The 288358-nt window shown below is 38.7% G+C and overlaps 1 protein-coding gene and 1 pseudogene across 1 annotated transcript; both read left to right on the plus strand.

Moving 5' to 3' along the window:
• The first annotated feature begins 3227 nt into the window (after window positions 1-3227).
• LOC138843166 (coiled-coil domain-containing protein 66-like) lies at window positions 3228-18370 on the plus strand (annotated as a pseudogene).
• A 203-nt stretch (window positions 18371-18573) lies between these two features.
• Window positions 18574-208217, plus strand: LOC127491530 (coiled-coil domain-containing protein 66-like). The gene is given in 7 exon segments (XM_070069881.1): window positions 18574-18932; window positions 18935-19150; window positions 19153-19238; window positions 19240-20178; window positions 111568-111665; window positions 136037-136218; window positions 208078-208217. Coding segments are annotated over 7 exon segments (1962 nt in total). The 5' UTR covers window positions 18574-18631.
• The last annotated feature ends 80141 nt before the right edge of the window (window positions 208218-288358 follow it).

Consider the following 288358-nt stretch of genomic DNA (forward strand, 5'->3'; position numbering starts at 1 on the left):
ATGTCAGTTTTATGTTTCTATCTTTAACTTAAAATGCATCAGGATATTAATTTATAGATTTTTCAAATGATTAGATGTATTTCCACTATGCTGTCTACCATTCCACTAGATCCTTTAAAAGTGTTGAGGAGATGTATGGAGGGTTCCCAGCTGGATTTATTCCAAGATTTTTTTCTCAGTGTAACAGATGAATTCAAAGTAGTGACATAGATGAAATACAAGAATGGGAACAGGATTTATTTAAACAGATTAAAGAGATAGTACACACTCAGAAGTGAATGTGGGCAACTCATTAGAATGGCCCCACCCTGGCTTAGCCACAACCTTTGTCATGTACACAGTGCTGCCCTAATTGAATATACAAACGAGGCAGAATTTGGGCAGGGTTCAGCGTGTGTCATAATCTCTGGGAACCTTTCACGGCATCTCCACGTGGAGCCCAGTACACATATGTTCTTCATGGCATCTTCTGCATGAAAGAGCAGGCTCAGGAAGATGTGTTGAGTTGTCATGGAACCCTTTCCATGGCTTTTGTGTGTGTGTGTGTGTGTGTAGTAAAGGGCTATGGCACAGAGACTGCTAGAAGGCTCTTAGCTTTTCCCTCACTAGTTTCCACCTAGCCCACACTAATAGTACCTAGTTGTAGCAAGCTGCTGAAATTTTCTTTGATCCTAGGATATGAAAAAATTTCCTTCACTGCCATAAGATTATTAGCAAATCATGTGAGAGCTTTGCCGATGGGTTAAATCTTACACAGAGGGTATGTGGATGAATGTATTTTCTACTATGTCTGTTAATATTGATGACCATTTCTAGAAGTATGAAGTTAAGCCTTCCTGGTATTTTGCTGTTATTCCAGTTTCTCCTTGTATCTCTGTTTTACTGTGTTCATATTGATTCTGTTATTCAGTGCATATGAGTTTATAAATGTAAAGGTACTTGATGGATTATCTCAATCAATATAAGCTGGACTTTTTTATTTACAAATAAAATGCTTTCCTTAGGTTCCATTCCACATGAATTTCACAATTCTATCTTCAATTGAATTGCTGAAATTTCTCTGTTATTTTCCTTTCAACACATTTTTATGTTCCACCACACTATTTTTTTTAACTTCTCGAAGTCCCCCACATGAAATCACAAAGGGAGAGCAATGGTGATCAGCTGAAGTTGTTGTTCTCACATTTTATTCCATGAATTTCCTAATGGGTTTCATGAAATCTCACATTAGTATTTATTTAGTACAAAATATAAACTGGAAATATTTTGTGGTATAGCTTCAGGTATTGGAGAGGGGCAGTGGAGTGGTGAGAAGGCAAAACTATACTGTGTAACTGTGAATGTTAAGTGGTACATCTAGGAACAGAGAAAGAGAAAATTAACACTAAGAATGTGGAACTTAACAATTTGATATTTGAAAAAGGAAGGTTATGCTCACTGAATGGATGGACCAAACTTCATGGACATTTTCTCTTTAAAAAATTATTTCTCTGAAAGACAAATGTGGAGACAGATAGGGAAATCGCCCATCCACTTCCCAAATCCCCACAGCCAGGGTTGGGCCACACAAAAGCCAGGAGCCAAAAAGTCAATCCAGGTCTCCCACATGGGTAGCAGGAACCCAGTTACTAGAGCCGTCATCTGCTTCCTCCCAGGGTGCACAGCAGCAGAAAGCTGGAATAGGCAGTAGGGTTAGTACTTGAACCCAGGGCACTGAACATGGGATGTGGATATTCCAATGCTAAACGTTTGTGCCCACGGACCTTTTTAAATAGTGAATGAAAGGAAAACCATTCTAGATTCTCCTTGGGGAGAATTATAAACAGAAACATTGATTCAATCATCGGTTACAACAATAAACTGAGCAAGGATTGAGAGGTGTTATAAATATGATAATGTACAAAAGTGGTTCCATCCAGTGCCACCTAGAGTCTATCAGCAGATGATACCAGCAAAGTAGATGTAAAATTAAGTTTTGTACCCAAGAAGTGAACTATAATATCATAAATTGTGGACAGGCTGAGAAAGATTTTCCTGGAGCATGAATGTTAAAATAAGGGCATAAGAAAGTATGAGTAATGACCATGAAAGTGTGGTGGGAGTTTACTATTCAGAAGGGACAGTGTGTGTAAAGGCCTGGTGGCAGAGGACACCTGACTTGTTATATCTCACTGTAAGGCTAGAATGAAAAAAGAGGTCTCACGGCATGAGAAGCTGAGTGAAGTAAACATGAATAACCTGAGGTAGGTGGTTTAGGGTCAGTTAAAGAGTTTAACCCTCATCTTTAAGGTGATGGGGAAACCATTACTGAAATATTTGAGTAAGGCAAAGATTGAAGGGTAGAAAGAGGGTGGTTGATCTGACCAATATTTGCAGAGAAAGGATTGCCTTGGCTGTTCCTTTGTGGAGAATGATATTGAGGCATGAAGCTTGTTCTGAACATGATCGGAGTTACTGAGAACAGAGTGTACATGCAGGCAATAGCAATGACACCAACTTGGCAGCAGCTGAAATGTCTAGTAAAGCGTTGTGTAATGAAAGTGAAAATTAAATGAATTAGGAGGAGGCAGAAAAAAATGGGGAAATTGAAATCCAGGAAGTATTGTTTGGAGCCACAGACAAGTAGGTTGGAATCCCACTGTTTCCATTTGCTCAGTGATTTTTTTGAAATATATGTATAACTATCTATTATAATCTAGATTGTTTTTCATTTTAACAGTATGAAGTTTTATCTACTCGGGGTTCTTATGAGGGTTAAATGTAATAAGATGTGTGAACTGTCTACTTCAATAAGCGCTTAATAACTTTTTTTACTTTTTAGGAGTCAGGGGAGAGAGAGAAGTAAGGTCCTGTTTTCAGTCTGAGCTGCAACCTCATATATTGTTCATCAAAGTTTCTATTTCAGATGTTTGGGTAAGGGAAGCAGGAGATTAGGTGATTTGTCTCCAGTCAAAGACTTTTATTTGCTAAGTCTGTTGTGAGTACTGGCCCTGCAGGCAGGCAGGCAGGCATTTTCCCAGCACTCTCAAAACTAATTTATACATTTTGAGACTGAGATTTAAAAATTATTGACCTGCTTTATCTGTTGTCCAAATCATCTCCACACAAAATGCAAGGGGATTGCCCATTCATTGTGACAATAAATTCAATTATGTGGAACTCAGGAGGCAGGAAAATTTCCAGGTTGTGAACAATGGAACTGCCAGCTAGTTGGCTAACATGTCAAAATGCTCCAGAAAATCAGCACTGACTCAAACTATGACAGTAAGTGCTTAATACAGAAGTAGTCATTCTGGACACACAGAAGTGGCCATTCTGGATTCTGGATTTTCCTAGGAAATCAAGAGACTTGACAACACCAGATCGGCTTCCAGCTCTCTGGCTTATGTAGTTCCAACCACTTCCTGCTTGATCTCTTAAACCTGTCCTTTGGGTCCCCTTATATTATTTTCATGGACCCTTCATCACCCACCTGTGTAATCTCCTTTCACTATAACTAGTGGATAAGAACTTGGTTCTGTGCTGAGACACTAGGGATCAAATCCTGGCTCTGATGTTTACTCTGTAAGCATTAGCAAATTATCTAACTACTCTAAAATTTAGATTTTTCTAATTTATAAAACAGGAGATTCATAATATTTAATTTAAAAGTTTTTGTGAGGATTAAAAACATAACTTATGGCCGGCGCCGCGGCTCACTAGGCTAATCCTCCACCTTGCGGCACCGGAACACCGGGTTCTAGTCCCGGTTGCCCCTCTTCCAGGCCAGCTCTCTGCTGTGGCCCAAGTGCTTGGGCCCTGCACCCCATGGGAGACCAGGAGAAGCACCTGGCTCCTAGCTTTGGATCAGCGCGATGCGCCGGCCACAGCGCTCTGGCGGCAGCGGCCATTGGAGGGTGAACCAACGGCAAAGGAAGACCTTTCTCTCTGTCTCTCTCTCTCACTGTCCACTCTGCCTGTCCAAAAAATAAATAAATAAAAAAACATAGCATATGTGAGAGTCCGTAGTACAGCACATAACAACAACAGATAAGTGCCCAGGGCTAGGCACTGAGACAAGAGGTAAAGACTTTTCTTAGGTGGTCTGAATCTTTCAGTTCATAAGAATGGATACTCTTTTTTTTTTAACTTTTATTTAATGAATATAAATTTCCAAAGTACGACTTACGGATTACAATGGCTTCCCCCCCGATACCGTCTCTCCCACCCACAACCCTCCCCTTTCCCACTCCCTCTCCCCTTCCATTCACATCAAGATTCATTTTCAATTATCTTAATATACAGAAGATCAGCTTAGTATACATTAAGTAAGGATTTCAACAGTTTGCTCCCACACAGAAACATAAAGTGAAAAATAATAGATGATTTTTTTAAATGATGATGAAATCAGATCAGACCTATTGTCATGTTTAATCCCAGTGAAAGTCAAGTTGGGAATTGATAATTTCTTTTCTTTTTTTTTTTTTTTACAGAGGATCAGTTTAGTATGCATTAAGTAAAGATTTCAACAGTTTGCACCCCCATAGAACACAAAGTGAAATATATTGTTTGAGTACTCGTTTTAGCATTAAATCTCAATGCACAGCACATTAAGGACAGAGATCCTACATGAGGAGTAAGTGCACAGTGACTCCTGTTGTTGACTTTACCAATTGACACTCCTGTCTATGGCATCAGTAATCTCCCTATGCTCCAGTCATGAGTTTGCAAGGCTATGGAAGTCCTCTGAGTTCTCCGATTCTTATCTTGTTTAGGCAAGGTCATAGTCAAAGTGGAGGTTCTCTCCTCCCTTCAGAGAAAGGTACCTCCTTCTTTGAAGACCTGTTCTTTCCACTGGGATCTCACTCACAGAGATCTTTTGCCAGAGTGTCTTGGCTTTCCATGCCTGAAATACTCTCATGTGCTTTCACCTCACCCCAGTTAGAATGGCTCACATGCAGAAATCTACCAACAACAGATGCTGGCGAGGATGTGGGGAAAAAGGGACACTAACCCACTGTTGGTGGGAATGCAAACTGGTCAAGCCACTATGGAAGTCAGTCTGGAGATTCCTCAGAAACCTGAAGATAACCCTACCGTTCGACCCAGCCATCCCACTCCTTGGAATTTACCCAAAGGAATTTAAATTGGCAAACAAAAAAGCGGTCTGCACCCTAATGTTTATTGCAGCACAATTCACAATAGCCAAGACCTGGAACCAACCTAAAATGCCCATCAACGGTAGACTGGATAAAGAAATTATGGGATATGTACTCTTTAGAATACTATACCGCAGTAAGAAACAACGAAATCCAGTCATTTGCAACAAAATGGAGGAATCTGGAACACATCATGCTGAGTGAAATAAGCCAGTCCCAAAGGGACAAATACCATATGTTCTCCCTGATCGGTGACAACTGACTGAACACCAAAAAGGAAACCTGTTGAAGTGAAATGGACACTATGAGAAACGGTGACTTGATCAGAATAGCCCTGATTGTTAATGAACAACTTAATACATTATCCCTCTTAGTAGTTTTTTTTGTCTGTTCTACTTAATATGACTGGTTTAATTCTGTAATTAATACACAGTTATTCTTAAGTGTTGAAATGTAACTGAAATGCGATCCCTGTTAAACATAAGAGTGGGAATAAGAGAGGGAAGAGATGTATAATTTGGGACATGCTCAAGCTGACTTGCCCCAAATGGTAGAGTTAGAAACATACCAGGGGATTCCAATTCAATCCCATCAAGGTGGCATGTACCAATGCCATCTCACTAGTCCAAGTGATCAATTTCAGTTCACAATTGATCATAATGAAAGGACTAAGAGTCAAAGGGAGCACATAAACAAGTCTAGTACCTGCTAACACTAACCGATAGAATAAATACAGGGGAGAGTGATCCAACATGGGAAGTGAGATACTCAGCAGACTCATAGAATGGCAGATGTCCTAAATAGAACTCTGGCCTCAGAATCAGCCCTAAAGGCATTCCGATCTGGCTGAAAAGAATGGATACTCTTAAGAGGCCCAGCTATTCTCAAAGAGCCACTCCTAGTAAACATCACTCATTCTCTTGAGCTTTCCTTAACCAGGGCTTATCAATGCTCAGCTGCACATTATCAGCACTCCCAACATATCTCTTCTGTTTTTCTTCTAGAGCATGGTTCAAACCTAGGCTTTGTAAAAGCTAGAAAAGGCTCACGTTGGAGAAATGCAGAAAAGAGAAGAGTGCTTTGATGCAATATTATATCTCTGGGAACTTAGCAATACCTCCCAGCCACTTTCTATTTCATTCATTCTATTTAAACAGATTGCATTCAAACTATTTAAATAGTTTTATTCTGTAACTAAGTTCAAACGTAGTCCCTTGTTTTGTCAGCCTTAGAAGTTATTATAATATGAATAAATTCAATAGTGGGCATTGTGGGACAGTGGTTAGGCCACCAATTAGGACACCAGCATCCCATATTGGATTGGCTGGTTTGAGTCTTACCTCCACTTCTGATACACCTTTGTGCTATTGCATACTCTGGGAGGCAGTAGGTGAGGGCCCAGGAACTTGGGTCCATTCCACCTACCTTGGAGACCTGGATGAAGTTCGGGGCTCCAGGTATAGGCCTGGCCTAGCCTCAGCTGATGCAAGCATTTTGGGAGTATACTGGCAGATGGAAGATTGATCTGAGTATGTGTGTGTGTGTGTGTGGTTATCTACTTTTCAAATAAATAATAACTAAAACTGTAAAATGTTCAAAAATATGAGAGATGGGCATTGTGGTGCAGTAATTTAAGCTGCTTGGCACTTCCACATCCCATATCAGAGTGGCTGATATGGCTACTCAGCTTCAGACCCAGTTTTCTGCTAATGTGCCTGGGAGGCAGCAGATGATGGGACACGTATTTGAGTTCCTGTCACCCACGTGGGAGATTTAGATTAAGTTCCTGTCATCTGGTTTCAACCTGGTTCAGCCTCAGCTCTTACAGACATTTGGGAAGTGAACCAGCAGGTGGAAGATTGATCTCTTTCTCTCTCCTTCTCTGTCAGGCTGCTTTCAAATAAATAAATATTTCTTTTTTTAAAAAAGTTTGTTTTAATCTACTTGAAAAGTCGTGGGTGAGGGCAGGAGGGAATCTTCCATCTTCTGGTTTACTCCCCCCAAAGCCCACAACAGCGGGACTGCTCAGGATGAACCCCGAAGCCAAGAACTCCATCTGGGTCTCCCATGTAGGCAGCAGGTGCTTCAGCACCAGGGCCATCATCTGCTGTCTCCCAGGATGCATTAGCTGGAAGATGGATTGGAAGCGAAGGATCTGGGACTTGAACCAGCACTTTGATATGGGATGCAGGTGTTCCAAATTTGAATTTTCTACAAACCTTTTGAAGACCCTTTACGTATACATATCAATATTTTAATATCCGTACAGTGTTCTATTATACTGGACATTGTGCGTGCATGATTTACATTACTAGTCTTCTAGTGCTGGCCATTACAAATAGTGTTTGTATACACTAATGCACATCTATGCATGTACACATGCATAAGTGTGCATGTGTATGCATGTGTGTATACATATTCATGCATTTTGGCATATTTTTCATTTAAAACATGCTGAAGACCTGAACTAAATCAGTAACAGTGGAGAGGAAGAGATGGATAGCAGCTAAATTGAACATATGGGAGAACAATACAGTCTAGGACAGCTCCCCGATTTCCTTCTTCCTTGAACACATGGGTAGGGTAGAATGACAATCACTGACTAGGAATGCCAAAGTAGAAGCTGGTTTTCATAGATGATGGCTTCAGTTTTTTTAACAAGTTATGTTTCAGTTGTACATGGAACATCCAAGTAGAGCTTTCCAGGAAGTAATTAGATATAACTGCCTGAAATTCAAGAATCAGGTCTCAGCTGCCAAGTTTATTTTGTATCTGACTGGGAAGATTCTTAGAGATTAGTATCCTGGGCTACGAATTACTTAATGTAAGATTCTGGGTTAGTTAGGAAGGAAGATGAAATTAAGAATATAGTTCTATTTTAATTTGATGATAGTACAAGATAGAAGGAAGTGACAATGGTATTTGTCCCTTTGGGATTGGCTTATTTCACTCAGCATAATGTTTTCCAAATTCCTAACAGGGATCACTTTTCAGTTAAAATTTAAACACCTAAGAATAATTGTGTGTTAATTACAGAGTTCAACCAACGGTACTAGAACAAAAAAATACTAAAATGGATAAAGTATTACATTGTACATCAACCGTCAGGACAAGAGCTGATCAAGTCACTGTTTCTCATAGTGTCCATTTCACTTCAACAGGTTTCCCCTTTGGTGCTCAGTTAGTTGTCACCGATCAGGGAGAACATATGATATTTGTCCCTTTGGGACTGGCTTAATTCACTCAGCATGATGTTTTCCAGATTCCTCCATCTTGTTGCAAATGACCGGGTTTTGTTGTTTTTGACTGCTGTATAGTATTCTATAGAGTACATGTCCCATAATTTCTTTATCCAGTCTACTGTTGATGGGCATTTGGGTTGGTTCCAGGTCTTAGCTATTGTGAATTGAGCTGCAATAAACTATAATGCGCAGACAGCTTGTTTGTTTGCCAATTTCATTTCCTTTGGGTAAATTCCAAGGAGTGGGATGGCTGGGTTGAATGGTAGGATTATATTCAGGTTTCTGAGGAATCTCCAAACTGACTTCCATAGTGGCTTAACAATTATTTACTGCTGTATAACAAAAATTTCTATCACTTATTAAAGCAATACACACCTGTTGGTACTTATGTTCTTTTTAAAATATTATAGAAATACAATATTTTAATTTGGTCAGAAAACCACATATCAATTTCAGGAAAAATGAGCATATTCTTGGGCCATATGTTTTGTTGTTTAGTCCACAGCACCATTTGGAGGGAAACTCTCTGAACAGGCAAAAAAAAGAGCATCAAGTGCTAAAACTGCAACCCAAAGCAATAACCTTCTCATGAAAACATGGCAAGTAAAGACTGAGCCCAAGTTTGTTCCAGATGCTGTACAGAGCTGCTGGCTGTTGGGGAGCTCACCCCTGGAATGCTTTCCAACTCTACATTTGATTCTGACATGTGTGAAGGAGAATGTAGGTTTTGTTTACTTGGGAAACCCAAGGTCTATTTGAAAACCAGTCCTGAAGACAAAGGAATCCTCCACTTGATCCCATGAATCCCCTACCCAGCTGGTTTCACAAGTCCGTCAATCAAGATGGAATGGCCCATGTCGGTACCTACCCAGTCACCTGGAGCTAGAACTCTAATTGCAGTGTGCAAGGAAAGCAGCAGTCATTCTGACACCGCCTGGGGACATTATTTCCCATTTCTCACACTGCAAATTTACTGTAGGAAATGAAATTTTCTCCCAAGTTCAGTTTTAGCTTAGAACAAAAACATAGAGTACACTAGAATTATTGTAAAATGCTGGTTGTGGTAGAGCACATCAGAACACATTACTGGGATCTGATATTTAACTCTCACTTTCTCTTTCTGTACTGCATAATATTCGAGCAAATTTCTCTTACTTAAAAAGGACAGAGACAGTGGAATTCAATTGAGTTGTCTGCAGCCCAGCATCACGTACTTGGGGTAGTGTAGTAAGTATTATTTGATGATGATAAAGGGATACAGGTGATGAAAGCACTTGTTGTTTAGTACGGTTTTTTAAAAAATATTTAATTATTTGAAAAGCAGAGTGACAGAGGAGAGTAAGAGAGAGGAAGGGGGAGAAAGAGAGAATCTTATATCCACTAATTGACTCCTCTAATATCTGCAACAACCAGGGCTGGGCCAGGCCAAAGCCAGGAATTCCATCTGGGTCTCCCACATGGGTGGCAGGGAATGAAATGCTCGAGCCATCACCCACTACTTTCCCAGGTGCAAAAGGACTCACAATGGCTCTTCAATATGGATTCTGGCATAATAAGCAGTGGCTTAACTTGCTTTGCCACAATAACCACCCCTGTCCTTCAAATTTGGCACTCTTTTCCCAAGATTAGAAAGTGATTCTGCACATTTACAAATTCTAATAGATACTTAAGCTATGTAGGTCTTTGTGACAATAGATGGTGTTAATTACCATCTATTAGACCAGCACTGTGGCATAGCGGGTAAAGCCACCACCTGTAATGCTAGTATCCCATATGGGTGCCAGTTTGAGTCCCGGCTGCTCCTCTTCTGATCCAGCTCTCTGTTATGAAGAAGTATAAGATGGCCCAAGAATTTGGGCCCTGCACCTGCGTGGGAGACTAGGAAAAAGCTTCTGGCTCCTGGCTTCAGATCAGCTCAGCTCCAGCCATTGCAGCTAATTGGGGAGTGAACCAGTGGATGGAAGGCTTCTCTCTCTCTCTATCTCTATCTCTATCTCTATCTCTATCTCTATCTCTATCTCTGCCTCTCCTTCTCTCTCTGTGTAACTCTGACTTTCAAATAAATAAATATCTTTAAAAAATAAATAAATACCATCTATTACTGAGACCTACCTATTGCTAATTTCAATATTAAATGAGAAAGGAATCCTATTTAGGTAAACTAAAATGTATAAAGGAACACAGCATTTACTAATGAATTCTGATAATTTTAGATCAAAATCTATTTTCTGAGATTACAAATTAGATTTTTTTTACAATTTCAATTAATTTATTGGTATACTAACTTATATTAATTACATTGTTCTAGTTTAATGAGGCTAAAACTATATGACAATTGAGAAGAAAAGGCATCATGGCCCCATGGTACTTGATAAAGTATGATAATGAATTGTTTATAGAATGTACACTTTGTATTTATAGTTGAAATACATCAAAAATTCTATTGATGAGATATTGGATAGGTCTTAACTAAAATGTTGCATCATGTCCTTTTTAGCCCTTACTTAAATATGCTACGAGAAGCTCAAGATCCTAGGGGAAGAAATCAAAATGAAAAACATTTTCTTATGGGATATGTACTCTATGGAATACTACACAGCAGTAAAAAAAATGAAATCCAGTCATTTGCAACAAAATGGATGAATCTGGAAAACATCATACTTAGTGAAATAAGCCAGTCCCAAAAGGACAAATATCATATGTTCTCCATGATCTGTGACAACTAACTGTGCACCTAAAAGGATACCTGTAGAAGTGAGATTAACACTATGAGACCTTTTCCTGACTGTTGAGGAACAGCTTATTATTTTATTTTCTTTTTACTATTTTCTTTTTCTACTTAATACTATTGATTGAACTCTTTACTAATACAGAATTGTTCAGAAGTGTTTAAATCCAACTGAAAATTTATCCCAGAAAAAGTAATAGTGGATATAATAGAGGGAGGAGATGTACAGTTCAGCACATGTTCCCACAGACTTATCCCTAAAGGTAAAGCTATAAACTTGCCATGGGACTTCAAATCCTACGAAGCTGAGTGGTACTAATGCCACCTTACTAGTTAAAGTGATTATCTTAAGTGCAAAACTGATCATTTAGATAGGAATAAGCGTCAAACGTATCATATAAATAAGACCAAGTGTCTGCTAATAACAGTAGATAGAATTATAGCAGACTTATAGAATGACAAATGCCCTAAACAGCACTCTGGCCTCAGAATCAGCTCTTAAGACATTCGGATCTGGCTAAAAAGCCCATAAGAGCATTTCAGGCATGGAAAGCCAAGACACTGTGACAAAAAATGACCTACATGAAGGATCTCTGTGAGTGAGATACTGGTGGAAAGAAGGTGCCATCAAAGAAGGAGGAACCTTTCTCTGAAGGGAAGAGAGAACTTCCACTTTGATTATGGTCCTGTCTACCTACTGATGGAATTTGTGGACTCAAAAGGCTTCCATTGCCTTGGCAGCTCGAGACAAAAGCCTCGGGTGATCACTGACGTCATAAATAAGAGTGTCAATTGTTAAATCAACAACAGGAGTCACTGAGCACTTGCTCCCCATGTAGGACCTCTGTCCTTAATGAGTTGTGCTATGAGAATTAACAGTAAAACTTGTCTTCAAACAGTACTTTATACTTTGTGTGTCTGTGTGGGAGCAAACTATTGAAATCTTTACTTAGAGTTGATCTTCTGTATATAAAGATAATTAACAATGAATTTTAATGAAGAATGGGATGGAAGAGGGAGTAGGAGGTGGGACCTTAGTCGGGGTGGGAGGGCCAAGTATGGGGGAGAAGAATCACTATATTCCAAAAGCTGTTCCTATGAAATTTATATTTACTAAATAAAAGCTTTCTAAAAAAAAAGAACATATTTGCACAAGTTTCCAAGCAGAAACCCTTCATAGTTTCTCCCAGTCAATTGCAGCTGGCTACTATGACATAGAGAGGCATTTCAATGGCCTGGTAAGTGTGCTACTGAGTTACAAGGTCAGCTTCACTCTGTTATAAAATGCTGTGGAAGACTGAACTGATAGGCGTTCATCAGACTATAATAGACATCTGCAATCAAATTCCATCCAGAGGATTTTCCAGGCACAGTTTAAAGTGTGGATCAAAGGGGAAAAAAGTAAAACCCAGGGATTCAGGACTCAATTATGTGTGGGAATCAGAAACTCATCATCAAATACACTCTCTAAAGAACCATCAAGGCCCTTACAGAAGCAATCACAATGACAAAATCAGTGTCTGAGTCCATGATTCCTCTGAATCTCCAAGTATTAAATTTGATCATGGATCATTTTGTTTCAATCTATTTTTTTTCATTCAAACAGACAGATATTTTTAACAGAAAAGTGTTTGAATAAGGGGGAGGCAAAGGAAAGTCAGGAATATGAGTTTAAAAAAATGAGCGCAGCAATTTTAAGATGCTGAAAGAAACTTTTAACAGGCATCTTTCTGTATATTGCAACTTACAAGAAAAAGAGGAAGACTTTGGTGGAAAATGATAGTAAAAGAGATTTCACATTACTGTCTTGTCAGAATGGAATATATGGGCCCTCTAATAATTATCACCTGACGGACATATTACCTAAAACTCATCCAAAGCTCTAAAAAATTAAACCTTGTTAACTAAACTCCATCAAAGAAGCTGAGGCCTCACCCTCAACTTTCAGCCCAAAAGATTTAATACAGAAGCTTGTTTCACAGATGATACGATTGTTAAGGAACAGAGAAGAGGATAACAGGAGCTTGGAAACAGCAGGAAGCCATAACCTCCTCTAGGCATGGGGAGGATCAGTGCTGTCCATCTGGTGGGAGTCAGGGGCTTGGTGGAAATGTCTTGGTCATGACACAGACTTCAGAGTGAAGGGCTGCTTGGAGGGAAACTAGAGTTACAGAGAACTCACAGATACTGACAATGCAGAAAACAGAAGGAAAGAGATAAGGAAGAAAAAAACCCCACACTCCAATCCTCTGCCTTCTAATTTGGGGCCAGCACCTATCAGTACTAGTCTGCTCAGGCTGCCACAACAAGATACCAGGGACAAGATGTCTTAAAAAATGGATTTGGGGGAGAGCGAGAGTGAGAGTGAGAGAGAGAGAGAGAGAGAGCCATTTTCTAATCACTTGTTCATCACCAAATGGCTGCAATGGCCAGGGCTAAGTGAGGCTGAAGCCAGGAGCCCTGCTTTCCATAGGGGTTGCCCACATGGTGGCAGGTCCCCAAGTACTTGGGTCATCTGCTGCTGTCACAGGTGCATTAGCAGGAAGCTGCAGAAGAAGTAGACTTCACTAGGCAACCTGATATGGGACAGCAATGCTGCAAGCAGCAACTCAACCTGCTATGCCACAAGGCTGGCCCTCAAAAGTCTAAGTTGATGTTTACATATAATTCAGTTTCTCACTGGGGTTCTTTTTCTGACTGGTAGACAGTTGCCTCCTCCATATATCCTCACATGACCTCTGCTACTTGCATGAAAGTTATATGAAGCTTTCTTGCAAGGATACAAAACCTATGGGATCAGATCAGGGACCCACTACTATGACCTCATTAAACCTGCATTTTTTCCTCAGATGTTTGATTTCCAAAAATGGCTACATTGGAGTTAGGGTTTCAACACAGGAAATTTCAGGACACAGTCAGTCTATAACAATGTCTTTGGCTGAATCTACAGAGAAACTTATGGGAAAAGGATCCTGGAAAATGAAATGCCCTGAGATGTAGAAAGGTGCAGGGAGAAGTAGAAAAAGGTTATCCTGCACAGTCTTTCTTGGTATTCTTTCAACCTGGTTTTTAACAGAACCTGTTGAAAACAGTACAATAGAATTGATTGGATTTAATATAATTTGACATATGTGTATCCTAACTATCATAAGGACAGATCAATATATGTTGGCAGAGTTGATAATTGTGATAAACTTCTTGGCTACAAAAATGGCTACTTTATTACCAAATAAACATCCCCTTGTACCTGAAGGTTTATCACGTCTAGGGTATTATAGAAATTTGTTTCTAGACCGAAGATTTGCCTGCCTGATGGAAAAAAAAAAGGTTGTAAGCATAGGATGAAAATAAGATTCTATTCTAATAAATAGAAAACACACAAAAATAGGTTGGCTTCAAGCTTTCTTTACTAATCCTGTATTCTACCCACTCATATGGTGGGCACTGTTGACTGTTGACAAATACAGAAAAGCAATAACCCTCACTAAAAAAAAAACAAAAAGATAAAGACAGCAATATCATTATTACTTGCACATAGGGTAAGTATTTTACTCTAATCAGATTCTAAATCTAGGTAGCAACTGTCAATTGTCAGGCTGCATAAGCTTATAAATGTTAATAATGGTTGTCTCTAAGCTTTAGATATATGGATATCCATCCTCCACCCCCCTACACGTGCATATACCCACCACCACTGGCTCCTCCCTGCTTTTCTCTTAGTGCATATTTTCCATATTGACCATCTAATGCTTCTGGGGAAAAAACAAGTCATGTTAAAATAACGAGTGCTAGTATCTGATACCTTTCATGTTGTCATTTGGTGTCTAGTCTTCTTGCCTTGGCAGAGCAGTTTTGCAAACCAGAGCTATGAGAGCACAGCTCTTTCAATGGAAAGAATGTTTTAAACTATAATTCATATGTGAATGTGTGTATGTATCTGGAAGTAAAGTCATACAGAATAATATATGATTTACTATGTTAAAGAAACTCTAATATTTTCTATTTATTCCTATTCAATACTATTAAAATTGAAAATACACTGGCCACAATTCACCTAATTAATTCCACAATCTACCCCTGAATCCTGATCTATAGTTTGAAAAAACACACCAATAGACAATAAGTTCTGAGAAATGTTTTGATGGAAAAAGGTCAGTGTAGTTTCTGTAAATTACTGAGGAAGTCTGAGTTTAAAAGAAGCATTTAAAATGAGGATTAATGGTCTCCACATGGGAAAGAAGAGCAGACAAGTTAATCTGGTAGATTCTCATATTTCAGAGCTATTTTTCATTTGAAAAACATCTTAATGGTCAGCACTCCACCTTACTAGTTAAAAGTACTATTCTTGAGGGTCAGACAGACCTGGTTTCCACTTCCAGCCTTGCCTATCCTTAGCTGTCTGATTTCAGGTATGTTACTTAATTTTTCAATATCTTATTTCTCTTATATGCAACATAAAGGTGATAATTCTTTTAGAAATTTAAGGAGTTAATGAATTAAATCAAAGTAAATTGTGCCTGCTTTGTGATTTATTATGCATTTCCTTTGTTCAGCTTTTGGTGGACCATTTTAAATTTTGAATGTTAATAATTTATTTCAACTGATTGCGAATTCAAAATTGTATTGAACAAAACTCATGTCTGCTTCTCATCCTAAAATCTGCAGCCTGGCTTTGTTTTTCTTCTGCCTGGCTTCTGGCCCCAAATCTATAATCTCCTGCTCTCAATAGTCTACAGAGTAACAGAATTTTGGCCGGTTAACTGAGAAATGGGTCAGACTCTAATTCTTCTTTAAATATAAGCTTAAGCCAGGTAAGTGTAGGTTTCACTTAAAGGGATTTTACTTTTAAAATACAATAATAAATTTGTGACAAAAATGTAAATATTATATTAAAAAAAGCACAGAACTTAAAAACAAAATCCCTTTTTATCTACCACGCAATATTTCCAGTCTCTTTTTAACAGCAATTCCAAAACAATGTCAAAAGATAGTGGTGAGACCAGACCTTCTTCTATTTTGCCTGGCTATATATTTTGTAAAATTTAAAAATATACAATTTAAAATTTTTTAAAAATATTTTATTTATTTATTTCAAAGGCAGAAATACAGAGTGAGGAAGGAAGAGAGAGGAGAGAGAGAGAGAGAGAGAGAGAGAAAAGAAATCTTCCATCCACTGGTTCACTCCTCAAATGACCTCCCTCCATGCCCAGGCTGATCCATGTCAAAGCTAGGAGCCAAGAGATCTATCTGGCCTCCCACATGGATGACAGGGTTAGAAGTACTGGACCATCTTCTGCTGCTTTCTCAGGTGCATTAGCAAGGAGCTGGACTGAAGTGGAACAGCCAGAACTTGAACTAGCACTCATATGGAATGCCAGTGTTGCAAGGGGCAACTTCACAAGCTGTACAACAATACCACCCCCTCCTGACTACATTTTTTGCAGACATTATTTACTATTAAGAATAATCCTGGGCAAAGGCCAGACCATGAACTTGGGAGATGTTTTAAAGCTTGAAACTGAGCTACTAGATGGAAAAGCCAAGCTAATATTGTCTCCATTGAAACATAAATCAAAAACTTCTGTGAAGGTCAGTGTAGTCTGAATTTAAGCAATATTCCTAATCAGCCAAAGGATGAGAACATTATAGGATTACTTCAAAAAGCTAAGGCTGTGTCACTGTCCCAGATGAAAATAAATTTGTCTTAAATAAAAAGAAGGAGGCATGTATGCAGTCTGAGCAGAAAATTGGCTTAGAGAATGAATGGAAGCCAGCTGACATATTCAGTACTCTGGAGGACAGGGAACTCGATAAAAGTTTGCTGGAGGCAAAAAAGGCCCCATGGAGGAAAGAGCTGGTTTTTGTGCATTTATTTAAAAAAAGGACATTATTTACAGATGAACAGGTTGCTTTAAAGAACAAAAGAAATGAAGTTTCTGAAAAATGGAATAATCCTTGGAAAATAATCTGAAAGAGATAAAATACTGTGGGGAAAAACTTGAAGATTTTGACAGATCCAGGGTCTCTGCTAGCTCTTCAATCATTATGTCACCATCTCCTAATCAGGATACAGTGGTTGAAGCTGATGGGAACTCAGTACTCAGAGCTGGTCAAATGTTAGAGGTAGCAGCCATGCCGGAACACCCTTTCAGTGCTGGTAAACGAGAACAGCAGAGAAAGTGGATTGAAGAGTTGAGTAAGCAAATAGAAGGTGGTCAGCAAAGAAAAACAGAGGAAAAGATTTTCTATTTGAAGGATGAGAAGCATGCCAGATGGGCAGTGCATTTCGATTCATAAAAGGGTTGTCCTGGGTCTGACGCTGTGGTGTAGCAGGTAGAGCTGCTGCCTGCATTGCCGGCATCTCACATGGGTATCGGTTCGAGTTCCAGCTGCTCACTTCCAATCCAGCTCTCTGCTGTGGCCTGGGAAAACAGTAGGAGATGGCCCAAGTCCTTGGGCTTCTGTACCCACATGGAAGACTCGGAAGAAGCTCCTGGCTCCTGGCTTTGGATTGGTGCAGCTCCAGCCATTGCGGCCATAGGGGGAGTGACAGCAGATGGAAGACCTCTCTCTCTCTCTCTCCCTGCCTCTACTTCTCTGTGTAATTCTTTCAAATAAATAAATAAATCTTTAAAAAAAAGAGTTGTCTTGGTTCTCAGTCTCAACTGTCCTCTCGGTCAACACACAAACAACCAGAGTGTTTCTGTGTCTCACCTGACATTCAGGAGCTGGCTGATAGCAGCAGTGTTTGTACACCTATGACCGGAAGTCAGGTTGAACCTTCAGAGGAGGCACAAATAGCAAAGCCTGTCAGGGATGTGACTGTGGTTAAACATTCAGAAGACAAACTTTCTCCATTCTATGACTGCTTTCTTGGACCCAGCTCAGATTGAGCAACGAGACAGGAGGCAAGAAAAACAGTTTGAACAAAGACCACGAGAGTATTTTAGGCATGGAAAGCCAAGACACTCTGGCAAAAAAAAAAAAAAGAAAACCTAAATGAAAGATCTCTGTGAGTGAGATCCCAGTGGAAAGAACAGGCCATCAAAGAAGGAGGTACCTTTCTCTGAATGGAGGAGAGAACTTCCACTTTGACTATGACCTTGTCTAAATAAGATCAGAGTTGGCGAACTCAAGAGGCTTCCATAGCCTTGGCAACTCATGACAAGAGCCTAGGGAGACTACTGATGCCATAAGCAAGGGTGTCAATTGTTAAATCAACAACAGGAGTCACTGTCCTTAATGGTGTTGTACAATGTGAATTAATGCTATAACTAGCACTCAAACAGTACTTTACACTTTGTGTTTCTGTGTGGGTGCAAACTGTTGAAATCTTTACTTAATGTATACTAAATTGATCTTCTGTATATAAAGATAATTGAAAATGAATCTTGATGTGAATAGAATAGGAGAGGGAGCAGGAGATGGGAGGGTGGAAGGGAAGTTATGAGTGGGGGAAGCCACTGTAATCCAAAAGCTGTACTTTGGAAATTTTATATTTATTAAATAAAAGTTAAAAAAAAATGACTCTCGAGACAAAAGAATTATTCCAGACAACGCAGAGAGCACAAGAGCTGGCACAGAGACTGAAACAAGAACAGAAAATCCGGGAATTGGCTCAGAAGGGACATGGCACTTCTATATTGATTAAAAATCTTGGTGTTCATACAATACAGTTGGAATATAATGTGTCCACTAGCAACATTTCCAGTGTAAGACATGAATTTCATGAAGTCAGTGGTACAGTGAATACTTGTATCAGTCCTACAACTTCTTCCAAGAAGAATACTAGTGTGCAAACAGATGACTTAAAAAGAATATTCACAAAGCAGAATCATACTGTGAATCAACAATAGAGAGGGAAATTTTCAGTTGTCCATCTCCAGAGATTTCTGTAGAATTTAATGGGCTGTTTAAGAAAAACAAGCAAGGACTGGGTCAGGATAAAGCAGCTAACTTAGAAAAAGAGAACAGTTGGCAAAACCACAAGTGTAAGAGGTTCACAAGGACAGAGAAACCAACAAAACACATGAAGAAATGTCCTAGAGGCCTGATTGGAATATTAATAAGCCATTCAGATGGTATATTCCAGCATCAGAAAAGTACCCCAAACAGCTTCAAAAGCAGAGAAGTAAAAAAAAAAAAAAAAAAAAAAAAGCTAAGAAGGCAGATGGAACTGCTTTATTTGGTAGAAAGAAACAATCCTGGACAACTATCTCAAAACAGAGGCAGTTCTCCAATTCTGCATCCATTTCATCAAGAAGTTGAGTCAAAGATCAAGAGGCATCTAAGCAAAAAGGAAGCAGAGTCTCTGAACATTCATTCATTCAGCAAAGAAAGGTCTCAGTCAACACCAGTTCCAGCAGCGAAACACAAAACCCAACAAACTCAGACTAGAACATTGCACTTACCAGTAAGAAACAATAGCTATGAAAAAGAACATGTGATCTCAGGAAGTAGTCAAACAGAATTATCACCTGGCATTTCTGAACCATCCCATTTTATTCCCTATGTTCGAACAAATGAAATCTATTACCTTGATCCAGATGCAGCATTGTCTAGGCATTCAACACAAAATTCACATGGCTCTGACCAAGAACAGCAACTGCTACTTGATTATGACCATGTTAAAGATCCCCTTTTTAATCCCAACTTGGTGAAAACCAGGGATCCACAGCAAGCAAGTCTTAAAGGACTTTCAGAACTAAGACAGGGCCTTCTCCAGAAGCAAAATGAGTTGGAAACTAATCTCATGCCTTTAGCTGCAAATCAAGAAGAAAATTTTAGGTGTTTTTTTTTTCTTTCTTTTTTTTTTTTTTTTTTTGGACAGGCAGAGTGGACAGTGAGAGAGACAGACAGAGAGAAAGGTCTTCCTTTGCTGTCGGTTCACCCTCCAATGGCCACTGTGGCCGGCGCGCTGCGGCCGGTGCACCACGCTGATCCGATTGCAGGAGCCAGGTACTTATCCTGGTCTCCCATGGGGTGCAGGGCCCAAAGACTTGGGCCATCCTCCACTGCACTCCCTGGCCACAGCAGAGAGCTGGCCTGGAAGAGGGGCAACCGGGACAGAATCCAGCACCCCGACCGGGACTAGAACCTGGTGAGCTGGCGCCGCAAGGTGGAGGATTAGCCTAGTGAGCCGCGGCGCCGGCCTAGTTCTTCATTTTAAACACAGAAAAATCATTTGTATCTTCGACCTAGAAAATATCTCATTGCTCAACTATATTTCTCAAATAAGCTAGATTTTTAAAATGCTTGTTAAAAAATAAAAAAAAGAATAATACTGATTTGGGGATAAGAAATGTACAACAATGGACTCCCCTTTATCCTCATGATGTGTATGTGAAACTAGAGGTTCTTTTAATATTAGTATACAAATTTAATATTAATAATATCATTAAATTATGGATAATTATTAAATCAAGAATATATTAAATAATAAAAATTAAATATTGTGAACATGTTATAAAATTTCAGCATCTTTTCCTGTTTTATTTTAAATAAGAACTTTAAAAAACAAATTTTATCATGTGTCTTTTCTTTGTCTTATGGGATAGCCTAGGATTTTTTCTTATTAGTCTTCCAATATGCAGAAACATAATTATGGATATTCAAATATTCTATTCTAAGGATTTATTTGTTCTTGTCCATCCATATACATATCCATATACATAATCAGAAACAGACAGCATCCTCTGGTTTGAAAATTATCAGTCATTACCTGCATTTAACAGAATGATTTCTATACTTCCTACAACTTGGCTATACCATCAAATGTATGGCAGAAAAAAATGCTTTTCTACTTACTCATTTTAAAAATCTTTGAATTAGCACACTCTGCACAGATCCTGAGGTGGGCAATTGGAACATCCTTTATTAATACGCTGCCTGTGACAACCATATTGCACCCCATATCAGAGGTCCTGGGTTGAGTCCAAGCTCCACTGCTCCATATCCAGCCTTGTGCTGAAGTGCAGCCTGAGAAGGAGCAAGTAATGGCTCAAGTATTTTGATTCCTGCCCCTCATACAGAGACTGGGATTGGGTTCCAGGCTCCTGGCTTCCACTGTCACAGCCCTGGCTGTTGTAGGCCTTTGGGGAAAGGACCAGCAAATGGAAGATCTTTCTCAGTTTATCTCTCTTTACTTCACAAAATGAAAATAAGTATTTTTAATTGCACAGATTAATCTTCCTACTTATATCTAACTATATTAATTCAAACATTCATTCACTCCTTCAATACGTACTTATTGAATAGGAAATTATACTACTACATATCTTCAAGTCTAGAAAAAAAGACGATCATGACTATCTAGCACAGACTTAAGCATAGTGAAAGGACTTCCCAGGGAGAAACTTAAAAAAGCTCACGCTCTGATGAAATCACAGTAGGAAGACATGATGTGGAATACTTAATATGTATGTATTCCAAAAAATAAGAATTTACAGAGAAATAGAAAACAAAACAAAGAGAAAAATGTACATAATTCTACCAGAACAATTATACCAGAATAAAAGAAGGGTTATCAAAGCCTAATTTGGTATGGAAAATGAATTATCAAAGTTATTGCATATAATTTTCCATGAAATTATACTTGACATCAAACCAAGAGAAAAACAGAAACATCTTAAGTCATCCCATTGCCACTTCATGCAAACTCTGAAAGAATGTAGTATGAGAACTCTGTAAGACAACAACTGATTGGTTTTTAAATGAGGATATAAAGATTGAACAACATCTCAAAATCTTTTTTAAGTAAATTGAGTTTTTTTTAAGGTTTTATTTATTTGAGAGGTAGAAATACAGACAGAGAGAGGGAAAGACAGAGAGAAAGGTCTTCTACCCTCTAGTTCACTCCCTAAATGGGGACAATGGCTGTAGCTGGGCTAATTACAAGCCAGAAGCCAGGAGCTTCTTCCAGGTCTCCCACATGAGTTCAGGAGCCCAAGCACTTGGGTCATCTTCCACTGTTTCCTAGGCAGTTAGCAGAGAGCTGAATCAGAAAAGGAGCACCTGGGACACAAACAGGTGCCCATATGGGATGCTGGCACCATAGGTGGAGGCTTAGCATACTATGCCACAACCCTGGCACCAAGGTATTTCTTCTACCATTTATGCTTTCTCACAGTAAACATAAGTTTTTTCATTTGTTCCTTTAAATAAAATATCTTTAAGCATTTCAATATTGTGTCATGGTAATACCTGATCCCTTGTATGGAGTAACCAATAAGTTCATGTGAAGTACGTATTGTGAAACATTTATACATGGATTTAAAAAGTTTTTGCACTCAAACAAATTTAACTTTTCACGATTTCCCACAAACATTTTGAAATACCTTTGTGTTACTAAATAAATTCTTTATAGAGAAACTTTATAGAATATAGATATCTATATAGATATATAGAATCTTTATAGAGAAGAGAAACTCTTCTTAACATTATTTAGTAATACAAAGGTAAGATTCTCTTCTCTATAAAGATTCTATATATCTATATAGATATCTATATTCTATAAAGTTTCTCTATAAAGAATTTATTTAGTAATACAAAGGTATTTCAAAATGTTTGTGGGAAATCGTGAAAAGTTAAATTTGTTTGAGTGCAAATGTGAATGGAAGGGGAGAGGGAGTGGGAAAGGGGAGGGTTGCGGGTGGGAGGGACGTTATGAGGGGGAAGCCATTGTAATCCATAAGCTGTACTTTGGAAATTTATATTCATTAAATAAAAGTTTAAAAAAAAAGAATAATGTCAGAGGGGCTACTGCTGTGGCATAGTGGGCGAAGCCCCTGCCTGCAGTGCCGGCATCCCATATGGGCACTGGCTGGAGTCTGGGCTGCTCCACTTCCAATCCTATCTCCCTGCGGAAGATGACCCAACTACTTAGGTACCTGGCCTAGCCCCAGCTGTAGTGGCCATTTGGGAAGCATTTAATGGATAGAAGACCTCTTTGTTTCTCCTTCTCTCTCTTTGTAACTCTGCCTTTCAAGTAAATAAAGAAATCTTTAAAGAAAAAAAAAAAGAAGAGTTTCTGAGTGCTTATGGTGTGTGTAGGTGTGTTTAGGTGGTGTCTGTTTAGTCTCAAAGGGAAAAAATAAGACTGCAGAAAACAAAGCAACTCATTAACTCAAGGGGGATTTCATTAAACTAGACATGCATTCTTTTTGATGGTCACTTAATATTTTTAGGAGATAAAAATAATCGAGGTAAAGATATTTCCTGTTTTGCTTTTTAACTCATGTTCTGATTCAGTCTTCAATTAAACAAAATGCAACACTACACGGATTACAATTCTCACCCCCAACCCATCTCCCACTAAAAACAAACAAACAAACAAACAAAAACAACCCAAAATGTTACAAATGGTTTCTGTAAGAAAATAATAGCCCAGGGAAAAGATGACAGCCATGTCAGGAAGATGATCCAGGGCATTGAATGGTGGGGGGAGGAGCTTCTGCCAAGCAATGACTGAAACTTGACACTTGAGTACGTATTAATCTATAAAGCATCCATCAATTTGTAGGGTCATTGACTTTGAAGAAATGAACCTATTTCCTGGTCAAATACTTCAAATACTTCCTGAATAAGTAGTCACAGTTTAATCAATTTCTAGGCCCTCATTCAGGTCCAGATTAATTTGTGTATCTCGAAAGTTAATTAAACCCCTTCTTCCAACAAAACACATTCACTCCAAACTGTTTGATGTTAGATTATGACCATTTCTCAAAAATGCTTGTGAAAAAATCCACTGGTAAAAAGAGAAATAGAATCTTGGGGAGCCCTGGGGTTTTTGTTCACACAGTCTTTGGAATACTGTCCTGTGGCATTTAGAGAGGAGTGCTAACAATTTTCAACTACACACAAGTGTACAGTTGACCTCTGGAAGCCTGCACACTGGCAGTCTCAAATGCAAGGTTGTTGATTTTATGGAAATTGCAAAATCACAAGTAGATTCCTGTGTGCTTTCCCCCCTCTATTTCCAGTTACCTTGATATTCCCCAAGCCAGAACACCAAAAAAGAAACGGAAGAAATAATTAATCATTTAAAGATGTTGTACAAGAAGAAGAAGTAGTTTGAAGTCTGAGTGTTCCTGGAGATTTAAAATGTTCTTGCATATTTTTAAAGCTTCCTACCAGCTATTACAGTTGCAGTGCTTAAGGGGGAAATAAATGAACTCTGAAAGTGTCATTCAATATGATTGTCTTCTGGCTGTAAATCAGCTGTCTTCAGCAGTCGTTCAGAAAGCAATAGCATTTTACAAGTTTTCATAGTACTCACAATTTTTCAGAGCTATCGCATAAAGAATATATTGGATATTTAAAAGAATTGGATGACCCTTTTAAGGTATTTCTTTAAGAAAGAACTGAGGGGACAGCATTGTGGCATAGCAGATTAAGCTATCACCCGAGAAGCTGGCGTCCAATATGGACATCCATTCACGTCCTGGATGCTCTGTTTCCAATCCAGCTCCTTGCTATTGTGCCTAGGGAAGAAGCTGAAGATGGCTCAAGTCCTTGGGCCCCTGCACCCACGTGGGAAACCCAGAAGAAAGAGCTCCTGTCTCCTGGTTTCACCCTAGCCTACCCCTGGCCATTGTGGCCATTTCAGGAAGTGAACAGGAACCTGGAAGATCTCTCTCTCTCTCCTCTCCCTCTCTCTCTGTAACTCTGGCTTTCAAATAAATAAATCCTTAAAAAAAAAAAAAAAAAGAAAAGAAAACTGAAAAAGCATATCTTCTTCTCTACCAACTTGCCAGAAGCAAGAAGTTTCAGAACTTCCAATTCTAGGCTAATTGTCTGGTTCAGTAGGGTTCTTGCTAAAAACAAGAATGGGGGACATAAGCCTCAGAAGGGGAGTGGAGGATAACTCACACATACTGTGTCTTTTCAAATCAGATGCCACAGGGTCTCATGAACCAAGGGACAAAACTACTGACGGTGTCTTTACCTTTCGTGCAATTATACTGTTATATTTTTAAGATTTGTTATTTATTTATTTGAAAGGCATACCAAAAGAGAGACAGGGAGAGAGGGAGATCTATCCACTGATTTACTTTCCAAATGGCTGCAACAGTCTGAATAGGGCCAAGCTGAAGCCAGGAGCCAGAAACTCCATCCAGGTCTTGCACATGGGTGGCAGGGGCCCAAAGTACTTGAGCCATTTGCTGCCTTCCCTGCTGCATTAGCAGGAGGATGGATTGGAAGCAGAGAAGTCAGCTCTCAAACTGGAGATCTGGTGTGGGATTCAGTCATTGCAAGGAGCAGCTTAACCACTGGCCTGGCAATCGAACTGCAGCACACAGAGGGCATAAACAGGTAAGGTTCTGCTCCTGCCTTCATCCAAAAGCCATCATTTACAAGCTCTGGCTGGGAATAATGATTTCTAATTGCATCACTTTGACACATGACATATCTCATGCACACCTCTGACACATTAAGTCCCAAAGCCAAAGTAACACCGAACTCAGCAGAGAACACTTGAAACAATGCTAGAGGCTTAAGACAAGAAATGAAGGGTAAAACTAGTCATAGTTCAAGTTACTAACATCAATAAAAGCTGTCCTAGCAAAGTAGGATGTACCTAATGATGTCAAGGCTTCAATATCATTCCCCTTTATAATTGTAAACAGTTTAATAACTTCTGTGTAAAAATTTAACAGTGAGTTGAGATTTACCTAAGTATTAAGGGTCTTCAAAAAGTTAATGGAAAATGTGTACCATGAAAAAGCTATGTGTGAATTTCAGTTTTTTTGCATCAAAATGAACATTTTATTTTCATTTTTTCACAAATTTTTGAATTTCCTTTGCATATTTTATTTATAAAATTTAAATTATTGAGTACATCAATCAGGAGACTCATGTTAATATAACTATATTTAGGTGAACTGGGTATACCCAGAGTATCTTTAAATATATTCAAATATATGAATATATGTATGATAGGAGATCATATGAAACAATGTATTCTTAGAGTCTCAAGGGGTCTGGGTCCCCCATAAAAATTGTAAGGATAATTTAGTATCAGTCAATAAAGTAGTCAATCTATCCAAGTGCCTACATACTTACCTTTTTACCTATTAATCTATCTGTATTTTAGAAAACAAAGTCCCTACTACACATGACAATCTCAAAATAATGCAATTACATAAAACTTTTTTTTAAAGATTGATTTATTGGGGCCGGCGCCCTGACTCACTTGGTTAATCCTCCACCTGTGGTGCCGGCATCCCATATGGGCACCGAGTTCTAGTCCAAGTTTCTCCTCTTCCAGTCCAGCTCTCTGCTGTGGCCCGGGAGTGCAGTGGAGAATGGCCCAAGTGCTTGGGCCCTGCACCCGCATGGGAGACCAGGAGAAGCACCTGGCTCCTGGCTTTGGATTAGTGTAGCTCCGGCCATAGTGACCATTTAGGGGGTGAGTCAACAGAAGAAAGACCTTTCTCTCTGTCTCTCTCTCTCACTGTCTAACTTTATCTGCCAAATAATAATAATTTAAAAAGATTTATTTATTTATTTGAAAGGCAGAGTTACAGAAAGGCAGAAGCAGAGTGAGAGGGAGCAAGAGGCAGATGTAGAAAGAGAGAAATAAATTTTCCATCCAGGAGCCAGGAGCTTCTTCCAGGTCTCCCACGCAGGTTCAGGGGCCCAAAGACTTGGACCATTTTCCACTGCTTTCCCAGGCCATAGCAGAAGTCTGGATCATAAGTGGAGCAGCCAGGACTTGAAAGGCACCCATATGGGATGCCGGCACTGGAGGCCACAGCTTTACCTGCTAAGCCATAGCACCGGCCCCATACATAAAACTTTAAAAGTCATATATACAAAGGGGGCAGTTGTTGGCCAGCGCATGGCTCACTAGGCTAATCCTCCACCTGCGGCGCCGGCACACCGGGTTCTGGTCCCGGTCGGGGCGCCGGATTCTGTCCTGGTTGCTCCTCTTCCAGGCCAGCTCTCTGCTGTGGCCAGGGAGTACAGTGGAGGATGGCCCAAGTCCTTGGGCCCTGCACCCGCATGGGAGACCAGGAGAAGTACCTGGCTCCTGCCTTCGGATCAGCGCGGTGCGCCGACCGCAGCGGCCATTGGGGGGTGAACCAACAGCAAAAGGAAGACCTTTCTCTCTGTCTCTACCTCTCTCACTGTCCACTCTGCCTGTCAAAAATAAATCAATTAAAAAAGGGGCATTTGTTATAGTACTGCTAATCATACAATATATAATTTCATAGTAGCAGGTAGTATCATAAAGATTCACTGAGAGACTAATTCCTTAAAGAACTGTAACTCAAAAGGCTTCCATAGCCTTGGCAACTCATGACAAGAGCCTAGGGTGATTACTGATGCCATAAACAAGAGTGTCGATTTGTTAAGTCAACAACAGGAGTCACTGTGCACTTACTCCTCATGTAGGATCTCTGTCCTTAGTGTGCTGTACATTGAGATTTAATGCTATAACTAGTACTCAAACAGTATTGTTCACTTTGTGTCTCTATGTGGGAGCAAACTGTTGAAACCTTTACTTAATGTATGCTAAACTGATCTTCTGTATATAAAAAGAATCGAAAATGAATCTTGATGTGAATAGAAGGGGAGAGGGAGCGGGAAAGGGGAGGGTTGCAAGTGGGAGGGAAGTTATGGGGGGGGGGGAAGCCATTGTAATCCATAAGCTGTACTTTGGAAATTTATATTCATTAAATAAAAGTTAAAAATAAAAGAAAATAAAAAAAAGAACTGTAATTTTTCAGTAAGCTTTCACTATATAGTTCAATATCATTTTCCCCATAGAAAAACAGATTAAAATTGGTTATTCATTTTGAAAGTTATACTTCCATGTGTTTTTTAGATGTCATATTTTCTATAGTTCAAAGTATGTACTAATACACTCAAACCTCAGTAACCCATATTGTTGACTCTGTAAATAATTACACAGGGGTCGTTGCTGTGGCATAATGGCTAAGCCTCTGCCTGTGGCAACAACATCCCATATGGGCACCGGTTTGGGTCTTGGCTGCTCCTCTTCCAATCCAGCTTGCTGCTATGGCCTGGGAACGTGGAATGCAATGGAAGATGGCCCAAGTGCTTGGGCCCTATTCCCACATGGGTGACGCAGAAGAAGCTCCTGGCTCCTGGCTTCAGATTGTCTCAGCTCTGGCCATTGAGGCCATTTGGGGACTGAACCAGCAGATGGAAGATCTTTCTCTGTCTGTCTATAACTCTACCTCTCAAATAAATAAATAAAATCTTTTAAAACAATTACACACTTAGTGGCTCCAATCCAAAATTCTTTTCACTTAAGGTTGAGGCAAAGCATGGCGTACTGTATATCCTAATGATTCACAGAATTCCAGTGACTGTAGTTCCCCTTTCACTATACATGAACAAAAAGCAATTTCTTGTGAAATACCTTGTAAACAGAGCATCGTATATCTAGTAGAGTCTCGATCTCCTGGTGAGGATAAAATATATGCCTGTTATGATTTAGGAAGTGATATCAATATTAAATGTTTTACAAACTTTATTTGTGTTTAAAATCTGAGGTCAAACATTTTAACAAAAACAGTTATGATGTCAAAATGCAGTAATACTTGTTGATGTTGAGGCAGTTGGGTGAAGAAGGCAAATGTATTTGATGAATGCAAGTTGTCATTATATTAACAACAAAATAGTTGCTAGAGAAAGTTTAAAGTTCAAAGTTACTTAATATTTTATTAAATATTTTACAATATTTAAAGAATGATGTTTAGGCAACACATAAAATTAAATCATTCCATGAAAACCAAGAAATAAGTTCTAGTTTTCTTTATATAAGTAACAACAGCAGATAAAAAAGATATTTTCCCTTCTGTTTTGAAGTCTGTTATTAATTTTGCTCTGGGACTTTTAAATAATGCTGCTCCTTGCTTTTTGAAAAATAGATTGTGGAATAGCATTGCCAAGGTATCATAATGATATCTGCTAAATTACAATAAAATTCGCCATGTTCTTTTAAAAAATATTCTATATTTTTTTTACTTACATATTTGAGAGGTAGAGATACAGAGCAAGAGTGAGAGAGCACATGCTCCCATTCACTGGTCACTCTGAATGGCTGCAATGGCCTGGGCTGGAACAGAGTCTGAACTGGGCACTTGGAACAGAATCCTGAAAGTGAATTACTTGAGCCATCACTGCCACCTCCCAGGGTGATGAATTAACAGGAAGCTGGAACTGAGAACGGGAATCAGGTGTCCAGCCCAGGTACTTCCACGTAGTACGCCTAACCAGCCTCTTAACCACTGGGCTAAACACCTGCCCCAACCATCTTTTTTTTTTAACTTTTATTTAATGAATATAAATTTCCAAAGTACGACTTATGGATTACAATGGCTTCCCCCACATACCGTCCCTCCCACCCACTACCCTCCCTTTTCCCACTCCCTCTCCCCTTCCATTCACATCAAGATTCATTTTCGATTATCTTAATATACAGAAGATCAGCTTAGTATACATTAAGTAAGGATTTCAACAGTTTGCTCCCACACAGAAACATAAAGTGAAAAATAATAGATGATTTTTTTTTAATGATGATGAAATCAGATCAGACCTATTGTCATGTTTAATCCCAGTGAGAGTCAAGTTGGGAGTTGATAATTTCTTTTTTTTTTTTTTTTTTTTTTACAGAGGATCAGTTTAGTATACATTAAGTAAAGATTTCAACAGTTTGCACCCCCATAGAAACACAAAGTGAAATATATTGTTTGGGTACTCGTTATAGCATTAAATCTCAATACACAACACATTAAGGACAGAGATCCTACATGAGGAGTAAGTGCACAGTGACTCCTGTTGTTGACTTTACCAATTGACACTCCTGTCTATGGCATCAGTAATCTCCCTATGCTCCAGTCATGAGTTTCCAAGGCTATGGAAGCCCTCTGAGTTCTCTGATTCTTATCTTGTTTAGATAAGGTCATAGTCAAAGTGGAGGTTCTCTCCTCCCTTCAGAGAAAGGTACCTCCTTCTTTGAAGACCTGTTCTTTCCACTGGGATCTCATTTTTTTAAAGTTACTTTATGATTAGTCAGCACAACATTTTACAATGCCAACCATTTGTCAAATTGATTCCAACAAGATGTTTAAAACTCTAGTTAATTATAATTTTCTTTTTAACAGACAAAAACCACATTAAAAGTTATCCAGTTCACACAGAGTTCATCATAAGTTGCAGAATTTGTTTGTATGATATATCAGCAATAAAGCAGGGATTCAGGACATTCAAACAGATAGTATGATCCAATTTCCTAAGATGAACATTCTGCCAAGAAATTTTCAATGTATAGGCTTTGATATGCTTCCAAAAAGAAAACATGTAATTATTTAAACCTTTTGTCAGGCTGGACTCCTTCCAATATAAAAACAAAAGGCACTTTTATTCTTCTAATTGGTGATAAGTAGACTCCATGAGCTATTTGATATAGGTTGTATGTGTGTCTGTGTCTTCATTTTAAATATCATTGTTCTATGGATAAGATGAGATAATGTACGTGGGACACTCTCTATGGAAAGTAGAAGAAGGATTATTAAAATCTAAAGAAAAAAAAAACACACAAACCAGGGGAGCTACACTCATCAGAAAGAAAGGAATATTTTTTTTTTTTTTTTTTTTTTTTTTTTTTTTTTTTTTTTTTGACAGGCAGAGTGGACAGTGAGAGAGAGAGACAGAGAGAAAGGTCTTCCTTTGCCGTTGGTTCACCCTCCAATGGCCGCCGCTGCAGCCGGCGCACCGCGCTGATCCTGGCAGGAGCCAGGAGCCAGGTGCTTTTCCTGGTCTCCCATGGGGTGCAGGGCCCAAGCACCTGGGCCATCCTCCACTGCACTCCCTGGCCATAGCAGAGAGCTGGCCTGGAAGAGGGGCAACCGGGACAGAATCCAGCGCCCCAACCGGGACTAGAACCCGGTGTGCCGGCGCCGCAAGGTGGAGGATTAGCCTATTGAGCCACGGCGCCGGCTCAGAAAGGAATATTTGATTACTAGAAAGAATAGAGATTCCTAGGCCAGCGCTGCGGCTCATTAGGCTAATCCTCCCCCTTGCGGCGCCGGCACAACGGGTTCTAGTCCTGGTCAGGGCGCCGGATTCTGTCCAGGTTGCCCCTCTTCCAGGCCAGCTCTCTGCTGTGGCCAGGGAAGTGCAGTGGAGGATGGCCCAAGTGCTTGGGCCCTGCACCCCATGGGAGACCAGGAGAAGTACCTGGCTCCTGCCATAAGATCAGCGCGGTGCGCTGGCCGTAGCGCGCCAGCCGCGGCAGCCATTGGAGGGTGAACCAACGGCAAAGGAAGACCTTTCTCTCTGTCTCTCTCTCTCTCACTGTCCACTCTGCCTGTCAAAAAATAAAAAAAAAAATTAAAAAAAAAAGAAAGAAAGAATAGAGACTCCTTCAATAGGACTTAGCTTCTTCTTAAAATCCAAGTAATGTTCTCTCATAGCAAAAAAACAAAAAAGTGCATGTTATCTCTTTAGTTATAAAATAGACTCAACCCACAAATTCTACTTGATCACCATTCTTACTTCATCAAACTTCCCTTTTCCAACCATAAGTTTTCAGTTCTCTCCTGGGTTCAGTTGTCAACTGATAGCTACCATCTTCATTAGCCTCTTGGTAAGCTGGAAAATGTCACCTGGGTTGTGCCCATTTCCTACACTAATCAATTCATTTCCTTGTTAATCATTTTCAGTTCAATTTGTTGTTCACCACTGGAATTTTACTAAGACTATCTCTTCAGGTTGTGTTAGTGTTTTGCAGGTCTTGCTCAGTGCCCATGTTACTGCTTGGTTTCAATGGGGCCTTTTTAGAAGATGCGATCCTTTTGTTCATCTCAATTCTGCAATGAATGTACATCTTATTTTTGATTGTTCCAAATCCATCCTTAATTATAAAGTAAGGGGAAAAAGAGGAAAAAAATATTTCTTGAGTGCCCTCTAAACACTAAGCTTTGTTTCAGATATAATAGTTTTATAAAATAATTTAAAAATCCCTGTTTTCCTAAAATAATTTTCTAGGAAGAGAGGCAATAAGCAAGTATATAATATGCACAGTGATGATGCAGACTATGGGGAAAAAAGGAGGTATGAAGCCTGGAGAGTAAGAAGTGCTAATACAGTATGTTGAACCATATGGTTTTTAGGCCAGAAATAGTCCAATATCTTCAAAGTTATATGATGAAATCAATATATGATGCATGCGGAGTGTAAATTTCAAATATTCCCAAGTTTTCCTATTTTCTCCTTCCCATCTTTCCCAGTGAATAAATGCCCACCTCCCTTGCCCCCAAGGCTAACAACTAATTCTAGCTCTTAATTTTTTTTTCTCCACTTTTCTTTGACCTTGGCTTCTTAGCTAAATTTGTATTAACTGTCCCTCTTTCCTCTAGTCTTATTTTCCTAACCTTTTCAACACTGCATTTTTCTAGAAACTTTATCTTAAATCCATTCTTTTTAAAAAATATATATTTAATTTAAAAAAAATGGTAGAATGACAAAGAGGGAGAGAGAGAGAGAGAAGTCATATGCTGGTTGAGAGACAGAGATTGGTATTTTCCATCTGCTGGTTTACTCCCCAATTACCCACAACAGCAACTGGGTCAGGCCGAAGCTAGAAGCCAGGAATCCAAGCAACTGGGCCATAAACTGCTGCCTCCCAGGAGACACATTAGCAGGAAGTTGGATCAGAAGCAGAGGTGGAACTCAAACCAGGCACTCTGATATGGGATGTGGGCATCCTAAGCAGAGGCTTAACCCACTGTGCCACAACACCCACCCCTTAAAATCTTTCTTAAACTGTAAATTTCTACAACTCAAAATCCTATTGACTTCCTTATCATTCCAACCTATTGTGACCTCTTATATTCTGCTTTTCATATACTTAGCAGAGGTAGTCTTTATTGCTCTAGTGGTCATTTAATCTACCTTGGACTTTTATTGTTTAGCTTTTCCTGTACATGATCCTAGTCATCCTCATTATGCTATAACTTCTATGACAGCAGTACAACTCTTATTTTCTGTTTAATAATGTCGTGAGATCTAATTAACCATTCCTAGGGTATGGCCCAAAAGTCTTTAAAGGCAAAGATACTTCCAAATGAATAATAACTTAAAACTCAAAATTTTTTCTTGGTGCTTCAGGAACATACATTTAAATTTTTAACAATCCCACTAATTTGTTGCTTCAGATACCTTTAAAAAGGGTGAGCAATACCCTAATGAATGGTTATCTAAAGGAAAGGAAAAATACATGTGAAAACAAGAATTTTCAATAAAAATTTATTTGGAATTATTTATTCAGAGTGTTTGCTTCTTTGAAACACAAAAATAACTTCACAATGCATGATACTATAAATATTTCTGTATGATCTCAGATAATAAGAAAACTGATTGCTCTGAACAGTCGAATTCTACACATATATTCAAATAGAGTTTTATTCGAATCTCATAATATGGCACAGGTTCACCTCAAGTTATGCAAGCTAAAAAAACAGGTAAAATGCCCGGCAATGGAAACAAAATGCACACCAAATTTGGGTTTGTTCAAAGAATGTTAATAACAAACATAACTTTAAAGACTGTAGGACAGAGTAGACCTGCATCAACACGATGTGGATAAAATGACTATCACTTCAGTTGCTTTTGCTAATAGTTCTCTTCTTGGGATTGTAAAGAAGAACAAGGATTTATGGTGTTGGCTGCATTTTGCAGCACAAGATTTCCTACACATGACCTGGCAGGATCCAGGCAGCAGTTTGTGAAGTCTCCCCACATTAAGTTAGCTCAAAGCCTGAATCTATATTTAGTAGTAATCATTGTTAGCAAACATAAAAGTTGGAAATCAGTGCTCAGCTTGATGGAAATTCTGTGCCCTATGGCCCTGTGCTTTAAATATCTCAGCTTTATGTGTTTTCAAGACACAGAGGCTTTGAAACTGAGCAAGTATCAATTTTAAAAAACAATGATCTAAAATCTCTCAATCTCCAATGCTGATTAATGGCAGCAGAGACTAGATGGAGCTAATGTGTGCTGTCTGTGATGACGGAGCTTTCCACTTTAATGGAAGATTGTAATGGTCAAGTCATTATTCATATTTTATCTTCACTCTTACTGTTAATATTAAATCATAAGCTCAACTAATTTAGAATTAGACCATTTGTGACCTAATAAACAAAATTGATGAAATCCAAGGAAATTTAGGGCATCAAGGAAAACTAAGACTTTTTTTTCCTTTTCTGTAACACCACGGCAGATTGGAATAATCACTACTGAAAAAAGATGAAATAGTACGACATAATGACTCAGAAGAGGAAATAGCTATCTCATATAATTAAACTCAAATAGAATGTAATATGACAAGTATTGACTATAATTGCTCATCATGCTTTTGTAACATTTAAAATAATATAAATTTTTGGATACTATTTGTCAGGCTTATTAAATTGTCTTTTTTATCAGGTATAGCTATGTCACTTTTCACATGTGTAGCTTTACTGAAAGCTCACATATCACTGACATGTGTGTGCTCAGTATCGATTTCTCATGGATTTACCATGTCATTTCAGATATGTGTGTGTGCGTGTGCGTTTCTCCTTGGAAATAACAAGGAAGTGAATGAAGAACAGGCTTCATTTATAACAATTCATTTTTATCACTTTTCTATGGTGGGAACTTTAAAATCTATTGTCATAGCAATTTTGAAATATGTGACAGATCACTATTAACAGTGTTCACTATGCAGTGTAATAGATCATAAGAATTCATTCCTCCAGTCTAACTGAAACATGTACCCTCTGATCAACATCTTTCCCCCACCCTCCCCCAACTGCAGCCTCTGCTAACCCCCTTTCTACTCAATTTCTATGAGAATGACATTTTTAAATTCCACATATCAGTGAAATCATTCAACATTTGTCTTTCTGTGTCTGGCTTCTTTCACATGAGTAAGAATTTTAACATTTAGTTCTATGAGGATAATATCTATACCAATTTCCTATTTATTATGTTAACTTCCTCTGGCATGCAGTGTTATCAAAGACACCAAATCCAAAGGCATTTTCCACTCTCACTGAAGCCAAATAGTTTGATTTCTGTGTGTGGTGCTTGGTGATTCTACAGAACCAAAATGTTTAGGCAGTCACAGTGTTTCACGTACCCTTGCCTTCATTCCTTCATTATAAAATATTCAAACAGAAAGCTGCAACTCTCACTAACAGTAAAGAGATATTAGTATTTTTCTGTACTTGGTGCAATTTTCAATAGTTGAAACAAACAAAAAGCACTGCAAATAAAATAATAGCATTAGCTGCCCCAACACCTCTTCTTAGCTGCTTGCTGCTCATAAACACCATGCTACAGTTTATACTTCCTTTCACCTGTGCTGTATTTGTACTTTAATGTGCATTTATATACCCATTACAACATGCAACAGTAGTTCTGTATATAACATTTTACAGCAATGGTTTTGTGTTTTAAATATTTCTAGTGTAATTTGCTTTTTCAGTCAACCATGTAGGGTTTTTTTGTGTGAGAGAGAATTATACTCAAACATGTTGTGTAGGTAGACATAGTTCATTCATTTCAACTTTTGTATAAAATTTACTTTCATAAATAATCCACAAGATGTTTATCCAGTTCCCTAATTGAGTTGTTAACCACTTAGGCTTTTCCACCTGTCTGCTTTTACAAACAGGGCTGAAATTAGCATGCTTTTCTAGGTCTTGTACACATGCAGGAGTTTCTTTAAGGACTTCTAGAAATGCAGCTTTAAGTTTCACCACATACACTGTGCCAAATTCTCCAAACTACCAAATTTCTGTTCAAATTTCTCCACCACTGCATAGTACCAGCAGACAATGTATAGGAGATCTGGACTTCCCAACACTGAATTCATCAGACATTATTTATAGCCAATCTGGGGAGTAGAAAATGCTATTTGACTGAAGTTTTACTTTCTATATCGTCAATGGAACATAATTTTAAAGGTCTATTACTTATTTATTTCTCTTCTATGAATTGTCTTATCTTTTGCCTGACTTTTTATTTTAGCTAGCTTGTCTTATTCATTGGTATGTTTGTATTTACCTCAAATGTCATTTTCCATTTCTTCACTTTTTTGTTCTTTATGTTTTAAGTAGCTCTCTTAAAAACTACATACAAATGGACTGCTTTTTAGTTCATTCTAAGAATTCTTGCCACTACATGTTAGCGATTTTGAATACGGGGCGTGGTCTCAGATCTGTTGTAGGTTTTGTGTGATCTATGGCACAAGCACCATATTCCCTTTCTCAAATGCAAAACATTCTGAATTTGGAAGCACATCTGGCTACGGGGGTTCCAGTAAGACAGCCTGAGCTGTGCTGACTGACATGTAGCCTTTACTGTGTGCCAGGCTCCACTCTAGCTGCTTTGTACATGAGGTTTTCTGCAGCAAATGCTTTGCCGTCAGAGAAAGACAACTAAGCTTTACGAAGAGAGGAAGTTGCATTGAAATCAGACTGCTTGGGTCCGGCGCTGTGGTGTAGTAGGTAAAGCCGCTGCCTGCAGTGCTGGTATCCCATATGGGCGCTGGTTCGAGTCCCCAGTGCTCCACTTCCGATCCAGCTCTCTGCTATGGCCTGGGAAAGCAGTGGAAGATGGGCCCCGGCACCCACAAGGGAGACCTGGAAGAAGCTCCTGGCTTCTGGCTTCAGACTGGCACAGCTCGAACCTTTATGGCCATCTGGGGAGTGAACCCGTGGATGGAGGACCTCTCTTTCTTTCTCTCTGCCTCTGCCTATCTGTAACTCTGCCTTTCAAATAAATAAATAAATCTTTAAAAAAGAAAGAAAGAAAAAAAAAGAATTCTTGCTACTTTTGAATTTAGTCAGTTTCTTTTAGATTTATTTTTCCATTATATCATTTTAACTTTTATTTTGAGGTAACTGCATATTCACGTTTGAATTTTGATTATGAATACATCACATGAGTTCAAGTGTGAAATCTGCCGCTTGTGGAACTATGTCAGTGTTCAGAATGCTCTAGATTTGAGTGCTCCTCTTGCTTTCTGATTAGGCATGCTCGACTTGGTTCTCTCCCCACCACCCATGTGGGACACCAAACGAAGTTCCTGGTTTCAGCCTGGCCCAGACCTGGCTGCTGTACTCTTGTCATTTCTCTGTGTCTCTTCTTGCCCTTGCCCTATTTCCTATGCTTTGCCTTTGAAATAAACAAACAAATAAATAAATTTTAAAAAGACAGAAGGTTGGCTTTGTAGTACAGAGGGTTAAGGTGTTGCCTGTGATGCTGACATCCCATGTCAAAGTGCCAGTTCAAGCCTGGCTGCTCCACTTCCCATCCAGCTCCCTGCTAATACACTGGGAAAGCAGCAGGAGATGACCCAAGTACATGAGCCCCTGCTACCCACATGGGAAACCTAGATGGAGTTCCAGGCTCCTGGCTTTTCCTGGACCAGCCATGGCCATTGCAACCACGAGGACAGTGAACCAGCAGATGGAAGATTTCTTCGTGTCACTCTGCCCTTCATATAAATAAAATAAATCTTGAGAGAAAGAGATAGCGAGAATTTATAGAGGCTGCAGGCTGCATAGCCCTATTTAATTTGTTCTCATCCCCCACAACATTCTCTCTCTCTCTCTCTCTCTCTCTCTCGCTCTTGCTCTCGCTCTCGCTCTCTCTCTTTCCCTGAGTACCTTTATGAATCTCCTTTTATCACTTTCTCTTTGGCTCCCCTGTTCCTGTCCCACCTACTCCCTGTCCATTTCTTGAACACAACAGGTGTGCTCTCCCTGTAGGAATTCTGGACTTTCTCTTTTCTTTTTCTGGAATGCTCTTATCTCAGATAAGCCCTGGTGTGGTCCCTTCCCTCCTCTCTCTCTTGGTTTATATGGCATATTCTCAATGACGCTCCTCTGAAGAAGCTGTGATCTTCTCTTCTTCCCTAGCATCTCCTACCCTGTACCTCCATTTGGTACCCGTGTGAAATACTCAGAAGCCCCTTACTTCTACAGGCCCCTTCGGAAGCCTGGATCTTGTTTTGTATTTTCATTCTTAAATATAGTCCCTAATTTTTTTAGCCTTCACATGCTGCGAAACTTGAGTCTGCTTTAATCTTTATGGTTAATCTACCTTTATAAGACTCCAAGCCCCAAATGGCAAGGTGTTTGTCATTTAAGGTCACTGCTGTATCCACAGTGCATACAGTAGTGTCTGCCACATTGTATGTGAAAAATATTTGCAGAGTCAACTAATAAAATCCGTAGAATTCACAAAGAAAAGAGGCAATGGATAAGGCATACATAGAAATACAGATAGAAAACAAAAATTTCTGTATTAAAAATTATTAAAACTAAATGGTAGTCTGAGGCCAGAGTGCTGTTTAGGACATCTGCCATTCTATGAGTCTGCTGTGTACCCCGCTTCCCATGTTGGATCCTTCTCTCCCTTTTTCATTCTATCAGTTAGTATTTGCAGACACTAGTCTTGTTTATGTGTTCCCTTTGACTCTTAGTCCTATCATTATGATCAATTGTGAACGGAAATTGATCACTGGGACTAGTGAGATGGCATTGGTACATGCCACCTTGATGGGATTGAATTGGAATCCCCTGGTATGTTTCTAACTCTAGCATTTGGGACAAGTCAATTGAGTATGTCCCAAATTGTACATCTCCTCCATCTCTTATTCCCACTCTTATATTTAAAAGGCATCACTTTTCAGTTAAATTTCAACACTTAAGAATAATTGTGTATTAATTACAGAGTTCAACCAATAGTATTAAGTAGAATAAAAAATACTAAAAGGGATAAAGTATTAAGTTGTTCATCAACAGTCAGCCCTTAAGGCATTCAGATCTGGCTGAAGAGCCCATGAGAGTATTTTAGGCATGGAAACCCAAGACACTCTGGCAAAAACAACAACAACAACAACACCTATATGAAAGATCTCTGCAAGTGAGATGCCAGTGGAAAGAACAGGTCATCAAAGAAGGAGGTACCTTTCTCTGAAGGGAGGAGAGAACTTCCACTTTGACTATGACCTTGTCTAAATAAGATAAGAGTTGGTGAACTCAAAAGGCCTCCATAGCCTTGGCAGCTCATGACAAGAGCCTCAGGTGATTAGTGACACCATAAACAAGAATGTCAATATGTTAAGTCAACAACAGGAGTCACTGTGCACTTACTCCTCATGTAGGATCTCTGTCCTAAATATGTTGTACATTGTGATTTAATGCTATAACTAGTACTCAAACAGTATTTTACACTTTGTGTTTCTGTGTAGGTGCAAACTGTGAAAGCTTTACTTAATATATGCTAAATTGTTCTTCTGTATATAAAGATAATTGAAAATGAATCTTGATGTGAATAGAAGGGGAGAGGGAGTGGGAGAGGGGAGGGTTGCAGGTGGGAGGGAAGTTATGGGGGGGAAGCCATTGTAATCTATAAGCTGTACTTTGGAAATTTATATTCATTAAATAAAAGTTAAAAAAAAAACTAAATGGTAATCAATAGTCTACCATCATGGTAGACAAAAATTGAATGCCTTTAATACCAAAAGCAACAATAACAACAACTAAAACCATGCAGATGGACAAGGCAAATCTATTTTATTAAGAAAACATATAAGCCATTACTCATCAACTTCAGTGAAATGATGCCTTTGTGCCCTTGGAACAAAGATTAATGTAGGCTAGAGGGAAGAAGACAACAAGTGATAATTAAATTATTTTGCTCAGTACTTACTCTTTATTAATAATATTTTATGTTTGCTCTATTCCACTATGTCTGGAGCAGAACAATGAGACACAATGGACTTCTCTTATAAAACAAAAGCAGTCGTTCAAGTATACTTTCTTTTTCTTAATACAATAGTAACTTTTTTGTGTTGAATAAGAAATGACTGGTTATGAATCACAAAACAAAAAACCAGGGAATTGCTTTAAGGCTACCATCCTTAATTATAGGCAACATTCATATATTTATTCTAATATAGGCTTCAATTCCAGCAGAAATGGTGGTAGACTTGGTTATTTATAGCAAATGTTTTTTGAACAGTTAGCTAGAATATTTAAACTTCCAGAAATGGGGTGTGTCTGCTGCTAAAGCAGAATGCCCATCTTTTTCTCTTTTTCTTTTTGTAAATCACATTTATTTATTTTCTGATTATAAAAATATCTGTTAATTTAAAAATACATCACAATAGAAACAGAAATATAAAGAAGAAAAGAAAAATTTTCCCATCTTACCCTGTAAACAGTTTCTATTTTTGTATATTTAGACTACAATAAATTTTAATTACATTTTTTGCAAGGCTGAGATCTTACTGGTTGTTACTTTCCTTTGTGCTTTTGTGATTCAATTTCATGTTGTGAACATTTTCTCATATCATTATATGTTTTTCAAAAGTTTGAAAATGTGTAATTTTAATTTTATAAATGCATTGTATTTTATTTACATGGTAAAACTGACCATGTAGCCATATATTTATGTAAACCTAAATGCAATCAACTACTGTTTAGTACAATGGTTCGTAAGTAACCAGAATTGGAGATTTTGTTCAAATGAACCCAGGGATAAGTACTATATCTGCTTAATTGCTTTGCTGGAAATACAAGGAGTCAGGCTGCTTAAAGTACATGAGTCTATCACTCTTCTTAGGGATCCTGGTTCAGGGAAGTCTAGTTAGCTATAAACTAGCTAGCCTCACAAATACAGTGGGATACTGTGGTTCAATCCATTGGCATTCTTTTCATGCTAGGGTCACCTACTTCTGTCTCTTAGCCTTGGAGGGGACACTTAAATGAACAAGACTACATGTGATTTTTCTAACACCTGGTAGATATTATAAAGCTAGCAGCCTTTGCAATGTATTTTTTTAAATAAGCATCTAATCTTATAGAAAGGTCAAATTGGCATGTTAAGATACCAAGCCTTTAAATAATATTATATCAGTGATTTCCATAAAAGTCAGAATTCCTACTACTTGGGACATCAATGAGATACTAACAGACAATGTCCTTAAAACTCCTTCCTTGTTCCCAAAGAACATTGCCCTCCCCTAACAGGGATTTTGCTCCCTGGCAGGCCTTAAACATTTTAAAAATACATATTTTCATTTGTAAGCAAAAATAGTTGGTCTGAAGAAAACGCTATATTATAATCTTCCAATGGTAACGGAACAGATTGAGAGTTTGAAAGTGCAAGTGTATTTTGAGAATTTAAAGGATTTCCAGGATGGAGTGGGAAAAAAAGAAGAGAATATTTTTAAACCATAAATACTAGCAACTAGATCTTAAAAAAATTTTGAAACCCTGTTTTCCTTCATCTTAAAGTCTCATTCTAGTACCTATGCATGCATTCCTGCCTCCATTCCTTGGTGTACAAATCAAATCTCAGGACTGTTAATCTTCATTAAACAAAGATTTTTCTTTTTGAATTACTTTGTGTATTTCATTTGGTGGTTCTTGTCATGACTTTGCTTTTCAGTTTTGTGGCAGTTGGACAAATCAGTTAACAAAAGAAAAGTAAATCTTTCTGCCCTGTCAATATTCCTAACTTAGATGCCCACTCTATTATCAAATTTTACTTAAGAAAACACTGTATTTTTAAAATAAAAAGGAAATATCATTGGCAAGCTTGTTCCCAAAAGAAAATCACTTTAAAGCTTTCCTTTTTTCCTTCCATCTTCCTTTATGAACCCATTATTTTTAGAATAGTTACAGAATGCATAGAGTTGTCCCATATATAATGAAGTTTATATTTTTAAACATTCCAAACAAGTTAGAATTAAAAAAATTGCATACAAATTATCAGCCAAGATACCACAAAATTACTCTGAAAATAGCATTTTCCTACAAACATCTGTCAAAATGCGCTTGTCTTTAAAGACATGCTATTCATTTCACTTTCCAACTAAAGTCTAGACATTGATATTTCAAGTTTCAGGCACCTGAAACAATAGTCATACTTCAAATGAACTCAATGAAGGGCAACTATGGTAGTTATAGAACTGAAATTTATATCACTTATCTCTAGAAAGATGTAACTGATTGTTTAGCAGTCAACAGATGAAACTAGTTGATGTCTAAATAAGAAGATTCTATATATCCACACAGATATCTAATCTAATGTGGATCCTCCTAAGGAAAACTGGAATTAAAATTTAGTTAGTGCATTCTGTGTAGCAAAGTATTTGACACTGCTTACTGTCTGCCAACAATCTACTGAGGCGGACGCCTTGGGTTCCTTTTCCAGTGTGCTGTCTAGCTTTTGTGTTCTACACTCTGCCCAGGGTATGAACCATATGAACAGCACCCATAGACTCCTGTGCCACTGAGCTTCCATGAAGTTTTGGCCAATAGAGAGCACAGAGCTGATATGGGATGCAAGGTATGGGGTCAGGGTTTGTATTTTCCAGAACTTTCCTTAGGAAGTGTCCTTGGCTTGGCAGTATCCCCAAAGAGATATTCCCCTTTCTCCTCAAGGCAGGCTGAGCTATGTACCTCCTTCTGGGTTCTGGAAAACTCTCCTTTCATCTTCAACAGTATCAGATGAGTCTTGCCCCAGTTTTGTGTATGATCCCTGATGTCTCTCCAGCAACTTGCCCGAATTCCTGTGATTGGTCACTTTACACAAAAACCTTTTTTGAATTATCCTGATTTGTTTGAGCCAGGCTGCTTCTGTTGAGACCCTGACCTTTTTTTGTCCCCTTTTTGAAGAATCATTTTTCTTCTGGGAAACATCACTGCCCCATGCTGGTGCACAAAATCACCTACTGTCCTATCAGTGCATGACTCACCGACTGCCACAGAAATTTGGGTGCAGAAGAGCACAGAAGAGGCCCTCCATGAATTTAGAAATGAAGCTAAGAAATTACAACCCAGTTGGCCTGTTCTTTGAGAAGTCCCAAGCTTTTGCAGGCTCAAAGGAAAGCTCGGCCATTAGCAAAGGAGAAAAAAGTCAGTGTGTGGAGGAGAGGTGTTGGATCTTCACAGTTTCAAATTCCTAATTCCAGTTTTTCCTGAGGCCAATCATCAGTCTTACCCTTGGCCTCTAGGAGATGTGTGTTCTCACGTTATCTAATTTGAGATGGGCTCTTGTTTTTTTTTTTTTTTTTTTTTTTTGAACAAAAGTTGCACACAGCCAGCACTGCTTAATGACTTCACATTAAATTCTCATTTGTAGCCCTTGATTCCACGAAAGCCTTGCAGGGAAGATGGCAGAATTTTCTTTCTATTATTTTACAAGACAGAAACAAGCTTCGAGAGGTTAAATGAGATATTTGAAGTCACATAGCTAGTAAGTGACAGGGCTGATATTTGAATCCATAATGACAAATCTCAAGCTTTGCCTCAAATCCAAGATATAATTTCTTCATAGCAAAATTTTATTTATGTTGAACAAATAAAAGAATGCATTTCTACCATGTTTTCCCTGAAGTTGAGTTACCTTTCTAACATACAGATCTATCATGCTATTCTTTCCTGCATGAGAATGTTTCAATGGTTATTACTATTGCTCCAAAATCCATTAGAGGGACTGGCATGATCCAACACCTGCTTGCCTCTCCCGCTTAATTTCATGATACCATTTTTTGGCTCTGGCCAACCTTACATTTCAGTTCCTTGGAAGCTCTCTGAGTTCACTCATGGTGACCTCCTGCATACACTTCTTTCTTTCTCGGGAAAACTTTTACTGATCTCGTCTTAATGATCATTTCTTGAAGGAATGTGTTCCCACTCCAATCTCTCACCAAGTCTGAGTCAGGCACCAGTCTTGTGTACTCCCTCAATATCTAGAGCTTTCCATGTCACTGGGATGTATCCTGAGCTTCTTACAGGCAGGATCACACCTCCCTGTTGCATGCCTATACTGAATCCACAGCCTGGCATGGAACAGGTATTGAATAAATACTTGTTGAAAGAATGAGTAAATTTGTGGACATGTATTTTGAATATATTATGATACAACTTTAAAATACATATTTTCCAACTTCTAGACTGGAAAATATATCTAGTATTAACACCATATAATCAATACATACTTAACATATTTTTCTCTCCATTCCCTTAATTCAAACTATCTAGAAATTAAATTGAAATTAAAACTTTTAGATATCTATTTTTAGAAACTAGCTTTTAAATTATCTTCACATCAGAAATGATTTAATACAGTTATTAAACTTTACTACACATTTTACAGATTTTGTCTCCTATGCCTTCCTCTTTCTCTGATTAGTTTGATCAAATAATTGATTGATTTTGGTCCACAAAACATTTTCAAGACTCGCTGCATGTTGTAGGAGATCTTTCTCATAGCCTTACTGTCAAATACTATGAGAGTATTTCAAAAAGTTTACAGAAAGTTGAAGTAAAACATAACTTTATTTTGGTGCAAAATGTTGAAATCCATGCATAGTTTTTTCATAATACACATTTTCCATGAAGTCTTTGAAGACTCCCATATTAGTTCCACTAGTTTACATCACCTACCTTATGAAATTTGGGCTCTTTGGACAATCTCAAAGAATTCTAGGTTCAGAAGCATTTCCACTTAGACCTGTAACAATGTGCCAATTTCCTCCCCTATTATGCCATCTAGATACAGGACTAACACTGACACTGTTCCATTTCTCATTTTGTAAATAATCTGTATTTCCCTTCTGGAAACTTTGGCTTTTTTTCCTTTCTCCTTGAAGTACAAGCTTTACCCAGACATCTGTTTTTCCTTTATATTTGTATCTCACCTTGCCAGCTCTTCTGCACAGGTGTTGTCCAACACACAACCCACCCAACTCCATCTCTTCTATTGGCAACCAGAAACCAGCTCGCTGATTCCAAACTCCTGAGCTGAAACAAATTCTTCTCCTAATCCCACAGTACATGACCTACCCCTCTGCCTCTGTAATATTGCTGCTTTTCCTGGTGATCCTTGTTCTAAGGATACGTTCTCCCAGGGGCTCACTAGGAGCCCAGGGGAAGTCTCTTGCCTACATTATTTTTACTATAAATAATAACTCTGTTCATTTATAAATAATGATACCACCATGATGCCAGCCAAAATTCTTTTGGTTTGGTTTACTTCTGCCAGGCTCCGCTTTACAAATTTTAGACAAAAGTTGCACACAAGCCTACCTCCCTCCTTAATCTTGAATGCTTGAGCAAGTGATAACTACCAATTTAGGAATAATCAAAATGAATATCATGCAAGAATTAAATAGTTACATAGCTATGGGCTGGAGTTGTAGTGAAGCTCATTAAGCTTTCCTGCAACACTGGCATCCCACATCGGAGTGCCAGTTTAAATCCCAGCTGCTCTGCTTCCAATCCAGCTCCCTGCTAATGTGCCTGAGAAGCAGCTGATGATGGCTCAAATATTTGAGTTCCCACTCACGTGGGAGACTCAGTTGGAATTCCTGGCTTCTGGCTTCAGCCTGCCCCAGCCCTGGCTGTTTTGGCCATTTGGTGAGTAAACCAGCAGATGAAAGTATGTATTTCTTCTTTCCTCTCTCTCTCTCCCTCTTTCTCTCTCTCACTCTATCTCTCTCTTTCTCCCCCTCCCTCCCTCCCTCAAATATAAATAAGTAAATCTTTAAAAATAGCTATCACTCAAAAACCTGTAAGGACTGTAGCCCTATCAAAAAGAAAACATACCAAAAATAATCCAGATTAGGAAAAAATAAGAAAAAAATTATTTGAACCCAATCAATAGTGAAGCTGCTTAGATGGTAGCTGCTAACTTAAACCAGACTTGGCAAATAAGATGTGTGATTTGAGTCCAGCGAATATGGACTATGCCATCACTATGCTTGGAGATTATGAACTATTGTCCATGAGGCTCTCTATATAACCCATTTTCAGAAGAAAGATAACCCAAGATATCTAATGCCCCACATTTCCTGTTTGGCCAAAACTCTCTCATGAATATGCAACTTCAGCCAGCTGAGAATGTAACCCCCAAGTCATTTGAGAAAATAATCTCAAATACTTAGGACAGTTTAATTATGTTTATATCACGATTGCCTCACCCTCGAAGCACTTTAGAATTCAATATGCAGCAGTTGTTAGACTTCGGCGTGCGTTAGAAGCACTTGCAGGTCTTGCTGAGACAGAAACTGCTGGGCGCCATCACTGAGTTTCTGACTCAGAGGTTTGAACACTTGCATTTCTAGTGATTTCCCAGCTGATGCTGACGCTGTTGGCTTCGAGAACACATCCTGAAACTAAAAAGTAGAAATGGAAATGAAAACAGGATGGAAAAATAGTAATACTTTCTACTAGATGTAGGAATAATCTCTATATATTTATTATTTTAATTGTTTTTTATCTAGGAGAATTTGGAATATGAAAATGAGTACCCAAAAGATCAGTCTGATGTTTCAATTTGAATAAGTAATTCAATTATTGGTGTAAACTTACAGTTTCAGGACAAGAAGTATAAGAGTGTTCAATCCCAGGTGAAAGTAGTATTGGGATATTTAAGAGATTAAAAAAATAGTCATAATTAATGACTAAGCCAAGTGTAAATTCAATTCATTAGATACACAAGATTTATTTTGGTACTTGGGAAGGTTCGCTTATTAGACAAACCACTTAGAGAGAAAATTGTTGTATATGCAGTTTAAAGTGCTTACAAGAATTTAATTAACCAAGTTCTTTTTTTTTTTTTTTTTTTGACAGGCAGAGTGGACAGTGAGAGAGAGAGACAGACAGAGAGAAAGGTCTTCCTTTGCCGTTGGTTCACCCTCCAATGGCCGCCGCGGCCAGCACACCGCGTTGATCCGAAGGCAGGAGCCAGGTACTTATCCTGGTCTCCCATGGGGTGCAGGGCCCAAGCACTTGGGCCATCCTCCACTGCACTCCCTGGCCACAGCAGAGAGCTGGCCTGGAAGAGGGGCAACTGGGACAGAATCCGGCGCCCCGACCGGGACTAGAACCTGGTGTGCCGGCGCTATAAGATGAGGATTAGCCTAGTGAGCCGCGGTGCCGGCCTAATTAACCAAGTTTTAAAACCTCTTTTAAAGGTGTTGTTAAAAGTCATGACATTGGCCGCCGCTGAGGCTCACTTGGCTAATCCTCCACCTGCGGCGCCGGCACACCAGGTTCTAGTATCAGTCAGGGTGCCGGATTCTGTCCCGGTTGCTCCTCTTCCAGTCCAGCTCTCTGCTGTGGCCCAGGAGTGCAGTGGATGATGACCCAAGTGCTTGGGCCCCTGCACCCGCAAGGGAGACCAGGAGGAAGTACCTGGCTCCTGGCTTCAGATCAGCGCAGTGCACCGGCCACAGCATGACGGCCGTAGCAGTCACTTGGGGGGTGAACCAATGGAAAAAGGAAGACCTTTCTCTCTGTCTCTCTCTCTCTCTCTCACTTTCTAACTCTGCCTGTCCAAAAAAAAGAAGTCATGATATTAATAAACATGTGAATAAATAATATCATAAGATTTATAATTTGGAATTACTTTGAAGTTCAAGGAAGAACTACGATTTGATTTAAAATATCTATGAAACAAATAATTTTTTTTAAAAAAAAGCTCCCTCTGGGCAATAATTTTGGTACACAAAAGCCACCCTCAAGGCTATTAAATTTATACTGTAAGCCTTCAATTGCATGAGAAACTCTTTTTTGTTCATCTATTCCAGCACTATTTATAGTGCTGGGGAAGAAGTTATACTAGGATGCATGGATAATATGCCACATGTTACTTCTTTTTTTTTTTTTTTTTTTTTTTTGACAGGCAGAGTGGACAGTGAGAGAGAGAGAGACAGAGAGAAAGGTCTTCCTTTGCCGTTGGTTCACCCTCCAATGGCCGCCACGGCCGGCACGCTGCAGCCGGCGCACCACGCTGATCCGATGGCAGGAGCCAGGTACTTCTCCTGGTCTCCCATGGGGTGCAGGGCCCAAGCACTTGGGCCATCCTCCACTGCATTCCCTGGCCACAGCAGAGAGCTGGCCTGGAAGAGGGGCAACTGGGACAAAATCCGGTGCCCCGACCGGGACTAGAACCCGGTGTGCTGGCGCCGCAAGGTGGAGGATTAGCCTAGTGAGCCGCGGCGCGGGCCTACATTTTCTTTTTAATAACGTCCTCTTTTCCCTAGTTTAGGAATCAGAGGAAGTACAAGGGTATTTCAAAAAGTTTGTGGAAAATGGAGATAAAAATAAATTTGTTTGTGGAGCAGGCATTGAGTCTGTCGGTTAGAATATGTACATCGCATACAGGAGTGCCTGGGTTCAATGCCTATCCCTGGCTTTTGATTCCATCTTCCTGCTAATACAGACAGGAGTGATAGGTCAAGTAATTGAGTTTCTGCCACCTACGTGGAAGACCTGGATTGTGATTCTAGCTCTTGGCTTTGACCTTGCTCAACTGTGGCCATTGGGAACATTTGAGGATTCAACCAGTGGATGGGAGCTCTGTTTGTCTTTCTTTTACATTTTAAAAATTAAATTACAAATAAATTTATTTTGGTGCAAAACATTTTTAAATCAATGCATGGTTTTTCATAATACACATTTCCCATGAACTTGAAGAATGCATTTTATTCTGCTGGTTTACAACTTCTGCTGTATAAAACATTTTTGAGGCACTCTGCAATACTGATGAGTGGATCCTTGCTTGGTGGTCTACATCTACCATTCCATTAGCTCCCAGGGAGTAACTCCAAGTTTTAAGGTGTGAGTTTAGGGAAAGTGTCAAAGGTTTAAGAAAGGTAATTAATTTCATGACTATGTTGTCTTGTAAGCATACTTAGCATGCTGTGGGTCATAAGATCATAACTATATTAGTCCTTCAAAATCTTATTTTTCTTCCATCCTTTGCTTGACCAGCAGAAATTGCAATATTTCTTTAAACTCTCCATTTTCAACTATTTCTTTAAATCTTTGCACTCTCAGTCAGTGATCATTGGGAGAGTAGCAATTCAGTTATCTTCCATGAAACTGGGCTCCAAAACAACAGCTTCAATAATAATCGCATGGAAAGTAACTCAACAGCAGCTACTTTCGGTGGACAGACTGGCGGGCCTTTTCAGAATGAGGGAAAATTCTCTCTCCTTTGGGGATATGCTCAGTCAAGGCTGTCCTTAACTACACTGCACAGGCTACAATGTGTGATAGGTCACTTCTGGATGCAAAAGCATATGAGAATACACATATGTATATACATACATGTTCACTCATACACACACACACACACACACACACACACGCTGTTTCTCCTAGGCTACACTATTATCATCAGATTAACTAAAGTAATCTTGGAGACGCCTTCACAGGAAGTAGGTAACAACAATCCCTTTTCGTGCCTTCAGCTTTGCCTCCCAATCTTCGCAGGGGCTCAGGCTCTCCAGCATTATGTAGGAAGTTGCTCTCTCCTCTCGTAATGTGCATGTGGTCAGCAGTCTCTTCGTGTACATGCATCCTTCATGTACAAAATGTATGGGAAGGGGACAGTTTCCAGTGCCTTTTACCTTTAGAGAGATTTACCAGGCTCTCGTCTTAACATAGTGCATATAAAATGGCATTTTTGAAGTGATGGACAAACTCTGCCCACTAGCCGTAAGTAAACCCCAAATTTCAACTGGGTGTCCCACAGGAAATGTGACCTTCATCTCACTCATAACCAACAGAGGCTTAACCTAGAAGCTTGCCTATCCCACAGATAAAATGAGCACTGCACACATGTGCAAATATTTGTATGAAAATATCTCATTTTTCCATGGCAAAAAGAATTTTCATCTTTAAACCTATAGACTGGAAGGGCTTATTACTTTAGCATTTAACCAGGTTTATTTCCTGAATGTAAATTTTCAAATATACAACTTCCATATATTTATTAGTCAGCAAGTTACTTTTCCAAAGTGACTAATCACAACAATGTAAGAGTTCTCAATATTGATTCTGTAATGGTAATTACAGAATTAATGTGTAATTAAGCACATAACTGCACAAAACACTTTTCCTTGGATTCAAAACTTATTATGAGGAAAATGATGTGGACTAGTAGTTTACTACAATTTTACTTAGTAATAGTAGCAAACTGCAGAATAGTTTTCTAATTTTTTCCCTAATGGCAAAAACATGACTCTTGAAAAAAAATCACAAGTAGGTGAATTAAAAAAGCTTCTACTTGCAAGGAACAGGAAATATAACTTGCTTAACAAATAAGGGCACTGATTGTCACATAACAAATAGTCCAGGGCAGAACAGGCTTTGGGGTTTGTTGATTGATGGCTCATTTTGTTAAGATCCCTGATTCATTTTCTTTTTCTGCTCTCACAAATACACATTAGCTTCATCCTAAAGCTAATTACCCTTATTTCAGTAGAGAGAAAATACTCTCTCAAAAACCACGAAATCAAAGAACTTCCCATCAGTGAACTTGGATCAATGTAAGTCACCAGCCCATCTCTGCTCTGATACAAACCAGCAGGGTTTTGCCATGCATCAACAAGCCTCAACCAGTTTTATTACACCTTTCCTCGTGACAGGAAAGGTCCACAGTGTTTGGTAGAAACATGGATCTATGAGACCCCAGACTTAGACCAAGCGAATCAAAATTCCAGAAGAGTCTGATAATGTACATATTTAAGAAACTTCTCAAGTGAATCTTAGAAGTAGTGGACATTTGAGAAACCAGTAAATGGATCAGATTTTCAAGCTGGAGTTGAGATGAGGTCTGCCTAGTCATTTAGGGGAAATGTAGACACCTGAATAAATAGGGGTTCAGCTTGGATGGAGGAAAGCAGAATAGATTCTGGGTTCCAATCAGCAGTAATAAGCAGATCAAGAGCTTTTATCTTGGTCCCTTACTTTGAGCTCTTCTCCATGTATGATGCCTCTCCAGCTCTGTCTTCATGGTTTCCCTTCTCTTCCCATAACAAAGTTTGAACTTATTAAAATGTATTCCAATTAAAGGGCAAGACTGATAGCAACTATTTAAAATACTGAAACCTAAGGATCACTATTAGGAAAAATAATTTTTTTCTCTGACCTTCCCCCACATTCTAAAATACCAGCTCATGGGTTATAGCCTACTTGGCCTTCATGGAAAGCCAGTTCACCTAATGGCATACAATCCTGCCAGGAAGAACTCTTACAGATTTATAGAATTTCTTCCCATGTTCCACATTAAGTCAAACAGCCCAGCACATTGTCACTAATAAAATAATGATAAAATATGTTAACTCTTCTATGGTTGAACATATCAAGGAGCTTCAAAACGTACATGGGAAATAGAATTAAAAGATGTTTATTTTCAGTACAAATTTTTAAAAATACATGAATAGGAGGGATGTTTAAAAATTTCAGGGAGATGTACATATTAAAAAGCTATGCATGGATTTCAAAACTTTTTACATCAAAATAAGCAAATTTTTTTTATTTTATATATACTTTTTTTTAAACTTTTATTTAATGAATATAAATTTCCAAAGTACGACTTATGGATTACAATGGCTTCCCCCCCATACAAATTTTAATTCCATTTTCCATGAACTTTTTGAAGTTCCATCACATATCCTTTTTAAAACAGATATGCATATACTCCCAGAAGACACAACCAGAAATGAGAAATATCCTTTTTACTCCCAGACACTAGCAATTTTTCATTAGGGCAAATGCTGGGTATAGTGTCATTGACTGGATGTTTTATATGCTGTTAACCATTAAGCTTATAGAAGAAATACTCATTAAATCTATGATTAGTTTCTAAATGTGGGTCAGGAGATGAAAAAAGGGACAAAACCAACCCCCAAATCACTCTTCTGTCATCCATGTCATGGCCTGTCATCATTTCACATCATTATCTCTCGTCATGCTCCTCACGCCCAACCCAGACCTTAACTGGAAACAAACATCTCTTGCGTTATTCTCTAGAAGACCGGCTCCTGAATGTGCAGCCAGACAAACACAGAAGACTGTCAGAGGTCAAAAAAGAAGAGGCAAGCAAATGTCCCCAATACATTGAAATCCTTTTCACATTTCCCAGAGAAGGATGAGAAATCGTACATCCTTTCTGTGAAAACAGCCACTTGACCTAGGGGAACAGCTTCATCTTTAATATCTATAGACAAGAGTATTCATCTTATTCTTTGTTATGTGGCTCTGTGCAATTCACTCTATGGTCGCATTACTTATCTTGTACCAAATGAACTCTGGTTGAGGCTCCGGATCATTCACATGGAAACATTTTCTTATTTAAGTTGATTATTTTATAGCTATAACATGGAGAAAAAACACATTGAACATACATTTATAGGCTTTAAAAATAAATTCATGTGTAATTGAGGAACTTTGCTCAAATTAATCCCATATTTTCCAATATTCCAATGGTCCTTTTCCACCATAAATGCTTATAAATGAAAGTGTGTATTTTCTATCCAGTTCCTCACTCAACTTGTTTATCTTTCCCTGTTAGTAGGTGAACTACAGGGCGCTTCAAAAACTATAATGGAAAAATAAAATTAAAAGCTTACTTTGGTACAAAATTTTTGAAATCTATGCATAATTGTTCATAATATACATTTGCCATGAATTTTTTGAAGTATCTTCAGTTACAGTATGATTTTGTATTGTACATTTTCCTATACCATTAGAGCAAAGATTTTGTTCAGTTCATATTGCTTTGTGCCTCTGAGTGCACCATGCATACAATAGATGCCAAAATATTTAATGAAGTCAACCATATCTAAGTTCTACCCAAGAGCACTGCCAAGTACTTGTGTCCCTACCATCAACGCTGGTGACCAGCTTGGAGTTTCTGGCTCCTAAATGAACATGAACCAGCCCTGGCTATTGTCATTTGGGAAGTAAACCAGCAGATAGAAGATTCTCTCCCTTCTTTCCTCCCCAACTCTCTCCCTTCTTATCACTCTGTATTTCATATTAATAAATATATCTTAAAAACAAAAACATGTGAGCCGGCGCCGCAGCTCACTAGGCTAATCCTCCACCTAGCGGCACTGGCACACTGGGTTCTAGTCCCGGTCGGAGCGCCGGATTCTGTCCCGGTTGCCCCTCTTCCAGGCCAGCTCTCTGCTGTGGCCAGGGAGTGCAGTGGAGGATGGCCCAAGTGCTTGGGCCCTGCACCCCATGGGAGACCAGGAGAAGCACCTGGCTTCTGCCTTTGGATCAGCGCAGTGTGCCGGTCGCAGCGCGCCTGCTGCGGTGGCCATTGGAGGGTGAACCAACAGCAAAGGAAGACCTTTCTCTCTGTCTGTCTGTCTCTCTCACTGTCCACTCTGCCTGTCAAAAAAAAAAAAAACAACAAACAAACAAACAAACAAACAAAATGTGTATCACAAAGTCTAAAAGATTACTCTCAGATCCCTTATACAAAATTTTTGCTGACCTCTGGTCATTTGCAATATCTCTCTTTATATGGAACACTACATCCTTCCTATACATACATGCATTTTGTTAGTGAACTGGTAGATGGAGAAATTTCTCTTCCTTTGTCTTTCTGTCTCCCAAATATATTTTTAAGAAGAAAACCAATCTAAAATATAAATATGATCTTGTCAATTCTCTGACTTCTTCCCTGAAATATTCATCAGCTGACCATCTTTTGTAGTGCATATATGAGATTTCCAAAACATCAAGCAAAAAGGCATTTCCCAGAGTGTGGTGGGAGAAGGCCATGCCAGGAGGGCCACTGGCAATGCGAGCGTCAGTTACTCAGGAATGGCTTTGGAACCCACCTGGCAAAGGAGCCTGCCTGGCAACAGGCAGAGATTGGTTAGGGCATAAACAACTTTCCTTAGGTATTCTTCACAAGTTTGCCCTTATGCCATAGCCAGAATCCCAAGATGGATTCTCAAAATACTCATAACCTTGTGTCCACAGCACATATAATCCTCTGCCTCTAGTGTGGATGGAACTGGTGAACATGAAGAAATACTTTCTCTCTTAATTATGTTGTGTTGTATGGCAAAACATGATGGTATCTTCACTTTGTAACTGTCTTACAATTATGTAAGATTCCTTTGTTATAGACTGGGGAGAGAGTGGAGGCAAAAAGTCACCTAAGAAGTGATTCCCATGGCAAGAACCAGAGAATGCCTTCTTTATTTTTTAACTTTTATTTAATGAATATAGATTTCCAAAGTACAGCTTATGGATTACAATGGCTTCCCCCCCATAACGTCCCTCGCACCCGCAACCCTCCCCTTATCCACTCCCTCTCCCCTTCCATTCACATCAAGATTCATTTTTGATTCTCTTTATATACAGAAGATCAGTTTAGCATATATTAAGTAAAGATTTCAACAGTTTGCTCCCACACAGAAACATAAAGTGAAAAATACTGTTTGAGTACTAGTTATAGCATTAAATCTCAATGTACAGCACACTAAGGACAAAGATCCTACATGAGGAGTAAGTGCACAGTGACTCCTGTACCAGAGAATGCCTTCTAAGATCTGAGAGTGGTCCCAGGCTGACAGCCAGCAAGATGATAGGAACCTCACTAAACCAATTACAAAGAAATCACTTGTGCTAACAAACTGAGTGATCTTGGAAGTAGACTTCTCTCTCCTTCAGGCTGCAGATGAGGACACAGATGGCCAACTTTCATTTTAGCCTTGAGTTCCTGAGTTAAGGATACAACTAAAACATACTAGAATCCTGACCCATGGAAATTGTGGTAGAAATCCGTGTTGCTCTATGCAACCTAGTTTGTGTTGATGTTACTGTTCAGCATTAGAAAATAGATCATATTACTTGAAACAAAATAAGTATTTAAACTTTTCTTTAAGGTTGAAAAGACACTGTTTTGAAATGGCAGTGCCATCGTTCTGATCACTGCAGTAGGAATACCTCCTGTGTTGTCTTTGGGTTGACAAGTATCAGATCCTTTGTTTTTTAAAGATTTATTTTATTTATTTGAAAGGTAGAGTTACACACACACAGAGAGACACAGAGAGAGAGAGAGAGAGAGAGAGAGAGAGAGAAAGAATCTTCCATTCTCTGCTTCACTCCCCAAATGACCGAAATAGCAAGGGCTGAGCCAAGCCAAAGCCAGGAGATGAGAGTTTCTTCCAGGTCTACCACGTGGGTGCATCTTCTGTTCATTACCCAGGCACATTAGCAAGGAGCTAGACCAGCAGTGGAGCAGCCAAGACTCAAACTGGCATCCATGTTGGATGCCGGCACTGCAGATGGCAGTTTAACCTGCTACGCCATAGCACCAGCTCTCAGATCCTTTATGATGTGGATATCCCATGAGAGAAGTTCATGATCAGGATCTGTAACTGTGCAGTCATCTCCTGGTTTTTTGCGCCAGAGAAATGAGGATGCTAATGCATTTGTGTAGATTGGATTATTGATTCTACATCCCTGAGTTCAAAATGTCTTCAGGGCCAACTAGATAATGAAGCAAATGGTTCAGTTGTTTGTGTGAGCCCAGTTTAAATTCTTGTGTGCCAAGGTTTAAAATGATATTAAGTGGAATTGTAAAGCCTGCTATGGAAAGAAAATCTTCATCTTAAGGAATAAATTTAGTAGTTAGTGTACCAGTCAGGAAAACATAGGTTATTTGGTAATATAATCTCTAAATATTAGAGGCTTATAAAAATGAAAGTTCAATTCTTGCTCAAAACCCATGTCCATCCTAGTGTGCCTGAATTCCTGCTGTAGTTCTGTCCTCTGCTTTCCTGTTTCCTGGGGCAGGAAAAAACTAAACATGGCAAATCATGCAGTGACTCCTGAAGCTCTGCTTGGAACTGCCACATATCTCCAGCGCTCACACTTCATTGGCTAAAACAAGTCATATGGCCTGTATACATCAAGCTTCTCCAAAGAAACAGAACAAATCAGATATATGTGTGTGAGTATATGTGAGTGTGTCAGTGTATATGTGTGTGTGAGTGTGTGTGTGTGTGGATGAAAGAGAGAGACAGAGAAACAGAGAGAGACATGGGGGCAGTCATGTTACTGTGGAAGTTGGCAAATCCAAATCAGCAAGAGAGGCTGGCAGGCTGGCTACCCTGGAAGGAGACGAGGTTGCATCTCAAGTTCAAAGGCAATCTGCTGGAAGAATTCCCTTTTCCTCTGAGAAGTTAGTTTTTTTTTTTTTTTCCTTCTAAGTCCTTCAAGTGATTGGACAAGGATATACACCTTGTTCAAAATCTATTGATTTAAATACTATCTTCATTTGAACAGTATCTTTATAGATATGTCTACAATAGCATCTGACCAAATATCTGGGTACCATAGCCTAGCCAAATTGCCACATTAAACTAAATATCACAGAGCCAAATGTAACTACTAAGGAAACAAGGAAATGGAGGGCAGCCATAGGTTTGGTAGAGAACTGTAATTATTTGGTAAATGATAAATTGAAAGAAGATAAAGAAACCAGAAATGTCTGTTTTACCATCATATCTAGTTCCCTGAACTAGACAAAGAATAAAATCAGACACTGCTGAGTATGTTGTCAAGACTAAAAAAATAAATTAAGATAAAGGTCTAGGGGGATGCTAGGGAGGGTTTTGGCATCTTGTGTGTACAGCAAGCCTCCAAGATTGATGCAGCTCTGAACATCATGAGCGCCCAGGCTACTACTCCAGTTGTGCTGCTATAAAAATGCCTTCATGCCGAATTTTATTTCTTACATTTTGGCAACTGGGAAGCCATAATCAGGGTGCTGGCAGGTTCACTGTCCAATGAGGGTTCACTACCTGCTTCACAGACAGCATTTTCGCACTGCTTCTTCAAATGGTGAAAGGATGAAACCAGCTCTCTTGGGCATCTTTTGTGAGGGCACTTATCCCATTCCAGAGGGCTCTGCTGTCAGGACCTCAGGCCTTCCTGGGGGCACCTCCTCTGCCTGTTGCCTTGGGGATTAGCTTTCTCTATGAATTTGGGGAAGACACAACATTCAGACCACAGTACCAGCACAAGGTTTGTTTGAAGAACTCAAGGAGGTGACTAAAAGACTGAAAAAACAAAGGGGGCTTCAGAGGAGCATGTTTTACTTAATAAATGTAAGGTGCTATTAAATATTACAATTATATATACATATCGTATTTAAGAAAGGTAAGGGTAAAAACAATCATGGTGTTTACATTTAGTTGAAAGATAAATAGTTTTGAAATTATGATTTTCTATTACAAATTACATTTAAGCTTATATTTTATACATTTATACTACTATGAACGTATTTAAGATAAGCATCCTTTTGAACAAAATCTGCTACAGAAAATGCACAGAAACAAGCTTTTGCTCTAAAAAAAGCAACCTCTCAAATCTCTGGTGGGAGTCATATTGCCCTGAGTGAGTTCCTAATATACCATAAATTTTAAAAAAATCCATTCTATTCTCGGAGGAGATTATGGGGTTTGGAAAAAAGTATTTTCTGCTAAGATATTTATCAAAAAGCTATTTTTTCCATGCTTAACATCTAAAATGACAAATTAGAGAAACAATCCACCACTTTTTAAAAATGACCTATAAACCATATTGCCAGTAGAAATACCTTAGTGTTTTATCTGAGGATATACATTAAGATGTTTTTCCAGTTAACTATAGCTGTAAGTGAACCTAAATGAAGACACAATTGTTGTTAAAGTAACAGCATGTCCCCTGAGCAGCTCCATCACTCTGCCCTGACTGTACTCACCTCTATCTACAGCATGACATGAAGCATCATCATCTCACTCCTAGATTCTTGTAATTACACCTTAACTCCTGTCCCTGCTGCCTCTCTTGTGTCCCCTATGTCAGTTCTCAAGAGAACAGTGAGACTGACATTTAAGATATAAGGGACATTGTCGCTCCCCCATTCGCGGAGGAACCACAGGACCCTGCGCTGTTCTTTTGTCTGCTCGGCCCTTCCTGGGTTTGCTGCTGGTCCTTTCCGGGTTGGCTGGCAACCCCTCCACCTCCGTGGAGGGGCGACTCCCCCTGCCACTTTCCCCACTTCCGCGGGGAGTGGCACACCGCCGGCCGGCTCTCTTGGGGGCTGCTCAGATGTTATCCAGATGTTCCTGGTGCATGTTGTCTCTCTCCTCCTTTATAGTCCTCTTCCACCAATCCCAACTCTGCTACCCACACGCCGAGCACGCTGCTCTCCTCCAATCAGGAGCAAGATCAGCTCCTGCAGCTCATCAGTCAAATTGGCGAGAGGCAGCTGTGTAGAAGTTGTTTACTCCTCTCCCAGTGCCATATTGTGGGAGAGCAGATGCATAGAATAAGTCTTAATTCCAGTAACTTAGTCTAGTCCAAGTTGCTCCCCACAGGACATCATGCCACTTCTGTGCCCACAGACCCCTAACAGCATCCCATTCCTATCAAATTCAAGGGCCATATCCTTAAAACCACCAAAAAGACCATCTGTAGCTCTCTAATCTGTCTGCTTGAAATGCTCTTCCCCAGACATAGGAATGGCAAATATCCCCCTCAACTGGAGTACTTTGCCCAAATGCCCCCTCCTTAATAAGGCCAAACCTAATCACCTTACATATAATTGGCCCCAGTTCTGGCTCTCCAGAATCCCCTTACCCTATTCAACCCTTCCTTTTTCTCTGCAACACTTCTCATCATCCAACATGCCATATAATTTTCTCATTATGTTTATCATCTTTTTCCTGCCTCCAACCCTCTTCTTTTATTTTTAGTTTTTTTTTAAATTTTTTATTTAGTAAATATAAATTTTCAAAGTACAGTTTATGGATTACAATGGCTTCCCCCCCCATAATTTACCTCCCACTCACACCCCTCCCATCTCCTGCTCTCTCTCCCATTCCATTCACATCAAGATTCATTTTCAATTCTCTTTATGTACAGAAGATCAATTCAGTATATATTAAGTAAAGATTTCATCAGTTTGCACCCACACGGAAACACAAAGTGTAAAATACTGTTTCAGTACTAGTTATAGCATTACTTCACATTGGACAACACACTAAGGACAGATCCCACATGAGAAGTAAGTACACAGTGACTCCTGTTGTTGACTTAACAATTTGACACTTTTGATTATGGCGTCAGTAATCTCCCGAGGCTCTAGTCATGAGTTGCCAAGGCTATGGAAGCCTTTTGAGTTCGCTGACTTCGATCTTATTCCAACAGGGTCATAGTCAAAGTGGAAGTTCTCTCCTCCTTTCAGAGAAAGGTACCTCCTTCTTTGATGGCCCCATTCTTTCCACTGGGATCTCACTCACAGAGATCTCTCATTTAGGTCTTCTTTTTTTTTTCCAGGGTGTCTTGGCTTTCCATGCTTAAAATGCTCTCATGGGCTCTTCAGCCATATCCGAATGTCATAAGGGCTGATTCTGAGGCCAGAGTGCTATTTAGGAATCTGGCATTCTATGAGTTTACTGTGTATCCCACTTCCCATGATGGATTGTTCTCTCCCTTTTTGATTCTATCAGCTAGTATTACCAGACACTAACTAGACTTGTTTGTGTGATCCCTTTGACTCTTAGACCTATCAGTGTGATCAATTGGGAATGGAAATTGATCACTTGGACTTGTGAGATGGCATTGGTACATGCCACCTTGATGGGATTGTATTGGGATCCCCTGGCATGATTCTAACTCCACCATTTGGGGCAAGTCCGATTGAGCATGTCCCAAATTGTACATCTCCTCCCTCTCGTATTCCCACTCTTATATTTAACAGGGATTATTTTTCAGTTAAAATTTAAACACCTAAGAATAATTGTGTGTTAATCACAGAGTTCAACCAATAGTACTACAACGAAACAAAGAGACAATACTAAAATGGATAAAGTATTACATTGTACATCAACAGTCAGGACAAGAGCTGATCAAGACACTGTTTCTCATAGTGTCCATTTCACTTCAACAGGTTTCCCCTTTGGTGCTCATAAGTTGTCACCGATCAGGGAGAACATATGATATTTGTCCCTTTAGGACTGGCTTAATTCACTCAGCATGATGTTTTCCAGATTCCTCCATCTTGTTGCAAATGACCGGATTGCATTGTTTTTGACTGCTGTATAGTATTCTATAGAGTACATGTCCCATAATTTCTTTATCCAGTCTACTGTTGATGGGCATTTGGGTTGGTTCCAGGTCTTAGCTATTGTGAATTGAGCTGCAATAAACATTAATGTGCAGACAGCTTGTTTGTTTACCAATTTAATTTCCTTTGGGTAAATTCCAAGGAGTGGGATGGCTGGGTTGAATGGTAGGGTTATCTTCAGGTTTCTGAGGAATCTCCAAACTGACTTCCATAGTGGCTTAACCAGTTTGCATTCCCACCAACAGTGGGTTAGTGTCCCTTTTTCCCCACATCCTTGCCAGCATCTATTGTTGGTAGATTTCTGAATGTGAGCCATTCTACCTGGGGTGAGATGAAACCTCATTGTGGTTTTGATTTGCATTTCCCTAATTGCTAGTGATCTTGAACATCTTTTCATGTGTCTGTTGGCCATTTGAATTTCCTCTTTTGAAAAATGTCTATTGAGGTCCTTGGCCCATCTCTTAAGTGGGTTGTTTGTTTTGTTTTTGTGGAGTTTCTTGATTTCTTTGTAGATTCTGGTTATCAACCTTTTATCTGTTGCATAGTTTGCAAATATTTTTTCCCATTCTGTTGGTTGCCTCTTCACGTTCCTGACTGTTTCTTTTGCAGTACAGAAACTACTCAATTTGATGCAATCCCAAATGTTAATTTTGGCTTTGACTGCCTGTGCTTCTGGGGAATTAAGGAGATGCTGGCTTCATAGAAAGAATTTGGGAGGATTCCCTCTTTTTCAATTGTTCTGAGTAGTTTGAGAAGAATTGGAGTTAGTTCTTCTTTAAATGTCTGGTAGAATTCAGCAGTGAATCCTTCTGGTCCTGGGCTTTTCTTCGTTGGGAGGGCCTTTATTACTGTTTAATTTCTGTCTCAGTTATGGGTCTGTTTAGGTTTTCGATGTCTTCCTGGTTCAATTTAGGTAGGTTGCATGTGTCCAGGAATCTATCCATTTCTGATAGGTTTCCCTGTTTGCTGGAATACAAGTCCTTGTAGTAATTTTTGATGATTCTTTTTATTTCTGTGGTGTCTGTTGTTACATTTCCTTTTTCATCTCTGATTTTATTGATTTGGGTCTTTTCTCTTCTTTTTTCAGTTAGTTGGGCCAATGGGGTGTCAATTTTGTTTATTTTTTCAAAAACCAGCTCCTCGTTTGGCTGATTTTTTGTAATTTTTTTTTTATTCAATCCTGTTGATTTCTTCTCTGATTTTAATTATTTCTCTTCTCCTACTAGATTTGGGTCTGGTTTGCTGCAGATTTTCTAGATCCTTGAGATGCATTGAAAGCTCATCTATTTGGTGCCAATCCAATTTCTTGATGTAGGCACCTATTGATATAAACTTTCCTCTTAACACTGGTTTTGCTGCATCCCATAAGTTTTGGTATGTTGTGCTGTTATCCTCATTTACTTCCAGAAAATTTTTGATTTCTCTTTTAATTTCTTCTATGACCCATTGTTCATTCAGGAGCATGTTGTTCAATCTCCATGTGTTTGCGTATGCTCTAGGGATTCCTGAGTTGCTAATTTCCAACTTCATTCTTTTATGGTCTGAGAAGCTGCATGGTATGATTCTAATTCTTTTGAATTTGCTGAAACTTGATTTATGGCCTAGTATGTGGTCAATCCTAGAGAAGGTTCCATGAACTGCTGAGAAGAATGTAAATGCTTTATGTGTAGGATGAAAAGTTCTGTAGATATCTGTTAGATCCATTTGGGCTATAGTGTTATTTCAATCTACTGTCTCCTTGTTGATCTTCTGTCCTGTTGATCTGTCTATTTCTGAGAGTGGAGTATTGAAGTCCCCCAGTACTATTGTATTGGGGTCTAAGTCTCCCTTTAAGTCCCTTAACAAATCTTTTAAATAAACCGGTGCCCTGTAATTAGGTGCATACACATTGATAATTGTTATATTTTCCTGTTGAATTGATCCCTTAATCATTATATAGTGCCCCTCTTTGTCTCTCCTAACAGTTTTTGTGTTAAAGTTTATGTTGTCCGATATTAAGATGGCTACGCCCGCTCTTTTTTCATTTCTGTTGGCATGGTATATCTTATTCCAGCTTCACTTTCAGTCTGTATGCATCTTTGCTGGAAAGATGTGTTTATTGTAAGCAGCAAATAGATGGGTTTTGTTCCTTAAGCCAATCAGCCAATCGGTGTCTTTTAACTGGACAGTTCAGGCCATTAACATTCAATGTGACTATTGATAAGTGGTAACTTTGCCCTGGCATTTGCCAAAGATATTTTCTGATATATGTTTTGAACTTCCTGTGATCTTTTGGTGTGAGATTTCCTTCTTTTACTTCTTTCATATTGATGACCGTGTTTCTGTGTTTCTGTGTGCAACACATCTTTAAGCATCTTTTGCATGGCTGGACGAGTGGCAACAAATTCAATTTCTGTTTGCTATGCTATGAATGGTCTTTATTTCAGCTTCGTTCACAAATGAGAGCTTTTCAGGATATAATATCCTGGGCTGGCAGTTTTTCTCTCTTAGTACCTGGGCTATATTTCGCCATTCCCTCCTAGCTTGTTGGGTTTCTGATGAGAAGTCAGCTGTGAATCTAATTGGAGATCCTCTGAAAGTAATATGACGTTTCTCTCTTGCACATTTTAGGATCTTTCTGTTTCACTGTGGTGAGTTTAATTACAACGTGTAGTGGTGAGGATCTCTTTTCGTCATGTTTACTAGGGGTTCTATGGGCTTTCTGTACTAGGATGTCTCTGTCCTTCTCCAAACCTGGGAAATTTTCTGCTAGTATCTCACTAAAAAGGCCTTCTAATCCTTTCTCCCTCTCTATGCCTTCAGGAACTCCTAGAACCTGAATGTTGGGTTTTATAATAGTATCCTGTAGAGTCCCTACAACATTTTTTAGATTTCTAATTTCCTCTTCTTTTCTTTGGCTTGACTGTATCCTTTCCTGTTCTCTGTCTTCTAAGTCCGATATTCTCTCTTCTGCTTCACACATTCTGTTTTTTTTTTTTTTTTTTTTTGGACAGGCAGACTGGACAGTGAGAGAGAGAGACAGAGAGAAAGGTCTTCCTTTGCCGTTGGTTCACCCTCCAATGGCCGCTGTGGCCGGCGCACTGCTGCTGGCGCACCACGCTGATCTGAAGGCAGGAGCCAGGTGCTTCTCCTGGTCTCCCATGGGGTGCAGGGCCCAAGCACTTGGGCCATCCTCCACCACACTCCCGGGCCACAGCAGAGAGCTGGCCAGGGATCCGGTGCCCCGACTGGGACTAGAACCCGGTGTGCCAGCATCGCAAGGCAGAGAATTAGCCTAGTGAGCCGCGGCGCCGGCCCACCCATTCTGTTTTTAAGACTCTCTAATGTGTTTCTAATTTGATCTATTGAATTCTTCATTTCTTTATGATTTCTCGTCACTATCACAGTTTCGTGTTCTACTAGTTGTTTCATTTCATTTTGATTCCTCCTTAATATTTCATTTTCACGAGAAAGATTTTCTATCTCGTCCATTAAGGATTTCTGTATTTCAAGAATTTGTTTTTGAGAACTTCTTAATGTTCTTATCAATTTTTTGAGATCCACTTCTTGCATTTCTTCTATCTCATCATCTTCATAATCTTGAATTGGGGTGTCTTTTTCATTTGGGGGCGTCATAGTGTCTTCCTTGTTCTTATTACCTCGGTTTTTGCGTTTGTTGTTTGGCATATTGGAGATATTTGATTTTTCCACTGTGGTGTTTTTTCTTGTTATACTATGACTCTAGATTAAGTGGACTGTCTGTTTTTGATGGAACCTTAGAGGCATGAGATGGGTGTGGCCTGAGAGCTCTGTCTGGTTCCTCAGTGTTAAGGGTGTGCCAAAGGTAACACTCCCAGGTTAGGCGTGGTAAATATCTCTCTCTTTCTTTCTTTTTTTGATTCGAAAGGGAAGTAATTCCGCACAGCTGAACAAAATTGGAGGTAGTTAGCAGGCAAATGATATACCCACAGGAGCCAGAGATCAGAAGCTCTTTCCCAAGGACCACACAGGGAATCTGTCCTGCCCTCAGTGTGGGCTCTAATTCTCCTGCAGTCTCCCACTGGGTTGCTGCCAAGGTTACTGAATTGTAGCGTCTCTGAAGAGTATTCACGTGAATTCCGTGAGTTCTCTCCCCCACCGTCTCTTTTTTCATAGTCTCAGTTCAGTAGCACCACACATTCACTAGGTCCTAATCTCCTGTTAATTCACACACACACACCCAGAGTTAGGTTTTTCTGCTAGGCTCAGGGCCGGTGCAGACCTGAGGTTGCCCTGCTTATGACGTATGTCCAAGATGGCACCTGCTCTTTGTCTTGCTCGCCTATGAGAGGTGAGCAGAGAGAGAGAAACTCGTGTCTGTATCAGTCACTTTTTTTTTTCTCTCTCTCTCTTCTAGTTAGCCTGGTGAACTTTTACCCATGGGGTCATTCCCTCTAGTCTCCTCTTTCTGCTTGCCTGCCAGTGTCTCGGGCTATTGAGGTTCAGCTCACCTCGCGTTCCAGCGCTGGTGTGTTGAGTCTGCAGCTGGTGTCCCAAACTGTGGGCTCCCATGCTCTCCACGCAGGTCCACCAAAGTCTTAACTCCAGAGATTGATGTTTGCTCAAGTTTTACTGAGGCAGTTTGAGCTTTTTCAATTTTCCTCCTCCCCTTCCAGCGCTGGCACGCAGACTCTGTGCCTCTGGTGGCTCCAGTGGCTCCTGCGGCTCCCGCGGCTCGGCTTCCACGTGGTGGGTGACCTTGCTCTCCCCATAGTTCCTCAGAGTCACAGCCACTAGATCTGGAAGAGTTTCCTCTGCAATTTTTTTCCTGATCCTTTTCCTGAGGCTACCATGACTCCACTTTTATTAAACTATCTTTTCCCAGACTATCGGTGCGCGCCCTCACTATTCCACCATCTTGGCTCCGCTATCTCCAACCCTCTTCTAGAATGCAGACCCAATGAGGGCAGGGATCGGCCAATGCTCTCTGATGATGACAACTTTTTGGGACAATTCCTGGCTCCTCACAGGCACTTATAGATTTGTACTGGTTGAATAAGTGACCATAGCAACTGGCAAGTGGACAGAGATTCAGAAAGTCATTGGAAAGGAGAAACATTAATACAAATGTATTTTAATTAATATTAATAAGGATAATATTAATTGCCTTATAATTTGAACTCTAATCATTGCCTATAGATAAATGTAAAAACTCCTCTATAACTGGATAATGAATTTGGATAAATAATTTGACATTTGTTTGGATCTTTATCATTTCTAAAGTGTCTTTTAAGCAGTTATTTTTGTACAAAGAACCTACAAAGTAAGAATCATTTTCCCATTTCATGGATTCAGAAATTGAGCCTCACGAAAATCGGGAAACTCATCTATGGCTTCTGTGTGGATGTCCTCCCAAGTAAACCCTCCACCAAGTGCTGCTGTGGAAAAGGTAATTTCTATATGAGTTGGTTCATAAACCTCCCACCATCATTAGGGTAAAATGTGTAGGACTCTTTTTCTCATAGCCACATTTCACGAATTGCAAATGGACCTTTAGGGCCACCTTTCATCCCTCAAGACTTCCCAACCTTTCTGTTGCTCATCCTGATGGCATCACAGCATAAAGCATGTGTAATAAAGGTACAATGTCACTGAGGAATGATGGGACTGATGCTAGACCCTAGGCCTCTTCAGAACTGAAGCTCCACTTCCAGTCAGTGGCTCTGAGTGTAGGCTTAGGGCTTGCCCACATGAGCCTTTCCCTCCTACACATTTCCCATTCCCAGCCCCATCTCCCTGCTGATACCCTTGGTAGCTGCATTAAATTTCCTCTAAGACACAGGAAGACAAATAGTAACAAACCATCACTGCTGAGGGTATTCAAATTCAAACTTATACCATATATAATTCAAGTTATCAGCAGGGACAAAAAAAAAACCAGTCTGAGTTAGTTTTACATGGAAACTTTTGCAGGTATTAGCAAATCAACAACTCATTATACATTGTGGGCAAGTAGAGCCAGTGTCCCCCAGAGTCTATGTGAATTGTACTGATGTGAGTCATGTTAGCAAGGACCTAATTCTGCTGCAAACCTAACTCACTTTCTTACAGTCCAATTTTTTGTTGTGAACCCTAAGAAAATTCTCATAAGCCCTATATGAGGAGCCACTTCTAACTTTCTCCAAATAAACCTCAGGTACCACCTCAATATTTTTTAAAGCAATAAATTCCAGGATATGATAAGGTTGGAGAAAAGCGTCATGATATTGAAACACAGAAATTTATAGTCAGTTATTCTGAGTTTCTGGGCTTGAGCTTAATCAAGAAAGATAGCCTGGACTGAGACTTAGGAAGCCAGAATTCTTCTCCTGGCTTTGCAACTAATCTACTAAATGACCTTAGCAAATCACCAAAACTCCGAGTTCCTGTTCTTTCATTTGTAACAGAGAAGGTTGGACTGAAAGATCACAAAGGTTCCTTCAAACTCTGAAATCCAATTAATCTGCTCTCTGGTTAATGAATGCATGCTTAATCCTTCTTTGGGAGGCTGCTGGAAGTTCTAATTGAAGAGTTCCTATGCAAAAGAAGATGCCATGTGTCTGCAGTCCTGACAGTGAGCTAAATGACCAATACCAAACTAAACACTGTACAGCCAGGGCTCAGCATGACCCTGGAGGAATGTTATTTTTCTGCTTTACAGCTAAGTAAAAGTCATCGCAGGAGAAACTAGCATAAGGAAGGTTTGACTCTAAGGGACATTTTACATGCTCTAAATATTCATTTCCTCCCATGGGCTGATGGATGACTCTTCAATACTACCCTAGCCTGCCTTATTACTCCTTTCTACTTTGTACACTGCTATCCACTCATAATATCCAGACAAGCACATGATGGAGCTTTCTTATAGGTGCTTTCAATTATACCATTTTAGCTCCAAATACCCACAAATGTAGGAAATAATTGAAATGTAAAGGTTTCAAGGCATAAAAATTACAGTTTTAGCTACTATTTAAAAGTCATGTTCAGGAGCCAGCATTGTGGCATAGCAAAGCTGTAATCTCTTTTTTTAAACTTTTGTTTAATAAATATAAATTTCCAAAGTACAACTTTTGGATTATAGCAGCTTTTCCCCCCATAACCTCCCTCCCACATGCAACCATCCCATCTCCCACTGCCTCTCCCATCCCATTCTTCATCGATTCATTTTAATTATCATTATATACAGAAGATCAACTTAGTATATACTAAGTAAAGATTTCAACCGTAATCTTTGATGCCAGCACACCCAATATGTGTGTTGCTCCAAGCCAATCAGCTTCTCCACTTCCTATCCAGCTCCCTGATAATAGCCTGGGAAAAGCAGCAGAGGATGGCCCAAGTGTTTGGGCCCCTACTACTCACACAGAGACCAGGGTGAAGCTCCTGACTCCTGGCTTTGGCCTGGCCCAATCTTGACCATGAGGCCATCTGGGGAGTAAACCAGCAGATGGAAGATCTCTCTCTCTCTCTCTCTCTCTCTCTCTCTGTAAATCTCACTTTCAAATAAATAAATAAATCTTGTTTTCAAAAAAAATATAAAAACAAGAGCTATGTTCAGAGGTCTGTGTTGTGGCACAACAGGTTAAGCTGCCACCTGCAATGCTGGCATCCTCCATTAGAGTGAGGGTTCATGTCTTGGATACCCTGCTTCCTATCCAGCTCCCAGCTAATGTAGCTAGGAAGGCAGTGTAAGATGGCTCAAGTGCTTGGACTCCTGCTACCCACATGGGAGACCAGGATAGAATTCCTGGCTTCTGGCTTGGGACTAGCCCAGATGTGGCTGCTGTGGCCATCTGGGAAGTAAGCCAATGTATGAAAGATCTCTGTCTCTCTCTTTTTATCTCTATCACTTTACCTTTCAAATAAAGAAATCTTTAAAAAGGTATGTCAATAACTGTTCATATAATAAGTAAAAATAAACACTTTATGCATCTTAAACAGCTCTGAGTAGCTCAGAAGCAGCAAATAAATTCAGTGTTCATTAACGCATAAATTTATTCACAAAATGTGATGCCTACCCTTCTAGAGAATAAAAATACATTGATACCTTAAGCAATGAAAATGAAACTACCTCAGCGGCCAGCACTGTGGAGTAGCAGGTAAAGCTGCCGTTTGCCATGCCAGCATCCCACATGGCTGCCAGTTCAAGTCCTGGCTGCTCCACTTCCAATCCAGCTCTGTGCTATGGCCTGGGAAAGCAGTGGAAGATGGCCCAAGTCCTTGGGCCGCTGCACCTGTGTGGGAGACCTGGAAGAAGCTCCTGGCTCCTGCCTTCAGATCTGCTCAGCTCTGGCCGTTATGGCCAGTTGGGGAATGAACCAACAGATGAAAGAACTCTCTCTCTCTCTCTCTCTCTCTCTGCATCTCCTTCCTTCTCTGTGTAACTCTGACTTTCAAATAAATAAATAATAAAAAAACTTCCACAAAGTTAGAAAAATAAAATCCAAACAAAGCAGCTGACACCTGTGCAATAACAAGAAGCCCAGCTGCCAGGGCAGTAGGTGGGCTATAGGAGTATATTTTAAATGAAAGTACCCATTGATGGAAAATATAAAGAACATATGTATACAACCCAGGTTTGTGTGTGTTCAGGGCTGTGGTTTTGCACCTGCTGCAAACTTCTACTATCTTATTTTTTAAGTTGATCATGATAGTATAAACATTATATATTATTTAAATACACTGAAAGCCAGAAACTAGAAGAAGGTCTTAAACAGAGTCTCATTATTTTATCATTATCTTAGAAAAGCACTGGATTATTTTCAGGACCTATTTTTCATTTCTCCTTTTTACCCCCTAGAAAAAGTACTACAATCAAATGCTGTGAGGTAATGATTAACAGAATCATTTTTCTTTTTCCTTCTCCAAATCAGAATTTCTGTGACTGGATTGTCAACAATGACATGTTTGGTAAAGATGGACTAGAATTTATATTTTAAGGTTTACCCACTTGGAAATCTGAGTTGCTTACTTGTCATTTTTATTATCATTTTAACTAAAGCATTCAAACTTGGGTGGGAATGCAAGGCATATGCTCAAGTATTCAGGTGTATAGGCAATGGTAGCAGTTGTTTGGGGGCCTGGATCTAAACATGTCTCCCAAGAGCCTGGCCATTGATAATTCTGAGGATAAAGTGCTATATTCAATTTGAAGTGAAACCACAGTAAGTGCAGAAGGGGCTAAGTAACAAATTGACCTGGCCCCCATGCTTTGCTATCAGTCATCAACTCAACAGTTCCAAGCATAGAATGGAATCTTGAGCAAGTAGAATAGAATATACATCCACCTTGTTACTTCTCTTTGGGTCACTTCTACCACCCAGAATTAGGCCACCCCCTCCTTCTCTGCCCATCTCAGATTTCCCATCATACACAAAGCTACCTTTGTCTATCTCAGATTCTACTCTCATTTCTTTTATTTCTTTTAAAGTTTATTTATTTTATTTGAGAATCAGAGTTACAGAGAGATAAAATCTAACTATACTTGAACCTCTGTTCTGCAGTGAACACAACTGCGGAGGGCTTTGTAGGGCACCAATCATCAAGTCTCTCCAAAACTTGTACCACCACTCCGGCAAAGCTTCTACTCTGAGGACTCTGAGCACTCAAAAGGTCAACAGCAAAATAGAGAAGCAAAAATAAGGTTCTCGAAAATACAGTGGGAAGGGAACAGGTCAAGTACTACAGAATAATGTACACTATTTAATTTCACCCTCATAAAAAATCCTGCAAGATGTATTTCTTTTGTGTAACTCACAGATAGAGTCTCAAAGCTGTGTTTAATCAAAGTCAGAGAGCTGACTGATTTCCCAGTTCAGGAATGCAGGGAATCAGTCCCCCTGGTTGGTGAGCAAGAAGGGAAGAAAGGACAAAAAGGAACAGAGTTGGACAAATCTAGGGAGAGGTTTACAAACTGGTTTAGCAGGCACTTAGTTCTCTGATGATACTTGTTGCCCACGCTTGGTACTGGAAATGGAAAGAGTTTATCCTTGTTGGAGAAGAAAAAAATAAATCTATGGGAGGTGTTTTGGGGGAAAACATTGCATCTTTCTTATACCGCCCATTACCTTTAATGATTTCTTCACTGAGCCACAAACAGAAAAACTAACAAATGAACCACCCAATTAAAATCGCCCTTAATTCAAATCGACTGGTGTAAGACTAATTTTCTTCAGCTTATTTAAGAAACAAGTTCACAGCTTTTCTGTCACATAAATTCAGATGAAAATTTCCCTGCCATTTTAAGAAGTTACTGAAATCTCTTAAGGATTTCCTAAAAACTAGGTGGAATAATCAATACTGGATTTGGAGCTTTGTGCTCCTCATCCTCAACATCCAAATCCTTTAAAGGAAAATGGATGTTATGTTGACATTTATTCCTTAGACAAAAACAATTCCCAGAAACAAGACATTATCATAGTATGGAAGCTTACAGTCCTGGGCTTGATTTTGTGTGATAGGATATAATTCACCTGATTTATCGTTAAAATTTTCCCATATCAAAATAACTTTAAATAAATTATTTTCCACTTAAATTTTTTTAAATCTGCAGTGAAGTGAGCAACAAACACAGGTGACCCATTTTATGTTTTCAGTTTGACACATGTGGGCATGCTCCTCCCTTCAAATTCTTCAAAGCCCATAGTCACACTTTATCCATTTGTTTGTGGACCTCACAGTGCCTAGGGTATTGCTACAACTAACTTGTATATCTAATGACTAGTTTGTGAATTAATTTGAAAATAAAGAGATTTTTATTTTCCCCCAATATATCTAAAAACCTTAAAACAAAATGTTCACCAAAGCAGAGGCAGCTGGCAGCTCATCAACCAACTAAACTGAGTGAACAAATGAGGTTTTTGATTATTTTAAAAACAATTTTTGAACTCAAGAGATTTTTAATACCAAGGCCCAAATATTTGTCTTTCCTTTTAAAATGCTAAGATTCAGCAAGACTGGACAGAAATTTCAGTATGACAACAGACAGATGGAGTGAGTGGTGAGCTCACCTCTGAACAGAGAAAACTTTTCCAATTTTCTGCCATCACAACCCTTTGTTGTCTTTCTTCTGTCCTGCTTCAGTCATTTATATGAGATTAAACAAAGATAAAATAATAGCTTTCAAATGGTATTCAAAATAACAAGATTCAAATAATAGTCCATTTCTTAATTACTTGAAAAGACAGTTTTTCTTTCAGTATTTCCCAGGTAGAGCCTTTAAGGGTAAAGTCTTACCAAGAAATAGAAAATGTTCAGATTTCTTTTGGTCATGGTAATTAATCACCCATCTGTTTGGTGACACAACCCATTTCTGCAGTAACCAACCCAGTGCTCGTAAACAGAGAATTTCCACAGGGAATAAACACCATTTCCAGGGGGCGAAATAAGAAAGAAAAAAACTCATTAATTTTGACATTTTTAAATTTTGCTTTTCCTCATAAAAACGTGCTTGGTAACTTTTAAATACAGAAACAGAAAAAGAGCGCTATCTCAGTTCTCCCTGAATTAATTTCTTTTCAAAGTTCTCCTCGTATAAATTCACAATGTTTACCCCCAGGTACATATTTTATTTTTCATATTAGCCCATTTCACCTATTTGAAGCTACTCTACTACTTCAAAAAGGCTATCAAGATATATTGGGCAATCTTTTCCTGAACTTAACATTCTCGTATATTAAAGCTTACATTCTATTTAATTTTTTTGTCATTCATCATGGGTTCATAATAGACACAGACCTTGTCTTGGTAATGCCCATTTCCCATTGACGCTGTCGCATCCCATTTTAAAATTAATTTATTTGAAGAAGTTTTATTAACCTGCAACACTTATACATTTTCACTAAGTGTAATACAATATTTCAACAGAAACACACAACATGAAGCAACCATACCAGGCAACTACCCACTCCATTTCCTTATTTCTTCATGCTGGAGCCTATCGACTCCTCTCTTTTAATGATTTATTCAGTATGCAATGCACTGTTGTGAACTACAGTTATTGCACTGTGCTTTGGAACACTAGAACTTGTTACTTCCATCTGACTATGTCTCTGACCATCCAACTTCCCTCTATGTCTCCTCTCCCTCTTTCTAACCTCTAGTAATCAATGTTTTAAGTTCAGATACACATTTTTTTAAATGTACATATGAGAGAGGACATACGGTGTTTGTCTTTCTGTGTCTGGCTTAGTTCACTTATCATAATGACTTCTAGTAACATCCATTTTGCTGCAAATGTTGGGGATTCATTCTTCTTATGGATAAAAATATTCCATTTTGCGAGTATATCATATTTTCTTTACCAATTCATCCATCAATAGACATTCAATTTGATTTCATCCCCTTGCTATCATGAATAGTATTACAAAGAACATGGGAGTGCAGGTGTCTCTTTCACATTCTGATTTTATTTCTTTTGGTTATATACTCAGAAATAGATCATGTCAAATATTTTTGTTTTTAAAGAAACATCCATGTTGTTCTCTATGATTACTTTACAAATTTTCATTCCTACCAACAGTGTATAAATACTTCCTTTTCATCCCCATCATTGCCAGCAGCTTTTTGGCTTTTTGGTTACTTATTCTAACTCAAGGAAGAGGATACCGCACAGTGATTCTGATTTTCATTTCCCTTATGGCTGGTGATATTGACAATTTTCTCATGAAAATGCTCATTTTCTCATGATTTGTTGGCCATTCCTATTTATTTTTCTATTCAGACCCTTTGTCCATTTTAAATAATTTATTTAGAGTTTTTAACATTTTATTTCAGAATAGTTTTAAATTTACAACATAAAAATGGTGAGGTAGTAATTTAGAGAATTCCTCTATACCTCTCAACTCATTTCCCCCGTTAACTTCTCATATTAGTATCTTTGTCACAACTAATGAACCACATCTAGCTTCCCTGTTTATTTAATCCAAAAACTTTTATCCCTTTCAGTCTCTGGTAATCAACGCTCTGTGTTCAAACTGATTTGATTCTTTTCATTTGTTTGTTTTGTTTTAATTTTATCTCTCACATATAAGGGAGAACACATGGTACTTGTCTTTCTGTGTCTGGATTCTTTCACTCAACATCATGCCCTTTAGTTTCATCCATTTTGCTTCAAATCACAGAATTTCATTCTTTTGCATAGCTGAATAATATTCCATTGTACATATATAACATAATATATTTATCCATTCATCTGAGATGGCAGTGGGTTGATTGCATATTTCGGCTATTGTGTGAAAAGTGCTGCTGAACACACTATGGTGGTACCTCTTTGATACAATGAGTTCATGTCTTTGGATGTAGACCCAGTAATGAAATTCCTATATTATATGGCAACTTGTAATTGTAAATTTGAATCTCTATTAAGCAATCAATCAAGGAACAATTTCACTTTAATACATATTTTTAAATGACACATAGTAATTATATGTATTTAAGGGCACACACAGTCCATTTATAAAATGCTTACTGATCACATCAGGGTGATTATCATATTTACCACCTCAATCTTATTTCTTTGTGTCAGGAACACTCAAATCTTCTGCTAGCTATTTTTGAAATATTCAATTAATTTTTGTCAACCATAGTTTTCTTACTGTTCTATAGAACATTAGAAGTTACTCCTTCTGCATAACTGGCCCCCAAGCCCATTAATTATTCCCTCTCTATCCCTCCTTCTCCAGGCTCCAGTAATCTAACCACTTTTTCTAGGTCAACTTTATTAAGACAATTTAGATGAATTAAAAATAGATTACCTTTAAGGAAGCAAAGTAAAAGACCAATGCTAAATCTATAAATGCAAAGACATTGTAAAAAGTTCATGGAAAAATTAGATTAATCAGAGGTTTATTTTGGAGCCACAAATTTTTGAAATCCATGCATACTTTTCCCATGAATTTTTGGAAGTACCCTTGAATAACCTACCTTTTTTTCTTGAACCCTAGTTCAGATTGCTTCTCTACTAATATACAGTTCAGGTTGTTTTCAGGTATCCACATGATTAATGGAACAAAACAATTTTCAATCTGATTTACATTCATGCTTCTATATAATTAACTTTAATCATTAAACTCTCTCAAGACCAATGAAATAAATTTTTTTATTTAGGAAATAAATGCAAGTACCAGATTACATTGGGTCTTTACTTTTTGCTATGGCATTACTTCCCTTTATGCAGAAATTCACTGTGGGAAAATGATTAGAAAATCCTTTGCAAAACTATATTTTGTTTCTGCAAAGGCAAAGGCCTCAAGGATACAGTATAAATGCAGGGTGATAGGCTGGTTCAATATCTACTACTGCTTCCAAGTGGAAGCTCATAAAGTTAGATGATTCCTCAATAAAATGTTAAATTATAAATTCCCATCTTCCTAGACATCATTCAAGTTGACTAGGCTTCTGTGTACTCATTAATCTATTTTTTCCCTGTCCAATATTTGGTCATATCTCTTCTTTGCAATATAGTCCTGGTGATCTCATCACCACTCATCAATTCAAATCCTCTGTATAAAGACAAGTATCAGCTCTATATTTAATGTCACTCAGAGTCTAGATTTCCAGTTTTATACTGCTTTCAAGAAAACCTGATTTCTACAGACAAGATATGCATAATTAAATTCATATCCTTTCCTCGTTTTGCTTCCGCTTTCTGGTTAATGATGTCATTTTTTTTTTTTTTTATTTTTTACTTTAGAGGCAGAGAAAGAAAGAGAGAGAGGTAGAGACAGAGTTCTCATCCACTTCTTCACTCGCCAAATTACTGCAATAACTAGGTAAGGGTCAAACTGAAGCCAGGAACTGGGAATTCAATCCAGCTCTCTCATGTGGGTGGCAGGAATCCAACTACTTGAGCTCTCACAGCTGCCTCCCAGGGATCTCAGCAGAAAACTGAGTTATGAGTAGAGCTGGACTGGAGACCAGGTACTTCAATATGGGACACGGGCATTTCATCAACTAGGTGAAACACCCACTCCAACATCACCTTTTTTAAAAAAATTTTGCAGTAAGTGTTAAGGATGCTCACCAATATTCTCAGAGCTCTTCTCCTGGGCACATAAGAAGGTGCCACATATATATTCCCTTAAATTAGGCACAACCATGCGACAGCATGGGAAAAAAGCCTTTGTTGCTTTTTTTTTAACTTTTATTTAATGAATATAAATTTCCAAAGTACAGAATATGGATTACATTTGTTGCTTTTTTTTTAAGATTTATTTATTTGAAAGGCAAAGTTAGAGAGAGAGAGAGTGAGAGTGAGACACACACATACACACACACACACACACACACAGAGAGATTGATTTCCCATCCCTTGGTTCACTCCCAAAATAGCCACAATGGCCAGACAGAAACCAGAAAACCAGGAGATTCTTCCAAGTCTCTGACATGGGGACAGGGGCCCAAGAACTTGGGCATCCTCTGCTGCTTTACCAGTCACAACAGCAGATAGCAGAATCAGAAGTGGAGCAGCTGGGACTCAATCCAGCATCCATATGGGATGTAGATGCTGCAGGCAGTGCATTAATCCTCTGAACCACAATGCCACCCCTGTGGTAGACCTGGTTGAAACTCGTAGCTTCTGGCTTCTACCTGGCCACGCCTTAGCTGTTGTGGCCATCTGGGGAGTGAACCAGAAGATTTAAGATGCCTCTGTGTGTGTGTGTGTGTGTGTGTGTGTGTCTCCCTCTATATATATATAACTCTGACTTTGAAAACAAGGAAATACACCTTTTAAAAAACATAGCTGAGGGACCGGCTCTGTGGTGCAGCTGGTTAACTCCCTGGCCTGAAGTGAAGTGCTGGCATCCCATATGGGTGCCGGTTCTAGTCCCGGCTATTCCTCTTCTGATCAGCTCTCTGCTGTGGCCTGGGAAAGCAGTGGAAGATGACCCAAGTCCTTGGGCCCCTGCACCCACGTGAGAGACCCAGAAGAAGCTCCTGGCTCCTGGCTTTGGATCAGTGCAGCTCCGGCCATTGCAGCCAACTGGGGAGTGAACCATCGGATGGAAGACCTCTCTCTCTCTCTCTCTCTCTCTCTCTCTCTCTTTCTGCCTCTCCTCTCTCTGCGTAACTCTGACTTTCAAATAAATAAATAAATCTTTTACAAAAACATAGCTGAGTTGATTCTAACTGCTGTATAATTTTTCAGATATGAAACCTGATGTCACTGAATTAGTCAGGATTAAGTTAAGGTGTGTGAACACAAAAGCTTAAAATATGAATGACAAAAATACATTTTTTACCTTGACTACTGTATTATATAAAATTTGTCCAGAGGCAAGCACTGCCGGGCTTCAGTGGGGGGCTCTGCAGTCATCAGTGACTCAGGAACCCACTTCCCCGCTTTGGCTTCCAAGAGCATCCCTTGCAGCCTTTGGTTCCACTTCATCATACTGAATGGTGTGTAGTGCTCTGGCACATCCCATCCACATCTCTGCAACTGGGAGAAAGACAGGCAAGAATGAAGCTTTTTTCTTTGAATGGAAATTTCCAGCAATTGCCCCACATCCTCAAATTTAATCACATGCTGCATCCAGCTATGGCTGTTATAATCGTTTAGTTGTGTAGTAATGTGCCCAGCTAGGAGTGGGTTCTTGGCCTATCATTGGAGGGCCTGGGGTTGATTCCGGGCCTGGCTCTTAAGTCTACCTTCCCAATAATGCAGACCTGGAGAGACAGCAGTGCCAGCTTAAGTTAACTGGGTCCCTGCCACACATATGAGAAACTTGGATTGCCATCCTGACTCTTGACTTTGGCCTGTCCCAGCTGCTGCAGAAATTTGGGGAAAGAATTAGTGGATGGGAGTGCTTGCTCACATGTGTTCTCTCTCTCCTCCTCCCTCCCTCTCTCTAAAATAAGAATAAAATAATAACATGTCCAGCTAAAATTTTGAGTAATGGTAAGTAAGAAAGGGAGAACGAATGCAGAAAGGTAAATATTTGATCATTCATTTTATTAATCCCACTTTCAAAATGTCTCTCAAATCTGACTCTTCCACGTTGCCCTAATGGCCCCTGCCAGGTAGCCTTTACTAGGACTGCTGCAAACAGTTCCTGGATCCTTGGTTCCTGGTTTTCCTCAATCCTTTCCCTCTTTTCCTTAGAGAATTAGAACTTCTCGAAGTTCAATGATTAAAGTAGCTGGAAGCATTATCAGTCCATATAATCATGGATGTAGATAATCCTTTACTCCCTCCTTGAACATTCTTAATTGATTTCCCATTAACCATAAAATGTAATTTAAATTCCTAGCACAAGATGCAAGAACTTTTATTGTAAGCTTTGTTATAACATACCATTATGCCACCATCTCCCACTAAACCATGTACATTCAAATAAATTCTTCCCGCTCTCCTCCAGTAGTTAATTGCTGCTCTCATCTTTCAAGCACCAGATGAAAGATGACTTTTTTGAAGAAGACTTGCCACATTCATGTTGTTCTTCCAGGACTTTCATGTTGTCCTTTCTACTTTTCTCTACTGAAATATTATTTATATTCCTTTTCAGTACCTAGTTTTAAATTCTTATATGTTTATATTGAGCCCATGGAATCATATAGTCTTTGAATATAAGGATAGTCTTGCTTAATTTTGAACACTTAAAGGTACATGTGCAAAACGGATATTCAGGAAATGATTGTTCAATAAATTTATATCAGATTCTATGATCCAGAGGTAATATTGACGCCGGCGCCGCTGCTCACTAGGCTAATCTTCTGCCTTGCAGCGCCGGCACACTGGGTTCTAGTCCCGGTCGGGGCGCCGGATTCTGTCCCGGTTGCCCCTCTTCCAGGCCAGCCCTCTGCTGTGGCCCGGGAGTGCAGTGGAGGATGGCCCAATTGCTTGGGCCCTGCACCCCATGGGAGACCAGGAGAAGTACCTGGCTCCTGCCACCAGATCAGCGCGGTGCGCTGGCCGCAGCATGCCGGCCACGGCGGCCATTGGAGGGTAAACCAATGGCAAAGGAAGACCTTCTCTCTCTCTCTCTCTCTCTCTCTCTCTCTCTCTCACTATCCACTCTGCCTGTCAAAAAAAAAAAAAAAAATTGTACCCAGGCATTAAATGTTAAGACATGATTATAAATGATGTGTCATTTACCTCTTATATGGAATTAAGAAAGACATTGGTTCTAAATCAGATTCTCAACTTTTTCCTACATCTGTCATAATTTATCTTAAATATCCTTGATGTCCTAATTGAGAGTCTTTATCAGAGTAAATGAAACATTTTCACATTAGCTGCTTTATTGTAAATACAAAGAAGTTTGATCACTGCCTAATCAGCTAGATTAACATCTAATAAAATATATTTCCCTAGAGATCCTGGTATGTATTGGTTTTTGTAATTGACAGATATCTACATTAAATCAACAAATGGGTTCTTAGAAAATCTAAGCACACTTAGATGGTCTCATATCCTTCTAAAAATAAGCATATTAAAATGGTTGCTAGAAAATAAGGATTTTAGGAAATGAAAATGCTATGTCATAGATTTACTTCATTATTTTGAGTCAGAGGTAGTGCCCATGATACTAAGTGCAACATTATTTGGTCATCATTAGATTCAAATTCATAATGAGGTCTTTTAGAATGAAATTTGCTCTTTTCACTTAAAAGGAAGAGGTCTTAGTGCATAATCACATTTAAGTATTACAGAAGCTCTTATAATATCTAATTTCCCTGGGCAAATACCAGGAACTGTCCCCACTCCAGAAGCAAAGAGTGGGCCCTATTTGACCACAATTCTTTCAGTAAGATGAAAACCGCTCTAGCACTTTTGAACCCTTGGGCAGACTGTGATCAACAAGCTAAGTAAGAAACACTAAAAGAATCCCAGAAAAATGGAATAGAAGCCCAATTAATCAGCACCTGGAGTCTGCCAACACGATGGACATTTTAGCATATGCACCAGCAAGTTTTTTTTATTTGAGGCAATTTCAGTTGGCTTCCAAAACGATGCATTATCCAGATAAGAGGTGTGGGTTCAGAGAAGCCTGCCCCATCTCTGCAAATAAGCCATCATTTTTTTTTCAAGCACTTAAAGGGGAAATCACATATTTTAAAAAATATAATCAGATAATTCTTTAGAGTAAATTCACTAGTGCGAAAAAATTCTTAGATTTTGGAAACCTTTATGAATAAACATTGTGGAGCTGGTGTTGTGGCGTAGCCAGTAAAGCCACAGCATGCAACACCAGCATCTCTCATATAGGTGGGTGCTGTTTCAAGTTCTGGCTGCTCCACATCCAATCCAGCTCCCTGCTAATGTATCTGGGAAAGCAGCAGAAGATGGTCCAAGTGCTTGGGTCCCTGCTCCCGCATGGGAAACCCAGGAAAAGCTCCTGGCTCCTAGCTTTGGTCTGGCCCAGCCCTAGCTGTTGTGACCATTTGGAAGATTTCTCTCTCTCTCTCTCTCTCTCTGTAACTCTGTCTTTCAAATATTTTTTTAAAAAAAAGAATGAACATTGTTGGCTGGTTGGCATAGCCTTGAAGAGAGGCAATGATTGGAAATAAAATAGTTTAAATTTAAATGCTCTAAGGAAGCCAGCATATTGACTACTTGGCCAATATTGATCAAGTTTTCGGATTAAAGGATCTGTGCAAATTATGGCCACAAAAGATCCATTTTGTCTTCACATCTATTGTTTTCACAATGATATCACAAACAGTATGTTCCAAACACAATAAAGAATGCATTCATTTCTTAGCAGAAATGTGTTAAAGGCTGAAGAACTGACATTTAGTTTAATAATATAATAATTTAACCCTGTTATTTACCATTCTGAAAACATTGCCTCTGTATAATACAGTAAGAATACTGCTGCATGAACGTGGCTTACAAATGAAAGGTTAACAAACTGAGGCATATCACCTAATTACCTCATGTCACAGAATAAAAAACATTTTCATTTCCATATTTTATCCCTGAAATTGAATCACTCCGAGAGTCCAAAAAATAACTCAAAGTTTTATTGGCCCCACAGAAAATGGAAAATATAATAAAGAAGTGATTCAAAAATGGAAAAGTTCTATTAATAAATTATGCCCTTTTTCAAAAGAATATGGTCCAATTTAATTTTGAATTTAGATATTTATTTTCTGAAAAGAGGAATTTAAGAAAAACAATTTGCATCCATCTTCAGTAGTTCTTGATCTCTCTATCATTAATTTGTTTTTCTATGTGCATGTAAATGCAGTTTTAATTGTTAGTCACTGTCATAGTTTGCTAGGGCTCTGCAGACTGGCTTACATAACAGAAATTCCTTTTCTCACAATTCTGGAGGTTGGAAGTACAGATGAAGGTAACAGCAGGTTAACGTTTCTTAAAGACATTTCTCCTTGGATTGTGGATGGTCTCATTCTTGCTGCGTCTTCTCACAGTTTACTTTAGCGTCTGTGTATCCCTACTAGATCATATTCAATTAGGCATCTTAGGGTCTCCTTGAACTTGATCACCACTTTAAAGACCCTACCTCCAAACACACTTACATTCTGAGGAACTGGGGACTGAACTGAAACATATGTATTTTGGTGAATAAAATTCATCCCTTAAGAGTCACCTTGATTCCTTTTTTGATAAGGATATGTTTTTGATAAAACATATCAATTATGCATGTGCTCTAATATACACTCACCATCCTGCATCAATTGTTACAATAGGACAGGAGGCATTTGTTAATGTATGTTCCTGCCATGTAGAAAAATCTGATTTGTTTAGGATGTTCAATTGATAGAATAAAAGACAGGACTAGTAGTTAAATTGCGGTTAGCCCATATCCAACGTTACAGTACCTGAATTCATTTCAAAGCTCTGGCTCTCGATTTCAGCTTCCTGCAAATGCAGATCCTGGGAGGCAGCAGTTATGATTCCTGCACCTTTGTGTGAGACCTGGATTTTTGAAAAACCCTGTCATTTGGGGAACCTGGGGAGTGAACTAACAGATGGGAGCTTTTGCTCTTTCTCTGGTTTTGGCTGTGTGTGCGTGTGTATGTGTGTGTATGCACACGCCACTCAAATAAAAATAAATAAATAGGGGTGAGTATTTGGAGTAGTGTTTGAGATACCACTTGGGACACCCTCATCCATATCAGAGAGTCTGGTTGTCTGGTTCAGGTACTGGTTACATTACTTCTAATACACCTTCCTGCTAATGCGCACAATAGGAGACAGCAGATGATGACTCAAGTACTTGGGTCCCTTTCACTCATGTTGCAGACCTGGATTGAACTCTGAGTTCCTGGATTTCCCATGGCCTGGCCCCAGCTGTTGCAGGCATTTGAAGAATGAACCAGTGGGTAGACGGACTCTCTCTCTCTCTCTCTTTCTCTCTCTCTCTCTCTCCTCCCTATCCTCCTTCCCTCTTTCAGTCTCTCTTTCAAACAAAATGAAAAAATAAATAAAAACAAAATATCTGCTCAATAAGTTCATGAATGCACAGATCTAACAGATATAATTAGTATTGTATGCCCCACAAGCTTCTCAAATGCCACCTCACTAAACTTGAACTGATGTTCTTCCTCTCGCAAATCCTTTCCTTCAGCCACTGTCCCAGACGGAATCCTTAACCACCTCCTATTCTTTCTCCTGTCAATCATTAACTCTTGCAAATTCTACTTCATTAGTATGTGTTTAACCTATGCATTACTCTTTATTCATATCAAAAATTATATTGCCCATATTACTGCAACATATATTATTGCATTCAGTCATCTTAACCACACAAATCCATTTTTTTATGTTGGCACAGTCAACTTAGTTGCTCTCCTACTAAAATTCTTCAGTTGCTTCTATTACTTTTAGCATAAATCCTGACCTCCTTCCATGTACGGACCTGAGTGAATTCACCCTTTCTTAACCTTTTCATGTCTCACAGTCCTCCATTTCATAGCCGATTTTCCCATAATACCAAATGATGTGTAAGTCCTCAAGTTGACCACATGCTTTATCTCTTCTTGCCATTATTGTTCCTTCCTTTACTTACAATATTCTTCCAATATTCCTCTCATCTTTATTGATAGAAACGCCAAGATCTCACTTGAACTTGAGGACTCAAGGAAGGATTCAGTTCCTGCTTGAAGCTTTTTATAAGCACATTGTGTGAGTGCTTCTTATATTTCTGGTATCAAAAGATGATTAAAGGAAAAATAAGAAAACATAAACTATCAGAAACCTAAAGACGATTCCGTAAAGTAGCTGGGTCCAAAATTAAACAGTGATATCAAGATTCACTTGTTTTCATATGTGTAAACCGAAGTCCACCACAAGTTATAATGAAAGAAGACAACATTTACAAAAACAAGTTGATAAAATGCTTAGGGTAGGAGGAATTGTAAAAGATCTCTATAAAAAGAAATGTGAAAACCTGGTGAGAAATATGAGAACTTGAACAAAGAAAGAATTCTGCATTCATGACTAAGTAAACCCATGAAGATGTCACTTATCTGTAAGTGAATCATAAATTTTACATTTATCTTATAAAATACAAGTTATATTTTTAAACTGATAAGCAGATTCCAAGTGCCAAATAGAAAATTATAGGAAAATATGAGTAGTTCTTCACTTCTAATATTATACAAAACTCCAGATAGACCATATATTTAAAAATAAAATTTGAAGCCATAAAAGTAGTAGAAGGAAATAAAGGAAATATACTTCATATATACAATAATAATATGAAAGTGGCTTTTTGAAGTGTGAAAAACTTAATAAGTCAGTAATGCAATACTGACAAATTAAAATTTTCTAGATATTAAAGGCACTATAGTCAATGTACCAGGAAGACGATGACACATTCAAACTGAGTGATTTGAAGAATTTTGAATGAAAGAACTACTTGCAAAACTCAGTGGAGGATATAAGGAAGACACTAATTGTCTGAGAACTGAAGAAAAGGGAAAATAAGTGTATACTTAATCCAGAGAAAGAAATGTGGGCGTGTGGGTTGGCTGGTAGAATACAGATACCCTGCATGAATGGAGGAAGGAAACCAGTGTAATACATAGACTACCCACACTCTCCTCCCTTCTCTTACTCTTCTGTTAGTACGCATGGTTGGTAGAACTTAATCAGTATCCATCAATCACTCCAGAGAGTGTATTCTCTTGCAGTATAAAATCAGAAAAACAAAGTAATTAAAATTAAGGGTATAGTAGATGGCCTTATTGGATTTGGCATAGCAAAGAGAGTTGTGAACTGGAATATAAATTAATAGAAATTACCGGTTTGCAGAATGGAGAGAAAAGGGATTAAAGATAAAAAATGAAATATATTAAATACTATTGGAGCCGGTGCCATGGCTCACTTGGTCAACCTTCTGCCTTGCGGCACCAGCATCCCATATGGGCATGAGGTTCTAGTCCAGGATGGGGTGCCAGATTCTGTCCCGGTTGCTCCTCTCCCAATCCAGCTCTCTACTGTGGCCTGGGAGGGTAGTGGAGGGTTGCTCAAGTGTTTGGGTCCCTGCACCCACATGGGAGACCAGGAGGAGGCACCTGGCTCCTGGCTTCAGATCAGCAGCCATAGCGGCCTTTTGTGGGGTGAACCAACGGAAGGCAGACCTTTCTATCTCTCTCTCTCACTATCTAACTATATCTGCCAAATTAAAAAAAAAAAAAAGCCACCACATAGCAAAGTCCCAGCTATTCTGGCTCAGTAATGAGGTGGAGAACTAATATTAACATTTAAAAAAACATATTTTAAAAGTTCTAAAAGAAAAATAGGCATGGAAGTCTATGGCAGAAGCAATATTTGAGGCTATGTTTTCCAAGATTTAAAAAAAATAATGAACAAATGATAAGTGGAAACCTGGGTGACCATATGAAAAGAATGAAATTGGATCCTTACCTGACACCATGTACAAAAGGTAACTCAAAATGGATTCAAGATCTAAATATAAGAGGTAAAACTATAAATCTCATACAATAAAACACAGAGGAAATCAGACATTATGACATTAGATGTGGCAATGGTTTCTTGCAAATGGCAGGAGAAGCATAACTAACAAATTTTAAAAAGCAAATTGGATTATGTCAAAACAAAAAATAATTGTGCATCAAAAGATACTATCAACAGACTGAAAAGGCAGAAAAATAGCTGCAAATCACATATCTCACAACGGGATAATATCCAAAACATTCAGGGGCCGGTGTCGTGTTGCAGCAGGTTAAGGTGCTGCCTACAACACCAGCATCACATATGGGCACATGTTCAAGTTCCAGCCACTCCACTTCTGATCCAGCTCCCTGCTAATGGCCTGGGGAAAGCAATGGAAGATGGCCCAAGTACCTGAGCCCCTACCATGTGGGAGACCTGGATGAAGCTCCTAGCTCCTGGCTTCAGCCTGGCTCAGTCCTCGCCATTGCAGCCACTTGGAGAGTGACTTAACAGATGGAACTCTCTCTCTCTTTCTCTGTAACTCTGATTTTTCAAATAAATACATAATATATATAGAAAGAATTCCTATAACTCAATAACAAATTAATAGATAATTTTATTTTTCAATGGACAAAAATACATGAATAGAAATTTCCCCAAAAATCATATGTAAGTGACTAATAATCAGATAAATAGATGGTATTACTTAATGAATATTCAGCTACATTATGGAAAGCCAAAAAAAGTTTTTCGGGTAGATGGAAGTGATGGTTGCCCAACCGTTGCAATGTATTCAATGCCACTAAGCCCTAAAATGGTAAATGTTCATTCTTTGAAGAATACACTTTTGCAAAGAATTAAAATCTCCACAGATTTGTTTGGCTTATAGATTCAATAGAAATTCAATCAAAATTTTATAATAAGGAAGAATAGGTTCAAAGCAAGACAAATGACTGTAACCGGGAAAGCAGATGGTTGACTACATCTGAAGGAGCACAAAAATTGAAATTGTCACCTTGAGAGAAATAAAACCTCATCTTTGTAATTTCCAGCTCTTAGTATTTTGCATATTGGTAGGAACTTCATTATCTTTTTTTAAAAGATTTTATTTATTTATTTGAGAGCTAGCATTACAGTGTGAGGGAGAGACAGAGAGGAAAGTCTTCCTTCCGTTGGTTCACTTCCAGATAGCTGCAACAATTGGAGCTGCACTGATCCGAAGCCAGGAGCCAGGAGCTTCCTCCAGATCTCCCATGTGGGTACAGGGCCCAAGCACTTGGGCCATCTTGTACTGCTTTCCCAGGCCATAGCAGAGAGCTGGATTGGAAGAGGAGCAGCCGGGACTAGAACCGGCACCCATCAGGGATGCTGGCACCACAGGTGGAGGATTAATTTACTGCACCATGGCACCAGCCCCCATTAGCTTTTTAAATAAGAATATTTGTAGTACATATGTTTTGCTATCCTTAAAAAAATTAAGTCATATTTATGTCTTACTGACTCCACTTTCTTTCTTGTACCAATTATTTTTATGTGCTAGGAAGTAAAGATTGCCCATAAACAATAAAGTGGACATGAGTATCTGTGCATGTGCACATGTGCCTGAACACATAATCATATACACACATTTCAAAAAAATAGGCAAAAGCTCTGCACTGACAATTCATAACAGAAAAAAAAGAAAAGACAAAATGAAAATCATATCAGCCCAGATATGTAATTAAATGGATTAAATTAAAATGTTCATTTATCTCTGCTGTCTTAGGCAGCTTTAAAATGAAAGTAAATTGATATCAACAGAATGAAGGCAACAGTCAATGAATGATGTCCTTAAATATTTGCAAGATAGAAGGACAGAGGCATTGTAATTTGCATAAAAGAGTAAAGGGAATTTAAGCATCCATCGCAACACAGAGGATGCCAATACAAGGCATACCCAATTGCCAAGCAAAACCCAAGGAAGGGTCAGGATACAGGATTAGATGGGCAACATAGGGACCAACTGAAAGCATGAAGGTGCTTAAAACCTAAATCTCTTCCCCTTCCCTGACAGCCACATGCTTATTCTTCTCTGTAGGAAGATCAGCAACATTTTCCTAGAAAAACTGAACCACAGAACTCTAGACTCAGAGAAACCAATCAATATAAAGTGGGAATGGGATGTTATAATAAATATAAGAGGTTATGTGAAATTTTACCCAGTAGCAATTAACTACCAGACTCTGTTCTCCAGTTGAATAGAATATTGACAGCCCAAAATTTTCAACAAACACTAAATTAGAAACACGATGGTTCTTCATAAGAAGAACCAAATGGCCCCAGAGAAAAGTCCCCAAAATACTAGAACTTGATACAAGGCTTTAAAGGAATTGCTCTATTATCCTGAAGTGAATCCCACTAATGAACAGGCTACATCAAAACGCACAAAGCTTTAAGCGAACTCTTTAGAGGATAACTCTTAGATTTTAAAGAGCATGCAAAGTTTGCCCAGTGGTTTAGAAAGGACACATTTTAGAATCAATTTTTAAATATCTACAAAATCTCAGCGGGAACTTTGGGATTTCCTTAAATTTACCAGATTGAGGGAATCTGATGTCTAAACAATATGGATTCTCCCAATCCATTATAAATCTTTCATAGTTTTCACCAGATACAGCACTTGTCCACTGTATTTATACCTACATGTTTAGCATATTAGAAGTATCATACATACTAGTACTATTATTACAAATGCATGTTTCAATTGTTTAATATATAAAGGTTCAATTGGTTTGGGTATGTTGCCTTAGTATGGGGAAATTTGGATAAGTCCATTTATAAGGACTAGGAGCTATTTTGTAGATATTTTGAGATTTTATATGCAGACAAGTACATCATGTGCAAATAGAATTTCATTTTTTTCTTTTATGATCTATATGATTTTTCTTTTTTTTTTTCAGGATTTATTTATTTATTTCAAAGAATTGCAGAGAGAGAAAGAGGAAGAGACAGAACAAGGAAGAGAGAGCTTTCATCCATGGTTCACTCCCCAGATGGCTTCAATGAACAAGGCTGTTCCAGGCCAAAACCAGGATCCTGGAGCTTCAACCAGGTCTTCCATGTGGCTGGCAGGAACCCAAGTACTTAGCCATTTTCTGTTGCTTTTCCAAGGCCATTAGCAGGGAGCTGGATCAGAAGTAGTGCTGCCAGGGCACAAACGCACCCATACTTGATGCTGGCATTGCAGGCAGCAGCTTTACCTGATACGCCAAAACACTGGCCCCGTGTTTCTTCTTTAATTATTACATTGGTTAGTTTTTTTTTTTTTTGCATAATATTAAAGCGGAGTATGGGAAAATGACACGAACGCCTTCTTCTAGACCTTAGAGGAAATATACTAAGTTTTATACTATGTGTAGGCCATTTTGGATATGTACTTCACTAAGACAAGTTATCTTCCATTCCTTGTTTGCTGAGAGTTTTTATCATAAGTGGACATTACATTTTGCTCAATACTGGTTTTTCATTTAAAAATAAATATATTAAGAGTTCACCAGCTGGCTAGTCTAGATGTTCCCAATTTTGTTGACAACATGTAAACTGTCATAGCCATGAGCCAGTTAAACATGTCTTCTCTCCATCAGGCCTGATCAGCCCAGTGACCTTGGCCACAACAACAATACAGGGATTCTTCATGGCTTGTTTGATCTGATGTTTGTTCCTGACAAGCACAGTGAACATAAGTGTGTTTTTGTCTTTTTCTTCACAGCCAGCTCAGTAGTCAGGGGGAACTTGAGGATGCCATAATGGTCAGGTTTGTGTCCCCCGGGGGTGATCTGCTGAGAATATTTGGACTACCTCCAGATTCAACGTCTTGGTCCGTAAAATGCAGGTGAGGTGTGATCTTTTTTTCTTGGCTGTGGAAGTCTTTCAGCACTGGTTTCTTAGCCTTTCAAGTCTTTGCTTTGGCTTTGACTTTGAGAGTAATGGGAGCTTCCTTCTTCACCTTCTGTACTCTCATGCTGAAAAGGTGCAGAATGTACTGAGATGGCAATTTTTCTATTTAATTATATCACATTGGCCTGGAGTCTGGTGAGGACATGTGCCAAAACTCATCTGTCTCATTGGGGCACAGGTCTTTGCCTAATATTGGGATAAGTCCAGAGACTTTCCACAGGCACTTGCCTCTGGATGGAAACCATTAGGATCTGCCCCAATGTTGGGTTTTACCAGTCCAAAACTGAATCCCAAAACACAGTCCTATGGCCCTTTGCTGTTTGCCTAAGATTGGAAGAGAGTGATAAAGGCAGCCCCCTAACCACACAGATTAGCCCCAGGCTGCTCACACCTGGATCTCAGTTATAGACCCCTACAAAGTCTTGGTGTTTAGCAAGTCCACAGTGGCTGGCAGTAATGCTGGCCAAAACAAGTCTGAGTGAATGGAACACAGATTTCTGTCAGACTCCTGGCAAAGCCAGAGCTCTGTCTGTGAGCACCAGCTGGGTACCAGAGATCATTGGGCTCTTTTAGGAGTTGGGTCTTGGGGAGGGCGGCCTAGGTCTAAGGTCTGAGGCCAGGTCCAAAGCTCTCTGTCTGCACAGCTGGAGCTTTTCTTTCTGGGGGCAGTTGGTGGGGCACAGAGGCCACGTGGATGCAGAAGCTCCAAATATTCACTCTTCCAGTCAGGGGCTGGGGCAGGGACTCAGGGACTCAGTTCCACTGAATGTTTTCACAGTGGGCCAGCACTAGGACTCAGTTCATTCTCCCACTCCCAAGTAGGATGCATAAATCTCCCTCCTTGTTTTCTTCAATGTGACTTTTTATGATTAAGTCAAGATGAAGTACTGCGGTGTCTCACCTGGCCTCTGTAGCTCTTGACGTGTGTGTAACTATTAACATTAATGTCTTTGTGATGAGGTGGTCGCCAGACCCTCTTACACAGAGACAAGAATTTTGTTTTAAGGACTTAAACGTTGTCTCCTGCTTCCTGGCTTGCATAATTTCTGAACAGTAATTTGCCATAATTCTTGTCTTTGTTCTTCTGTAACGAAGGCTAATTTTTACTGTGTCTACATTTAAGCATTCAATATTTCTTGTTGTCTTTTGTTCTTAGTAAGTTGATCATTATATATATTTTTTACTTAGAAGCCTTTTATTTAAGGAATACAAACTTCATGCATTTCATATATACAAATTTAGAAACATGGTGATTCTTCCCACCCTACCATTTCTTCTGTCCACACTCCCATCCTTCTTTCTCCTTCCTCTCCTATTTCCATTCTTATTTTTTCCAAAGATCTATTTTCTAAAGACATTTATTTATGTGGAAGCCAGAGTTACACAAAGAGAGGAGAGGCAGAGAGAGAGAGAGGTCTTTATTCCACTGGTTCACTCCCTAATTGGCCGCAACAGCCGGAGCTGAGCTGATCTGAAGCCAGGAGCCAGGAGCTTCTTCCGGATCTCCCATGCGGGTGCAGGGGCCCAAGTACTTGAGCCATCTTCCACTGCTTTCCCAGGCCATAGCAGAGAGCTGGATTGGAAGTGGGGCAGCCGGGATTCGAATTGGCGCCCATATGGGATGCCAGCACTGCAGGCAGAGGCTTTACCCACTACGCCACAGCGCCACCCCCTAAAGATCTATTTTCAATTAACTTTATACACCTAAGATTAACGCTACAGGGCAGCACTGTGGCATAGCAGGTAAAGCTGCCGCCTACAATGCTGGCATCTCTTATGGGTGCCAGTGCAAGTCCCGGTTGCTCTTCTGATCCAGCTCTCTGCTATGACCTGGGAAAGCAGTGGAAAGTGGCCCAAGGACTTGGGCCACTGCACCTATGTGTGAGATGCAGAAGAAGCTCCTGGTACCTGGGTTCAGCTCAGGTCATTGTGGCCAATTGGGGAGTGAGCCAACAGATGAAAGACCTCTCTCTCTCTGCCTCTCCTTCTCCCTCTGTGTGACTCTTTCAGATAAATAAATAAAATCTTTAAAAAAAAAGATTAACACCACACTAAGTAAAGAGTTCAACAAGTAGTATGAAAGCATAAAACTGTTCCTCAACACTTGAGACAAGGGCTGTTCAAGATCATTGCATCTCAAAGTATCAATTTCACTACCATATTTCTAGGTATGCGTGTATATGTGTGTGTATGTGTGTGTGTTGGTATTTTCTGAGAACATAAATCTAAATCTGTGGTTTGTTGTCTATCATAATTTAAGAAAATGTTTTTGCCTACTCGTTCTTTAAATAGTCAACCACTTCTTTTGCTCATTTTTCTTCTTGTCTTTTTCAAAAACTATTTTCCTAATTTTCAACAGACACATCAAAATTGCATATATGATGAGGCACCTTGTAATGTTTCTGTGCATGTATTCTGTGTACGTGTGTATCAGCTTTTTGTTACTACAACTAAATACCTGAGAGGAGAGTCTTAGGAAGAAAGAAGGTTTATTTCACTTGCAATTTCAGAACTTCACAGTCTAAGACAAGGCAGCTCCAGTACTATAGCATCTGATCACGGTAGAACTCATGTCGAGGGAGAATCACAAGGTGATCCAGAATGTAGAGCCGTATCTGAGGAGCACATGCCTCATCCCTCCTGATCATGTCAACATGACTTGATCATGGTGCTGCACATTGGCTATTCAATCCAATCACTTACCAGTGATTACTCCTATAGACACTGAAATTGATAGAGCCTCACCCATAATCCACCATTAAACCATTTTCCATTAACGTAAGAATTTGGGATTTAAGTATCTGTATGAGTTTGAGGAACCAAATCCCATTTAACCCATAACACATACACTATGTAATACTCAAACAATATAATCATACGTATCACCTCAAATATCTTCAGATATCTACATCTTTCTTCTAGGTTTTTATTAGAAAAATCAACAGATCGTGATCATTATCCATAGACACTCTGCCACAAAACATCAGCCTTCTTAGTCCTTTCTAACTATAATTTAGAACCTATTAAATAATGTTTCCTTTCTCTCTTTCCCTCCCTCCTACTTTCCCCAGATTTCAGTAACCATCATGATACTTTCAGCTTTTAAAATATTACATACGAGTGCATAACGTGGCACTTGTCTTTCTGTACTTCGCTGACCGTCCTTCTAGGTTCCAATTATACAGGTATTAGAATTTTTAATCCTGTCCCACAACACTTGAATATTCTCACTCTTTTTTGCTCCCTCTCCCCACTCCCTATCTTTGTCTTTTAGTGTGGTTAATTTCTATTGTCCTGCCTTCAAGTCCACTAATTCTTTATCTGTGCCAAACCTGTTACATGCTTATTTCTAACATTTCAATTTGGTTCATTTTTATAGTTCCTACATCTTTGCTAAAATTACCATATGATCTTTGCATGTTGTCTGTTCATTAACATTTTTAATAAATGGATCACAGTTTTCCAAAACTTCATGTGAGATAGTTGCCACATACATGTCATATCTCAGTTTGATTCCAATGATTGCTTGTCTTATCAAATTGTGTTGTAACCTGCATTTTCATATGTCTCGAAGTTTTTTGCTGTTTTGTATCCTGTCAGGTCTAGCTCAAGTGAGTTGGTATTCACAGCTCCCCTCTTTCAGACCTTGTTTCTCTTCAGATTTTTGGTCAGTTGTCCTGCATCCAATGGGTTTCAAAAGAAAGTGAGAAATTTTAAATTACTCTTTTTCTTTTGTGATTCTTTAATTTTGTATATCACTTTAATAAAAATAAAACTAAAAAGATCTCTAATGTTACTGGTTTTCATACAGCATAAATTAAAAGTCATTCCACAGCAATCACTCTTACAAAAATTAAAATGTGTTGCCAAGTATATGAATTAACAAAAATTCCAATTCACTGCAAAAGGGAGTATGATTCAGTAAAATTACTCTAGAGGATAATTGACTATATTCATAACGTTTCAAAAATACACATTTAGCATTGCAAGTTCTAGATAAATAAATTTTTCTTGGACGTGTGCGTAAGGGTGCAAGTATCACAGCAACATCTTATAAAATTTGCTCCAAGTGAGGGAGAATCCTTGATAATGATCATCAATGATAGAACAGAAGAATTAAGAGTGACTTTTCAAAAAGATTTATTTTATTATTTATTTGAAAGAGTTACAGAAAAAAGAAGGAGAGAGAGAGAGCAAGAAAGAGAGAGAATCTTCCATCCACTGGTTAACTCCCCAGATGGCTGCAACAATGGAGCTGAGCCAGATCAAAATCAGGAACTAGGAGATTCAGTTGGGTTTCCCATGTGAGTAGCAGAGGTCCAAACACTTGGGCCATCTGTCACTGCTTTTCCCAGACCGTTAGCAAGGAGTTAGACCAGAAGTGGAGCAGCCACGAATGAATGGGCACCCATATCAGATGCCAGCGTCACAGGTGGTGACTTTACCTGCTAATCCACAATGTTGGGCCCCCAAGAGTAGCTTTTTAAATATAATAGAATGCTATACACAAGGTAAAATGAATGTAATAATTTACATGCACTGAAAAATAAAAACTTCCAAAAAAAAGTTCAACAAAATTAGGTTGCAAAAGGATATGTGCAGTGTATCATTTAAATAAAATGGGAAAAGATGAAAAAAATTTTTTTCCATTATTTGTTTTAAAAAATATGAAGACATGCCCGGAGATGAATCATACCAGCCACAGCATAATGGCAAAAAGGGTGTCTGAGGGAGAAATTTTGAAGAGTGGTTTCATTTTTAAAAAATACATAAAAGCAACATGGTAAATATGGATTGTGTGCATACCAATGTCTGCTATATATTTTTGTACATTTTAAATACTTCATAATTAAACATCTAAAGGAATTCAGTTTATATTGTTCCCTTGTGAATTGTTTTCTGTAATTAGAGATAATTTCTTTTTTTTTTTTTTTTTTACATTTTAAGCTTTTATTTAGTGAGAAAGATGCATAGGATAGTGAGGGCTTTATCTATAGGAGAGAGGTAGATCTGGGTTCATTCCGAGTACGAGGAACCAGCCACGTGGAAGAGCATCTGAAGCCTAGGGCGGGTAGGCCAGGAACTCTAGGGCTGGCGGCCTGAAGACCACGCCCCCTGGAGGCGCAGGGCAGGGAAATGGAAGAAAGGGAGAGAGAATTTCGTTTAAACCACTTGAACCTCTCATAGACAGGAACTACAGCACCAAGAGTTTTTCAAATAGTTGTGTCAGAAAAATAGCAAAAAATAAAAAATGTTCTCACTAATATGTAATAGTCTTCAGTATGTGTGTATGTTTGTGTATCCAGTTAGGTACAAGGTATGCAGGAGAGAATGCTAGTCTTCAGCTGCTGTGAGGTTCCCGGGCAGGTGTCTTCCCAGGGAATGGCTGAAATTGTTCACCTGTGTGGTGGAGTGATAGCTTTGGTTGCACATTATTTTCTGTTAGGGATAGTCTTAGGCATTTATAACCCTTATGTTGCTATTACATTCCAGTCAATTCAGAAGATTTAAAATTGATAAAGACATACCTACTGGTATTTTATTTTTCAAACATCTCACCTTGGTACATCTTCCTAACACTAGACTTAGGTAGCAGTGTATTTTGGAACAAGGTGGAGTACAAAAAATGGAATGGGAGCCTAGAGCTATCTTAAAGCCTTTTACAAAGGACCTTTAAGTGCTTTCAGAACTGCAAGCAACTAGGTAAGTTTCCGCTCATAGTTGGAAACATGATTCCTTGGTCCATGTAAATTCTTAATACCTTTTGATTGTATGTGTATATGAATATTCAATTCAGTCATAAACCAACTCTATGTCCCTAAATGCCTCTTGGTGGAATGGACAGTAATATCACAAGAGAATTCAACATGAGAGTATAAAATGACATAAATTGAGTGATGTGACTGGGATTTATTCCCCTTAAAATCACTGCAAACAACAGTAAGATGCTTACAATTAATATTTGCTACTTTCAGATGCTTCTATTAATCAAATACATTTAAAATGTGCACGGTTTCTTTTTTGATGCTATTAGCACAAATAAAGGGCCAATGTAATAAACCCTAAGCAGAGTGAGAATGGAGAATTATGCTTGGAGCGGATATGAATAGCTCATTATTTGGCTCCTTTACTCATATTTCAATATTGAGAAATGAGATATCTTCAAAAGTTTTTATGCAAGCTTTACAATAATCTCAAGAAGAAACAAACAAAAATACGAGAATATGGTTCTCACTTGCTTCTGGTTCATCTTACTTTGAAATCTCATATTCCATTATTTAGTACACAAGAATGCAGAATTTCATGTAAAAGTTTTAGTCTCACTAATTTGGAAAAAATTAACAATTTAATTCCTTATTAACAGAGAGCATTAGCATTTTTATCAGTATAACTTGGTAATGCAATGTAATAAAGAATAATCAAGTTGAAATAAACACCTGTAGTAATCCGGTTTCATCCAAATTACTTGCTGTGGTGCAGTACTTAAGTTCGAATGATTTTTTTTTTCATTAAATGTGTTCCCAATTCTAATTCCAGATGATGTATCAATTAAAACTACTGCCCACCATTGTATGCATCAGATTCCAACTCAGCAGTGAAATACTAACACAGAAGATAAGTATCCATTATGTACAATTATCAAATTAATTGGAAAGTTTCCAGATCTCTATTTTCTTCTTTCCTCCATCTGTCCAGCCTCGGAAATGATGGAGCATTCCATAAACATCCTCTCAACCAGTCTATTTTTATCTAGAAAATTGATTTTTACATTAATTTAAAAAGTATTTTATGGGAGGAAAACTAGACTGAGCTTTTAGCACTATATGGTTTTACTTGCTTTGAGCCTGTTAGTTCTACATATTGGACACTCTCTCTGCCCTGAAGCTCTAGGTAATAAAACACAAATCAATCAATCAATGAACAATTCTTTATTGATTTCCTGCTATGTATCCCTGACTAAATGAGACACTGTGGAAGACAATGGAAAGTTATCACACACAGCCTCTGGGCCCTCAAGGCTTACACTGATACAAAAATGACCTTTTTATCCTACCCAAAGACTTTTGCAGAAAGAACAAACCACTTGAACAAGTAGGGAGAATATTTTTAGCCTCTAGCAATGTCAAGTTTTAGTCATTTGTTCTCAGCTCTTCATTGTATGTTTGTACCACTTTCTTATTATATATGATCATGATATCTACTTTTTCTGAAATTTTTTTGGGTGAATGAAACATAATTTCTACAATGTAAACCTAGCTTAATTTGATCATTGAACATCTAAATGGAAAATGACTTTCTACTGTGCTACCACTCTGTTCTAGGCACTTTGCCAATATTATTACATTACATTCTCACAAAAACATGTGAACTAATTGTAATATCCTTATTCTATGAAGTATCAAGTGAAGCCTAAGAACCCTTTTGGTTTCCAAGAAGTGGCAGAGGTAGAATTCAAAAAGTCAAGTGTCTTAACTCCAAAGTTCATTCCTATTATTTTATAGCAACAAAGTCATGATGTCAGAAGAGTGAAAATGTGATGTTTAATTTTGAAAAGAGATACATGTTAATTTACAATAACATTCCTTGAACACTTACTATGAGTCATGCAGCTGGCTGAAAACCCTGGATGAGTTGTTTCATTTGATCCTCTGCAGGTGCTGCAGTTGCCCTCATGTTAAATGTACAAGCACCTACAACAGCCCAGTAAATTGTCCAGGGTTAGAGAGTTAGACAAGATTGTTACAAGTGCATATGCTATTTAATTAAGGAGTTCAGACAAGTAGTAAATGAAACTGAAAAAACATTACAAAACCATCCTGCTTCTGATCCATTGTTTTCATATTCATGTATTGATTCTCTAAATACCACTTAACACAAGACACTATGTCATGTGCTGGGTACACAGAGAAAGTCAAAATCTCTACATTCAGAGAGCTTGCATTCTATTGAAAAAAAATAAAGTAAAACACAACTATAATGTTCTGTGACAGACACATACAGAGATTAATTATGATAGGGCATCTGAAATAAAATGAGGGAACATAAAATATGAGATGAGTCTTATAAAAATGTAGCAGGTATTTATTTATAGCATCTTCTCTTCATAAGAATATCATATATTTTAAATGTTTATAATATTCATATTATCTTTGCTCTGGATTCTTATGATTTCTATTTTTAAGAGGAAAAGTTTTTGCATTATTACTTTTGTCCAGATTAACTGACAAGTCTAGCTAAATTATTACTCTGTTTTCACATTTCCCATGAAAAAAATCAATATTTTTTTACTCTATTGAACGATGTGATATTTGGTTCTGTCTTGAAGAGGGGGAATTGTCAGTTCATACTTCTCTAGAGAATACTCTTGATTTGATGCCCTGGATTGGGAATTGAGAAACCCAATATATTTGGACATTTCAGTTCAGAAAATACCTGGCTAAACCGTTCTCTGTGCTCATGTTGCAACAATTGAAACATTGACCTCTATTATGAACACTAACCTCAGCATCTTGGCATAAGGATGGGTCAGAATGAAAAGCTATTTCTATCAACGTACATTAGGATGTAACAATCTTTGGCATCTTGAAAAGTCAGTTCAATCCTTGAGGAAAATGAGGTAGAGTAGAAAAATAGGGCTTATGCTATAAATACAAACTGAACTCATTAAACTCTTAGTGATTAACTGGGCTTAACACCAGATCATAGAATGAGACAGGAACAAAATATTCTGGATTCGTCTGATTTACCCGAGACAGGTACATGGCGAACAAACTCTGTTCCAGGAAATATTATCTCAAGTGAATCATAGCTACTGACTCTTGTTTCTTAATTTGCAATGGTCTCATAGCACTTCTCATAAAGTTTCACAAATACCTGCCACATTTCCATACTACTCTTTAACATCTCATAGTTATCTTAAAGTAGATATACCTCTTTACACAAAAATAAAATCTATCTCTTATGTTCAGTGTTATTATGGACTATTAGCAGTTTGATAGTCCAGTTTGCTGTCAAAATGCCAGTAAGTCAGTTTAATATTCTCACACCCTAGCAAAATTATCTCAGATTAAAGACAGACTATTACAATGGGTACAAAGAGAAAATTGCCCCATTCCTCTGGGAATTTATCAGTTCAGTGATAGCTGCTCAAACTCTGGACCTTCAGAGAAAACAAACACTCCTATAAGATACAAAAGACTCTAGGATTTTATTTTTTATTTGTTTGTTTCACTTATAAAAATTAACTAAATGGAAGCAATTCTTCAAAAAATTTGCCAAGACTAGCAACAGAAATAGACAATCCAAATACAGTTATATCTATTAAATAAAGTGAGTCAATAAGTAACAACCTTCCAAGACAGAAAGCGCCAGGCCCAGATAGATACACTGGTGAATTCTGTCAAGTATTTAAGGGATAAACCATAACAATTTCCTACAATTTCTTACAAATGTTTTAAGTGAGAATACTCTATAATCCATTACACAAGGCCAGCATAATCTTCATACTAGCCTTATAAGAAAATAAAACTCCAGAAAAATATCTCTCATAAGAAAATATTAAAAAATTCTTAGCACATGTCAGCAAACCAAATCTAAAATAGATAGAAAGAAATAGATATCCTTACAAAGTAGAATTTAATACAGACATATAAGTCTGATTCAACATTTGAAAATTAACTAACATAATCTATCACATCAATAGGCCAAAGAAGAAAAACCACATAATCCTATTAACAGATGCTGAAAAAGCATTTGGCAAAATCCAATATCCATTTATGATTAGAACGTTTAATAAACTAGAAATAGAGAATTTCCCCCACTTAATATCTGCACAAGGCATACTGCTAGTATCATATTTATGTGTGAGAAAGCTTTCCTACTAAGAGTAGAAACAAGAATATCCTACCTCACTACTCCTTTCTGACATTATATTGGAAATACTAGCTAATGCAATAAGATAAGACATGACAAGAAAATTAAATATGAGTATATTGGGAATGAAACAATAAAATTATCTTACACACAGATAATATGATCATCTATATAAAAAATCCAAAATAATTGTCAAAGAAACCTCCTAGAACTAATATGAGATTAGAGAAAGATTTCAGAATACAAGATTTATGTTAAAAAATCACTTTTTTCCTATATTTCAGCAATGAGCGAGTGGAATTTTAAATTCACAGTCTTTAAATTCATAAAAACAAGACATTATTAACATTAACATCCCCAATATGTGAAATACAAAAATATAAATATAACAAAATATGTATACAATATATATGAGGAAAACTACAAAAACTCATGAAAAAAAAAACAAAAATAAAATGAAGTAAATAAAGAGATATTTCATGTACATAGATAGGAAGATTCAATTTTGTCAAGATGTCAGTTCTTCCTAACTTGATTTATTAATTCAACACAGTCCTAATCAAAATTACAGCAAGTTATTTTGCAAATATTGAAAAACTGATTATATGGTTTATTGGCAAGGCAAAAAACCCAGCCAACTCAATATTGAAGGAGAACAAAATTGGAGGAGTAATATTCAACCTCAACTTCACAAAAATTAACTCAAATGATCACAGATCTGAATATAAAATGCAAAACAGTAAAGTTCCTAAGATAATGTAGGAGAAAATCTAGATAATCTTGGAATTGGCAACAAGTTCTTTAGATATAAGACCAAAGTCATGGTCCATTAAAAAAAAGCGGCTCAATAGGCTAATCCTCCACCTAGCGGCACCGGCATACCAGGTTCTAGTCCTAGTCGGGGTGCCGGATTCTGTCCCGGTTGCCCCTCTTCCAGTCCAGCTCTCTGCTGTGGCCCGGGAAGGCAGTGGAGGATGGCCCAAGTGCTTGGGCCCTGTACCCCATGGGAGACCAAGAGAAGCACCTGGCTCCTGGCTTCGGATCAGCGTGGTGTGCCGGCCGCAGTGCGCCAGCCGTGGCGGCCATTGGAGGGTGAACCAATGGCAAAAGGAAGACCTTTCTCTCTGTCTCTCTCTCTCTCACTATCCACTCTGCCTGTCAATAAAAAAAAAAAAAAAAAAAAAAAAAAGAATTGACAAACTAGACTTCATTCAGCTTAAGTCTGTTTGCTCTCTAGAAGACACTGTCAAGAGAATTAAAGACAAGCCAGAGACTGAGAGAAAATATTTATAAAAGACAAACGTAATAAAGAACCTTTATTCAAAATATAGAAAGAACATTTAAAACAATAAGAAAAAAAAAAAAAACAAATAAAAAATAAGATGGGGGGGCTGGCACTGTGGTGCAGTGGGTTGAAGCTCCGACCTGAGGCGCCGGCATCTCATATGGGCACCGGTTCTAGTCCCAGCTGCTCTTCTTCCGATCCAGCTCTCTGCTATGGCCTGGGAAAGCAGTAGAAGATGGCCCAACTGCTTGGGCCCCTGCACCCATGTGGGAGACCCAGATGAGGCTCTTGGCTCCTGGCTTCAGATCGGAATAGCTCCGGCCCTTGAGGCCATCTGGAGAGTGAACCAGCAGATGGAAGACCTCTCTCTCTGTCTCTAACTCTCTCTGTAACTCTGTCTTTCAAATAAATAAAATAAATCTTTAAAAAAAAAATGAATACCTCAGCAGACACTTTATCAACTAAAACATAGTGATGGCAAATAAGCATATGAAAAGTTTTTTCATGTTGTATGTCTTCAGAGAAATGCCAATTAAAGCAATAATTGGATACCACTATATGTATGTTAGAATAGCTAAAATCCAGAACGTTGACAAAACCAAATTCTACTGACAATGTGGAACAACAAGAATTCTCCTTATTTACTGGCGGGATTGCAGAGTATAATAGCTGCTTTGGAAGACAATTTGGCAGCTTCTCATGGAACAAACATATTCTCACCATATGACCCAGAAAGCACACAACAGTCAAAGGAATTCATAACTTTCGTCCACACCAAAATCCACACATGAGTTTTATAGGAACTTTAGTCATAATTAATACAACTTGAAAGTAATCAAGATGTTCTTCATTAGATGAATGTATATAAACTATGGTCTATCCAGACAGTGTACCACTATCCAGTGCTAAACATAATGAATTACTAAGCTATGAAAAGAAAAGAAGGAAATTTTAAGTGAATATTGTTGTAAAAGAAGCCAACTTGAGGGGCCAGCACTGTGGTGTAGTAGGGAAAGATGCCGCCTGCAGTGCCAGCATGCCATATGAGCGCTGGGTCAAGTCCCAGCTCCTCCACTTCCAATCCAGCTCTCTGCTATGGCCTAGGAAAGCAGACGATGGCCCAAATTCATGGGCCCTCTGCACCTGCATGGGAGACCAAGGAAGAAGCTCCTGCTCCTGGCTTTGGATAGGTGCAGCTCCAGCTGTTGCAGCCATCTGGGGAGTGAACCCACGGGTGGAAGACCTCTCTCTCTCTCTCTCTGCCTCTGCCCCTATGTAACTCTGCCTTTCACATAAATAAATAAATCTAAAAAAAAAAAAAGGCCAATTTGAAATGGCTACATATTCTGATTCCATTTATCAGACATTCTTGGAAAACAAATTCTATGGACACAGTAAAAGGTCAGTGTTTGCCAAGCATTAGGAAAGAGAGGAAAGGACAGGCAAACAGAGATTTTTAGAGCAGCAAAAATACTCCATACACTACTACAATGATGGATAATGTCTTTATGTATTTCTCTAAACCACAGAATATATAATCCCAAGAGTTCAACCCTTAATGTAAACTATGGCCTTGTGGTAGTGAAGTATCAATATGTTTGTTAATTTAAACAAATATACCAGTCTGATGAGCGAGATTGATATGAAAGAGCTATGCATGTATGGGTATGTGGTATATGTAGGAAATATTTCTACATTCTGCTTAAGTTTGCTGAGAATCTCAAATTGTTCTTAAAAATAAACTAATAAAAAGTAATTATATGCAGCTTTAGGCTTTTCTTTGCTATACAGTTCATATTAACTTGTTTTCTAGATAAATCAGCTTTAACATTAAAGAAAAAAATCCAGCAACACCACTTGGTCTAAGCAGCTCAAATAAGTGGGGTCACACATGCCAACTAACCATTTTAAATATGTGTATTACCTTTTATAATTTCACATTCTAAGCTGGTAGATGCATTAATATGGGACAGTTTTTACTTCATTTTCTGGACTTTTTATTTTTTCTTTAAAAAGAAGTCTATCACTTTCCAAAACCCACAAATCATCTGAAAAATTAACTGCAAAAGACTGCAAAATTGGAGCGGTGCTTTTTATTTCAAGATGTAGAACTATTTTTTTCTAGATTTTATGATAATTAAACTGGAGAAAATTTTCTAATTCTGCTTCAGGATATAAGCAGGAATTTAAAAACAAGGAATATGCAGAGGTGGTTTCTTTTTTTTACGTGGGTGACATCATCATCGTTACTACAACCTTATTGTGTAGCCACAGTAAGTTTTGCACCCTTAGAGCCAACTTTGAGGCCCAGTGGGTTAAGTTGCTGCTTGCAGTCGCCGGCATTCAGTGGGTTAAGTTGCTGCTTGCAGTCCCCAGCATCCCCTATCACAGCACTGATTTGAATCCCAGCACCTCTGCTTCCAACACAGTTCCCTGCTGATGTGCCTGGGAAAGCAGCAGAAGATGCCCCAGTACTAGGGCCCCTGCCACACTGTGGGAAACCCAGGCTCCTGACTTCTCTTTGGCCCAGCCCCAGCTGATAGAGCTTTCTCTCCCTTTCTCTCTGTCTCTGTCTCTCCGTTTCTCTTTTTTGTCTTTCCCTCTCTCTGTTACTCTGCCTTTCAAATAAATAAAATAAATATTTAAATAAAGAAAAGGTTTGCACCCTTTATATTAGATATGCTTTCTCTTGTCCATTAGTTCAATGATGACTGAGGTAGTATAAATTAAGAAGCTGATGCATAAATAAAATGGATTATTTTGTGTTGCATATAGCTATAAAGAGTACTATTCAGTAGCATGTTTTTTAAAAGAAATGTTGTGAAGTAGGCTGCTCTGGTACAAGCAAAGGATGCTGCAAAATGAGATTATTTTTAACATTTATTTTATGTATTTCTCCATTTTGCTTATTCTTTTAATTTATTTTTAAAATACACCTATTAATTGAAGAAGTGCATAGTTAAATCTGAAAAGTTGAACTACATAAATGAGAATAAAGATGATAGTAAGTGTAATTCAATCAACTCTGTATTACATGTGCTAAAAAGTCCATAAGAAAGAGGCAGGACCAAGCCTATGGAAGAGAACACACGTCAATCCAGTCAGGGAAGAGACCAGGCAGTGGTAGAAAGGAGGTATGGGCTAGAGCTAGAATGCTCATGAAGCAATTAGGGCTTTAACTGTTTTGAGAAAACCATATTCCAGTTATGTTTCTGTTTAACAATTTCCAATTCTCCTTTCATTCTATGGAGAAATATAGGAAATACAGGTTTTGGCCAGCACTGTGGCGAAGTGGGTTAATGCCCCGGCCTGAAGTGCCAGCATCCCATATGGGCGCTGGTTCGAGTCCCGGCTGCTCCACCTCTGATCCAGCTCTCTGCCATGCCTGGGAAAGCAGTAGAAGATGGCCCAAGTCCTTGGGCCACTGCACCCACATGGGAGACCCGGAAGAAGCTCCTGGCTCCTGGCTTTCGACCTGCGCAGCTCCAGCCGTTGCAGCCAATTGGAGAGTGAACCAGCAGATGGAAGACCTCTCTCTCTCTCTCTCTCTCTCTCTCTCTCTGCCTCTGCTCTCTCCGTGTAACTGTGACTTTCAAATAAATAAAATAAATCTTTCAAAAAAAGAAATACAGATTTTTAGTTTCTTATTTATTTGGATTCCATTACTCATCAACCCCCTCCAGTGCTGAAAGGAGAAGGCTGTCAGGATTCAAACCAGAGACGCTGACAACCAGAGGAGTACTATGCATCCCCAGTGTGTATCTTTGTCATGACTTACATGTTTTTATGTGTCTGAAGCATTAGAGCAGGTAAAACCTTATTTATTTGGTTTAGTTAGTAGATGGGTTAGCGAAAATTTTAGAAATGACTCCAGCTCAGCAGTGTACAGAAGCCAAGAGCTCCCAGTGCTTTCTCAGAAGTGCAGCTTGATTCTCAACATCATTCCTAGGACATTGTCACTGCCTTCTAGTGCTGTCTTTTGGAGCTTAGCTTCTACTTCTGCATAGGTAGGAAGGAAAAAGGATAGACACCAACTCCAATCACTGACTTAATACCTTCTTTATTGAAACAATAGTGATGCGAATTTTTCTAGCCAATGGCATGTTTTGAAATCTGTAGAAATATTGTCTTCATAACAGTAGGTGCTATAGAGAGGAGAACAATAAAGCTGATTTATTGTACCCACAAAGCCTGTGCGCCCATAATGTAATCAAATGCATCCTTTATCCTCCCGGCCTAATCTGGGCATCTTATTTCATATTTTAAAAAGAAAATGCACAGTGTGTGAAACTTACTTTTTTTTAATGAACTCTTCCCTTCAGAAGACAATAGTCTTCAGAAGGGCAGGGATACTGGTGGGGAATCACCAGTTGATGTATTCTTGACCCACCATCTCCATATTTCTTCTTGACACTGCATCAGGTGGGACCTAAACTGAAAATGTATCATCACACTCATCCCACCATGTTTGTAATGGTGACCTGAATATTTGTGGATGCAAGACAATGCTTGTCACACTCTAGGAAAGAACTACAGTTATTGGAGCAATACGCAATTGAGGCTGCCACAAAGATATCAGACTACCTCAGATTCCTGCCCTGAAGGAGGCAAGTTCAAATCCACTAAGCTCTGTAATACTGGCTCTCACCTGATGTAGAAAACCGCTGTGATCAACTGGCGCCGTGGCTCACTAGGCTAATCCTCTGCCTGTGGCGCTGGCACCCTGGGTTGGGGTGCCGGATTCTGTCCTGGTTGCTCCTCTTCCAGTCCAGCTCTCTGCTGTAGCCCAGGAGGGCAGAGGAGGATGGCCCAGGTCCTTGGGCCCTGCACCCGCATGGGAGACCAGGAGGAAGCACCTGGCTCCTGGCTTCGGACTGGCACAGCGCGTCGGCCGTAGCAGCCATTTAGGGGGTGAACCAATGGAAGGAAGACCTTTCTCTCTGTCTCTCTTTTTCTCTAACTCTGCCTATCAAAAAAAAAAAGAAAGAAAAAAGAGAACTGCTGTGATCAGGACAGAACTGTGAGTAAACCCCAACACTTTAGCTGCGGCAATTTGTTCAGAAATTGAGTGCTTTATTCATATCATGCAGAAATAAGCAAGTTTTACATATATGAATTTCAGTGCATTCCTGAGGGGGGGAAAACCCACACACAGCAGACTCCATCCATTGCATTTCTAAGGCAGGCACCACTTGAGAACTAGGAGACTCTGTATGTTTGTGGAAAATACATTTGATTTCTATCCATAATTGTCTATAGAATGCTTCAGTTACAAATATTTATTCCACAGAATTAATGTGCCACATTGTGAAAAACAAACTTTTCCAGAAGAACAATGCCTGTCATTTTCTAAAGAGGAAAAAGGGGAAGCTTTATGAATACAAATTAATTTCCGGGCCCAAATGCTCTCAAAATGAAATGAATTTACAAAGTATGCCTCAGAATTCATCCTTTGAAGGCGCCTAGGTTGGTTTACATATTAATCCACTTCCCCAGCATCTCCCTTTGTGACCTGGCAGGCTTCAGCTATGCACAATGGCAGCGAGACAGGCTGCTGAAAGATCTGTTCTTTAAAAATGTCACTCCATGCTGTGGAATATGTTTTATTAAGGGTAATGGGAAACGTGCAGATCCGGTGGTGGATTTGCTTTTCTTTCCTCAGATGTAATTTGAACACAGACTTAATAGAGAAATTTGTCATTAAATTATAACAGCAGAGTGAGCTGGGGCTAGGAGTCAGACTCCACTCCAAACAGAGAACCCTGGTCTTCTTGGGGCATTTAACTATCAAGTCCCAGGGTGGATGCTGTCTGAGGCTTAGAACAACATGGTCACGATTAAGCATTGATTCAAGAAAACCTAACTAAGTGGCTAAGAAAGTTTCCAGGTCACCAGAAAAGAAAGACATTTTTAAAAGAGGGCAGCAATAGTCATGATACATCAGCTCTATTCATTTTGCAGGCATTCATACAGACAATAATATGCAGGACAAAAAATTTAATCAGAAGCATAATGACCAGTAAAGTAAAGCCTGCAATGGCATGGATTGCCTAAAAGGCAGGTTTAGGCTTTTTCCCCCACATTAGACTCTTGTAAGGATACAGCATGCACACCAGAAACTTGGTGCCTCAGCTCAGGTACAGTCCTCCCTCCCAAAGTGCCCCTGTCTCCTTGCGACAGGTTCTGAGCTGCTGTTCCTTCTTCCTCTTGTACCCCAAGTCTCACACAGCTATCCCTGTCTAGTACCACTGTGTTTTGTGTCCCTGGATGAGCCCGGGCAGAGGAGGTCTAGGTTATGTTTGCATGCCCTGTGCAAGAAGTCTCAGGGTGAGGCTCCTGGCTCTATGCATCTGTTAGAAACTGCATGTGCCATTTGAATGTCCTTCTACCCAAGCAAGGGCAATTCAACAGCAAATTTAAAAAACGTGTTGACAGCTAGAGAGAGAGAGAGAGAGAGAGAGAGAAAGTGTGCCCAAAAGAATAGGAAAAGTCTGTGTCTCTCTTATGAACAAAGGACCCACATTTTCATTTTGTACTTAGCTCTGCCAATTATTGCCCACCCTTGACTGTTAGTACTCCCATATGCAAATTTTATAAACTTCTTTGGGTAATTAACATAACATTTATAAGCCTAAATTTCCCCATCAGGAAAATAGGAATGATAATGACACCTAAATCCTAAAGTTACAATGGGGATTCAATTTTCTAAAAAATATGTAAAAGTCTTAACATAGAAGCTGGTGCACTATAAATGGCTTTGGAAAATCATAACATAAATAAACAAAAACATTCCTTGCACATGCTTATGTGCACAACAGAGACAAAACTAGGAATTGAATTATATCTGAAAGTCCAGGGTCTATATTAAGAACACGTTGGCCCATACTTTTTTAAAGGAAAACACACCAAATTAAAATATGTAAGTTTCCAGCGTAAAATCTCAATCTCAGTCTCTCAACCGAGAGAGTCATTTCAAAGGAGAGAGAACCAAGAAAACATTAGAGAAAGGGCTCTTTTAATGGGTGGTGGCTAAAATGTCACTGCACGTTGTGAGGAGACCACACTGAGAGAACATGTGGCACAGTGTAGGTGGAAGGCATCCCGCAGCAAAGTTTGGTCAATGCCAGCCTCGGTGACAGAAGCACCCCATTCATTCTCACTGTGGGAGGACACTCAAAGAAAGCCTCCCAGCCTATGCTACAACTCGTCTCTAGCATAGAGGAAATGGATGGAGGAGAGGGTTAAGAAGGGAAAAAAAAGATAAAAAGAAATTGATAACTTCTCATACAGAATATAAAATGGCCACTTGGCACTTTTCAGAGGAAGATATGACATGATAAGTCTAAGAATTCTCCCTACCAAACACCCAAAGTCATAATCCCATACCCAAAGTGATGTCTTACCTAGAAAAAACAACTTTCTGTTTTCCCTCTGCATCAAAGTACCTGTTACACAGCTCAGAACATTCAGGACGGACCAGACCTTCAAGCAGCAGAATTAAGAGGAGCTCCCTGGGTTCTTGCTCCTTCTTGGGTGTCACCGTTTGAGAATACTCTACAGGCAAACTCAGTGGCTGCACTAAAATGGCAATTAAGGTTCTGACTCCTTTGTAAACTTATTTTTGCTATCACTAGGCTGTAATAGAAGATAGAGTCATCATTTCTCCACAAGTTTACCAACTCCTGGTATCTTTTATCTTTTTGATAGTAGCCATTCTAACAGGTGTGATGAGCTAGCTCAATGTGGTGTTGATTTGCATTTCTACGATAATTAGTTATTTGTGTATCTTCTATAGAGAAATGTTTATTCAGGTCCTTTGCCCAATTAATCAGATTCACCAAGTATTAAATATTTACTATATTTTGTCTCTCTTTCTCTCTCTTTACATATACTTAAATATATCAACAAATATCACAAAAGATAATAGCACTTATTTTTTCCTTTTATCCTTAAGCATATGCCATTACAGCTAGGAAATTTAATTAAAAGATGCCTTCTAACATACCTTCCATTTTTAAATACCCCCTACTTTTTAATTTTAAAATTTATAGCTTAAACTGTTCTGCTATACTAACTTTTTTGCAGTCACACACTATTTTTTATAATAGCAAAAAAGGAGGGGAGCTGATTATCTAACAACACAAAAGAATTTATGGTATAGCAGTGTGATAGAAAAACATGCCTCAAAAACCAGCAAGTCTGAAGGCATTTAGGGATCTGAGACAATTTCATGATATTAAGTGAAAAAGTACAATAGAGAACTATATCCGAACATGCCATGGCTTAGTGTCTGTCGATGCAGGGCACTGGGTGTCAAGGTGATAAAGAGGAATTAGACATGATTTCTCTCACTTAGAAATCTCATTGAGAGGGGTGGGCAGAACCTTAAATAGCTGTGTCTAGTAAGGTGAAGCAAAGAAGTGAGGGAGACATGCATCTCCTGGGGGAAGCCACTGGTCTGATCAGAATGAAGATAGTGGGAAGGCTGCCCTGATGAAATGCGACACTATTATTTTTAAAATATAGAAATGATATATAAAAAGGACCTAAAAATGAATATATCAGAGGTTACTTTTAGATGGTAACATTATGGTTCTGTTATTTCTTTGTTTTATCTGTTTTCCAAGGTTTTAACAATAAATATAAATATTCCTTTATAAGCATAAAATATAATTTGTGGAAGATTTCCAACTACCGATTATTTAGGATTTACCCACTACTCATGGTAAGTTGATTAATGCACAACAATGAGATAAATCTCACCTTGTTCTTTAAAAAATTTGGTATTTTAATAATAAAAATAATAGTTATCAAATTATAAAACTTTCTCCCATTGTTCAATATTATTTTAGTTGGGATGTCATATAGATAGCACCTCCTAGATTATATGTGTATTCTTATTCAACTTGGGAGATAGATAATAATAGAGCAATACACTAGCCCACAAAATAACAGGCCTTGTTTGGATGCCTTACAATCATACATGGCTACTCTTTTTATAACCACAGTGGTGGTGCAGGAACCAGCAGCCAAAAGCAGTTAGTTTAATAAGAAGTCATTCATCATTCATCTTCAATAAATACTGTAATAGTAAATGTCTTCCATTTTGGAAGGACATTTTCATGGAATTATGTAATAGCAGACTCTATAATAGCATGCAGATTTTACTTGCTTTCACTACTGGTTCTCTCTCTCTTTTTTTTTTTTTTTAATAAGATTTATTTATTTATTTATTTGAGAGACAGTGTTACAGACAAAGAGAAGGAGAGACAGAGACAGAGGTCTTTCATCTGCTGGTTCACTCCCCAAATGGCCACAATGGTAGAGCTAGGCCAATCCAAAGCCAGGAGCCGGGAGCTTCTTCTGGGTCTCCCATATAGGTGCAAGAACCCAAGCACTTGAGCCATCTTCCACTCCTTTCCTAGGCCATTAACAGAGAGCTGGGTCAGAAGAGCAGTAGTCAGGACAGGAACTGGTGCCCATATGGGATGCTGGTGCCGCAGGCAGATGCTTAACCTACTATGCCACAGCACTAGTCCCAAGGCTTGCTTTCTCTCTCTCTCCCTCTCTCTCTCTCTCTTTTAAGTCTTTCCCTCTTTTATTTTTATTTCCTTTTGCATGTGTGGAAGATTAATTTACATAGCTGTTAAAACACACAAAAAAAGCAAAAGAATTCATGCTTAAAATATTTACAGTTATCTATATGGAATGGCACTGTGTACATTCAAAGTAATGGAGTGACTTGGGTTGTTTGTGAAGTCAAAAAAGCCAAAGGCAGATTACAATCTTGAGAAAAAGCCACAGTCAGCATGAAGATGAGCGATCTATGTTGTTGTCAACTTGAAAGCAAATGAATCAGGTGACTGAGGAAAGAGAGAGAAGAAAATTGGAAACTTTAATTGATCTCTCCAATCACTTCTTTACCACCTGCGGTGAGTCTGACTTCCCCTTCCTATCAATATAATGTGGTTTTTTTTTTTTTTTTGGATAAAGTCAAATGGCTCCTTTAAAGATAATTTAATTCCATTTAATTAAGGCAACCTATTTTAATAGCTAGCACTTTGATACATGTGGTGCTCACGGCTCTCAACATATTGAACACCACTGCTCATTAGGAAACTCTTTAAAAAGTCATTTAGTGCAGACAATATCCTCTGCTTAGCAAATGCAAACCTATAATTCAGGCTCAATATAAGTGCAATATTATTCACATGCTCGACAGAGACTGTAAACATACAGAAAGGTTAATCTTACATGAGAAATATCATTAGACATGTAGGCCAGAATACACATGTATTTTAAATGGGCAATAGGGAACACTCACCACGTTAATTTTTCTTGCTTTCATTAGGAATGTATGCAATGGCAAGAAGCTAACAGTATCTAGAGGCTTATAAGTCAATGCTCCATTGCTTCTGCCCCTGTAGATGGCTTTAGATTTAAGCATTTATTTTATTGACGAAAACAAACATCTAAACTTCAGAAGCCTAAACTGAATTTAATGACCTTTGCTGTTTGCTGAGTCTTCATCTCACCTACACAGGGTAAAGTGGAAGGGGAATGTTTTGATTTTACTACCTTGCTGCGGCTGGCCACTGGTGGTTATCACAGATGGTGAAATTTTTATCATAGAGCTGTGCAACCAGAGACCCTGAACAAAGGGGGAAATCTACCCAGCCTCCAGGTGGTCATTTTGGGTAATTAATGCCCTAGGGAAAGTTCAGCTCCATAATAGTATAATAGCCCAGGAAGCCTGCCAAGGAAGCAGTCCGTTCCAAAACATTTTTTTTAACCTTTTTCCCATCAGTCATTTAGCACAGCACACAAAAGATTTTTTTTTTTTTTTTTTGTAACAGAGGAGCCAACTAGAAGGTGAGTATTCAGTATAGTTTTTCCTATCGGTCATGCTGGCAAAATTAAGATATTCTTTATCGAGAGAGTGCAATTATATTCATCACTTACAACTGTCTAATATATCCCTGGGAATGGCTTATTTACTTTAAATGCTGAGTCTGTGCACCTATAAGATGTAGCAGTGCTATTCACTGATACGCTATGAAGAGGAATATTTGTTCAGTGCTTAACAACACAATATCACAGCTTCTCTAGTTGCAAAGAGCTAATTGTATCAGAGACACTATTTCAAATAAGAAAGCTGTAATAACTATTATTTCTGAATCCTAACCTAGAATTGTGCATTGACTGAGGAGTTTCATGAGATATATGTAGGAATATTTGGCATTTGTGGAGGGCTGTAAGCTAGATTTATTGGGATGAAACATCCTACGGCAATGCCTACTATTTCTAGATGCTCACTTTGGGTCAGACTCTTGGCAAATATCTGAGATACTCTGTATGGCAAATCCAAGAAATTGTATTATTATTATTAATTTTGCAAATAAATACACGCATATGTAAAGACATTGAATAATCTGCACAAATTCACAAAAGCAGATGTGGACCAGGAATAGAATTCAGCTCTTCTCACCAAAATCATATTATTCCTCTACACTAGCAGCATTCAGACGTTAGCAGGCCTGAGAATCACACAGAGGACTTACTAAAACAGATTTTTGAACCTCATCTGAGCTTGCGATTCATCAATCTGGGCTAAGAAGCAAGAATTTGCATTACTAAGTTCTCAAATCTGAATGATGCTGATGTTGTTGATCTAAGGACCAGACCCAGTGACCCATATCATGCTATCTCTCCCAAGAAGCAAACCAAATTCAGGGCAATGGGTTCATGTATGTCAAAAGTATGAAAACATTAAATTATATGAAAGCTTTCATTTTACTTATTATTAATGATTCAAAGTGGGACTCTTTATTTTTGTCACTGTTAATGATGAAAAGTTTACTTACGGAATAATAGTTCAAATATACAACCATTAATGAACACTTACCATACACAAAGTATCAAACTACAAGCTACCGTGTAGAGGTAAAATAAAGAATCAGAAACTATACTCTCCCTGGAAGTGATGTCAACAAGATGGCAGAATAGGACTTTTTATCCCTCACTCCACCCACAGACATACCCATTGACAAGAACCAGTGGAAGGCAGCACCATTATGGGGGCCCAAGAGTGCTGCCAAGAGGTCTCATGATCTCATTGCAGCAAAAATAATCCAAGAGTAAATACATTTAGGACGGTAAGAAGGACAGTATCACCTCCCTCATCACCCTTCTCCCAAACACAGCATAGCTCTGGGCCCAGAGAAACTTCTTTGGCCTACAGAGAGACCCAGGGCACTGAGGGGATTAATACAAATGGATAGTCAGAAGTCAACTATGAGCACGGAAAAGGGGCATTCACTCACATTAATTGGGGTGCAACATTCAAAAGAGAGGCCCAGTTTTTAATAACCGTTTGAGGATACCAGAAAGAGACTCACTCATGAACCTCACAGGATGCATCACTTGTGGATATCCCCTCAAAGCTCACGCATCCATCCAGCATTCTATATGCGCCTTCCATCTTAGTCAGTGTTCCACATACATCCTTGCAGACAACCCGCACAATCCTCTGCAGACTGCATGAGCGCATGCAGACAGCAGGGTCAACTTGGCTGGATTTAGCAAAGGCACCTAACATTGAACACTTCAAGTAAGGAAAACAAATAGAAAGCTCTCCAGATCTGGCCTAGCTTTGTGGGATTGTGAGAAGTCACCCAATCCTAAGACTTTCTCTAAAGGGAACAAGAATGAATGTATTAATAGAAAAGGTTCGAGAGACCCCTGGAATTCTTTGCTGTGCTAATTTGTGAATGTCTTTCTATAAGTCAATTGAGAAATACTGAAAAAGGTGACTTTTTCTTTAAATGCAAACACTATAGTGCAAGGTTTCAATGGACACCAAAAAAATTAAGGAAATATATATACTGCCAAAGCAACATAGTATTTTCCAGTAAGTCATCTTAAGAAATGGAGAGCTATGGATTGCCTGACACAGAATTCAAAATAGTTGTCCTAAGGGACCTCAGTAAATGACAAGAGAAAATAACAAACAATTCAACAAAATTTTTTTTAATTTCATAAAGGAAATTAAAGTTTCAACAGCGAAATAATTTTTAAAAAATCAAACAGAAATTAGAGAAATTGGGACCAGTATTTAGAGCAGCAGATTAAGCCACCACCCACAACACAGGCATCCCTTATCACAGCACCTGTTCAAGTCCCAGCTGTTCCACTTCCCATCCAACTGCACGCTAATACACCTGAAAAGGGAGCAGAAGATGAACTCAGTACTCAGGCCCCTACCACACATTTGGGAAACCCTGAAGGAGTTCCTGGCTCTTGGCTTTGGCTTGGACCAGCCTGGTGGTTGTGGCCATTTATGTTCACTGGGGAGTAAACCAATGGATGGAAGCTTGTTCTCAGTCTCTCTCTTTTTCTGTAACTTCTTCTCAAATAAATAAATATTTTTGATAAGTAACTACAGAGTTCAAAAATACAATGAATGAAAAATGCAAAAGAGGGCATGAACAACAGACTTGATCAAGCAGAAAAAGAATTTGTGAACTCAAAGACATGTCATTTGAAATTAATCAGAGGAGAAAAAAGAGGAATGAAAAAGAGTGGAGAAAGTCTTTGCTATTTATGGGACATCCTCAACGAAACAACTGTATACTTTATGGTAGTAACAGAATAGGAAGAAAGTAGAAAATCTTTTTTAAAGAAAAAAAATTATTAAAAATTCCAAATCTTTGGAGACCTATGGATATCCAGGTTCATGACACTCAAAAAACCTCAAACTTAATCAATCGAAAGTAGGTTATACAGAAACAAAAAAATAATCAAAATTCAATGAAAAAGAGAATTTTGGAAGGAGTAAGAGAAAAACAAGGAAATCCATATGAAGGTAGCAACATGCTTATCCATAGAGAACTTACAGGCCAGAGAGAGTGGAACAATATATTTAAAGTGCTGAAAGGAAAGAAAAACCCTGCAAACCAAGAATATACATCAAACAAAACTGTTCTTAAGAAGTGGAGGAGAGATAAAGACTTCAACAAACAAAAGCTAAGGAAATTAGTTACCACTAAACCTGCCTTAACAAGATATGGTAAAAGGAGTTATTCAAGTTAAAATCGGGGCTGGTGTTGTGATGCAGCAGGCAAAGCTGCTGTCTGCAGTGCCAGCATCCCATACGGGTGCCGGTTAGAGATCTGGCTGCTCCAGTTCTGATCCACCTGTCTGCTATGGCCCAAGTCCTTGGGCCCCTGCACCCACATGGGAGATTCAAAGAAGCTCCTGACTCCTGGCTTTGGATCAGCACAGCCCTGGCCCTTGTGGCCAGCTGGGGAGTGAACCAGAGGATGGAAGACCTTTCTCTCTCTCTGTGCCTCTGCCTTTCTCTCTCTGTAACTATGCTTTCAAATCAATAAATAAATTTTAAAAATAAATAAATTTAAAATAAACAAATTTAAAAAAAGAAAGGATGCTAATTAGTAACATGAAACCATATGACAATATAAAACTTACCATTAAAGATAAGTATATATAGATGGGCTTACCTTATAATGCTTTGACTTACAATTGTTTTTGACTTTATGATGATGTAAAAGTGATATACATTCAATATAAATCTTCAAATTATGAATTGTGATATTTTCTTAGGGTAGTACTGTGTGGCCTGCTGTTCTCTTGCTACTTGTCAGGAGCAAAAAATATTAACACCCAGTCAGCCATAAGAACACAATAGTAAACAATTAGCAAAACATTTTTTGCTGTTTTGTATTGTGTTGTTCCATCCTACTATGTCTACACGATTCCTACCTTTGTCTCCTGTACTCATACAATCATGTTGTTTTTCACTTTCAGTTCAATAAATCACATGATACAACATTTTATAAAACAGGCTTTGTGTTAGATGGTTTTGCCCAACTGGAGGCTGACACATAAGTATTCCAAGCACATTTAAGGTAGGCTTAAACTAAGGTAATATTTGCTAAGTTAAGTATATTAAATGCATTTTCAGCTTATGATATTTTCAACTTATGATTGGTTTGTCAGCATGTAAAAATACAAATACAAAATACTCCAAAATTGCAATCGTGGTACATAGCTCACTTTTAATTTCAGTATAGAAGTTAAAAGACAAAAGTATTGACATTACCTATAGCTAATTTATTAATGGATACATGATACAAAAGGATTTAAGTTGTGACATCAATAATGAAAATGGAGGGGGAGAAGTAATGGGGTTTTATATGCAGTTGACGTTACATTATAATCAGCTTAAAATAAGCTGTTCTAAGACCTTTTGTGTAAGTTTTATGGTAACCATAAAGCAAAAACCTTCTAGCACTCAAAGATACACACAAATAAAACATACCACTAGAAAGAAAAAAACTAAATCACAAAGAAAGAAAGAGAAGAAAGGAAGAAATGAACTATAAACCAATCAGAAAACAACTAACAAAATGGCAATAAAATTACCCATCAATAATACTTTTAATCTAAATGGATTAAATTCTCCAATCAAAAGATACAGAGGATGTACATATTTTAAAAAATCCAGCAATATCATACTTAGAGAGACTCAGCTTTACAGACACACATGAGCTAAAAGTGAAGGAACAGGGAAAGAAATTCTATGCAAATGGTTAAAAAAAAAGGAAGGAGAATAGGAGTAGCCTTACTTATATCAGACGAAATGGACTTTAAGAAAAAAAACTATCAAAAGAAACATAAAAGGTCATTATATTATGATAAAGGGGCCAATTCATCAAGAGAGTATAATAAGAAAGACTAGGGGAGAAAGCTCCTTCACATGGGTTTTGGTAATTTTTTTATATGTCTCTGAAAGAACAGGAAACAAAAGCGAAAACATACAAGTAGATTGAATCAAACTAAAAAGCTTCTAATTAGCAAATTAAACAATCTACTGAGTGAAGACATAATCTACGGAATGGGAGAATAAATTTGCAAACCTTATATCTGATAAGGGGTTAGTATAAAAGGAATTCAATCAAATTAGTAAAAAATCACCTTATTTATTTTTTTAAAGAATTATTTATTTTATTTGAAAGTCAGAGTTACATAAAGAGAGGAGAGGCTGAGAGAGAGAGAGAGACAAAGGTCTTCCATCTGCTGGTTCACTCCCCAACTGGCTGCAATGGCCGGAGCTGTGCCAATCTGAAGCCAGGAGCCAGGAGCTTCTTCACGGTCTCCCACGTGGGTGCAGGGGCCCAAAGATTGGGCCATATTCCACTGCTTTCTCAGGTCATAGCAGAGAGCTGGATCCGAAATGGAGCATCCAGGTCTCAAACTGACACCCATATGGAATACTGGCACTGCAGGCAGCGGCTTTACCTGCTATGCCACAGCACTGGCCCCAAAATTACCTTATTTAAAAGTAGGTAAAGGCCATTAATAAGTATATCTCCAAAGAAGACTTGCAAATGGTTAATAGGTACATGTGAAAGTGTTTAACATAGCTAATCATCAGGGACACACAAATCAAAACCACAATGAGATATCACTTCCTTTTATTTATAATCATTATTATCAAAAAGAAAAAATACAAAATGTGTGGTGATGGTGTGGAAAAATGGAAGTCTATGCACACTAGTGGTGAGATTGTTAATTAGTATAGTCATTGTGGAAAACAGTATGGAGGTTCCTCAAAAAATCAAAGATAACTAACATATGATGTTGCTGTGCATTTGTTCTGAGAGAAACATGGTAGGGGTAAGAAGTGTGGAGTCACGACACAGAAACAGGGAGTTGAGTGAAAGGGGGCCAGAGGTGAGCAGCTCACAGACTCATTTATTTCAGTTGGTGCAGCAGCTTATATAGCTGAGGCAGCCAATCTGATCAAGGGGCGGTTTATGCCCTAACCAATCACTGCCTGCTGCCAGGCAGGCTCCTTTGCCAGGTGGGTTCCAAAGCTATTTCCTGAGTAAGTGATGCTTGCTCACCAGCGCCATCTTGGCACAGCCTTCTCATTCCACCACGATATGATCCATTGATCCTTCTACTTGAGATTTATCCAAATAAAATAAAATCAGTATGTTGAAGAGATATCTTCACATCCATTTTTAATTAAAGATGGTATTATTCATGATAAATAAGAATCAAAATAAGTGTCCATCACTAGATCAACAGTTACAGAATCAGATGAATGAATAACAATTACGGGTTCTTTAGTATCCACAGAATACACAACAGAACATTACCCAGCCTGTGACAAGAAGGAAATCCTATCATTTAGAGCAATACAGATGAACTTGAAGCAATTATGTGAAGTGGATAAGCCAGGCACAGAAAGAAAAATACCAAATATCAAAGGATCTTACTTTTATATAGAATCTAAAGGAATTGATTTAAAGATAGATTAAAATGGTGGTTTCCAGAGGCTGGAGTGGGAAGAATGGGGAAGATATTGGTCAATGGATGCAAAAATTTCAGTTAAACAGGAGGAATAAGTTCAAAAGATCTATTATACATTATAGTGACTATAGCTAATATAGTGCATACTCAAAAATTGTTTGGAGAGTAATTCCAAGTAATCTTACTACACACACACACACACACACACACAAAATAAGTTTGTAAGGTAATGCATGTGTTAAATAGTTTGATCTATCACTCCACAATGTATATTTATACCAAAACATCATATTGTATCCATAAAGATATTCAATTTTAACATGTCAGTTAAAAATAAATAAAAGTATATTGCACAGAGCCGGCACTGTGGCACAATGGGTTAAAGCCCTGACCTGAAGCCCTGGCATCCCATATGGGCACCAGTTCTAATCCAGGCTGCTCCTCTTCCAATCAGCTCTCTGCTATGGCCTGGGAAGGCAGTGGAAGATGGCCTGAGTTCTTGGGCCTCTGCACCTGCGTGGGAGACCCAGAGGAAGATTCTGGCTCCTGGCTTCAGATTAGTGCAGCTCTGGCTGTTGCAACCATCTGGGGAGTAAACCAGCAGATAGAAGACCTCTCTCTCTCTCTCTCTCTCTCTCTCTCTAACACTGTCTTTCAAATAATTAAAATAAACCTTTAAAAAAAAGTATACTGCACACATTTTAAAGTTTTTAAAATAGCAATAAAGAAGTTATGGATTCTTAATTTGAAAGTACAGACATATGGAAAGAGAGAAAGAGGTATTTTCCATCTCCTGGTTTACTAATCAAATGCCTGCCAAACCTGGGCTAAGGCAGGTTGAAATTTGGAGCCCAGAATTAAATCTAGGTCTGTCACATGGAGCGGCAGGGGTCCAAGAACTTGAACTGTCATATGTTGCCACCCAGAGTGCTCTTTGCAGCAAACCAGATCTTAAGTGGAAAAACCGGAACTCAGACCAGGCACTGCTCAAAGGGATGTGGGCATCACAAGAGGCATCGACCACTGTTACAAATGTCCACTCCAATACATATGTAGGTCTCAGTCCCAGTTTCACCACTTACCAAGTTGTGTAGTCATAAATTAATTAATTTCATCACTTTCTTACACTATCCCTTTTATCAATAAAGTAGAAATAATAATAGTACATCAGAATTGCATTGATAATTATATAATAGATTTCAAATATTTGTCACAGTTGCTGTTCTATAGTAAGTACTTTATAATGGTCAGTCACTATAAACATCATCAAACAAAAATGTTTGTCTATTTTTGCATTATTTAGACTACTGTAATTATGTTCTTAGGTTAGAATGCACTTACTGAGTCAAAGAGTGGCATTTTTGAGGCTTTGGACTGATTATTTTCTCAATATGTCTTAATTATAATTAGTGCCAAATAAACATTTTGAAAGCTTATTGTCATCCCAAGTCCAAGAAACATTGCCAGAATTCACTGTACTTGTTAAAAAACAAAAGACAGTAAGATAAGGATTATTGTCCATTGTCAAATATAAAACTGATTCTAAGTTGTATGGATTTTACACACTCTTTTTCTTGATTTTTTTCTTTGAGTATTCTGTTTTGGAACAAATATTATTTATTGCAATCATTAGTTAAAAAACAACCTCACTTAAAAAGGAACTTTTACTTAAAATATTTAGCAAAGGAGGCAGCCTGAAGACAGTGATAGCAGGGAACAATGGTGGAGTTGCTGCTTTTTTTTATTCTTTTTTTGTTTTGTTTTATTTATTTGTTTGGAAGGTAGAGTTATACAGAGGCAAAGGCAGAGAGAGAGAAAGGTCTTCCATCCACTAGTTCACTCTACAAATGGCCACACAGCCAGAGCTGGGCCAATCTGAAGCCAGGAGCCAGGAACTTCTTCCGGGTCTCCCACGTGGGCGCAGGGCCCGAAGAGCTGGGGCCATCTTCTACTGCTTTCCCAGGCCACAGGAAAGAGTTGAGTTGGAAGTGAAACAGCCCGTACGCCCATATGGGATGCTGGCACTGCCGGCGTAGCTTTACCTGCTACACCACAGTGCCAGCCCCTAGTTCCTGCTTCTTAACATTACCACCACTCGCAGATAAGCGTAAATCTCAATAAGTTGTATTTCTCAGACTGTTTGCAAATTTTGATATCTCATATAAATGTGCTATCTATTAATCACAAATTCTTATTCCTATCCACACATTTCACACACTTGACATGCACAGGGAAAATTTAATCATTCAGAGGATGGTCCTCCAATGTGGAAAGCAATGAGAAATGAACACTGTGTTTAAAGAAAAAAGAAAAAGAAGACTTCAGAAGAATATGGAATCAAAATCCTTCTGATATACTATTACATTTTTATAACATATCAAGTCACTTAATCCGTAGTTCACAGCAGTAGAACATAAAGAATGAATTCATATTTTAAAGGCAAGGAAACTGGAAAACCATTGAAATTTTTGGTTTGTTTCAAAGATTTCTGTTTCAGTTCAGACTTCAGTGCTTTGCATCATTATGTTTAGAATCACTAAATAAGTATACGTCCTTGCCTTTGGTAAGCCTTCACCAATTCCAGAGAGAGCTCAGGAACGCTTCCGTTGAATTACCCTTTCTGATCCACGTATATTGAACCCTCATAAACCATGTATAAAAACTTATTGAAAGCACAGCCTTCGTTACAAACCATCGTTAGAGTTGGTGCAAATGTTTTCATGATGCATTTATTTACTTATTAGAAAAGGCAGTTTCAGAAATATCACAGACAGAAAGATCATCTGACTACTGGTTCACTTCCCAAATGGCTGCTTCATTCACCTCCATATTTTCAATTTTTGATGTACACTTGACCTCTTTCTATATTGCCTATACCTTAACATTTTTGTTGTAATTATAATTTTTTGGTCTTCACAGTAGTGATTTACAGACCATTTTACAATATTAGAACATTCTGAATTTGTTGTTATAATTACACTTGATAGTGAATTTTCGACATTCTAATATTTTCTTTATACTTGTTAGTGTCTCAATTTAAAGGACTCCTTTTAGCATTTCTTATAGTGAAGCTCTGGTGGTGACAAATTCTTCCAGAGTTTGTCTGGGAGTGATTTAATCTCTTCCTAATATATGAAGAAGCATTTTGCTGAACATATTTTTGGCTGGCAACATTTTTTTCCCTCAGTACTATAAAACTCTCATCCCACTGCCTCCTGGCCTTTGAGGTTTCTGTTGAGAAGTCTGCAGTAATTGGGACCCATTTGTGTGTTCTTGGCTGTTTTCTCTTACAACTTTCAGAATCCTCTCACCTTTTAACCTTGCAGAGTTTGGCTATAGCATGTCTCGGGATAGATTTGATTGGGTTGAATCTGAAGGGTAACCTGGTTGTACTTGAATAGTTGTATTTTTCTCTAGGATTCAGAAGTTTTCTGTCATTATTCCTCTGAGTATGCATCCTACCTCCTTTGAATCAAGTCCCTCAAGTTCCTCTTGTATCCCAGTAACTCAGACACAGGATTTTTTCAGGATACTTCATGTTTCCCATAAGCTTTCTTTATTCATCTTGATTCTTTTTTCTTTTTTCTCCAACTATGTGTTTTCAATAGCCTGTCTTCAAGTTCATGGATTCTCTCCTCTGTTTGATCTATTCTGCTATAAGCCTTCAATCACATTTTAAATTCTTCTTTATAAACTTCTCAGTTAAAGGAATTCTGTTTTAATTACTTCCATCTCTCTACAGTCTCTCTGTTAGAACATTGAATAATTTATCTGAGTTCTCTCGACTTTTCACTGAGTTTCTGTAAAAAAGCTATTTTGAAATATTCATATGAGTGTTTGGAAATCTCAGTTCCTAGACAGTTGATTTCTGACTCCTTATTTTGCCCTTTAGTTGAGTGAGGTCATGGTTCCCCAGAAGTTCTTGATGCTTTTTGGTGTGTAACGTCATCTGTGCATTGAAGGATTAGTTATAGTGTTAAGGCTTTGTTTGTGACTGTCCTTCTAGAAATTCTAAGCAGTCTGTTTATTTTCTCTGAGCCTAAGGATACTTCTACTATTTCAGTATCAGATAGCACCCTAAGTCTTGGTTGTACCGGGTCCACTGTTGAAATGATTTTACAGATTCAGTCTTATAATACTCCTTAAACTCAAATGTATCCAAATCTACAGTTGATATATTGTTCAGTATGAACTTCGGAAGTGACTAAAAAGGGTTAATCCATTCCTACAGGCCTTTTTCTGGGCCCATGGTAGGCCCAGATTCCTTGTCCTGTGTCCTCAGATGCCATGATGCTACACCACATCTGAAGCTCTCGTCCCACCAAGACCAGTGTACCCAAGGGGTAGGATCACAGCTCACTCAGCCATGGTCTGTCTGCAGCTTAGGCAAACCCCCTGCCCAAAGCTTCACTTATCAGCCAGTGGTGATGTTGGTTGGGGTGTAATACTGTTCAAATGGGATCATGGAATGCCACTTTTTGGGCCCTGAAGTGCCCTAGAGGCTCTATCTGCACATATTGGCCTAGGATCCGGGACTGTTAGAGTCTGCCAAATGCTGGATTTTATGAGCCTGACACTGAGCCCAAAAACAGTCCTATTAGTTCTTGCTGTCTGTGCAAGGTTATAGGATGGGTACTAGAGGTTGGTCCTATGAGGGTCACACCTGGGTCTCAGTCACCAGGCTCTGTTCAGTCTTGGTGGTACACATCAGGCCTGCAAACAGCTGGTGGTGGTATATGACAAAACAATAATGTTTCACCAGCCAGCAGGTCTCCTTTTGATATGGGGGCAAGTCCAGAGACTGTCCATAGGCACGTGCCTCTAGAATGAAACCCCTAGGATCTGCCCAGTGTTGGGCTTTATCAGCCCAGCACTGAGTTACAGGACCCAGTCCATAGCTCTTTGCTGCTGCCAAAATTTGGAGAATGATAAAGGCAGCCCTCTAGCCATACTTACTGGCCCCAAGCTGATCAAACATTGATCCTACTGTCACAGGTCTCCACAAAGTTCCATGTGTGTCCGGCCGGCCAACCAGAAGCCAGCAGTGACATGCACCAAAATGAATCCAACCCACCCACCAGAGTGCAGGTCTTCTCTTGATGCTAGGCAAGTCTAGAGACTCCATCTATAAGCACTGGCTGGGGACTGGAGGCATTTTTGCTTTATCAGGTGTCAGTGTCTTGTACAGTAGGTGTGGCTCTAGGTTCCAAGGCATGGTTCTAAGCTCCAGCTCTTGGCCTCTCTATATGGCTGGAGTTCTGCTTTCTGCTTGTGGTTACTAGAATGGAAACAAAGATAGCCTGAGTGTGAAAGCTCTATATATCCACTCCACACATTCACAACTAGGGAATGGAGCAGAAGGGCTTATTCCAACTGAATTATATTCAGTGAGCCTAGCACTGGGATTCAATTCATTTTCCCTCTCCCAAGAAGTAGGTCACAGTCCTTGGAGCTGGAGGAAGGGTGACACAGACAACTCTTTCCTTCTTGCTTTCTTCAGTGACACTTCTCTTATGGCTATAACAGACCAGTGTTATAACCATAACTGGTCTCCTACCTGGCTCCCATAGATCCTGTGAAGGTGACTTGGTGTGTGTAAAGCTGTTAACGCTGGTGTTTCTATGGGGAGATGGCCACCAGAGCCTGTTAGTCAGCTGCCATCTTGGTTCCCTTCCCTTTACTGATATCTAATCTTGCTTTTGAAATTACTTGAATATGAGTAATTTTCTTAAGCTTGAATATAATTTTTCTGGCAAAAAAATAAGAATTCTGTGATAACAAAAAATCATCTAATCTGCCTCCAGTTATGAAGTATACTACAAAAATGAATTGAAAAGTTGATAATTTTTCAGGACTTAAATTCACACATACATAATGTTATGCGTGGGAAGCATATAAGAGTACTTCAAAAATTCATGGGAAAAATTAAGATTGCTTGGTTCAAACATTTTTAATTCCTATATAGTTTTCTTTTAGTTTGTAATTTCATGGACTTTTGAAGATTCTTTGTATGGATTTCAAAAAGTTTTGCACAAAATAAACTCATTTTAAATCTGTTTTTTCTATGGACTTTTTGAAGTTACCTCATGTTAAACATCTTACAAACCACTTCAGACTCTCTCAGTCCCATCTGTGTTTTTCCAGTAGTTGCTGGTCAGGGGGAAGAACAAGAGGTTTAAAGCAGAGGGATGCTTCATTTAACAGGATTTTACTTCAGTCCATCCCTGATCGCACATCTTGAGGCTTCCCACAAGAAGCACTGCCCAGCATCCAAGTATGCTCAACCTCAAAGTTGGGAGATTACAGTTTGGTGTGTATTTAGAATTGTTAAAGGGAGTCTTGTTAGATAAATTCCCCGTCTCTCTCTTCTTGGGGAAAACTATGCTATGTCATCAATGTATAAAATTTCAGAAAGACGTCCTCAAGAAACAACTCTAGTTAATGTTCATGGAGTGGGACTGGTAGTGAGAAAACAAAGTTTATATATATTTATTTTTTCATATCCTTTTATGACATTTGAAAAGAATTAGCAGGTGCTTGCATTTGTACTAAAATAATTTAACAGATACATTCTTAAAATATTGACTTAATCAAGCATGAGAATTAAAAAAAATTCTAATAGCGTGTGCTGTCATGAACACAGCATCTCCAATGGACACTTCCAGCAATTCATTTGCGGAGCCCTGATCCCTGAAATGAGATGTTAAACTTGGGAATCGTAAGAATTCAAGAATGTATAAAATTGGTATAGTCTAGGGGTTGGAGTTGTGGCACAGCGGGTTAAGCCACTGTCTGTGATACCAACCAGCATCCCATACAAGTACCAGTTAGAGTCCCAGCTGCTCCACCTCTGATCCAGTTTACTGCTAATGCACCTGGGAAAGTAGCAGGAGACGGCTCAAGTTCTTGAACTCCTACCACTCAAATGGAAGACCCAGATGGATTTCCAGGGCTCCTAGCCCAGGCTTTTGTGGCCATTTGGTGGGTGAAGGTACTGAGGGAAAATCTCTTTTTCTCTCTTACTCTGCCTTTCAAATGAAAATAAATCTTTAAAATTGGTATATTATGTACATCGCTGATCTACAATGAAGTTTAACAATATCTTATTTTTAAATTAAACACAAGCATCACTGTAAAATATATACCATTTCCTAGGAGTAAAACTTATTTTTAATAATCCTGGGATTCAGCAAATTGGTGTTGCTGTGGAGAACATGTAGTACTTACAGCCTGTTCTCACCAGAGACAGCAACTGTACATTCTTGTGCACTGTGCAAAAGGAGCCACAGTGAGGCTGAGTGAATCAGTACAAACAAACAAGCAGCACCTAAAATAAAGCAAATCTACCCCAAATATGGTTCTACTTGCCACAGTGGGATGTTGGAGGTATTTTAATTAAAGGGATTAAAAAATGTGAGTGAGCCTTTTGTGGGGATTAGAACTGTCTAGAAATAGATAAGGGACCAAGAATAGAAATAAAGTTACTTAGAATCATTTTCTGCCTCTTTGAGCTGAAGATATTAAACCAAACTTTATTTAGAGTAAGGTGGGAGGGAGGTGGTAATTAAGCATTATTTATTTAATTTCCTCAGACATTATCTCACTTCAGCAAATTTAAAATTAGAATTTCCAGTATCCTTAAATGTATCAGAGATGCAGAGATATTACCCTTCCACTATGCAAATGGCATTTAGGCAAGTTTCTGTAACTTTAGAATAAGTGCATAAGCTAATGCTTCTCATACTACATTTTAATATGCAAAAGAAGTAATATTTCTTAGCACATGCAGCTCCGTTCAACTGGTGGCTTTATGAGACAATGATCTACTCTGTCATGTTCAGTTTTCTATCAGCACAGAGCTTAGGCACTTGATAAACACTCGTGATTCACTGGCTAGATAAGTAGGGGAATGAATGAACAAGTAAATGTTTAATTGAATCAATGGGTGAGTAGAAGAATAACTGAGTCACCAAATAGTTGAATGATGAACTAGTGAATAAATGAAGGGATCAGTAAGTTCATGAATAGGTGAGTGAATCTTTAAAACATAAAAATGCCTACAATTACATAAAGAAAAGTGCCAACTCTTCCTGCTTAATCTCAACAGCCTTCAATCCTGACTGCTCATTGAAATTACTTGTGGAACTTTGAAAAAATACCTGTGGTCCTACCATGAAATCTGACTTAATTGGGCCAAAGTAAAATCCCAATATGGGGGACTGGTGCTGTGGCATAGCAGGTAAAGCTGCTGCCTGCTATGCCGGCATTCCATATCGGTGCCAGTTTGGGTCCTAGCTGCTCCACTTCCAATCTAGCTCTCTGCTATGGCCTGGGAAAGCAGTAGAAGATGGCCCAAGTCCTTGGGTCCCTGCACCCATGTGGGAGACTTGGAAGAAGCCCCTGACTTCTGGCTTCAGATTGTTCCAGCTCCAGCCATTGCGGCCATTTTAGGAATGAACCAGTGGATGAAGGATTCATTCTCTCTCTCTCTCCTTCCTTCCCTCTCTCCCTCCCTCTCTCCCTCCCTCCCTCCCACTTTTGTCTCTGCCTCTGTAACTCAGCTTTTCAAATAAATAAATAAATCTTTAAAACAAAATCCCAATATGGGTTTTTGTGGGCTTTTTTGTTTTGTTTTTTGTTTTGTTTTGTTTTGTTTTGTTTTTTGACAGGCAGAGTGGATAGTGAGAGAGAGAGACAGAGAGAAAGGTCTTCCTTTGCCATTGGTTCACCCTCCAATGGCCGCCGCGGCTGGTGCACTGCAGCCGGCGGACCGCGCTGATCCAATGGCAGGAGCCAGGTACTTATCTGGTCTCCCATGGGGTGCAGGGCCCAAGGACTTGGGCCATCCTCCACTGCACTCCCTGGCCACAGCAGAGAGCTGGCCTGGAAGAGGGGCAACCGGGACAGAATCCGGCGCCCCGACCAGAACTAGAACCCGGTGTGCTGGTGCCGCAAGGCGGAGCATTAGCCTAGTGAGCCTCGGCGCGGGCCCAACATGGGTCTTTTTAAAAACATACATTAACAAGCCGGCGCCGTGGCTCAATAGGCTAATCCTCCACCTTGCGGCGCCGGCACACCGGGTTCTAGTCCCGGTTGGGGCGCCGGATTCTGTCCCGGTTGCCCCTCTTCCAGGCCAGCTCTCTGCTATGGCCAGGGAGTGCAGTGGAGGATGGCCCAGGTGCTTGGGCCCTGCACCCCATGGGAGACCAGGAAAAAGCACCTGGCTCCTGGCTCCTGCCAGGATCAGCGCGGTGCGCCGGCTGCAGCGGCGGCCATTGGAGGGTGAACCAACGGCAAAAAAGGAAGACCTTTCCCTCTCTGTCTCTCTCTCTCACTGTCCACTCTGCCTGTCAAAAAAAAAAAAAAAAAAAAAAAAAAAACATACATTAACAATTCTTTTTTAAGCCATGTTTTAGAACAACAACCAGCCTACTCTTTAAAATCATAAACTATTTTTTTTCAACTTAAAATACACTGTATTTTCACTTATTAATACTAATTTCCATTTTTATTGCCACCTTGCCTCCCTCTTGAGGACTTGGTTGAGAAGTAGAGACCAGGAAATTTAGTGGACATTTCTCTAAATAGTTACATTTTTGTGCCTTTTACTTGAGATGAACAAGGCAAGAAAAGAGAAATTCAAGGTAAGAACTCAGGTTAGAGTTTTTAAAGTGCAAGATGAATATAGCTAATATCAAAAATTATAAATTTTTGTAAACATAGATTTTTAGAGATCATCCTGGAGCTCAAATATGAATGACCTACACATAGGTGCTGGAAACCATCTTTTGATCACTGCTCTTAAATCCGCTACAATAAATTTGAATGTGATTTGCACCTTGTGAAGTATTCAATTTAATCCTATGATAAGGTTATAGGATAGTAACACTGGGAAATATTTTTATTTACAATTTTCACAGGAAAAATCAAAGAATTTAAGTGATAATAAAGTACACTATTTAGGATCAGACACATATGGATTCAAACCCTGTCTCCACTGTTACGGGATATGTTGCCAACAGAGTACTATAGCACCTCTCTGACCTCTAGATCCCTTGTTTGCGAAATGTTTTGATAATAACTACCTCACCGGATTGCTGGAAACAATAAAGTTGATAAAATGTCTGAAATTACCATCAGTGCCTGTAAGAGTAAATGCTTCATAAATAGAATTTAAAATAAAATACAGCACAGCCAAGAAGTGAAGAGGATTCAAATATTTCCTTCCATTTCACCGCATTTCTTTATCACAAAATTTTCTTACAGCAGTACATCTAACTAATCCTGCATTGTAGGTAATATTCCCTATATCAGTGCAGACTCTTCCTGTTGCATAGAAAATCCAATTCAAACTAGCCTGAAGTGGAAAATGGAATACATTGGTTCCAGTAATGGAATAGTTCAAGTGTAAATCTGACATGAGGTCCAGCTGGAAAAAAGAATAAAACAATGTTGTCCATATCTAATTTCATTCATTTTCTCTCTCAGCTGCACTTCCTCCATGTTGCATCTAATATCAAAAGGCTCTTTCCTCATGATTGCAAAATAGCTACCAGAGTTTATAGCATTTGCAAACCCAGTCAAATCCAATTAGAGAGAGAGAGAGAGATTTTATATAGTAACTCTTGTTCTGGGAATTCTGTACAGAGATTTACTTGAATTGGCTTAACTTAGATCACCTGTTCATTCCTGAAAAAATCAGTGTGAACAGAGGCGTGAGACATCCTGACTAGCTTAGATCTGTTTCACATGTGCATCAGAAAATCCTTGTAATCAGAACCCCAGGAGTGGAAAAGAACTAAATTTTCAAATAAAAACAGTAACTCTTCCTATGCAGACTGGGGATAGGTACAGCTGTCTTCTATGTCTATGTTTGTCAAAAGAAAAAATTGTGTCTTGTTAATTTTTGCCTGCTGTAGGTTGCAAAGATATTATCATGTGTTTTCTTTTAGAAGTGCTACAATTTGGGCTTATTTGGATTTATAACATGGCAGAGTCATAACTTACAGCAGGTATTCCCGATTTCCCTGCATCACTGACTATCACAAATTTGCTAACCAGAGACCAAGAAGTAAATACTAAGGGAGGATCCCCAGAAAAATAAATAAATAAATAAAATAAGACAAAAAATTAAAAAAAAAAACTGGGTATTTCAGGGAAACATTCTCTCCTGCCAGAAGAGATGTAGTGGGAAATTAGCAAGAATAGACCCAACACCTGTTTTTATTGCCTATTTTTATTTCTTGATCATTGCATAACTAATTTTTTCAAAAAATATATACTATCTCAGTTGTATTGAAAATATCAAGGGAAGGTGGTTTTATCCATACTTAAAAGTTTTTAAAAGGGGAGTATTTAGCTGATGTCAGTTGAGAGAAGGCAACGGCCTGTTCCTACCACAGGATTCTCTTGCCAGAACAAAAACCTCAGAAATCTTAGGCTTTGCTTTAATAAGAGTAATCAATAATTCATTCTCATAGGTTATTTAAGATTAATTAAAATGTCAACATTCATTTTATTTATGTTTTCAAAGATTTATTTATTTATTTGAAAGGCAGAGTTACAGAGAACAGATACAGAGAAAGGTCTTCCATCTGCTGGTTCACTCCCCAACTGCCAAAGCTGTTCTGATCCGAAGCCAGGAGCCTCCTCTGGCTCTCCCACATGGATGCAGGGGCCCAAGGACTTGGGCCATCTTCTACTGCTTTCCCAGGCCACAGAAGAAAGCTGGATCAGAAGTGGAGCAGCCGGGACTTGAACCAGCACCCACTTGGGATGGCAGCACTGAAGGCAGTGGCCCCTCAACATTCATTTTAAAAACAGGGTAATTCCAGGGAAATAGCCTGGAATTTAAGTTTATTTGATTAAAGATTCTCCTTACACTTAAAATCAGCAGGTGAGAAGTCATAGAGATTTTAAATATTCCTAATTTCTGCTTACCTGCCAGGAACTTTAAAGATACAAATGGAGTGGGTTATGAGTCTCTGCAGGTGCTGAGTAACAAACACAAGCATCCCTTTAATAACCATGCATGTTTAGAACATAAAGTATATTAAATAAACCTTAGCCTCCATCAGTGCAGCACAAAATTACAGAAACTCAAAAACAGCATTGCACTAATACTGAATTTATACGGCATTCTAAGATTTCCTTAATCTATCTTTCCTTACCAAGAGTTTTAAATTTTTCACGCTGTCTTTCATATGACCTTAAAGGTGAAAAGAATACTACCTATAGGGAGAAAAAAAGCACCAAAGTTCACATTTATCTATACTTATCCTCTCCCAAAATGGGTTTCTCTTTTTATTACTTATGGAAATATATACAGATTTCCAGAGTGCAATTCATCTATTTTTGACAAACACACATACCCATATAACCCACATACCTTCAAAACACAGATTATTTCTGTCCCTCTAGATGTTTTCTTACGCCCCTATCAAGTCAGTCCCCCCATGCAACCTCCCCCTCCTCGCCACCCCTATAGGCCCCAGTACTATCATTAGTTTGTTGCTTGTTATTGTTGAGTAGTATCTCCTGCTTATTCATTCTGCTATTGGTGGGTATGTGGGATGTTTCCAGCTTGCGAATTTTATGAGTAAAATTGCAGTGAATATCTTGAATAATTGATTTTCTGTTAGAAAACTGATTTGGAGTGGGAAGGCTGAGTCAGGATGAGGTTAGCATGGTAACTTCTAAAGAAATTTCCAGTTGTCCAACACCATGCCACCATTTTACATGCCTGTTAGCAATACAAGAGAGTTCTAATCGCTCTGATTTTAAACAGTGCTATGTATTGTCATTCTTTTTAATTTTATACTACTCTACTGTGTTTTCTTATTTACATATTTCTCATAACTAATGATGTTAAGCAATTTCCATGTGCTTCATTGCCATCCTTTATAAAGTATCTATTCAAGTTTTTTTGTACTTTTAAAAGTTGGATTATTTTTCTTCTTATTACTGAGTTTCAGGAATATTTTATATGTTCTAGATACAGGTCCCTGGATTTAAAGGATACAAATATTCCCTCCTAGTATTCAGCTTGTCTATTCATTTTCTGATAAGGAGTCTTCCATTTCTATTAAGTCAAATTTTTTTAATCCTCTAAATTTACTGAGATTTGTTTTAGGGTCAACAGTGTATATTCGATGTTTTTCTTAAAAAGAAAAACATGAATTTTGCTGGGCTTGGGTTTAGTGTTCTATGAATGTCAGTTAAGCCAAGTTGATGGATAAGGTTGCTCAAGTTGTTCATAACTTATTGCTTATTCATTCTATTGAAAACTGAAAGAAGGCTTTAAAAATCTTTACATTTATAGATTTCTCTATTTCTCTCCTTAACATTAAATGTACTTAAAATATTGTCTCTTTGTTCACACTCATTTAGGATTGTGCTATGAACTGAATGTTTGTGCAGTTATTTATATATTAATGTTTATGTATACTGATTTACTCCTGTTTGGGGTTTATCCATTTTATCTTCTATCATTGCCTTTGGATATATGGGTTAATTGTATATTATTCCATTCTATATCTTCTGTTGTGTTTTAATTTTATTTTATACTACTTTTATTTTCTTGAGATTACAATATACATCCCTAAATTATTTTGAATGAATATTCTACCAATTTGCATAGATTTTTTCATATTCAATTATCTTTTATCTACAGAAGATCAATTTAGTATATACTAAGTAAAGATTTCAACAGTTTGCACCCACACAGAAACATAAAGTGTAAAGTACTGTTTGAGTACTAGTTATAGCATTAATTGACATTGAACAACACATTAAGGACAGAGATCCTGTATGGGGTGTAAGTGCACAGTGACTCCTGTGTTTGACTTAACAAATTGATACTCTTGGTTATGGCTCTTGTCATGGGTTGCCAAGGCAATGGAAGCCTTTTGAGTTTGCCAACTCCCATCTTATTTAGACAAGGTCATAGTCAAAGTGGAAGTTCTCTCCTCCCTTCAGAGAAAGGTACCTCCTTCTTTGATGGCACATTCTTTCCACTGGGATCTCACTCGCAGAGATCTTTCATTTAGGTTTTTTTTTTTTTTTTTTTTTTTTTTGCCAGAGTGTCTTGGCAAATTTTTAAAAATTTTAATAACATGCCCATGTTTATTCTGCTACCTTCCATTCTGCTAGCATTGCCATGAATTTCACATCTACATATTTTATGAACACACCAAAATGAGCTAGGAGAGCAAACCAGGTCTCCCACATGAATGGAAGAAACCCAATTACTTGAGTCATCACCACTGCCTCCCAAGATTTGCATTATCAAGAAGCTGGAATCAGGAACCAAAAGTAGATACTAGACCCAGTCATCCAATACAGGATGGCTGCTGGCATCTTAACCATGAAGCCAAAAGCCCACCCCTAGAAATTTTCTGACCACTGATTCATCACTTTTCTTCTGTCAGGGATTTTTATACTTCCTATCTCTTCTAAGTTTGGTTATTTGTGTGTTTCTAGGAATTGTTCCATTTCATCTAGGTTATCCAATGAGTTGACATGCAATTGTTCAAAGCATTTCATTATAAGACTTTCTATTTCTGTGTGATAAGAATGATCCCTGGTTTATATCTGATTCCAGTAATTAGAGCCATCTGTCTTTTTCCTTTTGACAGTTTAGATAAAAATTTGTTAATTTTGTCAATTTTTTTCTTTTTTTTTTAACTTTTATTTAATGAATATAAATTTCCAAAGTACAGAATTTGGATTACAATGGCTTCCCCCACATAACATCCCTCCAACCCGCAACCCTCCCCTTATCCACTCCCTCTCCCCTTCCATTCACATCAAGATTCGTTTTCGATTCTCTTTTTCTACAGAAGATCAGTTTAGCATACATTAAGTACAGATTTCAACAGTTTGCTCCCACACAGAAACATAAAGTGAAAAATACTGTTTGAGTACTAGTTATAGCATTAAATCTCAATGTACAGCACACTAAGGACAAAGATCCTATATGAGGAGTAAGTGCACAGTGACTCCTGTTGTTGACTTAACAAGTTGACACTCTTGTTTATGGCATCAGTAATCACCCTAGGCTCTTGTCATGAGCTGCCAAGGCTATGGAAGCCCCCTGAGTTCACTGACTCTGATCATATTTAGACAAGGCCATGGTCAAAATGGAAGTTCTCTCCTCCCTTCAGAGAAAGGTACCTCCTTCTTTGATGACCCATTCTTTCCACTGGGATCTCACTCGTGGAGATCTTCTTTCATTTAGTTTTTTTTTTTTTTTTTTTTTTTTGCCAGAGTGTCTTGGCTTTCCATGCCTGAAATACTCTCATGGGCTTTTCAGCCAGATCCGCGTGCCTTAAGGGCTGATTCTGAGGCCAGAGTGCTGTTTAGGACATCTGCCATTCTATGGGTCTGCTGTGTATCTCACTTTCCATGTTGGATCATTCTCTCCCTTTTTGATTCTATCAGCTAGTATTTGCAGACACTATTCTTGTTTATGCAATCCCTTTGGTTCTTAGTCCTATCATTACGATCAATTGTGAACAGAAATTGATCACTGGGACTAGTGAGATGGCATTGGTACATGCCACCTCGATGGGATTGGATTGGAATCCCCTGGTATGTTTCTAACTCTACCGTTTGAGGTAAGTCAACTTGAGCATGTCCTGAATTGCACATCTCTTCCCTCTCTTATTCCCACTCTTATATTTAACAGCAAACACTTTTCAGTTAAGTTTCAGCACTTAAGAAGAATTGTGTATTGATTACAATATTCAACCAAAAATATTAAGTAGAACAAACAAAAAAAATACTAAGAGGGATAACATATTACGCTGCTCATCAACAGTCAGGGTGAGGGCTGATCAAGTCACCATTTCTCCTAGTGTTCATTTCACTTTAACAGGTTTCCTTTTTGGTGCTCAGTTAGTTGTCACCTATCAAGGAGAACAAGTGGTATTTGTCCCTTTGGGATTGGCTTATTACACTCAGCATAATGTTTTCCAAATTCCTAACAGGGATCACTTTTCAGTTAAAATTTAAACTGAAAATTTTTTTTTTCAAAAAACAAAATTAGTTTTATTGATTCCATTGTTTTTCTACTCTATTTACCTTCACTGTAATCTTTGTCACTTTCTTCCTACCATCTGCTTTGTCTTTAGTTTGCTCTCCTTTTCCAGTTTGTTTTTAAAAGATTTATGTAGCTATTTGAAAGGCAGACAGAGATGGAGAGACAGACAGAGAGAGAGAATGAACTTTCATCTGCTGGTTTACTCCCCCAGATGGCTGCAAAGGCCAAGGCTGGGCCAGGCTGATGCCAGGAGCCAGGACCTTCAGCCAGGTTTCACATGTGGGTGATAGAGGCCTAATCACTTAAGCCACATTTCACCGCTCTTCCCAGGCCATTAGCAGGGAGCTGCACTGGAAGTGGAGCAGCTGGGACATGAATACGCACCCTGGTTTCTTAAAGTGGAGGTTTAGGTTACTGACTAGAGATCTTTTTTTTAACATAGATATTTATACATATAAACTTTTCTCTGAGCACTGCTTTTTTGGTATCCCCATAAGTTTTGGTAAGTTGTGTTTTTGTTTTGTTCATCTCAATTATTATATATTTCCATTGTGGTTTTATCTTTGTTTTATTGGTTATCCAAGAATATGATATTTAATTTTCATATAGTTTTTCAATTTTTCATATTTCCTTCAGTTATTGATTCTACTGTTATTCTATTATTTCAGGAAAAGAGACTTTGTATTATTTAACTCTTTTTCAATTTACTGAGATTCATTTTGTGTCCTAATCTATAGTTTTTCCTGGAGAATATTCCACATAAATTTAAGAAAATGCATATTCCATTGCAATAGCTGGAATGTTGTACAGATGTATACTTGGCCTTGTTGCTTCATTGTTCAAGTCTTTTATTTCATTGCTGATGTAACATCTAGTTGTTCTGTTTTATATTGAAGGTATCCCCTTTCTGTGTCCTCTCCTTCTGGAACTTGCATTAGATGTTAAGCTGTCATGCCTGATTGTGTCCGAAAGTCTGTTGAACTCTATTCACTTTTTATTTTCTGTCCCCAGACTAGATAATTTTAACGGATTTATCCTCAAGTTCACTGATTCTTTCTTATACCTCTTCAACCATGCTGTTGAACCCTCTAGTGAAGCTTTTAGGTTATTTCTATATACTTCTAAATTGCAGAATTTCTAACATTCTTATTTAATTCCTATGTTGTTATTAATAGTCTCTATTAGGTGAAGCATTGTTCTCATGGTTCCAGTCTTGGTCCATTAGTGCTGCTACAGTAAAACACCTGAAATTGGGTCATTTAAAAAAAAAGAAAGAAATTTATGTCTCAGGGTTCTGTACCCTGGGAAGTCCAAGCTCATGGCTCTGATAGGGCTGGTGTCTCATGAAGTCTGCTTTCTACTTTCCACAGGGTGTCCTGTTGATACATCCTCCAAAGGGGAGGAACACTGTGTCCTAACACAAGGAAAGGGATAAAAAAGCAGAGCACTCCTTTGAACTCAACTCCTCTTATGAGGGTGTTGAGCCCACTGATGATGGTAAAGTCTTCATAAGATAATCATCTCCCAGAGATCACATCTCTTAATATCAAAATAGGGATTAAGTTGTACAAGAATTTTGGAAGTGACCCATATTGAAAGCACAGCAGTTTCCTTTAGTGCTTTGTCCATGCTTTCCTTTAACCACTTGAGCAAGTTGGGAAATAGTTGATCTACAGTAATTTTCTAGTTGAGTCTAATATCTGTTTTTCCTCAAAATGGAATATAACCCTACCATTCAACCCAGCCATCCAAATTCCTTGGAATTTATCCAAAGGAAATTAAATTGGCAAACAAAAAATTCCAAATTCCTTGGAATTTATCCAAAGGAAATTAAATTGGCAAACAAAAAAAACTGTCTACACCTTAATGTTTATTGCAGCTCAATTCACAATAGCTAAGACCTGGAGTCAACCTAAATGCCCATCAACAGTAGACTGGATAAAGAAATTATGGGAAATGTACTATATAGAATACTATACAGCAGTTAAAAAGAAAGAAATCTGGTCACTTGCAACAAAATGGAGGAATCTGGAAAACATCATGCAAGTGAAATAAGCCAGTCCCAAAGGGAAAAATATCATATGTTCTCCCTGATTGGTGACAACTGACCAAGCACCAAAAAGGAAACCTGATGAAGTGAAATGGACACTATGAGAAACAGTGACTTGTTCAGCCCTTGTCCTGACTGTTGATGAACAACTTGATATGTTATCCCTCTTAGTATTTTTTTGTTCTACTTAATACTATTGGTTGAACTCTTTAATTAACACACAATTATTCTTAGGTGTTTAAATTTAACTGAAAAGTGATCCCTGTTAAATATAAGAATGGGAAAAAGAGAGGGAGTAGATGTACAGTTTGAGACATACTCAATCTGACTTGCCCCAAATGGTAGAGTTAGAAACGTGCCAGGGGATTCAAATTCAATCCCATCAAGGTGGCATGTACCAATGCCATCTCCCTAGTCAAAGTGACCAGTTTCAGTTCACAATTGAGCATAATGATAAGAATAAGAGTCAAAGGGATCACATAAACAGGACTAGTGTCTGCTAATACTATCTGATAGAATTAAAAAGGAGAGAACGATCGAACATAGGAAGTGGGATACACAGCAGATTCATAGAATGGCAGATGTCCTAAACAGCACTCTGGCCTCAGAATCAGCCCTTAAGGCATTTGGATCTGGCTGAAGAGCCCATGAGAGTATTTCAGGCATGGAAAGCCAAGACACTCTGGCAAAAAAAAAAAAAAAAAAAAAAAAAAAAAAACCTAAATGAGAGATCTCTGTGAGTGAGATCCCAGTGGAAAGAATGTGCCATCAAAGAAGGAGGTACCTTTCTCTGAAGGGAGGAGAGAACCTCCACTTTGACTATGACCTTGTCTAAATAAGATCGGAGTTGGCGAACTCAAAAGGCTTCCATTGCCTTGGCAACTCATGACAAGAGCCTAGGGTGATTACCAGCACCATAAACAAGAGTGTCAATTTGTTAAGTCAAAAACAGGAGTCACTGTGCACTTACACCCCATACAGGATCTCTGTCCTTAATGTGTTGTTCAATGTCAATTAATGCTATAACTAGTACTCAAACAGTACTTTACACTTTATGTTTCTGTGTGGGTGCAAACTGTTGAAATCTTTACTTAGTATATGCTAAATTGATCTTCTTTATATAAAGTTAATTGAAAATGAATCTTGATGTGAATGGAATGGGAGTGGGAGCGGGTGATGGGAGGGTTGCGGGTAGGAGGGAAGTTATGGGGGGGGGGAGTCACTGCAATCTAAAAGCTGTACTTTGGAAATTTATATTTATTAAATAAAAGTTAAAAAATATTTCAACTGATTGGAGTAATGCTGGTAGAGGCCATACGTATTTTTTCCCTGACATCTATATAGGCTTTGTTGGAATCTGAACTATTTGAATATTAAAATACGGCAACTATAAAATCAGGTTCTGCCTGCTTAGGCCTTTTGTTGTTGCTTGTTATAACCATCATTTTGTTGTTGTTCAATGACTTTTCTAACTAAAATTTGTAGTATATGTGTCCTTTTTATGTGTGGCCTCTGGAATCATTGCCTTGTTAGCTTTGTGCTCAACTAGGTTTGTAGGAAGATTTCCTGGAACTAAATACCTGGCAACAAAGTATTTCGCAGTCCTTGCAAAAGGGCTCTGGGTATGCCTTGGATACACCTTCATGACACAAGCACTTTACAACCCTGTCAGCATTCCTTTCCTGCTTCTGCAGAACCGAGGTCAGCCCGACAGGGTCAGGACCTGTCCAGGTATTTCCAGGCGTCGGAGTACTGCTGTGACCTCCCAGGTTGTGAGGAGTATATTAGAGCTTTCAAAGACTTACTCCCCGCAGCATGTCATCAATTGTTATCCATTGCCCCAGAAGACAGGAATCAACATTTTGTCCATAAGCATTTTGAGAAAGGACATCAGGTATTCACTTTAACATTAGGTGAGTTTTGTTTTGTTTTGTTTTTTGTTTTTTGTTTTGTTTTTTCTGTTACTCTGGTGTCCACTGACAGAAACCACTGTTTATTTTTTCCTCTTTTTATAATTGTTTCTCTTCTATGAGTGATGTTAGGCTAAGAATTAGCCAACACACAGAAGATCTAGAGTAATTATGGATAAAGAGTTATGCTTCTTAATGAAATGAACGTTTTCCAAGGAAAAATATTTTTAGAAATAGAAAAGAAGCTTTTAAACTTCTATTTTTTTTTTTAATTTTTATTTTTTGACAGGCAGAGTGGACAGTAAGGGAGAGAGAGAAAAAGGTCTTCCTTTTCCGGCTGCTGTGGCCGGCGCTCTGCAGCAGGTGCACTGCGCTGATCCGAAGCCAAGTGCCAGGTGCTTCTCTTGGTCTCCCATGCCGGTGCAGGGCCCAGGGACTTGGGCCGTCCTCTACTGCCTTCCCGGGCCACAGCAGAGAGCTGGCCTGGAAGAGGAGCAACCGGGACAGAATCCAGTGCCCCGACCGGGACTAGAACCCGGTGTGCCCGCGCTGCAGGCAGAGGATTTTGTAACTCTCACATATTAACTGAATATGTAATTTTTGCATAAGGATTTGTATCTCTGTTTACCCTTACTTTAATTGGGAAAACAGGTTAGGATTTTTTTTAAAAAAATCCTGTAAGATAAATTCTCAGTTAAGAATTATTGCATTCCTAAGTAGTAAATATATATTTTAATACTCACTGTCAAATTTTCATTTTCTCCTGGTAATGTTGCTCCAAATATCTTCTACAGTATTACTCATTTTCCTCATCTTAGCCTTGGGATTTGGATGATTAAACTCCTTCAAATTGACCACTTGATACTTAAACCAGCTTTAAGAATAGACTATTGACTGGCTAAGGGAAATAGGAATATACCATCACCTGGACACAATGACCCAATCCGAAGTGAGCACATGCCCAAAGCCAGAAAATCAGAATCTTAGGCCCAGACCACCTCTCCCTCTTTATTATCAACTCCTATACTATTAGTTTAATTGTGATAAAAACTTATTCAGATACTATGAGAGAAAAATTTCCAAATGGCGATTTACAATGTTATTTAATCCTGTTCCTTTGTTACGGAATATGAATATGAATACACAGAAAAGGTGATTCATTGTATTCTATCTCATTGTCATTCAGAATCCTGCCAGCTCTCAGAGTTGTGAATTTTATAAAATGGTATATACATTTTGTGGCACACAGCCTCGGAAATGGCCCCAGTGCTCCCTGTCTCCCAGTAGTTCTGTGCTCCCACGCCTATGGACTCAATTGACTGTCATGCTTCTAATGCACACAGACTATCGCAGAAATGACAGGATATCACTTCAGAGGTTCAGTTATAAAAAGATTTTGTCTTCCTTCTGGAGTGTGGTTTCACTCATTCTTGGGCCATTTTCACATTAAGAGACAGCCCTGTGGCTGTCTATCTGAGAGAATTTGAAGGCAGATCATCGGAGGCCTGTCAATAGCTACATGAGTGAGTTTGGACATGGAACTTCCCATGGTAGATTCCAACATCCCACTGCAATCTTAGGATTGATTGATTGCATCCTGTTAAGCAACCCTGAAACAAAACCTCCTAGCTGAATTATTCCCCCGGATTCCTGACCCAGAAACTGTGACAATAAATGTTTGTTGCTTTAATCTGCTATGTTTTATAGTAATTCATTGTGCTACAAGATACATCTAGCATATTCTTTAAATGCAGTTCTAACAAACCACTCTTTATTTGGATGTACGCTTTGCTTAAAAGTCTCTTCCATCTGCATGTTCTAAGCATGAGCCCCACTCTTCTAGATCTTGATGATGTAAAACACTAAAATTTTGATTGTTTTTGGCTTCTTTGTACTAAGTGTATTCCTAGTACCAGAATTTGCACTGTAGATGAACTTCTAAGACCAGTCATTGTTCATTATTTACTTCTATTGCTTGCTTCTAAAAGTTGGATTATTTTGTGTTTTCATTCAGTCATAAATTATATTCTCAGAAAATATGGTCTTGTTTCAAATATCAGCATGTGAGTGTGTTTAATGCACCCATTTAAAAACATCTAAGCAAGAGTTTGAATAAGAAATGTCAGTTTCCTCCAGCATTCCTCTCACATAATAGAATGCCCCACATAGAGACCATTCCTCCTGCCTGGGTCCCAAGATGATGTGTTAAGATGATCAGAGCTGCCATAGAGATGTAGCCATCTGTGCATTGCTAACTCATAGTTCAAAATTCTTAGGCAACATATGAACAATTTCAATTCAGAAATAGTGAAAAAAATAATACCTTAATATAATCATATAAGATTAAAAACAATATTACTATATTAACAGATAACAGGAAAATAAACAAACAAAAATTACATAGTAAAAAAATTTTTTTTCCTGACAGAAAGAGTGGACAGTGAGAGAGAGAGACAGAGAGAAAGGTCTTCCTTTGCCATTGGTTCACCCTCCAATGGCCGCTGCGGCCAGCGCACCACGCTGATCCGAAGCCAGGAGCCAGGTGCTTCTCCTGGTCTCCCATGTGGGTGCAGGGCCCAAGGACTTGGGCCATCCTCCACTGAACTCCCGGCCCACAGCAGAGAGCTGCACTGCAGAGGAGCAACCGGGACAGAATCCTGCGCCCCGACCGGGACTAGAACCCTGTGTGCCGGCGCCGCAGGCGGAGGATTAACCTATTGAGCCGCAGCGCTGGCCTACATGGTAAAATTTTAACATTCATGTATGATTTTTAAAAATATTTTTTCTTGGGGCTGGCATTGTGACACAGTGTATTAAAGTCCTGCTTGCAGTGCTGGCATCGCATATGGGTCCTGGTTCGAGTCCTGGCTGCTCCAGTTCTGATCCAGCTCTCTGATAATGTGCCTGGGGAAGCAGCAGAGGATGGCCCAAATCCTTGGGCCCCTGCTCCCACATGGGAGTCCTGGAAGAAGCTCCTGGTTCCTGGCTCCTGGCTTCAGGCTGGCCTAGCTCTGGCTGTTGCAGCCATTTGGGGAGTGAACCAGTAGATGGAACACCTCTCTCTCTCCTTTCTCAATTTCTAAGTCTGTCTTTCAAATAAATAAAATAACTCTTTAAAACAATTTTCTCAAATATTCAATGAGAACATAAAATGAATCCCTGAGAAGTGAGAAAAATACTTCTCAATAAAGCCAGGATGAGACAAGCATTTGGCCTACTAGTTAAGACACTGATTAAGATGTCTGTGTCGCATATCAAAGTGTCTGAGTTCAAATCTAAGTTCTACTTATGATCCCCGCTTCCTGCTAATGTACAGCCTAGGACATAGCAAATGATGGCTCAAGTACCTGGGTCCCTGCTACTCATGTGGAGACCTGAATTGGGCCCCTGGATCTTGACTTTGGCCTGGCCCAACCCTAAACTTTGTATGCATTTGGGGGTGAACCAGCAATAGAAGTTCTCTATATGTATTGTTTTCTCTATCTGGCTCTCAAATAAATAAAAAATATAAATCCAGGAGAAAATATTGTCAGGATAGCCATGGAACTTATCAAAAATTCCTTGAAATTAAAATTTCAAAGGAGGTTGTACCAGTCATATTTGCTGCAAGACAAGTGGTTCCCAAATTTCAGCAACTTAGGACCATGGACAATAGTTTTTTTTTTTACTGCTAAAGCTTTTTTTTTTTGATTTAAGCTGGTATTTACCTAGTTGTATGCTTTATAATTAACTTTTAATCCAAAAAGCTAAACACTTATGTGTGCTTTTCTATGTTAAATTGCAAGTTTTCTTTTAAGAAATTACAAAGCATGGAAAGGTGTAAGTTTGTCTAGGAACAAAATTTAGAGCATGACGAAAAGAAATCCCAGAGCTAAACCTTGAGCACTCTCATATTTAAGGCAGAGATGAAAGCAGACAAAGCTGAAAGGGATCAATTAAAGGAAGAATTAGAAATCTGAGAAAGGAATGTGACATAGAAGTTTTTAAAAAAAAAGGGTTTCAAGAAAGAATTGTTGGTCAACTTCTTTAAAGGTTAGGAAGAAGTTATGGAAGATAATTTTCTATTTGAGTTATAAAAGAAGTCTAGGCAATGTTCTGTTCCACTGCCTCGTTTTACAACTAAGATGAAAACGTAGCCTAAGGAAGGGAAAAGAATTGTACTCTGTTATGTATGGCAAGGTAATACTAGAAACACAGCCCAGATCTCCAGCTTCTTACATCAATGCTCTGCTTACTCCAGAATATAGTTGTGTGCTTGTGGGTTCCTTCACTACCTGCTCAATCTTAGAATCATAAGACATGGCCAGAGTGGGTGGGGTGGTTATATTTTATGAGTTTGGATATATTTTCTATCATATCTCTGATATAAGCTTCAGAAAGCCACAATCAATAATTCAGTCTTATTTAAAGATAGTGTAATTTTTTAGCTGTTTTCTTCAATTTTTAGAACCTATGTATTCTCCTCATTCTTTATTTCAGTATGGATTATTTGGTATTAAAAAAAAGCCCTACATTCAACTTTTATGAACAAAGCCTCGAATGTGTACTGAATATTGAAACATTTAACAAAAAAGACTTTTCTTCCCCTTGTCTTTCACATTTTGTTATTCAGCCCTTTCTTGGATTCCTTTTTGATTATGTCTTCCATTCTATTCTACTCACCAACCTTCCTCATACATCATAAAACAAACAGCAGTAATCTCATACGTGAGTAAAGCACAATGTGCTTGCCAGCATCTCTCTCCTATTTTCTAATGCTTCTGTATTGTAATCATTCCATAACTTCACACTTTTCCGAGAACAAGACTTCTGGAAGGCTGACCCTCCAGATTATACACTCACAATTAGGACATGACCACTAGGCTATCAAAAGAACTTTCTAAAAACTCAAGTGTTTCATTCCCAAGAGAAACAAATGATGTACAATATTAATCATATAATGTACAGAGCTCAGGTAAGTTCTTTATAGTGTTTGCCTCATCAGAGAAACTTAGACTCAGGAAACTCAAGTAGAAGTAGATTTATTGAAGCAGACTTGTGTTAAATAAATGACACTTGAAAGTAATGGAAGAGATAGAGGAACTACACAAAAACAAGAAAGGCATCAATTCAGTGGCATAAGGCTATAAATATAAGTCCAGTGGAAATAGTGAGCTTAGATTCCATGGAAACCATTTAGGAAGGCAGAAAATGTGTAAAACATTTCAGATTCTCATTAAAATATTGCTGCTTGTTTGCTTTTTAGTTTCTATGCTCAAAAGATAAGTTTAAGTTGTATTAAGAACTCCTTAATACTCACCACTGTTAGAAGGATGAGGCATTCCTGTATCTCAGAAAATAAAAAGAGTCCCTATGTCTTCAGTTTCAGCAGCGGCATCTTTTTCTGATTATTTTTGTCTTGTTTTTCAAATGGGATAGTGAATAACTACCTCTGTCTCTCACCCACACGAATTCTAATATATCTAGTATTTTTGTATTGGTATATATAAATCTGTTCATGTGCTATAACATCTTGCATGAAACATGCACTACAAAAATAAAAGTGAATTATTGACTTCACTAAAATATTTTATTAGATACTTGGGCTGAGGAGGATAATGATTTGAAATAGTAGGTTCTTTATCCTTCATACACAGTTTCAATACAGTTTATTGTATTTTCAAACACTTAAAGCTTGTTTTAATGTAAAAATGGTTTTAATGTTTAAAATGTTAAATAGAAGAAAAAATTATCTATTATCACACCACTTTAAATAACATAGTCTTGATTTTTGAATACATCCTTTCTGTCCTTTTCCACTTGTGCATAGGTTTTCTACAAGTCTAACAATGTTATTCTGCTTTCATCTAACATTATATGCTAATAAAAATTGCCTCCATTTTTATAAGATTCTTTTAGTGTGGTAAGGTATATATGACAGGAGATTTACTATCAATCAGTTTAAAGTATAAAATTTATGAGATTTTTAAAACTTTATCATTGTTTATCTAGTAAATGCAATGCCATCCTCTTTGTTACTCAACTGTTGAGTAATTAAGCCAGTTCCATTTTTTGTTAAAGCCTACATAACATGATGATGAATAAACCTGTGAGCAAAACTGGGAAGTTTTGAAAACATTTCTTAAGATACTTTTCCACAAACTACTGTTTCAATTTACCATGCCAACATAACAGTTTCAGAGCTAACCTTAAAAAACCTCTTTAATGAATCATTTCCAAAATTCAAATAGTTTGTTCCTGATTTATGGCAATGGTTAGTTGATACTATGTATTTTAGATTATCTTATACTAATACATACACGAACACTGAAAAATTAAAGTTCTCCAATGTACAATCAATGCCAATAATGTTTGGATTAAATCACCCCTGTAAACTTTCTATGAGAATAAAGCATAATCTCTAATGCTTAATGCTTCCTATTTGTAAGTATTCTTCAAAGGAGTCATGTTTTTTAAACAAATAGCAACACAACAATCACAAGTATCAGGATGGTTCATGTTAGTTAGAATGGTACTTTCAGTACAACTGGAAATTTATAGATTTGTTTTTACTATCAGGAAGATACACACATAGCAAATCCTTTTAAAACTCAGTTTACATTATGGAAATATGTTTTCATCAAAAGGAACTATAAATATAAATGCACTAATACATTAATTGTACAAATGATCACCAAAAAAATTGGAGATTTGATACCAGTTGTCACATGATTAAAACTGAATTCTAAATTTACCTGTATATGTGCCTCATTATACATAAACATCAAATACAGTATTACCCATCAGTATTCCACACTATGCTGGCAAAAGAAAAAAAGCTGGGCCAGTGCTGTGGCACAGTAAGTTAATCCTCCACCTGTGGCATTAGCATCCCATATGGGCACAGGTTCTAGTCCCTGCTTCTCCTCCTCCAGTCCAGCTCTCTGATACGTCCTGGGAAAACAGTGGAAGATGTACTCGCATGGGAGACCGGGAAGAAGCTCTTGGATCCTGGCTTCAGATCGGCTCAGTTCTGGCCATTGCGGACATTTGAGGAGTGAATCAGTGGATGGGAGACCTTTCGCGCGCGCTCGCTCTCTCTCTCTCTCTCTCTCCCCCTCTCCATAACTCTTCCTATCAAATAAATTTTTTAAAAAAATCTTAAAAAAAAAGAAAAAGAAGCTAAAGTTAGTTAACCTCTTTTCTCTTTTCTTTTTTTTTTTTTTAAAGATTGATTTAATTTACTTGAAGGCCAGAGTTACAGAGAGAGGTAGAGACAGAAAAAGAGAGAGGTCTTCTACCCACTGGTTCACTGCCCAAATGGCTTTGATGGCTCAGGGCTGAGCCAATCTGAAGCCAGGAACCAGGAGCTTCTTCCGGATCTCCCACATGGTTGCAGGGGCCCAAGCACTTGGGCCAAGCACTACACTGCTTTCCCAGGCGCATTAGCAGCGAGCTAGATTGGAAGTGGAGTAGCCAGGAGTCAAATCATTGCCTCAGGCCAAGCCTTTAACCTGCTGCACCACAGAGCCGGCCCTAGTTAACCTCTTTTCAATACATAGCTGTTCATGACAGCAGTGATAAAATTCTACCCAGGTTTGTTTTTAATAGCTGTTTTATCTTCCTATACCTAAGGAGGCAGGAAAGAATCTGTGTTTTCTGGGGAGAGGGCACCACAGAGAAGGAGATGACTTGAAGAAAATGAATCACCAGAATATTCTAAAAACTGTGTGTCATAAAGATACCCTGGTCACAGATTCTGCTCCTACTTATGATCCTGAAGCTTAAAATAACCCATGTCAGCTACTGATACTGTGGGCCTGGCTGGGTATCTGCTCATTTCATCTTCTGGTTATGATCTCTGCAGACATTCCTTGCTGGGAAAAGGTAGCAGGTCCTACCAGAAGTATCAAAAGTCCTGGGAAGATGCTCTGTCTTCCTGGTGGCTGAAATTCCTTTCAAAGAAAGCAATGCTCCTAGTTTCAAAATTAATGATGAAAACTAAATGTAAAAAGAAAAAAGAAAATCTATCATGAAGAAGTAATGAACTCCCAGGGTAAGCCAATGGTTAATACTGGATGCACAAAGAAGCTCTGGGGAACCTGTAAAATATTCCAACGTCAAGGTCCCAGATCAGAATCTCTCAGGGAGAAGCCTGGTGAGAGCACTTTTAAAAGTTCTCCAAACTCCAAGGGATAGCTATGGTTTACAATCAATGTGTTTACAATCCTAGTACTAATTCCTTATACTTTTATAGCATTTTGCAATTTTCAAAACATTTCCCCATTCATTGTCTCATTTAGTCTTTTAAAAAGTTATTTATTAATTTATTGATTTGAAAGGTAGATAGTCAGAGAGCTCTTCCATCCCCTGGTTCACAACCCAAATGATCACAATGACCAGAGTTTGGCCAGACCAAAGCCAGGGGTAAGAACTCAATCCAGATCTCCCACACTAGGCATAAATGGTAGTGACTCAAATTCTCCACCATCACCTGCTGCCTTCCAGCACACACATTGGCAGAAAGCTGGAATCAGGAACAGAGCTGGGACTCAAACCCAGACTCTCAATATGGGATGCAGACATTCCTGTGGCATCTGAAACCCTGCACCAAACATCTACCTCTCGCATTTGATCTTTAGTAACAAAACAATGAATTAGAGTTTATAAATCAAACTTTTGAAGTCCTAAGACATTAGGAAAAACAGCAACAAATAGAACAGTTTGAAGATTTGATTTTAAAATCAGAAAAAAGAGAGTAAATATGAAGTATAGAAATCTGAAAGGGCAGGGTGGGCATTTGACCCAATGGTTAAGTCACTGGGACACCTGCATTCCATTCTGGAGTCCCTGTTGTGTCCCAGCTCCTCCAACTGCACTCCAGCTTCCTGCTACTGTGTACCCTAGGAGACAGCAGATGATGACTCAAGGACTTGGGTCACTGTCATATACCTGGGAGACCCAGACTGAGTTTCAGGCATCTGGCTTTGGCTGGGCCTATCCTATGCTAAGACAGACCTTTGGGTGAATGATCCAAAAGATGGGGATCTCTGTGAGTGTGTATGTGTATGTATGTTTATCTGTCTTTCAAGCAAAATAAAAATAAGTAATAAAATACTTTTCTATCTTTTTAAAGGATTTATTTACTTATTTGAAAGTCAGAGTTACAGAGAAAAAGAGAGACAGAGAGAGATCCTCCATTTGCCAGTTCACTCTCCAGATGGCCTCAACAGCCAGGGTTGTGGCACACTGAAGCAGGAGCCAGTAACTTCATCCAGGACTCCAACATGGGTGGCAGGTGCCCAAGTACTTGGGCCACCTTATTCTGCTTTTCTCAGGCACATTAGCAGGGAGTTGGGTCAGAAGTGGAACAGCCAGGACTCAAACCAGTGCCCATATGGGATGCCGCCATCACTACACCACAATGCCAGCCCCAATACATTAAAAAAAAAAAAAGATATCTGAAGGGGTTTTATGAGAGACTCCCCAAAGCCTTAGAGGTATGTACAGAAAAATGAAACTGAGTCATCAGACAAATTTTACTTTCTTTTTGTTCTTATTATAATTACAAATTCAGAACTTGTGACCCACCATGAATGCTGATGAGGATGGAGAGTAAGTGAATAAGACACCACAATATAAAAAGCACCTGCAAGTTGGGTTCCTTGACAATTAGTACACGGTTGGCCTTTTGCTGCACTACTATTTATACCTACTGTCATGTGACATATTTTGAATGATTTAATGTAAAAAAAAATTACTTCAAAATATTAAACTACATGTCTTCAAAATTGTAAACAAGATTTCAATCTGTTCAAAAATATTAATATAAAATTTGTATCCAGCCTATCTATATCTATGAAACTTCAGCTATTCCACTATAACTTTCTTCATAATTCCTCCCATGTGCCTTCAATTTCCAGTCCTCTCCCAGAAAATGATTTTATTATAAATTGCACAAAGAAAGAATCTTGCTTTTTAGGACAGGAAACTGATTTGAAAATCATGATATTATTAGAAGTAAGATGGAAGAGAAGGAAAACCCGTGGCTATCCTTGTTCACTACTTTTAGTTCAGCCACATTTTCACTCAGCTGAGAAATGGCTGAATTCCCAGGAAACCAATACAAACTCTTGCATTCAACACCTTCCTTTCTAAGGCTTTGTCTTCGTCATGGGTATGGGAAGTTGCATGGGAGAATTTAATTACTACATAGCCAATTTCCTGACAAATCACAATAATTTTTCTTATGCCTCACTGGCAGCACATTAATGCATTTAGTTGCCATGAGGCTGACTGTGGAGAGTTCCATAATCAAAGCTAGTGAACCTCCTTAAACCCACCCAACAGGACCTCAGTTCAAGTGTCAACACTCATATATTGGGGGAATATTTGGATGACTTTGGCTTCCTGCATTGCTAGAAATTGCCCTAGAAACTCAGATTTCAATTCCATCCTGTTCGTTGATGGGCAATAAACTTGAGACCTTTTCTGCCTCCACCTAATTGAGGTCATGTACAGCTGGAATTTTCAGGCTCACCAAAGAAGATAGTACCAGTCTCTGCAAATATGTCTCATACAAAGTTGACTTCAGTTCTTGAGCATTTACTTCTCATACTCTTGGCAAATGGCATGCCATAATAATTCTTCTAGTCTGTGTAAGGCAGAACAATATTCCCTTGCTCACAGATATTTACTAAGAATTGTGGCATTGGACTATTAATAATGGTCCAGCTTATAATACAATCACTTGGGCCACAAACCAGCCCCCAAGAAATACCAGTCAGTGTCTGTGAGTCCATGTGGTGCTTTTCTGCTAGACCTGGTACCTTCTTCTAAGAATACTGGCTGTTCTCTGACTCTGAAACAGCCCATTTCTGATCCACTTCAACTGCACGGTAAATTCATGACTTAGAGTCATTTCCTCTGGCACTTGGCATTGCACTTGCTCCAGACTCCAGTCTCAGGAATTTTTGTCTCTATGAGAAATTTCAGTCTCAAATCTCCAAGGGTATCTATTTTCAGAGGTATTAGAAATAAGTCATGAAGTCCTCTATCTGTCTCTCCTCCATGGCCCCCAAAAAATTCATGAAAAAATTTAACATTCTTTCATGATTAAAAACTCTAAACAAATTAATGATAGAAGGGATGTTCCTCAACACAATAAAGGCCATATCAAACAAATCCACAGCTAACATTATATTCAACATTGAAAGATTTTCCTCTAAGATCAGCAACAAGACAAGGATGCCCACTTTCACCATTTATTCTCAACACAGTATGAGAAGTTCTGGCCTGTATAACAGGCAAAGAAAGAAATGACAGCATGTGAGCTTGATATGAAGAAGTTAAAGATTTCCTGTTTTTAACATAATCTTGTATTTAGAAAATCCTAAATATTCCCCCAAAATCTGTTAGAGTAAACTCAGTAAAGTTACCAGCTATAAAATCAACATACAAAAATAATGGTATTGGCCAGCGCCCATGGCTCACTAGGCTAATCCTCCGCCTGTGGTGCCAGCACCCCAGGTTCCTGTCCCGGTTGGGGTGCCAGTTCTGTCCCGGTTGCCCCTCTTCCAGTCCAGCTCTCTCCTGTGGCCCGGGAAGGCAGTGGAGGATGGCCCAAGTGCTTGGGCCCTGAGCCCGCATGGGAGACCAGGAGAAGCACCTGGCTCCTGGCTTTGGATCTGCGCAGCACGCCGACCGTAGTGTCCATTTTTGGGGGTGAACCAACGGCAAAGGAAGACCTTTCTCTCTCTCTCTCTCTCTCTCTCTCTCTCTCTGTCTAACTCTGCCTGTCAAAAAATAAATAAAAAATAAAATAAAAAAGAAAAAAATAAATGTTATTTCTATACACTAGTAACAAAGTACAAGAAAAAATAAATCAAGAAGTAATCCTTTGGGTAATAGATACAGAAAAACAATACTTAGGAGTAAATTGAATGCAGGAGGTAAAAGATCTATATGCTGAAAACTATAAAACATTGATAAAGGAAACAGAAAACCCCACGGCCAGCGCCGCAGCTCACTAGGCTAATCCTCCGACTCGTGGCGCCAGCACACCGGGTTCTAGTCCCGGTCAGGGCGCCGGATTCTGTCCTGATTGCCCCTCTTCCAGGCCAGCTCTCTCCTGTGGCCAGGGAGTGCAGTGGAGGATTGCCCAAATGCTTGGGCCCTGCACCCCATGGGAGACCAGGATAAGCACCTGGCTCCTGCCATCGGATCAGCGCGGTGCACCGGCCGCAGCTCGCCGGCCGCAGCGGCCATTGGAGGGTGAACCAACGGCAAAAGGAAGACCTTTCTCTCTGTCTCTCTCTCTCTCTCACTGTCCACTCTGCTTGTCAAGAAAAAAAAAAGAAAAAAGAAAACCCCACAATTAAAATACATCCTTCTGGCCGGCGCCGCGGCTCACTAGGCTAATCCTCCGCCTAGCGGCGCCGGCACACCGGGTTCTAGTCCCGGTTGGGGTGCCGGATTCTGTCCCGGTTGCCCTTCTTCCAGGCCAGCTCTCTGCTGTGGCCAGGGAGTGCAGTGGAGGATGGCCCAGGTGCTTGGGCCCTGCACCCCATGGGAGACCAGGAAAAGCACCTGGCTCCTGGCTTCTGCTATCGGATCAGCGCGGTGCGCCGGCCGCAGCGCGCCAGCCGCGGCGGCCATTGGAGGGTGAACCAACGGCAAAAGGAAGACCTTTCTCTCTGTCTCTCTCTCTCACTGTCCACTCTGCCTGTCAAAAAAAAAAAAAATACATCCTTCTGTTTATGGATAAGAATTAATATTGTAAAAGTATATATATTGCCCAAAGCAATCTGCATATTCAGTACAAATACCTATCAAAATACCAGTGAAATTTTCACATAATTAGACAAAGCAATCTTAAGCAAAAAGAACAAACCTGGGGCCGGTGCTGTGATGTAGCAAGTAAAGCTGCCGCCTGCAGTGCCATCATTGCTTATGGGCACCAGTTCAAGTCCTGGCTGCTCCATTTCTGACCCAGCTCTCTGCATGGCCTGAGAAAGCAGTGGAAGATGGTCCAAGTCCTTGGGCCCCTGCACCCACGTGGGAGACCAGGAAGCTGCTCCTGGCTCCTGGCTTCAGATCAGCACAGCTCCAGCCATTGTGGCCATCAGGGGAGTGAACTAGTGGATGGAAGACCTCTCTCTCTCACTGCCTCTGCCTCTCTGTAACTTCGCCTTTCAAATAAATATATAAATATTAAAAAAAAGAACAAACCTGGAGGAATCATACTACCATCTTTAATCTATGTTACAAAGCTTTAGTAACCAAAACACCATGGTACTAGCATAAAAATAGATGCATACATCAATGGAACAGAATAGATAGCCCAGAAACAAATGTATGCATGCATTTAAGTTTATTTTTGAAAAAGTTACCAAGACAGATAATACAGGAAACACAGTCTCTTCAATAAAAGGTGTTAGGGAAGCTGAAAATCCTTAGGCAGAGAGTTAAAATATACCTTTAGCAAGCACCACACACAAAATTAACTGCAAATACATTAAAGACTTAAATGATTGATCTGAAACTATAGAAATACTAGAGAAAAAAAAATCAGGACAAATCTCCATGACAGCGGTCTAGGTGATGATTTCTTGCTATACACTGAAAGCACAGACAACCTACAAATGGGAGAAAATGTTGAAGCTGTGTCTGCTGTGTCTGGTAAGGGGTTGATATCCAAAATATATAAAAAATTCAGATAATTCGATAGCAAGATAATAAATTATCTGATTTTTTAAAAAGCTTTATTTACCCATTTGAAATGCAGAGTTACAGAGAGGCAGAGAGAGAGAGACAGACAGACAGAGAGAGAGAGAGAGAGAGAGCTTCTATCCCCTGGTTCACTCCAGGGGCCACAAAGGCCACAAAGGCCGGAGCGGCAACATCTAAACCCAGGAGCCAGGAGCTTCCTCCAGTCTCCATGCAGATGCAGGGGCCCAAGGACCTGGGCCATCTTCCACAGCTTTCCCAGGCCACAGCAGAGAGCTGGATTGGAAGTGGAGCAGCCTGGGCTCAAACTGACACTCATATGGGATGCCAGCACTGCAGGTGGTAGCTTTATCTGCTATGCCACAGCGCTGGCCTGGTGATCTGATTTTAAAATCAGCACAGAACCTGAATAGGCACTGGTCAAAGGAAGACACACAAATGTTCAATATTTACATTGTGAAGAGCCCATTATTAATAATTAGGGAAATGCAAATTAAAAGCACAATAAGATATTTCCTCATACTTGTTAGAGTGACTATTAACAAAGATGAAAGATGGCAAATGTTAGAGAAGATGTGCAGAAAAGGGAACGTTAATTAGTACAGTCATTATAGAGAACAGTAGGAAAATTCCTCAGATAATTAAAAATAGGACTACTGTGTACTGCAGTAATCTCACTAGTGGGTATACTCACAAACCATGTGAAATCAGTGTGTCAAAGACATATCTGCACTCCCACATTCCCAGCATCGTCCTTCACAATAGCCAGAAGGAGTCCGCCTCAGTGCCCATCGCTGAGTGAATGGGCATGTAGCAAATGGAACACCATCAGCCTTTAAAAAGAAGGAAATGCTTCCATTTGGGACAACATGTATAAACTTGGAGCTGGAGAACACTGTGCTAAGTGAAATAGGCCAGGAACAGAAAAAACATATCCCACATGATTTCACATTTGTGGAATATAAAAAGGTTGAATCACAGAAGCTGAAAGTAGATTGGTGGCTACCAGGGGCTGGGGCCTGGGGGCTGGGAGGGGTTGTAGAGATACAGTAAAAGGATACAAAATTTTGGTCAGAAAATTCAAGGGCCCTATTGTACAATATGGTTACTATAGTCAATAACAAGGTAACGGTGTTGTTGAAACTACTGAGACAATAGATTTTAAGTGTACTCAGCACACAAAAAAAGTATGTGAACTAAAAATGCATTATTAATCAATTAAATTTATTTAGTATACAGTGTACACATATTTCAAAATAACATATTTCAAAATAACATGATAAATGTATACAATTTTATTTGTAAAATAAGCAGAAATTTTTAAAAATAAAATAAATTCTTAAGGAGATTGGTATCTATGGAAATAAATCTTGGGAGAAGTTCTGTAGATTTTCAATATAAAGAATTATAGAATTGGCTATTTCAAAATTTTATAATTAGCATCAGATGATCTTCATGACTATCAATCTAAACATTATATTACTTACTTTAAATACTTCCTTTCCACAATGGTTCCAAGAAAATAGCAGTTATGGTAAATAACCCTTCTCAGTGCTGGCACAGAAAGATTGTTCACAGAATCATGTGCCTATCTAAGGTCTGGGATCCTGACTTAAAACCTCCGTATTAGTCTATTTTTGTTACTATAATGCATTGCCTGATGGAGACAAACCTAATAAAGAAGAGTCATTTATTTAGCTCATAATTTTGAAAGCTGAAAATCTGAATGGCATGGTGAGTTAACCCTACCTAGGGCACCTCATGCCAGAAGACAATGGCAGGAGCACATGCAAGAATAAGAAATCTCATTGCCAAACGGGAAGCCAGAGAGCAATTCAGAGTCACCCTTATAGCTCCTATAACACCTCACTCATGAGAGAGCTTAGGGGTCCCAGCAGAGCTACCTTAATCCCTTCCAAGGGCACGGCAGCTTCCCAAATGACCTAAGTACTTCACTTTAGGCTGCACCTCTTTTTCTGTCTATCTATCTGTCCATCTATCTATCCATCCATCCATCCATCGATCATATATCTATCTATCTATCTATCTGAAAGTCAGAGTTACATAGAGGGAGAGACAGAGAGAGATGGAGACTGGTACCGTGGTGTAGTGGGCTAATCCTCCACCTGCAGTGCTGGCATCCCATATGAGCACCACTTTGTGTCCTGGCTGCTCCTCTTCTGATCCATCTCTCTGCTGTGGCCTGAGAAAACAGCAGAAGATGGCCCAAGTACTTGGGCCCCTGCACCTGTGTGGGAGATCTCGAAGAAGCTCCTGGCTCCTGGTTTCGGATCGGCCCAGCTCCAGTTGTTGTGACCAATTAGGGAGTGAACCAGTGGATGGAAGACCTTTCTCTCTGTCATTCCGTCTCTCTATCTGAAACTCTACCTTTCAAATATATAAAATAAAATCTTAAAAAAAGAGAGATAGAAAGAGCACTTCCATCTGCTGATTCATACTCCAGATGGCCGCAATGACCCAGGCTGAGCTAGGTCAAAGCCAGGAGTTTCATCTGGATCTCCCATGTGGGTGCAGGGCCCAAGTACTTTGGGCATCCACCACTTTCCCAGGCCATAGCAGAGAGCTGGATTGGAAGTATAGCAGCTAGGATATGAACCAGTGCCCACATGGGGAGCTGGTATTGCAGGCAGGTGGTGGCTTTACCTGCTACGTCACAATGCTGGCCTCTAGGCCACACCTCTTATATGTCCAACCACCACACTGAGGACTAAGCCTCCAACTATGAACCTGTCATAGACAAATCAAAAAGCAATTTCATAAATTTGGTACCTTTCTAGTCCTGATTCAAAGTTGTGACTAGGTTAGAAGAAACGCAGAAAGTGAGAAAGTATTTGTTTGCATGGAAAATGATGATAAAGTTCTAAATACAGGGTCCTCACCAAGCCCTTCTATTTCCATTATACCTCTGATATTTCACCATCTTTTCCCTGTATTCAGCTTCCATGCAGAGACTCTCTTCTACTCTCCTGCAATTCTATCACCATATGATATATAACTTGACCCAACATTTCTCACATCAGTTAAAAATATTGTTTCTAAAGGAGGTATGAGCATAATTTGACTCAAACAAAGCATTCAGAAGAGAGGAAGCCAGAGACCTATGAATGCTAATTCTTGCTATCTCAAACTAAGGGAATCCAAACAAAAGCATAATTTGAAGCAATATTTTTCTACTTACCTGTTTCTAAGCAACCCACCAATTTCACCTTCCTGATATAAAATTCCAGTAAGGTAATTTGAGAACACAATAGATGTTTCCTTACAGCTCATAGAATACAGCTCTCCCAGTCTCTAGAACAGCTGTGGAATCCAAGAATAGCTGTCACAGTATTGTCTCAATTTAAGAGCTATCAGTAGCAACTGTGTACTCAACGCCACAGGATGGTGTTAGTGGGAGAGAAGGCAACAAAAATCTTGTTAAATTGTTAAGGACAAAAGGAGAACAAAAGAAATAGTCTCCTATCTTAGGGAGAATACTAATAAGCACATGGCAGAAATGCTACAAAAAGATATGTCTTAAAATATGGAAAAAGAACAATTCAGATACAAAACCTGAAAGGAGTTGAACAGCATTTGATGAGTTGCCAATGGACAATGGTATCCTCCACTTGACCCTCCAGGTCCCCTCCCCACACACCTGTGCTCCTGAGGGCTGATCTGTAACGTTTATATCCACAAGTTTCCTTGCATTTTGGTTTTCCACTGGGTTTGCCAAAACAAAAGCAAGAACAGGGGGTGGCTGGATGGGAGGAGAGTAAGGCTGACTAAGCTTTGTGCACTTTCATCTCTCCCTTGTCATGTTGCCTTAACTTGGCTGCATCCTCTACAGAAGGCCATAGGCCTACCAGATAGCACTGCCCATGATGTTATTCCACCTGGTTTCTTCCTTGTCTCCTCAGGCCTGGGTTGGCTAACAGTTGCCTTTCTTGCTAGCCTTTGATACTGCATTATCCCTTGTTGATTTCCCAGTAAACTCCATCCATCCCTTTATAAATGGTTCCTTTATTAAATTCTCTTCAATTACAGTCTGAATGTGCTGTTTTCAGACAGCATTCTAATTCAGCATTCTTAAGAGGGTGAGGAAAAAAAAAACATGTTACCATTAGCTGAAACAACGTTGTAAATACTTTCTCACAAAAACAACTTTTCTTATTCTTACATGTCATCTTCCTATAATTTTCTCCCATCAGTATTCTTCATAGTATATGGTATATCTTCATTTATCTAAGCTAAAGGAAAAAACCTGTTTCATAAAATACAAAATATTTTTCATTAAAAAATTTTATTTGACCTCAGATTACATTGTATTTATTGGTATGGAGTGGGGAATACCTTTGTCTTCAAAGATGTCTTATGTTTATGTTGCAAAATCAGTTTACTTTTAGGGGTTGAGAGTAAGATAGATATCCTAGAAAATCACTAGATTATAGAAAACATCTAAGCTGGCATGAAAATGTGAGTGTAACTTTAATCAAGTATTGACCTTACCTCCCTGTAATATACACATGAGCTTCCTCATAAATAAAAGCTGTGTTAGCCTCACACAGAAACAATGATTTTAAGAGCACCGGGGAAGCTCCTAACTACCCCCAATTGTCTCCCTCTTGGAAGTGCTAAAAGACTTGAAAAGTCTCTATCAGTTAATTACTCCTTGCGTTTGGGTAAGCACTATCTTCTTTCTTTCCTCTTCTTTGTAGATACATTTATCTGGCAGGGCACACACAATAAATCACTAACAGCTTAAAGTGAATTTTCTAACGGGATCCTTTCTTGTTGGCAAGACTGTGGAACTAGGAGAATGAGGGTTTGTAAATATGACAGGCTGGACTAGCACACAGAAGGAACAGGCAGTGTGCTTCATAATTGATGCATTCCACAGTGCTTCACATTTCTGTAGGTAGCAAGCTCAAGCTTCTCAGAAAAGCCCTTAAAAAATAGACCACAGAGAAGGAAAATAATAAGGGGGAAAGATCGAAAAGAAAAGGATACTGCTCTCTTGGAGTCTTCCGTTAAATCCAAGTAGTAATCAATGGGTCAGCTGTACTGAACTAAATTATGAGACAGTTTCTGGCCCCTCCTGTTCTTGCAATATACTAAATATACTTGCTAAAGTCTGAATTCACAATGACCTGGGAGATCACCACTGCCGTCAGCCTGCACATGGCTAAATATAAGATCTAAAAATGTCTTCAAGGACTGAATCTTCAGCGGTAGAACATCTGTCCCAGTGACAGATGGTCTGAGCTCAAGGCTTCAGGTGGTCTCAGTCCTGTCACAGAGGTGACCAGATAGTCTGCAAATATGTAAGTCTGCCTTTGCCTGGGTGCCAGTGATTTCTTTGTGGTTCTGCTGCAAAATTCCACTCCAGGTTTGCATTTTCAACCCTTCTATGTTCAATGATTTAAAGTCACAGATCACTTAAGTGTCAAGGAAATTTTTAAAAAATCAGATTTATGAAGAACAGTAGAGATAATGCCGAAAATAACCATAATAATAATGGAAGCAGCAATAACCTACCCTGCATGCTGAGAAGGCACACCTTGAATTCTCTGAGAAAACCTGCTCATTTGTTTGAGCACATTCCAACTCTCCCCTAAATTATATGCTCAGAACAAGCCTGGTTCAGCTGCATGCAGGCCTCGCTGAGAACTCCTTTATGCCCAGGTGTGTGTTCTATTCTCGAATCATAACTTTTTCTTTCTGTTGAATTTGTTGATTCACTCAGTTTGAAGATTTCTCTAACTCAAACCTCTTTTCAGTGGGCACATTGTGACACACTCATTCAGAGACCTGCTCTAGCTGGCTTCAGAAGGAATATTTTACCCTGCTCCAAACTCAAAGCGCATCTACTATTGCGAGCCTCTGCAAAGGCACTACAATGATTTAGTCCTTCAGTCCTGCCCCAAAGGACCCTTCATTATTTACCTCTTTTCCCATTTAATATAATTTGCAAGACTTAAATGTGCTTTCCAAGTCATCAATCGACTCATCTTCATGGGTTATAATAAAGTTAGTATGTAAACAGTCATATATATCATTTCAAAGACAAATTTAATGAGCTACATTTCTAAATTTTTACCACATTTCTAATTCCACATTGTCAATTCTTTAAAGAAAGACTCTTTCCCCCTCTCTATTGTGTGCTGAATATACAGTGAAAATCTTTTCTTTTTAAATACTCTGCAATTTTATGCTTCTTCGAGCTTCCCCCTTTATAAATTTTCAGGTAATTTTTCAGGTTTTCATATCTTAAATTATCTTCACTGTTTCACAGCAGTAAGTAGGAAAATAAAGACCTCCTTTGGGTTGGCATTTAAAGCTTTATTATTCTTTCTCTGATATATGAGCTTAACGCTCATTAACACTAAAATGAACCAGCTAAGAAAAAAAAGAAGAGCTGCCTTCAAAGATCCTGGAATAAATAATGTAACACAGACTCTTCCTTTCTTCCTCGCTAAAATGATATTAACCAATTCCACCTTCCTTCAAAGTAAGCTTTTAAAAGTTTAATATGTCTGCTTTGACTTTTCAAAGGTGTGCTAATGCAGACCTGGCCTCTGATTGCTTTGTTAGGAATATTTTCTCCCTCAGAGAAGATTTAATATATCCTCTTTCATCCCATTTTCTGTATTTGGCCTTTAAGGTCAAATTTCAAAGAGTTCGAAACACCAAGTTATTTGAAATGAAGTATAAAGTCTCCAATCCTTTGGGAAGCATCAGGATTGCTTGGTTCCTCTGTGAGAACCAACAGTAGGTAAATTTAAAAGCAAAGAAAAATACCTAACATTGGTATTTACAAAAACTTTTCTCTTAAAAAAATTCAGAATCTCTTCCTGCTTTGTATATTTAGCAATTTCATTTCTGTACACATTTATTTTCTCTCATATCAGAGTATTTTAGGGTAAATTCAAAATCATTCTTCTATCTGCCAAGAACTGTACAGTTTACTTATCCGGCCCTTTCAACCATATCATTTCATTTTATGTAAGTCAGCAATATATTCTGCTATATTGTGACGGCAACTTTATATAACTTTTAACTGATGACCCTGTCAAGTATGATCACATGCTGGGGAGAGTTCCAGAAGACTGCTGTGTTTTCTCCCCATCCTGGACTTCTAATTACTAAAACATTAAAACCTGAAATTTCCTTATATGGGAAACAGCTGGATTTTCTGAAACAATTGTCCATTTTGCAGTGTAGGACCTGATTATTGAAGTCTTTCCTCTGGGTATTAACCTCAATGAGTAGCCTTCTCTCCAGTAGCATTTTAGAAATAGAAATTCTCCAGGAATGGAAGGAACAGATATCTGCATTTATTGACATCAATTCCTTCCTGGGGTCTCCTTTCTAGAATTTTCCACATGCTCAAATTCTCATTCCTCAAGTTTCAGTTCCTAATGCTGATCATGATTATCTCAGGGTTCAGTTTGTGTAGCAGACTGAGAGCACAGATAAGATAGCTGGAGTTTTCCTATCTGATGGGCCTCACTCCTACAGCAGTCTAGAGAGTGAAGCAGCATTTTCCATATGCTCATCTGCTATGTAGAGTCAGAGATGGAGGGATCCCCTAACCTGGACCTTGACTCTGACTAGAAAAAGAAATGAGAATTAAGATGACTCAATTCAGAGAAAGCAGAAAGTCAAATACACCGAGTTTCAACTGTTTCTCCTTCTATTTGGGGGGACATTTTATTATTTTTATTGCTGAGGTTTATATTAGAACTTCTCATTCTTGAGGATGGCATGGTCATAAAACTACTGCCTATGACACAGGCATCCCGTACGAGCACCAGTTCAAGTCCCAGCTGTTCTATTTCCAATCCAGTTCCCTTATAGTGTGCAGAGGTCCTGCATTGGAAGTTAGTGCACAGACTCCTGTAGTTAATTTAACAATTAACCCTCTTATGTATGACGTCAGTGATCACCCGAGGCTCTTTACATGAGCTGCCTAGGCTATGGAAGCCTTTCGAATCCACAAAATCTGTCAGTATTTAGACAAAGCCATAAGCAATGTGGAAGTTCCCTCCTCCGTTTAGAGAAAAGTATCTCCTTCTCTGATGGCCACTTCTTTCCACTGGGGTCTCACGCATCGAGATCCTTCATGTAGGAAGCTTTTTGCCACAGTGTCTTGGCTTTCTATGCCTGAAATGCTCTTGAGGGAAGACTAGAATGCCATAAGGACTGATTCTGAGGTCAGGGTGCTACTTTAAACAATTGTCTTTCTATGAATCTGCTATATGGACTGCTTCCCATGCTGGAGCATTCACTCCTTTTTAATTCTATTTATTTTTACTACCAAACACTTAATCCTATTTGTATGATTGCTTTAGCACTTAATCCTATCTACTGATCACTTTAACACTTTTTATCTCCCCATTAAAGAAGATTTGCTGTCTCATGGCAAGTTTTTAAACTGTACCATTAGAAATAAGTTCATAGGAATGTATGCAGAACTATACAGCTTTACATTTATAAGCTTCATACATTCCATGATTACTACTTTAGGAACATGGTGATTTTTCCCACTGTGCCCATCCTCCCACCCACACTCCCACCTCCCTTTCTCCTCCCTCCCTCTCTTATTCCCCCTCTTATTTTTTACTAAGATCTATTTCCAATTAAATTTATACACATATGATTATGTTAAGTAAATATTTCAACAAATGGCAAACCACATTTTAAGACAATTTCCAGGTGTGCTGGATTCAGCCTTAAACAAAGCTTTGGTGCATGGTGCCCATCTGGGTTCCATAACTTATTAAGCCTGTGATCTGAGATAAATAACTTAACATCTCCCAGGCTTAGATCCCAAGGTCATAAAATGGAGAGTAAAATGTCTGTCATCTTGTTTTCCCAGCATTTGTGTGAAGCACCCACAAGATCAGACATTCATGGGCTTTATAAACGTAAGTCATCTGGCAATCCTCTGCAATCATTCCCAGAGACATTTGATAGCAAGACTCTATCACCACCTTCTTCCTGACATGGTGCCAGCCGCACTTTTCCATCCTTTGAAATATTCAGAGAGGATCACAGCAATAAGCACAGGAGGAGTCCTGGAACATCCCCAGGAAGCCTCAGATACAGAGAAGTGCAGCTGAGCATTCACTGAGCCCGGAACGACAGAGATGCTGGCTTCCCCTGTGTCCGTAGGATTGGCTACTCTTCATGTTAAGAACAATTTCCTTTGCAAATCTGAGCACATAAAGTCCTATTTTCCTAAGAGATCACATTGAAGTCTTTGATAGTCTTTTGTTCTTGGAGTCTAAAACTTTGGATTACGAACCTAAACACTACAGAGACTAAACTTTTCCTTTATTATAAATAAAGGATCAATAACACTTAGGCTTTACAGCAGACATGTCACTGAGGCTAAAGGAACGATGATGCTTTTGATAAATTGAAAACAATGTACATGGTAAGTGATACTCCAGTTCTTCTATTTCTTCCATTTCATTGAACACCTATTCAATCCCTTAGTTCCATCAGCCAACAGAAAATATCCTCTCACCTTTCCAAATGAATCCCCTCCGTCCCCCAGCTCACTCGTATTTAACATCTGTTGTTTACTCAGGACACAAGAAATTCCCTTTGGGGAGATATCATAATTCAAATACATGTGAACACACAACCTCTTAGAACTAATTATTTGAGCCAATGCAAAATCTAAAATGTTTATTTAAAACATGAAAGCAGGGGATATAAAATATGTAAAGCTGTACTCTACAGTATGAGTCCACAATCATGCTAAGAACATGGATACACACAAACACATACACACAGAGGCACAAAAAAATTTTAAAGACCTATTTCAACTCAGAAGAATTTCTCATGCGAAGTTTGTATGGACTTGGCAAGTTACTGTGAAAACTGCAGGAAGAAAGGTGATTCCTAGGAGCTAGAGAATTGTGAAGATTTTCAGGAAAGTTCCTCCCATCCCACACACTTAGCACTCACCTGCCTGTACCCAGACACCAAATATCGTCCATACCAGACCTAGTTCACAAACCATAATATCAGTAAGTCCTTCCTTGGAGTTAAAAAACAAAAAGATAGCATATCAATCTTTGTTGATTTCCTAAACCTCCTTGTGAATAAATCTATCTGTTCCTGTCCTTTTCAACATGGATATCTGTACTAATTCATATTGCTATTGTGCTGAATTTAATGTCTCAAAACAATAGAAGTTTATTAAGTTCTGGAGGTCAGAAGTCCAAATTGGGTTTTTCAAGGTGTTAGCAAGGATGCATTCCAAGTAGAGGATCTAGGTGAGAATCTGTTTTCTTGCCTTTTCCGGTTTGTAGGGGTAACCCACATTCCTAGGCTCATGGCTCCTTCCTCCATCTTCCAAGGCAGTTGTACAGCATCTTCAAATCTCTGCCTCTTCCCTTCTCCTATCATGCTTCCACCTTCATCTGTTCTCTGACTCTTTTGTCTCTCTTTTCCATCTTTAAGGATTTATTTATTATTTATTTATTTGAAAGGCATAGCAACAGAGAGCAGGAGAGAGAGAAAGAGAGAGAGAGAGAGAGAGAGCGAGCTTCCATTTCCTGGTTTATTCTCCAAGTGGCCACAATGGCCTAGCCTGTCCAGGACAATGTCAGGAGCCTGGAACTCCATCTGGATCTCCCATTGTGTGGCAGGGGACCAAGTATTTGAGCAGTCTTCTGATGCTTGCTCAGATACTCAGGCAGGGAGCTGGATCAGAAGAAGAGCAGCCTGTATTCAAATCAGTGCCCATATGGAATGTGGGTCCACTGTGCTGCTATGTCCGGCTCCTGTGTTCTCTCTTTTAAGGACCCTTGTGATTACACTGAGTCCATAAAGATAATAGTCACACAGGATAACTTTCCAATCTCAAGGCCCTTAATCACAACTATAAAGTCTATTTTGCCACAAAGGGTAATACATTCATAGGTTTCAGAGATTATAATATGGACACCTTGGAGATTGCATTATTCTGTCTACCATTGTATCTGGAAATTTATTCAATAAAATGAGGACAATTTTGATCACAAGTCACAGGAAATAAAGGGATTAAGGTGAACATGTACAATACCCATACAGATATTATGAGCAGCTGGGTAAGGGGAGTTAGACTAAAATTGGGAGAGGGGCCGGCACTGTGGCGTAGTGGGTAGGGCCACCACCTGTGGTGCTGGCATCCCATGTAGGTGCCGGTTGGAGACCTGGCTGCTCCACTTCCAATCCAGCTCTCTGCTATGGCCTGGGAAAGCAGTAGAGGAGGGCCCAAGTCCTTGGGCTTCTGCATCCACGTGGGGGGACCCAGAGGAAGCTCCTGGCTCATGGCTTCGGATTGGCACAGCTCCAGCTATTGCAGCAAGTTGAGTGTGAACCAGCAGGTGGAAGACCTCTCTCTCTGTCTCTCCATCTCTCCTTCTCTCTGTGTGTAACTCTGACTTTCAAATAAATAAATACATCTCAAAATTGGGAGAAAAGTCCTAACCAAAAAAAGATAAACACTGACAAAAAACAAACTTCATCTCTTCGTAGTTTTAATTAGGCTCTGATACAAAATTTTAAAAAAAGTACTAGGCAGTAAACATAATGTGCCCAATACTGTAAATAGGCACACTAAGACAATTATAAGATTCTAGTGGTTGGTTCTCTTTTCATGATGAGTTTATGAGTAACTTTGCCTTCTTCCTGTTTTCTGTTGATTCTATCTTCTAAACATTCTCCATTCATGAACTCCCTAATCCTGGGATCTTTTATCTCTGGAATTACTACGTAGCCTCTTCAGTCATCTATTTATGCCTTATTGTAAGGCAGCTTAGGAATTTCTGTGATTACAATCATGTGAAACACGGAGAGCAGTGAGGTAAGCACCAGAAGCAGCAATAGATAATCAAACATGATTTTGTTAGTTCAGGAGCATTGTGGGTAGTACATGTTCCTTTTTCAAAACACTTTTACACTTCATTCATACTAGGAATCTTCAAAAAAATTCAAGGAGCTTTCTGTCCATTTCCATTCCATTTCTGGCATTCATGACATCCAAGAGAGTACATGGTGGGTTCTCTGATGTGTAATTCCAGATTTTACTGGGTCTTTCTTTAGGTGTGATGATCAGCTGTGCTGACAACACATTAGCCAAAAATTTGTATATTATCTCTCTGAAGGAAATCAAGGGATGGCTGAACAGACATCCTACCACTAGTGTGAGTGACGTGGTGATGGCGACAGTCAAGAAAAGCAAACCAGAGTTCAGATAAAGGTATATCCAGCCATGATAATTCCACAACAAAAGTCATACCAGAGAAAAGATGGCATGTTTCTTTATTTTGAAGATAATGCATGGGTCATAGTAAATAATAAAGGCTAGATAAAAAGTTCTACCATCACAGGAACAGTTGTGAAAGAGTATGCAGACCTGTGGCCCAGAATTGCATCCAATGCAGGCAGCATTGCATTATTCTCCAATGAATTTGTTAAAAAACACAGACAACAACCCATTAAGAAATATTTGCCCCCCTCCTGAAAAATAGTTCTTGGAACTATGTATTATACAAACTAGGCATGGGTTTTTAAAAATTTGCAACAAAACAAACTTATCTCGTAGTTTAATTTCTTTCCATAAACTTTTAAATATTTATTTATTTATTAGAAAGGGAGAGCAACAGAGAGAGAAGGGAGACAGAGATGGGGTAAGACAGAGATCTTCCATCAATTGCTTCACTCCCCAAATGGTTACAATAGCTGAGACTACTTCAGATTGAAGCCAGGAGCCCAGAACTGCATCCTGGTCTCCCACCTGGGTATCACAAGACCAAGTACTTGGGTCATCTTCTCCTCCTTTGCCAAGAGAATTAACTGTCCCAGGAACATTAGCTGGAAACTGGAATGGAAGCAGAGCATTCAGGACCTGAACCAACACTCCAATATGGGACGCCAGAGCCATGAGCAGCAGCCTAATCCACTGAGCTCCAACACCAGGAACTGCAGGAACTTTTGAAGTGGCCTCATACAGCTTGCAAGAACAGCGCTATTATTTACAGCAAACCAGCTTGATGGAGCACCATGCACACAGTGAAGACCCATGCAAAGAATGACACATCCACACATGATTCAACTCGCTGAAATGGTAGGCGTCTTTCTTGCATGTCTCCAGATGAGTAGTACCTTTCAAGCAAATTTAACAGCTTTGACACTTAATTTTTAGGCCCAAAAAGTGGGATTTTTCCTTTTGAAGAGAAGTAATCTAAGGGCCAGCGCCGTGGCAAAGTAGGCTAATCCTCTGCCTGTGGCGCTGGCATCACATATGGGCGTTGGTTCTAGTCCCAGTTGCTCCTTTTCTGACCCAGCTCTCTGCTTGGCCTGGGAAAGCAGTGGAGCATGACCCAGGTACTTGGGCCCCTGCACCCGAGTGGGAGACCGAGAGGAAGACACCTGGCTCCTGGCTTCGGATCGGTGCAACTCCAGCCATTGCAGCCAATTGGGGAGTGAACCCACAGAGGGAAGACCTTTCTCTGTCTTTCTCTCTCACTGTCTATAACTCTACCTCTCAAATAAATAAATAAAAATCTTAAAAAAATCAAGCAGTCTGGCAGCAAATATCCAATATGTGTGCCTTGTACATGGTTTTGATTCTATGGAACAGACTATCTGCCAGTAATGCCAGAGCACCAAGAGGGTGAGGTCTGTGTCCCAGCTCCAGAAGCAGAAGCTGCTCCTTGGTTTGAGTGAACTTGATGCAGCCTGGTGAGGGAGGTAAGCTGAGGAAGCAGAGATGTCACATTGACCAGAGTAATGAACAGGGAAGAAGTAGAGTTAAAGAGAGAGAGGTGTTCCATCTGCTGGTTCTCTTCCCAGTTGGCTGCAATGGCCAGAGCTGTGCCAATCTGAAGCCAGGAGCTTCTTCCAGGTCTCCCACATGGTTGCAGGGACCCAAGCACTTGGGCCATCTTCTACTGTTTTCCAAGGCCTTAGCAGAGAACTGGATCAGAAGTGGAGCAGCTGGGACTCGACCCAACATCCTTATGTGATGCTGGCACTGCAGGCGACGGCATTACCCGGTACTCCACAGCGCTGGTCTCTAGGCTTTTTCTTAATTCAATAGGGCAGAGAAAGAATGAGAGGAAAAGAGAGCAAGAGAGGTAGAGATGGGAAGAGAGGGGAAAAAAAAAAAGAAAGAGGGATGGAGTGGGGGTAGGAAGGGAGGGAGGGAATGAGAGAAGTTTCCCATCTGCAAATTCAGTCCCTAAATGCATGTAACAGTCAGGGCTGGGCCAGGTTGAAGCTGGGAGCCAGGAGCTCAATCTACATTTCCCTTGTGAGGGACCCAAGTACCTCATCCACCTCCTTCTATCTCCCAAGGTATGCACTAGCAGAAAGCTGGAGTTAGAGCCAGGACTAAAATCTAGGCACTCTGATATGGGACACCACTGCCTTAACCAGTAGGCCAAATGCCTGACTCTGGATTTTTTTGGAAAATATTTTTGTTCTTTATGACCCTAGCTTAATAAGTTAAACAAGAAATAAGTCACAGCCCTCAATCTCAATGAGGAGGAATCTTTCCTTTTCAATTTTAAAAGAAATGTGCAGCATATTATATGAATATTGCAACCATCAGGGATGCTTTCTAAAATGATGCAGATGCTGTATTATTCTGCAATTAGAGCCCAACTGATATATTTTAGCTTAGCCTCAGTAACTATCTGTGCTACCTGATTAACAATCATGACTATGACTGACCACACAGTATTAATGGATTCTTGAATCTGTTAGATAAATCCCTACGCATCAAGTCTGTGTATTTTTTCAAGAAAGCACTGAATTTTTTTGTTTAAAAGAACCTTTGATAAAAAAGTGAAAAAATGGGGAAAATTAAAACAATGTCTAGATTTAGATCTCTTAAATTTCATAGTGAACAATATAGAAAATAGCATTTTTCTATTATGTTAATATAACTAAATGATAATTAATTATAACATCAGGGTATATCGTCACAAATGGAAAACATTAAATAGAAAGTAATACTTCATTTCTTACAAATATAAAATTGTCTTGTTGAAGTATGCCCTCAACTTTATTAAAGAAACCATTAAAAACTGCTCAATGCAAAATACAAAATGAGGTTTTAAAAGACAAGGTGGGTGTGGCATTGAGTTGCAGTGGGTTAAGTGGCCACCTGCAACCCTGCATACCACATTGACACCCGGTTTGAGTTCCAACTGCTCCTCTCCAATCCAGCTTTCACTAATGTGCCTGGAAAAGCAGCATAGGATGGCCCAAAAACTTGGGACCCTGCAACCACGTGGAAGACCTGGATGAAACTCTGGCTCCAGTCTGGCCCAGCCCTGACCTCTGCAGCATTTGGGAAGTGAACTGGTAGATGAAAGATTTCTCTCTTTCTCTCTCTCTCTTTGCCTTTAAAATAAATAAATAAATCTTTTTTAAAAAAAGGATAAGGGGTCATAATATCTCAGAATTTTTAAAAATCAAGCTTGGTGTTACCCTCAGTTACTCATCAGAGCATTGGACTTAAAGAAAAGCTCTACAACATAAAATCATAGAAGAGCACTAAAAACAACACAAGAATATTCATATGGAGTGTTGGGCCCTACTAACACAGCAGGTGCTCAGTACTAACAGGTTGGTGATGATACACAATAGAGTGCATCTTAGAGGCCCCTGTTTTCACAGTAACAATAGGGTAACCTGTGCCACCAAAGTTCTCTAACAGTTTTTCATACAGGAAACCACTTTTTAAAAAAAATTTAATAGTCATGACAAATATGTAGGGAATGTTTTTCAAGCTGTGAATAATATTTTCAATGTGAAACAATCCTGCTTAGATGAAGTATCTTGTACCAAAATTCTTCATTTTAAATAATGAAAATAATAATATTAAAATTATATCTAACAATTTTAAGCAAAAAATCGATCCAAATTAGATAAACAAAGATTTCTGTTTATGTCTCATTACACTTATTTGCTTAATCATTATCCTATTTGGATTTTGAATTCGTGTTTACCATATAGTCTTAAAACTATGAAAGTAATAATGGTAATGCAAGAATATACATTTCTTTAAAAATAAAAGTTTGTTAACATTTTTCAGTTATGAAAATGACCTTCGCAGAAGAAAGCAACCTGCCCTAGGAGATGATATAGCCACATTTCAATCCATGTCTATCTGACTCCAATTTAATGCTCTTAACGATCATGCTAAGACAATATGGTATCTCATGGCATTTGTTTGTGGAATAGTTCCACACAGCAGCTTATGGTGCCATGTTAGATCCCAGATATATTTTTTTTTATTTTTTTAAAGATTTATTTATTTATTTGAAAGTCAGAGTTATACAGAGAGAGGAGAAGCAGAGAGAGAGAGAGAGAGAGGTCTTCCATCTGCTGGTTCACTCCTCAGTTGGCCACAAAGGTCGGAGCTGTGCCAATCCAAAGCCAGGTGCCAGGAGCTTCTTCGGGTCTCCCAGGTGGATGCAGGGGCCCAAGGACTTGGACCATCTTCTTACTGCTTTCTCAGGCCATAGCAGAGAGCTGGATCAGAAGAGGAGCAGCCGGGACTAGAACCGGCACCCATATGGGATCCAGTACTCCAGGCCAGGGCATTAACCCACTGCGCCACAGCGCCAGCCCCCCAGATATATTTTTAATTGGTCTGCAATTTACCTCCTTCCAAAATCATTTATCTGTGTGGCCCTGGATGTATTTAAGATGGGGCCTCTGAGTTAATATAGTTTGGATTCAAAATATCTTCTCATATTGTATTTGCTACTCAGAATAAACAAAGAGGTTTATAGGATGTGCATTTCATAAGATGCCAATGCACCGGCATAACCTACCAAGGAAAACAGTCAGTAGTATAAGGAGCACCAGCTCTGAGTTACTCAAGATCTGAGTTACCGAAAATCCTTATTCAACTATTTTGGGTGAAGTTACAAAAACCATTGGACCTCAGTTTCATCATTTATAAAATGGACTTCTTATTGCTACTCCCAGTGAGTATGGCTTACATTAGAGTATTCAGATATACACTCCTACAGAATGTCTATCATCTAGGAGATTCTCAATAAAACTTCATTTTTTTCTGGCACTGGTGATAGAAAATGAAGTTAATAATGTATGAAGAAATTAGGTCAGTGGGTAAGATAGTAAGTACCCACCTTTGCTCTGTCTCCACTATTATGAATATAGGTTTGGAGCTTAATTATAGGTGGAGAGTAAGATCAATATATTCTTGAGCTAATTGAAAAAGGAATCAATGTTTAGGTAGATTTTCAATTATAGAAATGAACATACACTTACGGTAAAAAGAAATCCAAAGGCTAATAGGATTAAAATGACAAGTGATCTAAGTCAGAACTCCAACACTCAAGAAATGATTACCTGCAGTTACAGCTATATTCTTGTACTTTTCATGTTCTTTATAGTAATTTTAGAACATACATATATACAGATATTATTTTGTATTATCTATCCATTTGCATAACACAAACTACACCTATAAATGTACACACATGAGTGCTTCAAGGCCAGCGCCGTGGCTCAATAGGCTAATCCTCCACCTGCGGCGCCGGCACACCAGGTTCTAGTCCCGGTCGGGGCGTCGGATTCTGTCCCGGTTGCCCCTCTTCCTGTCCAGCTCTCTGCTGTGGCGCGGGAGTGCAGTGGAGGATGGCCCAACTCCTTGGGCCCTGTACCCCATGGGAGACCAGGAGAAGCACCTGGCTCCCGACTTTGGATCAGTACAATGCGCCGGCCGCAGCAGCCATTGGAGGGTGAACCAACGATAAAGGAAGACCTTTCTCTCTGTCTCTCTCCCTCACTGTCCACTCTGCCTGTCAAAAAAAAAAAAAAAAAATGAGTACTTCAAGAAATTCATGGGAGCAGGTATTGTAGTACAGCAGGTGAAATGCCTAAATCCCATATTGGAGTGCCTGGTTCAAATCCAGGCCCCTTTGCTTCTAATGTATCCTGGAAGGCAGTGTAAGATGGTTCAAGTTAGCAGTGAGAGATGGCCTAAGTTTCTGGGCCCCTGCCACCCATGTCGGAGATCTAGATGATGCTCCTGGCTTTAGCCTGGCCCAGTGCTGCCATTGTGACCATCTGGGGAATGAAGCAATGGGTAGAAAATCTCTTCCTCTAACTCTGATTTTTAAAATAAACAAATAAATCTTTTAAAAAAGTTTGCCTTGAATTAATGGATGAATGTAACCCACTCAATTGTAGAAGTCACGATGAGGTAGATGCAACAATTTTCTTTACACCATTCTAAAAATTAATAAAATGACAGAATCACTGGCATTTATAGTGTTTACCATATGCTAAGGATGCAAAGTGTTTTACTTGCATTTATTTATCCATAGTCTTTACTACAATTTTATAAAATGGTATAAGAATCATAGCCATTATATATATATTTTTATATATATTTATATATATATGAAGCAATAGAGGCTATGAGTCATGTTTAAATAACTTTCTCATAGTCACACAGCTATTAATAATGCAGAGAACCTAAATATGCCACATTGTCTCTAAATCATCAAACAGATTTTATTTTATATTCAACAAAAGTCCATTTAGGATATGAGATTAGTTAAGAAGATTTACTCATTGGTCTAGAAATACAGTGGTCCAAAAATGCAAAAAGGAAGGGAGGGAGGGAGGGAGGAGAGGGCTCAAAAATAAACGCCAATAGTGGCAGGTTTTTTTGGTACAGCAGTTTAAGCTACTGCAAGGATCATCCAAATCCCAGAATCCCATCCCATCCCATATGGAAGTGCCTGGAATTGAGTCCCACACTTCCCATCCAGCACTCTAACATGCATTCTGTAAGGCAGCCGATGATGGATCGAGTGCTTGGAACCCTGCCACCCACATTGAAGACCTAACTCGAGTTTCAGGCGCCCAGCTTGAGCCTGCCCCAGCTCTGGCTGCTGCAGGCATTTGGGGAGTGAACCAGCAGATGCAAGTTCTCTTGATCTCTGTTGTTTTTTCTTTCAAGTAAAAATCAATAAATCAATTAATCATTGACATAGGACTTTGGGAACCATGACCTTTGAGGAACACACAGATGAATGTGCAAACTAATAGCACCTCTTGTGTGCATGGATTTCAATATTTTTGCACCAAAGTAAATTTATTTTTCCATGAAAAATTTTTTAGTGTTTGCTTATTTTCATCTCATTAAAAGGCATAGAGAGAAAGACAGAAAGAGGGAGAAAATCAAAGAGAGATAGACATTGAGAAATGGAGAAATCTCCCATTTGCTTTTTTACTTCTCAAATGCCTGTAATAACCAGAGTTGGGCCAGGCTGAAGCCAGGAGTCCAGAACTCAATCCAGGTGTCCATATGGGTTGCAGTTGTAGCTGGTTTTTTTTTTTTTTTTTTTTTTTTTTTTTTTTTTTTTTTTTTTTGACAGGCAGAGTGGACAGTGAGAGAGAGAGACAGAGAGAAAGGTCTTCCTTTTGCCGTTGGTTCACCCTCCAATGGCCGCCGCTGCAGCCGGCGCACCGCGCTGATCCGATGGCAGGAGCCAGGAGCCAGGTGCTTTTCCTGGTCTCCCATGGGGTGCAGGGCCCAAGCACCTGGGCCATCCTCCACTGCACTCCCTGGCCATAGCAGAGAGCTGGCCTGGAAGAAGGGCAACCGGGACAGAATCCGGCGCCCCAACCGGGACTAGAACCCGGTGTGCCGGCGCCGCAAGGTGGAGGATTAGCCTATTGAGCCACGGCGCCAGCCCTGTAGCTGGTTTTAATAGGAAAATTTTTAAATTATTAAAGAGAAAATTAAAATGTAAGAACAGACATTTCATGTAAAACTTCATTGATTTCTTACATATCATACAGAATGTAGCTAAGAAAATATTGATAAACTAGACTACATTAAAATTAAGGATTTCTTTTCATAAAAATAAGTCAATGTATTAGAGGCCAAGCCAGAGTAAGAACTTATTTTCTACACATACAGCTGACAAAAGGCCTAAATCTAGAATATAAAAATAGCCTCTTCAAATCAATAGTAAAAAGACAAAGAACCCAATTAAAAGATAGACAAAAGATCTAATAAAATGGGGAAATATTCAATTACCTAATAAACAAGAAAAAGAGCTCCACTTAACTAGTCACCAGAAACTACAAATTAAATGTATAATGTGTCTGTTAGGGATTTTGGATTTTCTTTACAAAACAGTAAAACAATATAAGAAAAAAATATATGTGAGCATTTCATTTATGAAAGGGTGGTACTATAATTGAATTAGAAGAGGAAAGATGATTCACTATATACTTTGGGGAAAACTGGTTATCTATTTGGAAAACATTATTAAATCAGTATCTCACATGGTACAGAAGAATAAACTCTGAATTGATTTAAAACCTAAGTGCAAAATATTAATAGAAAATATAGAATTTATTTTTCTCAAGGGAAATGTGTTCCAATATATAAAAAAATCAAAGAATTATAAAAGACCAATTTTAAAAGGATAAATTTTTCCATATAATAAAGTATAAAGCCACATTACAAACTGGAAAGAAACATGCACAATATGCAATAAAGGAATAAATTGATATACTATAAAAATGATTGATAATCAATAAGGATACAATATCAGATGATATCAGATAAATACTAGGAATAATAAATTAACAGGAAGTAAAACACAAATGGCATTTAAAAATATGAAAGGATGCTCAGTCTCACTGAGGTCAGAAATGCAAGATTAAATGATAATGAAATATTATTTGTTATCAACCATTTTGGTAAAATCTAAAAGGTAAATGAAAGCCCATACTAGTTGTGATGCAGGAATTAATACTTCCATAAACTATCAATTTTAATTAACAAAGTCAATAAAGTTTTAATTTTTTGCTATTTTGACCTCAAGCTCCACTTCCTGTAATATGCCCTACAGAAATATTGGCACATGTACATTCAAGTGTACTATTTGTACTAGCAAAAAAACTAGAACAAACTAAAGCATTTAGAAATAAATCATGGCATGGTTGTATAATGACATACTTCCTATCCATTAAAAATAATGATGAAGCACTATATATTTAAATGTGAGACAGAGATAATAATTTAGCCCATTCTGTGCTGCTATAACAATGCCTGAGATGAGGTAGTTTATGCAGAACATAAAATTATATCTCATAGTTCGGTGGCTGGAAGGTCCAACATAAAGATGCTGAATTCTTAATGCATCCTCATGTAACAGAAAGCAGAAGAACAACAAGGGCCCACGTCCTCTCTCCAGTGTCTAATTCCACTCACAAGAGAGTAGATCTCATAAGCTACTCACTTTTTAAAGGACCTCCCCCTGGCTCACTAGCATCACAACGGTAACACTAGAATTTTGGAAAGAACACATTCATGCCATAGCAGGCAGGAAATAATCTCTAAAACAAATTGATGTAAGTCAAAGAGCAAGTTATAGAGAAAACAGTTTACTATACTACCATCTAAGAAATTTCAAAATCAACCTTCATGAGTCTCTAAAACATCTGAATAAATATACACCAAATCATTAATCACAGTTATTATTGAAGAATTGAGGTAGAACAAAAGGACTTACTTGCTGTTGAAAATTTGCAATTTACCAAATGGGAAGTGATGGAAGACTAACATGCCAAGCCTGATTGACCCATGTTAATGCCCACAGTCTTTGAAAAGATAGAATGCAGGCCGCATATGGAAAATAGTCTACACAGTGCACACTCAAGTTCTTCAAAGTGCATTGCCCTGAAACAAGAAGATGTGTAAGTACGTTAAGAGGCTGAAAGTCGCTGGAAGTACATGATACATTAGTATTTAAAACCCAGAAAGCAAGTGAAAGAATAAGGAGATGAAAGCAAAAACACATTCACACCTAGAAAATGGGAGCTTCGGATACAAAGGGAAGGACTGTGCGAATCCATTCTCTGTTACTATTTCTCAGCATTCAGCAGTTAGCATTTAGTATTCTCAGCCAGCCTCTTCCCTGGCCTCTTCTCTTCTGCGATTCTCTGCAGAACTCGCCCACTCTAAGTGTCTCTATCCCCTCTGCAGTTACTCTCTCGGCCCCGTTCTTCCCTGTTCAAGCAAACTAGAGTTGGCTAAAGAACATCATCGTGCAAAACAGAGGAGGGCAGCAAGAAGGGTGGCACTCATTTCCAGGTGATCACTGGGACAATTTCACAGTTCCTGATAGTGTCCTTACAAACTGTCATACACAAAACTCAAGCCACATCTCCAATAGCAGCAGGCAGGCGGTGATGGAGAGCTATAATTGTTTTAAACATTTATGACAATTACCAGAGACACCTCCACTAAGCATCGTGGAAGAGTCTTCCTGGATTCTTGCTGTGGTGAGCAATCAAAACTAACCTGACATCCCAGGAACTAATTAGAGATATAAAAAGCATGAAACTTCTGTCAAACTCTATACAAACTTAAGAAATTTTAATAAATAAAATTGCACATATAACCTACCATTTAACCAAAAGATATGACTTATGATTGTTTTCCAGTAGAGACAACTAAGTGAAAAATTCTTCCTCCTGTGATAATCGTTGAAAATCAGCAGTTGCTTAATAGAATTCTCCCTGTGATACCTTCATAAGCAAGGCCATTTTAATTCCCAAATTTGATCTTGAGCAATATATAAATATTTCCCCACCAACCATGACTCTTCAGATACCTTTTAATTACCATAATTAATTATAATAACTATGACCATCACCAATACAACGTCTTATGCATGGCACTGTGTAAGTGCATAACAAATGCAGCCATCATTGAGGGTCATTCTTTGGACTATAATAAAGTCAGAAGTACAGAGAGGGCAGTATTATCCTGGAGGCAGCTTAATTAAAGTTATAAAGAGGGTTCTAGACAAAGGAAAAAACAGCTGCATTCATTACCAAACTTCCTTGCCTAGTAGCCTCGAACAGTTTTTATCTTTTATCATCTACCCCTCTTTTCCTTTATATTTGGCTGTGCTTCACTTTTAACATTCACAACTGTGTGTTTCTGCAGCTCAAGTTGCATTTGAATCCAAAGCAAAAGAATGTCTAAGAAGTAGACGGTACCTGCAGCAAGTAAGAATTTGGGCCCAGACATCAAACTACTGATTTCTAATCTTGGCACTATCGCTTGCAGCTGCAGAATCTTAGATAAGTTACTAGAACTCAAGGCAGCATCTTAGGACATAGGGTTGATGTGCAATCCAGGGAGCAAATTCATGTAGAAAACTCGGTCTAACATCTGGCATTGGACTATTATTAGCCCATGGAGCAGAGCTTCTGTCTTGCTCACCACACTCTTAACCAGTGCCTAACATGTCTGACGCAGTGTGCTTGCACAGAAAATATATCACACAGAAGAATGTTTCCTTGGAAACCCAGTTCGAGAAACTGTACAGATTCTTCCATGTGGACTGTAGTTTATAGACAGCAAGAGCTGAACATCAGCCCTCAAAACAAAGTTCTAAATATATGGAAGCGGGACTTTCATGTTCAAAAGGTTTTTCCCTGGACACTTACACTCTAGTGCAACTAGTTTAAACCTCCTTCTGAAGGAACCAATTTCTCCATTCAGATTTAGATTTTGGAGCTCTAAGGTTGAATGAGGAGAAAGACACGGTTAGAGGCATAATGAAGCACTTTTTCTGTAACTTGGTCAAATATCTCAAATAAGCATCCCTGTTGTGGATTTCACATACATTTCACCAAAACATCCACTGTTCTGTGTTCTCAAATTGATACCAGGAAGTAAAACCAAAATCATTTATTTCAGTATTTCATAAAATTGAAATTTAGCCTTATATGCCTGGCTTGGACAAAGATAAGATAGGATTATACTGTGTTCCAATGATGTTTCAAAATTAGCCATGAAGAGGAGCGGCTGACCTAAACAAAGTGTCCTGTTACTCTGAAAGCTCAGGAAGGCCCTGCTCCGGAAGTAAGAGAGTACATTCAGTGAAGAAGCTCAGCAGTTTCACGTTCTGGAGGAAGACAGATGGCACCATGGTGTTACCTTTGGATGCACAAATGCTAACCAAAGACACAACACAATACACCTTCAATGAACACAGATACAAAGATTCTCAACAAAATACTAGCACATAGAATAAACAACCAGAAGAGAAAGACATCACGATCAAGCAGGATTTATCCCAGAAATGCAAGGTGGTTTAACATTTGCAAATCAAGAAGCATCATAAATCATATCAATAAAACTGAGGAACAAAAATGATATGGTCATCTCAACAGATGCAGAGCAAGCATTTGATAAGATTAAACACAACTTCATGACGGGAAAAAAACTCTACAAATTAGGTACAGAGGAACATGCCTCAAAATTATAAAGGCCATATATCACAAACCAAAGCCTGTATCATACTGAATGGGGAAAAGCTGAAAGCATTTCTGCTCAGATCTGGAACAAGACAGGGATGTCTACTTTTACCACTTTTATTCAATATAATACTGAAAGTTATTGCAAGAGCAATTAGGGAGGAGAAAAAAAATAAAGGGCATCAAATTGGAAAGAGGAAGTCAAATTATCCATGTTTGCAGATGACATTATGTTGTACATGGAAAAACCTAAACACTTCACCAAAAAGCTGTTAGAATTGATAAACCAATTCAGTAAAGTTGTGTTTTAAAATAAACATACAAAAATGGTAATTTTTTATGATGATAATGAATTTTTAAAAAGAGAAATCAACAAAGAAATCCTATTCACAATCACCACAAAAAATCAAATATTTAGGAATAAATTCAACCAAAGAAGTGAAAGATCTCTACAATGCAAACATTGAAGGAACATCAGGGAAACAAAAAAATGCCATGATATTCCACATTTGTGGATCAGAAGAATCAATATCATCGAAATGTCTATACTTCCTAAAGCAATTTAGAGATACATTTTAATTCCTATAAAAATACCAATGGCATTCTTTAGAGAGTTAGAAAAAAATCCTAAAATTCATATGGAATCACAATATACCTAAAATAATCAAAACGGTCCTGAACAAGGAAAAACAAGCTGGAAGCACCACAATACATTATTTCAAAATGTAGTACAAAACTATAGTGATTAAAACATTGATACTGGCATAAAAACTGATACATAGATTAATGAATACAAAACAAAGAAATTAGTCAATGGACATATAACCAACTGATTTTTGACAAAAGTGCTCAGACTATACAGTGGAGTAATGGTGCTGCCAAAACTGGATGCATATATGTAGAAGAATTAAATTAGATCCATACCTCTCACCTTATACAAAAATCAACTCAAATGGATCAAAGACCTAAATTTAAGACTTGAGACTACGAAGTTGCTGGAAGAAAATGTAAGGGAAACACCCCAAGACACTGGTGCAGGGGATGACTTCTTGGACAAGACCCCCAAAGCAGAGGCAATAAAAGTAAAACTAAATAACTGAAACTAAATCAAACTCAGAACCTTTTTCATAGCAAAGGAAATGATCAAAAGAGTCGGGAGACATTTAACATAATGGAAAAAGTATTTGCAAACCACCTGACAAAGGATTAATATCCCAAATATATCAGCAACTTATAAAACCCAATAATAGGGGCCGACCCTGCGACATAGTGGGTAAAGCCACCACCTGAAGTGCTGACATCCCATATGGGTGCCAGTTCAAGTCCTGGCTGATTTTTTTCCAATCCAGCTCTCTGCTATGGCCTTGGAAAGCAGAAGATGGCCCAAGTCTTTGGGCCCCTGCACCTATGTGGGAGACTCAGAGGAAGCTCCTGGATCCTGGGTTCAGACTGGCCCAGTTCCATGGCAGCCATCTGGGCAGTGAACTAGTGGATGGCAGACTCTCTCTTTCTCTCTCTCTCTCTTTCTCTCTCTCTAGCAATCTGTGCCTCTCTGTGGCTCTGCCTTTCATGTAAATAAAAATAATAGCTCACTAGGCTAATCCTCTGTCTGCGGTGCGGGCACCCTGGGTTCTAGTCCGGGTTGGGGTGCCGGATTCTATCCCAGTTGCTCCTCTTCCAGTCCAGCTCTCTGCTGTGGCCTAGGAAGGCAGTGGAGGATGGCCCAAGTGCTTGGGCCCTGCTCCCACATGGGAAACCAGGAGGAAGCACCTGGCTCCTGGCTTTGGATGGGTGCAGTGCACCAGTTGTAGTGGCCATTGGGGGATGAACCAACGGAAGGAAGACCTTTCTCTCTGTCTCTCTCTCTCACAGTCTAACTCCGCCTGTCAAAAAAAATAAAATAAAAAAAGAAAAAAAAGAAAAGAAAAACACAACAATAATAACAAAAAAATTCAGTTGAGAAATGGGTACTTTAATAGACATTTCTCAAAAGAACAAATGCAAATGGCCAACAATTATATGAAAAAATGCTCAACACCACTAGTCATCATGGAATTGCAAACCAAAATCACAATGAGATATCACCTCACCCCTGTCAGAACAGCTAAAATCCAAAACACAGAGAGTAACAAATACTGGCGAAGATATAGACAAAGCAGAACATTTATACACTGTTGTTGGGAATGCAAATTAGTGCGGCCACTATGGAAAACAATGTGGAGATTTCTTTAAAAAATAGAAACAGACTTCCTGTATGATCTAGTAATCCCACTATTGGTTATATACCCAAAAGACTTGAACACAATGTATCATCTGGACCACCATGTTTATAGAAGTACTGTTCACAAAAGCCAAAACTTAGAACCAACCAAGGTATCCGTCATCAGATGAATAGATAAAGAAAATGTGATACACACACACACACACACACACACACACACTGGAATATTATTAACCTATAAAAAAGAATGAAATTCTAACATTTGCAGCAAAAATGGATGCAATTGGAGGACATTATGTTGAATGAAATAAGCCGGACCCAGAAAGACAAATACCACATGTTCTCCCTTATAGTGGGAACTAAAATTAAAAAAAAAGAGAGAGAGAGAAATGTCTGTGTATATCAGTATTGCTGTAAATGTAGTTTTGTAAAATTTTGTTTTCTATCTTCGTGAAATCAAGATTAAGAATCTTCGTTAAGAATGTGGTACTACTGTAGTTTTGATGATCTGTGATTACTTTCCCATTTACTGTATATGGGTGAAATGGTCATTTTTCCATTCAATTATTATTCATAGTCACTGGCTATTTTCCCACTAAACTAGGATCTTTTTGCTTTTTTGTTTGTTGAACTTATTTGGTAAAGCATTACGCCTTTATACTTTTATATAATTTTAAAATATTATCTCAAAAATTAAAAAAAAGAAAGGGAAAAGGAAAGAGGACGGGAGGGAAAGAGGGGACAGGAGGGAGGGAGGTGGGAAGGGAATATCATTATGTTCTTAGAATTGTATCTACAAATCACACTGAATCTGTTAAAAATTAATTGAAAATTAAATTTAAAAAAATTTAAAAGAAAACCACAATTCTTGAAACTTTGAATTAATCCTTGAGAATTAGCCCTGGAGAGCCTGCCAGCACTGCTGCTGCCCTCCTCCCTCCCGCCACACACACACACACCCCCCAGGTGGTTTTTAGCCAAACTACTGCAGCACCACAGCACTCTTCTGACAGTCATAAAGGTGGGAATTCAACGATCGGTTAGTGTTCAGAACAGGCACCCAGGCTACCAGCACCTCTCCCTCATTATATCAAGTTCACAAGAACTACAAGCTGAACTCAACTCTGTAGCCCTAACAAAAGTCATTACTTCCGCCCCACCTCCCAGAGTGGGCATTCATGCACGCCTTTCTTGTGTTTTGCTTTACCTTTATCTATTTTTTTTTTTTTTTGACAGGCAGAGTTGGACAGTGAGAGAGAGAGAGAGAGAACCCCCAAGTGGCCGCTATGGCCGGTGCACTGCATCAACCCGAAGCCAGGAGCCAGGTGTTTCCTCCTGGTCTCCCACACCGGTGCAGGGCCAAAGGACCTGGGCCATCTTCCACCGCCTTCCTGGGCCATAAGCAGAGAGCTGGACTGGAAGAGGAGCAACATGGGACAAAATCCAGTGCCCCAACCGGGACTAGAACCTAGGGTGCCGGTGCCGCAGGCAGAGGATTAGCCTAGTGAGCCGCGGTGCCAGCCTGCTTTAGCTGTATTAACTCAGGTTTATTCTGCCGTTGGTTGGTCCCTCTGTCCTGGACTATGTTTCATGGAACTCAAACCCTCTTGAATCAAGCACCTCAAACCCTGATCATTAATGGTATTTAAGCACAGGTTTTCAAAGTTAAGCATTAAAAGGACCTTTTTACAAGAAAGGTATGTTTTCTGTGAATCATGAGAAAATGATTTGTAAATAGAATGTGATTTCAAAATGTACAAACATGAAATTAAGTACAAGCTTTTTTATATATTTCTGTAATTCTTTTTTTTAATATTTATTTGAAAGTCATGGTTTCACAGAGAGAGGAGAGACTGAGAGAGAGAGAGAGAGAGAGAGGTCTTCCATCTGATGGTTCACTCCCCAATTGGCCACAACGGCCGGAGCTGCACCGATCCGAAGCCAGGAGCCAGGAGCTTCTTCCAGGTCTCCCACGTGGGTGCAGGAACCCAAGGACTTGGGCCATCTTCTACTGCCTTCCCAGGCCATAGCAGAGAGCTGGATCGGAAGTGGAGCAGCTTGGTCTTGAACTGGCGCCCATATGGGATGCCGGCGCTTCAGGCCAGGGCGTTAATCCACCGTGCCACAGCGCTGGCCCCATCTGTAACTATTCTTAAACAACTCTAAAGCAAAACTAAATTTACAAATTAAATATAAACCACAAAAATACAATTCAGACTAGCAAATTAATACAGGATGACAGTAAATGTCATTTTTCTGAAAATAAACTTCTGCTTTCAATAAGAACATGGCACTGACTGCTGCGGGGCATGTTCTCTTGAAAACTTCCACAATCCTTAAGTGATGTGGTGATTCAACTCTGCCAACCTCTATTGCAGACTACATTATTATAATATTTTCTGCATGGATTGTCATAAAACATTTGGACTTCATTTGATACAGATTTATTATTTTTCTCCTCCTGCCTGTGTTCTTTTTATATTGTCACATAACAATTAAAGTCCTTTGGGAATAAGAGATTTATGTTAAAGCCATTATCCAGATAATTACAATACATGGCTACATGTGCGTGTCAATTGACCTACAAGCAAAATTTAAAATGTTAATCTCTCACAATTACTTCATATGCCACAAAAAAAAAACAGGTCCAAGGCCAAAAAGGGTCCATAGTTCCCATCTGAGACCCTGTGACCTTCCCTTTGTCTAAAGACAGAATTTTAGGTTGAGAGTTTGACAAAATATGAACACCTACAAAAATCAAAAATACTACTACACTGTGATTGACATTGTGGCGTGGTGGCTTATGTCACAACTTATCATGTTGGCATCCCATATGAGAGACCTGGTTTGAATCCTAGCTATTTTGCTGTCATCCAACTTCTTGATAATGCACTTGAGAAAGAAGCAAATGATGAATCCCGTATTTGGGCCCATTTCATCCACATCAAGGACCCAGACAGAGCTCCTGGCTCCTGGCTTCAGCTCTGTGATCATTTGGAGAGTGAACCAGCATGGAAGATATCTATGTATTTATTATTTATCTGCCTTGCAAATAAATGAATCTTAAAAAAAAATACTAACTCAAGTAGAGTCAGTACAGAAGTCACCTTGAGGAATGTGGGATCTATGGCAGATTGGGGAGAGAAAGTACATCCTGCTTAAAGGAAGCAGTTGCTAACCACCACCAAAATACCGTGGTTGTCTAAGAACCATGCCATACTTCTGATCCAGCAAGGATTTTCATTTTTTCAAGGAAAAGAAAATGGATCTAGATTTTTTATGTAAACTTTCTCACTTTTAAATATTGTAAAATAACTCCAGAATTTTAAATATTCTAGGAACCAAACAAAAATGTATTTGTAGGTCTGAGAGCCGGTTTATAATCTCTGGCTAGAGAGAGCTGATTGTATGCTGTACAGAAACTATTCTGTAGGCCCAGAGATACAGGTGATCCCAGTGGAGTCAGAAAGGGAAGGCTTTCAGAAGCAGCTTTGTTGGAGAGATACAGCCAGTCTGAGTGCCCTGGGGTCCCAGCCAGTAGGCAAGAGCACAATAAACTAAATAACACTAAGCTGGTGATAACATGAGTTGAGAAAGTCTTCCAGAGCTATTCATTCAGAGTGAGCCTCCTCAACAGGAGGTAGCCAGCCAAGAAAGTCAAAAGAAGTTTGGTGGGGGAACCTCATTCCAAGTATTGAGGATCTGCCGATCAATCCTTTTATGCGCTACTCCTAGACCTATCTCCAACATCTCAAAATGAGTCACATTGACACCTGAGGGTGTCATTTAACCAGAATACAACTTGCTGTGGAGATCAATTCATTTTCTTACAAGATAGCAGGTAGAATAAGATTCTCTTGAATAATTTAGAAGCCTTAAATCATAACTAGACTTTCATTGTGGTAGATGTGGCCTAAGAGAAGAGGGCCATAAATAAAACAAGCAAATCCACTGGAGAAGCATTAGAATTTCTATGCAGGTAAGGATAGAAATAAAACACTCTTCCCTAGGAGGTACCAGGTGACCAAGGCCAATTAAGCTCTTTCTAAACTGACTCTAAGGTTTGTAAAACAATTATCAGAGAATCTGTGGTTTTCAAGTGGCTTGCCTTGTTCAGATCTGAATTTAAGGTTTAGGTTTAGGTTTTGTGATCTTGAAACACATACTCCATGCTATGAATCTTCACCACAGATTATTTAAATAAAATTACTTAAATAAAATAAAAAAGTACACATTTATACTGCAGTGAAATTGATTGGAAAATACAAACAAGTGCTCAAGTTGGAATGAAAGCTTAGAATAATTTTGACATCTTTCCTGATCATTGACAAGGGTCATAGCACATTTTGGCATTTCTTTCTCCAGCAGTTGAAAACTGCTAGTCAGCACTACAGAAAACAGCAGGGCATATGCAATTGAAGGAGGCGATCCTCTCCAAGGGTCAGGCTCCCAAGGATCACAAGTATAGCTGCCATAACAGATCTAATTGAATCACTAAATTAAATGTTACCTTCCTGGTGTGTCTTCTGCATGAAGAAGAGGTACATTGTCCATTTTTCCTCACCTAGGACAACTTGCCATGTGTTGAAGTCCAAGATAATAATAGCCAGAAGAAAACTGCTATATATTTAAATTTCTAATTCCCAATTATGAGCTACATCATAATTAGGAATAAAAGAATAATTCAGATAATAAAGAATAGAGGTAACAGCTAACAACTTATGGGTTTGTGTCATTTATTTCACAAGACGACATAGAAAAAGCCTATTTGGTTAACTGAAGGATATCTAATCTATTGTTGGTGTATATGATTAGGCCAAAATCACAGCAGTCTACTCTGAGGTCTTTTAAATAAACTTTATATAGATTCTATTATTAATGGATACAACTGAAAATCATTATGCTTAGTGAAATAAGTCAGTCCCAAAAAGACAAACATAATATGTAGTATTTAATACAGAACACCAAAAATGTGTAAGAATGAAATGGACGTCTTGTGATTTGACTGTTGCTTTTAGCCCTGGTTTATATTCCTGTGGACTGTTGAATACGATGGTTAATGGTACATTAAGCCTATGATAATAAGTGGACTGAAATTATGCTTTTAAATAATTAAGAAAAAGGAAGGAAGGATGGGAATTGAGGAAGGGAGAGAGGGAGGGAAGGAAGTATGATTATCAGAACTGTACCTAGGAAATACATGAAACCTGTTCTCTTTATATTAATACAAGTTTTAAAAATCAAAACTAAAGCAAAAATTTATATTATTAAACTATTTTTGTTTTCTTCCCAAGAGTCATAAGCAAAGGCACTGCAGAACCTGAAAGAAACATGATTTTGACCATGTCTAAGAGAGACCCTCTCCACAGTGACAGCATTATCACATCACTTCCCCAGCTGTGAATGCTCCCAGGAAAAGGACAGATGTGAAAAACTAAGATGTAAACTCTTGATGCCCTAGAGCTAACTTGCCTCTATTTTTTAAACTGAGTTCAAATTTCAAAATACTCATTTGAAAAAAATTTCAGACAATGGTTTGGGGTGGGAGAAGAAACCTAATGCGTCTGCTGGCACTGTGCCAGCCTGCTTGTCATCGGCCTGCATTCCTGGAGCAGCTCCATCAGCTGGAGGTGGAAAAGCTAAAACGCAGTTTAAACTGAACAGAGGTTGGAGGGGAAGAAAAACACCCAATATGCAAAACAGAGAAACATCAATCAGTATCTCCAGTTGGTCATTAGTTAGGATAATCAGAAGCACTATAAGTTCCTGTATCCACATCTAAGAGATATTTGGATAGTAAAGGAAATCAGGAAAGAAGATTCAAAAATCTGGGGCTTTCCTCAGATATCAAGGTCTATAGTTTATCTTGTAGATTTTCTAGTAATGTATGCAAAACCTCTACAAATTCAAGTCCTAAAAGATTAAAAGTCTATCCTCCCCCCCCCCCCTTATTATCAAGGGGGAAAATAAAAGGAGGAAATAAAGAGGATATGAGAATGGCTGGTAAACCTGCCAGGGAAAAGAGAGGGCATGGAATCTGAATTTTGCAAGTGATTTCTAGATGCATACATATATATTTAAATCACGACTTGTAATCATTTGAGATGAAGATGATTGCTTTACTGCAGTCCCGGATAGCTGACTACATTCTCTCAACCACTGCGAGCAACATAAAAGAAATTAAAGCCATCACATCACAATGAATTATTTAGGGTTCTTTCATATCACAACAACTAACATCACAGCTTTGTCCTATTGTGAAATCAGCATCAAACGGAGGCTGACTTCAGGCAGCCATATACATCTTTTGACATAAGAGAAACTGCTTAAGATGTTGCTCAGTCCAAGACAATATTCAGCATTATTGGAATAAAAGGTAAAAATGCTACGTTATCATAATGATTTTATATTTCTGAGCATGTCAGGTTGACCTCATCAAAAAAAAAAAAAAAAAAAGAGAATCATACACAAAACTTAGAAGGAATTTTTGAAAATTCTTCCAAATTCTACCAGAGTCCTTGAATCTGCTGCCATCCTTACCCCCAAAATGATACAAATCTTCAGTACATGGGTGTAAAGGAGCAGGCCCGCCAATTTACTGCTTAATAAATCCCTTCCTCCTTTAATCCCTCCCTCAATGACACCCAGCATGTACATAGACTGCTAGAAAGAGAGGAATCACATAAGAATTGATCTGATCAAATATTTAATGCCTCTATCAAATTTCTGACAGTCCAAAACTCTCTGATATTTTCAGAAAACTGGAGCAAATGATTTTACTGAGCATCTAAGAACCACAGGTGATAAAGATACTGTAGCAAAACTCCATTAATGAAAGGGTTTCCCCAGTCTTCCCTCCTCTCTTACCTTGCCAGAGTGGCTCCTCCCTTTCCATCCTATGAAATTGTGCCACTACTTTCCTGTCGAATGTCACAGCAACTTGCAAAGTGGAGGAGAGGCTAAAGACTTTCCAAGGAATTCAATTACCACAAGTTTTCTAGGAAGATAGAAATCAGGAGGCATTATTTTCTGACTGACCTCACCAAAAGCATAATTTTCAGACTACTATCAAGTCATTAACAGAAAGAAATGTATATCCCAATCTAGAAATACTATTAACACTTATAATACAAAAAAAACCCACAATTAAAATGGGTGTTAAAAAGGAAGTGTATGGACCCATTCAAAATGATCATTTATAGAAAACCCAATTGGTTTCTACTGAAAAATAGCAGGTGACTAATCTAGATAAGTGATCTGAAATTTATTTGTACTTGCCGAAAGGCAGCTGATTAAGCAGTTTATAAAGAATTTACCCAGAGGTTAACACATATGGACTCAAGAATAAGATCCCTTGGTGTGATAGCAGTCGCCAGGCTAAGGCACAGAGGGTAAGGAAGCAATTCAGCCTAGAGATGAGTGAGCCGCCAAATGTCACAAGCTTCAATATTAGAACCAGTTTGCTTATTTACTTGAAAGATTAAAGTCCTGAGGAAGAAAGGTGAAAGAGTGATGACATTTCTGATATAAAGCTGGAGAACTTTCAAATTGAAGCTGCTATTCATGAAGGAGGTTGAAAGCTATGCTTTCTAGTATGTTAGCTCTGGTGCAGGAAGCGTGAGCAGAACCAAAGTCTTTTAGAAGGGACTCATCCAGAGAAAAGGCGGGGGCAGGGGGAGAGAGAAGAGGAGGAGGTGGGAGGAACGAATATCTCATCCACTGACTCACTCCCCAGATGCCCACAATGACTGGGGATGGGGCTGGGATGAAATAAAGCTTAGAGCTGGGAACTCAGTCTACATTTCCCATGTGATAGCAAGAGCCCAGTTACTTGAACCATCACCACTATCTCCCAGGGTCTGCATTCGCAGGAATCTGGAGTCAGGAGCCAGAGCTAGAAATCAAACGCAAGTATGATATGGGACACAGGCACTCAACCAAATGACCACTACCAAGCACTCTATCTTAAAGCCAAATATTTTATTTCTCATTACTGAGTTTTTTACAACTGTAACAATCCAAATACAATCCAATCTGTAAGGAATAAAACAATTTAAGCTAATAGTCTTTTGAAAATCTTTTCATTTCTATAATTGGATTTAATTATACTTAGGCTATGTATAGAAATAATGAATTTTAAATTTCTCAGATTTTGAATAAATTCTACATGAGCAAGCAGAATGTGCACCTTTGCTCCAGGATTAACAATTCTGTCAAAGTATAATATGTAGGAAAATTATCATGCAGAATTTTTTATTATCTTCTTTAGGATGAAATCCCCACAAAATCAGGACTGTCTTTTATCATAGCTTAAAATCCTACTGCATTCCTAGAAAAATTAGAATGCAAGTACATCACCTAAAAGTGTAGCCAAGTATATATTAAAGTACAATAGAAGTAGAGAATTTAGGTTACAGATTTTAGAGAAAAATGAACAAACTCTAATACAGAATCTATAGACTCAAACCATGTCAATTATCATTCACATTAGCATGATTATCAACTCTGCACCATCGTAGGAGATTGTAGCAATGGTGTGATCTTTTTATCCAAATCCTTCTGATCCCTTTACTTTGTCAATTCTATGGTGTTTTTCTACATTTCAGGTACCACGGCTGGTTTCCCCAAAAATTCTCCCACAAGCAATTGCAACCTCTTTATCTGTTATCATTTGAAAAATTATTTTGGTCTCCACTCATTAAGGACTTCAAATGACAAATCATGAGTTAATGGCAAAAAGTAGACATAACTTAATCCAATATTATGTTTCAGAGGTAGACCTAGCAGGAGATCCTCATGTCATTGAAGGCATACTATCAGTAGGTATAGTTCTAGCACAGGGTTTTTATAAAAGTCTGAGTTGGAGCCAGCCATTCTATTTTCTGGCTTGCTAAAATAACTAGTCTTCACCATTGCCATCCTCCAGCCTCAACTGATATCGCCCAACAGGGCTGCCAATTTTTGACTTGAACCTCCAGAACCATAGCTCACAATAAGCCTCTTTTCATCATAAGGATACCCTTTCTCAGGAATTATTTAGAAGTAACAAAAAGCTGACTAATAAACAAATTCCCAGACAGAGGTTGTCCTTGCAAACACCTGCTCTGCACCCATGTTCATCTACCTAGCTGCTCTAGAAAACATGTAGTACTGAGTCAAGGCCATGACAGATTTGAATATTATTTTAGTGATGCACTTAAGTCTTTGTTCGCTCTGTCAAATTTCTTTCTGAAAAATTCTCTTAATGTCTTTTCCAAAATTTTATCACTTTACTTGAGTATCTTAAACAACATTTCTGCATTCTTTCGCATCAAATGACATGAATGATTCACAAGGAAAATAGTAATGATCAGTCTAGTCAGGTTGGAATGACCCGAATGCCTCCCCCAAGTTAAAAACAAACTTATGTTCATACGTATTTCCCTCTTGATTTAGAGGATGATACAGCCATGCTCCTGTTCAAAACCAGCTCCTTTCTCAGCATCATTTACTGCTTCCACACCCAGTTCCTTCTATTGCGTGTATCTTAATTAGTATAGTATATTTGTTACAATGAATCAACCAATACTGAAGCATCATTTTTAATTATAGTATATAATTCAACATTTTCTCAATTTTTAACTAACCACCTTTTTTTGTTCCAGGATCTGATCAAGATGCTACATTACACTTATTTTTTTGTTACAGTTTTTAATATTTTATTTCAGAAAAATTTTAAATTTACAAAACAAAAATCGTGATGTAGTAATACAGAGTTCCCATATATCCCTACCTCATTTCCCCTGTTAATAGCTCATAGTAGTATAATTGTCACAATTCAGAAAGCCCACCAAGGTTCCTCAGTTTTTTAATCCTAACACATTTTATCCCCACCATCTCTCCCAGCCTCTAATAATCAAGATTCTATGTTAACTGTAACTTTGTTTTTGTTTTTAGTTTCAGCTCTCATGCATAACAGAGAACATGTGAAACTTGTCTTTCTCTCTCTGGCTTGCTTTGCTCAATATGATGTCTTCCAGCTTAGCTCAATCCATTTTGCTGCAAATGGCAGGATTTCATTGTTTAATAGCAGAATAATATTTCATGGTGTGTATATATATATATATATATATATATATATATATGCACCACATTTTCCTTATTCATTCATCTGATGATGGACACCTTGGTTGATTCCACATTTTGGATATTGTGAATAATGCTGCTATAAACATAATAGAGCAGATATCTCTTTGTTACAATGGGTTCATATCTTTTGTGTATATATCCAGTAGTGAGATTACTAGATCATATGGCAGTTCTGTTTCTAGTTTTGTTTTGTCTTTTTTTTTAGGCAAGGTAGCAAAGTTTATTGTGGTAGGGCATCTGTCAGAACCTACTAAGAGTATATAAGAGGGGCCGGCCACTGCCTGCATCTAGTTTAAGTCCTGGCTTCTTCACTTCCAATCCAGCTCCCTGATGATGTCCCTGGGAAGGCAGCAGAGGATGGCCCAAGTGCTTCAGCCCTTGGGCCCACATGAAAGAACCTCCTGCCTCCTGGCTCCTGGCTTCAGGCCAAGCCCTAGCCCCCACCTCCCCCTGCCCCACACCCCCAGGTTGCAGCCATTTGGATGGAGGATCTCTCTCTCCTAGTTTCTCCTCTTTCTGTAACTCTCTGCCTTTCAAATAAGTAAAATAATTTTTAAAAAAGGAGTGTAAGAGTTCCTCTTTCTCAACATCCTCACCAGCAATTGTTACATTACATTTGGTCATCACAACTCTCCACAGGCTTCTCTTGACTATGACAGGTTCTCAGACTTTTCTTGTTTTAATGACTGACAGTTTTGAGAAGTACTGAAAAGTATTTTGTAGAATGTCTTTCAACTTGAATTGTTCTGATGTTTTTCTCATGATTAGACTGGAGTTACAGGGGTTTGGATAAGGAAGATCACAGAGGAAAAATGACATACTGATCACTTTTATCAAGAGTGCACACGGTCAACATGACTTAACGCTGCTGATGTTAATCTTAATTATCTAAGACAGTGTTTGTCAGGTTTCTCCACTATACACCCCCCCTTTTTAAATTTATTTTTGGAAGGAAGTAACTAAATTCAGCCTACACTTACAGAAGTGTATGTATTATAAATTTGTTATTATTCAATGTTATGTCAACTATTGTCTTTTGCATTGAAGTATACATTTTAGAATTAGTTTGTCAGTTTCTTTGGAATACTGTGCTGGAACTTTTATCACAACTGCATTTAATTTATAGATCAAGTTGATCAGAGATTTTTATCATAAATCAGTATTAGTTTTTGTCAAATACTTCTTCAGCTTCTACTGATATTATCATATAGTTCTTCATCCTTAATCTGTCGATACAGAGGATTACCCTCTGATTTTGAAAGTTGAACTAGCCTTCCATATATGTAAGTTTATTTAAACTTACTTGATTAAGTGTATAATTCTTTTTATATGTTGTTGGATTTGATTTTCTAATTTTTGTTGAAGATTTTTACATTTATATTCATGAAGGATATTTGCATATAATTTTCCTCTTTTGTAATATCTTCATCTGATTTTTGTACTAATGGAACTCTGGCTTCAGGAATGAGTTAGGAAGTATTCTCCCTGAATCACTGATAATTCTTGGGAGATTTCAACAGTGAAATTATCTTGGCATGGTAACTGTAAAATAAAAGCTATTATTAATTCAATTGATTTCTTATTTCCCTTATGAGGGTTTATTTGCATCTTTAAAGGAATTGCTTAATTTGATCTATGCCATCAAATTGTATTTCAAGAGTTTTTCTTAGCATATTAGTTTGTTTCTTGTTATTATAATGAAATACTCAAGGAAGACTATAAAGAAAACAGGGCTATTTTAAAGATTTTAAAGGTTCAATATCCAAATAGCATGATGCAGGCTCTGGTGAGGACCCATCCTTGAGTATATTACATCATAACAAGAATTCAGGTGTACCTATGTATCTGGTCTTTGCCTTTCGTATAAAGCCACCAAAATTCAATCATGCCAGCTTCACATTAGTGATCTAATCTACAACTAATCTCTTTCCAAAAGCCCTACCTTTAAAAACCGTTAATTGCACTAAGTTCCCATCCTCTTAATATCATTAACATGTAACTTTAGAGATTAGACTACTACATGAGTTCAAAGCGATAAATCATATTCAGACCATAGCACTTAATTCCTTTTTTTTTATCTTTTCAATGACAATGGACTCTACAGAGATACTGTAAGTTTTGTTTCTTATATTGATACCATGTGTCTTTTTTTTCTTGGTTAGTATGGCTTAAGTTTTATCAAATTTATTGATTCTTATGTAGAAATACCATTTGGTTTAATGGTTTGTCATTGATTTTTATTTCATTGATTTCTGCCCTGATTTTTATTATTCCCTTTATTCTGCTCACTTAGCCTAAATTTCTCTTCTTTCTCTATTAAATAAATAAACTGACCAAAGATCTCTCTTTTAATATATGGGGGTACTTCAGCAAGTTTGTGGGTAAATAGAATTAAAGGATAAGCTTGTTTTATTGCAAAAATTGTGAATTCTTTGGGTAGTTTTTCTATGATATGTTTTGTGAACTTTTTGAAGACTGCTTAAATTTGTGTAATGCTATAAATTTCCCTCTACACACTGCTTTTTGGCATTCCACAAATTTCTATAAGTTATGTTTTCACTAACGTTTAGTTTAAAATTTCTTTTTTTTTGAAAGTACACAAATCTACCATTTTATTTATTATTTATTTATTTTTATTTTTTTCTCTTTTTTTTTTAACTTTTATTTAATGAATATAAATTTCCAAAGTACAGCTTATGGATTACAATGGCTTCCCCCCCATAACGTCCTGTGGGCAGCCACAGGTAGTGGCTCCCTTTGTTTACACTTAAACATATGAATGGAGACTTCCCGGGCACAGACAATTAGGGTAGGGAGATTCCAGGAAGAGGCAGGAAGAACCTAAACCTCTCACAAGAGATAATATAGATAATCAGTCACACCTGAAACCTGCATTTATCACCTAAGTGTTTTATTGTAACCTTAAGAGCCTTTTTGATATGTAAATCTTTTGTGCTCCTTCTTGTAAACAACTGATCATGTTTAAATACCACTGGATTTATTCAATAAATGAGCCTTGATCAGGACTTGTCTTGGCTCCATTCTTTGCGTCCTTGTCCCCGCATTCCCACTCTCTGTTTCAGGAAAACCCAGTTCATTGTGCCGCAGGCCAGCACAACGTCCCTCCCACCCACAACCCTCCCCTTTCCCTCTCCCTCTCCCCTTCCATTCACATCAAGATTCATTTTCAATTCTCTTTATATACAGAAGATCAGTTTAGCATACATTAAGTGAAGATTTCAACAGTTTGCTCCCACACAGAAACACAAAGTGAAAAATACTGTTTGAGTACTAGTTATAGCATTAAATCACAATGTACAGGCCGGCGCCGCGGCTCACTAGGCTAATCCTCCACCTAGCGGCGCCGGCAGACCGGGTTCTAGTCCCGGTTGGGGCGCCGGATTCTGTCCTGGTTGCCCCTCTTCCAGGCCAGCCCTCTGCTGTGGCCAGGGAGTGCAGTGGAGGATGGCTCAGGTGCTTGGGCCCTGCACCCCATGGGAGACCAGGAAAAGCACCTGGCTCCTGGCTCCTGCCATCGCATCAGCGCGGTGCGCCGGCCGCAGCGCGCCGGCCGCGGCGGCCATTGGAGGGTGAACCAACTGCAAAGGAAGACCTTTCTCTCTGTCTCTCTCTCTCACTGTCCACTCTGCCTGTCAAAAAAAAAAAAATCACAATGTACAGCACACTAAGGACAAAGATCCTACATGAGGAGTAAGTGCACAATGACTCCTGTTGTTGACTTAACAAATTGACACTCTTGTTTATGGCATCAGTAATCACCCTAGGCTGTTGTCATGAGCTGCCAAGGCTATGGAAGCCCCCTGGGTTCACTAACTCTGATCATATTTAGACAAGGCCATGGTCAAAGTGCAAGTTCTCTCCTCCCTTCAGAGAAAGGTACCTCCTTCTTTGATGACCTGTTCTTTCCACTGGGATCTCACTTGCATAGATCTTTCATTTAGGTTTTTTTTTCCCCCCTCCGAGTGTCTTGGCTTTCCATGCCTGAAATACTCTCATGGGCTTTTCAGCTGGATCCACATGCCTTAAGGGCTGATTCTGAGGCCAGAGTACTGTTGAGGACATCTGCCATTCTATGGGTCTGCTGTGTATCTCACTTCCCATGTTGGATCATTCTCTCCCTTTTGATTCTATCAGCTAGTATTTGCAGACACTATTCTTGTTTATGTGATCCCTTTGGTTCTTATTTTTAAAGATTTATTTATTTATTTGAAAGGCAGAGTTATAGAGAGGCAGAGGCAGAGAGAGAGAGAGAGAAAGAGAAAGAGAGAGACAGGTCTTTCATTTTAAGATTTCTCTGACCCATGTGTTCTTGGAAGTGTTTTTTTCCTTTTTCTGGGTTTCAGAGTTTGGGAATTTTTCACATTTCTTTATGTTCCTTGTGATCTTTAATTGTTTTATGGTCTGAGAACATATTTCAGAAATTTCTATTCTTTTAAAATTTTACAGTGCATATTGTATATTTTATGCCTCATGATCAGTTGTGTGTCAATGAATGCTCCATGTTAGCCTAAGAAGGATTTATATTTGATTGTTAATAGATGGACTATCCTATCATGTCAACTGTATCAAGCTGATTGACAGTGAGAGTCATGTCATCTATATCCTTACTTGCCTTCTGCCTGGTTGCTCTATCAATGACTGCAGAGAGGTATTAAATTCTTCAACTATAAAAGTGGATTGGTCTGTTTCTCCTACCAATTAATCAGTTTTTTCCTGTAGTTTTTTTGATGCTCTTTTGCTAGATTCAGATACATTTATAATTGTTTTATCTTCTTGGAGAATTATTATCATTAGTCATAATGAACCTTTATCATTGTTTAATGACTCCCTTTATCTATAATAATCTTCCTTGTTCTGAGGTCTGCTGAATTTAGAATTAAAATAACCACTCAAACATTCCTTTGATTAGTGTAATCATAGAATATCTTTCTCTATCACTTTACTTTTATCTCTCTGAAACTTTTCATTATACTGAATTTTTGTAGACAACATAGAGTTTGGTCTTTTTGTTTGTTTGTTTTTAAAAATCCTGACAATGTCTTTTAGTTCATATATTTAGATAATACACATTCAAAGTTATTTTTGATATAGTTGTTTTAATATTTACCAGGCTTGTTACTGTTTACTGTTTGTCAATTGTCCCCCTCTCTTTTTCCTGTCTTCTCTGCTTTCAGTCAAATAGTTCATATGATCCTGTTGCATCTTCTCGCTCAGATTATCAAATATATTTCTTTTAAAAGAGTCAATGCAATCCCAATGAAATACCAATAACATTCTTTGCAGAACTAGAAAAAGCAATCCTAAAATTGATTTGGAATCACAGAAGACCAGAATAGCCAAAGAAATCCTGAGCAAGAAAATCAAACTGGAACCATCATAATACCTGACTTCTAAGCATAGTACAAAACTATAATAATTAAATCAGCATGATACTGGCATCAAAGAAAAAGAATACAGAGCTCAGAAATTATTCCACATATGTATAGCCAACTGATTTTTGCCAAAATTGCTCAGACTATACAGGGGAATAAGGATAATTTCTTCAACAAATAGAGTTGGCAAAACTGTATTTATATATGTAGAAGAATTAAATTAGATCCATATTTCTCAAAATATACAAAGATCAACTCAAGATGGATCAAAGACCTAAATTTAAGACCTGAGACTATGAAGTTGCTGGAAGAGATCATAGGGGAAACACTCGAAGACATTGGTGTAGGGGAAAATTTCTTGAATAAGACCCCCAAAGCACAGGCAACAAAAGCAAAACTAAATAAATTGGACTATATCAAACACAGATGTTTTGCAAAACAAAGGAAAAGATCAAAAGAGTGAAGAGATATTCAAAATAATGGGGAAAATATTTGCTTGTTAAATTTCTTATTTGGTAAAATATAAAGCCTTTTTGCTATAATGTAATTTTAAAATATGCTATCTCAAAAACTAAAAAAAAGAAAGAGAAGGAAGGAGGATATGAGGGAAAGAGGGGGAAAAAGGGAGGTATAAAGGGAATATCATTATATTCTTAGAATTGCATCCACAAAGCATGTTGAATCTGTTGAAAACTAATTACAATTAAAATTTAAATATTTAGAACTTACTCATTGACTTAGAGTTTACAATACATATATTTTAATTTTCATTCATATAAAGAGAACAGATTTCATGTATTTCTTAGAATTCCAAGAAAATGTCGGCACCACGGCCCACTTGGCTAATCCTCTGCTTGCAGCACCAGCACCCAGGGTTCTAGTCCTGGTTGGGGCGCTGGATTCTGTCCCAGTTGCTCCTCTTCCAGTCCAGCTCTCTGCTGTGGCCTGGGAGTGCAGTGAAGGATAACTCAAGTGCTTGGTCCCTGCACCTACATGGGAGACCAGGAAGAAGCACCTGGCTACTAACTTCGGATCGGCGCAGTGCGCAGGCTGCAGTAAGCTGGCTGTAGCGGCCATTTGGGGGGTGAACCAATGGAAAAGGAAGACCTTTCCCTCCGTCTCTCTCTCTCTCTCTCTCACTGTCTAACTCTGCCTGTCCAAAATAATAATAATAATAATAATAATAATTCCAAGAAAATAACCATACTTTCTTCCCTCCTTTCCTCGATCCTCCTCCTTGTTTATTTTTCCCTTTACTTTTTGCAATAACATAATGTCAATTTAATTTATAATTACATGCTTAATGCACCATTAACTATAATGTTCAACAAGTATAACTATTCTGTGTCCACTTTGAAGTAATATTATACTGTTTCATGTGTTGTAGAAGTACCTTATAGTAGAATATTCCTAATCCCTCCCTCCAATCCCTTATGACTCTGTTATCATTCACTTCAGTTTTCTATATCCTATAATCCCCACTCATTATTACTATTATTGTTTCAAAAGGTGACTTTTTAGATTAAAAGTTAAAAACAGTAATGACTTTATTTGTTCCTTCTCTGTTGCTCCATCTTTCTTTGTATAGATATGTGTTTCTGAGGTGTATTTTCCTTCTGCATGAAGAACTCCTTCTAACATTCTTGTAGGAAAGGTCTGCTGGTGATAAGTTCTCTTAGTTTTTGTTTGTCCATTTTTTAAAAAAATATTTTATTGATTTATTTAAGAGGTAGAGTTACAGACAGAGGGAGAGACAGAAAGGTTTCCCATCTGCTTGTTCACTATCCACATGGCCAAAACAGCCGGAGCTGAGCCAATCCAAAGTCAGGAGCCAGAAGCTTCCTCTAGATAGCCCATTCAGGTGCAGGGGCCCAAGCACTTGGGTCATCTTCTACTGCTTTCCCAGGCCAAAGCAGAGAGCTGGATCAGAAGAATAACAGCCAGGACAGGAACTGGCACCTTTGTGGGATGTTGGCACTGAGGGGGAGGTTTACGCTACTACACCACAAAGCAGCCCCTTTTGGCTTTTTTTAAATTAATTATTTTTAAGGAATATAAATTTCAAAAGTACAACTTTAACAACAATTAAAAAAACCAACATTCAGGTTCTAGGAGTTCCTGAAGGCATGGAGAGAGAGAAAGGATTAGAAGGCTTTTTTAGTGAGATACTAGCAGAAAACTTCCCAGGTTTGGAGAAGGACAGAGACATCCTAGTACAGGAAGCACATAGAACCCCCAATAAACATGACCAAAAGAGATCCTCACCACAACACGTTGTAATCAAACTCCCCACAGTGAAACATAAAAAAAAAAAGATTCTAAAATGTGCAAGAGAGAAACGTCAGATTACTCTCAGAGGATCTCCAATTAAACTCCCAGCAGATTTCTCATCAGAAACCCTTCGGGCTAGGAGGGAATGGTGAGATATAGCCCAAGTACTAAGAGAGAAAAACTGCCTTACCAGAATATTATATCCTGCAAAGCTATCATTTGTGAACGAAGGTGAAATAAAGACCTTTCATAGCAAACAGAAATTGAAAGAATTTGTCACCACTCATCCAGGCCTACAAAAGATGCTTAAAGATGTGTTACACACAGAAACAGAGAAACACGGTCATCAATACAAAAGAAGGTAAAGGAAGAAAGTCTCCTAATAAAAGATCACAGGAAGTTCCAAGCATGTATTAGAAATATCTTTGGAAAAATGGCAGGGCAAAGTTACTACTTATCAATAGTCACATTGAATGTTAATGGCCTCAATTCTCCAGGTAAAAGACACAGACTGGCTGAATGGGTTAAAAAACAAAACCCATCTATTTGCTGCCTACAAGAAACACATCTTTCCAGCAAGGATGCATGCAGACTGAAAGTGAAAGGTTGGAAAAAGATATTCCATGCCAACAGAAACCAAAAGAGAGCTGGCATAGCCATCTTAATAACAGACAAATTAAACTTTAACACAAAAACTGTTAAGAGAGACAAAGAGGAGCACTATATAATGATTAAGGGATCAATTCAACAGGAAGATGTAACTATTATAAACATATATGCACCTAATTACAGCGCACCAGGTTATTTAAAAGAGATGTTAAGGAACTTAAAGAAAGACTTAGACTCCAATACAATAGTATTGGGGGATTTCAATACTCCACTTCCAGAAATAGACAGACCAGACAGAAGATCAACAAGGAAAGAGCAGATTTAATCAACACTATAGCCCAAGTGGATCTTGTCGCTCCCCCTCTTCGCGGAGGAACGACACAGGACCCTGCGCTGTTCTTTTGTCTGCTCGGCCCTCCCCAGGTTTGCTGCTGGTTCTTCCCGGGTTGGCTACCGACCCTTCCACCTCCGTGGAAGGGCGGTTCCCCCTGCCACTTTCCCCACTTCCGCGGGGGAGCGGCACACCGCCGGCCGGCTCTCTCGGGGGCTGCTCAGGTGTTCCTCAGGTGTTCCTCGTGCATGTTGTCTCTCTCCTCCTTTATAGTCCTCTTCCACCAATCCCAACTCTGCTACCCACATGCCGAGTACGCTGCTCTCCTCCAATCAGGAGTAGGTCCTGCTGCTTATTGGTTGAACTGGAGGCAGCTGTGTAGAAGCTGTTTACTCCTCTCCCAGAGCCATATTCTGGGAGAGCAGATGCATAGAATAAGTCTTAATTCGAGTAACTTAGTCTAATCTGAGTTGCTCCCCACAGATCTAACAGATATTTACAGAACTTTTCATCCTACACTTAAAGAATTCACATTCTTCGCAGCAGTACAGGGAACCTACTCTAGGACTGACCACATGCTAGGCCATAAAGCAAGTCTCAGCAAATTCAAAAGAATTGAAATAATACCATGCATCTTCTCAGACCACAGTGGAATGAAGCTGGAAATTAGCAACTCAGGTTGATGGTATCAGGTCTGTGTGGATTAATAGAGTAACCGCTTTCAGGGAATACCTAGAGGCATGTAGTGAATGTGGCCAGGGAGCTCCAGGGTGCTCCAGGGTGTAGGGAATGCTGAGGTGACACCCAGGTTGGGTGTGGTAAATCTCTAAGTTTTTTTTTTTATCAGAATGGATGTTTGTTCTGTTTCATTGGCTTAGACTCAGCTCAATTTCTCTCCTCAAAGGGCACAGTGACTGCTAGCCCCAGGGGATATAATATTCATCCGTGCTTCCACAAGGATCATGCAAAGGATCTGTTCAGTCCTCAGTATAAGCAGATTTCCCAGCAATGTCCCTCACCAAGGAACCAGGGAGCCCTCAGCATGTGGAGCCTTCCACAGTGACTGCCCAAAATCCTAGCCACACCCTGAGCCTTCCCACACAGCCTCAGTGTTTTCACAGTCCAGTAGCCTCAGTGTTTTCACAGTCCTGGTACACAAAACTCCCAAAGTCATGAGACCCCAGCTGCCTGTCAGTTCTCCCTACCAGACTCAGGAGTCTCCACTCAGCTGGTTGCTGGGTACAGACACAAGCTGGCACAGCTGGTACATATGTCCAAAATGATGCCCATTCTCTATCAGCTTATTACAGGGCACTGTTGCAGGGTGATCAGAGAGAGAAATGTGCCCCTCCTTTTTTCCCCCTCTAGTTTGGCAAGTACACTATTCCCCACAGGGCTCCAAGCTGTATTCCCTCCAGGCTTTTCCTGCAAGTTTATCGCCAGTGGCTTGGGTTACTACAGTCTTGTCTCATCTCACTCTCCAAAGCTGGTATGGAGGCTCTTGGCTGCTGGAGTCCTGATTTGTGCATGTCCACACCCTCCACATAGGTCTGCTGTATCCCTCTAATTTTCATGGAGCTTTCTCTGCCATTTTCTCCCTAACTCTTCCCTGAGACAGCACTCTCTCCACTTTTTTTTTTTAACTATTTTCTCCTAGACTAGAGCAGTAAGCTCCCTCCCTACTCTGCCATCTTAATTCAATCCTTCATGCTTGTTTTAAATACACTGTCTGACAATTTTAACATCCTCGTCATATCCAGTCTAGTAATGATGACTGCTTTGTCTTTCAGATTGTGTTTTTCTTTCCTTTTGGCATCTTTGTAATTTTCTATTGAATATCAGACAGATTAAATTTTTCCAGAGGCTTCAAATTCTCTTGTGTGCTTTTTTGGTCTCTTCTTGATTTTTGATGTCTCTCCTCAGAGAAAGTCTGCATCTTCATCTCTTTAATCTGTAATGTATTATTTTCATACTGTAGTCCTGTTAGTGTGATGGTAAGATGTAGAGGAGGCAAGCATTCTACAATCTAATTAAATTTTAGTCTTTTAATGCTGCTGCATATCCATCATATAATCTTCACATGTGTGTTGGGAATTAGAAATTAATACCCCAAAAGTGAAGGGCTCAGAAGCAGCCTTGTGGAAGTAAACCTGTCTCTTTCTGTCATCCTGTCTCCTGCTTCCCTTTCTCCCCCAAGGCAAGCCATAAAAACTAGAATTCTTTTCCACAAAAGAAGCTGTAAAACTAAAAATAGCATTCTTCTCTTCCCTGGCCTTTTTGTCTTGCAGCTGACCATAAAGAAATTCTCTGAACTACCTTGTCTAATAGAAGATCATAAACCCTTCATTCCAGAAATGGTCCTGCCTGATACTTGGGAGGAAGGAGTGCAGCATAGAGAGGCCAAGAAAAACCTGCACAGGCAGGCCTTCCTAAATTTCCCCACTTAGCCTTCTGCATTAGATTATACCCTTTTCAGTAAATCCTATTTCCACATGGCTGTCCGTGCTTCATTGAACTTAAGATAAAAATAGATTTTTCACCCTGACTTGGTGTCTTAAGTCTGAAGGCTCTCATATGGTGTAAACTATGATCAAAAAACTTGTTATGCCTTCCTCTTGTTATGCCTCCCTCTTGTTATGCCTCTTGGTATAGCTATCTTGGCCATGACCCTGTATGATGGGCAAGAGGGGGTTATCATCCCCTTTTCCTGCTCTACATATGGTTCTCCAAAAGGCTAGTAATTTACCTCCAGCCCCTTATTCTCTTCCTTGGCTCTGGTGTTCACCATCTATTTCTTGAATCCCTTATTTTGTTAGTGATTTTTTTTCCTCTTAGGCCATAGAGGAAAGCTAGAGGGGGTTTGGTTTGGCGGAAATTCCTTTCCTCCAGCTGGAATAAGAATGGTAAAGTCTTTTCCCTTACAGAGAAGACTTCAGTTACAGAGGACACTCTAAATGTACATCACAATGATTATTTATTCACTCCCTAACCAAAGTGAGGAGCGGAATTTTCTCAGAACTTTACCATGACTTACCATGAAAGAATGTGGGGGGGGTTCCCCTAAAACTGCATATCTCAGGAATTTTAAACTACCTACCAGAATAGTTGGGAGATTATATAAGGAATGTACCTAAAGTGCTTAATTTATTGCTGGCATATGATATTCAAAAATGGTCAACTACAGCTACAGTAATCAGAGTTCCAGGTTCTATATTATGTTTAAGGAATAATTAAACTCTCTCAAGTAGCAATATAGAAGGAAAAACAAACATGAACATTAATATGCATTATAATAATTACTACTGATATAGGCAGGCAGATAGGAGAAAATCGATTAGGTTTGTGAGCTGGAAGGAAGACCACATCCCCATGTGATCTCATGCCCCTACCTGCCCCAACCGTATGCCCACCTGCCTATCAGACTATGTAAACACTCCCCCTTTGGGAGTAAATTAAAGGCCTGGAACAAGGTGGGCCCTCCCCTTGTTGGCCTTGGTCCTCTTGTTGCCCTGCAGGCCACACTCTGCTTTCCTGCCTGCGTGCTTCCTCCACGTGGCTTGCTCCTGGAAGTCTCTTATAGACTTCTCTTTCACCCCTAAGTAAAGCCTTCACTCTCCTGCCCATTTCTCTCACTGGATAAAATCCTTAATAACTTACCATGTTGTCTGGTCTATTTGAGCCAGTATTCAGAATTCTTCTCCAAATACATAGCAAGAGCCCACAGGCTTATTAATATTGGAAATTATTAATAAGCAGTCCAATATCACTAAACTTTGATATTGCTAGTTTATCTAACTGCCTGAAGAAAGTAAGAAAGTATACATTAAGGATGTAGTATATTCTATTTCCTAGTATTTCATTAATGAATTAGTCAACCAATATTTATTTAGTGCCTACTACTTGGCTTGCATTTAGTTAAGGCTTTGTTACTTCTAATTTAGGGCTTAACTTGGTATTTTAATTTTCAAAATCTGCAAAGAGACAATGACATTATTTGCAGCATAGAAAAAAGAAAACTGGAGATCAAGGAGGACTAATGATTTTCATAAGTTTCTCAACAAATTGTATCTCCCTATATAAAGGAGATAATACACTCTGTATTTTCCTCCCAATTTGAGTCACTTAGCTTAAAGCACTTTGGAAAAGAAAAGGGAAAAAATTCCTCACATTGATTATATATTTTAAAACAGATTTGTTATCTGGTACTTTCTACATCAGCTAAAAAATGTCAGGTAAAAAAATGAACATATGCAATAACTAGTTGTTCCAGTACATTTTTCTTCATCTAAACTGCATCATACATAAAATAGTCATTAGATTATACACTCTAAATTAAGTAGGTAACTTGATATTCAGGAGCCAAAATATCAACCCAGTCTGAAGTGGGTATAAAATTGGAAAATTGGTACTCACTTAGCTCAGCACTTAAATCACCTGCAGTGCAGAAAAGGCAATTCTAAACTCCTTGAGACAGCTTCTTTGCTGGGAAATAATGGATTAAATCATGGCCAGTTTCTCTATATTGGTGATCATGATACTCTAGGTACAATGAGGAAATAGCTTATAGATCTGCCACGAAATGAGTGAGAAAAATGTTCTCAGCTTCAAATGGATATTTCCCATTTCCTGCCAATGAACCAGAGCACAATCAAGGAAGACTATGTTGTCCGAACAAAAATATCTTATTGAAAATGGAATTTTATGTTTCTATTTATTCTTAGTAATAAGGAATCTATCTTCAAACCTTCTCATTTCCTACAGGTTTCCAGAAAAAAATTCAGAGGAAATTACTCCATGTTTGAAGAATAAATTCCTGACTGATGTGCATGCCTTAAGATGCATCATAAACTGAGGGTCCTATGAGGTGGCCATCCCCGAAAGAGATGTTGTAATAAAGTCTCACTGAACATGTAACAATTCTGCTTCACGTACATTTATTGAAAATCATGACATACTTATGTTCCTACTCATATTGTAGCCAGCTGAAAAGACTGGCACTTCCTTACCCCTTACAATGACAAAAGCCACAGTCACTTCAAAGATTGTACCTTTTCAGAGAGCTGAGGTCACAAGGTAACCAACTAGCCTACATTCTGTGGAGATAAAACATAGAACATGAGCACTTTATCACGAAGGACAGATGCCGACAGAGGCAGCTTTGAAGAATTCAGCTGGAATTGCTAGCAAATTGGTAGAGGTCGTCATGGGCTGGAGGAAGTGTGAACCAACATGGTCAGCATTGTGGCATAGTGGGTACAGCAACTGGCTGCAGCGTCGGGATTCCATAGGGACTCCGGTCTTTGTCCCAACTGCTCCACTTCAGCTCCAGCTCCAGCTCCTTGCTAATGGCCTGAAAAAAGCAACCAAAGATGAACCAAGTGTCTGGGCCCCTGACACTCTTGTGGGAGAGCAGATGAAGCTCCTTGCTCCTTGTTTTGGCCTGGCCCAGGCCTGGCCTGACCTTTGCAGCCATTTGAGGAGTAAACCGGTGGATGGAAGATCTCTTTCTCTGTCTCTCCCTCTCTCTGTAATTCTGACTTTCAAATAAATGAATAAATATTGAAGTTTAATAAATATTGGAGTTCACAAATAATTTCCTTTCCATGGACTTCACCATGTGTTTAAAAACATTAATGTAACAAAAAACACCTGGAAGAGTCCAGTGAGCCTGCCTTCATGGTACAGCTCTGCCGGAGGCAAACAGCAGCCCTGTGGGAAGAACACAAAGCCCTGCCCAGGTCCTCCTCCCTTACCTTTCCCATGGCCCCCAAAGAACAGAAATCTTGGGGTTAGAAGGAAGGACAAACACTGGTAAAAACCCTTTCTATCTGGAGATGAAAATAGGAAAAACGTTCTACTCTTGGGAGGAAAGACAGAAATACAGGCTGGGCTTAGAACTTAGAACGACAGCTGGAAAGGAACTCATTAGAAACACTAAGCCGTGCTCCAGAGACTCAGGGCATGGTGCTTGCCCAAGTCTAAAGCTTCATCAGAACAACAGAGCATTTCTTGCCCACCCACAGGGCCAAGAGAACAAGTACTGACTCACATGCCACGATGGAATGTTGTTGCAACAGGACTAGGAGAGAGAAGCTATCTGAGGCAAAGCTGACAGGGAAGACACAAAGGTGAGGGTGGAACAACCATTAAGAAACCTCGTGGTAAATGATCCCCATGAAGAAACCTGGTAAATGATTCCCCCATCCTAAACATAAAATATCCCGAAAAGATTTTAAAGCTCGTGGTTCTTTCAAGGTGCCCGTTGCAAAATCACCACAACCAACAACAACAAAAAAAATCTGACTTCAGCTCAACTCCAGACTAAGTAAGTCAAATCCTCACATCAAAAACTTAGCAAGAAAAAAGGTATGCTCATTTCCAGGAACAAAACTATTCATTTTAGTCTCTACTACCATACATATTTAAATCTCTTTTTTAATGTTTGTAAAGATTTATTTATGCATTCAAAATTCAGAGCTACACAGAGAGAGGAAGAGACAAAGAGTTCTTCCATCTGCTGGCTCACTCCCTAGATATACACAAGGGCAAGAGCTGGGAAAAGCCAAAGCTAGGAGCCTCTTCCACATCTCCCACGTGGCTGTAGGGGCCCACACACAAGGGCTGTCTTCCACTGCTTTTCCTAGGCCATTTATCAGGGAGCTGGATTGAACGTGGAGCAACCGGGTCTTGAACCAGCTCTTATATGTGAAGCCAGCATTCTAGGGGGTGGCTTTACCCACAACTCCACAATACTAGCCCCAATACATAAATCTTTTTTTAAAGACTTATTTATTTGTTTTTTTTTATATTTTTTAATTTTTATTTAGTAAATATAAATTTTCAAAGTACAGTTAATGGATTACAATGGCTCCCCCCCAATAATTGCCCTCCCACTCGCACCCCTCCCATCTCCCGCTCCCTCTCCCATTCCATTCACATCAAGATTCATTTTCAATTCTCTTTATATACAGAAGATCAATTCAGTATATATTAAGTAAAGATTTTATCAGTTTGCCCCCACACAGAAACACAAAGTATTAAATACTGTTTCAGTACTAGTTATAGCATTACTTCACATTGGACAACACACTAAGGACAGATCCCACATGAGAAGTAAGTACACAGTGACTCCTGTTGTTGACTTAACAACTTGACACTCTTGTTTATAGCATCAGTAATCTCCCTAGGCTCTAGTCATGAGTTGCCAAGGCTATGGAAGCCTTTTGAGTTTGCCGACTTCAATCTTATCCCAACAGGGTCATAGTCAAAGTGGAAGTTCTCTCCTCCCTTCAGAGAAAGGTGCCTCCTTCTTTGATGGCCCCATTCTTTCCACTGGGATCTCACTTGCAGAGATCTTCCATTTAGGTCCTCCTTTTTTTTTTTTTTTTTTTTTTCCAGGGTGTCTTGGTTTTCCATGCCTAAAATACTCTCATGGGCTCTTCAGCCATATCCGAATGCCTCAAGGGCTGATTCAGAGGCCAGAGTGCTATTTAGGACATCTGCCATTCTATGAGTTTACTGTGTATCCCACTTCCCATGATGGATTATTCTCTCCCTTTTTGATTCTATCAGCTAGTATTACCAGACACTAGATTTGTTTGTGTGATCCCTTTGACTCTTAGACCTATCAGTGTGATCAATTGTGAACTGAAATTGATCACTTGGACTAGTGAGATGGCATTGGTACATGCCACCTTGATGTGATTGTATTGGGATCCCCTGGCATGATTCTAACGCCACCATTTGGGGCAAGTCCGATTGAGCATGTCCCAAATTGTACATCTCTTCCCTCTCTTATTCCCACTCTTATATTTAACAGGGATCATTTTCCAGTTAAAATTTAAACACCTAAGAATAACTGTGTGTTAATCACAGAGTTCAACCAATAGTACTAGAAAAAAGAAAAAAAAAAGAAAAATACTAAAATGGATAAAGTATTACATTGTACATCAACAGTCAGGACAAGAGCTGATCAAGGTCACTGTTTCTCATAGAGTTCATTTCACTTCAACAGGTTTCCCCTTTGGTGCTCAGTTAGTTGTCGCCGATCAGGGAGAACATATGATATTTGTCCCTTTGGGATTGGCTTAATTCACTCAGCATGATGTTTTCCAGATTCCTCCATCTTGTTGCAAATGACCGGATTTCGTTGTTTTTGACTGCTATATAGTATTCTATAGAGTACATATCCCATAATTTCTTTATCCAGTCTACCGTTGATGGGCATTTGGGTTGGTTCCAGGTCTTAGCTATTGTGAATTGAGCTGCAATAAACATTAATGTGCAGACAGCTTGTTTGTTTGCCAATTTCATTTCCTTTGGGTAAATTCCAAGGAGTGGGATGGCTGGGTTGAATGGTAGGGTTATCTTCAGGTTTCTGAGGAATCTCCAGACTGAATTCCATAGTGGCTTAACCAGTTTGCATTCCCACCAACAGTGGGTTAGTGTCCCTTTTTCCCCACATCGTCACCAGCATCTGTTGTAGGTAGATTTCTGAATGTGAGCCATTCTAACTGGGGTGAGGTGGAACCTCATTGTGGTTTTAATTTGCATTTCCCTGATTGCTAGTGACCTTGAACATTTTTTCATGTGCCTGTTGGCCATTTGGATTTCCTCTTTTGTAAAATGTCTATTGAGGTCCTTGGCCCATCTCTTAAGTGGGTTGTTGGTTTTGTTTTTGTGGAGTTTCTTGATCTCTTTGTAGATTCTGGTTATCAATCCTTTATCTGTTGCATAGTTTGCAAATATATTTTCCCATTCTGTTGGTTGCCTCTTCACTTTCCTGACTGTTTCTTTTGCAGTACAGAAACTTCTCAATTTGATGCAATCCCAAATGTTAATTTTGGCTTTGACTGCCTGTGCTTCTGGAGTGTTTTCCAAGAAGTCATTGCCAGTACCTATATCTTACAGAGTTTCTCCAATGCTCTCTAATAATTTGATGGTGTTGAGTCGTAGATTTAAGTCTTTAATCCATGTTGAGTGAATTTTTGTGTAAGGTGAAAGGTAGGGGTCTTGTTTCATGATTCTGCACGTGGAAATCCAGTTTTCCCAGCACCATTTATTGAATAGACTGTCCTTACTCCAGGGATTGGTTTTGGATCTGTGATCAAATATGAGTTGGCTGTAGTTGTTTGGATTTATTTCTGGTGTTTCAATTCTGTTCCTTTGGTCTATCCATCTGTTTCTGTACCCGTACCATACTGTTTTGATAACAACTGCCCTGTAGTATGTCTTGAAATCTGGTATTGTGATGCCTCTGGCTTTGTTTTTGTTGTACAAGATTGCATTTCTGATAGATTTCCCTGTTTGCTGGCATACAAGTCCTTGTAGTAATTTCTGATGATTCTTTTTATTTCTGTGGTATCTGTTGTTATGTTTCCTTTTTCATCTCTGATTTCATTGATTTGGGTCTTCTCTCTTCTTTTTTTATTTAGTTGGGCCAATGGGGTGTCAATTTTGTTTATTTTTTCAAAAAACCAGCCCCTCATTTGGCTGATCTTTTGTAACTTTTTTTGGATTCAATCCTGTTTATTTCTTCTCTGATTTTCATAATTTCTCTTCTCCTACTAGATTTGGGTCTGGTTTGCTGCAGATTTTCCAGATCCTTGAGATGCATTGAAAGCTCATCTATTTGGTGCCTTTCCAGTTTCTTGATGTAGGCACCTACTGATATAAACTTTCCTCTTAACACTGGTTTTGCTGCATCCCATAAGTTTTGGTATGTTGTGCTGTTATCCTCATTTACTTCCAGAAAATGTTTGATTTCTCTTTTAATTTCTTCTATGACCCATTGTTCATTCAGGAGCATGTTGTCCTATCTCCATGTGTTTGCGTATGCTCTAGGGATTCCTGGGTTGCTAATACAACTTCATTCCTTTATGGTCTGAGAAGCTGCATGGTATGATTCTAATTCTTTTGAATTTGCTGAGACTTGCTTTATGGCCAAGTATGTGATCAATCCTAGAGAAGGTTCCATGTACTGCTGAGAAGAATATAAATGCTTTATGTGTAGGATGAAAAGTTCTGTAAATATCTGTTAGATCCACTTGGGATATAGTGTCATTTAAATCTACTATCTCTTTGTTGATCTTCTGTCCTGTTGATCTATTTCTGAGAGTGGAGTATTGAAGTCCCCCAGTACTATTGTATTGGGGTCTAAGTCTCCCTTTAAGTCCCTTAACAAATCTTTTAAATAAACTGGTGCCCTGTAATTAGGTGCATATACATTGATAAATGTTATATCTTCCTGTTGAATTGATCCCTTAATCATTGTATAATGCCCCTCTTTGTCCCTCTTATCAGTTTTTGTGTTAAAGTTTATGTTGTCCGATTTAAGATGGCTACTCCCACTCTTTTTTCATTTCTGTTGGCATGGTATATCTTTTTGCAGCCTTTCACTTTCAGTCTGTATGGATCTTGGTTGGAAGATGTGTTTCTTGTAAGCAGCAAATAGATGGGTTTTGTTCCTTAAGCCAATCAGCCAATCAGTGTCTTTTAACTAGACAGTTCAGGCCATTAACGTTCAATGTGACTATTGATAAGTGGTAACTTTGCCCTGCCATTTGCCAAAGATATTTTCTAATATATGCCTTGAATTCCCTGTGATCTTTTGCTGTGAGGTTTCCTTCCTTTACCTTCTTTCATACTGATGACTGTGTTTCTGTGTGCAACATATCTTTAAGCATCTTTTGCACGGCTGGATGAGTGGCGACAAATTCTTTCAAATTCTCTTTGCTATGAAAGGTCTTTATTTCACCTTCGTTCACAAATTAGAGCTTTGCAGGATATAATATTCTGGGCTGGCAGTTTTTTTCTCTTAGTACCTGGGCTATGTCTCGCCATTCCCTTCTATCTTGTAGGGTTTCTGATGAGAAGTCTGCTGTGAGTCTAATTGGAGATCCTCTGAAAGTAATCTGACGTTTCTCTCTTGCACATTTTAGGATCTTTTCTTTCTGTTTCACTGTGGAGAGTTTAATTACAACGTGTCATGGTGAAGATCTCTTTTGGTCATGTTTACTAGGGGTTCTATGAGCTTCCTGTACTAGGATGTCTCTGTCCTTCTCCAAACCTGGGAAATTTTCTGCTAATATCTCACTAAAAGGCCTTCTAATCCTTTCTTCCACTCCATGCCTTCAGGAACTCCTAGAACCCGAATGTTGGGTTTTTTAATAGCATCCTGTAGATTCCCCACAATATTTTAGATTTCTAATTTCCTCTTCTTTCCTTTGGCTAGACTGTATCCTTTCCCGTTCTCTATCTTCGAAGTGCGATATTCTCTCTTATGCTTCACTCATTCTGTTTTTAAGGATCTCTAATGTGTTTGTCATTTGATCTATTGAATTCTTCATTTCATTATGATTTCTCGTCACTATCACAGTTTCGTGTTCTACTAGTTGTTTCATTTCATTTTGATTCCTCCTTAATATTTCATTTTCGTGAGAAAGATTTTCTATCTTGTCCATTAAGGATTTCTGTAGTTCAAGAATTTGTTTTTGAGAACTTCTTAATGTTCTTATCAATTTTTTGAGATCCACTTCTTGCATTTCTTCTATCTCATCATCTTCATAATCTTGAATTGGGGTGTCTTTTTCATTTGGGGTCATCATAGCGTCTTCCTTGTTCTTATTACCTCAGTTTTTGCGTTTGTTGTTTGGCATATTGGAGATATTTGGTTTCTTCAACTGTGGTGTTTTTTCTTGTTAAACTATGACTCTAGATTAAGTGGACTGTCTGTTTTTGATGGAGCCTTAGAGGCATGAGATGGGTGTGGCCTGAGAGCTCTGTCTGGATCCTCAGGGTTCAGGGTGTGCCAAAGGTGACACTCCCAGGTTACGCATGGTAAATCTCTCTTTCTTTCTTTCTTTCTTTCTTTCTTTCTTTCTTTCTTTCTTTCTTTCTTTCTTTTTTTCTTTTTTGATTCAAAAGGGAAGTAATTTCGCACAGCTGAACAGAATTGGAGGTAGTTAGCAGGCAAATGATATACCCACAGGAGCCAGAGATTGGAAGCTCTTTCCCAAGGACCACACAGGGAATCTGTCCTGCCCTCAGTGTGGGCTCTAATTCTCCTGCAGTCTCCCACTGGGTTGCCAAGGTTACCGAATTACAGCGTCTCTGGAGAGTACTCATGTGAATTCCATGAGTTCTCTCCCTCACCATCTCTTTTTTCACAGTCTCAGTTCAGTAGCACCACACATTCACTAGGTCCTAATCTCCTGTTAATTCACCCCCCCTCCCTCCAGATTCAGGTTTTTCTGCTAGGCTCAGGGCCGGTGCAGACCTGAGGTCGCCCTGCTTATGACATATGTCCAAGATGGTGCCTGCTCTTTGTTTTGCTCACCTATGAGAGGTGAGCAGAGAGAGAGAAACTCGTGTCTGTATCGGTCACTTTTTTTTTTCTCTCTCTCTTCTAGTTAGCCTGGTGAACTTTTACCCATGGGGTCGTTCCTTTTAGTCTCCTCTTTCTGCTTGCCTGCCAGTGTCTCGGGCTATTGAGGTGTGGCTCACCTCACGTTCCAGCGCTGGTGTGTTGAGTCTGCTGCTGGTGTCCCAAACTGTGTGCTCCCATGCTCTCCACATAGGTCCACCAAAGTCTTAACTCCAGAGATTGATGTTTGCTCAAGTTTTACTGAGGCAGTTTGAGCTTCTTCAATTTTCCTCCTCCCCTTCCAGTGCTGGCGCGCATACTCCTGCGGCTCAGGCAGCTCCGGGGGCCCCCGCGGCTCCAGCGGCTCTGGCGGCTCTTGCAGCTCAGCTTCTACAAGGGGGGTGACCTTGCTCTCCCCGTAGGTCCTCCAAATCACAACCACTAGATCCGGAAGAGTTTTCTCTGCAATTTTTTCCTGATCCTTTTCCTGAGGCTACCGTAACTCCACTTTTATTAAACTATCTTTTCCCGGAATATTGGTACATGCCCTCACTGTTCCGCCATCTTGGCTCCGCCCCCATACATAAATCTTTAACAACAACACCATTAAAAGAAAAGACGAAGAAGAAGTATATGTAAAAGCAAGAATAATTGGAGCCAGTGCCATGGCTCACTTGGTTAATCCTCTGCCTGCAGTGCCGGTTCTAGTCCCAGCTGCTCCTCTTCCAATCCAGCTCTCTGCTGTGGCCCGGAAGGCAGTGGAAGATGGCCCAGGTCCTTGGGCCCTGCACCCGCATGGGAAACCAGGAGGAAGCACCTGGCTCCTGGCTTCGGATCAGCGTAGTTCCGGCCATAGCTGCACTGGAGGGGTGAACCAATGAAAGGAAGACCCTTCTCTCTGTCTCTCTCTTTTACTGTCTATCTCTGTCAAATAAATAAATTTTAAAAAAAGCAAGAATAATTAGCACATGGCCATATAAAAAGGCATTTAACAGAAATCAAGTATTGAAAATATATCCAATTACATTGAAAGTAAAAATAACTATGATTTATATTTTAAAATTTTTAAAAGAAAAAATAGAAAGCAGGAAAAATTAAAATGATAATTTCAACACAGAGCTGTAAGTCCTAAGAAATAATTAAATGGGGGCTGGTGCTGTGGCGTAGGGGGTAAAGCTGCTGCCTGCAGTTGCCAGCATCCCATATGGGCGCCAGTTCAAGTTCCAGCTGCTCCATTTCTGATCCAGCTCTCTGCTATGGCCTGGGATAGCAGTAGAAGATGGCCCAAGTCCTTGGGCCCCTGCACCCTCATGGGAAACCTGAAAGAAGTTCCTGGCTCCTGGCTTCAGATCAGTGCAGCTTCAGCCATTGTGGCCAACTGGGGAGTGAACCAGCGGATGGAAGACTTCTCTCTCTCTCTGCCTCCTCTCCTTCTCTCTCTGTGTAACTCTGACTTTCAAATAAATAAACCTTTAAAAAATGAAATAATCACATGAAAATACCAGAAATAGGAAACACAGTAGGAAGGATGAGGCACACCTATTATCAGGTCACTTGTAGGTCAGCAACAGCTGAGAGAATAACTGGGAGTTTGAAGATGGCGCGGAGAAATTATGCAAACAAAAAGATAAAAAGTGAAAAAATAAAACTGAAACAGACTATGAAAGCTTCAGGATAATATCAAACCATGTAACATGCACATGACTGGAATTGCAGAGTAATTGAAGGAGAGGAAAAGGTGGAAGAAATACTTGAAAAAATAATGAAAAAAAATTTTGCAAAATTAATGACATGTAGCCAACCACATATCCAAGAATCTCAGAGAACACCTAAAAGGATAAGTGACAATACACACACACACACATCATATTCAAACCGCCAAAACACAAGTAAAGAATTTTTGATGTTAGTCAAAAAACAACACTTTATATAACATATTACATGGACAGGAACAAAAATTAGAGCTACCTTCTCTTTGAAAAGAGAATAATGGGGTGACACCTTAAAGAACTAAAAGAAAAGTCCTTCTCAGCATTCCACAACTAGAACAAAAATCTTTCAGAAAAGTACAAGAAAATGGAGACATTTTCAAAGAAATGAAAACTGAGAGAATATAGTTCTATGAAACTGTTCTGTTAAATAATATTTTTCAGGCAGAAGCAATGTGATACCACACAGATATGTGGTTCTATGCAAATAAATGAATAAAGATAAAACCCAAATGCTGTTTGATTGCATTTTGCTCCCTCTAAAAGAAATCTATCTAAACAATAAATAATAGTAATGTATTATATGTTTATGGAATATGTAAAAGTGAAATATCTGATGCAAAACTACAGAAGATAAGAAGCTGAAACTGGGAATATATTTTTATAAGATCTTTGTACTATATGTGAACTTTTAGAGTATTATCAGGAAAAAAGAAAGAAAAACAAATTGTTAATATCAGGAATGAGAGGTGTGATATCAACAGAGATACTACAGAGGAATGTTACCAACAATACAACAATGAAGGTGATGACTTAGGTGAACAACACTTTGAGACATAAAATCCAGTAAAGCTTCTTCAAGAAACAGTTCATCGAGGTGGCTCTTCATCTACTAAAGAAATTGAGTTTATAGTTCACATGCTTTCAGTAAAAATCCTCAGTCACTGGGAGATACAATTCAACATTAATGTATAAATGATACTTGTTTTATGCAAATTTTTCCAGATAATTAGACAACAAGGAATATTTCTCATCTCATGCTATTCATAGAGCATGCATTTCAGCATTACCCTGATATAAAGCCAAAACATTTAAAAAATGTATAGACCAATATTCTCCATGAACATAGATGCAAATATTCTTATCAGAATGTTGGCAAAATGAATGCAAACATTTATAAAAAGGGTAACACAGCATGACCAAGTTAGGATTATGTCAGGAATGTAAGAATAGTTTAATATTTGCAAATGAATCAATGTAATTCACCATATTAACAAATTTAAAAGGAAAATTATATGCTAATCAATAGATACAGAAATTTTTTTTAAAAGAATCAAATATCCATTCCTGATGAAAAAAAAAATCTTCAACAAGCCAGAAATACAGGGAAACTTCCTCAAACTGCTACAAAGATCGACTGCTAACACATCTTAAATCTGACAGACTGAATGCTTTTCCTCTAACTTAGGGAATAATGCAAGGATTTTTCCCCTTGTCATTTTGTTCAAGATTGTGCTGAATGATTCAGCCAGTCCAGTATGATAAGATACAGAGATAAAAGGTATTCATATGGAAAAGAAGATGTCAAACTGTCTTTATTTAGAGATAAGATTGCCTGTGGATGAAATTTTATGAAATATATAAAAAAGCAACCAATGTTAATAAGTACATTTAGCGAGATTGCAGTATACAAGTTTAATATAGAAAAATTATGTTTCTGCATATTAGCAATGAATCTTTCTTTTTTTGACAGGCAGATTTAGACAGTGAGAGAGAGAAAGAGACAGAGAGAAAGGTCTTCCTTCTGTTGGTTCACCCCTAAATGGTCGCTGCAGCCAGTGTGCTGCGCTGATCTGAAGCCAGGAGCCAGGTGCTTTTCCTGGTCTCCCATGTGGGTGCAGGGCCCAAGCACCTGGGCTATCCTCCACTGCACTCCCTGGCCACAGCAGAGAGCTGGACTGGAAGAGGAGCAACCAGGACAGAACTGGTGCCCCAACCGGGACTAGAACCCGAGTGCCGGCGCCGCAGGTGGAGGATTATCCTAGTGAGCCGCGGCGCCAGCAGCAATGAATATTAAAACTTGAAATTAAAAAAATTATTCTAATATCAAAAACAAGAAATAATAAGGATAAATCTGAAAAAGATGTAAAAGAATGTATAATGGAAATGAAAAAATTCTAAATATCTTTAAAGAAAACCTAAGTATAAATAGATGGAAAGACAACTCATGTCCATGGATAAGAAGACTTAATATTATTAAGATGATAATGCTCCCTAAGAACATCCATAAATTCAAAACCTCCCAGTAATAATTCCAGCAGTGCTCCTATGGAAAGGGATAAACTGCATGTATAAATTCAAAGTTCCAGAATGGCCAAAAATATTCCAAAAAAAAAAAAAGAAGTATTACAAAAGTAAAACAATGTCAGATATCAGGTCTTATAACAAAGTTAGAATAATCAACCCAGAAAAAAAACATAGACAAATATATTAATGAAACAAAATAGTACACAAACATACCCAACTTATATGCCATCAACAGACTTTGGGTCAACATACAAAGGCAATTCAATGAATAAAGATAGTCTTTTGTACAGATATTGCTGGAACAATTGAATATTCATGTGTGAAAAGAAAGATGAAAAAATTTACATTTCTACTTAATTCCATGTATGATAATAAACTCAATCATAAACATAAATGTAAAGTACAGAAGCCTTCTATAAAAATATAAGACACAAATCTTAACCTGGATCATTTTTCTTAGATATTACACCAAAGCATGGCTCATAAAAAGAATGGTAAACTGAATATCACAATTAAAAGTTTTACTGTTTAAAAGACAGTATCAATAAAATGAAAAAATAAACCAAAGAAGCAAAATCTAAACCTCAAAAACCTGACAAGAAGTTTGTACCCAGAATACATAAAGAACTCTTAAAACACCACAATGAGAAAATAAATCTTTTGATACAAAAATAGTCCAACTATTTGGGCATTTTACTGAAGAGAATATGCAGGTGGCAGGCAAGCATGTGGAAAGATGCCCAACCTCATTAGTCTTTAGGGAAATGCAAATTAAAAACACAATGAGATACCACTATGCATCAATTAGAATGGTTAATTTAAAAAAAAAAAGTAGCAGCAGCAGCATACCACATGCTAATGAGAATGCTGGGCAGCTGGAAGTCTCAGATACCGCTGATGGGAATATCAGGTGGTATAGCCACTTCTGGAAACAGCTCGGTTATTTCTTATAGAGGAACATACTCCCTTATTCTGGGTAATTCCTATGTGAATTCAAAGCTTCTTTTCTCACAAATATCTGCATAGACATATTTAAGCACTTTTATTCATAATCACCAGAAACTGAAACAACTGATCAATAAATAAATACCTGGGAAATATTACCACAACAGAGCACTACCTGTCAACAGAAAAGGAATGATGTACTGAACAATATCGAGTGAATTTCAATGCATTTTACTAATTAAAAGCCCAATTAAAACAGGCATTTATTTAATATATTGGAAAAGATAGAAAGCAGTTCAGTGGCTGTCAGGAGTTGGGCTGGGGGAGGGAGTACTGACTCTAAGGAACACGGTGGGTTGAGCAGCTCTGTGTCATGTTCCATAGCACGACTGTGGTGTAAATACAGGACTCTTGAGCGTTCTTCAAAATCTACACAACTGCACACCACAAAGTGTGAATTTTACTTCATATGAATTTTAAAATAAACTAAAATTGAACTATGCAGATAAAGCACTTATCTTAAAGCCCACAGAAAGAAACAAAATTTGACTTTTCTTCAAATGGAACAACAGGATAGACAGAAATTCTCATGTATCAGTAGAAAACTAAACATCCCAAGAGACCACATGATGCGATGGAAAAGAAATGAGAAAAAACATTCTAAGACTGAGTGTTAATTCTCAACCATTCTACATCCCCATAATTTATATCCTCAGAAAGCTTGCGTGTCCTCAGTTTCATTCAAGATCAAGTAAGTTTTTGATATTCTGTAGGGGAAACATCATCTGGATTTTGCAATTAGATAAATGAGTTCTTTCTTTAAATCCTCTCACCTTCATTTTACATTATATGATACTAAGCAAGTTATGAAATTTTGTGGAGTCCCAGTTTCATCAAAATGTCAATTAAAATGCTAATGTGTAAATTGTTTCATGTTTGTATACTGTATTGTGAGACTGAAAAAACAGCTACCTTTTGCATTTCATTGCATATAGAATATCTCTAGTGGATGACAAGAAGCTAATTACAGTGACTCCTTCTTTGGGGGTGTGAACAATGGGAATTTGATAGAAAGAAACAAGGAGGTAGAGGAGACTTTTTTCCCATATATCTCAGAAACATTTGGTAATAAATCAGCTGACTCAATTATCTAACTATAAATAAATACACTATAAATAGATAAGACAGAAAGAACCTACCCCAAGATCTGGCACTAAGATATTCTCAAGGAGGTGGTAGTGTGTATGGTCATAATAAAGCTAGCCTAGGAAGGATTCAAAGGGACAGCACTTGTTCTTTTTTGTTGTTGTTGTTTTGTTTTGACAGGCAGAGTTATACAGTGAGAGAGAGACTGACAGAGAGAAAGGTCTTCCTTCCATTGGTTCACTCCCAAAATGGCCACTATGGCTGGTGTGTTGTGGCCGGCGCACCACGCCGATCCGAAGCCAGGAGCCAGGTGCCTTCTCCTGGTTTCCCATGAGGGTGCAGGGCCCAAGCACTTGGGCCATCCTCCACTGCCTTCCCAGGCCACAGCAGAGAGCTGGACTGGAAGAGGTGCAACCGGGACTAGAACCCAGGGGTGCCGGCGCTGCAGGTGGAGGATTAGCCTAGTGAGCCACAGAGCTGGCCAGCACTTGTTCTAACACATAAAACCCAAAACAAAGGGACATTTCAGCATAGGCTGATTGGCAGATGCCATCTGGAAACCCAACAGCTTTTAAGCGATTTTCAAAGATATTTACAAATCAAAACCTCTCCAATAGAATACCATACATTTTAACCTCATTTTTTCTGATGACTCATTTTCCTAAACTAGCAGTTAGATTTTCTAAAATTATTAATTATTTTTCACAAATCAACTTCTAAGTCTTATTCTTAAATGATTAAACTGTATTATTATAAGTAATAAAATACTGGCCTTGCTATTTAAAGTTCTGAATAAGCATTTGATGTCCCATTTATTTAAAACATAACATATAACTTCATTATAGCAGCTATTAAAAGATAACATTACAGCGTGGTAGCCTATAACATAAGACAGTACAGGGCAGTTTAATGTAGCATGCTGTAATTGTTTGTGACAATGAGCTTCTATGTGCCAATAGCATGATGTCTATTTTCACAGCAACTGAGTTTTACAAATAGTGGGTACATTTGTTCCATAGGAATTATGATGATAGAATATCTAGTTTCTTGCTACCTCCTGGCAAACTCTCCAGTTCCTACTTCAATTTGTTATTGAATCATTAACTGATTTTCATAACTTGGAGACAAGGACCAACACATATAAAGCACCAGAGTTATGCAAGATTTTAGAGTAGTGCCATGAGCAGTGACAAGTGAGGTGATTTGTATCTGAGCTGTCCCTGATACAGAAGCAGAGATAAAATAATTATAGAACTGATCTTCATTTCTTGGATAGCATGGTTCAAGGCACTTGATAAAATATTTTGAATCAATTCAAAGTTTTTTATCATCAATATATTTGGTTTTGCTTTATGATTAAATGTGTATGTAAAAATATACTGATATGAATAAGCAACAAAGGAAAATGCAATATTTAGAGAATGTGGCTCTTTTAATATAAACATACTTTGAATTTTTAAAATTAAAAAAAAAAAGTGCTCCTATACAGAAGGGTTTATAGGATGTTGTTATTTACACAGGAGACTGTCCTAACAAGGCCAATGTTATGTCTGTTAGTATGGAATTTATCACTGGGGCCAGATTAAATGCATGAGTATGAGATGTAACGGTGCATTGCACATCCATGACCCTCTCTAACATTTTATAGGATTCTTGTAGTGGACATATCATTATTTTAAAATACTTTATTTCATCTATTTAACTGCTAATGAACAAGAGAGAAAATTAATTTAATAACAAATATTTAGGGCACATAATTATAGACTGGCCTTCTCTTAAAGATGTGCATTCATTTTTATCTAATATTGATACTACATTATAATGACAGATTTCCTCCATGGAAACAAACTATGTTCCACAGTGCCATATTCTTCTCTCTTATTACATATACACACACATATACAAGTATAAGAGCTACTGCTTTTAATAAATAGTTGTTCTTATTAGCATCTCAATACTTCCATTGTGTCAATGAATGCCCCACATATTTATTTCATTTCATACCTAAAGAAATCCTAGAAAACATTGTATTTATTTTACAGATGAAAGAACTGAGGCTCAGAGAACTAAAGATATTACCAAAATCAAATAGCTATTAATATCAGATGCAACTGGAATTTCCATCTGTGTGGGATTCCTCAAATAAGCTTTCCCCATACACTGTTTCTTCTCCTAAAGACAAAGGCACAGCACATGTATCTCAATCCTTCTCTTATCCCTCACCGCATCTACTGTCATGAGGGCATAATGTTGACAGAAAATTCTTTGTGGTATTTCTGTACATCTTTCAACTATCTGAAAATGTTTGCAGAGCAAATCTTGGAAGATAGAGGCAGTGTCTCCTTCTTAGACGGAGAGAGACTTGTTCCTGACCAATGCAGTAAAGATCATGTCTCCCCACAGAGCAAAGTTGAACAGGTTTTGGTAACAGCTTCTCTATAAAATTAAGGGTTTCCTAAGCTCAGTGTTCCTCAGAGGTGACAACCATTGTATGTGCATCATCCACTAGCATTAAGTCTCACAACTCCCATGGGTTTGGGAGAGGGTGGGGGAGGGTGCTGAAACACAAACAATGCAAACATAAAATTCATGCTTCTTGCTGTAATAAAGTCCCAGGGGTCTTATGTGGCAGACTAATTTGCTAGCTTGCAAGTAAGGAAAAATGACAGACCCTGAAGAGCTCCTGACAACAGCAGATACCCTATGCATACCTGTTACCTTTTAAAGCACTTGTCATTAACCAGTGTTCAAATACTTTGGAATTTAGTGACTTATGGGTAAATAAAATCTCTTTTATGAATAATATTTCACTAAGGAGTAATTTATTCAGACAGAAAATTCAGTTCTGATACACAGTTAACAACTACTAAGCAATTTTACAAATGCCTTATCTCTTTTATAATGCAAAAGGGTATTTTATTCAAATAATTAAATATATACATAAAATTCATTTTCTATTCTGAGCAACTAGACTACCATGCAAACTAATTATGATTATCAGATTAATAAAAACAATTCTTGATTCTCACTGTCCAAAGTCAATCCGATAAGATCTCAGATTCCATTTTGTTTAATTATGAAAAGGCAGCACATAATCTTTTACTCTGAAAAGATTGTTTTTTCCTAACATCATTTCAAATCTATTATTTTCCTAGTAAAAATCCTAAGTTCTGTTGAGTCACAAGTAACCTGTCATCACTTTTAGATTATTTAAACTGCAAATGCAAATAAGAATTAATCATTCTCTATTTCCATCGCGCTTAAATTGTCTTCTAAATCAGAGACCTCTGATCTTTAAATTCCTTTGATTTAATTGATGGGTATAATGAGGCAATATGCACAATAAAAAGAGCATACTGTTCTTTAGAATGTGATATAGGATAATAAAAAATTAGGCAACACTGGCAAATTAAGCCAGGCTTTGAGGAAGGAAATAAAATGAAGAAACCAGCATTAGGGGACTTTAGTACAGTTCATTTACTCTTTTGTAGGTTTGTAGTCACAAATTTGTAGGTTTTGTAGTCACATATTTGTAAATTCTACCAGATCAGTAACTTGAGGAGACGTGGAAAAGATTGCACAATTAGCAAGAAAATAAGGCCTATTAAGTACTGATAAGTTTTCTAATAGTCAACGGGCATTGGACAGTTGACTGTTGGCTCTTAGGAAAAGTGCAGGATAGACACAGCACTCAGATTCCAGAATATCCTGCTTTGAAACTAATTCATTTATGCTTCCATAAGTGTCACTTTTATTCCCCAGAGTCACCTCATGTAGGTGGCCTGAGGAAGAAAGAGGGAACATGTTTTGTGCTTCCTTCCCTGCTACAAGTAACCTGTGCTCTTTTCCTATGATTCATATTGCAGCCAACAACAAAGTGTTTTTTAAATCAACCGAATGATTCAGTTTGTTTCTTTAATGCTCTATGACTAACGCTCACTGTTTTTTTTTTTTAACTTTTATTTAATGAATATAAATTTCCAAAGTACAGCTTATGGATTACAATGGCTTCCCCCCCCCATAACTTCCCTCCCATCCACAACCTTCTCCTTTCCCTCTCCCTCCCCCCTTCCATTCACATCAAGATTCATTTTTGATTCTCTTTATATACAAAAGATCAGTTTAGCATATATTAAGTAAAGATTTCAACAGTTTGCACCCACATAGAAACACAAAGTGTAAAATACTGTTTGAGTACTAGTTATAGCATTAAATCACAATGTACAGCACATTAAGGACAGAGATCCTACATGAGGAGTAAGTGCACAGTGACTCCTGTTGTTGACTTAACAAATTGACACTCTTGTTTATGGCATCAGTAATCACCCTAGGTTCTTGTCATGAGTTGCCAAGGCTATGGAAGCCTTTTGAGTTCACCAACTCAGATCATATTTAGACAAGGTCATAGTCAAAGTGGAAGTTCTCTCCTCCCTTCAGAGAAAGGTACCTCCTTCTTTGATGACCTGTTCTTTTCACTGGGATCTCACTAGTGGAGATCTTTCATTTAGGTTTTGGTTTTTTGTTGTGTGTGTGTGTGTGTGTGTGTGTGTGTGTGTGTGTTTGCCACAGTGTCTTGGCTTTCCATGCCTGTAATAATCTCATGGGCTTTTCAGCCAGATGCGCGTGCCTTAAGGGCTGATTCTGAGGCCAGTAACTCTCACTGTTTTTAACTACCTCATATTCTGCCAGTTGGATGCTCAGCCAGGGCTTCCCAAGTCTTAGTGAATATTAGAATTGCCCAGACAGCTTTCAGAGCCAGATTCCTGCCTATGCATTGATTTAGTGTCAAGGATAAGGGCATGAATGTACATAACTAACAGCTTCCAGGTAGCATGGATGCTGCTGGTTCTTGGACATCCTCCTTTAAGCAGCAGTGGGTACACCACATAATCAAGGATGCAGCGTAAGGAAGTCTAGTGGACTTAGAGGCTTTTAGCTTCTACCCTACCTTCTCATCAAGAGTAATGTTGAGGGGGTTGGAGGGAAACTCTTGCTTTAATAATATTTTATCACTATGATAGTGATAGAGAAAATGATGTACTTTGGAAGTTTGAAAATAATTGTCAAGGTTAGAACTCCGAGAGCTACATCAACCATCAGGACAAGGGCTGATCAAGTCACTGTTTCTCACAGTGTCCATTTCACTTCAACAATTTTTCCCTTTGGTGCTCAGTTAGTTGTCACCGATCAGGGAGAACATATGATATTTGTCCCTTTGGGACTGGCTTAATTCACTCAGCATGATGTTTTCCATGTAATACTTTATCCATTTTAGTATTTTTTTTTTGTTCTTGTACCATTGGTTTAACTCTGTAAGTAACACACAATTATTCTTAGGTGTTTAAATTTTAACTGAAAAGTGATCCCTGTTAGGAATTTGGAAAACATTATGCTGAGTGAAATAAGCCAATCCCAAAGGGACAAATACCACTTGTTCTCCTTGATAGGTGACAACTAACCGAGCACCAAAAAGGAAACCTGTTAAAGTGAAATGAACACTATGAGAAACGGTGACTTGATCAGCCCTCACCCTGACTGTTGATGAACAGCTTGATATGTTATCCCTCTTAGTATTTTTTGTTTGTTTGTTCTGCTTAATACTTTTGGTTGAATACTGTAATCAATACACAATTACTCTTAAGTGCTGAAACTTAACTGAAAAGTGATCGCTGTTAAATATAAGAGTAGGAATAAGAGAGGGAAGAGATGTGCAATTCGGGACATGCTCAAGCTGACTTACCTCAAACGGTAGAGTTAGAAACATACCAGGAGATTCCAATTCAATCCCATCAAGGTGGCATGTACCAATGCCATCTCACTAGTCCCAGTGATCAATTTCTGTTCACAATTGATCATAATGATAGGACTAAGACTCAAAGGGATCACATAAACAAGAATAGTGTCTGCAAATACTAGCTGATAGGATCAAAAAGGGAGAGAATGATCCAACATGGGAAGTGAGATACACAGCAGACCCATAGAATGGCAGATGTCCTAAACAGCACTCTGGTCTCAGAATCAGCCCTTAAGGCACGCGGATCTGGCTGAAAAGCCCATGAGAGTATTTCAGGCATGGAAAGCCAAGACACTCTGGGGGAAAAAAAAAACCTAAATGAAAGATCTCCGTGAGTGAGATCCCAGAGGAAAGAACAGGTCATCAAAGAAGGAGGTACCTTTCTCTGAAGGGAGGAGAGAACTTCCACTTTGACCATGGCCTTGTCTAAACATGATCTGAGTTGGTGAACTCAAAAGGCTTCCATAGCCTTGGCAACTCATGACAAGAACCTAGGGTGATTACTGATGCCATAAACAAGAGTGTCAATTTGTTAAGTCAACAACAGGAGTCACTGTGCACTTACTCCTCATGTAGGATCTCTGTCCTTAATGTGCTGTACATTGTGATTTAATGCTATAACTAGTACTCAAACAGTATTTTTCACTTTATGTTTCTGTGTGGGAGCAAACTGTTGAAATCTTTACTTAATGTATGCTAAACTGATCTTCTGTATATAAAGAGAATCGAAAATGAATCTTGATGTGAATGGAAGGGGAGAGGGAGTGGGAAAGGGGAGGGTTGTGGGTGGGAGGGACATTATGGGGGGAAAGCCATTGTAATCCATAAGCTGTACTTTGGAAATTTACATTCATTAAATAAAAGTTAAAATAAAAAGAATTCCGTGAGCTATACTAAAGCTGTGTCTTATCTTTAAAATTCCATTAAAGACAAAATTAATGTGTAAAAAATTTGCCACATAACTTATATAGATGCATGGTATCTGCTCTTAGCTGAGACGTTTTATATAAAACCACTTCCTGTATAGCACATGTTCAAAAAATGGTAGTTAGGTCACTATGATAATTATCACTATGATTACCAGGAGTTAATATTTACCAACCATCTACTAAGGATCAAAGGCCAGACTGAGTACTCTCTCAAATAATAAATAATCTAATGCCATTAATATTATCGTGGTAGAGACCCTAATGCTGTATATTTTTAAATGTTGGCCACAATTTTGTAATTGTGCAATTTTGCACAAATATATTACCCTACAAAGCTTGACGGACTCTCGTGTAGCTGTTTGTAGACACAGCCTTTGGAAAAGTATTATATCCCAACTCATTTTGTTAGGCTAGCATTATCCTGATATCAAAATCATTCATAGTCTTGAGATACAAAACAACCCTACAGACAACGTTCAAGAAACATGACTAGAAACACAATTATATTTAAGAAAACATTACCAAATCATACCCACCAATCCTTATACATCATTACCCGTTCAAGTTTTTCCCAAGAATGCTGTTGGTGCAACATTCAATAATCAATAAATTTCATTCACAATAGACTTAAAAACAAAAAGTATATAGTCACCTCAATAAATGTAGAAAGGCATCTGACTAACATTAGTATTTGTTAGTGATGAAAGTTCTCAGGAAGCTAAAATCTCAAAGAAATGTTTTCTACCTAATAAGGAGCATCTGTGTAATACCCACAGCTAAGGTCATTGTTAAGGCTAGAAACAAAGGATGAATGTTTTCTCTTAACTTCTATTCAACACTGTTCCAGAGGTCCTAGCCAAAAGCATAATGGAAGAAAAAATAAACGGGATATAGACTTTAAAAGAAGCAATTAAAATCTATGCACCAATGGCTAGATCATCTAAACAGAAATTCAAAAAGAAATTATTAAAACTATTAAGTTAGCTCAGCATGATAGCACAACACATGGTCAACGTACAAAACAATTATATTTCTATATACTAATAGCAAAGAACTAAAAGCTGGAAAATTTTAAAAATATTGTATGCAATAGCACAAAAGACCACAGAATTATTGGTGTAAAATGTGAACAATTTGTACTTTGTACTTTTATAATTACAAAACACTGCTAAGAGATTTAAAGTAGATCTAAGTAAATATGGAGAAATAGAATATTCAACGAACAAAATATTCAATATCAGTAAGAGCTCAATTCTCACACACATTGCTCTATAGATCCAGTGCAATTCTAATCAAAGTCCCACTTGGGTTTTTTTTTTTTTTTTTTCTAAAAATAAGATGGCATATTCTGGTTTCTCTTCAGACTGTATATATCTTTCGCCTTTTACTAAAAATATAGATGGTGATTCTAAAATATATTTGACCAAGAAAGGACAAAATTATTTTGAGAAAATAAGATCAAAGTTAAGATATTCAAATATTAAGTAATGTTAAAATTAACTTTAGAACTATAGTACTTGTACTATAATCAAAAAAGTACAGCATTGTCAAAGAGACAGGCACCTATATCATTGGAATAGATCACAGTCCAGAAGCACACACACACACACACACACACACACAATAGGGCACTTCAAAAGTTTATGGGAAAAGGAATTGAAAGATAAATACGCTGGCCCAAAAAATTTTGACACATGTGGTTGAGCAGAGAAATGGATACTATGAAAAAAAATTTTGCATAGATTTAAAAAAAACACACCAAACTAAACATCTTTTAATTCTCATTTTCCGTGAACATTTTGAAGTATTCTTGTGTCCAGTTTTTTTTATCCTTTTTTTAAAAAATTAATTTATAAGATTTATTCTATTTATTTGAAAGGCAGAGTTACAGGGCAGGGGGTAGAGAAAGAGAGAGAAAGAGACCAATCTTCCATCCACTGGTTGACGCCCCAAATAATCACAATGGACATGGCGAGGTCAGACAGAAGCCAGGAGTCAGGAGCTTCTTCCCTGTCTCCCACGTGGGAGCAGGGGTCCAAGACTTGGTTCATCTTCCGTTGCATTCCCAGGAACATTAGCAGGGAGCTGGATCAGAAGTGAAGCAGCCAGGACTCAAACTGGGATGTTGGCATCAAAGGCAGCAGCTTTACCCACTACACCACAATGCTGGCCCCAGTTACTTAAGTTTTTATAAAGGGATTGGTATAATGCGGAAAAGACATTTATTTCAAAAAGTGGTCTAGCATAATTGATCATGCAAATGTAAATTAAATGAACCCCTACTGTTACCTGAACCATACCAAAAAAAAAAAAAAAAAAACTATAAATAATTCATAGACCTAAATGTAACACTTAAAGCAATGAAAATTCTAGAAGAAATCAAAGAAAAATTCTAAAAACTTAAATAAAACAATGAAGAAAAATCACTAAAAACCTAATAAAATCATTAGGGTTGAAAAAACTAATACTTTCAAGAGCTGGTGGCCGGCGCCGCAGCTCAATAGGCTAATCCTCTGCCTGCGGCGCCGGCACACCAGATTCTAGTCCCGGTCGGGGCGCTGGATTCTGTCCTAGTTGCCCCTCTTCCAGGCCAGCTCTCTGCTGTGGCCCGGGAGTGCAGTGGAGGATAGCCCAAGTGCTTGGGCCCTGCACCCGCATGGGAGACCTGGAGAAGCACCTGGCTCCTGGCTTCAGATCAGCGCAGTGCACCAGCTGCAGCGTGCCTGCAGAGGCGGCCATTGGAGGGTGAACCAACAGCAAAAGGAAGACCTTTCCCTCTGTCTCTCTCTCTCTCACTGTCCACTGTCTACTCTGGCTGTTAAAAAAAAAAAAAAAAAAAAAAAAGCTGGTAAGGAAAAGCAACTAGAATCATCATGCACCACCACTAACAAATGGAAAATAAGACAGTACAAAAACAGTGCAAAATAGTTTGAAAGGTATCTGGAAAGTAAAACACACATTCATCACACAAGCCACTAATCTCACTCCTAGGTATGTACCCAAGAGAAACAAAAATCAATGTCTACACAAAAATTTATATTTGAATATTTGTAGTAGCTTTATTCCTTATTCTGAAAAACAGAAACAAGTTTAAAAGCCCAAAAACTGATAAACAAAGAGTACTACAGCCATACAATGGAAAATCATTCAGCAATAAAAAAGAACATCTACTGATACATGCAACTGCTTGGATAAATCTTACACGAATCAGGTGAAATAATCCAGACAGAAAAGGCAGTGAAATATTGCAAGTTTCCATATACAAAGTTTATACACATATGTATAATCTTCTGAAAAAGACAGAACTATAAGCACAGGGTTGCCAGGGGTTGGGGATGTTAACAAATGATTGATTATAAAAGTGTATGGGTTGTGAGGGGGAGGGTTCTGGCGCTGTTGCATAGTGGGTAAAGCTGCCGCCTGCAGTGCTGGCATCCCATATGGGTGCCAGTTTGTGTCCCGGTTACTCTACTTCTGACCCAGCTCTCTGCTGTGGTCTGGGAAAGCAGTAGAAGATGGCTCAAGTCCTTGGGCCCCTGCACCCATGTAGGAGACCCAGAGGAAGCTCCTGGCTCCTACCTTCAGATGGGCACAGCTCTGGCAGTTGTAGCCATCTAGGGCATGAACCAGAGGATGGAAGACCTCTCTCTCTTTCTGCCTCTGCCTCTCTGTAACTCTGCCTTTCAAATAAACAAATCTTTAAAAAATAGTGTATGGGAAAACAATAGAAATCTTATGTCTTATGTGGGTGTACACAATTGTTTAAATTCATTAACTCATGTTAAAACAGGCATCAAATAAATAAATTTTTTAAAGATTATTTATTTATTTATTTATTTGAAAGGTAGAGTTATAGACAGTGAGAGAAAGAGACAGAGAAGGGTCTCCCTTCCGTTGGTTCACTCCCCAAATGGTCGCAATGGCCGGAGCTGTGCAGATCTGAAGCCAGGAGCTTCCTCCTGGTCTCTCACGAGGGTGCAGGGCCCAAGCAGTTGGGCCATCCTCCACTGCCTTCCCGGGCCACAGCAGAGAGCTGAACTGGAAGAAGAGCAACTGGGACTAGAACCCAGAGGCTATATGGGATGCCAGCACCGCAGGCGGAGGATTAACCTAGTGTGCCACCATCTGGCCCCCAAATAATTTTATTTTATTTGAAAGACACAGAGAGAGGTAGAGGTGGAGACAGAGAGAGAGAGGTCTTCCATCCGCTGGTTCACTCCCCAGATGGCTGCAATGGCCGGAGCTGCGTGGATCGGAAGGAGTTTCTTCCAGGTCTTCCCTGCAGGTGCAGGGGCCCAAGCATTTGGGCTATTGTCTACTGCTTTCCCAGGCCATAGCAGAAAGCTGGATCAGAAGAGGAGCAGCCGGGACTAGAACCAGCACCCATAAGGGATGCCGGCGTTTCAGGCCAGGGCTTTAACCTGCTGCGCCACAGTGCCGGCCCCCCTAAATAAATAATTTTTAAAAAATTAATTATAAAGTGTTTCTTGTCCAACAGCTTTTATATTTTAGGAAAGGCTGTAGGCATTCCTTTGAAAGCAGAGTGACAGAGAGAAATCTTCCAATTCACTCACCAAGTGGCTGCAAAGGCCTGGACTGATCCAGGCTGAAGCCAGGTGCCCAGAGCTCCATCCAGATCTCCCACCTTGGTGGCAAGAGCCCAAGCACATGAGTCATCCTCCTCTTTTTCCCCAGGGCATTAGCAGGGACTTCTATCAGAAGCAGAGCAGAAGCAACTGGAACTGGCACTCTGACATGGGATGTTGGCACTGCAGGTGAAGCCTCAAGCTGCTGCTCCACAATGTCAGCCCCATGCCAAAATTTGATGCAATGAGATTTAAGAGCTGGAAGTGTAGATCACAAAGGGGACAAAAAGGGCGGGTTATGTGTCCGTAAAAGTGATAGGTACAGGGCCGGTGCTGTGGCTCACTTGGTTAATCCTCCACCTGCGGCGCCGGCATCCCATATGGGCACTGGATTCTAGTCCCAGTTGCTCCTCTTCCAGGCCAGCTCTCTGCTGTGGCCCAGGAGGGCAGTGGAGGATGGCCCAGGTGCTTGGGCCCTGCACCCCATGGGAGACCAGGAGAAGCACCTGGCTCCTGGCTTCAGATCAGCACAGCACCGGCCATGGCGGCCATTTAGGGAGTGAACCAACGGAAGGAAGACTTTATAAAAAAAAAAAAAAAAAGTGATAGGTACAATGGGGGATTCATTAAACCATTCTAACAGTCTTTTTAACTGCTTATACCTTTTCATAATTAAGATATTTTTAGATACAGAAATGCATATAAAGTATGTGGAGCTTAGTTCAGCTGTTTTTCCTAATCACAATGCAATTTCAAGCCTCCATACAGCCAACACTTGAGAGTATGAATAGGCATGACCTTTCTTATTTTTTTCCTTCAGATATAAATTTTCTTTGACCTTTCTAATCACGAATCTAATGAGCTCTTCAGTTACACTTATCATTTAATATTATGAAATGAAATTTCTCCTCAGGATGACCCTTCACAATGACCTTCACCACGACAAGACTGTTCCTCAGTTTTGCTATATATCGGCAAGCACCTGGAGCTAAATAATTTTATACAATTGGTTGTAAAAGCATCCACTTTGAAAAGTGAAATGTATTGTTAAAATATAACAAACGTCTAAATTATTCCCAATGGTGTTTGCTTATTAGGATGGCAAGCCCCAGACTTCCAGTTCCACTAACAGAAATAACTACTTGTAGTTATAATAAAGGAGTCTATTATTTTCTTTTTTCCCTCTCTTACTCAATGGTATTCACAGAATAATATACACTTTCCCATTCTTTTATTCAAGAAGTGTTCAAGACCTATAGAGGGCTCCAATGAGGAAAGGCAATCATTACTGAATTAGAATTGAGAGAAGAATGTTTTAAACATGAATAATATTAGTACATTAATAATAATTTACTTACATGTATGTGTAAATTTAATTAGCATGAAAGATTCTGGATAAACTCGAAAAAACCATTTTACAAAAAACTTAAAAGTAATTTCAATCACTGAAGAGAAATCAAATTTTAGGCAAAGTGAAACAGTATTATATTGAAACATGGAAATTAGTAAGATGTTTAAGGTAGTTCCCAGGGTGCAAAAATGTTCAATGTGTCCTATTGTACTGAAATAGAATAACAAGATCTCATTGGATTGGATGGGTTGGAAGGATTAGATTGATTAAAATGACTGGGTTACTTGAGTTGAATTTAATTGACTTGGTTTAATTGAAATATGAGAATAACCCTTCCTGGAAGACAGTAACAGGGTGGATAGATGTGAAACAGCCGAACAAGAAGTTTGGATTTGGCTGGTTAGATCATTGGTGAGAACTATGAATTCATGAGCTATGGCTCATCAAATTAAAACTTCAGTTAAGGGGCCGGCACTGTGGCATAGCAGGTTAACACCTTGGCCTGAAGCGCCAGCATCCCATGTGGATGCCAGTTCAAGACCCAGCTGCTGCATTTCCCATCCAGCTCTCTGCTATGGCCTGGGAGAACAGTGGAGGATGGCCCAGGTCCTTGGGCCTCTGCACCCGCGTGGAAGACCTAGAAGAAGCTCCTGGCTCCTGGCTTCAGATCACCACAGCTCCGGCTGTTGCAGCCAACTGGGGAATGAACCATCAAATGGAAGACTTCTCTCTCTCTCTCTCTCTCTCTCTCTCTCTCTCTCTCTTCCTCTCCTCTCTCTGTGTAACTCTTTCAAATAAATAAATAAATCTTAAAAAAAAACTTCAATTAAAATTTACATCCAATAAATACTTCTTGAGAACATTACTAAGTGTCATTGACTTTGTAATTCTGGTGAAGAAAAACTATCTAGACAACTGTGTTAGGGAGGAGTAGAGGAGAAGATCGAAGTGACGGATATCAGCAAACATGTCACTGAACTTCAGATATGAAACAAGAAGGGTCTGAGTAATCAGTGAAAGCAGACGCCAGAATCTCAGTAACTTCACTCCCTTGGTTCAAGTCCAAGTCAGAACAAATATATACAAAATTCTGTTTTATATCAAAAATATTAAAGCTCCAACGTATTAATATTAAAATATCCATACAGCCCATTTGCTTGACACGCAGTTTACACTTAAATCATTCTTCACCCTGAGTATCTACATTAGTAAAATGAAGTGTCTCCCTTACTGGATAACAAGCAGAATTCCTCAATAGAGAATACATTTAATCCGTGTAGTAAGTTCCCAAGATGACCATAGCCTTGGGGGGGACATCTCCATAGTTGACTCTCTTGCTCCAGACTCCATTCTCTTTGAATCCATCAATTTGCAAAAGGAGATGGAATCCTCCTCCTAAGAGAATTCAACACACTTTACTTGTGGTTAAGGGATAAAAAAGCTGAGGGAAGTCTTCACAAGGAGTACTCTAGTACTCCTGGAAAGCAACTCATTTTGGAGGAAAAGGGCCTGAGGCAGGAAGAGTTGAAGTATTTCTTTAGGGAGTTATAATTTACCATATAGCAAGGTGGTTGTTACTGAACTTGATCCAAACCAGCCCACATCTCTCTTGTGTGAAGCAGTAGAGAGGATCAATTTCCTAGAATTTAAAACACAAGTAAAGGCAGGCACCCCTAGAGCAGCAAGACTAAGAATATAGCAACCAAAGGCGATATCGTGATGGTCCAGGGTGAAAGGATGAAAATAAATCTGAGAGAAACTTGAAGGAATTCTAAGCACACATTAGATAATCTGGGCGTCTTGTAAAATTACTGAAGGGAAAGGAAATGTCTAGTTAGTCTGAGGGCCTATAATTATATTCATCCATACAGGCATTATGGACCATCCCAACAAGAAGATTCTGATGAGTTAGCACAGAGCTGCCAATGTGGCAAGTGATAAGCAAGTTGCAGGTGTGTCCTAAGACATTGACTCCCTTCATTTCTCAGGGTAGACAGGTCTCTGGGCAGTCAACATTCCACTCTTCAACCCAAGAAGAAACAAATACTTTTAGCACTGGCTTCTCCAAGACAATGTGATGGTTTCATTCAAAGAGGTGCTCCATCATCCAGTAAGACTAGAGCCCGAGCCAGTGGGCTGGCAGAGCTGCTGGAAGAAGAAAGCCTGAACCAAGGTACTGAAGAAGGCAGTTGGACGGTGATTAAGAACACAGCACAGAGTATAGGTAGGGAAAATGTAGCTCCAGGCAAACAGTAGGGCATCTCTGTTCCTATTACCCCTACAATAATTAGGTTACCCATCATAGCACCAACTGTTCTAAGTCCTGCTTTACTAGTGCTACCCAAGCCAGCAATGAGACAATTGCTCCAAAAATGCATGTGCATTCTGTAAGTGAGCACTTGGAAACACTACTTGACACGAATAAAAAAAAAACCATTGCATTCACAATCTGCTCACATTATCCCAAGAAATATTTGCATTTTCTTTACTAAAAGAAAAGAAAGAAATGTAAGTTGCTTTGAAAATAGTTTTGGGGCCAGTGTTGTGGGTGGTGCAGCAGGTTAAGCTCCTGGCTGAGATGCCAGCATCCCATATAAGCTCTGGTTCAGGTCCCAGCTGCTTCACATCTGATCCAGCTCCCGGCGAATGTGCCTACAAAAGCAACAGATGATGGCCCAAGTTCTTGGGCTCCTGCCACCCTCATGGAAGACCCAGATGGAGTTCCTGGCTCCTGGCTTCAGCCTGGCACAGCCCTGGATGTTGCAACCATTTGGAGAGTGAACCAGTGTATAGCAGATCTCTCTCTTTAACTAGCCTTTCAAATAAATAAAATAAATCTTAAAGATACACAGTTTCCAATCCTGTCCACTTTTGAATTTTGGAATAATGGGTCTGGAAAATGCAAAGAATTTCATTCCTTTATTCACATTTATTTAGAGCTTACAAAACTAAGCACTACCCTAGGTGCTAGGGATAACAGTAAAGAAGAGACAAAAATTTCTGCCTTTTCAGAGGGTAGTCAGCAATAACAAGGTAGGCAAATTAAATATATATGTTTTAGAAAATGTAATTGCTAATGAGAAAAATCAACCAGGGAAGGTAGGGGCATTGACATTTTAAAACAGGATCACCAGAGATGGCCTCACAAAAAAGTGATTTGGGTCCAGACCTGAAGTCAGTTTAATCAGGAATGGCAAGATCACATCAAACATAAGACCTAAGTATATTCACACAAATGAGTACAAGTGCTCCTTAAAATTTGAAAGAATTTTATTGGGAAATGTTACACAAATGTAGTGTTCAATATCTTTCCTAAATCTGTGATTATTTTGATAATAATTTCATATAAATGAGGGTAAGGGAGAAAGGGATGGGCAAAGGTTGATTCATGGCTAGTAAGTTCTAGTTAGGAGTACGGTGTTCCGGTGTTCTATTGCACAGTTCGGTGACTGCAGATAATGATAATGTACTACATGTTTTGCTGACAACCAGAAAGAGGGATTTTGAATGTTTCACCATATAGCAATGATAAATGTTTGAAGAAATTAATATATTTTATGTTTATGATACATATATTAAAATATCACATGGTACCACATAAAATGTAAAATTTTTATGCATCTGTCAAAAAATAAATGAGTTAGAAAGTAAAGTACCATGCTGAAAAACATTTTCTAAGGGTATGGTTCCAGGGTGATGTGAAGAATAGAGATAATCTGAGCATTTAAGCTGTTATCATTCTTTGATGCTTGTGCTGAAACGGGATTTTTGCTTCCTTTTAACCTGAATTTTCCAAGCAGTGCATCTATTTTCCACCATCCCCTTTGGAGACAGAAGTCACTTAGATCATAGAACCATGATCTTTAGAGAATTGACCACTGTAACTGCAGAAACCTCGTCTCACTGCCTTTCTATGCCCACACCTTGGAAAGCCTGACACAGAGCAGCATTGGTCAGAATTTGCTGATAAATTAAATTTGTTTTAAATATTTTACATAATTTCACAAAATAATATATGTTTGTTATAGAAAACTTGAAAGAAACAAATGTTCAGTATGGACAAGGCTAGGACACCAGCTGCAGGCTGAAGCTATCAGCAACAGGAGAGGGATCTACTCTTCTCTCCCACCTCCAGAAACACAAATCCAGCCAGAGTGGGACAGGAAGGGAGAGTGCAGACACAATGAACCTTTAAAGCTTTTCCTAATGAATTGGCCAAGCTAAAACACATAAATAAAGTAACAATCACCTCCATACCTGTATTCTCCATACTCATGGAGAAATGTAGATAATTTTAAGTAGAACAAGCTAAAATTCCACTTACTCCATTTAAAAAAAATAGCTGCTAAGAAAAACTATCTAACAAAGGCAAATATTTATCCTAATTAAGGTTGAAAGCCAAGAAATTCTTTTTAGATCATTAGAACACCACCGTATGGGTAAAACTGCAAAATATGACTGATAATTACCAAACACTCAACAATTCTGAAGCCATGGCCTACTTTTCTCTTTCTAGCTGCTCTTTGCAATGTGACTACAGGCACTTAAAAATAATAAAACTTCATTTTTAAAATGAATGCTCTGAGTCAATTTGTCACTAGCACAGACAGGCTTTTCTCCCAATTAGGACAATTTTGCCTTTTTTACTGCACATATAGGGTTTCAGAGACTTCACACTTTATTTTTCCTTACATGAAGGTATGCTCAACCATTATTAATTTAGATTTTCAAAATAATTAAGAAGGCTATTCATTTGAATAAAGACCATTATTAATTAGCATGCAAAAAGTTATGCAGCTTTGTAATTGCCAAGTAAAATTGTAATTTAAATACAAGGAAGCTTAAATTTATTTTTAACAAAAAAAAGCAGAAGAAAGTGCACAAAATCTAGAGACACCATGTACTATTTCCAGTTATATTACTGTTATGTGAAATCTCCTTTTGGAGAAGCCTCCAGCCCAGCACTTTTAATTTGACCGAAAAGCAGAATTATTAAATTTATTCTTCAGTCTAGACCAATAAATAAGTCATTTCTACCAAAAAGAAAAAGCACCTTCAAAAGGCTTTATTTACCCTTATTAATGATGCTCTATACAATGTATTCTAAAGAATCATTCTAATAGAGGAGTTGCAAAAATATTTAGCAAAATGTCTTTTAACTACACATATAGCATCACAGTGAGGTTGTTTAAGAAATTATTGTCTACTTTAGGGTCAAAATCCTAATGTGTTTGCAAAAAGGTCATGTCACTGGATAGTCACATCTTTTATTCATTCAACATTCACTTACTGAGCCCCTGTTTGGTGCTGGATTTGTGCTAGGAAGTAGTTATACATCAATAAAGAGGGAGAGGCTCTATACTCCAGGAGCCTAAAATGTAGTAGGGAATTTTTTTGCCACAGTGTCTTGGCTTTCCATTCCTGAGAAACTCTCGTGGGCTTTTTAGCCAGATCTGAATGCCTTAAGGGCTGATTCTGAGGCCAGAGTGCTGTTTAGGGCATTTGCCATTCTATGAGTCTGCTGTGTATCCCACTTCCCATGTTAGATCGTTCTCTCCTTTTAATTCTATCAATTATTATTAGCAGACTCTGGTCATGTTTATCTGATCCCTTTGACACTTAATGCTATTATTATGATCAATTATAAACTGAAACTGAGCACTTTGACTAATGAGATGGAATGAGATCCCAATGGAAAGAAAGGCCATCAAAGAAGGAGGTACCTTTCTCTGGAGGGAGGAGAGAACTTGCACTTTGACTATGGCCTTGTCTAAATAAGATAGGAGTTGGCGAATTCAAGAGGCTTCCATAGCCTTGGCAGCTCATGACAAGAGCCTTGGGTGATTACTGACATCATAAATAAGAGTGTCAATTGTTAAATAAACAACAGGAGTCACTGTGCACTCCCCATGTAGGATCTCTGTCCTTAATGTGTTGTATTATGTGAATTAATGGTAAAACTAGTATTCAAACAGTACTTTATACTTTGTGTGTCTGTATGGGTGCAGTCTGTTGAAATCTTTACTTAGTATATACTAAGTTGATATTCTGTATATACTGATAATTAAAAATGAATCTTAATGAAGAATGGGATGGGAGAGGGAGTAGGAGATGGGATGGTTTGCAGGCGGGAGGGTGGTTATGGCGGGGGGAGGACTGCTATAATGCAAAAGTTGTACTTTTGAAATTTATATTTATTGAATAAAAGTTTTAAAAAAATGTAGTTGGGTAACAGACAATAGGAGAGTAAGCTAAGAAATGCATACTTCTATATTTTAAAGACTTCTTTATTTGAAAGGTATAATGACAAAAGGGAAGGGATCTTCTATTTGCTGGTTCACTCCCCTAAATGACAGCAATAGTCAAGGTTGGACCAGGTCAAAGCCAGGAGCCAAGAACTCCATCCTGTCTCACACGTGGGTGGAGAGGCCCAAGTACTTGGTCCATCTTCCACAGCCCTCCCAGGCTCATTAGCAGAGAGCTGAATTGGAAGTGGAGTAGTTGGGACTCAAACCAGCACTCTAAAGTTGGATGCCGACATCACAAGTGGCAGCTCCACCTGCCGCAGCACAGTGCCAGCTCCAGAAATGCGTCCTTTTAAATGCATGCGCCACAAAGTGAAAGAACAGTGAGAGGTTACAGAATTTTTGTAGGACAGTGTTAAGGCAGATAGTCCGGGAAGATTTCTTGAAAGAATTTACATGTCAGCTGATAGCTAAGAGCAGAGATGAAGCCAATTGTTTGGAGAAGGAGGAAGCTCATTGTAGGCTGAATAAAGATCCATGTGTTGGAAAGGCCAGGTAATTCTAAAGAACTGAAAGAATGCTACTGTGGCTGAAGTGTGAAAAGATAGGGTTGGGATCAACATGGGGCCATAAAGGCAGAGGCAGACCAAATAAATTGGGGAGCCCTATGATGTCTGCTAAAATGAAAAGATAAAAAAAGACCACAAAACAATCTGTGCACATTGATAAAAGGTAAAATGTTATGCAATGATGTGATCACCAAAACTTTTGAAGAACTTTAATAGTATTTTCTTTGTTTATGAATATTCTCTATAAAATTTGTTAACAATATGTGATTACATCTTAGGTAAAGCAGATTTCCCTTAGCAGCTTTGGATGTGAATCCTTCAAAGTGTAGACGCTTTACTGCCAGCTGCTCTTCTTAGAAACCTTACATTTGCCCACAGATTAGACCCTCATTTCTGGAGCTACATGCGGTGAACACAAAAGCCCCCAGACGTTCAACACCATTCCCAACCCATATGAAGTATAAACGCTCAATTCATGTACCCTGGAACAACGAGCTGTGAGGTTCAGTTTATATCCCCGAGCCCCAGAAGAAATGGAGCTGAGGTTGGGACTTGACTTGCAAGTGGAATTTCGATAGGCTTCTTCCCCAACCTCCTCCCCAGTTTCATTCGGGAACACTTCCTAATGTACAGCTGAAACCAAATTTTCAGTTCATGTTCCTTTACTGAGATAACTAGATCTAATCAGTCCTTTATTTATCCATGAGTATTTTTATTCATTCATTTGCATAGTCTTTCACTGACTTTTACCTAGTAAGTGCTGTGTACCATGCAAAGCATTTAGTATATAAAGAAAAAAAATACAGTTTAGTCCAATTTTATATCTAGTATTATACATCCTAGTTAATGAAGTTGCTTGTCTTTGATTAATTCAATTAATTCTTTATATTTCACAAAGCAATTAAATGAAGATATTTGTACTTGACTATGCTTAATAAACTCACCAAATGAAGGAGAAAATGTACAAGTAAAGATGTAATGTTTTCAGAAATGTTCACACCCTAAATCGTTCCTAAAATAAATCTATCTTGAATAAAAGCAAAATAGATGCAGTGTTTTTTAAAGTTTTTATAGCCCTAAAATTACTTTGTAAGTTTAAGATAAAAATGTACTATTTATAGCATAAATTACTCATATGTTTCTTACACAGAATTTGATAAAATTATATATGAATAATAGCAGCAACTTATTATCTCGTTGTATTTAAAAATGCATCTGTGTTAAGTGGTTTGTAACATACCTTTCTCCATGGATCTAATGTTACTGATTTCCAGGTTAACCAGAGCAGCCAATTATTAGCTGTTGATCTCAATGTACTTGAACTTGAACTATTTTATTTTTCTAAGGAAATACAGTAAACATTCCTGGTAATGGGATTTTGTTATTTGATGAAGCAAGTAAATCATTACAGTCCTAGAATTTTATCTTCAAATCACATTGAATCTGGTAAAAACTAACTAAAATTTAAATTTAAAAATTTAGCAAAAGAAAGAAAAGGAATGTCATTTCCACACTTCTATCCACTATGGTGCTGCAAAGCACGCTCTTCCTGTGTGAGTCTCCATTTTTCCGGGCCACACCACACTTGCATTTGTCCTTCTGCTTCTAATACCCCATCTTCAACAATGTCACTTCTCATTCAGTGCCTGTATTCCCAGGTCTATCTATCATAGCAATGTCCTTTTCTATGCTTCATGTGAGCTCCCAAAATTCCAATAAAACCCTCTTCACACACCCAATCCAACTAGGCGCACCTGAAAATAATCCAACAAGATTCTTCCACCTTCCCCAGGGAGCAGGGCACATCCCACAACTCTTTTGTCCAGAAAGAAGGAGCAAGCAGATGTACTATCAGCTGGCAAATATCACAGTAGTGACCAGTCTTTTTGACTGCTCATTTCACTAAGTTCATTGTCACTAACTCTATTTTGCATTAATTATATACTTTCAAAAAATTCCAAGGGTGTTTTATGCAACTCTTCCTTATGAAATATATTCAGTGGTTAAGTATCCATATATCAAGGGCTAGGAAAACAAAAAATATGGACTATTATAAATCAGTATTTGAGCATCTTCCTGATCAAATGATCTGAATTTCCCAACCTGCTAGGAAAGCCTCATCTTTTGAATGCTAATAAATGTACCTTTGTGTATGTATCCTGGTGAAACCTCTAGAGTGTATATGTTCTACGTTCAAAAGCAAAGGCAGTAACTTCCACAGCAGCTACCACATGTCATAAAAATAGTAGGGCGTGGGCAATCCCATGAGGCTGCCTGCTTAGCCCATGCAGTTTGCTTGACTGCTGTCAGGTGGCAGGACCCTCAGACACGCCATCCCTACCCCCAGCCCTGCCTTCTGCCAATCAGGTAAACTGCTCCCAGATGTGGCCGGGGCCCACCTAGAAAGCTAACCTAGCTACGTGACCTGCAAGCTGATTGGAGAGGCATATTGGCGCCAACGTTGGTTCTGTCCTATAAAGTTAGTGTTCCCTGAGTTTGTTACAACCCTTCTTGCCTGCCCTTTAACAGTGTACGTGGCTGTGAATAAAGACACACATGTTCACCGAAGCCTGTCCTTGGTGCTTCTTGTGGGAAGAACACCATCGTCCCTCAACAGTGCAGGAAGAGGCCGCAGTAGGGACCAAAAAGGTCTACTGAATAGAGTTAAAAGATTTGAATAGTTTTTATCAAGATAAAATATAATGATTTTTTTGTTCATCATAATTTGACTCAGTCTTATTTTAAAGTTGAGTCAATTTGAGGCAACAAAGTGGAGATTTATTGCTCACTCATGTATTTGGAACTAAGACAGATAAACAGAGGCGAGTCACATGTGTAGGGCTTCATGGCCTTCATTACTACCATTAGCACAGATGTCAGTCAGGTTCAGAATATTCCTTAAACTATATTTAACATAATTTCAAACTGTAATTTATTGCCCTCCATGAGACACCTGCAAATTCTGAGGTTCTCTGAGGCTCATGGTACCTTCTGGATGTCCTTAACTGAACTTCTGGTCTCTACTCTACACCTTATAGAATTTATTCTATCTCCATCCTGGCATCAACCTTACTATGGTAAACAAGCCTTTTCCCTTGATTCCTACTCAAAACAATTACATGCAAAGCATAATAGCATGCAGCAGGACTATTACTGAAGATGTATAAGACTCAAAGGAGAAGTGAAAGAGCTTACATCACCCAATAAACAACCTAAAACTGACTCTTAGGTATCTTTGTTCTTGAGCTTATATTTATTAAATATAAAATATTGCATGCTCAAATACAAAATCCAAGCAATGCAGAAAGATATGTGGTAAGAGGTAACATTTATACTTCATATATTAATATTTTCTTGTTAAACATTCAAAAAAAAAGAAGTATTGTGCCTATTGTGGAACATGTTATTGACTGTCAACCCAAAAGCTAACCCCTCAACTCTCCAAAAACAACTCCAGTTCGGTTCAATACAGCATTGCTGTTAACCCTATGGTGTATTCATGATTCATTTAAGCCACACATGTCAATTCTCTTTCCTGTCAGGTACCTATTTGGAAGGCATCCCTTGCAGCCAATAGTGAACCTGTGATGGTCAGAACAATGAGCCATGTGGTGATGTGCTGGGTGTTGGGGGTAGATTGAAGAGGGGAGGGGAGGGGAGGGATTAGCTTCTAGCACTTGAGGAAGTACCTACACCTAATTATTGAAATGCTTTCGTATCCATACCCTCAAACGTATTCACACAGGCTCACACATACACTTCCATTCTCTCACACACATTCTTAATCTTTTTCTCCCCTTCTCCTATTCAGTCTGCCACACTTGTCTCACACATATAACTTCTCATACAGCACTCTCTCTTCTCACTTCTCTCTCTTCCTCCCTCACTCCCGCTCACCTTCTTATATTCTCTGGCATACTTTCAGGCTTTATTTCTCTCATATACTCATTCTTGAATACTCACCTACACCTCCTTTCACTGTTTTAAACTCTCTCACCTACTGTTTGTCTGTTTGAAAGGCATAGCAAAGAAAGAAAGGGAAATATGTACATCATATATTCATATATAAGAGAAATATATTTTATGTATTAATATAAATGGATATATATAAATATATATGGGAAATATATTAATATATAAATATATAAGGGAAACACATATGTGTGTGTATACACACACACACCACAGAGAGGAGAGAAAGAGACAGATACCTTTCATCTGCTGTTCACACCCCAAATGCCTGCACCAGCCAGAGTTGGGCTAGACTGAAGCCAGTAGTCAGGAACTCCATCTTAATCTCCCACATGGTGGTAGGGGCCCAAGAATTTGTGCCATCTTCAACTGCCTTCGCAGGCACATTAGCAGGAAGTTAGATCAGAAAAAGAGCAGTCAGGACTTGAACCAGCACTCCAATATGGGAGCAGCCGCATTGCCAGCCCTTTGCCTGCTCATGCACCCTGAAATGCTCACACATCTTCAATCTCTCATGTGCATACTCTATCACTCAGTCTCTTACATATTCTTACAGACCAAACTCTCACACCCTCAAATGTAACTACTTTCTCACACGTTTTCATTCTTATATATGCACATGCTACATACTGTGTCCCTATTTTCCCTTCTTTTCATACAAATATTTTGTGAAAAGAATTGAGATGGAAATAAAGGAAATACTGAAACCAACACATCTGTAAATGGGATTTTACCAGGGTCTAAAACTGTGTTCTGATTCTAAATCATACACAGAAATTTACCCAGCAACAGTGTTGCTAAATGCCACAAAATTTTTCTAGAAAAGCTTATGTAATATCCAAGGGTTTTCCTTACTCATAAGTTTAGGCATGTAATGTCCAAGGGTTTTAACTCATGTCTTTATACAATTGTGCAACTAAAGGAGAAAATGACCACTTTAAGCAATCCTCTCTTGTAATAAATGAAGAAACTGAGACACAGCAAGGTTAAGTGATTTCCTCATGATTCAAACGGTTAGTTAAGTGAGCTACTATGGAAATTAGTCTCAGCAATTGTTCATGTAGGACAATGATTAAGAATGTGGCTGCTGGTGTCAGACTGCTTGCAGCTGAGTCCTTGCCCTCTACCCATTATCTATTTCCCAGAGCCAGAATCACTCTCTAAACTGCACTTTGTTCATCTGTAAAATTAGTATGAGAAAAGTATCTACACATAAGGATGCTGTAAAGAAAAAAATTAGATAATCCACTGAGTATCCTTAGCCTTGTTCTTGGTTCATAAAAAGTATTCAATAAATGTTAACTTTATTGCCTGCCAAATTTTATATCTGTCTTCAAGATATTTCTTTAACTTATATTGCTTTTAAATTATATCACTTTTAAATTATATCAATAAATTAAGGGGAAAATGCATTCAATCTAAAATTTCTGTTCCCAGAAACTGTATAAAACCAATGGACCTTATCCTACCAGGAACAAAGAAATCACTGTATTTGAAGAGGGAATGAGAGCAACATGAATTGCTTCAGTTTCTTTGAGGTTCCATCTACAGTAATCTACATAATGAATTATAAATGTTCTAAGAATGAATGCATGATCATGCCCTCCTGAAGGAGACATGTAATTCCTACCTTATTCTTGAATCACATACAAAGATAGTCTCAATAGCACTCATAGGGAGACAGGAAAAGGCACATTGAGCTAGCCCTTAAACAACCCTGAGGAAAAGTGAGAAGTAAGAGATGAAAGAAATCTCAGTACTGATCCATACCATGAGAGCAATGCAAAATAAAATGATCAATTGTGGGATAAAATATTATACCTTAGCATTTGTTACAATAAATTATTAATGTCTCAAAGATATATACCTTAAAAATAAAACAATTGGACTTGCCCCAAATGGTGGAGTTAGAAACGTGCCAGGGGATTCCAATACAATCCCCTCAAGGTGGCATGTACCAATGCCACCTCACTAGTCCAAGTGATCAATTTCAGTTCACAGTTGATCACACTGATAGGTCTAAGAGTCAAAGGGATCACACAAACAAGACTAGTGTCTGCTAATACTAACTGATAGAATCAAAAAGGGAGAGAACAATCCAACATGGGAAGCAGGATACACAGCAGACTCATAGAATGGCAGATGTCCTAAATAGCACTCTGGCCTCAGAATCAGCCCTTAAGGCATTCAGATCTGGCTGAAGAGCCCAGGAGAGTATTTCAGGCATGGAAAGCCAAGACATTCTGGAAAAAAAAAAAAGACCTAAATGAAAGATCTCTGCGAGTGAGATCCCAGTGGAAAGAACGGGGCCATCAAAGAAGGAAATTTATATTTACTAAATAAAAGTTTAAAAAAAAAAACGAAAAAAAAAACTTTTAACACTAAAAAAAATAAAAAATTAAAAAACAGTAATTTTTAAAATAATGCAGTATATATCTTAAAAGTGGAATCATTTTACAATTCATTTTTATTATCATTTAGAATAATCCAGCATACTCTTTAGAGAATTTAATTTACATTATAGATGAAGGTATAAACAGCTTCCCACCCAAATGCTTTATGATAGAATCACTAAAACACTGAAAATACATATGTATTGTTTGTGAATGACAAAAAACATAACCAAATTAGCCTCCTTCTCATTACACACACTTGCAGAAAGTCAAAAATGAGGCCGTTTCAAATACTAAGTAAGGGCTATAGGCAGACTCTCCCAATCATGCCATATATGGTATGTATGTTGATCTTAATATTCGTGGATTATACTAACAAGCAAGACTTTGTGAGCACTGGACTCTCCTCTATACTTCCCAGAATTTTTTCCCTAGTATTTATACATTTCTGAGAATTCTGGGTTACATCTTCATGTTTGCAAATAAAGGCTGGTGGGAGATAGGAGAATGCTGAGTGAAGAAGGCAGGGAGGTAGCACCTGGGGATAAAAGACCTAGACTAGATCTTCATAATGAAAACAGGTAGAGAGGACCCACACTATGAATCCCAGTGGCCATAGTGGCTTGTCTGCTTTGAGTAACGTGAAGAAGAATGGAGACTAAAATCTGGAGCTTCAGCTGTTCATGTCTTGAGTGAAATATGAACTCTATCCCAAAGAGACATGCTGTGTTGATATTACAGCAGCCCTATCAGTACCGGAAAAAGATGGTGACTATTACCCACCTGCTGGGGAATACACTATTATATGAAATCACATTCAAATCATGCGTAAGTTCACATTCTGAGTTAGGGAATAATCTCATGTCCTATTTTTGGAAATAAACTGAATAGACATAGATTGACTACAAAAGAGCTGGTACATGATGAAAGGGCTACAGATATAAGCATATTCCCTGCTGTGCTGTGTAAAGTAACTTTGGGGAAAAAAACATGCTCTGAAAGAGGTCTTTGCTTAGAAATGTTCTATTAGCTAGCTGATGACATAAATCAACTGTAAGGCCTGACCAAGATGATCCCAACCCATCATTACCTCTAGCAAAAGAATAGGCTTATGGAAAAGAGAGGAAATTATGATATAATTGTGTTTATGGGCTCTCTTTTGTACACACTGTGAGAAAAGACAAGCAGCCACTTCTCCCACCTTCTCTCTGTAGGAAACAGTGCTTAATGCGACTCAAAATGACAGCAGATCCACCAAGCAACAGAATCCAAGGTGAGGACTCCTGTGTCACATCCGTAAGACTAGCCATCGAAAGCTCTGCAAGAACAAGATTATTCCCACTTCAGGGATATGCAGATGGGGACAAGCAGCTGCAGCACCAGATGGAGCTGTGTGATTCTGTCTTATTGACAGACTCAGGAAAATGAAAATTTCAGAGAAAGTTACTGATGGAAATAAAACTGTTCACTCTCTGAGAACAACAGAAGAACAGCCTAAGGGAAAGTTGTAGTTAACTCTCGTGGCTTGAACCACGAAAAAATTGTGGTTCCTCTAACAACAGCAGAGAATATTTCCACCCACTTAGTCTCCAAGTTCAATTCTGCTTTTATGGTGGGAATGTGTATGTCTCAGCCCATTTGTGCTGCTGTAATAAAATGCCTGAGATTGGTTTAATATACAAATATTACACATTTACTTCTCACAGTTTTGGAGGCTGACCAGTATAAAAGCAAGATACTGTCAGAGAGAGTCAGCTGTCAGAGGGTTGTTCTCTGCTTCCAAAACGGTACCTTGATGCTATGTCCACAAGGGAAGGACTCTGGCAGAAGAGCAACAAAAGGGATGAATTATCTCCATCAAGGCCTTTTACAAGGACACCTAATCTCATTTGTGAGGGCAGAGCCCTCATGACTCAATTACCTGCAAAAGGCCACAACACACAATCCCCACTGTTACATTGGGGATTAAATTTCATCATGGGTTTTGGAGAGGACAAAAACATACAAATTATAGCAAGGTGCTCTCAGGATATACAAAACTGTATCCTGACTTTGTTATAGAGGGACACTGCACCCCTAGGCTAATCTGTCTCTCCTATGACCCCAAACCTCAGTTTAACTACATTGACTCACATTATCTTTTGAACTTAATTAGGAGGAAACACTCTTAATGGAAATTTAGGCCAACCTTCCTAGATCTGATGTTTGCATTTCCCAGTCCTCAAAATCAAACAGTCTTGTTCTTTTTGTGGAGTGTTTTATTTATTCACCCAACAATCATATCCTGAGCTTCTGCTCTAGTATTTGAGGCAATGAGATAGATTTAGTGATTTCAATAACAAATAAGAATTAATCTCTACCTCTAAATAGCACGGCCTTTTAAAAATTTTATTTATTTATTTATTTGAAAGGCAGAGTTAGAGAGAGAGAGAGAAGGGCACTTCCATCTACTGAGTCACTCTCCAAACGGCCACACAGGCCAGGGCTGGGCCAGGAGCTTCACTCAAGTCTCCCACAATGGTGCAGTGGCCCAATCACTTGAACCATTTTCTGCTGCTTTCCCAGGCACATTAGCAAGAAGCTGGATTGGACGTGGAGCAGCCAGAACTCAAATCAGTAAAAAGATGCAAGTTGTATCTTTTTTTTAACCAATTAAAAGATACAAGTTGGCAAAATGGATTAAAATAAAAAAGCCCTAACTATATACTGTCTACAAGAAACTGCCATCTCAGATATAAATTAACTAAAAGTAAAGGCTTAGAAAAAAATATATCATGAAAAATAGAAATAAAAAACAAGCTGTAGTAGGTACACTCAGACCAGATAAAACAGATTTTAAGTTAAAAACGTAAAGTTTGCAGTGGAAATGCTACAGAAAGGAGAGACCATGGAGCAGCAAGGAGAGTACAACCACACAGCAGCAAGTGGGACTCATGTAACTGGTGGCTGCAGGAGACGTCACCTTCTTGGAGCAAGGTGAGAGGAACCTGTGGCAGCCCATACCACTGGAGATACTGCCTGTGGGGAAAACAAACCTCATGGTCCTCACCAACTTTGAATGCATCCTGGAACACTAGCAGTGGGCAGGGTGTCCACCTAACCAGATAGATGGAGTGCACATTGCATTCCTCCCCTCTTACCCCCAAAAAAGAACCTGGTACCAGCAGGAAGGAAGTGCCATCTTAGTAAGGTGAGTAGAGGCTTCTGTGGCCCACGTGCAACTGGTTGATCTTATTGGAAGAATAAGTGTTCGGTCCCTATTTACTTTGAGTCTGGCCTCGAGGGTCGGGGGTGGGGGGCAGGGTGCCCACTTAGACCTGTGCAGCACTCCTCTCCCCACACTCTATCCAGGCCAAAGGGAAGCACCAGAACACCTCTCTCAGGCAGGCAGCTTGCTCTGGGAACACCGCTGCTCACTCTGAATGGAGGAGGATTGGAGGGCTCATAGAGTATCTGCTGTGACTGTGGTTAGCCCTGTGCCTTGTGACCGAGAGATTTCTGTGACTATTCAACAGGACATGAGGTCTTTGTGCAACGATGGTGCCTGGCTTCAGAGGCGCAGAATTCCCTGAGTGCTGGGGTGAGTCAATGCAGAGGGCTCCATGCTTCCACTGAATGCACAGAGCTTTGTGTGGATCATGTGCCTGCATGGATGGTTTCGAAGGCACTGTGGGCTCACAATGGGTAGCTGGTTCACCTCGGCAGAGAGGGGCTGAGCCTGTGATCATGCCAGCTGACTTGAACTTACTCTCCCACCTGCTGACTATGGAGGAGCTGTAGCACACTCAACTTGTGAATCACTCTGGACATTTGCCCTACCATGGAGCAATGTCTAGAGCTCCCTGGCCCCACCCAACTTATGCCTCAGGATAGCCAATAAAGGAGCAGATAATCCATTAAGCCCTAGAGGAACATTTCAAAGGTAAAAGCCCTCAGAGAAGAAAACCAACAAGTATTTACACAAATGCCTAAAATTAAATGAAGAAATATAAGAAACACAAACAAGGAAGACAATGTGACCTCCCAAATGAATACAACAACAATTCAATATTAGAATGTGATGACAAAGAAATTGATGAAGTGCCTGTAAAGGAATTTTATTTTTATTTATTTATTTATTTTTGACAGGCAGAGTGGACAGTGAGAGAGAGAGACAGAGAGAAAGGTCTTCCTTTGCCGTTGGTTCACCCTCCAATGGCCGCCGCGGCTGGTGTACTGCGCTGATCTGATGGCAGGAGCCAAGTATTTATCCTGGTCTCCCATGGGGTGCAGGGCCCAAGGACTTGGGCCATCCTCCACTGCACTCCCGGGCCACAGCAGAGAGCTGGCCTGGAAGAGGGGAAACCGGGACAGAATCCTGCGCCCCAACCAGGACTAGAACCCAGTGTGCCGGCGCCGCAAGGCAGAGGATTAGCCTAGTGAGCCACGGCGCCGGCTGTAAAGGAATTTTAAAAACGATCTTGAGATTTCACAAAAACACAAAGAAGCAAATACATGAGTTAAAAAAAATCCATATATGACATGGATGAGAAATTCTGCCAGGAGACAAAGATGATAAAGAAAATTCAAACTGAAATATTAGAAATTGAAGGATTCAATATGTCAAATAAAAAAGAAAGTTAAAAGCCTTAATGACAGACTCAAGAGGCAGAAGAAAGAATATCTGAGCTAGATGGCAAGGCTTTGTAAATATCTCAGACAAAAAAAAAAGAAAGAAAAATGTTAGAAAATCAAACACATTGCTTGAGATTTATATGACACTATTGAAATGCCAAATATATGTGTCTTAGGAGTTAATGAAGGTGTGGAAAGAGAGAACAGTTTAGAAGACCTATTCAACGAAATAATAACAGAAAATTTCCCTACCTTGGAGACAGATGGGGCATCCAAGTACAGGAATGATCAGAAAAGTTTCACAATGACATTGTATAGTCAAACTTTTAAAGGTGAAACATAAAGAAAAGATCCCAAAAGGTCCATGAGAGAAAGGCCAAATTACCTTCAGAGGAGCTCCAATTAGACTGACAGCTAATTTCTCATCAGAAACTCCACAGGTTAGTAAAGAATGCAGAGACATAGTCCCAGTCCTAAAAGAAAAACCTGTCAACCCAGAATACTATACCCAGCAAAGTTCTCATTAACAAATTACGGTGAAGTAAAAACCTTCCAAAATAAACAGAAACTGAAAGAATTTGTCTCTACTTATCCAGCCTTACAAATGACACTTCAGGATATGCAACACACAGAAACAAGAATATATAGTCAACATCATGAAAACAAAAAGTGGAGGTAGAAAATCTAGTTAAAGTGCAAAGGAAATCCAAAACAATAGAAATATTTATGGGAAAATGGCAGGACCAAGTTGTTACTTATCAATAATAACCTTGAATGTAAATTGTCTAAATTCTCCAATTAAAGGATGCAGATTGGCTGAATGAATTAAAAGACTCATCCATTTGCTGTCCACAAGAAATACACCTTACCAGCAAATATACACACAGATTGAAAGTGAAAGGATGGAAAAAGATATTCTACACAAACAGAAAGCAAAAATGAGCAGGGTTAGCTCTTCTAGTGTCAGACAAAACAGATTTTAACAACAACAACAAAAACTGTTAAAAGAGACAAAAAGGAGTACTATGTAATGATTAAGGGATCAATTCACCAGGAAGATATGACTACAATAAACATATCTGCATACAATGCCAGGGTGCCTGGCAATTTAAAACAAATATTGATGAATCTAAGGGAGATACAGCTCCAAAACATTAATAATGGGAGACACCCCACTTTAATAAATGGACAGAACAACTAGACAAAAAATCAACAAAGAAACAACAGAGCTAATTCACACTATGGACCAAATGGAACTAATTGATATATACAGAACATTTCATCCCACAGTTTCATTAGTGCATGGAACTTTCTCTACCATAGACAATATGCTAGACCATAAAGCAAGTCTCAATTTATGCAAAAAAAAAAAAAACTGAAATTATACCATGTGACTTTCCTGACCACAATGGAATGAAGCTGGAAATTAACAATTTAAAAAACTCTAGAAAATATATAACACATGTAGACTGAACAACATGTCCCTGAATGAACAGTGTGTCATAGAAGAAATCAAAAGGAAATGAAAAATTTCCTAGAAACATTTGAAGATTACAACATAATGCATCAAAACTTACAGAATATAGCAAAAGCAACATTAAGAGGAAGGTTTATAGCAATTGGTGCCTATGTCACAAAATTGTGAAAGAACCAATAAATGCCCTATCAATGCATCTAAAGGATACAGAAAAATAATAATAAACCAATCCTAAAATTAGTAGGAGAAAAGAAATAATTAAAATTAGAGAATAAACAAAATTGAAACAAAAAATGATGCAAAAATCATTAAATGAAAAGCTGGGTTTTTTAAAATAAATAAATACACAAACAAAATTGGAAGCCGGCGCTGTAGCATAGTAGACTAAGCCTCCACCTGTGGCACTGGCATCCCATATGGGTGCCAGTTCTAATCCTGGCTGCTCCTCTTCTGATCCAGCTCTCTGCTATGCTCTGGGAAAGCATTAGAGGATGGCCCAAGTGCCTGGACCCCTGCTCCCATGTGGGAGACCTAAAAGAAGCTCATGTCTTCTGGCTTCAGATCAGCCCAGCTGCAGCTGTAGCACCCATCTGGGGAGTGAACCAGTGGACAGAAGACCTTTCTCTCTGTCTTTCCCTCTCTCTGTAACTCTACCTCTCAAATAAATAAATAATATCTTTTTAAAAAATAACCAAAACTGATACACCATTGGCCCAACTAGCCAAAAAAAAGGTGGAGAGAAGATTCAAATTAATAAAATCAGAGATGAAAAAGGAGATGTTACAAGAGATACCACAGAAATAAAAAGAATATCAAGAATTAGTACAAAAAGCTATATGCCAACCAATTGGAAAATGTAGAAGTGGATAGATTTCTGGACACAAACATTCTACCAAAACTGAGTCATGAATATATAGAAAACCTAAATAGACCAATAACCAAAATGTAGATTGATTCAGTAATAAAGATCTTCCCAAAAAAGACAAGCCCAGGACTCGATATTTTCACTGCTGAATTCTACAAAACTTTAAGAACTAATCTCAATTTTCCTCAAACTATTCAAAACAACTGAGAGGGAGAAATCCCACCCCCACCCCAAACTCCTGCTATGAGGCCGGGATCACCTTAATTCCCAAACCAGAAAAAGATACAGCAAAGAAAGAAAACTATAGACCAATATCTTTGATGAACATAGATGTAAAAATCTTCAAAAAATATTAGCTAATCAAATCCAACAACACATCAAAAAGATCATTCACCCAGACCAAGTGGGATTTATTGCTGGTACGCAAGGATGTTTCAATATCTGCAGATAATGAGATATATCACATTAACAAATTAAAGAAAAAACATTTGATTATCTCAACAGATGAAGAGAAAGCATTTAATAAAATACAACATGGTTTCATGATTTTGAAATATCTTACTGAAATTGGTAATAGAAGCAATGTACCTCAACTCAATCAAGTTAATGACAAGCCCAAAACCAGTATCATATTGAATGGGGAAAACCTGGATGTATTTCCACTAAAATACAAAAACAGACAAGGATGCCAATTCTCACTATTATTACTTAATATAGTTTTAGAAATTTTAGCCAGAGTCAAAGGGATTTTTTTAGATAAGAAAAAGAAATCAAAGAGATATAAACCGAAAGGAGGACGTCAAATTACCCCTGTTAACAGATGATATGACACAGACATAGAGGAAACAAAAGACTCCACTAAGAGATTACTGGAACTCATAAGAGATATTGGCAAAGTTGCAGGATATAAAATCAACATGCAAAAATCAATAGCCTTTGTATGTACAGACAATGCCATGGCTGAGAGAGAACTTCTAACATAAGTCCCATTCAAATAGTTACAAAAAAATTTAAAAACCCTGAGATAAAATTAACCAAGGATATGAAAAATCTCTACAACAAAAATTACAAAACACTAAGGAAAGAAGTTTAGGATTATACCCCAAAATAGAAAACTTTCCAGGGTCATGGATTGGAAGAATTAATATCATCAAACTTGTCTTTACTAACCCAATGCCATCCCAATCAAAAAACCAGACATCCTCCTCAAATTTGGAAAAAATGATCCTAAAATTCATATGCACTCACAAGAGATCCCATATAGCTAGAGCAATCCTAAATAACAAAAATAAAGCTGGAAGCATCACAATACCAGATTTAAAGACATATTACAGGGCAGTTATAAACAAAAAAGTCTGGTACTGGCACAAGAATAAACAAATGAACCAAAGGAGCAGATTGGAGTTCCAAGAAATTAATCTAATCATATAAAATCAACTAATCTTTGACAAATGAGATAAAATCACTCCCTGCAGAAAGGATAGTCTCTCCAACAAATGGTGTTAGAAAAATTGGGTCTCTGTATATGGAAGTAGGAAACAAGTGCCTAATCTTTCACACTATAGAAAAATCAACTTACCATGGAAAAGAGACCTAAATCTAAGACCTGAAACCAACAAATTACTATAGAAAAACACTGCCAGACATTGGCCTAAGAAACAACTTGTATAAGACTCAGAAACACAGGCAATAAAAGCAAAAATAGACAAATAGATTTATATCAAGCTTAGAAGTTTCTGAACAGCAAAGGAAACTTCATCAAAGTAAAAAGCACACTGATAGAATGGAAGAAATATTTGCAAATTATACATCTGATAAAGGATTAATATCAGGATATATAAGGATCTTAAGGAACTCAACAACAAAAGTAGCAATCCAGTAAAGAAATGGACTAAGGGGGCAGGTATAGCAGGTAAAGCTGCTGCCTGCAGTGCCAGAATCCCATATGGGTACTGGTTCAAGTCCCGGCTGCTTTATTTCTAATCCATCTCTTTGATATGGCCTGGGAAAGCAGAAGAAGATGACCCAAGTGCTTGGGCTCCTGCACCCATATGGGAGACCTAGAGGAAGCTCCTGACTTCTGGCTTCTGAGTGGTACAACTCCAGCTGTTGTGGCCATATGAGGAATGAACCAGTGGATAGAAGACCTCTCTCTCTCTTTCTCTTTCTCTCTCTCTCTCTCTCTCTCTCTGCCTCGACCTCTCTGTAACTCTGCCTTTCAAATAAATAAATAACTCCTTAATAAAAAGAAATGAGATAAGGAAACAAACACATTTTTCAAAGGATGAAATACAAATGGACAACATGCTATCCAAAGATGCTCAGGATCACTAGCCATCAAGGAAATATAATTAAAAACCACAATGAGGTTTTACCTCATCCTAGCTAGAATAGTTATCATCCAAAAATCAAAAAATAATGAATGCTGGTAAGGATGTGGGGGAAAAATTACCCTAATCTGTTGGTGGGAATATAAACCTCTACCCTAACCCTTACACAAAAATCCACTCAAAAATGGATCAAAGACATAACTCCACAATCCAATACAATAAAGTTACTAGAGAACTGTGGGAAGACAGTTGCAAGACATTGGCATAGGCAAAGACTTGTTGGGAAAGACTCCAGAAGCACAGGCAATGAAAGCCAAAATTGACAAATGGGATTATATAAGCTGAGAAGCTTCTGCACTGCAAAAGAAATACCCAGCAAAGTGAAGAAGCAACCAACAGAATGGAAGAAAATACGTAAACTATGAAACTGATAAAGGATTAATACCCAGCATCTATAAAGAGCTCAAGAAATTCAAGAACACAAAACAAACAATCCAGTTAAGAAATGAGCAAAGGACTTGAACAGGCATTTTTTTAACTTTTATTTAATGAATATAAATTTTCAAAGTACAGCTTATGGATTACAGTGGCTCCCCCCCCATAACTTCCCTCCCACCCGCAACCCTCCCCTTTCCCGCTCCCTCTTCCCTTCCATTCACATCAAGATTCATTTTCAATTTCTTTATATACAGAAGATCAGTTTAGTATACATTAAGTTAAGATTTCAACAGTTTGCACCCACATAGAAACACAAAGTGAAAAATACTGTTTGAGTACTCATTATAGCATTAATTCACAATGTACAGCACATTAAGGACAGAGATCCTACATGAGGAGTAAGTGCACAGTGACTCCTGTTGTTGACTTTACAAATTGACACTCTTGTTTATGGCCTCAGTAATCACCCTAGGTTCTTGTCATGAGTTGCCAAGGCTATGGAAGCCTTTAGATTTCACCGACTGTTATCTTATTTAGACCAGGTCATAGTCAAAGTGGTTCTCTCCTCCCTTCAGAGAAAGGTACCTCCTTCTTTGAAGACTGAACAGGCATTTTTGAAGAGAGGAAATCACCACAGACAATTGGAAAAATGCTCAGGACCAGTAGCCATCATGGAAATGCAAATAAAACACATACTGAGGTTTCACCTCACCCTAGTTATAATGGTTCTTATATAGAAACCAACACACAATAAATGCTGGTGAGGGTGTGGGGAAAAAGGTACCCTAATCCACTGTTGGTGGAAATGTAAACTGGAAGTCAGAATGGGAGATACCTAAGAAAGCTGAAAATAGATCTACCATATAACCCAGCAATCCACTCCTGAGAATTTACCCAAAGTAAATGAAATCAGCATGTGAGTTATCTGTACCCCCATGTTCACCACGGCTTAATTCATAATAGTCAAGATACAGAATCAACCCAGATGCTCATCAACTGAAGACTGGGTGAAGAAATTATGGCATATATACACTATGGAGTCGAACTCAGTGATTAAAAGGTCAAATACCATATGTTTTCCCTGATCTGTGGTAACTAACAGGATAATTAAATGTGATGTGTATGAGAAAAATTGACATTTTGAGATTTGATGATTGGTTGCAGATATTGTCTCTACTGTTGATGAACAGTGTTTTTTTCCTCATAGTAATTTTTGATATCTTTACTTAGTGTGGGGTTAATCTTATGAGTATAAAGTAAGCTGAAGCTATATCTTTGTAAAAAAAAAAAAATAAGAATGGGAATAGGAGAAGGAGGAAGAAGAAATGTGGGGGTGTGGGCAGGAGGGAGGGTAGGATGGAAAGAATCACTATATTCCTAAATCTGTACACATGAAATTCATGAAATTTGTATACATTAAATAAAATTTTAAAAAATTCAACAAAAGGAACTTAGAAAAGCAAAAATACAAATGGAAGCAGGAAGCAATAAATAGTAAAGATATGAGCAGAAAGAAATGAAATTGAAGCTAAAAAATAGTACAGACTAACAAAATGAAAAGTTGGTTTTTGAAAAGGTAAATAAAATAGACAAAACTTTAGCAGACTAACAAAGAATCAGGAGAAAATCTCAAAATTAGAGGTGAAAAAGGAGACATTACAACTGACACTACAGGAATATAAAGGATCATAAGAAACTACTATGAACAACTACACGCTAACAAAGTGGAAAGCCTCAAAGAAACGGATAAATTGCTGGATGAATAAAACCTACCAAGACTAAATCAATAAGATATAGAAAATCTAAACATACTCATAACAAGTAATGGGACTGAAACAATAATTAGAAAGAAAAGTTCAAATCATGATGGCTTTATGACAGAATTTGGCAAAACATTTAAAGAATCACTTATCACAATATTGTTCAAACTACTCCAAAATACTGAAAAGAATGGAATCCTGACAAAATCTTTATGAGGCCAAAATTACTCGGATACAAAAACCAAACAAACACACAACCAAAATAGAAAATTATAGACTATTATCCTTGATGAACATAGATGCAAAAATTCTCAAAAAAATTTTTCAAACCAAATCTAACACTATACCAAAAATATAATAAATCACAATCAAGTGGGATTTATCCCAGGGATGCAAGAATGGTTCAACATTCACAAGGCAGTAAGCATCATAAATCATATCTACTAAGTAAAGAAGATACAGAAAAAGCATTTTATGAGATTCAGCATCTCTTTGTGATTAAAAATTTTCAATAAATTAGGTATATAAGGCACATACATAAAATTATAAGGGTTACATATGACAAAGCAACAACAATAGCATACTGAAAGAAGCTGAAAGCATTTCTCCTCAGATCAAGAGAAAGACAAGGAGGTCCACTTTCACTACTCTTATTCAATACTTTATTATAAGTATGAGGAAGAGTAGTTAGGGAAGAGAAGGAAATAAATAACATCAAAACTGGAAATGGGAAGTCAAAATATCCATGTTTGCAGATGGCATGATGTACATGGAAAAAACTAAACAATCCACCACAAAGTTGTTCGAACTGATAAACAAAGTCAGTAAAATTGCAATACACAAAATCAACAGATGAAAAGTAGCATTTTATGTATCAACAATGATCTTGCTGAAACAGAAATCAAGAAAGAAGTCACATTCACAATAGTTACAAAAATTGAATATTTATGAATAATTTTAATCAAAGCAGTGGAAGATCTCTACAATGAATATTATTAAACACTGATAAAGGCAATCATCGAAGTCACAAAGAAGTGAAAGATATTCATTGTTCATGTTTTGGAAGAATTAATATATTGAAAATGGGGGCCGGTGCAGTGGCTCACTTGGTTAATCCTCCGCCTGCGGCGCAAGCATCCCATATGGGCACCAAGTTCTAGTCCCGGTTGCTCCTCTTCCAGTCCAGCTCTCTGCTGTGGCCCAGGAAGACAGTGGAGGATGGCCCAAGTGCGTGGGCACCTGCACCCACGTGGGAAACCAGGAAGAATCACCTGGCTCCTGGCTCCGGATCAGCATAGCTCCGGCCATAGCAGCCATTTGGGGGGGTGAACCAATGGAAGGGAGACCTTTCTCTCTCTCTCTCTCCCTCAGTGTCTAACTCTATCTGTCAAATAAATTTTAAAAAATATTGAAAATGTCCAAGTTATCTAAAGCAATCTACAGATTCAGTCACAATCCATATCAAAATATCAAGGACATTCCTTATAGATTTAATAAAAAAAAATCCAAAATTCTTATGAAAGCACAAAAGGTAGAATAGCCAAAACAAACCACAGCAGAAGAAAAAAAATCAGGTTGGAGGCATCACAATACCTGATTTCAGATCATCCTACAAAGCTATAGTAACTTTATAAACAAAAAGTTACTGGCCTAAAATTTACACATAAATCAATGGAACAAAATAGAGTACCAAGAAATTAATCCACACACATACAGCTGACTTTTGACAAAGATGTCAAGAACATACATTGGAAAAAAAAAAACACTATCTTCAGTATATGATGCTGGCAAAACTTGATATACTTATGAAGAAGAATGAAACTGAATCCTATCTCACCATATGCGAAAATCAACTCATGATAAATGTAAGACCTTCTAATAAGACTGAAACTACAAAATTGCTGAAAGAAAACACACGTCAAAATACCGATGTAGGCAATGATTTAGGGGGAAGGAGAGTAAGACCGTAAAAGCATAGACAACAAAAGGAAAACTAGAGAAATTCTTTTTCAAATCTATAAGTTTCTGCATGGCAAAGGAAATAACCAAAAGAGCAGAAATATCCAACAGAATGGGATAAAATATTCACACGTTACTTAGCTGATAAAAATTAATATCCAGAATATATAAGAAGTGTAAAAAATTCCTCATCTACAACAAAAATAACACAACCAATCCAGTTAAGAAATAGGTAAAGGACCTAAATAGATACTTCTCCAAAGAAGAATACAAATGAGTAATCAACAAATTAAACAAAAAGCTCAGTATTGCTAGTCATCATATAAATGCAAATCAAAACCACACTGAGATATCACAGTACTTGTTAGAATGGTTATTCTCCAAAAGAGAGAAAATAACAAAAGCTGGCAAGGATGAGAAGATAGGGGACCTCTTATACACTGTTGTTGGGAATGTGAATTAGTACTGCCACCATGGAAAAGGATATGGAGACTTCTTTAAAACTAGAAATGGAACTGCCATATGATCCAGAGATCCCACTGCAAAGTATATGTAAAATACATGAAATTTTTGTATCAAAGAGATACCTTCTCCATCAAATTTATTACAACATTGTTCCCAATAGCCAAGATAATAAATCAACCAAGGTGTCATCAGCATATGAATGCATAAAGAAAATGTGGTGGATAGACACAGAGGAATATGACTGAGTCATAAAAAAGGAATGAGATGCTTTGATTTGCAGCAAAAATGGATGGAACTGGAGGATGTCAAGCTAGGTGAAAGAAGCCAGACATACACACACACTCAAATGATGCCTGTCCTCCTTCTTTCATGAAAAGGAAAAGGAAACCCTCAATCTGAACACATAATGGTGATTAATAGAGGCCGGGGGGGGGGGGTAGGGTGATGGGGGCCGGGGAGGTAGGGTGATGGGGGACTTTAGATAATGGGTACCAAATCAGAGTTAAATCAAAGGAGTAAGTTCCTAGTGTTACAAAGCATAATGGGGAAACATACCTAGAAACAACCTCGTATATATTGTATGAACAAATAAAAATAGTGTAAGTTTCAGGCCTACAATCAAAAAAGTAATGTCAAAGAGGAGATAATGTTTCTTACCTCATTTTGATTAGTACATATGCTCACATGTAATGAAATATCACACTGTGGGGAGAGGGTATTGTGCAGTGGGTTAATGCCCTGCTTGGGACATCTAAATTCCATATCAAAGTGTGAGTTGCAGTCATGGTTACTCTGGTTTTGATCCAGCTACCTGATAATGCACCTGGGAAGCAACAGATAACTTCTCTAGTACTTGAATCCATGCCACCCATTTGGGAGACCCAGATGGAGCTCCTGGTTCCTGGCTGAGCCTAGCCCAGCCATGGTTATTGTGGGCATTTGTAGAATGAATGAGCAAATGGGAGAAATCCCTCTCTCTCTCTCTTCTCTTCATGTCATTCTGTCTTTCAAATAAATAAATCTTTAAAAAAGAAATACCATAATTATAAGAGTGGGAATAAGAGAGGGAGGAGATGTACAGTTCGGTACATGCTCAATTGGACTTAGCCCTAATGGTAGAGTTAGAAACATGCCAGGGGATTCCAATTCAATCCCATCAAGGTGGCATGTACCAATGCCATCTTGCTAGTCAAAGTGATCAGTTTCAGTTCATAATTGATCATAATGATAGGATTAAGTGTCAAAGGGCTCACATAAACAAGACTAGTGACTGCTAATACTAACTGATAGAATTAAAAAGGAGAGAACAATCCAACATGGAAAGTGGGGTACACAGCAGACCCATAGAATGGCAGATGTCCTAAACAGCACTCTGGCCTCAGAATCAGCCCTTAAGGCATTCAGATCCGGCTGAAAAGCCCATGAGAGTATTTTAGGCATGGAAAGCCAAGACACTGGCAAAAAAAATGACCTAAATGAAAGATCTCTGTGAGTGAGATCCCAGTGGAAAGAACAGGTCATCAAAGAAGGAGGTACCTTTCTCTGAAGGGAGGAGAGAACTTCCACTTTGACTATGGCCTTGTCTAAATAAGATAGGAGTTGGTGAATTCAAGAGGCTTCCATAGCCTTGGCAGCTCATGACAAGAGCCTCGGGAGATTACTGACCTCATAAATAAGAGTGTCAATTGCTAAGTCAACAACAGGAGTCACTGTGCACTTACTTCTCATGTAGGATCTCTGTTCTTAATGTGTTATATTATGTGAATTAACGGTAAAACTAGTATTCAAACAGTACTTTACACTTTGTGTTTCTGTGTGGGTGCAAACTGTTGAAATCTTTACTTAGTATGTACAAAATTGATCTTCCATATATAAAGATAATTGAAAATGAATCATGATGTGAATGGGATGGGAGAGGGAGTGGGAGATGGGATGGTTGTGGGTGGGAGGGAGGTTATGAAGGGAAATAGACACTATAATCCAAAAGTTGTACTTTTGAAATTTATATTTAATAAATAAAAGTTTTAAAAAAATAAATAAATAAAAATAAAAAAGAAATACCATAAAAATATATTATTGTTAAAATTTTTTAAAGAGTTGTAGTTTTATTTTTACTGTTATACTATTATCTATTACATTGGGTTTTTCTAGTTTCCTTCAACTTGTAGTTGAGATCTTTCATTATTTTTGGAACAATTCCTTTCCTTTTTATGAGGATCCAAATAGATGATAGATGACAGACAGAAAACAGGTTATTAGATACAACAAAAGTACCTCACAGTATTCATGGAAATGCAACTAAAAGATAAGCATTTTAGTGCAAAAAATGAATTCCATGCATATGTTTTAATATATATTTTCCCTGAATTGTTTGAAGGTACCTCATAGTTGATATGTGTGCCATTCAATTGATTTGTCACTGAGTTCACTAGTTCTCTCATTTTCTGTGCCCATTGGCTGCTAAGACAATTCAGTGAGTTTGCCATTTGATATTTTATATTTCTGTTATGGGGTGTATGTTGATTATTGATTTTTCCATCCTTCCTTCTAACTCTAACATTAATGCTTATTACTTTATAGTTCTTTCCTTCTAACTATAAAAGATGTATTACTGTGGATCTGCCTTTACTGCATTTCTCATTTCCCTTAATGTTTTGTTAAATGCTGGACAGTGTGTACAGAACAACCATAAAGATTTCAGATGATAGTAATTCCCTCTAGAGCAAGTTAAGAAGGTTAAGGTCCAATCACACAAATCCAGTAAACAATTTAGCTGTGTTGGGGCTGCACTGCAACTATAATTAGATTCAATACATCTTTTATTTATCTTTGTTCTTCATGTATTACTCTTACAGGTTTTTGATTCAGAGTTTGTTAGGTTTGTTTCCCCTTGCCTGAAACATTTCAGAACATTCAGTTCTTCCCTTGTGAGATGTTACTCAGTCTCATTCACATCACTTGGGAAACCAACTGTGTTTGATGCAAACTTCTCTCCTCCTTGGACATTGGTAGAGATTTAAGTCTTTGAACACAGCCTCTTCTTCATGACCATACTTATTTCTAACCCTCCCAGCAAAGTCTCTGCATGCATGTCAAACTCAACCTTTAGCTGTGTCCCGAATCACCTAATGCTCACCAGGGACACAAAAAGCCACTAATATAACTGGAAATGCCCTTTTATCTTTAGAATTTTAGTTCTTCCAACTCTTATTGTTCATACAGCTCTCTACTATGTTTGAAAAATAGATGAGTTTTTGTCATATTTTTCTAATTGTTGCAAAGGGAGCATTGTTCTGTTGCTACAGACTTATCCTACCTAAAAGCAGAACTGCACAAATTATTCTCTAATGTGAAACAGCAATTACACTGATATGGATGTTTCCCTGATACATTTTTTAAGATTTTATTTATTTATTTGAAAAGTAGAATTACAGAGAAGCAGAGGCAGAGAGAGAGAGAGAGATAGAGAGGTATTACATCCACTGGTTCAGTCTCTAGATGGCCACAGTAGCCAGAGCTGCACCAATCCGAAGCCAGGAGCCAGGAGCCAGGAGCTTCTTCTGGGTCTCCCACATTGGTGCAGGGGCCCAAGGACTTGGGCCATCTTCTACTCCTTTCCCAGGCCATAGCAGCTTTTCCCTGGATCTCTAGTTATATGGCCTGTACTTTCTATTTTGGTCTTGCCAGCTTCTAAAATTGTCTGAACCCATTCCTTAAAATAAATAAATTCACACACATTTACATATATGTGAGTACACACACACACACACACACATATACATACATACACATCCTATTCATCTGTTTCAAGGAAGAACACTGTTAATAAAGACTTTGGTACTAAGAGTGAAGTGTTGCTGTAAAAATCATACAAAAAAATGTAGAAGTGGATTTGAAATTGGGTAATGAGTGGATCCTGGAAGAGTTTTGAGGAGTTTTATAGAATAGTCTTAGATTGTCTTGAAGATACTGTTGGTAGAAACATGCATATTTAAGGCACTCCTGGAAGGACCTCAAATTAAGTGGAGAACAGGTTGTTGGAGACTGGAGGAAAGGATATTGCTGCTATTAAGTGGCAGATAACCTGAATGAACTGTGTTCTGTTGGGTGGAAAGTATAACTTGTAATGATGAACTTAGATATTTAGCTGAAAGATTTCTAAGTGCTAAAGGTATAGTCTTGAATTTTCTTATCACTAATACTAAAATATAAGAAAAAAAGGTACATACTGAGTTAAGCATAAAGAATTCAGAACTTTTGGGTTGGGGCATTTTCAGCCCATCCATATTCAAAAAAATAAATAAAGTATGCTCCTGGAAGAATACCCACTGAATTGCTGGACAACCAATTTTTTTCTGTTTGTTTTGTTTTACTATTTTTAAAATTTTATTTACTTATTTGAAAGATGGAGTTACAGAGAGAGGCAGAGATGGAGAAATCTTCTAACTGCTGACCTACCCTAATGCCTGCAACTGCTGAAACTGGGTCATGTTGAAGGCAGATGCCTGGAAACCCATGTGGGTCTCTCATGTCGATGGCAGGGATCCAAGCACTTTGGCCTTCATGTGCTGCCCTCTCAGGCACATTAGAAGGAAGTTGAATTCAAAGCCAGCTACCCAAGAGTCAAACTGGCACTTTGATGGAACTTCTGATATGGGCATCCCAAGTGGTGGTTTAACATGCTGTTTCACACGCCTTAATCATTAATCAACTATCTTAATCATTTTAAACTGTAGAGTTCCGTGATATTCAGTACAGTACACTTACATTGTTGCACAAACATCACATTATCCATCTCCAGAATTTTTTCATCTTTCTAAACTGAAACTCTACCCATTTAAAATAGTAGCTGTATATTCTAGCCACTATTCTGCTCTTTGTTTCTATGAATTTGAGTTCTCTAGGTGCCTCACATATGATGATACTTCAGGTGTTCGTGGAAAAATGGAATTCAATGAGAAATTTATTCCATGAACTTTTTGAAGCCTCCTCTTAAAAAAGAATCATACAAAATCTGGACAACCATTTGTTAAAGAAGTTAGGCATGTGACTTGTGGCTCTAATTAACCTACTCAGAAGAAACACTACCAGCTAGGATATAACACAGAAATGGGTCAAAATGAAGGAATTAGACTGTTAATCCCATTGGAAGCACATGGGGTAGACATTTATCTTATTTCAAGAAAAGGGAAGAATGACCTCCCAGGGGGCTCAGAGACCAGCAGTGCTGCTGCTGTCATGATGGGCCCAGAGGGTATACCCCAAGGAATGGGGCCCAGCATCCTAAATTTCAAAAACCATAAGTGGCCTGCTACCTAGGACCAAGTGGGTGGAGTCACCGCCCAGGAACAAATCAGAGCATCAACACCTCTAAAGATTATTCTCGCAAACATTAAAATGTAATGAATTTTTTCCTGACTGGTTTAAAACTAACTTGAGATTCATGATTGCTTTTCTCCATTTAGTTTCTCCCTTTGAAATGGGAATGTCTACCAAATGCGAGTTCCACTACTTTATTTTGGAAGTATACAACTATCTTCACAGTTTTATCAATGAAGAGAAATTTTTCCCCAGTATAAATGCTACTCTGTGTCTCATCTTTGATTTTTAATAATGTAGATCAGGAGCGGTGAACATCAGGTTAAGTCAACATCCATCTCTATCAACCAGATTTCCATCTCTAGAAAGTGAAAGTCAAGACACTACCTCAGCCAGATCCTTATGAACACTGCTTCCTTTTCCTCCTCGCTCCTGCACTGACGTATTCTTCTATTGGTAAATATCTGGGGGGTTGTGAGGGGGCTGCTTCTGTGAATGCAGGTGGGATCTGAATGCTTCGGATGGAAAAGTATGAGAGATGTTAAAAGACATTTTCTTCAAAACAGAGGCATGAAAATCCCATGAGGAATTCAACTGCTCTTGAGTTTTCTTCTCTCATGTTCCCTGGCCTATTCCAACCCAAAACTCTATCCACCTCCCAGATCCTGAAGGAATCATAACTTGCTTTTAGCAGGTCCAGACATACAAAATTTGATAGCAAGTCACTCTTACTTCCAGGCTCAGCAAGATAGAGCTTCCTATGGGTAAATATTGCTCTGACCTTTAGCTCACTCCAGGATAATCGGTCTTCTGCTTGAGCTAACACACCATCTATAAGATTAAATTTCCACTCTGTTCTTTCAAAGAGAAAATCACAGTCGTATGGTTCATGTCAAAGTAGCCTATCTAGTTGGGTTTGTGCTAGGATTTTGTATGTATAACATAATTCACAACGTCCCCAGCATACAATATATTATTCTCGTCCTCTGGAGGAGTATGCTGAAGGTCATGAAGTTTAATCTGCTTTAGTCATGCCATCAGTAAACAATGCAGCCAGGATTAAAACCAAGGACAGCCTGCAACAGCGTCAAAGAAATACAAAGAAAACGTTTTGTTTGGTTTACAAAGCATCTTAGGGAAGCTTAGTCTCTTTCAATTTTTCAGATCACCTTCATCCACCATAACTGTCTAGTTTTTCCAATACGGCACCTGGGGCTATAAAGTGGTCTGTGATATCCTTTGATGGCACAGTAACAGAAAGTCTTACTTGGCCAAGTGCAACTCTTTTTGCCCTTAATGAACCATATGTCCTCATGTGCCTGGTCATTAGTGATCCCGTTGTTGATACCTGCACTAGAGACCCAGCTTACCTGATCTTCCTCTGCGTGGCCAAGAACCAGTGGTCCTATCTGCTGTCCTGGCCCACTTCAGTTTTCAAAGATATAGAAAGTACCCTTAGCACTGATTTTAAATCCCAAGTGGTCTGTCCAAAAGTCCTTGGATGCAGAGTCACTTTGTTCCTGCAGTTGCCAACTTTTCTGGCAAGCTTCTTGATCCAAACTCAACCACCTTTCTGTCTCCTTAGTTCAGGAGACTCCTGGGACTTGGGATTCGTATCTCTAACATATGAAGGCAAAGGTAGCTTACAGGGTCTGCGCTGAGGCCCTTTCTCTCTCTCCACCATCCTTCTAACACAGATGGAGTCTCCCATGGATCAGAAGAGCTCTCTTTCACAGTACAATGTTGGCCTATAATATCAAGTTAAATTATTACAAAAGATGCACTACTTTATACTTCCTATCTATTATGCCTCCATCATCCAGGGCTTCAGTCACTCAGGAGCAATTAAATCATATCTTTGTTTTTCTATTTCTATCACTTAGCACCAAAATAGTATATGTCTGACTCCTTTCTCAGTGAACCCCATCATGTTATAGCCTTCTTCTTGCTGTGCAAATTATTATCATGTATCCTTCTTAATAATGGAAGAGCTATGCTATGATAATGGAAGAGATAATAATCTTGGGGTGGTCATGCCTGGTTCTTGATATGTTAATAGACAATAGGTAATGAACAGAAAATGCCAACTTGGTCTGCCTGAACTAACAACAGCAACGACAAGAACAACAACAAAACAGTATTATCTGAAGTAATTATTCCCAAGGTAGAGCCATTCCAGGTTTGTTAATTCAGTACCCCATGGTTTCATTAAAGAAAGTTCTTTACAGTTATCTGATGTGCCATTCTTAGCCAACTTCAAAGACACATGACAGCTGCCACCATCTTAGGTGTCACAGGAAAATACAATAATATCAAAAAGCAGAAGATAACTTCCTTTTCCTCTGTGAGACTCTGGAAGTTTCTTGGTTTTGCAATCCTTTTTTTTAATCAAGTATAATATACACGAGTAACTTATGAGTTACTGTTGTCCTATATTCCTGTCAACAAATATTGTCACATTTTAAATATTTATTTACGCATTCATTTGTTAATTTTAAAGGGAGATAGAGAGAGGGAGAGGGGGAGAGAGAGAGAAAGAGACAGACTTTTTATCCATTGGTTCACCTGCTAATGTTCACAACAGCAGGAGCTGAACCAAGCTAAAGCTGGTAGCCAGTAACTCAATCCAGGTTTCCCACATGAATGGCAGAAATCCAAATACTTAGGCTATCACCTGCTGCATCTCATGGTATGCATTAGCAGGAAGCTGGTATCAGAAGTGAGTCAGGACTCAAATCCAGGCACTCCAGTCTGGGATGTGAGTATCTTAACTAATGTTGTCTTAAACACTACAACAAATGCCCACACTGTCACTTATTTTTAATTACCCATTCTAGTGAGTCTTTCTCTGAGTTTCGTTTTGCATTCCTGAACAATAATTAGCTATTTGATGCTCATTAGATTAAAACAGTGCTTATTCTATGATTGTTTTATATGGCACATGCCTTTTTAAACAATTCTCACTAACAAATAAATGATACAACTATGTAGTCAACTCATGCATTCAATTAGTTGCCAAAAGAACATTCAAATGACTTTTAAAGGAAAAGAAAACCTTGAACAGCAGCACTGATGGCATTTCAGTTCTCAGAAGTACATCATGCACTTATACCTAAGCTAGTATTTGGCAAAAAGCAGTTGCCCACCATGATTGGCTCAGATCAGTCATGACTCAGTCATGGGCTGCTTTAGAAGCATTTCTCTCATAAGGCAAATGTCTCTGTGGAGTAATTAAAAGAATCAAATCTGTTAGAAAGGAAATGAAAATCTCTAGTTATTCAATAGGCAAACAAAAGTATAGGATAAAAATGTGAAAGGAGTGTAAATAATAATTGTATTTCTTGATAAAGCCTATTTTTGTAATTACTTTCTCTATTCAAAACTTTTTTTATGTTAATCAAAAGCTAAATGACTGCTAGCTAACAACAGATTAATCAGATTACTAGTCAAGATCATACACATGGAAATGCAAAAAGAGAAATTTATGTCAAAAATATGTCCAAAATAATTTCCGCAATGACTTAAAATCTGTCACCAAAATATTATGAGCAATAATTAAATTTCAAATGAGGTAACATCGTTTGTTAGGTAATGTTGACTTTAGGTGTTTCAGTTGGCCAGTGGCCAACATGTATTTAGAAGTCAGCAAGTCTATGTTTAGTTATCTAATGCAACACTTGGGTATTAGCAGTTTGGATTACAATGAAAGATTTTCCTTTTCAGTATTTTACTCAGGCTCTTAGCCAGCTGTTGAAGTTAATTATAAATTTTGCCACCTATGTCAAACTCACATTATAGATACTACCTATTATTCGTTTACATAGCCATACATATTTACTTTTATGACTACTATAGGTTCAAAGAAATACAAGTCCTTAAAGTCAAAGGCTAAATCTTTCTCATTCCCATGAAAAACAATAAAATCTCTTAAATTCCAATGACAAATTTTATATTTAAAAAAAATTAACTTAAAGAAATTCTATCTTCGGGGCCAGTGCTGTAGCACAATGGGTTAAAGCCCTGGCCTGAAGCACCGGCATCCCATATGGGCGCCGGTTCTAGTCCCAGCTTCTCCTCTTCCGATCCAGCTCTCTGCTATGGCCTGGAATAGCAGTAAAAGATGGCCCAAGTCCTTGGGCAGCTGTACCCACATCCAAGACCTAGAAGAAGCTCCTGGCTTCTGGCTTCAGATCGGCGCAACTCTGTCCATTGCAGCCATCTGGGGAGTGAACCAGCAGATGGAAGATCTCTCTCTGACTCTACCTCTCTCTGTAACTGTCTTTCAAATAAATAAAATAAATCTTTAAAAAAGAAGAAGAAAAAGAAATTCTATCTTCATTGCATCATCACATTAATCAAAGCAAACATATGCACATGTAGAAAACTGAGATGGGAAAATTTAAGGAATAAAATAGGTTTATGCTACTATCTGTTTTTTTAGTAAAATGGTCCTAATTTAGCTTTCTTATAATGATGTAGTCTTTCAATTAAACATACTCTTAATTTTCAAGACCTAAACCACCATTTTGCTTAAATCATCAAAGGAAATTTCATAGGATTTAGTAAACTAGACATTAGTTATAAGTACCCATAGAAGCTAATAATATTGCCTTTACTTAAACACTGATATTAGTTGGTTGGAAACAAACATACTCTTCAAGTCTAATTTTGGATAAGGGTATTACTTAAATTCTTTTCTAGAAAAGGTGAAACTGCACATGCTGGTAAGGTCAAGGACCATTTCCTTCCATATTTCCACTTCCATACATACCAGCAAACAGCTGGATGCTAACAATAGTTGGGATTGTGCTTTTGACCCCTTAAAAATGAAAAGGCTCTGCTTTGGGAAGTCAAAGAAAACAATGCACGGCAGATTTAAACTGTGTATCTGTCACAGCCTCACCCAAGATTTTGGTAAGTGTCTTTCTCTTGAGTGTTCAGCCATGGGCAGGCCCTAGTTCAATAACAGGCCAGTGATTCTCTCTGAGTCTTTTTAGTCACGGGTATACCCCTAGGTGAACAGTGTCCATGGTCCCAAAATGGTCAGTGAATTATAGCCTCCCAAATCTACACCCATCATCCAGGCAGGACCTCAGAGCCAAATTCAGCTTAGTCGCCTACCCTGGACAACTACAGTCCTGACCCTCTCCATTAATATTATAAAAATCTTCTCTCCTGAGATGGGCCACATTCCCAGTTCCTTCACCCTATTTCAGTTGGGCCTCCTCACCTTGCACTTTAGAAACCAAACACCTACAGCAATCATGGCTCTCTTAAAGCCTGCCTTGGCTAATGCTGTCCATCTGGACCAGAAACCTCAAACTCTGTCCTCAGAACCAGCCTAATCCTCACACTCTACTTCGGACTTTACGTTAGACTGTTTTTCTGCAGCAAAAGCCCTGGCAGTTTTCCTCGACTTCCATCTTTTAATAACCAATCCTGCCCTGTCCTCATGTCAATTGTGTTGCCTTGGAAAGAAGTTTTCTTGTGCGATGCCGCTAGACAGGGCTGCTAATGACAAGTAGGTTTAGTGCATGCGTATCAGAACACTTGCCTTACATTGCTGGCCACCTAATAAAAACCAACTTATCTCATGAGCTGCTGCAAAGAGAGCTAGCAACTGGATCTACAGCAAAAAGTGTGTGATTTTTCTTAATTAGCACAGCAAGAGTTTTTAAAAACTGTTGTTCCAACTGTTTTGCTAGAGAGCAAACAGCTGGTAGGAGGGGGCTATATCCAGAAAGGAGACTTAAAGAAATCTGCGATTTTTTCAGTTCTTCTAATAAATGTGTGATGTCGCCAATCTGGAAGCAGAGGAAAAAAAGAACCAAAAGTGGATGTAACGCAACTTTGGATGCCAATAACATGGCAACAAGCTTTTCTGTTGTGACGTGCAGGTACGATAACATCAGTCGCTTAGTTTTATTAATCAGGCACTTTATATTCACTACTTAATTATCACAACAATTATAGAAGACAGATATTTTATATAGGAGGAAACTGAGTCACAGAGAGTTTAAAAAACTTACCCTAGGTCACACAGCCAACTAAATGACAGAGTAAACATTATTATAAACCCTAAATATACTTGAAGTTTAAAAACAAAGTGGATTGTAAATGTTTTCTCTCTCTCTCTCTCTCTCTCTCTCTCTCTCTCTCACACACACACACATACACATGCACACAAAAATTATAACTACATGAAATGATAGATATATTAATTAGCTTAATAGTGGTAATCATTTCACAATATATACTTCTTTTAAAAAAAAAAAGATTTATTTCTTTGAAAGCCAGCATTACAGAGAGGGGGTGCCAGAGAGAGACAGAGATCTTTCATCTGCTAATTCACTTCCCAAATGACCACAAAGGCCAGAGCTGGACCAGGCACAGGCCAGGAACCAGGAGCTTCATCCAAGTCTCTCACATGAGTGCAGAGACCCAGGCACTTAGGCCTTCCTCCTCTGCTTTCCCAGGTACACCAGCAGGGAGCTGGATCAGTAGTGCAGCCAACTGGGACTCAAACCAGTGCCCATATGGGATGCTGGCATCACAGGCAGTGGCTTAACCAACTATGCCACAATGCCAGCCCTGATGTATACATATATTAAAATGTAATGTTTGGGACCAGCACTGTGGCATAGCAGGTAAAGCTGCCACCTGCAGTATCGGCATCCCATATGGGCACCAGTTCAAGTCCCGGCTGCTTCACTTCATACCCAGATCTCTACTATGGCCTGGGAAAGCAGTGAAAGATGGCCCAGGTCCTTGGGCCCCTGTACTCGCATGGGAGATCTGGGGGAGAAACCCAGCTCCTGACTTCAAATCGGGTCAGCTCCGGCCTTGCAGCCATTTGGAAAGTGAACCAGTGGATGGAAGATTCTCTCTCTCTCTCTCTCTGCCTCTGCCACTTCCTCTGCCTCTGCCTCTCTGTAACTCTGCCTTTTGAAAATAATAAATAAATCTTTCAAAAAAATATAATGTTTTATGCCTTACAAATATAGAATATTGTAATGCTATACACCTTATATATATATATATAGAATATTTTACCTCAATATACACAGAAGAAAAAAAAAGAAAACAGAAATGACAGACTAAGGATACAAACACAGGTAGTCCAGTGCAGGATGTCTTAAGTAGAAGTGAAAATTAAGCAACAAGAAGAAATGAACAAACAAATACTTACTTCACATTAAAATATTTCCAAAGAAATTTAGGAAGAGTCTCTATTCTGTGGTAAGAGAAGAACACCAACTCTGGATATTTCTTATCCTTTCTTAACTAACCAATTTGGAGTGGGACTTGGTGAAACATAATCTGTTTTCTTCCTTTACTACCCATATGGAAATATTCAAACACTATCATCAGTGATCAATGGGTCTCCAAAATGAAATGGACATTTAGTGCCAAAAAAAAAACCATAAATTCTTGACCAGCTACTTAATAGGGCTCAATGTAGAGGGGGCCACAGCAGAGTGGACATTCCAGGAAAGAAATGTTCTTGGGGTCGGCGCTGTGGCACAGCGGGGTAGAGCCACTGCCTGAAAGTGTCGGCATCCCATATTGGTGCCGGTTCAAGACCCAGCTGCACCACTTCTGATCCTGCTCTCTGCTATGGCCTGGGAAAGCAGTGGAAGACAGCCCAAGTCTTTGGGCCCCTGCACTCGCATAGGAGACCTGGAGGAAGCTCCTGGCTCCTGGCTTCAAATCGGCGCAGCTCCGGCTGTTGAGGCCAATTGGAGAGTGAACCAGCGGGTGGAAGACCTATTTCTCTCTGCCTTTCCTTCTCTCTTGTGTAACTCTTTCAAATAAATAAATAAATATTTTTTTAAAAAAAGGAATGTTCTTTATTACCATTTAGGGCTTGATTTCTCACCCTGAAGAACTTGGCTCACCACTTAGAATCATAAAAATTCTTACTCCAAGTTGGAAGGATACAAAATAGCCTCTTTGGTCCTGTATACCTGGACTCCTGGACTCCATTCTGACCTTGGTGTTTAACTTCTTTCTCCTACCACAGTGAGGAGAAAAATGCAAAATTTAGCACAGAAAGAGCCTTTTCCTAAGGCTTGAGCATTGCACTTCATTCATCCTTCCTCCCCTTGGGCCTTACCCTAAACTCCAGATCTTCCCAGATAAGAACTTCAAGATTACCCAGCTCCAGACCAGCCTATTGCACCAGACTCTTGTTTCTGGAAGACACAGAAGCAGGTTTACCTGTTGTACCATGCACCGAGGAAGCTCGTACAACAGTGAGAGGCTTTTGCTTGGTAGACAAAATCTTAAAACTTCTGCACAATGGGACTGGTGTTGCAGCACAGCGGTAAAGCCATTGTCTGAAACACCAACATCATATTCAGATGCCAGTTCAGGTCCTGGCTGTTCCATTTTCAATCCAGCTCCCTACTGATGACCTGGGAAAAGGAGTGGAAAATGGCCTGTACCCACCTGGGAGACCCAGAAGAAGCTCCTGGCTTTGGTCTGGCCCAGCCTTAGCCACTGTGACCATCTAGGGAGTGAACCAGTGGATGGAAGATCTCTCTCTCTCTCTTTCAAAAAAAAAAAAAAAAAAAAAAGTAAATCTTTTTTTTTTTTTTAGGGGCAAAAAAGACTGCTCAGCAACTTGACTCAGTTTTGACCTTGACAGAATTACTCCTTCTCAGGAGAAAAGACTAAGCTATGTTGTAGTAACCTAAAACTTCAGTGGCTTACAAAATAAATGTTAATTTTCTTTGCTCCCACTATGTTCAATATATGCCTGGCACACTCTAGTGAACAGAGAAAAGAGAAACATGGCTAAAGGCTAATGCCAAACTGACTCTAAGAGTTTCCTCTTCTGCCTACATTCATGGGCCAAAGCAGACCATGGTCATTCTTGAGTTGAAAGGGCAAGAAGTGTGGCCTCCTGCTGGAATGAGTATATTTTGTATTATGCCAATGGGAATATAATTTGCCTCCAAAGAAGGGCAGTGAATATTTTGAACAAAACTACTGTATGCCATACATAGGTTGTATGTTTTGTCTAGGTTTTTTTTTCCCATTTTGCATAACAGATTACCAAAAGGTTAACAGTTTAAAATAACACATATTTTTTTCTGTCATAATTCCTGTGGGTCAGGCCGGCGCCGCAGCTCACTAGGCTAATCCTCCACCTTGCGGCGCCGGCACACCGGGTTCTAGTCCCGGTTGGGGCGCCGGATTCTGTCCTGGTTGCCCCTCTTCCAGGCCAGCTCTCTGCTGTGGCCCGGGAGTGCAGTGGAGGATGGCCCAAGTCCTTGGGCCCTGCACCCCATGGGAGACCAGGAGAAGCACCTGGCTCCTGGCTTCGGATCAGTGCGGTGCACTGGCCGCAGAGCGCTGGCCGCAGCGCGCTGGCCACGGCGGCCATTGGAGGGTGAACCAACGGCAAAGGAAGGCCTTTCTCTCTGTCTCTGTCTCTCTCTCTCTCACTGTCCACTCTACCTGTCAAAAAAATTTAAAAAAATAATTCTTGTGGGTCAGGCATCTGGGCATAGAATACCTGGATTCTCTTCTTCTGGGTCTCACAAGGCTAAAGTCAAGATGCCAGAGACGTGATCTCATCAGAGCCTCAGGGGCCTAGTCAAGCTCACATGGCTATTAGAAGAAATCAGTTCCTTGAAGCTACAGGACTGAGGGCTTCATCTTCCCCAGGCCACAGTCAGCGCCTTTCTAGGTGGGTCTCCCCACTTAGGCACCTCACAGTAGAGCAGCTAGCTTCTTCAAAGCCACCAGAGAAAAAGGAGGTGTTGGGCAGGTCACTTGGCACTACAGTTAAGACACTGCTTGGGATACTTGCATCCTAATTAAGAGTGCCTGGGATTGAATCCCAGATCCACTTCCAATTCCAGTTTACAGCCAATGTGCACATGGCTCAAGTGTTTCACTCCCTGACACCCATGTTGGGTATCTGGATTGTTTCTGCTGGCTTGGCCCTGGCTATTGCAGGCATTTGGGGAATGAACTGGTAGATGGAAAATAGATCTCTCTCTCAAATAAAACCTTTTTTTTAAATGAAAGTCTGCTAGGAAGAGTCTCCTATAATGTAATACAACCTTGAGAGTGACACCCATCTTTGCCATATTCTGTTTATTAGAAGAAAATACATTTGGGGGAGAAGATTGTATATGGGTGTGAACACCAGGGCAGAGACCCCTGCAGCCACCTTGAAATCCAGTGAGAAATGGATGGGGTATCTTTAGTTTCCCTTTAGAGATTAGGGTATGCTAGTACCTGAAATGTAATGTACTAGAGTGAAATACACATTTTGAGCTTCAGGGATTGTTTATAGTCCTGTCTCTTCCATTAAGGAACAGTGGGCTTCTTTTTCTCTTCACACTATTTGGTGAACTCTTTTACTTAGCATAGGGTTAACTATAGGATCATTAAGTAAACTCAAAATAGATCTTTGTAAAAACTAAGAGTGGGAATGTGAGAGGGAGGAGGAGGAAGGTTGGAGTGTGGATGTGAGGGAGAGTGGGGAGAAGTGTCACTGTGTTCTTAAATCTGTATATATGAAATACATGAAATTTGTATAATTTACATAAAATTAAATATATAATACATATGTATGTATACACACTCCATTATAAAGCCAAGAATATTCCATTTACTGCAAGAAACCTATGATAGTTCCCTGTGTAGGTAAAATCACTCTACTTGGCCATTGAGATTATGACATCAGTTTTATTTTAATCCCGTTATATGTACTTTGTTCTGAGGCTGCTATTTCTCATTTACTAAAAAAATTACTTGGTCATGGTATTTACAAATACCATCTTTAGTTCTTCACTTTTATTTATCTTAGTTTCTAGGAGAGTATGGTATCTATTTTAATATGTACTGACCTTAAATGTATTCATATCCTAAGGTCTGTTTCATCTGCTCCTCGTGAACTCAGTGAACATTGCCACATTACTCACAAATGATGTGTGTCACCAAAATAGCTAATAAATGCGACCTATGCAAAGCAGCTCACATTTCTATCAAAATAAGAGGGAATGTCAGCCTTGTGGATTCCACAATTAGTGTATATTATGTGTTTTCAGCCAAGCAGCTCAAACGAAAGGCATTGCGAGAGCACAAATTGAATGAAAATCTTTGCTTACCAAAAAGATATTTCTAAATGTTTATTATGAACAATTTCCTTTTTCATAAGACTGAAATAATGCTGCAAAAGACTTTCAAATACAAGTCGGCAAAAACAAATCTTTCTGTAGCAGTTTATGGGATATGTATTATGAAGAATGTTTTGACTTAAGGATAAAAGGAGTAAAATCAATTTCAAAGGGAAATGCAAACATTTTAGAGCATCACAGTACTAATGTTGTATCACAGTACTAATGTTGTATCACAGTACTAATCAAGTGCCTGTTAGTCTCTCCTACTATAATAATTAAAGTGCCCGGATCCTTCAACTATTTTATCATGGAGTAATATTATATTTACACACAGCTGCAAATGTCATGGACAACACCAATGACAAAATGATTGCTGACCTCAAAGGTTTTTTATTGTTCTTGTCCTGAAAGGCTGTGGAAAGCAACATGGCAACCCAAATAAAAATATGGAAAAGGAATCTCGGTGGCCTATAATCAAGTAAAATGAGACTCAACCTGACTCAGCCTTTGAGTTTGAGGACACATTAACACAAACAGCAAAAAGTAGCTTTTTATCTAATGTAGTGTCAAGGATCAAAGGATTTGAAAGCACTATGTTGGCCATCATGTGGAGAAACAGTCACTCATATTTTGATAATGAGAGCAGAAATTGGGTCAACCTGGTTAGCAGGCAATTTGGTAATATCCAGCAAAGAATTAAAATACAGGAATGAGTTATTCCATAATGAGGATAATGTTCCATTATGCAAAATGGGTAAGTTCTAGATATCTGTTCTACAACATACTGACTATAGTTAATAGTACAATAAAATATGTTAAGAGGATAAATCCATGTTATGTTTTTAATGCATACACACACTCACATCAAGAACTCAGCAGGGGCCAGCACTGTGGTGTAGTGGGCTAAGCCTCCTCCTGCAGCACTGGAATCCCTTGTGGGTACCGGTTCAAGTCTCAGCTGCTCCTCTTCTGATCTATCTCTTTGTTGTGGTCTGGGAAAGCAGTGGAGGACAGCCCAAGTGTTTAAGCCCCTGCACCCATGTGGGAGACCCAGAAGAGGCTCCTGGCTCCTGACTTTGGATCAGCTCAGCTCTGGCCATTGAGGCCATCTGGGGATTGAACCAGAAATGGAAGACCTCTCTCTGTAACTCTACCTCTCAATAAATAAATATACTCTTTAACAAAAAAAAAAAAAAACACAGGAAATTTTTAATGGTGATATATTTAATTCCCTGATTTTTGTGGTGATGGTATCTCAGGTGTATTCATGTATCCAATTTCACCAAAATGTATGTATTAAATATGTAAAATTTTTCATCTATCAATATTTCAGTAACTCTAAAAAAATCAAAATATGTATACATAAAAACCTAGTAGTTCTGCCTGGATTGGTACTTTCATTAACATAAGGACATTTTCTAACAAAAACCTCCAAAAACATTACATAGTAAAAATAAAATGAAAACGTCAAAACACAGATGTGTGTACATGAGATGCTCCCACTTGTATAGAAAAAAATGGAATGTATATCCGTATGTTTCCACATAATTTTTTTTCTGAAAGGATAAACAAGAGCCTATTAGTAGTGGTTATCTCTAGAAAAGGGAGACAGAGTATGAAGTAAAAATATACATTACTCTCATGGTATAGGCTCTGGTACTATTTGAAATTTTTAGTCTTCATTTTTTCAATGAAAACTAGAATGAAATATATAAGAAAATGAAACTGACTTCATCTGACTGGGTCAGATAAACTGAAAGTCATATTCTAATTAGAATTATGGAATTAGGGGCCAGAGCTATGGTGCAGTAGGTTAATTCTCCACCTGCGGCGCCAGCATCCCATATGGGTGCCGGTTCTAGTCCCGACAGCTCCTCTTCCAATCCAGCTCTCTGCTGTGGCCTGGGAAAGCAGTAGAAGATGGCCCAAGTTCTTGGGCCCCTGCACCCACATGGGAGACCAGGAAGAAGCTCCTGGCAGCTCCGATTGTTGTGGCCATTGGGGAGTGAATCAATGGATGGAAGACCTTTCTCTCTGTTTCTCCCTCTCACTGTCTATAACTCTACCTCTCAAATAAATAAATAAAATCTTAGAAAAAAAGAACTATGGAATTATGTTTTGATTTCTCAGCCTGACTACATTTTACAGGTGCTTAGGAAGCAAAGTGAAGAAGACAGTTGCCACTCACAATACTAAATCCTTTCTCTGTTATCCTGAGTTGTATCCATGCTTTGGAGACTTCTTCCAGGATGTAGTGACCTCAAGAAGATCATCCTGTTAGGCTCAACAAAATTCTTAAGATGAAAGCTTTAAGGTTCTGAAAGTAGAGTGCATAGATGTTGAAAGTTATTTGTTGAGGTAGGAGTCAAGAACCCTCCAAATGTGAGTAGGCAACCTGCTTTGAGAAGTTCCTTTACACTTATGACATGAGATGGTATTAAAATTGGATTTCCCAAATGTAAAGAACCATAATAGGCTCAAGAACACCCCCTGTTCTCAAACTCACCTTACTTTGGACCACTCACTCACTCATTAATCAGTTTTAGGCTACCACCTGGTGGCTGTGTAGAAGAGACTTTCCCTTGTCTCACTCACTGTGGTCCTTGGTTAGAAAAATGGATCTTGCTTCATTAAGAAAACAGTAAAAATCCCTTTAATTGAAAAAATAGAGTCCAATTTGCATCAGGTCAAACAAAACCTCCAGCATAACAGTTTGAGTAGAGGTTGAAATGAAGACGATAGTAACTGGTACATAACTTTATGTTTTTAAAGTATATTTTTTATTTGACAGATAGAGTTGGACAGTGAGAGAGAGAGAGACAAAGGTCTTCCTTCCGTTGATTTACCCCCTAAATGGCTGCTATGGCCAGAGCTACACCAATCCAAAGCCAGGAGCCGGGTGCTTTCCTCCTGGTCTCCCAGGACGGTGCAGGGGCCCAAGTACTTGTGCCAACTTCCACTGCCTTCCCAGGCCACAGCAGAGAGCGGACTGGAAGAGGAGCAACCGGGACTAGAACCTGCGCCCATATGGGATGCCGGCGCCGCAGGCGGAGGATTAACCAAGTGAGCCATGGCGCAGGCCCCAATAAAATATTTTTAAATGACTTCCTGCTTGGCAAATGCCTCTCGGCCTCATTCCCCTTTCAAATGCCATAATTTTCATTCTATTCAGTGCTACATACCGCAACCTCTCTCTGCTGCAACTGATTCACTGGCACTAATTCATACTCATGTGAGTTGATGTGGTCTCAGCAAACTCTTATCCACCAAAGACAAGGCATTCCCTCATTCTCTAAATTACCTAATACCATTAAGGGAGAATTTGAATTTCATGATCAGAACCGATCCATTTACATTGGGCTCACTATGTTTGATGCTTTTCTGAATTTAGTGTTATTATAAGCTATGGTACTTTAACATCATTCCTGGAATACAGAGTATCTTCATATGAATACAAAAGCCCCTTAGGGGTTTCTGAGCAACATATGTTAATGGGAAGATGAAGGAGCAGACTCTTCCAAGTGCTCAGCTGTTTATTCTGTTTTATTTAGCAATTGTGGGAGTGTGACACTTCCTACGGGGCTGACTTCTTGATGCCTTTTCTCATCTGAGACAGGAATGCTAAACATGTCATCAAAAAGTCATGCAGAACCATGGAGTGGAAGGAGGAGCTCCCTGATGTCCAGATTTATAAGATCCCCAGAATTTCTCCCCTTTTGCTGGGTTCCTTCTGTTTCTTATTTCAAAAGCAAAGAATTTGGGGCCAGTGTGATGGTACACCACATTAAGTCACTGCCTACAACACTGGCATTCCATATGAGAACCTGGCTGCTCTCCTTTTAATCCAGTCTCTGCTGATGCACTTGGGAAGGCAGCAGCAGATGGCCCAAGCATATGGGCCCCTGCTACCCAGGTAGGAGACCCAGATGGAGTCACAGGTTTCAGCCTGTCCAGGACCTGGCTGTTGCAGCCATCTGGGGACTAAACCAGCAGATAGAAAATCAATCTCTCTCCCTCTCTCTCTCTCTCTCTCTCCCCCTGCCCTCTGTCTCTATCTCTCTCTGTAACTCTGCATTTAAAATAAATAACTGAATCTTTAAAAACAAATAAAAGCAAAGAATTTAAGTATTGTTAGGATATTTTTAATAAAATGCATCAAAAGTTATCATTCCAAAAAAAATGGATTAAAATGTTAAAAAACAACTGCTAAAATTAAACTATATATAGTCACACAATTCAAAACTGAACCTAAACCACTTGGTTCTTTGAGAATATTTATTTTTAAAGTTTTTTAATGTATTTATTTGAAAGGCGGAACAATAGACAGAAAGAGAAAGATCTTTCATCTGCCCTCAACAGCTACCAGGAGCTAGGAACTCAATCTAGGTGTCTCATATGGGTAGCAGGGACCCAAATACTTGAGCCATCACCCACTACCTCCCAGAGTACACATTAGCAGAAAACCAGAATGGAGAGCAGAGCAGGGACTCAAAACCAGGCTACCTGAGACGAGATGTGGGCACCCCAAACAGTATCCAAATTCATGTACCCCAAACATTACTTTGTCACCATACCATTTAAAATTTCTTCTGCTCCCTCAGCACTCTTCATCCTCTTACCTTGATATATTTTTAACATAACTATATTTTATACTTCCTAAATATTATACAATTTAACTATTACATTTATGTGTTTCTGCATACCCCAAGTTCACATACATTATAATAAAATATCCACAAAAGGAAAGGTATTTTTTGGCCTTTGTCTGTTTTCTTCAGTGATAAACACACAACAAATCCAAAGATGTTAAATGAATAAGCAAGAGAAGAAAGACATGAACGATGTTAGACTGATCTGTTCTCTTACTAGACAGCATAAGAACAAGCCCAGGTCGAAGGTGCACAGCCCTGGGTCCAGAGCTACCAAGCAGTGCACAAAAGTGTACAGAATGGTAGAAGTGAGCAAGGTCAAAGATTTAATGTGGCAGAACTTGCTGATATCTTCAGTAGTAATTTCTAGAGTAAGTCTAGGACAATAGTAGTTCAAATGGATGCTTGAAGGACTTTTCTGCCTTGTAATCCGGAGTATCTCTAGAATAACTGCTAGTCTAGCTAGCCTTGCCCTTCACAGATATTGCCTCTAGCTTAAAGAGCCTTCCATCATTTTCTGATCATACGCTGATTTTCCATGTCTCCTTGAAGTGATGCCTTCTTAAAAAAGACAGAGAACCCTGAGGGTGAATATAAATAACCCAATAACTTGAATCTTGGCTCCCATAATTCTCATAAGAACTATCAACTTCTAAGGACATCACTGATATTAGCAAGGGGATTTATTTACTTATAGTTAGTTGATCGGATGGGGAGAGATTCTTTAACATGTTCTGTTTGCTCAGAATTACTCTGAGTTATTGCATAGTTATCTCAAGAGTTACCCTAAACCTTGAGGTGACTGCTTTTCTGCTGTGGACACATGCTTCCCTCTCTTCGTTTCTCATGAGTTACAGAATACATTTGCATGGTTGACTTTACACTGTATCATAAGTTTGTGACTAACATGAACTGGTAATGAAAAACAATATTGCTTGAATTCTAAATCTTCTAAAATGTAAACACAAGTAGGTATCTAGTACACAGACACAAAGCATAAGGGAAAACTAATTTTTTAAGCAACTACATCGCATTACATTCTTTATTGATATTATTTTATTTCAGCTATACAAGGAGTTTTCATAGGAAATGGAGAATATCCTACCCCTTAAATTAGATGATAAGCTTCTTGAATGTGCAACCATGACTATCTTCTTCATTAATATATCCTATATCCAACAATACATGTGGCCCAAAGCACATGCTTGATAGATTATTCTGAATGCGTAAATGAATTTAAAGTCACTGTAATCCCTCCTACCTATAAATCTAGCACACACTCCAATTCTATATCCAGCTACAAAAGATGTATTTTACTCACAAGAATAAGCCTCTAAAGGTAGTTGGTATACTCCTTCTACACCTCAAGACTAATTCAAATGCAAACATACTCCCATCAGAAACTCAGTTAATTTGGAGGGACCCTACACTGTTTCAGCTTGATTTGATTTTGACATGGAATCTTCAGAAAAACAGCAAATATTTCAACTGCCACACTAGCCTATTTCTAGATTAAATATTGAAGCAGCTTAGAAGCAAAGTCAAGATTCTACACAGCAGAGCATTTTCATAGATACACCACGTTCTACTTTCCTCAGGACATCTCTGTCAAATAATAGGCCTTGGAGGCAGCAAAGCAGCTTATGATTCATTTTAAGTCCCACCATCCCATTAGGTATAAAACTAGGCAACACATTGTATCTGTTTCTCAGCTTGAATCCTCCTCTAAGATGTTATTGACAACAGAATTAAGAGACCAGGAATGGGTAAATTTTCTTAGAAGTAATCATGGCTATTTAAGGATAACCATGTTTTCACAGAATGATTATCTTTAGTTATGATGAAACATTTATATTGGGCACAGGCTTACTCGGAGAGCTTTAAAACTGGAAAAATAATTTAATTTCAACTTCACTATTTTACTATTGGAAGTGATATCACTTCATAACCTTAGAGATTTGTCAGAAAATAATTAAAAATAACAAAATCTTTATTATTTCATAGCAAGCATTTCAGAATTTTCTTCTTATAAAATCCTATTTATAAAACTTTAAGGGCAGTTTGACTTACACAGAACTAATTCAACCAGGAAGCACTGATCCTTTGATCTAGGAAAACATAATTTCTGGGACCGGCTTTGTGGCACAGCAGGTTAAGTGGCCACCTGCAACACTACCATGCCATGTTCATGTCCCAGCTGCTCCAGTTCCAATCCAGCTCCCTGCTAATGACCTGGGAAGGCAGTAGAAGATGGTCCAAATGTTTGGATCTTTGCAACCACATGGAAGACCTGGATGGAATCCCTGGTTCCTGGTTTCTGCCTGGCCTAGTTCTGGTCATTGCAGCCATTTAGAGAGTAAACCAGTGGATAGAAGCACTCTCTCTCTCTCTTACTCTGATTTTTAAATAATTAAAATAAATCTTAAAAAATAATTTGTGCATTGACTTGTTTAAAAGAGCTATGCTTTGTTAGTAAAACAAACTGAATTGTCCAGAAAATTTTCACCAATAATAACATAAAAAGAAAGTAATTTTCCTAATTTTATTTTTCAAGATTTTCTCTTATTTTTAAGATTTATTTGTTTGTTTGAAAGACAGAGATACAGTGAAAGAAAGGTGAAGAGAGAGAGAGAGATCTTGCATTCGGTGGTTCACTCGCCAAATAGCCACAATGGCTGGGGTCGGGCCAGGCAAAAGACAGGAGCCAGGAGCTTCTTCTGGGTATCCCACATGGGTGCAAGGACCCAAGCACTTGGGCCAGATTCCACTGCTTTCCCAGGTGCATTAGCAGGGAGCAGAATCAAAAGTAGAACAGCCAGGACACAAACCAGTGCCCATATGGGATACCAGCACTGCAGACAGAGACTTAACCTCCTACACCACAGTGCCATCCCTCAACATTTTCTTAAAACACTTTCATGAACTTTGTCTTCCAGAAGAGCTTTAGAACCAAGGCACATGTAAGGCCCATTGAGTTTTTTTTATTACAATTATTTTTGTTACAATTACTATATTAAATGTATCCTTCAATACAGGTATATATATGTATATACATATATATACACACACACATATATATATATATAAAATATGCTTAAATTTATATTATATGTAGTGAATGAGCTTTTTCTGGGGATATATAGAAACATAAGAAACCAAGTAGAATTCCACCTTAAATCTAGTCTTTTCAGATCTGATTACAAATATGATTTTTCAGGTCAATCACAATCCAGGTGTGGTCTTTTTAATTATGCTAGAAGATGGAGATTCACAATGAAATAGTCAAGGAGTTTCTGATCAGAAAGATGTACAGCCTAATGATGTTTACCTTGACAGAGCAAGCCTAAGACAGAAATATCACCAGAGTGAGAAATGGGAAGTAACTTGAGATAGCTTCAAACAACATCCATTACACAGGGCCCGTTGCAAGCCACTAATTCTCTCAGAACTCACGCAAGAGTAAGCAAAAGAAACTTTATTCCAACAATAGCTGCCAAAAGTGTTACAAGGAACGTGCAGAGACAGTGGCTTTGAAATTTCAATTTTATCACCTCCCCAAATCCTGTGATAAACACCTGTAGATTGCTAAATTTATCATTGCAAATGATAAATTGTGATTGTATCTCAAATGGATTATAAAGCAAAATAGATGGCAGATATTAAAAACAAAGTTTTGTATTGGCCATAGTATTGTGTTGATCAAATTCCCATTTGCTGAGCTTTTATAGAAACAGAATCACCCGCTAGATATTTCTTCTCCGTATGGTTTATGTCTCCATTTTTTTTTCTCCTTTAGTTTTAAAAGCCACATCTTCTACCTATTGAGTTCACTAAGAAGCCCAGTCATTTCCAACTCTTGTGAGATGAAGCAGGCACTTCACAAAGCTCCAAGAATAGTTTGTCCTATTTCAGAAACACCAGATGGAACAGTTAAGGCTGTGCCTTTCCTCATCTGTACTGTCAATGTGGCACAACTTTTTTCTGTCAGAACCAGAGCAGCCTTTACCTCCATGCAAACAGAAAGAAGAATCTTTAAAACCTCATTCTCTGCACAGCTGCACCATGCTCGGAACCCCTAGCCTAAACACTTTCCAAAATTGTGATATAACCAAGATCAGCAGTTATTAACTGAATTCTTGAGCAGAGATTTGAATACTGGTGCTATTCTTGTATTGAGATACTAATGCTACATTACCTACATAAATGTAAAGAAGAGAAAATGACTTATAAGGGGTCTTAAAAAGTTCATGGACATGCATATTATGAAAACACTATTCATGAATTTCAAAATTTTGCTACCAAAATAAATTTATCTTTTCATTCCATTTTCCATGAAGTTTTTGAAGTACCTACATCCATAAAACTCACTAGAAGGGCCAGAAAATTTGGCATTGCGGATGGAAAGGGGCAATGAAAAGTGGAAAATCAAGCACGCACAGTGTCTACCCACGAGACATCAGTTCCCTCTTCTGAAGGTGTACTTAATACATCTTCATTCAACTCACACCACTGTTTAAGGAAAATGTAATCAAAACTTACTGTCACTGGGAAGATGTGCTAAGGTTGGCTACATTTAAAATATATGAAGGACTATATTAGAGGGAAATCCATAATGGGATAGATCTCTAATCAAAGGTATAGTTTAACCTGGTGCTAACTTTGAAGTCATGAAATGGTAGGCAGAATATAAAAAACTGCCAAAGAATAAAGATCTTCCTTAATTAAGATGCTCCAAAAGAAACCAAACATTATCAGTTGAACTCAGTGTTTGTATCTCTAAGTCATCTCCCACTGCCACATCCCATTCATGATGCTTCCCTAGGGATGAATTGTTTTCTTGCATCAGTCATTTGCTAAGTCAGCACTTTGTAATCAAAAGGATAATCATCAAATTATGGAGAAATTAAAGGTAGTTTCTCACTATGAAAACTTTTAAGAGTTCCAAACTAGGTTTCAGAAGAGCAAAAGAGAAGGTGTCAGATATCAGGGCTTAACACTATTCCCCAGAAAACAGATTTATCCTCTTAAGTAGAGATAAGTTAGAGCCACTCCACTCAGGATCAAGAGCTGGTCAGCAATTCAAATGTGCATTTTAATAAAATCAATGTGTTATACATTTTCCCTTGTATTAAGTCTATCTCCTGACATCTAAGGTATTAGAGAAGTATAGCATTACAAACTTTCTTTTAGTGTCATCTGAAGAAGAAAATAACCATTCCAATCCACAATTTGTTCCTTCTTCCACAGACTTATTAGAATGAAATTGACAAGGGACCAAACCATAGGTTATAGAGAGAGAAGAGACAGCAAACTATGGAGTCTTCATAAATGAGAGATGAGGTGATCAGGCCCCTGAACCACTGAAAGTTGACTATGATCGCATTGGCATTATTTCAGGCATAAACTGCCATTTTTCAGTTAATTTTTTGTTTTATTCGAAAGGTAAAGTGAAAAGAAAGAGAGAAAGAGAGTGATCATCCATCCACTACTTCACTCAACAAATCCACTGTTCACTACAACAGCCAGGGCAGGCTACGCTAAAGCCAGGAACTCCATGTGGCTCTGCCACATGAGTAACAGGGACCCAAGTCCTTGGGCCATCATCTGCTGCCTACCAGATACAATAGCAGGAGGCTGATTGGAAGCATGAGGAAGTCAACATTCAAGCCAGGCCCTCTAACATGAGAGGCAGCATCTCACACATGGCAGCTTAATCTGCTGCACCACAACATCCACACCAATAATACCATTCTTTTTTTTTATTTGAAAGATTAATTTATTTATTTGAAAGGCAGAGTTACAGAGAGGCAGAGGCAGAGAAAGAGAGAGAGAGATCTTCCATCTGCTGTTTCAGTCTGCAGATGGCTGCAAAGACTGGAGCTGCGCCAATCCGAAGCCAGGAGCCAGGAGCCAGGAGCCAGGAGCCAGGAGCCAGGAGCTTCCTCCAGGTCTCCCACATAGGTGCAGGGCCCAAGGACTTGTGCCATTTTCTACTGCTTTCCCAGGCCACAGCAGAGAGCTGGATCTGAAGCGGCGCAGCCAGGACTTGAATCAGCGCCCTTATGGGATGCCAGCATTGCAGGCAGCAGCCTTACCTGCTACCCCACAGCCCTGGCCCTTAGTTGTTTTTTTATAAATTATCTTCTTTTTCTAGGTGATACTCAGATAGTATTTTGTCTACATTCAACTTGAGGTTATTCCAAACCACAGTGTATACAGTATAAATAGCCAAAATTTAAGGGAGACAACTTACAGTGCACAAGGTGAAGTGTTTTAGTCCGGACAGAGTAGGTAGCAAGTACACTGAAATCCGAAACTCATAACATGGTAACTTTTTTTTTAAAGATTTATTTACTTACTCAAAAGTCAGAGTTACACAGACAGAGGAGAGGCAGAGAGAGAGAGAGAAAGAGAGAGAGAGAGAGGTCTTCCATCTGCTGGTTCACTCTCCAGATGGTCACAATGGCTGGAGCTGCGCCAATCCGAAGCCAGGAGCCAGGAGTGTCTTCCAGGTCTCCCACGTGGGTGCAGGGCCCAAGGACTTTTGCCATTTTCTACTACTTTTCCAGGCCATAGCAGAGAGCTGGATCGGAAGTGGAGCATTCGGGTCTCAAACCGGCTCCCATATGGGATGCCAGCGCTTCAGGCCAGGGAGTTAAACTGCTGAGCCACAGTGCCAGCCCCCATGGTAACTGTTCTAAATTGTGACTCAGAGTTCTTTGATCTTAAGACAATGACATCTTCAAAACATGCAAACTTTGCATTCCCAGTGGAAGGAGAAAAGAGAACCAACATGAGGGATGTTAACTCTTAGTTGCTTCAACCCAGAAGTTAGATAAGTGACTTCTGCTCCCATGGCATTGCCCAGATCTCTGTCTCAAAGCAAGAATCTAAGAGATACAATCAGAAACAAACCAAAGAGGTGAGACATCGATTCCTATGAGACCTTGGACAAGTTTCCTACCTCTCCTTGCCTGAATTTTTCATACATAAAATGGGAATAATAAAACAATCAAAAGGGGTGTTAGGAATATATCAATTGTCTATATAGATTATGTGGACCAAATTTTATGTTAAAGTGTGGTAACAATTATAACTACTATTTAAATAGCTCAGGGTTTTTTTTTATGGTAGGCTCTAAGACTAATGCAGATTTCAAGTGCAGCACCAGCAGATCATCAAACTGTCTGGCCTTTAAAATCATCCCAGGTGGATTTGAGCTTGTGCAGGTTCAAGCTTACTTCCCCACATCAAACTCTTCACATCTAAACATCTGTCCTTAATTTAGCACAGCTCTGTCTCCTCTGCTTTCTAATGAATGCTTTAATTGCAAAATTCCTGGAGCTTTCAACCTCCTGAGTTTTGGTGGTTGCTTTTATATTCCCTTGTTGGTGTCTTTCTTTTTCTCCCTCTTTTTTTTTTTTTTTTTTTGAAAGTAATGGATTAAAGCATTAGAGACAACATTCTGTTGATCAAATACTTCTTTCTTCCTAAGGGTTTACTATGTTTACAGAAAGTAGTTTAACAACAAAAACAATCCACGACCCCTCAATGCCTTCATACACAATGGAATTTAAGCAAGAGCACTTTTTCTTCCCCTAACTTTACCTTCCCTCATTAAAGAGTGCAATTATATGTAAGTAAATTAACATGGTTTACACACTAAGCAAAGCCTGATGCAGGGGAAGGAAAGATCGAAGTCCATCTTCTAAACCCCTATTTTGAAAGAAATAAATAAAAGTCTTACTTTTAAAAAAATAGTAGATGAAAGCTACAGTGCTGCCTTTTCTCATGAAGCCTTTAAGATGTGATTCACATTGCAAAGATCTGTCAACACAATCACTCAGGTAGCAAGAGTGACAGCAGCTGCTGCCTAACCAGGAAATATATTATTCTCCAGTGCCAGTCCTCCTCCAGGGCTTAGATTAACTCGAGACAGATACTTTGTCTCCTGTGCTTTTTCACAAGTCACTTCTGGTGATACCAGAGGTACTGCAAAGAAGCATTCAAGACTCCCAGAGGAGCCATTTAAAGATGAAATATGAAGCTTTCGGACTGCTTTTGGATTATCTTTGCTGTATTTCTTAATGAAAATTTTAAAAGGAAGTAGCAGTTTTCCTTCTACTAGACTTCCTGAAAATGTGTTTGTACATGTATCAAGACAAAATTCTTGAAATATTATCTTAGGAAATAAGACTCTATCCACTAGATACAGTTTTTCTCACACACACATTGTGTGCACCTTCCACAGTGTAACCTAGGTCCTCTAGTATTTGGCAGATTCACTCTTCTCATCTACTCCTCTTTGTTCCTCCACTGGGAAGAAAAGTTCAAAACGCTGAGCAGAACATCTGATGAATATCCATCTCCGCAGGGGAGCTGAAACATCAAAAATGACTCAAAGACCTGATGTTTCAATAGAGTTATACCCAAATTTTCCTACAAACTCATTGTATTTAGCTTCCCCAATTCCTAAAATAATCTTTAAATTAAATTTTGCCTTACATAAGGCAACTCGGCTGGATCAATGTATCTCTTTCTAAAAATTGCCCCTGGTTGTTGTAACTGACTTTAAAACTTCTAGAAGTGGCAAAATAAAGTCTCTCATGATTCCTAAACTCTGTTTTTGTTTTGTTTTGTTTTGTAGATTTATTTCACTTATTTGAAATGCAGACTTAGAATGAGGGAGGACAAAGGGAGGGAGGGAGGGAAAGAGAAATCTTCCATCCTCTTATTCACACCCCAGATTGCTAAACTCTTAGTGAAGGGAGTATAAAATGGCAAATACCCAGAAATTCTTTTATTCACCTTCTCTCTCCTTTTGTCTCCTTTACAGCATCATTATACTCAACTGAACAAGAAGCGAGAAACATGATAAAACTGGTATCATTTAACTTGCTAAGTGTTGGTTGATACAAAAGGACTTTGAGAATGAGCAGATTTTATGCCATTTGCCCCTGACTCCTCCGAATATGCAAAGTTTGGAGCCAATTCTGACCATATTCTCAGTGTCATTGTCATTTACCCATAAAAGGGATTCCATCAGGATTGGATCCTAGAACCCAAGATAATCAGTGCAGCAGGACGAAGTCACCCTCATGAAAAAGAACAAGAAGGTCTGTTGAGCTATATGCCTTGGGCAACTAATTCTTCCTCTCTCAATCTCAATTCCTTCTCTACAAAATGAGATATTATTAACATATTCTTCAGAGTGGCTCAGGAGTGAACTGATGGTTTCATCTATCGTAATCTGCTACTGCTACCTTGCTGTTGAAATAAGGTGAAAATAGTGAAAGAAGGCAATAAATCAAGTTCTTTGCAGATATAATATGGAGACATTTATGGACAAAAGTTTACAAGGGAAAGTTCCAGAGAATACCTGTCCGCTGAACTATAAATCCCATGAGTAAATTGCTATCACCAGCACACGGCACTATTCCTATTACATAAAAAACATTCTACGCATTCTGTGGACTGACAGTCTAGACTAACTTGACCAGTTCTCTAGCCTCAGCAGCATCTTTTCCGCCAGAACCTTCATGCTTTCAGAACCCTGAGCTGAAGGGAACCCCTGTTATAGGCCTCTCTGATTACAGGAGACCAAGCTGAGTTAAATCATAGGGGGCAAAACAGCAGGTGCTAGGGTGAGGCATCCTGGCCAGAGACCATATTTCCTCAGTCCCTAGAAATGACCGAGTGCAACTATACCTATAATCATGTGTTAGAGTTGTGGTTTTTATTATCTTGGGAGGGGGGAGGGGCAGTTATTAAGATGAAAGTTTCTGCAACCCAGAATACAGGGGTAGAGCTAGCACACCGAGTCTGGAGGAACGGAGATTGAAGCTGGATGAGAGGAACATGGAAAATAAACAGAACAGGATAAGGTGAGTACCCAGGAATAATGTTCTTTGGAGAATCACCCAGAGGCTTAGTACAGGTACATTCTCATGGTTAGAGGTCACACCAGTCTGCAGAACCCATTCAGTATTATGCACACAAGCGCTGTTCTTGCAGCCACAGATTTCCCCAAATTCAGTGTACATATGTCCGTAATGGATCAGGCTTCAGCCTCTGAGTATTTAACGTTTTACACATTCCAAGTTTAGAGTAACTGCATTGGGAGCCATCTGCCACCAAACATCTAGTTGGATTTGGATCTCCTCCATCTCTGCCAGGTGCTTCATAGTCACACACTCTGAAAGCCCCAGAGCCAAGACTGTATGAGAATCCAGGACCTGGGGTTCAACAAAGATCCAATTAAGCACTATTTTTAGGACATAGTTTAATTTTTCTAAGGCTGGAACTTGGATTATTATTACATAATCAGCAATCTTTGAAATTAATCCCAGCTATATAATATTTTTAAACGAGAACATTTTCACCATACTTTGATAACTTTGTTAATGTGATTAAAAAGTATAAACCTATATACTTTTCAGAACAGTTTTATTATTAATTAATGCATAATAATTTTACATATTTGTGGGGTATCATGTAACAATTTGATACATGTATATTATGAGTAATAACCAAGCCAGGGTAATTATCATTAATTAGCTAATTAATTTCTTTGTATAGGGCAGCTTCACACTCCTCTATTCTAGTTCTTTATAGAATATATAAACTATAGTTACCCTGCTATTCTGTAGAATATTAGGATCTATTCCTCCTAACTGTATCTAACCTCCATCTATACTCCACCCTGACAAGCCTTCCATAACCACCATTACACTTCTATGAAGTCAACACTTTTAGCTTCCATATGAATAAGTTAGCATCTTTTTCAGAATCACATTATTCATAGGTCTTTGACTAAAAATTAGTAGGTAATTGGGAAATTTTACTTTGCTTACTTTGCTTTACTTTTCTGATGATCAAATGTATAAACTACTGCCTCTGTACTGCCTTTCAAACAGCTAAGAAACAAAACTTCCAATCCATATACCCATACGTTCAACACAATAGTAGATGACAATTTTTTCCAGAAATAGGATTTCAAAGTTTTTTGTGGAGTAAAATCATGTCTTCCACTTCTTCATAGCTATAATGTGTTAAACATATAACAGGGATTTACTAGCTTAAAAAGTTCATTTTCATCATCCAAGTTAATCAATAAAAATGACATGAATAATGACTAATATATCCCAAAATGATATTTTTCATGTCAGAAACTGTGCTCAGCATACACTATATATATAATTTCTCCAATATTCACATAAAGTGACTTCTAACATACCCCTGTGTATAAATAAAACAGTAAAGCACAAAAAAGTTTAGAGGTTCTTCTCTAAATGGCAAAATGGAGTCACAAACTCAGATCTCTCTGATTTCAGAGCTCATTGCCTTAGTTACACTGTTCTCTAGTCATGTGCATTTTCCTCTTGAATGTTTTCAGCAGTAGGCCTTGTGAAAGAGGATGGTTATATATCTAAGATTTCCAGACACTGAGTTAGCATCATAGCCATGCTTGTTGACTGTGCTTCCTGGGATATCAATTATCTTACCTCCTCCCTAAATTGGGATACCAGACTAACTTCTTTTCCTTAGAAATAACTTGGAAGCTTGAGAATTCAAATGTTCACACCAGGCTTCTGGAATTCTCTACTGAGTCAGAAAAGCCACCTACCTAATGAGAAACTAGGAGCCATCATTTAGATCATCCAAGAAGACTAAAAAGGTAGCAAAAGGATGAAACAAGCATTCAATGAATATTCAAAAAGGCATCTTGGAGATCTCCACATTCAATCTCTTTATTCTAAGTCCCTGGGCTCCTGAGGAGAAGGGAGTTCCCTGAGTTTACAAAGTTTATTAACAGAGCCAGGACTATAGGTCCCCATTCTTCTCTCCACCAAGATCTAGCTCTATTGTACCATATTCTCTCTCCCTGAATTACTTCAAGGCAAGCAAGTACTAATTTTTTATGTAAACTGACCCAAGGATTTTTCCAATGACTCTTCTTTCCATGGATCTTTCTAAAAATGGAGAAAGGAATTATTTATAGCCCTTACTTCAAGGTGCTTTTCAAATATCTAATTATCCAATGACCCACACAAGAGCTAGAGGTGGCAAAGGACAGTGGACTTGGCAGCAAATTTTGTAAGCACTCATGTGATGACTGAAGCTCCAAGTGCTTAGACAATGAATGCCCAGGGTGAGGGTGCTAAGAAGTGAAAGCAAACATCTGTGCCTGTCATTTAATGGTATCCTGAGGGCAGGAAAAATATCTGAAAATCTTTTAACACATTAGAGGTAGGTAATAAGATATTTTATCTCTAAATAATATCAACAAACTTTGCAAGAGTTGTCTGGGGCACTTTCTCTGTTCCATTCCATTTTTTAAGAAATCATTTTCTTGGCTTTTAAAATGATGTAATTATAGCCCTTGTCTTTACTGTTGAGAAAAAAATCTAGTTTTTTTTTTTTTTTATCTTACAAAAAGAAAAAAAAGATGACTGCTATTTTTTACATTTCCAGATAAGGAAAGCTAGCAAAGAGAGGTTGTGTGATCAACAAATTCAGTGTTTGAAAGATGAGGGACTCGGGCCTTGGTCTACTGACTCTCTTCTCGGGACTCTGACCCTTTCACTAGAGCTGAGTCAGTGTTTTTGTCCTAAAACTGCTGAAGCACAGTGGAACCAATCAAAGCAGAACCATTGATTCTTTCTTGTGGCATTCAGTGAGTCCATTCGGAAAACAGATGCATGAATCAAGGGTTTACAGGGGTATTCATGCATGAGTATCCTGCATTATGGGGTTTTATAAGAAGAATGATGCACTTTACAATTTGGAAATCTGAGATCTGCAAATATTATTCCTCATGCAAGATGAGAATTTTTATATGGATTTATAATGGAGTAACTATCAGGCAGACGTCAAGTCTATTTCTGTTTCTGTAAATTCATAACAAACTGTAGCTGATAGCAACTGCTTTTTTCTTCCATTGGGAAAACAACTGTGGGCAGTAGAGTAAAATTGAGCATGCCCTGGTTTTACAACTCAAACGGCTATTCTCTGAGCTCATGTATAGAAATTCTCCCCAGTTTGATAAGAGAGAGAAGCACAGGGATTTTCAGAGGACTCCCATAACAAGGAATTGGCAAATAAAATGAGGTTCAATCCTAAGGTAAAATGAATATTACACATTAAAATGTTGTCCCCAAATGATTATACTGCACAGAAAGGACTTAAAGGCAGTGTTGTAGTAAACAAGGATGTGATGGATGCTGTATGGATAGTATTATACTTGGTTACATAAGTTTTCAAAAAGTTCTTAATAGATGAGTAAGTCAATACTAATGTGGAATTATTGAGAGCAAATGCACTCACCAAATTCACCATACTGGTTACATTTGGAGGACAGAGATAGAGCACGGATTTATATAGGGATACAAGTAAAGAAATTTTATTGGTAATATTTTATATTTCTACAAATTAGGACTTTTGAAGCAAATACTCAATCTGTACTTTTTCATATGGGTAGTGGGTATTTATACAGTACAGTGATAATATTGCACTGTACCCTGAAATCATATGAGTAAGTATTCCATGCTTATAAAAATTTTATATAAAATACTTTTAAAAGATTAAAAAGAGGATACAGTTTAAGAGAGTAGAATTCTAAAT

Source organism: Oryctolagus cuniculus, chromosome 3 (assembly GCF_964237555.1).
Source record: "Oryctolagus cuniculus chromosome 3, mOryCun1.1, whole genome shotgun sequence".
NCBI lineage: Eukaryota > Metazoa > Chordata > Mammalia > Lagomorpha > Leporidae > Oryctolagus > Oryctolagus cuniculus.